This window comes from Antedon bifida, chromosome 6 (genome assembly GCF_963402885.1).
Source record: "Antedon bifida chromosome 6, ecAntBifi1.1, whole genome shotgun sequence".
Taxonomy (NCBI): Eukaryota; Metazoa; Echinodermata; class Crinoidea; order Comatulida; family Antedonidae; genus Antedon; species Antedon bifida.
This window is the reverse complement of record NC_136231.1, coordinates 24335470-24623827: the sequence shown is the minus strand read 5'-3', so window position 1 is coordinate 24623827 and position 288358 is coordinate 24335470. Positions and strand designations below refer to the sequence as shown.

At 33.4% G+C, this 288358-nt stretch overlaps 17 protein-coding genes across 27 annotated transcripts in view; 11 read left to right on the top strand and 6 right to left on the bottom strand.

Moving 5' to 3' along the window:
* LOC144844202 (adhesion G protein-coupled receptor L2-like) overlaps positions 1-43979 on the top strand; it is a 49021-nt gene extending 5042 nt beyond the window's left edge. The window contains exons 2-25 of the mRNA XM_078700973.1: positions 15960-16065; positions 25759-25862; positions 28111-28230; positions 28482-28784; positions 29207-29518; positions 30307-30363; positions 30992-31099; positions 33095-33189; positions 34465-34704; positions 34886-35093; positions 35333-35455; positions 36146-36212; positions 36515-36677; positions 36951-37000; positions 37359-37482; positions 37664-37773; positions 38230-38329; positions 38626-38788; positions 39090-39159; positions 39398-39458; positions 41705-41790; positions 42218-42344; positions 42722-43144; positions 43258-43979. Of these exons, the coding sequence (XP_078557099.1) occupies positions 25802-25862; positions 28111-28230; positions 28482-28784; positions 29207-29518; positions 30307-30363; positions 30992-31099; positions 33095-33189; positions 34465-34704; positions 34886-35093; positions 35333-35455; positions 36146-36212; positions 36515-36677; positions 36951-37000; positions 37359-37482; positions 37664-37773; positions 38230-38329; positions 38626-38788; positions 39090-39159; positions 39398-39458; positions 41705-41790; positions 42218-42344; positions 42722-43144; positions 43258-43395 (3309 nt within the window). The 5' untranslated portion in view covers positions 15960-16065; positions 25759-25801 and the 3' untranslated portion in view covers positions 43396-43979. The remainder of the gene's footprint in view (positions 1-15959; positions 16066-25758; positions 25863-28110; positions 28231-28481; positions 28785-29206; positions 29519-30306; positions 30364-30991; positions 31100-33094; positions 33190-34464; positions 34705-34885; positions 35094-35332; positions 35456-36145; positions 36213-36514; positions 36678-36950; positions 37001-37358; positions 37483-37663; positions 37774-38229; positions 38330-38625; positions 38789-39089; positions 39160-39397; positions 39459-41704; positions 41791-42217; positions 42345-42721; positions 43145-43257) is intronic.
* Positions 43980-44711: 732 nt separating this feature from the next.
* Positions 44712-90109, bottom strand: LOC144844213 (prolactin-releasing peptide receptor-like). 4 transcript variants are annotated; one of them, XM_078700989.1, is made up of 6 exons: positions 90033-90109; positions 70303-70357; positions 70090-70149; positions 49539-49734; positions 46938-47632; positions 44712-46380 (listed from the first exon to the last, which is right to left on the bottom strand). In XM_078700989.1, the coding sequence occupies exons 4-6, from the start codon at positions 49717-49719 to the stop codon at positions 46306-46308; spliced, it is 951 nt and encodes a 316-aa protein (XP_078557115.1). In that variant the 5' UTR covers positions 49720-49734; positions 70090-70149; positions 70303-70357; positions 90033-90109; the 3' UTR covers positions 44712-46305. The 4 variants fall into 4 exon arrangements, with proteins under 4 accessions (XP_078557115.1, XP_078557114.1, XP_078557116.1 ...); XM_078700988.1 differs by lacking the exons at positions 70090-70149; positions 70303-70357; positions 90033-90109 and adding an exon at positions 55842-55957; XM_078700990.1 differs by lacking the exons at positions 70090-70149; positions 70303-70357; positions 90033-90109 and adding an exon at positions 51025-51102.
* On the top strand, positions 78990-88142 carry LOC144844214 (dickkopf-related protein 4-like). Its single transcript, XM_078700993.1, has 3 exons — positions 78990-79496; positions 86734-86977; positions 87262-88142. The coding sequence occupies exons 1-3, from the start codon at positions 79293-79295 to the stop codon at positions 87657-87659; spliced, it is 846 nt and encodes a 281-aa protein (XP_078557119.1). The 5' UTR covers positions 78990-79292; the 3' UTR covers positions 87660-88142.
* A 4917-nt stretch (positions 90110-95026) lies between the features above and the next one.
* On the bottom strand, positions 95027-116995 carry LOC144844531 (cytochrome P450 4C1-like). Its single transcript, XM_078701479.1, has 10 exons — positions 116637-116995; positions 108380-108486; positions 104789-104874; positions 103858-104048; positions 102049-102118; positions 101597-101723; positions 99722-99907; positions 98805-99042; positions 97038-97217; positions 95027-96103 (listed from the first exon to the last, which is right to left on the bottom strand). The coding sequence occupies exons 1-10, from the start codon at positions 116803-116805 to the stop codon at positions 95937-95939; spliced, it is 1521 nt and encodes a 506-aa protein (XP_078557605.1). The 5' UTR covers positions 116806-116995; the 3' UTR covers positions 95027-95936.
* Positions 116996-130827: 13832 nt separating this feature from the next.
* On the top strand, positions 130828-182845 carry LOC144844199 (uncharacterized). The gene is made up of 11 exons (XM_078700963.1): positions 130828-131232; positions 147223-148939; positions 155031-155108; positions 172490-174269; positions 174562-174649; positions 174975-175068; positions 175764-175972; positions 176366-176510; positions 176917-177006; positions 177399-177536; positions 178040-182845. The coding sequence occupies exons 2-11, from the start codon at positions 147230-147232 to the stop codon at positions 180164-180166; spliced, it is 6459 nt and encodes a 2152-aa protein (XP_078557089.1). The 5' UTR covers positions 130828-131232; positions 147223-147229; the 3' UTR covers positions 180167-182845.
* On the top strand, positions 159824-199098 carry LOC144844216 (leucine-rich melanocyte differentiation-associated protein-like). 2 transcript variants are annotated; one of them, XM_078700995.1, is made up of 8 exons: positions 159824-159833; positions 183329-183437; positions 184215-184315; positions 185254-185385; positions 185977-186111; positions 186984-187107; positions 196299-196383; positions 196644-199098. In XM_078700995.1, exons 2-8 carry the CDS (start codon positions 183366-183368, stop codon positions 196721-196723), a joined length of 729 nt encoding a protein of 242 aa, XP_078557121.1. In that variant the 5' UTR covers positions 159824-159833; positions 183329-183365; the 3' UTR covers positions 196724-199098. The 2 variants fall into 2 exon arrangements, with proteins under 2 accessions (XP_078557121.1, XP_078557122.1); XM_078700996.1 differs by lacking the exon at positions 159824-159833 and having other exon boundaries at positions 183294-183437; positions 185254-185382; positions 185974-186111.
* A 2335-nt stretch (positions 199099-201433) lies between these two features.
* Positions 201434-205403, top strand: LOC144844218 (protein scylla-like). The gene is made up of 2 exons (XM_078700999.1): positions 201434-201811; positions 203522-205403. Exons 1-2 carry the CDS (start codon positions 201664-201666, stop codon positions 203986-203988), a joined length of 615 nt encoding a protein of 204 aa, XP_078557125.1. The 5' UTR covers positions 201434-201663; the 3' UTR covers positions 203989-205403.
* Positions 205404-208776: 3373 nt separating this feature from the next.
* On the top strand, positions 208777-211287 carry LOC144844219 (histone H2A.V). Its single transcript, XM_078701000.1, has 5 exons — positions 208777-208894; positions 209056-209133; positions 209267-209380; positions 209970-210099; positions 210561-211287. The coding sequence occupies exons 1-5, from the start codon at positions 208892-208894 to the stop codon at positions 210620-210622; spliced, it is 387 nt and encodes a 128-aa protein (XP_078557126.1). The 5' UTR covers positions 208777-208891; the 3' UTR covers positions 210623-211287.
* Positions 211288-212344: 1057 nt separating this feature from the next.
* On the bottom strand, positions 212345-217657 carry LOC144844209 (uncharacterized). Of its 3 annotated transcripts, none has more exons than XM_078700984.1 (9): positions 217424-217657; positions 216810-217032; positions 216364-216439; positions 215870-215941; positions 215488-215562; positions 214297-214737; positions 213688-214029; positions 212987-213166; positions 212345-212556 (listed from the first exon to the last, which is right to left on the bottom strand). In XM_078700984.1, exons 2-9 carry the CDS (start codon positions 216849-216851, stop codon positions 212345-212347), a joined length of 1440 nt encoding a protein of 479 aa, XP_078557110.1. In that variant the 5' UTR covers positions 216852-217032; positions 217424-217657. The 3 variants fall into 3 exon arrangements, with proteins under 3 accessions (XP_078557110.1, XP_078557109.1, XP_078557111.1); XM_078700983.1 differs by having other exon boundaries at positions 216810-217038; positions 217428-217657; XM_078700985.1 differs by lacking the exons at positions 216364-216439; positions 217424-217657 and having other exon boundaries at positions 216810-216859.
* A 639-nt stretch (positions 217658-218296) lies between these two features.
* Positions 218297-222546, bottom strand: LOC144844201 (NLR family CARD domain-containing protein 4-like). Its single transcript, XM_078700972.1, has 3 exons — positions 222021-222546; positions 219187-221908; positions 218297-219081 (listed from the first exon to the last, which is right to left on the bottom strand). Exons 1-3 carry the CDS (start codon positions 222544-222546, stop codon positions 219012-219014), a joined length of 3318 nt encoding a protein of 1105 aa, XP_078557098.1. The 3' UTR covers positions 218297-219011.
* Positions 222547-223598: 1052 nt separating this feature from the next.
* On the bottom strand, positions 223599-226246 carry LOC144844208 (uncharacterized). Its single transcript, XM_078700982.1, has 4 exons — positions 226048-226246; positions 224687-225521; positions 224241-224379; positions 223599-224117 (listed from the first exon to the last, which is right to left on the bottom strand). Exons 1-4 carry the CDS (start codon positions 226217-226219, stop codon positions 223686-223688), a joined length of 1578 nt encoding a protein of 525 aa, XP_078557108.1. The 5' UTR covers positions 226220-226246; the 3' UTR covers positions 223599-223685.
* Positions 226247-226902: 656 nt separating this feature from the next.
* On the top strand, positions 226903-232122 carry LOC144844207 (solute carrier family 15 member 4-like). 2 transcript variants are annotated; one of them, XM_078700981.1, is made up of 8 exons: positions 226903-227371; positions 227762-227966; positions 228229-228398; positions 228931-229142; positions 229409-229571; positions 230191-230391; positions 230507-230638; positions 230785-232122. In XM_078700981.1, the coding sequence occupies exons 1-8, from the start codon at positions 227005-227007 to the stop codon at positions 231060-231062; spliced, it is 1728 nt and encodes a 575-aa protein (XP_078557107.1). In that variant the 5' UTR covers positions 226903-227004; the 3' UTR covers positions 231063-232122. The 2 variants fall into 2 exon arrangements, with proteins under 2 accessions (XP_078557107.1, XP_078557106.1); XM_078700980.1 differs by having other exon boundaries at positions 229385-229571.
* Positions 232123-234247: 2125 nt separating this feature from the next.
* LOC144845744 (solute carrier family 15 member 4-like) lies at positions 234248-236749 on the top strand. The gene is made up of 6 exons (XM_078703173.1): positions 234248-234251; positions 234506-234723; positions 235097-235283; positions 235863-236063; positions 236188-236319; positions 236472-236749. Exons 1-6 carry the CDS (start codon positions 234248-234250, stop codon positions 236747-236749), a joined length of 1020 nt encoding a protein of 339 aa, XP_078559299.1.
* A 2477-nt stretch (positions 236750-239226) lies between these two features.
* LOC144844176 (solute carrier family 15 member 4-like) lies at positions 239227-246544 on the bottom strand. Its single transcript, XM_078700930.1, has 9 exons — positions 246485-246544; positions 245610-245959; positions 243258-243468; positions 242718-242887; positions 242167-242387; positions 241545-241731; positions 240866-241066; positions 240359-240490; positions 239227-239887 (listed from the first exon to the last, which is right to left on the bottom strand). Exons 2-9 carry the CDS (start codon positions 245938-245940, stop codon positions 239607-239609), a joined length of 1734 nt encoding a protein of 577 aa, XP_078557056.1. The 5' UTR covers positions 245941-245959; positions 246485-246544; the 3' UTR covers positions 239227-239606.
* A 351-nt stretch (positions 246545-246895) lies between these two features.
* On the top strand, positions 246896-273567 carry LOC144844556 (2-oxoglutarate dehydrogenase complex component E1-like). 4 transcript variants are annotated; one of them, XM_078701514.1, is made up of 23 exons: positions 246896-247008; positions 247737-248152; positions 251384-251563; positions 252103-252199; positions 261153-261253; positions 261885-262039; positions 262271-262508; positions 262792-262971; positions 263599-263727; positions 264028-264207; positions 264578-264730; positions 265254-265356; positions 265997-266113; positions 266354-266504; positions 266636-266763; positions 266997-267175; positions 267429-267500; positions 267766-267825; positions 269918-270043; positions 270717-270789; positions 271259-271422; positions 271905-272059; positions 272238-273567. In XM_078701514.1, exons 2-23 carry the CDS (start codon positions 247943-247945, stop codon positions 272338-272340), a joined length of 3054 nt encoding a protein of 1017 aa, XP_078557640.1. In that variant the 5' UTR covers positions 246896-247008; positions 247737-247942; the 3' UTR covers positions 272341-273567. The 4 variants fall into 4 exon arrangements, with proteins under 4 accessions (XP_078557640.1, XP_078557639.1, XP_078557642.1 ...); XM_078701513.1 differs by lacking the exon at positions 252103-252199 and adding an exon at positions 258749-258851 and having other exon boundaries at positions 272238-273566; XM_078701516.1 differs by lacking the exon at positions 267766-267825 and having other exon boundaries at positions 272238-273178.
* Positions 273568-274692: 1125 nt separating this feature from the next.
* Positions 274693-280608, top strand: LOC144845743 (tyrosine-protein phosphatase Lar-like). The gene is made up of 12 exons (XM_078703172.1): positions 274693-274838; positions 275485-275594; positions 275775-275937; positions 276207-276488; positions 276849-277169; positions 277610-277692; positions 278142-278364; positions 278550-278846; positions 279185-279505; positions 279955-280175; positions 280332-280485; positions 280598-280608. The coding sequence occupies exons 1-12, from the start codon at positions 274751-274753 to the stop codon at positions 280606-280608; spliced, it is 2274 nt and encodes a 757-aa protein (XP_078559298.1). The 5' UTR covers positions 274693-274750.
* LOC144844565 (tyrosine-protein kinase receptor Tie-1-like) lies at positions 280577-285082 on the top strand. The gene is made up of 9 exons (XM_078701534.1): positions 280577-280659; positions 281006-281116; positions 281358-281548; positions 281787-281912; positions 282862-282932; positions 283102-283142; positions 283649-283745; positions 284095-284194; positions 284341-285082. Exons 1-9 carry the CDS (start codon positions 280614-280616, stop codon positions 284356-284358), a joined length of 801 nt encoding a protein of 266 aa, XP_078557660.1. The 5' UTR covers positions 280577-280613; the 3' UTR covers positions 284359-285082.
* Positions 285083-288358: the final 3276 nt, after the last annotated feature.

Genomic DNA, 288358 nt, shown 5'->3' with positions numbered 1-288358 from the left:
TAAGTGTTGAAAAAGACACCCATAGGAATATATAGCGTCAAATGTAGCATGTAATAGTAATTTTATACTGTGCTATAATATTTAGTGCGTATAGTTAGTGTTGCATAACGAGTAGGCCAGGTATACATGCTGTGGCGGCTTTTTGAAACACACAGGCATATCAGTAGCTAAATGCGAATCAAAATTGTCACTAGATTTTCTTTTTAAATGAAAACTAAAGTAACTTGCATAAGCTAAGCTAGCTATCTCATCCAATTGCTTTTACTATTTTTGTACTCACTGGGCATGTCTTTTTCTTCCATGTACTCACTGCGCGTTCTTTTATTTTTCTTACTTCTCAATATTTTAATTTTCCCCGAATAGGCACTCCTTTATGTTTCATGTTCACACTGCGCACTTCTTTATCGTCTATGTATACACTGAGCACTGCCTGTAATATTTCATGTACACACTGCGCACTCAATTAAGTTGCAGGTACACACTGCGCACTCCATTAAGTTGCAGGTACACACTGCGCACTCCTTTATGTTTCATGTATACAGTGTGCACTCCTTTGTCTTCCATGTATACACTGCGCACTGCCTGTAATGTTTCATGTACAGACCGTGCACTCCTTTATGTTTCATGTACACACTGCGCACTCAATTAAGTTGCAGGTACACACTGCGCACTCAATTAAGTTGCAGGTACACACTGCGCACTCAATTAAGTTGCAGGTACACACTGCGCACTCAATTAAGTTGCAGGTACACACTGCGCACTCAATTAAGTTGCAGGTACACACTGCGCACTCCATTAAGTTGCAGGTACACACTGCGCACTCAATTAAGTTGCAGGTACACACTGCGCACTCCATTAAGTTGCAGGTACACACTGCGCACTCCTTTATGTTTCATGTATACAGTGTGCACTCCTTTGTCTTCCATGTATACACTGCGCACTGCCTGTAATGTTTCATGTACATACCGCGCACTCCTTTATGTTTCATGTACACACTGCGCACTCAATTAAGTTGCAGGTACACACTGCGCACTCAACTAAGTTGCAGGTACACACTGCACACTCCTTTATGTTTCAGGTACACACTGCGCACTCCATTAAGTTACAGGTACACACTGCACACTCCTTTATGTTTCAGGTACACACTGCGCACTCAATTAAGTTGCATGTACAACACTCTTTTGTTTATATTTCTGCAAATTCCTTTAATTTTCATGCACTCACTATGCATTTAATTATCAATTTTTCCCAATCATATTGTAACTTGTATCACAGCACAAAGGAATATGGATTGGTATGAAAAATTGTGACATAGATTAAACTTGAAGTGCTCTATCGATCGGTAGTATATTACAATCTAGAACATTGTCAGATATAGTTAGTTGCTGAAACGTAGGCTAGGCTACCGAGTATGTAGTACGTTCGAAGAATAAAGTCATGCATGGTAAAAGGTTAACAATTCTTTGAATCTTCGAAATATTCGGCCATATCATGAGCTCAGATTAAAAACATTAGTAATAATGAAAAGGTGTTGACAAAAAAAAACCAGAACTATTTTTTTTCCACAATTCATAAAAGCTATGTCTACACTAATTTTCCCAATAGTAGTTCAGCATTGATTCAATCGGGTTGCCTGTCTGTTCAAACGTGTGTTTGTATAACGTTGCATCGTATATTATAGTACAGTATAATAATTCGGAGAAGCTTCCGTTGTATGCAAACTGTACTCTTGTGTGTCTGTGAACATAAAACAGGGCTAACAACCCATTTTGTTTTAAAAAAATAACAATACTGCCAGTAATATTATTCTTATTTTACAAACTTGCCGACACAAAACCCCATTTGATAATTACCTATTTTGCTAATGGGTTGTATCTTCTAAAGTTCGCATTCAATAGTGACCAAGTTACACACATTGATAAAAGGTTCGTATAGCCTAATAGCAAAATGTAAGATGACATATGAAGGTTAATTTAACCTAGAGGAGATATACAACAATAATGTATGCACAAAAATAACGAAAAGCAATCAATGGAACTCAGTGAAACCAGAAATTGCTTACATCTTGGCTGTAAGAAACATAATTGATAATTTCTATAAAATCACTAGTGTAACATTACCACAAAACTGTGCCTACATGTTAAAAAACTACAATTTTATGTAAAAAACTGTTTTTATTTTTGCGTTACATCCCCACAAAGCTTGAAAAAGTAGAGTATGTTTTGCAGGCATCTTCTCATAATGAATTTTAGATTACCAGGGCGCCTATTTTCTACAAGTGGGCATATCGGTTTAGTTAGCTTAGTACTAATTATTTTGTGCTCTAGCCTACGAACACGTTTAGAACATCTGCAAATAGGTTTTCGTTCCTATACTATTAAATATGCGGCAAAAGAAAAAAAAAATAATTGCATATTTGTCTTTAGTCGTAAACAAGCAAGAAACTTGTAAATCGAAATAATAGATGGATCACATTGTGTGTTTAATGTTATCGTACTTTTGTTTTATACAACAATTCCATCTGCCTTATTATTACGGTTTGTTTTTAGGTCAATGCACTCTATACTACTATTATGATGTAAAGCTCTGTCTACACTTTCAAACTAGTTTTTCTAAAAGGACACAGATTCAATTTAAATTGACAGATTATGAAAATTAATCTCAATTAAAATACACTATCAAACTTTATGTGACAAAAAAGTGTGATGTGCCAAAATATAGTAGTCAAATACCCAAATATGGTAGTGATATACCCAAATATGGTAATGATATGACATCATCATGTCCATATATGGGCACATCATATTTTGTTGTTACATAAAGTTTGATAGTGTAGACAGAGCTTAAGAAATTCTAGAGATGCAGACGCAGAGTATTCGTATTCTACATTACTCCATTCAGATGGGCTCAGATTCAATTTGAATTGACAGATTACGAAAATGAATCTCAATTAAAATAGTTAGATAAATTAATTCCATGTAATAGACTTATACAATTAATTTTACTTAATTTCAATGAAATAAACATTAACCCCAATTAATATAATTAGCTCAATTAGTTTCAAATGGTAGAGTTCGATTAATATTCTTGACGTCTTCAGTTTCAAAGAGAAAATATCGTAAAGAATGTTTACAATCATACTCATACTAAAACCATAATGGCTAGGAAAGTGCAATAAAATCGTCACACAAGGCTTATCAATATTATTTTATTACATCCTAATTTCAATCAATCAAAATCAACATTTATTTCCAAAAAGGTGGCGTCACCAAAAAAGCGAAAGCTTGTGTCAGGGACGCCAAAACAAAACATTCAAAAGCAGAACATATAAAATAAGATACAGAAATGAAAATAACAATAAAACGAAAAGCGGTACATATCAATTGCAGTATAAATCATATTAATGCATTTTTACTATTGCTAAAGGTAAATATATTAACAAAAAAACCAAAAAAAGCCAAAAAACATGGCCTCTAAGTATTGTTTGATAATAAATAATATTTAGCAATCTTTTTGAAACTATTTACATTTTGTATGTTTTGTAGCGAAAGAGGCAAAACATTCCAAAGTTTTGCACCAGAGTATCTAATACTTTGGTGAAATATGGTAGTCCTGTGTTTTGGGAGATGAATATAAGAGGATGACCTAGTGTTGTAGTTATAGAAATTAACATTAAATTTAAACATATCGTAAAATCTATGAGGATAATTATGATTAACACAGTTATGAACAAAAATATATTGCTGATAAGTATTTATATCTTTAAGTGTCATTATATTAAGTTCCTTAAATAGAGGACCCGTATTAGCTGTAAAAGAAGATTTTGAAATTATTCGTATGATTCTTTTTTGGAGCAATGTTAATTTATTAAGATTAGATTGAAAAGTATTACCCCAGACCACATTACAATATGAAAAATAAGGAAGAACAAGAGAATTATATAAGGTACGGAGGATATTTACAGGAACTAAACGTTTAATTCTGTTGATTACTCCTATACTTTTAGATATTTTAGTCATTAATTCGTTGATATGGTATTTCCAAGTCAACTGCTCATCAATTAAGACACCGAGAAATTTTGTTTGTTCTACTCTTTGAATGTCATCATTGTTAAGTACAATTTTTAAATTATCTACATCATCAGCCTTCTTTTTCTTATTACTAAAAATAATATAATTACATTTCTTTGAATTTAATGATAATCTATTAGCCTTAAACCATTCACAAATATAATGTAGTTGGTTGTTTGCAGTACGATATAATTCATAGATGTCATCATTACTGTAAAATATATTTGTATCATCGGCATATAGTATAAATGAAAAAAGATCCGATGTCTTAAAAATGTCATTAACATATAAAATAAATAATAGTGGTCCAAGTAGCGATCCTTGTGGTACTCCACATGTTATATTTTTCAGTTCCGACAGCAGAGATTCATATTTTGTACACTGGGATCGATTTTCAAGGTAACTTTTGAACCATTGTAAAGCAACACCACGAATTCCATAATAACTTAACTTATATAATAAAATGTTATGGTTTATCGTATCAAATGCTTTGGATAGATCCAAAAAAATACCTATTGCATGTGATTTGTTCTCAAAAACACTAATAATTCTATCTGTAAGATCCACCAGAGCCATTGAAGAAGAAAATTTGCTACGAAAACCATATTGACCATTATGAAGAATATCGTACTTATCTAGAAAAGAAACAGTTCTAACAAAGGCAATACGTTCTAAAATTTTGGAGAAGCATGATAAAATAGAAATTGGTCTATAATTACTAATGTCTCCTTTGTCTCCAGATTTGTAAACGGGTGTAATCTTAGCTATTTTTAGTTGGCTGGGAAAAATACCCTTAACTAATGATGCGTTAAAAATATGGCAGAGCGGTTTGCTAATTAAGGCTGCTACCGCTTTAACCACATTAGGACATAAACCGTCAAACCCAGCAGCTTTATTATTTTTAAAATTATTTATTATATCACATATTTCTTCTTCGGTCGTTGGAAAAAAGTACATTGAATGGTTGTTTGGTTGTTTTAAATAATCATTATAATCAGTGTTTCCAGAGGGAATTTTTCTATCAAGTGAGGGACCAATTTTTGTAAAAAAGTCATTAATGCATTTGCAATATCTTGCGGTTGATCCAAAGATCGACCATCACAAGTAAAATTAGTATTTTGCTTACATTTGCTTACATAATTTTTTTTAAAATTATTTATTACATCCCATGTTTTCTTTATGTTCGATTTAGTATTGGAAAATTGTTCGTTATAATAAGCTAATTTAGATGTTTTAACAAGAGTATTCAATTTATTTCTAAAGGTTTTATACTTTAACTCATTTGGGCCTGTTGGATATTTAAGAAACTTTTTATACAGTTTATTTTTATGATTAATAGACTGTAAAATCCCATTAGTCATCCATGGTTTTAATTTTCTCTTATTTTTGTTTTTAACAGTATGCAATGGAAAATTGTTTTGGTATACTGTTGTAAATTTGGATTGGAACAAATCATAAGCATTTTCAGGGTTAGACAAAGACATTACATCATCCCAACCGTTTGTAGCCAGATCTTGTTTAAAATTTTCAATATTTAGAGGATTTATTAGGCGATACGACTGAATAGGGACGTCATTTTGAAATGAATCATTTATAAATGAAGTGATTTAAAAGCCCATTTAATCGTTTACGTGAAGACTTTTTCGATTGACTAACGATAGTGTAATCAAATTTTTATTTCTCAGTCCATCAACGAGCATGGAATTCAACAAGACATGTCATAAAGTGCTTACTTAACATTTTCACCCAATTCCCAGTGCTGTATCTCCACATACTATCTATTTACGAAGTATCATAGGAATATTTGGTAATACAGCATTACATGCGGTGCCTGTATCATTTAAGGTTAGGTTAAAGGTTTAGGATACTCTAGATACATGTGATGTTGTAAATATAATATTCCTATGATCCTTCGGAAATAGATACCGTACAGTACCGAGAATCGGCTGATATTACTGTAGGCTTACTTTTGTACATCTACTATTGTACTATTACATTTTGACATTAAATTTAAAGTTGTATTTATAGTAACGTTTAATAATACATAGAAATATCGTTATTTAGGCTCAGACGGAATAGGTAATAATCTCTATAGCAGTGTCATACGCACACAATTTAGCATTTTCAATGTAAAGTTGTAAAAAAATGTGATGTGCCCATATATGGACATGTTGATGTCATATCACTACTATATTTGGGCAAATCACATTTTTTTTGTCGAACTAGTTTGATAGTGTAGACAGAGCTTAAGATGTATTTACATTTGGTAACGTATATAACCGTTAGTTGACATGCGATTTTGGATTAGAAACATCCCATTGTTTTTCTCTTTAGGGTTTGGTGATATAGGCCTATTGATTTATCCGGTTGTATAATTCAGATACTGATAATGACCATTTTGCCTGATAAACTGATATAAACATTGACATCCCTGTTGTCAGTACATTTTTTGTATCTTCGTATTATAGTCTTTGCATTCACTCACAGATTATTTTATTATTGAATTTTCTTTTGCCTCAGATCATTTGAGATAGAGAGCATTGATCTATATGATAATGTTATATTGAAAGCATAGCATTAAACATTTTGATACATGATTATAGACGTTAAAAACCTTACTCATTAGGTATAATTTTAACGACTTTGCTGATATCGTTAGAAAATATTACTCAACAAGACGTTTCTATAAACAGGTGTATTTCTGCGTCATTGCATACTTTTATAGCATGTTGTTTAATCCACAGTAAGTGTTATGCAACGTTTTTGTCACACGGACTGTAAATTTAATTTCCTTCTTATTTATATTGGATATAGTTATACAGTAGAACAGCTTAATTAACACATCGCCAGCATCAGTTTATCTGACATTAAAAGGTTTAGAAAAATGATTGTTTACAGCGATGTATGATATATAAACAGCGTAATAAAATCTGCCGATTTATATAAAGCGTGGTTCCCACAAGAACGCAACGCAGTGACGTATCGACGCAAAGTGTTGTATTGCGTAATCACAAGTGGGAACCGACGACGCAATAGTGCTGCAAACATCGTAGGTTTGATTTCACGCAGGCGGGGGCAAAAGCAATGATTGGAAGGGCATTTTCTTACGTTGCGTAGATTGCTTTACTTTGCGTCGCTAGTGGGAACCAAGCATTATGGAGCTATCATGAAATAATACAACATCAAATGTCTCTCTCTCTCTCAGAAACGAAAAAACCCCTCGGGCTATAATTAGTCTATAATGTTTGTAGTGTATTAATTGTATAATAATATTAGCACATCTATGAGATGCTTGGACTTTGGATAACAGTTGCAGGATAGAAAAACAGGACTCGGCCTATAGGGACTAATATCATTACATCTTGGTCGATAAATGTATGTGGAGTGCGGTACGGTAGTGAGTAGCATCTTTGAATGCATAATGGCTAAATTATTATTGATATCGACGTAGAAACGTATGGGGTTTACAGACGCTAGTCTAATTGACTCTGATTGAGGTTATCTTGGAGGTGAAATACATAAAATATACTTACAGAAAAAGAAACGAAACAAGAATTCGGAAAGAAACATAGGAGGAACGTAGACTTGTTAAGGCGTGGATGTGCAGAAAAGGCTCTTGAATGATAACAGTTTAGGGACATAATTCAAGACTAATTTTTTGAACGAATGTTCTAACTAAGGTTTATAATGCTTCCTATTGTTTGCCATTTGTTTTCAAACTTGAGAAAGCAAAAAGAAAATGTGGATTCTTTGACTTTTCTTGAGAGGCGGAAACAATTTCCTGAAATAGCCAATAAGATTTGCCGTTAGAGGGCGCGATTTTATTACGTTTGAAGTAACGTAATTTAAAACTAGTTAGAACGATTGTTAAACAGAAGGCCACAACTGGCACTATTATTGACAATTAACATGGACGTTTGTGTTGTGGATAGGAATAGCACATTCTTTGTGAGTATTAACCGGAATCTTAACAGTTATATATGGTTATAGGTAGGCATAATTATGATTTTATCTTAAGTATTGATAGGCCTACGTCAGTGACGTGCCCGTACAGTACAAAAGCGACCGAAACATTGTTAACGCTCCTTGAACGTGTCGAAGCATCTGTTGTTGTAGGCCTAATCATTGTGGTGTGACTGACAATAACCATCTACTTATGTTATCATATAATAGGCCTACATGGTTATACATTAATTTATTACATATTATGGTTTGTTTTATCATGTTAGACGTTTCTATCCATTATATAGTTAAAAAGTACAGCCATTGTAAATAGGCTACATACAATAATAAACGGCCATAAAATATACGTATTTTAATTTTTAGTATATATTTAAAATACCATGGTTACTTCGGAAACCATGCAATTAACATGCCAATATCCTTCCAATAATCTAACTATACTTTCAAACCATACCTTATGTGTTGCCATGGGTAACGGTGATTAATGATGATTGGAATTAGGACTCATTAATAATACTCGATTTATATCATGAATATACTTTTGTAAGTTTATTTTTCATATAGCAATTGACCTTTTAAAACCATTTGACTTTGTATTTTTGGTCATTATTGGTATAATATTAATGTATCGCCAGATGCAATTAAAAAAATGATGAATACATCAGTAAAAACTAGGGTTACATTTTGGTATATACCAACCCTCCGTTTATTAACACAGAACATAAATTTATAGTATTAATATACATGCAAAAAAAAAAAAATAGACAGCTCCACGTGCAATACTAATGAGACAGGTGTCTAATCATCCATCGATAAAGCGATATTTTGGTGGTCAATCTTGAAATCTGACTTTTGTTTGACAATAAATATTCATAAATTTAAATAAAAATCACCAAAAAATACTAAAATTAAAAACTACAAATGATTAAAACATATAAAAATGTTACTAAAATGACGATCGGCGTTATGAAATTGTGGCTACTTAGTATAAAACTGACATAATCAGTGCATATACGTGTTGTACTTTTATTAATGATGGTGATGATATAAAGTGTAAATGTATTTTAAATCGAAATAGGTCATATTGATATATTTTTGTTGCTATTCATTTGGTTATCTTTAGATTTGATTAGTAAACTGTATCTAAATACTAATTATTATTATAATTTCCCGACTGATGAATATATTAAATTACATTACGCCAGACACCTTACTAAAATATACACGGTGTATGTGTTTGAATGTGTGTTAGTCAACATTACGCCATACAAATAGCACTATCCGAATTGTGGTATATTAATTAAATTGATTAACTTTTTATGTACAGCAAATCCCACGTTGAAGCCGCTTACACTGTCCGTGTTATTCAATCGATGGTAAATCAATAGTGCTTCTTTCAGTAAATCTTTTGGAGCTTAGGCTGATTGTTTGGAGATACGTTGTAGGCTAGAGAAGGACGGGACAATTTAAACTGTATCTGAAATAGTTTACCCATTATGTAATGCAGTTATCTAATTTGGTTCAAAGAAAATAACACAGAGGTGTACAGTATACCATTTTCAAATGGAAATGTCCGTGAAAAATATGAACATATCTAGCTTAAGTTGTGCATAAAGAAAAGTTATAATGTATCAAAATAGTATCATTTAATTAACATTTTTGCTTGCCTATTTCGTCAAACCGTATACATACACTTATGACACTGAAAATTTGGTACCGGTAGTTGATGGTAACATATTAATTAATGTTCATGGTTAGTGTTAAAGAAATATGAGAGTATTATGATGGTTAATTATTGTGATGATGTTGATGTACGGTAGAGGACATGAAAGTGAGGTTGAGATAAAGGTACAGCATTATGAAGATGTGCCAATGACGAGGGATTAAGCCCTAATTGTTCCTGGCACAGTAAGACCATGGGTAAGACCAAATCCGTGAGAGGAACTGGATGATGACGGTGATAGTGAGATCGAGATGATGGTACAGTATACTATCAAATCATTTACCAATGAAGTACCAAAATGGTTATGATGATGACGATGGTAATGGTATACAGATATGAAGTACAACAGATAGTTGTCAAAGATAAACTTCACCTCACCGGAAAATAAAATGCATCACTAGTTAAAACATTCTCGTGAAAAGGTTAAGTGCCTGGCCTAGAACATAATTCGTTTTGCAGAATAATCAGTAAGTATAGTACATTTAATCAATAGTTTGCGGTAATTCATAGGGAATGTTAGATATAGAGCGAGTCAAACTTTCAGATCATTAAATTCATTTATGTTGTCTATATGTGTTGTATTGTACCAAATGTGAGGAGCTCGTATAGTCCGTTGATAATTCTCTACCTCAGCACAGCAGAGATCATTAGTGAAGTATTCTGTTGGGAAATCTTTGTATTTATTAAAATTTCTGTGCGAAATTGAACGATTAGAGTAACCGTACATTTCTATTCTGAATTGATGTTTCCGTACGTCAGGGCAAAAAGGGCATGTGTTATTCTGTCAAGAACGAGGCTTACGCATTTCAGAGGTACCCAATGATAAAAAGTGTTAAATGAAAGTCAAACATTGTGTATGATGAACATCGCTTTGTAAGAAAATTCGATAAACGGAACATTAGTACCCGTATCATGAAAAAGTCCCAGTGCATGGGGGATGCTTAGATTTGTCCCAAGTCTGATAGTTATTTCGAGGCTTTCGATTTTTTTCTGAAATAGTTTCAAGCTGAAGTAGTATATGTATGAGACGCCATATATGCCAAAATATTTATTTTTTTACTAATATTAAGTCAAAGCAGGCTAGATGTTCATACCAAGATATTAATATTACTTTGTCCAGATTATATTTGATTTGCTTTTATTAAATAATTTTACCTTTTAGAAGAAGTAGACCAAGTAGAAGTAAGCAACTTAGCAATATTTTACATGTAAAATAGGTTGATTTTTTGGTCCAATAACTTTTCGCACTAACATAGACGATACAACACGTGAAGATCATTGTGTGTCATCATAGTGTACGAAAAATATTCATGTCTATATAAAAATGTGTAAAGGTAAATCCTTATTTAATCTCTAAGGATATGTTATTGATTGAGGTCGGTGATAATAGTATTGCCTGAGTGATTAGGATAAGTATACATAAAAACATACATATTATTAAACGTGTTCACGGTAATTATAAAATGTACGGTACGTAAAGGTGGATGATATGAGCATTCGGTACAGGTCCCTCTGACACGTATAGTACATCAAACGAATTCACAGCTAAACGCCTGACTTCACTGACATCAATAAAAGCTCAGAAGACTGTAGAAATAATTGTGAAACGTACCGATGAACTTGTACACAACACAAGTGTATTAGTAGGATCAGATTATTAGTACAATGTCATCTCAAAGATACACACAGACCTTACGTGTTGTCATTGATTTTTAGAGCCTTGGGAATAATGTGCGTCTTAATTACTGTGCAATTATCATATTTAATATATAATTACATAAGTTTAAGTTTCGTCATAACCTATATTGATCAAGACTGAGCGTACGGGTACGGCTACAAAATTACATCGCGATAACTTGGCCCGGATAACGAAAAACACCCCACTAATTTAGGAAAACTATCGTCCAATGGATTGTTCAGGAGGTTGTTGTCAGGTAATCACGACGAATATATATTAGTATTTATCATTGGTTCTTACCTTGTTACACTTTCTTGATGATTGTACTAAGTAGGCTGCCAAACATCCAAGCAGAAATGTATTATTATTTTTGTTTACATTTTGATCTTCAGTTGCCATCAAAGTTTTCAGTAGGCCTATTAAAGTGTGGTTTTTTTCGACTCTCAAAACCAGGGAAGAGTGAAATTTCTCTTCCCTGCTCAAAACCATCAACAAAGCTAAAAATATGCAGAAGCACTGCACCATCATTTTAATGTAATTAGTATAAATCAATAATTTAAATGTCTATCGGAAAACCAACATTTACACGACGACTGCTTCAATGCTTTTACTGTTAATCTACAAACAAATCATTTCTTTAAGTTGAATGGTCGAGACATATTAAATAATTATGTTAACTATAACTAAATGTAAAAGGAAATATCACGTCTACTTGCTGCATTCACCTGCGCTGCGGTTCCCTCATAAAAACGGCCTGTGAGCAGTCTACCCGATTATCGTATTGACAAAATCGTTCTTCCTCGTTTTGTATATTTTGCCAGGAGCGTTTAGGTTTTAACTTTATTGGATTATCACTGAAAGTAATTAGATTGTAAAGAGAAATAGACGTTTTGCATTCGGCGGATTCTGATTTGAGGCTACCCTGGTACGTTCAGATGCAATTTAGGCAACAACAGGGTCGCATCAATTGTTGTCAATGCATAAAATAAACCGAGAATAAACTAATATAATTCTCCTTGTGTTAGTTATTATTAACAGATATAACCCTAAGGAGACGTCTTCGGGACTAAACAAAGTTTCCCCTTAATAGTGGTGTCCCCTGAATAGAGGTGGGTCGTAGTGTTAAAACATTGCCCCATAAAGAAAAATGTTCCCTAAAGCTTGGTTCCCACTAGCGACGCGCCGTAACGCAACCTACGCAACGTAAGAAAATGCCCTTCCAATAATTGTGTTTGCCCCCGCCTGGTGAAATCAAACCTGTGATGTTTGCAGCACTATTGCGTCGTCGGTTCCCACTTGTGATTACGCAATACAGTTCTTTGCGTCAATGCGTCACTGTGTTGCGTTCTAGTGTGAACCAAACTTTACTCGGGATATCTTTGGAGTTGGAGTGTCCCAACGGAGAGGTTTTATTGTATTCTGTTGACTGCGCCTTAAAAGAAACACTTTCCAACGGGAAAGGATATTCTCATGAACTCATAGCAAATAAACCGGTTATTCAGGACATACGCGTATACAGCAAGTACGTTTTAAGAACAGACATTATAGTAGACACACGTATCCTGCTGGTTATTATTATCAGCCTATATTTGCATGAAACATAATTATGCTTCAAGTCTAAAAAAACCAATAGATTCTAATGATTATGTTTGATTTAAAGAACATAAGACGAAGCTTAAACTATTGAGAGTGAACTGATGATTCACCGTTTCCATATATATATTCGATTATTATCAGAAATCATCTTCATTACTTAATAAATCTACACATTTTCTCTGCTTCGTCATTTCCAATATTGCAGTAAGTCATTTTCTCAATTTACCGTTAATCACAAAATGTGCAAAACAAAAATCCAAGGATTATATTGTTGGAATATCATAATAGTGTATCCATCGGCTTGTTAATACTGTACGTGAAATACAACATGGAACTGAAGTATTAGATTATGTCTATCGCTCCTCTTTCAACAAATGCGTTTCTTGTGTAGTAATAACAAATTGGTTTGTCGTGTAGGCTACCGAATTCGTAGGCCTATGCTTAACATACGAAACAAATTAATAAAATTGCTTTCAACAATGTGTTATTTGTTTACTGTATTTTCACTAGACTATTATACAAATAATAATAATAATTTTTTTTCGTAACAATTTAAAAAAGTACTATTACACGATCATTTAATAGTACGTACTATTGCACACCAACTGACCCACTATCGTCCAATCAAATGACAAGAATTTATTTAGGTGTTATATAAACTGTATAGCTGCTATGCTATATAATATTAGAGCGAGTCATATGGCCGAGCGGTTAAGGCAGGGGCGCCGTTTATCGTACCTAAAGAGCCAACTAACATCGGCAAGGGTTCGAGGCCGACTCGCTCCTAGTTCTGGTGGTGGAACAAGTCTTCTCGGATAAGGACTATAAACCGTAGGTCCAGTGTACACAGTTATAACCTGTGTGTACTTTAAAGAACCCAGTTCATTATTCGAAAAAGAGTAGGGGGTTACCCCGGTGAACTGGTTCACACAATAGCCTCTGTATCAGGGGGATTACCACCTATCTGATAGGACAGTGATTAATTCACTATTGGTAATCCTTGGCCACAGTGCCTAAAGACATAAAATAAAATAAATATGCTTCTCGTGAAAACTGAAATGTGTGTAATGTAATTTCAAGAATTATCAAGATATATCTGGTAAAAATATTACCGTCATCCTTAAAAGGGAAATCTTCTTATAATAATACCATCAAGATTATCAACATATCCAGATTACAAATTCTCATTCCAGAAATGTTAACATCCACTTTTAGGATTACGCAGCCTATCAATTGTACAAAAAAAATGCTTTCACTGATAAAAGCTGTCGCACATTAGGAAACGTCAAATTTAATATAGGCTACATATTTTTGTTAAGAGAATTCGTGCAGACAGGCTATACATATTTTTGTTTATGGAATTTAGGCAGATAGGCTATATACATATTTTTGTATGTTGTTTAGAGTTTGGGCAGATACGGTACATTAGTTGATGTGAAATTGATGGAAAACATTTTATTTTCTTCTTTTTTAACACGTGACCGATGTATCGTCTTTATTTTTAAAAAGAAGTGCTTTGTGCCTTGAGAGTATTATAGTTAGGTTTCATTTTTATTGTAGAGTGATTATAAGTCTCTTATGATAAAAGTGCAATAATTACATGTCTTTCTTTTAAAATGTTTGTGTATATGTTGGCAATAATGCAATAGAACAATTTGGAAAACGATCATTGATGTCAAATATGGATGTAGTAGGAGAGGATTTATATTGGTTGGTCATGAATTTTAATCTTGAACCAAAATAAGAATTCGTATTTAATCATCCTACTGTACCTCATCACTATAGTATTTGTTTTGTTTTTCTAAAATAACTTTGAAATCAAATTAAAATCAGGTTATACAAACGTCGTGGTAAAGTAATATTGTTGTATGAAATCAATATGTATCTTAATTTGAAATGAATACCGAGTGTGCACCTTTTAAACCAAGTGGTTATAATTAATACAACAAGAAGTAATTTATCGCTGACGCATCGCTGGAAACCCAACCATAACTACCTTTCAACGCTACCTGTTCGCAGCTAGTAATTAGGCTTTGGTTATTTTATGAAACACGCTGTGATTTGATAGATACAAATATCGAGCGGCAAAGGGGAGCTGTAAAATGTTGTCTGCGTTGATGCAGTGATTATATATATATGTAAAATGTGATGATTAAGGTACGTATTCTTGTATGTTTATAACAATACGGATACACATGCATTTTTTTAAATATCAGGCGCAGGATTATAATTATTACCAATAATTAATTAGACAATATCATATGCTTGATATGAATATACACACGTGAGTTTGCTTAAGATACCAAGATGGTAAAAACAGTAATTTACGAAACCGAAATAAATTATAATAACGCAACGTTTAATTTTAATGAATAATATTCTGTATTAGGCGTCGTTGTAAATTCTACGCTGTTGTGTAGATTTAAAGGAACAGTTCCTAAATCACTACTTTATTTTGTTGAAAATAGATTCATTTGCATTACAAGACTTACCAAGCCCCTTTAATATTTACAACGTCGTAACTGACAAGATGATCTGACCATACGTGTGCTTATATTATATTGCATAATTTAATTTTGATATTTATATATGCTTGTTTACCAATTTAAATGTATTAAAAATTACGGTAACCTGTCTAATATATAACACATACAATATACGATATTGCCATAAGCTAGTATATAGTACATTGATGACGCGTTTTACAATACAAAATGTATCTAGTTGACGCGTCAACATTGTTTACCAGGTAACAGCAAAATCTTTGTGGTAACAAAAGTAATATGTCAAAATGTATATATAAATGAGTTTTGTAATCTTAATTGAGTCATTTAATTAGTATTAAGTTATTCCACGAGTATCGCAAGGCGTCACACTTATATTGTTAATTACAAAAAAATCTTAATTAATTTGTTCGTTTGTTTCACAGGAGTCGGTGTACCGAAGGCGTTAGCATGATCTGCAGTTGTTAATCATCTAGCTGGAATCCGCGACGGATGCTCAATCAAATTTCACCTTGCAGGCAACTGCTAGAGGTATGGATTCCATTCTAATATTATTATCTCAATTCCTAGTTGTCAGCTGCGCGTGTGTGCGTTAGGCGCCGGCACAATTTGTATTTCGTTAGTACTGTACCGGTACAGTTATGATAATGAGTATAATTCAGTACATTGAAAACAACACGATGCCGAAAATCTATTTTATGATGATATTCAATAATAATCTGATTGACGAGACCGCACTGGGCCTTTAGTTATAATCACGTTCATTTGTTTCTTTCATCTAAATTGTCGGTAATGAATACTAAACTAAAGTTTGTTGCAAAGGCCAATTTAAGGCGTAATGGTACCGGTAATGTTGTTGGAATGACGTATGAGTCTTACAAAGCGCTGATACTTCACAAACCCTTTAATTGCTTTCAAAGTCCCACTAGCGACGCAGCATAACGCAACCTACGCAACGTAAGAAAATGCCCTTCCCATAATTGTGTTTGCCCCCGCCTGCGTGAAATCAAACCTGCTATGTTTGCAGCATTGTTGCGTCGTCGGTTCCCACTTGTGAGCAATACAGCACTTTGCGTCAATACGTCGTTACGTTACGTCGCTAGTGTGAACCACGCTTTAGGTAAACTATAATTCTAAAAAGTAATCCATTTAATATTTATGAGATTGTATTACTATTGTATCCTAAGCGTAAATAATTCATACTTTTACTCTATTGTATATTTTAAAAATAAATATTGATTTTAAGTTTGCTTTGGTCTAGATAGGTTGTCTGATTTCCGTCTGTCAAAACTCGTCTATATGTTAATATTGTTCTGTTAATTCAATGCAAGCCGATGTCATTACCACCAGTTGCTAATGAAACTGATGGTATGTAGTTAATAATGCATTCTGCTAAGAATGTATAGTTAATGAAGAACAATATTGTACTTTTTCAAAATAAATACATTATGTAAATACTGTAGTTTCTAGATATTTTGTTTTTTTTTGTTGCTTAGTTATAGTTTAGTTATTCTGTTTTGTTTCTTGCCACTGATTCAAAGGTGTATGGTCAACAAATAAATAAATAAATATGTAAGGAAATGTAGTGGATTATTGACAAAACCTCAATCTGGCTTAATTTTCCTAAAATAAAGCCAGAATAAAATGTTTTTGCATAAATGGCGTGTCATAACTACTGTATACATGAGCTATACAGTAGTTGCAAACTATAGTCTCAGACAAGATATATGCTTCTCTGTTATTTTACATACTGTTAAAACGCCTGTACATTTGAAATAGTGTAAATCCTTGTAATAATTGACAAGCGCAACGAAACATGAGTGAAGTTTTGTTGCATTTTTAATATTTCAATTATTATTCCTTTAAATGTAGCGCGTAATATCATGCTCTCCCTCATTATTTGTATTGTAAAATTATGAGACAATTGAAATGATACTGAAATGCGGAGGCCATTTCAACGAGGTTCTAATTCAAAATATGCGTTGTCCCAAAGAAACACTGTGAAATGCATACTTAGTGATGGAAATAATCTTTCATCTTTCACCGAATGAAATTAGTTGTACCATTGCATGAAAAAAAAAACATTCAGACTAGGCCTACAATAAAAATCGCCATGCAAATGTATCTAAATTTTATTTTTTTTTAATCTTTTGTGGTTAACTACCACCTTTATTCAACAATTACAGAATCTCATATATATATTTACATTATTTTCTGCATATGTTTTTGTTATGTTATCTATTACAAAATATATTGCATGTTTAATGAAAAAAGTTGTTTAGCTTAGTTTAATTGATTCTAATAATTTTATTCCCATTAAAAAATAAAGAATAATACAAACAATCTCAAGCTAGTAAATGCATTTTTGTTCTAAATGATCTCCAAAATTGTTCAAATTTATTTTTATTTGATGACAGTTTGGAGACAAGTAGAGGCCAGAACAAAAATTTAGCGGCCTTCTCCTTAACTAATCTTAATTTACACCAACATAAAAAGAAAAAAATACTAAAGTTGCAATCGAGTGTCATTTTCAATGTTATTGTTTATATGCCAAGCAAAACATTGGGGGCGCAATTTTTGTCATACAAAAAATGAAACGGAAAAATAAGAAGTGTGCATTGTAAAAATTGAACCAGTCACACGCTAACACACACACACTGCTGATAGAGAGCAGAAATCCATGTTTTGAGCCGCGCACATGGCATCTAGTATATTGTGATGTTATAAAATGCACTGGGCTACGTCGTGACCTTCATTACATTTAATTATCGACAACAATATGCAATTCAGGATAATCACATTTGCATAATTGTGTATGGATTGAATTTTGTACAGAATACGTATGTTATAGTGTCTACTGTAATAAATGCATATTTCTAACCTTAAAAACATTAACTTTTATTGTAACTAAATTGTCACCATCATGGTCGCATAATCATAATAGGCTACATAGCCATGATAATTATCATTATTATATTCTAATCTTAGAATCATTGCCATTGTCTTAAAGATGTATTGACACCTGAAAAATAATTTTTAGTATTTTTCTTGTTGAATATGCCATTTTAATGTCACATAATAGTTATCCACAAAATCGGATCTAAACCAAATTTATTTACCTGAAAAATTAATTTAAAGCAAAAATATGTCAAATTGGCTGCCAGCCAATGGAGTTTTAGTTGAATTTAACCATTTATTATGTTATTTTTATAAGTGAAAAGCCTTTTTTTTCTACGGAAGTGATTAACTTTATTAAAACTACAAATTACCTATTCAAAGTCTGATTTAATTAATCTTCATTGTTCCTATTTTTTGGGAAAATACATCTTTAATACAATCAATTAATTTGTTTTTCATAACCAGCGATCATTCATGGAAAGTTCTTTTCGTTGAATCTCAAAATGTTCGACTCACTATCGGATTAGGGAACCGACCGACGAACAACTACGTCATGTTAGTTCATTGTGCGCATACCTGAATATTCGTCGCTCCTCAACTCGTCACAGGTTTGGTGGTTTCTAGGTCCAGGCGACGACCGACCTGACCTAGGTTGGTCGTCGGTCCTTGTTCGTGCAAATCGACCTTATTGTAGATCTCTATTGCTGTTTGTTGTAGGCACTAGTTTCCCAACTGTCTGTTTCTATGTAACACTGCTTTAGGTTGCGTTCTAAGTTACCTTTGACATACCCTATCCACTTCCCGTGAAATAAATGAGAGCAATAATTGTTAACACTAACATTCAATCCTACCTATACGTTACTGTATACGTTTTCAGTAAAATTACATTTCGCATGGTCTACTGAGCATTTGATTGACATCCTAGTCTATTATTATTATTCTTATTATTAATTATATATATATACATATATTATTTAACAGCAAAAATTAAGAAACATGAAATTTAAATTGCATACTATATGCTCTAAGAATACATATATTGATTAGTCCTATGATATGCATTAATAAAGTCTAATAAATTGTGTCTCTGAATATTACATAACATACTTAAAGGGGCATTTACTTAAAGCAAAATGTTGGTGTCTATGTATAAACCTTATAATGTTAGTAAGGCAGAGGTATCAAAATTACTACATACAAGTAGTTTTTACTGCGCATGCTCTTAAAGCTTGATTCTCACTCTAAAGCGTGGTTCCCACTACAACGCCACGCAGCGACGTATCGACGCAAAGTGCTGTATTGCGTAATCACAAGTGGGAACCGAGACGCAACAGTGCTGCACAAATCGCAGGTTTGATTTCACGCAGGCGGGGGCAAACACAATTATTGAAAGGGCATTTTCTTACGTTGCGTAAGTTGAATTACGTTGCGTCGCTAGTGGGAACCAAGCTTAAGACGCAACACAAAGACGCAAGTTGACCAATGATCATCCATCGCTTGTAATTGGTCAAATGACTTGCGTTGCTCTTACGTCATTGCGTTGCGTACTAGTGGGAACCAAGCTTAAATCTGCGTTGTAAAATAATCATGAACATTTCCTGATGCATTTATAATACCGATTTATATTTGCGCTTATATTTACGATTATTGTTTTTATGCAAAAGAAACGTACGTGATCTGCTAGCACTTTGCACGTTTTAATCTTTCTGAATTCTGACTGTTTACATGTAGTTTGGCAGCCTTTTTTGGAGTTTGATATCATCGATGGCGATACCCATTTAGTCGGCCTTTTTCAAACAGTAATACAAACCCTGAAGTAATCTATCTCGAATCCGTAAAGAAGCCATTTTTTAAATGTGTTTTTGCATTGTTTTCGCGTTTTTTCTGTAAAGTATTTTATTCCTGGAAGTGCCATTTATATACATATCCGCAATCACGCTTGCAATGACCGAGTTTGAAGTAGTAGCCTCTTTAAAAAAACGCAGTCGCTCACTTTGATGTATTGCTATTGCTAACGCACTGATTAAACGGTGTGAAATATGACCATTAACAATTTTATGCTTAGATTAAAATTTATGATGGCAATATTTTAATCATAACGTCGAGAGCATATTGCAGCGTAACAATACAAGCCATTTATTAATCTTAATGTTGATTGTAATTTGTGATAATAACTGTTCACAATAGTATATATTGATTAAAATCTCTACGTTTTGGTCTTGGAATGTAGGTTGGATTTCCTCGTTTCTCTAACGTATATAACTATTGTGCAAAACAATCGTTATGCTTTTAATTGAACCTCCGATCGACAATATTGTTAGTAATGGCAACGTACATGGTGGGTGAACATCATTTAAGCCTAAAGAATTTTATGTAAAGGCAAGGACTGCATCAATTGAAAAACAGGGCGGTAGTGAACATTATTTCGCCTTGTTCGTTTCAAAGAAAATTGGCTCCTTCAATAATACAGTACAGGGATTTTGTCGAAATTTGGACCCTTTTATTTTTGACAAAACTTTTAATAATAAGATGATCATAAGTGCACATAGCGCTTTATACGTGCACATAGTAATATTAGCTAATTTTGTTATGTTTATATTTTTACCATTTTCGACAACATGCCTATACTATTATTATTATAGTGGTGTGCTCTTAATAATCCATTGTATAGTATCACAGTGTAATGCATAACAAAACGATGTTTAGCACAAGAAAATATATATCTCTTTAAAAACTAATCCAAATATGAACTGCAGAGAGCGTAATGTATTTACTGGAATAAATTTATAAAACTAAATGTCATGGGCATATAGATTTTACTTGTTAATCGCGATGTCCACTGAAAATGAATCTATAGTGTACACAATATGTTTTCTTACCTATAGCACAAGAAAATAAATGTCTCCTTAAAAACTAATCCAAATATTAACTACAGGGAGAGTATAAAACTTGTATTGGATTAAATTCATAAAACGACATGTCAATATAGATTTTACAGCAATTAAGCTTGCTACTAATTCCTGCATTTGAGTAATGTAACATCGTACTCTTTGAGTCAACTTTTGATTTAAGTAAGGATTAAATTACAATAAATTATGTTACAGAATTTACTCTCGAAACGCGCTGTATATTATACATAATATCATTTTTATTGAGATATTTTCTTTATATCGCCTGATTTATAGAATTACAGAACAGTTCTTCTGTTTTTATATATGCGAACCATCAAGCCTCTAAATCCTTCATAATATATGGTTATGGTTGCATATTATTACAAATACTGGTCTATTTAAGATTTATTTCCAACCCCATAGGTCTAACAAATTCAAAACTGTACGTGTTTATGACGTCACCAATTCACATTACTAAACAGAAATTACTAGAATTACTTTGAAGTTGTCTTATAAACTTACAGCTGTTATCATATCGATTTTAGCATGGAATAGGCTTACAGAATAGACTACCTAGGCCTACATTCCATTTTCGTCGGTTACAAGCTTGTAGTTTGTACAGTAACGTATCACAGTATTGCCCTAAGAGTAGGTCTAGTGTTTCCATTATATATTCTCTTTAATGATTATATATAGATACATAATTTAGTAAAACCAATGTACAATGCTATAATCAGTTGTTTGTGTTCGAAATACTTGCTCTTTATCCAGCCGTTATTAACGACTAGATAACCACCAGTCATCAGCATATGGTAGTAGGCCTAGGTCTAATCTCCATATAACTATACACATGCGATTAAAAAAGGAAACGGATCAAATCTGAAATAACAGGAAAATACAAAGTTTGAAAAAGTACAAAAAAGACGGAAACTGTAGGATTCAGTAAAACAGAAGCAATGATAAGGTGGAGGCGAGGCAACTCTGTCGTATATTTAGGATAAGATGCTAAACGACTGGACCAAGAGCCTAATAAAATCAAAAAATAAATCGCTGATTCTAAAGTGTTTCAAATCAGATCTCGCACTCTTACACAGAAAGTTAGGCCCCCATCGTTTAGAAACTTATACTACAGTATTCGAACTTCAGTTTGTTCATGTTCATTGTTTATAATTGAGAAACTAGATCCGTTGAAACTTGAACTACCCGAATAAATTGGCCAAACACGACGATGCGTCGTAAGACAATACAGTTGTGGAATATGTTTTCGTTCTCATAACCAGTAATACTTCCATTAACAGTAGATGTAGGCCTAGGCATGATAGCCTAGGTAATGATCGATTTACGATGGCTTCTTCGTATAAATAGATTGTTTTTATCGAAAGGATTTGTCCTGTCTGCATTTATATTTGTGGTAGGGCTTATGTCGACATACATACAGAAGCATATTGTTTATGGCAACATAATTTGAATAGGTATAAGATAACGAATGACAATTTACCAACACTTTTACACTTATAGCCCTACTCAAATGTATGCTTTTTATGTTTATTGATAAATAAAATAAAATGAAATACGAAAATCATCTTGATCAATATTGGATATATAGATGAGTACGGTTTCAAAGAAGAAAATCATTTCTTATAGCGCTTTATATAAACCGATCATCTGAACAGTCCTTTTTTGTGGAAAGGTGTGTTTTTTAAAGATTTTTTTTTCACTGATTTTGCATTGTTTTAGTGAAAATATATTTCTAGTAGCAGGAGTTTAACATCAAAGCTGACATATCGTTGATATTATTGATGACATTAATGTATAGATGTTATATCATCTGTTATCCGATGATAATGTAGACAATGTAAATTTTATCTGAGAGGCTTCACATATCTCTTAAGTTGTCAGCTATATTGTTTCGACAAGCTAATTCAGCATTTCAACGAAATCCTTATTGATATTCTTCGCTTGAGAATTTTTGTTTACGACATATACATTAGTGTGTTTTGGCTAAGCTTTCAGCTAGTATAATTTGTATTGAACTCGTCAAGTAAGATTTGTGATGGTATTGCAGGTATTACAGCCCGAAGGATTAGTAACAAAATAACCGCTGTCGAATATCACCTGTAGTCTAACTTAATCTATTTCAAACAACGTCTGAAATTCTATCAAACATTTCTATAAAAAGGAAACAGTTACTATTCTGAACAACTTGAGGGTTATCGAAATGGATATTGCTAATATGGCTTTTGTAGAATTTGATTCAGAAGTTAACAAATATCAATAAAACAAGTTTTTTAGTGAGCATCTTATATTAAATTTTCTATATTCCAATTACTCTCCCTCTTTCACACATAATCACATAGTGTCCAGTTGCACTATTGGTTTTCGTATAGGAGACGTTGCTTCTGACGTGTCATTTTGTATTTGGCTTGTCTTATCTTATGATGTTGAAGAACCACCTCTCGGTACTGTATCAGATTAGCCTCTAGTATTATAGGAACATTCCGTAATAAATGCATCACTTATGATACAGACCATAACATAATCTTTAACCTAAACCTTACAATACAGGGTATCACATGTGGTATGCTAAATTACGTAATTTTCCTAAACTGGGCAAATACAGTACTGTCGTGTGTGGAGATACAGTAATGCACTCCATGAGAATCGGTTAGAGACGCCACCTCCACGGCCCTATACAGACACATTTATAACCATTCGGGTCTACTAAGTAATGCGCAATGATATATTGAAAACATCACCTTCTTTAAATTTTATTTTTTGGTATCATTCAATTTGAGGTGGAAGAAATATGATGATAACGTAAAATCCACATTATAGAGAACATGACTAACTATCCCACGACCGCTTGAACGTTTCTATGAGATTGATGGTTAGCTAAATAGCATGTTATAATATTAAGATGATATATGTGTATTTCTGTATCGTATATCGCCCAGTCAATTGATCTATTACAATTGTCGACTACAAGCTCTGTGTATTGAATCATTCAAAGGCAAAATACTAAATTAGTTAGTCTTTCATGGTAAAATTGTACATGAGAGAGATATCAATTGTATGATGTATGTGCGATGTGAACTTAATGTCTTCTATGATCAAATATAATATTTTATCTATTGCTATATTTACTTTTCGCTTACATAAAATTGCTATTACAATATCATGTGAAGTATGTATACACACTTTGTTGTTGGTTAATTTCATTATTCATTTGGTTGGTAAACGTAATAAGCTTGATTCCCACTAAGACGCAACGTAACGTCGTAGGCGCAACACCAACCAAACGTGTGCTTACATCCTTGCGTTGCGTCCAACTATAGGAACCCACGCTTTAAATAATAATTTATCTATGCAGAAGAAGACCAAAAAAAAAGTGATCTCAATTTACTAAAGTCTAAATATTCAAACACAAACATGTTTGCGTTTGTCATGTGTTTGTCGTGTGTTCAACAAATCTGTATTTTGTTTAGTATAGCTTCTATATTTATATCATTTAATTACTGTATATAATTTAACCCATATACTGTATATGCCAAGTTCCTTTAAATGTAACTCTGTCCCGAGCATGTCTCACACTAAACAATTTAGTTTGACAATATCTGTCAGGTCTTTCCTAATTAAAACGTGATCACTCTTTAAATAGAATTCAACAAATGATATCACTTGCCACAGGGACTGAATTAATCAACGACAGCAGGTACATTCCTCTCTTGACAGATCCAGAAATAAAACCAGTAATGTCTTTAAAAACTAATATTAAACCTGACAATACAACTAAACACACTATAGAATTACACGGGTATATCATAAGATAATGGGTTTTTAAACATAATTATAACTCAATTAATGCTTTTTATACAAATGTTACGTCGCCTTCGGCTTTTAGAAGATCTTTACAGATTTTACTCAATTATTGTCTCACTCGATCAATACATATTGTTTGAAAACAACTACTTTTACATTTCAAATCTTTTTCTAACATCTGCCAAATACCGCAATGTGATTTGTAAACCTTTGCCAGAGATTTGGCATTTGCCGTATCCAAAACCAATGAAAATATCATCATGATTTTCCGCAGAGCAAGTTTAAGTTTAAGTAATTAGTCATATTTTTCAATATTTACATACTTGAGTGATTTCAATGGTTTACGTTACGCATGCCATTTTTGAAGTCCTGACGAAGAAATTACATTTATCACTAGCTGGTTTTTCTTTCTAGCATTGTAATTTTTTCAGTAATTTGTCTTTCAAAGTATACATACGTTTCAAAATAACCGTACTTAATTAAAAAACATAGCAGTTAAAAGTAATTTTCATGTCTCTTTGATGGAATTAAATTAGTTGCATATCTTTGGTGTTATTAAATTCTGTATCGGTACTTTACGAGATGTTCTAATGGCATACTTTTCTCTTTTTTTTAGTGTTTTTTATCGCATTGCCACGCCATGTGCTATAGCTAACACAATGGAACTGATAGTGTATGTGTTTTTTATATCATCTGTATTGTTGCCACATGCTCTACCAGGTAAGCTATCTTTATCATTATTAGACATTAATGAAAGTTGTACAGATTCTTGATTCAAATACATCACATTTTCTCCATATGCCTTTAGTTGTTGTGCCGTGTTATTATTATTAGACATTAGGCCTGATGTGCAATTCAGAAATTCAAAAACAAACTCAATTTACAGGTTTTCATTTTTTTTTGCAAATGAGCCATTTATTCTAAGGTTCCGTAAGCTAATAAAAGATAAAAACTAATAATTCAACCTGTTTGTTTGCTTTCCCGTCACCGTTGTTTATCTAAGTTTTGGCAAAAGACAATTGTTTTTTTACTCCATTGCGCATAAAGAGTTGTGGTATATACTCATATAGTTGTAAAAACCTTACAGTTATTCTTAGTATAATTCTCATCACGTCCACATTCTTAAATATGGCCGATGTCCAATCGAACATAAGTTCATCATTCAATTAATTGGCTTTCATTTAATGATTGTTATCAACATTATTATAGGTCTTGATGCTGATGTCTTTGGAGAATACGATACATAATGTTTTGAACGTGATCTACAATATATAAATAGATTATTTGCAATCAGAATTTAGTCTATCGCGGCCCACTTAATAGAACTCAGGTTCGTTACAAACGCCGTGGGATTACATGTCCGCGTCTAAAACGAACTGTGCTAATTGACTTCAATTAAACTAACTTCATTACTTTGAAGGTTGAACTATATAGGTAAAAGAGAAGGAAAAAAAGTTATTAGCAATTACGGTATTTTTTATTGATTATTTATGGTCCATTTCACTATTTTAATTCAAACTTTTTTATTTACAGTAGAGATTGAACCACTCCACTTGGCATCATACATACTTTCCTTTTGTGTATGCCTACCTCTATCATCTCGTTTACATGTGATTACCTCAGCACACTCCCATTTTATTTATGCTAAGATATGGAACGGTTAAGTAATTTATGATTAAACAGGCTTAAGTGTTTTATAGCCATGTTTTGCCCAATGCGTTATTTATTATACCTCATAACATTATATAAGACTATATTGAATCCTATCATTGAACTATAGGTATTGAGTCCTCTAGCTTTTCGCCAAATTGAAAGATGAAAAAAAAAATATATCTAATAAAGTGCAAGCGAATCCCAATATAATCCATTCACATCATACCTAGGTTTATCCATGTTATTTATCTAGGTTTATTTTTTTTAGTAATGTGTTTTGTTTGTGGGTCCCTTCTAGAAGGGATCCATGATAATGATGACTTCCAATTACTGCTTTATATATGTTTACTTTAATATCTTTTTTCTATTTTGTATATGTTTATTCATTATTATCTGAATAAATGTTATCTGAATCTGAATTGTTGAAACTCTACAATAATGAAATAACATAAAATAATAAAAAAAAACTATAACGCATTAACTGGTTTCCATGGTTAAAAATATTCCCCGCGAAATGATTTATTCTACATGCCTGATATCGTCTGTTAACAATTGGCAACAACCGTCGTCAACTATAACAATGTTTTTTCTACTTTTTCGTCTGATACAGTAGAGTCCTGGAACAGCTTTTGTCATTATGAATGAACTACTTTACTTACATACTCTTTATTTTTTGTAATTACGGTATTACAGTTCAGATAATAAATTAAGCAGCGGAAAGTTTGCATGATAAAGCAAACCGGTAATGCTGAACTGACAAAGATTAAGTCATTTTTATTCAATTTCAAAGCAGAGCGCTAATCGCTCTACTCACCGTCTCACGTCCTTTGGATTCTGACCGTACAACATCTAATAAATTGAAATAATATGTGGTTCACCAGATAACTTTAAAGAGAAAAGGAATATGTACACTCCTAACCTAAGTTACTATCATTTTTAGAGAGCTTGCTTGTATGCGCTATATAAGAACAGACTATTATTATTATATAGCTTACTATGTCGGTCGGTTGGTCGGTCGGTCGGTAGGTAGGTCGGTAAACACTAACTCAAATTTTCGCATGCGACTGCAGCCATGTATATAGCCCTTGTTTAAGATATATATTTTTACTTTTCTATTAATTCTATAATGTACAGTAATTATCTCCATAAGTCAAACTAAATTAATATGATATTGATGTTTTAAACCCTTAAGTTTCAATTCACTAAAATTGTGTTTGTCTTTTGAGGCCTCGTTCAACTTTATTGTAATTTATATAGGCCTAATAAATGTTTTTTAAAGTGTATTTTTTTTCTTCACTTTTCTAAAACGTTGAAGGTAATATCAGTTACCAATGTCACAGGGGATATTATAAGTTACCAAAATGCACCAATACACCAGAACTATACTTCTGTAAATGTGGACCAGGTTTTATATGGAACGGCGAAGTATGCATTGGTAAGTTTAACAATGTGGCTCATGCTATAATTTTATCATCAAGGTGTTTATTATTTCTTCAAATAACCATTTACAAGAGTAACCAAAATAATTTCTTAGAATTATTATCTTTCAGTAAAATGGCTACAAGATGAAACTTGAAACATTGAATTTTTCAGTTCTAAATAAAACAATGTTTCCGATTTAGATTAAAATCTAATAATAATATAATATTAATGTTTGCATAAATAAATTGTTTTTATTTTCAACAGCAATGTCTGCGGATTCACGCCTTGAATTTGACGGGAAGGACAACCGCACTTTTACAGTCCTACTCGGCAAAGCATTTTCTCCTTTACAAGCATTTACAGTAACTCTTTGGCTAAGAATTGACAATGAATATGGCAACAGTACTAAAACTGTGTTATCTTACAATGGTACGAATGAATTGGACCATGATATTGCTGTTAGTGTTGGCAGGGGTGGACGTTTAACAGTAGGACGCAATTCTGTAGATTTTCCGCTGGATTTAATACACAAAAAGTGGGCATTTTTAGCTATTACATATAATATCAGTAAGTATTATTTCTTTTGGTTTTATGAAACAGATAAGTTAAAAAAAACAACATAATGAGAACTATTTGTGAACACTGGTCACATTGGTTACTTTCATGATGACTCAATGTGATGTGCTCAGAAGGGAGGAAATTGTGTCAATTATTCATTTTAAATTAACATTATGTTTGTCAAAAAACTTAAAGAAATTATATAAAATAACCCAATAATTTACCAAAAGGATAAGAAAAAGCAGATGAAGGCTGGCCCAAGAAGATCTTATTTGTTGTAATGGACATAATTAACTCCTGCATAATAATAATAGTATAGTATTTCAGAGACAAATCTCTGGAAAAAATAACCTATAACATTTGTTTCAAACCTCCTGTTTAATCAACCTTATGAATATTAACATATATATATAATTATTATTTTATTTTAGCTGGAGAGTGGAAAGTTTACCAGGACTCGAAATTAAAAGGCCAGGGAAGAGAACTAATTCGTACAAACTTAATCCAAGGAAATGGTGATTGGATTCTGGGTCAATCAAAGCACTTCGCCTCTCATCAGTCATTTGTTGGTAGCTTAAGTCACGTGAACATTTGGAACGAGACATTATCTATAAGCGAAATTTTAAATATTCAAAAAGATTGTTTTTTTAAATACTGCGGAAATCTTGTAGAGTGGGTTGACTTTAGAGGTGGGACGCGCGGACACATGAAACTTCGATGGCCTTCAGGTATCCCAAAACGAGGTAAATAATAATAATTTTTCAATTTTAATTCATATTAATTATTAGGTTCATCAGTGCGGTTCTATTGGCAGGTGTCCTCAGCTAGAAGCAGATCGAGTTGTTATGATATTTCATGCTTTCCTTTGTTGCGCTATCCTCATTCTTTTCTCATCTCACTCCTAGTGTCACTCCTTTATTATTATACATTTCCAAAGAATGCATCCTATTCTTTTTTGTTTAGATTCCAGCATATGTTCATTGCAATAATATTGAGCAAAAAAAATCTTTCGAAGAATTCATTATTTACTAATAAATGTACAATTTTGCCGGTTACTCTGTAGAAGTCGAACGGCAAGTTATGTATCTGCGGAAGATTGTTCTAGCCTCAAGCATCATTAGTATCGACTTTTACTATCCATATATTTAATATACTACTTACTTTAATTATAGAGAAATGTATTAGTTTGTTACATTAAGAAACTAATAGTGTGTCTCTGATAATGAAAATGTGATTGAATATTTTATTAAAGCCTCAGTAGATATAACGCAATAAGTAATCAAATGTCATCGTCTTTTTCCAATTTTATCGTTTTGCTCGATTTGCAGATCAGTTGGATGTGACATTATCGTTGTTTTTGGTTTCTTTATTTTCAACCAGAATGAGTATCCCTTTGTGTTCAATATAATTCCTATATCTGTTTGGCTGTGTTTGGACAATGCCAGTAAAAATGTTATACCATTTTCCATTCACCAATGGTGATTAAAAAACACAACAATCATATCTTTCTTTTGCAATTTCTTTCTTTTAGGATCATGTGAACGAGATGTTGCGGAAATGTGTGACGATTTCTGCAGTAGAAATAATGGTGAGAACAATAAATGATTTTCTCAAGTCCATAAATAATAATTGTCACCAAAGCAAGAAAATGGATGAGTTTTCGCCACAGTCGTAGTTATCCGAATAGATTATTAGTTATGATTAGTATTTTATCGCTCGATTAAAGTTTATTCATTGATCAGTTTTTTTGTATATTGCTCTTTTCCACAATCCGTTTTATTATAGAAGCACACACCGAAAATATGGCTCAACTCAGCAAATTAGAAATACGAGAATGTGAATAATAATAAAGGATTTAAAGCTTTATTCCTTAGACGAAAATGCAATCATTACAACCGGTGAAATATAAGTACAATTAATAAGGATTTTATCATATAAAATGACTATAGGAGGATTGAGCCGGCAGCTTGAAGTAACTTAAAATCTAAAAGCACGTTTTGTTAACGACATCAATAATTTTCAACATGCAGAATATTTGCAGAAAGCAATTAACATAAAAAAAGATTTATGAAATGTTTCAGTTATTCTATGTGTATATAAGTTGTAACCAAGCTAAATGATAGGATATAACACTCAAGAGAATCTGATACGAAGATTATGTTTAAGCATTTTATTTCTTAGACATTTAACGATTTGACGTGTTTTTTTTTGTATAGGAACGAAATGCGTTCTCGATGTTGCAAATAATGTCGAATGGGAGAGGACACGTGCTGGAAAGGCTGTAACTTACACGTGTCCTGGTTTGGAAAATTCAAGACCTCCTCGTAAGTTCGAACACATAAACGTAATTGCATATGCATTTAAATTTCACTTTTAAGATAGAATTATCTGATACACACATAATTACGACCACAAAATGCAATTTTGCTGAGAAAGGCATTGCTCAAATATACGGTGATTTGTTTTCTATACACAGAATAATGTTATTCTTATCACGTTCGAATGATTATAGGACACCGTCTAAAGTTCTAATAATAATACTTTACTAGATAGAGAGCACAATGTCGTTGTTATTATAATACAAACATAATAACTTATAACAAAAAAAAAAGAATGGTGATTCTTTTATATTGAATCACGTGGTATCTATCAAAATACACTACAAGGAATATTTCCAATCTCCTCTGTTGTCACGATATGATAATGAGATCAATTCAGCAGGCCTTATTATTATCTTTTCACGTGATTTACACGCACGTGACTTACACATTCAACCTGAAGCGACATATATAAAGTACACAGGCATGCACGCTCAAATCTTCAATGAACTTCTCACACCGGTAAGGTATTCAAAGCCAGAAGATATATAACAACGTTTTACTAATCGTCATGTTCTTGTTGCCTATTAATGTAATCATTTTAAGAAGCAGAATAAAGAAGAAACCTACTTAAGATGGCTAGTTTATCGGCATTTTAGATTAAATAACAGTCAACGTATTTATTACCACTGATGTGCACGTCTGAAACAAGCATGTAACTAGATATCTGAAATCATACAATTTAAAGGTTTTTTCCTTCTACAAAGTGAAATCTGTTTTAAAATATCCACAGAGTATCGGGGTAATCCCTAATATTTCCAAAAGATGCACTGGGTTCAGGCTTCTTAAGCCTGTTTTCCTGTCGACGTTATTCGACGCTATCGTCGTTGATTGTTAAAAGTTCAACGACGATCGTTTGAAAACGATCAAGTTGAAATGATAACGATAGCGAGTACCTTTTCCTGTAAATCGTTAACATTTCAATGTTTACGTAGGAGATCGCCGATTATTGTTAACGATAGCGTCGACTAACGTCGACAGGAAAGCAGGCTTTAGTGCACACTAGCCAGATGAATTGACTACACTTGACGTTTAGGTCGAAGAACTATGTTAAGGACTTCTTTTTTATAATAAAACATGGTAGGCCTACCATTTTTTACCCCAGTAATCGCCTCTGAAATATATCTTTTGTTTCTTTGAACATTCAAGTCATTGTAACAGAAAGTGACTGAATATTTAAATGTAACGTCTAAATATGATATTTAGTCAATAAATGTTTTTTAAATTCAATAAATGCAAGACATGATAGATATGCAGTAGAATGAATATGCAACCTTCGCGATAACATATATATATATTTCTATGTTTTTGTAATTAATAGTGTATGTTTATTGCCGAAATGAATAAAATAAAAAAATAAATAAAAAAAAACATCAATGTCTTTACGCATTCAATAAAATATAATTCTGAGAAATGATATTTCTGTCGGCCAAACAAAATGAACGCCGCCAACATTGTCATGTCGCACCAAGTTCTCTCATTCAACGAAAGACAAGGTTACGAACGTTATTGAAACAACATTTTAGAAATTTAGCTTGAAATATCATTTTTCAGTTTCAAATTTTTCTGGCAGACAATAATATATAGTCAGCCTGCTGATGCCGTTTAAACGTGTGACTTTTATTAAAGATGTTTAATAGATTCCACATTGTCTTAACTAACTAACCGGTTTACTACCTAGCTAACTGGTTTGCTAACTATACTAACTTAACTAACCGGTTTGCTTTTATGTTTATAAAATAATTTATCAACCTCTTGGATTGAACGCCAAATAGTTGTATTACTATACGCCACACCCTTAACAATAAACATTTATCCTCCTTTTATGACTTCATAATATCATCATTTAAATACTACTATAATAATAATATTATGTTATAAAATAAAATATGATATGAAATATTCTGTTTAACAAACTACATCCTTATTTCTTTAAAACAGGACAAACCCATCGAAACTGCACGTCAATTAAAAACGTGGGACACTGGTCACCACCAGACATGTCTGAATGTATATCTGATCAGCATAAAGAATTAGTGAGTATTTTACAAATATTTCTCCTCTAGTTTTTACAAGTATCATACAATATCATTTATTTTATTTACTTAGGAAGGCGTAATACATTGCTTTGAATGTTATCATCTGGAGCCTGTAAAATCCCCTTTTTTAAAAAATCATTTAGAATAGATCAAAATAATTTACAATAGTAGATAAGGTACTGTATTAACACAACGATTTACCTAGGTAAAGTTGTACAATATTCTAGTATACACATTTTTTGGAATGACATTTTAGATTTCTTTAAATGCCATTTGGAACTACAGTATAAGTAAAATTCATCAATGTCAATATTATACCTAATAGTTATAGAAATAAATGTAACTGTGGTTTATGGGTTTTTCTGGTAAGGATGACAGATCGTACGGAGGTTTCTTGAGGGTTAAAAAAACGTTCAATGAGTCGCTTGACATCATATATTGCAAAGTAATGTTACAGAAGGCTAAAGCTCCTTGAAAACATTCACGAACTGCCATGTAATTAATTGTACTACTGAGAGTTATTAGAACATTATTTGTACAAATTATTCCATGTATACCATTAGGTTGTCGACGAAACAGCGTCCAAATGTTAATATATCTTGTATAAAGGTTGTTTGCTAATATAAATTGATTTTCACATACCTATTTAGGTTGAATCAATTAAAACTGTCTTGCTTACTTGTCAACACACTCTAATTTTCTAATATTCCAATTTGATAAACAAGATTAATTCAGAACACGTCTTTGTAAATTCTAAAATTTCTTCCTAAATAAGCTGTAAGTATTTTTTACTCGCTTCTAATTATGATGTGGAATATTATTTTCAAACTGAATAATAAGATCATCATTTCAGTCATCATCAGCCAATGCTTCTTCAAGTTGAACCCATTCTTGTCTGTCATATGCAGCTCTCAATCAAGAATAGGATATAATAAGATAATAATACTAAATTAAAGTTGGTCAATTGATTGATAACGAATGTTTCTATAAATTTGAAACAGTGCAATTTCAAACAATAAATAGGCCTCTATAAAAAAAAAACCCCAATGTGTATATTTTAAAACAGGTGTTGAAATCTCTTCTTTCTTGACCTTCCGTACAACGACGATGAATTGTGGAAATAAGTAGAAATAATAATTAGATTGAACAGTAATAAATAGGTTGAACAGTTTTTAAAGTAACACATTCTTTCAGTTTTATACATATAATATTGTTCTTTTAATATAAGCTTACTATCCATTATTTAATAATTAATTATCATTATTATTTGAGGTGAGGTTAGTGGAAGATGGAAACTCATCAGTATCTTATCTGGCAGATCTTCTTTATGATATCTCAATAAAATCACCCGAACGAAGTCGAAATCCGACAGATCTGGCTTTAGAAGTGTCAATATTATTCAAACTAATAAATCTCACAAAACTGAACTATATGCAGATGTACATGTATGATGACGTCACGGATTTTTCAGACTATCAACTATCATATGACGAAGTTAATGAATTTGCCCGTGTAAGTTTAATTATATTATCATTATCGAAAGATGGTGTAGGATTAAAGAAACAAATTATTGAAATGCTTTCTAAAGAGTGGACTAAAAGCAACCGGGAGATGTTTTTGTGTCTTTTTAACACCCATGCATTATGATTAACCAATATCGTTTTAAAGGTATATGTTTAAATCTTATTTCCAGACAGCGGTTAAAATTGTAAGTCAGATTATAGATTCATCACGTGGTAGGGCATGGGACGTCACGATGCCACGTGGTACACTGGCCTTACATGTAATACACGTGGTTGATAATTTACAAGATCTATGGGCGTCGAATCTGCTTTCTAATACTGCTGCCAGTAACGTAACAAAAAAAGAAGAAATGATTCGGATTATAGAAGAAAATATTGGTAATTACAATTTATGATTCATTCATATTCTGGAAAATTGTTTTTTCACCCTCCTTAAAATTATAGTAATAGAAACTGCGTATTCCTCCTTCTTCTAAACAACCTCCTGATTTTGGTACGTAACATTTATAACAATTTCCACATCCAGGCAATGTTGCTTCTCGCTTATTACGGAAACTGATAACCGAAACTTTCTAATTATCATTCTCCCAACGGTATGTGCATTTTTCTTTTCTCAGCTCTTCAAATCTCAGTAGAAATGGTCCAAAATTTCAGAGGATTTAAGTTTCCAACAACAGATGACAAAGGCTGTGCTGCCTTTCCTTCGAATTTTTTTACGAATTGGACCAATAACGAATCAGGTAGCGTAAGTTTATTATTTATTAAAGTAGTGTGTAATTTTGAGGAGGATGACATTGATATTTATAGGAAAAGAGTAAAACAAAAAGAACATTGTTTCTTTACGTTTTCCATTTGTTGAATAATGCTATAATATTGGCAAAACTAAAAAAAAACGTTTCTGCCTCTTTAAGTTTTCCACTTACACCTTGTAGAATTATTTGCTATGATATTCACAAGACTCGTCAAAAACCGTTTCTGTCCCTTTAAGTTTTCCACTTACATCTTGTAGAATTATTTGCTATGATATTCACAAGACTCGTCAAAAACCGTTTCTATCCCTTTAAGTTTTCCACTTACATCTTGTAGAATTATTTGCTATGATATTGACAAGACTCGATCGTCAAAATAAGTTTTCTGTCTCTTTACATTTTCCACTTACATCTTGTTGAATTATTTGCTATGATATTTACAAAGAATCGATTGTCAAAATCAGTTTCTGTCCCTTTAAGTTTTCCACTTACCTCTGGTTAATTTCTTATTGATATGACATTGACAGAACTCACCAAACACAGTTTCTGTACCTTTAAACTTTTCACTTACGTCTTGTTGAAAGGTTGTATTGCTTTGTTTATTCAATAGATGATAGTCTAATGATTTGAAAAATATCTAGTATACAAAATATTAAGTCTGTGATTTAATTCTCTTCTCAGAAATGTGCGTCTTGTCAGTTACGAGATACAGTAACCCATTTGCGATGTTGTTACCTAATCATCCCGAGTAAGTTTAGTAATAAAGAATCTTCGCTAACGCCCACGGCATCAAAATGACAAACGTAGTTGAAGCTAAACATGTAATACTTTTCAAAGAGAAATTTGACAGTTGTGGTGTTAAATAAGTGAAACAAACTTGACGCACGCGCACAAAAGCCGTACTCTTTTTCAACAGCGTTTCAAGGCGTGCGTCAATGTTATACCACTTACATTAATTGTCAGTCTTGTTTTCGAATAGTTACTTACTTTATTATGTTATATATTAAACATAAAACATTATGTTATAATATAGTTTTGCTTTATTTCCAGACCTATAATTGTTACGCATTATCGAGATATGGCTAGAGAGCATGCGCACAAGGAGGATAACATCAATACTGTAATTCTTTCTCAGCGATTTTACACTAATACAGGTCGGATGGATGCAGTCAACATGTCAGTACCTATTGAATTAAGCATGCAATATGTTGAGGTAAGGAAGAAATGCTTTCTTTTACTTTCAGAACATAACAATACCAAACTAAAACCATTTGAATTTTTGTAAGATTCAAATTAAATCCTTAAGAATATTAACATAATTATGAGGTGGGAGTTGTTTTACATTGATTTGAAAACAGAAATGTCAATTGCTCTGATCAGATATTGATATCGATATATTTGTGCATATTCAGTATTTTTCCATATCAGGATTTACTGTTATGAGCAGAAGTGTTTTTCTTTAATTATATTTTATTTTACTTTCTAGGATTTCAATGTTTCAAACCCAGCTTGTGTTTCATTGGATGATAGTGAAGGGTAAGACTACATCTGTTTTAACTACCCAGAAGCGCATGCGCAACAGTACCTGCCTGAACTTTGTTAATCAGAAATTGGTCGTTTCAATGAATGGAATAAAAAACCTTTTGCACTTCTAATGAGCGTCTTTTCGCTTGTTTACAGTCTCCTGTTCATATAAATACAAAGAAACACATCCTAGACTTTATTTTACTTTATTCACCTTCATTGATTTCTGTTTTTACTATTATCAAACTAAATGTTGACTGTCAACTCCCGTATTAATTCTTAATGTTAAAACCAAGTTGAAAAATAGAAGAAACTGCTCCACCTTATTTGGATTTTTGTGCTTACTTCAAGACATTTTTTTATTTAACAGAGTAGAAAATTGGAAGTGGGTTGTTCGACCTGATTGTGACGTTTCTCCAAGCAATTATGGCGCTAAGTGTAAATGTATGAAACCTGGAATATACGCCATCACAACAGATATGTACGATGTCAACGTACGTATTCCAAATATATTGTTTTTGTTACATTATCATCTTTATCGTCATCATCATCATCATCATGATCATCGTCATAAATCATCATCATAATCATCATGTTCTTCACCTTTCTTCATCATCATTATGATTTTTCCTGAAAATTATATAAATGAACATTATTTATATTGTGCATCTTTAGTGGCGTTCGCCGGCAGATCCACGCTTCACATTCACGGCAGCAGCTTACATTGGAATCCTAGTCAATCTTACTTTATGTTTCACATCATTGGTGCTATATGTCTACCTTAGGTGAGCTTATTTTTATTACTTGATGTAATTTCTATTAAATATTGTATGTCCTTCATCTACTGCAAAATATTAAGGAGACCACCGAATTGTATATATACCATTTGATACTTCATATCAGAGTACAAGAAGCAAACAAATCGCATAAAACTAATGCAATATTTAAAGTTGTATCGCCCTCAACACATTTCTTGTAATAAATCATGTCGATAGGCGGCGGTGTGTTACATATTTGAATAATGCTGCAAAAATAATAATTAAAGAGATAGTTTGTATGTAAAACATTTTTTGGTGTTTAGAGTATTTTTTGACGTCGATATTTTCACTCCCGCAACAGCCTTTACCGTTTGCATAATATGTTTAATTCCGCAGTATCTCTCGCTCGCTTAGTTAGAAAATATAGGCCTATTAATATCTTGTTAATACATTTTAGCAATCTCGTTGTGAAATGTTTTTCAGGTGCAACACGGATACTGTAGCAGTGCATAGAAATCTAGCAGTTTCGATGTTTCTTCTGCATTTTGTCTTCTTAGTTGGAGTTACTCGTAAGGAAGTTGAGGTAAATAAATAATAAACCAAACACAAACACGCTGGTCGTGACATCACACTATAGAGGGCGTACCTGAACTTCCACACATTTTGAGATATCGTAGTACAAACTCAATCCTTTGAAAGTATAATGTAGTTTTGTAATTAATTGCACAAAAACATTTGTTTGTATATATATATATATATTTTTATTTCTCGATAAAATAATAACGTCGACGTACGTAATTATCTGTTTAATTTATTCATTGAATTTTTCAATCTCATCAATGATCATCAAGTACTATTTAGTGGTAATTTTTTTTCCAGATAATTTGCCAAATATTTTCCGTTGCGAATCATTACTTCTTCATAGCTACGTTTTGTTGGATATGCAATGAAGCGTTTAATCTTTACGTAGAAGTTATCAACTCCATTCACGCAGATACACAACAGCAACGGCCAATGTTAAGATACTATATTATAGGATGGGGTAAGGTGTAAAGCTCTGTCTACACTATCAAACTAGTTTGACAAAAAAAACGTGATGTGCTCAAATATCGTAGTGATATGCCCAAATACCATAGTGATATAACATCATCATGTCCATATATGGGCTCATAACACATAAAGTTTGATAGTGTAGACTTAATACATTCCATGAATGTTAATAATCACCTTAGAGAAATAATTTAAATGTTCAAAATCTTTACATCGTGTTTGTGTTTTGCCACACCACAGATTATTATCTTTATACCATTTGAATTAATTATTAACTTATCGGCATTTTACAGGTTTTCCAGCTGTTCTTGTCGGTGCTTTTCTTGGTTCTAATTGGGGTAATAACTATTTTAGTGAAGAAGTGTAAGTTAGTTTGTTTAATTTCCAATTATTTAAATTTGATTTTTTATTGCTAAAAACAAAGCTGAATAGGCCTAAAGAGTTTTCGTTTTCCCGTATTATTGAGATGTTTCAAATTGAATAAGCTTTCTAAAACATGGAACTAAACATACTGTAAATGAATACGAAAAAGTATAATATTCTAAATGTGTGTCACTAACAAATATTTCACCTAATCAAAATGTTCGTTTTTTTTTAATAGATGTTTTGTAAATAACCAACATGTATGGCTGCTGATAGGCCCGGCATGTGGAGTATGGGCGGTAAGTAGGCCTGAAAATTGTTCTTTCAATCAATGGTGTTTAAATAAAAGTGGACGATATATTTTACGTTACGTTTTTACTAGTCTGGGTCCTAAGCGGGGTATCGGTTTAATATTGGTAAAAAGATGAACATTTTGACACACATGGCGTGTCATACGTATACTTGAGGTACTAGTTTCGGACAAAAGTAAGTGATGATCCACTGGTGGCGCTCGTAAATAAATACGGAGAAGGCAAAACTTGCCTTGAAAATACTGTACTAACAACCGGAAAAAGACAAGTCGACGTTTTAACTAAATCTTCATTAATTAAGGAAGATTTACATCACACTGGTACATGACAAGTAATAATAATATAATAATAATAATATATACGAATTTGTGAAGCGCCAATTCCAGCAACAAGTGATCAAAGGCGCTGTGGACTTAGATGTTACTTCTTTTCAACAACGTTCTTCTCCCCTAAGGGTCACATCGTGTCATCGGCAGCCAACTACGGCGCCATTACGTCTGTCCACGACAGTGTGTGTGTGTGTATGAACTAGTACACCGGGGTAACCCCCTACTCGTCTCGAAAGATGTACTAGGTTCTTTAAAGTGCACATGAGCCAGATGTACACTGGACCTACGGTTTATAGTCCTTATCCGAGAAGACTTGTTCTACCACCAGAACCATAGAGCGAGTGAGCCTCGAACTCTTGCCGATGTTATGGCTATGGATTACGGTTCCACTGTCTTAACCGCTCGGTCACACTCACGCCTTAAACACTGGTTATATGTTATACGCCCGCCTAACTATTGGAGCATGTCATCTTTCAAATCACATTATCCCATTTACTAACATGATGGTACTAATAAGTAAAGAATAAATCGAAGGTAACGATACATATTAGCCTAATTTTATTAGTTAATATCAGCAATTAAGGTTACTAAATTACCGTTTCATCAAAGTAATCAAAAGCTAAAAGTGATTTTCACACAATACATATCGTAACATATTAATGTTGCAATTTGTTGTGAGTAATGTCTAATTTACTGAATGTATTTGCAAATGTCATGCTCAGTCAGGCTGATTATAATCATTCTTACGTCAGTCAATAACCGTATTGTTAGAAAAAATGTATTTAATAATAATAATAATAATGCAATGCCTTGGTCAGATAATGTAATACTTTACATAAAATCGACTATTTGAAACTCTGAAAAACATCTGCAATATGAAATAATTCACTCGTTAACGTGAAAGACAATTTTCATTTTAAAAGCTGTTGAATGTAGATATAGGCCTACACAGTTAAAGAGTATATACATAAGACTAACTTGCATGAGTTAATGACAAGACTGACTTGAGTAAACAAGACTAACTTACATGAGCAAACAAGACTAACTCAAGCAGTAAACAAGACTAACTTATAAGTTAACAAGACTTACTCAAGCAGTAAACAAACTAACTTACATGAGTTAACAAGACTAACTTACATGAGCAAACAAGACTACCTCAAGCAGTAAACAAGACTAACTTACATGAGTTAACAAAACTAACTCAAGCAGTAATCAAGACTAACTTACATGAGTTAACAAGACTAACTCAAGCAGTAAACAAGACTAACTTACATGAGTCAACAAGACTAACTTACATGAGTTAACAAGACAAACTCAAGCAGTAAACAAGACTAACTTACATGAGTCAACAAGACTAACTTACATGAGTTAACAAGATTAACTCAAGCAGTAAACAAGACTAACTTACATGAGTTAACAAGACTAACTCAAGCAGTAAACAAGACTAACTTACATGAGTTAACAAAACTAACTCAAGCAGTAATCAAGACTAACTTACAGGAGTCAACAAGACTAACTCAAGCAGTAAACAAGACTAACTTACATGAATTAACAAGACTAACTTACATGAGCAAACAAGACTAACTTACATGAGTCAACAAGACTAACTTACATAAGTTAACAAGACTAACTTACATGAGTCAACAAGCCTAACTTACATGAGTTAAGAAGACTAACTTACATGAGTTAACAAGACTAACTCAAGCAGTAAACAAGACTAACTTACATGAGTTAACAAGACTAACTTACACGAGTTAAAAAGACTAACTCAAGCAGTAAACAAGACTAACTTACATGAGTTAACATAAATGCTGGCTATTGTTTTTATTCTACCTGGAATATTATTTTCTATTGTGTTTTTTCTATTTAATGTAATGATTCTAACAATAAGATTTGATTTTTCAGATCACAACAGTTGTACTTATATACACTGGTCGAGATATTATGGAAAGTGCTTATTCAAAAGATAGGGAGGAAAATAAGAATGTTTGGTAAAATAATTTATACTTTATTATTTTACGATGTTATTATTATTCAAAACTAACAGTTACTCACTGTAAAACCCTTTAAACTGACTGCAGTTTGTATTGTTAACATTAATACTCCATAATATTTATCATTATTATGATGATAGCTATAACGAAAATACTTTTACGAATTATGATAATAAAAAATAGCAATTTACTTTATTATTATACATATCTATGGAGGACACGGATAACAAAGAACTGGTAAAGCGTTGCCATCGTATTCTATCTCATTTAAATAAGTGAGATAATATTATCATACATACACAAATTATATATTGTTGCTTGGAATTAAAAGCTGAAATTATAACCTAAATTCATCTTACCAACATTTTATGTTCGTATAAAATACAATTTAGCAAATATTAATTTAATTCTTTTTGTAATTCAGGAACCATTGCAAAGGATGCTGGGTACAAATAACGTTAATGGTTATTGCATGGGGCTTTGCATTATGTAGTTTGCAAATTTATGGACTTGTTGTACAAATACTGTTTGCTATGTTTGATATTTTACAGGTAAATATATTTGTCTAAGGATTTCCAATTAAAATAACAATGAATTTCCTCGAACAGAAATAGTAATCAATAATTTTGTTTTCGCAACAAAACAACAGTATAAAATATTATGCAAACAATAACAACATCGTGTAGGCGACATAAGAATGATGAAAAACACGCGCCATAGATGTACAAACATTGTAATGAACAGCACCGTCACGTACAATTTGGTCTTTAAAATAACATTAAAAGAGTACATGATTTGAAATATTTTATACGAAAAGGGAACTCAACAGAATATATTATTGTACAGAATACATTGTCGTGTTGTACCATTACTTTATTTTATTAATTAAATGTCTTAAATAAAGTTTTACCGTATTGTTTTTTTCTAGGGTGCGTTCTTTTTTATGTTTTTCTGTATGATGAACGCTGAAGTTTCCCGTGCAATAACAGATCACCGTATGTCTCTTACTAAAGTTAACGCCAAATCTCCAAAATTGGCGCGTTCATCAAAGTACAGTATATACCGGCGATATGTTCCACCAGGTGTGGGTAGCAGTTCAGAGCCTGATCCGTCGGAATCATATTCAAGTAAAAGCGATGAGTTTAGGGGAAGACGGCCGATTCGGAGGCAGAAGTTTAGGCCTATAGATGATTCATCAACAGAAAAGGGTCCTAGCAGTGATGATGGGTCAAGTTCACCCATTAAGCACGTAATGGTAAATATGCCAGACAATGAAAACGCACAACTGTTGGCAAAACCTAATGTTCAAGCAGAGATACCAAAGAAGAGAAGAGGCCTACGAATAAAATTTGTAAGTAGGAGGAGGGCATTACTGTTGTCTTTAATTGAAACTTGTTTACAGGAACAACTTTGCATTTAAAGTTCACGCTAGATAATTCGTACTTTTTTTTTTACAATTTTCAGGAATCACTAGATAGCAATGCTGACAGTAAAGCAGAAGTAAAACCAAAAATACGTCATTCTCCAGTAGGCCAAGAAGCGCCAACGATTGAAATAAGGGAAGGACTAGAACAGCAAACTGAGATCGTAACTACTGTCTAAAAGCATGAGTGACAATTTCTTGACACATTTCTGAATGACTTGCTATAGTCAGTTAAAATGTATCTAGTGACAATTTCAGAGTCTGGTGCATTTCTAGTGTTTTGTTCAGTTATGAAATTAAAACACATATTGGAGACATTTGACAGGCATGTGACACAATATGTGGGCACAACGTCGGTATACTTAACTGGATAATACCATTTTTGTTATCAAACTAAAGCAAGAGACTTTGAATCCCTAATCATCTCTATCTTCAAATATTACGTGAACTGAATGGTTATATGGAAGATACTATTATATACACTGTATTATATTATTTAAATCTTATTATATAGGCCTATTTATTTTTTAGGGGAAAATTAGGGATTCCGTAAATGATAGCCCTATATTGATACCAGTGAACTGTGTAGGCTTCACTGTTTATTGTTCTTTATTAATCTTTACATTAATTTAACTTCATAGATATTTCTAACTATCAGGCATTATCAAGAAATGAATAAATAATGTACAGTATACATGTAGTACTATTTCAGAATCCTAACCAACCTGTCAATCAGATTTTGAAAAAATAATAAAATTTTGAAATTGTAAACCTTCCATTCTCTGTTAAATTATTACATTATTCCATTATACTCTACGCTTATTTTGTATTTTCAATTTCAATACCATTGTACTAACTGTCTATTATTAGAAGCGTTTTTATAAATCATCAATCCGTCCATTCCTCCTCATGTAGGCTACTACAATAACATTTACATCCGAGAAGTATAACCTTTTAATTTTAACATATCTACAGCTTATATAACACAGCTCTCATAAAACTCAAATAGAAATATTAGGAGGTTATGGAACGCCAATAGTGACTAATTGATTGAGGACAACTTGTGGGTGGATGAAAATCGCGCTTGACGGTTACGTTGCCTTCATCTGGATTGGAATCACTATGGCTTGTAAACAATGAATGTCTGTTCTTGTGTTTCTTAAAAAAAGAGTATCTAATCAACTGGAGAGTTGACGTAATAGAACACACATCATTACCTTGATCATTTCTAGTTGTTTCTTTAGTAATTTTAATAAATAGTACCTTTATGGTTTTCTCAAATACCTACTATATAGTATTATCAAAGTATCTTAATGGCTAATAACATATAGAGATAACATAGTGAAACAGTAATACTTCTACTATAATAATATCTCTAAGCTAATACCAAAGTTATCATAATGGTAATTAACATATTATTGAATTGGTCAACAAGATGTATCGTAGCAAAATAATGAATACAACAATTATCAAATTAATTATATTTTAATGACAAAACATCCGTAAACGAATACATAAAACACAGTTATATACATTTTTTAAATAATTTTTAAAAACAACAAAAAGTGTAAATATGTAAAATTAACAATAGGCATTACTGGAGGATAAACTCATTGGAATATTTTTGTTATTTATGTAATACTCATTATCAAAATGTAAAGTATACGATGTTTTCATACTTTTAATTCACATGAATTTACTCCAAAATATCATAACGTGCAAACCCAAACAATGTTTAGTAGTAAATTTAGTAAATAGGCCCTACGTAAATTTACGTAGTAAATGTGTACTTTTCTTAAGTTATTTTTGTTTTGTTAAAAAGAAGATTACCTGAACTATCGAAAAATGAACTATTCGGTTACAGCTAGGCAAAATATCTTCCAAATCCTATATGATTTACAGACCCAACGTAGGCCTAGGTTTTATCCAGTTATTACTTAATAGTAATAGCAATATCATTTTTGTCTGTACTTTTTATTGTATTGTTTTCGAATAGGCCTAAACACATTAAATAAGGATTATTGCGTTAATAATTATCTTTCTTTCTTATTTGTATTTTATCTGTGAACACGCTTTTAGTTTTGTTCAAAAAGAACATGTATTCCGGTAATGCACTGTATATGATTAAACTTCAATAATATCATTATTATCGCAACAACTATTATCTCTCAACTATTATGATTACTTATTACCTCTCTTATATAGTGATATAATTATTATAAATGTCATAATAACATGTCGTCCTTCATTGTATATTACTTAAAGCAATGGAATGACTGAAAAGATTGACATTTGTAGTGAATTTACAAATGTTTTTTAGATTTGTTAACAACTCAAATCGTCAAGCTAATATCAAATGACAATTTTGAAATGCAAGTAGTATGAATTAATTGTTACGTGATCAAGTTCAAGTTTATTGTTTCACACAATACAATATACAATATAATACAGAACATAAATTAATAAATATAATTGTTTGAGGAGGACGCATTAAGCCAGGGCTTTAAGTTTGGTCCTCCAGATAAATAAATATATATTTAATTATTTAATTTAAGTTTCTTTCTTTCGTCTAATTGACAAATAAAATTAAACAAAAAGGAGAAAGAACAATAAAGAGAAAAAAAACATTCTTAAGGTAATTGTCAATACTAATGTTCTAAATTGTTTGAAATAATACTATACTAACTGCATAAGAGTGAAATTACATTACTCATGCGCACTGTACTAAATTGACAAACACGTTTCGTGGCTTAAATTAAGCATATCATATTTAAATTAAGCATATCATATCTAAATTATTCTACTGCAGTTTATGTAGTAATAATGTTTTACTACAATAATGTATTATTTTAGTTTGTTTCAATGAAGGAATTTATGGAGCAGTCAGAGGTGTGTTCAAAAAAAGCTAAATAATTGCATAAACACGTCTTAAAGATTAAACAAAGTGTACTGCAGTAACTGCAGTATAATAATTTCCCTTGCATACAGTATTAAAGTAAGAGCAACATTTATTGTAAATATTGTATGTGTATATATATTTTGAACGACTATTTTGGAGATCGTAAAAGCAGCAGTCTCTGATCTCTAGGTTATATATCGGTCTGTAACGTTGAAAGACCTGCGGTATTTCTTAAGGGCATCACTTTACCTCTCTTGAAAAACATCTGCAATGAAATAACAAATACAGTAAAAGAAAAAATATAGCAAATAGGCCTAATTGTATTACGGTAATTGGTTATTATTAAGTTATCGGAATCTTTATTCATTATAACCAATATAAGCAACAGTGCAGTATTCCTATGGTAAAGTATAGTTTAGGAACTTTTTCGGTACTGTATCTATAGCTAATTGGTCCAGTATCAAATCATGTAATACAATGTCACATATGCATCACATGTGACGCATGTATCACAATGTAAGCCTAACCACATAATACAGTTGCCACATGTGATACATACACTGGTATATATACTATATACTTTTTGTAAAGGAACAGTTAAATATTACAGAAACAGTAAGATGTAAGATCCTTTGCTTTTGCATATAATTTTGAATTGAATGTGTAACACTGTATTCAGAATTAGCCTATGATACCGGACAGTCATACCGGACAGTACAGAGAATACGGTGCATATTTGACGCTAAATCACCCACTGAATCATTTAAGATTAAAACAAATTTGTTGTTTCTGAATTAACAAAGTTTCCAGATTATTATTTACCTGCATCATTGTGTTCTTGAACTTTCTACTCATAAATGCGTAGACAAGAAAGTTGAGCGAACTGCCACCATACGCTACTAGACATGATGAGATTTCTAACACTGCTAAAAGCAAGTCCTCAATGTCTATGGTGTATTTTAAGAAACGGACAATCAGAGATGGAATCCAGCTGACACAAAACATGACCACAATAACAACAACCATTCGAACAGTTTTATCCACACGACCCTTCTTTTTCGTTGCGCCGCCATTTTTTTTTTCAGACAAGACCTTTTCTGCCGATTCCTTTGCTTTCTTGAGAACTTTCACATAACAGTGAATCATGAGATACAACGGAGTAAACAGGAACAAACCAAGAAGAATCCATTCGTATTTCGACGGGATGAAGTAGATCACCACGGCAACTAAAAGAGAGATTGCCCAAACAGCCACCAAAACGTATTTACATCTTTTCACCGTTATTTTACGGTTCATCGGATTCATGATTACGTCATGACGGTCTATAGCAACGGCGGTAAGATTTAGAATAGATGCGACCGAAGATGAGTAAAATATCTGTTGCTCGAGTATGTATGAGAAGCCAGTGTGACCACTGTGTACAGTGATGCCAACAATCAGTAGAGGAATACAGGCTATGCAGACGAGAAGATCCGCAACCGCCAATGATGTCAGAAATATCTCGGTTATCGATCGATCTGTAAACAAAATAATTCGAATTATTGTAATATTAATTTTTTTCAATTTTTTTTTATTTAATTCAATTTATTTCCTGTATTTCATTTTATAAAACAATATAATTTACATTACTCGGTTACATTACGAATTAATACAAAATAAGAATAAGTAACCTTTTAGATAGATACAAAACATATGGCTATTATTATACAAAATGTCAAAACAGATTTTATTTAAACAAAAAAAGGTGCGAAATAAAAGTTTAGCTATTTTAAAAAACAATGTAGGCTACTTTTCAATTTCTCTATAACTCTCATCCAAGTAATTTATGTGAGGTTTTTGTCCGGTAACTTTGCAGGTATAAATGTACAGCTTTGCAATCAGTATTAAGTTATTAATTGATTATTTTCAATACCAAAACATATCCTTTCTGTATCTAAAGTCAAATTTGTTCAATAATAAATTGTATTTTCATCCACAGGATACGAATTACTTTGCATTCAACAAACATGTGTAATAAAGTTTGTTCTTTTTCCAAACAAAATTCACAAATTGGTGATTCAACAATTGATATCTTATGTAGAAAATAGTTAGTATAAATAATACGGTGAATAAATCTATATTGAAAGTGTTTAAGTTTGGTATTGATTGTACATTTATGCAATGTTGTGAATATCACATTCCATTACAATTGTATATTATCAAGTTCATTTTCTAATCTAGACTCGATTCTATCAGTAATATAATATAATAATAATATTATCATTATTTTCAGTGCTGTATCTTCGCATATAAAATATTTGATTAGTCATAGCAAACTCTGTAATTACAGCATCTCATGAGTATTACATGTGGTCCTATATCATGGCGGGTTAGGTTAATGGTCGGAAATAACCGAAATACAAAGATCTTAATCTTGTTGAATACAATTTGCATTATGCAAATATAAAACTGTAATTCAAACAGTGATATGCATGAAAGTATACTCTATATGTCTGTGTTTTCAATGTTCGAGAAAGCTTTTATAACGTTGATTGCTTCGATTTGTACCAAAATATTAAGTTCTAGACCGTAATATTTGTAAAAAGATTTTGGCCCATATCGCGTTTCATACGTATACTACGGTACTGATAATACGAACTACAAAAAGTATTACCCATAACACCTACATTATGTGCGTATTGTGAAGTATAGATGTAATCTGCACCAACAATATACGTTTACCGTATATTAAATATTAGAAATGGCCTTATTTGATAAGGACGCCTTCCTTTGATATAATTAGTTGATTGTTTAATATTACATGATGGCTTAATAACAATACAAAGAATCTTCAGAAATAGATTGCAACGGAAGAAATGTTAAATTAGACCTTTAGCTGTTGATAATATCCGTCATGTGGACATTAGTATCAACCCGCAATACTAAGTGCTTACGTAGGCATATTTGTTGGGGTGTTATATGGTAACATGTATAATGAAATAAATTCTCCCTAAAAAATAAAACACAATTAATATCACCAAGAAGTGATAAAACACAGTAACAAGTCTTGGTCAAGATCATGGAAGTCAATGAATTCCACTACAAATAGAAATGTGTTATAATACAATATTGTGTGTAAATAAAGGCCCCCGGGGCGTTTATTTGAAGGAGCGGAAATTAATTCAAAATAAGGGGTTGGGTGGGGGTGGTTATTCAAATGAGGGGGTGGGGGGGGGGGGAGTTATTCGAGGGAGGCGTTTATTCAAATAAATATGGTATTTATGTTTCACCTTCGATGCATGCATCCATTTCCGTATTATTATATTAGTATTATTATACCAAGATATTATTATCATAATGATACTGTGTCGTAGCTGACTGATTAGATGCGTACTTGTTTCTTGTTGTTTTAACTCAACTTAATGTTATGATATGGCTACTTACTTGTCATACGTACAATTGTCAGGATTACTAATGAATTACCGATCGTACCAACAATAATAAAGATGACTGCAATCACAACAAGGATCCATTGGACAGCATCCGTGAATTCTGGCTCGGATGTAGGCTCGGGTTCGGAAGAAGCCGAAGCCTGTGGCGGTTCGGGCTCAGGTTCAGCCATCATTTACGCACAATTAACCTGAAATGATGATGATAATAATAATAATTTTATAATCGCCTGTGCATATACGACACTAATAAGCTACCAAAAAATGAAATGGTCATCAATATCTTGACCATAACTATATTATAAACAACAATAAACAAAAACAATATAAAACATAACCCCGTAAGGTTGTATTTTGGTGTATGCCTAGTTGTAAGAACGACAAACGTATATAAGATGCACAAAGAAAGGAAATTAGCAATTTCATAGGAAAATGAAGTGACTATATTACACACATCACTACACAATACCGCCCACCCCCTCTCTCCACAACTTCAACTTAAATTATACGCAGCAGTAATAACAACGTTTGAAGATAACATGTATTCTGGTATGATTGTTTTCTATTGCCTTTTATCGTAAACGAATTAAATGAAGGATAAATTAATACAATTTTGAAACCAACAGAGCATACTTCTCGGCGATTTTCCGAATGTTCACAACACTTGCTGCTTTTATACTATATTAAATATGAGTCAATTAAGACATCCACCTTGACGAATTCCTTCACAGTCAATCTAATAACAGTCGGAAAGCCGCGTTGGTAACGCATCACTGATTTCATTCATTGTGAGGGCGCGCTTCGTGGAAAATGTTGGAATTTTTGCTATTTTAGTACACTTAGAAAATGGTATAATTTTGATATTAAATGAAATCAATAAACGTATTTCAATAGTTGAACTACAAGCGTAAATAATAATAAAAACTGTGATCTAAATTCCACAGATTTTTTGTTTCAAGAAATATCATTATTTTATGTATAAACTTTTTTACTTTAATTTTTTTTTAAATGATGGTAAAAAATCATTAAATTTCATATTTTCTAGATAAGGTTTCAAAGCGAATTTAAAATCCTTTCAAGATAAACTATTAAGCTATCTATTAAAATAAAAATCTAATTTTAAGCTTTCTTGGGATGCAACTCCCACTAATCAAACCAAACCTACTACATTTCTGTTCTGTTTCGATCGAAAAATCGCCATTTTGAAACTTTGTTTACGTTTTACGAAGCTGGTACGAATCGTCCCGGACCGAATCGTGTCTGTGTTCAATACGGTTTTCATGCAGGCGTATTACGTCATAGGCCTAAGATTTCAATTTGCTCCCCGATTATTGTTCTATTTGGTTTCTGAGCTAGGAAAGGCTACCTACTATAATTACTTACTTGATTTCTAGCCTAGCTAGGCCTAAAAATAGTATTTTCTAGGCCTAGCTAGGCTGAGTAATTCTGATATAATACTAATATTAGATAGGTAGGCCTACCCTAGTGAGTGTTAATAATAGTAGCTGGGTATTATATAGTCTAGGCTGGTGGTAGGTCTATCCCAGCTCTGCTCATATACCAAGCAAGAAGAAGCCTGAAGAAGCCTGAAGGAGAAACTAGGCCCAGAACAAATAAAAAACTGTTAAAAAAACAATAAATGGAAAAATAAAAAAAAATAACCCATTTTCAATTTATATATGGGGAATGTTTTATAAAATCGGGCATGTTTGTTTCAGAGACTCAAACGTGTATTTTTATATGGTCATGTTTTAAAAAAAGATAATTATGGGCCCAGCTGAAACCAAGATATAAAAATATAAGTCCATCATTTACTTGAGTATTGTTACAGTGATTGGTTGGTACTCAGTATTTCAGTATCTGGCAGTAAATGTCACACTTGTATATAAATATTACTTTATTAGATACAACTTGCATTTCACACAAGCAACCAATTTTTTTTTTACGTATACAGAATGTGAAAAAGCAGTTTTTAATACAAATATCTTTCAAACAATACTGATATAAATAGTAAATACTACTACTGTATATATTATTTAAATAGCACCTTGTTCATCAAACATAACAAACTAGCTAGGCCTATATCATATTAACTTACGTGAGTCTTACGGTTGTACTGATTTTATGATTGTTTTATATGTTTATATTGTATGTATCTGTGTGACTCTGGTTAATAAAGTAAATCAATCAATCAATTGCAACTTAATTTATATCTTATTATTGACTGATCTGAAACGCTTCTAAAACTTAAATGCGTATGAATGTATATGTTATATTATTATTAGCGAATAAAATGAAAAACTATCAGCTGCAGCAATGATATTGAAATCGAGAAAACCATTACAGCTTCCAACCTCATATTGAAGAACGAGACAGAAAATCGTCGAGTCTTGATACCAACAAAAAACCTAAAATGAAAATGAATAGCTGAAATGTAATGAATGAAACTATTTAAATAATTGTCACTATGATATGAACAAAACATTGCATCGTTACAGTATAATTATTCAACAACCTGAAAACATTTTCAGATATAGGCCTACCATGAAAAAGCAGCAAATACAAAATTTCCTTATGTCTGTTTATTGTAATAATTATTAATATTATAAATAAATTGTACCCCTCAGTTGTCAATAATTTTACTATAAATAAATATTTAACTATATAGAATAGGTAGGCCTATACCTGTATCAGGCTGCGATTTGCTTAATTATCTTTTTAAAACTTCCCAATGCATCTTCAATATAGAGTAGGATTGTAACGATACTTTAATAAAACTAAATTGTAACTAAAGTATTTAAATTATTAACAGAACATGTTACTAGGCCTAGGCCGATATAATACGACAACGATCCACCAGGTCGTGCATATACTCACCTACAACAACCACAATCAACACACCATGCACCATGCACCACACACGACGGAACTAGTGCCGCGAGACGTAACATTATATGACATGAGGACCTTTTTTAAAATGTTCGCTATAGGAAGCTTAAATAGGGTTTCAAGCCAATTTTAACGTAAAACAGACTATTGATACTTACTCTATCCATATACGTCGGTTTTTTGGTAATTCACTGTATGGGATGCAAATCCCACTAATGGAAAATTTGTAAACAAACACCTGTTAGAAAACTTCAGTTTTGACGGACGCACACGAACTTTGGAAAGAAATTGTCGCTGACAACAAATCCAACAAATTATTCAGAAAATTAGGTGACCTGCGACATCTTAAACATATAAGGAACTGATCTTACCATATATGGTTAATTTTTCGCCTACTAATGTTTATTAAACAGCTATTAAATAACGTATACTTTATGCTAATGTTTTCGCGCGAAACGTTGACGCTTCTGTGCCGAGAGAGGGCTTCTAAAATTTATGACGTCATGCGAAGTCGAAAATTCAGCGATAACGGTCATATTTCCCAACGCGGCTCTCCGACTGATAACGCATTGGCTATTCATCACAATTGCTGGTTGCTGTAGGCCCAAATATTTACACTATAACCTAATGTTATCACATAAAACGTTCTGCAACTTATTAAAATCGATTATTTTTTAACGTTCTTTTTAATATTCTGCTGTTATGCATTATACGCTTGTCTAGAATCTAGATCATATGATGGAAATAAACGGCATAAAAGCCGGCTTTCCACACGAATTGCGAAAATCGAAAGTGTTCACTAATGCGCATGCGTATTGATATTTTCATCTACTTTTTGTGACGTGGAAAATGCGTAACCAATCATAACTAAAGAATGTTCGATTCGCGCGAATATATTCGCCAATGGAAAACATGCTTAAAGTAGCCTAATTGTTGCAAATGTAAATATCCTTTCGCACAAAAATGTATCATTAAGGGGGAAAATAGAAATCGACCATGAAAACATCACGATAAACCTAAATGTTTTTGTTTTTTTGTAATTTAATAAGACATGCTGAATCACGTCCATTCGTTCGTTCGTTCATTCATTTATCTGGTCCAAATTGAATAACAATAGGCCTATACAAGAAGAAATAATTAAGAATTACATGCAATACCCTAGATTTATTACTCAGATCAGGTTAATTTCGGTTGGTTAAGAAATATTGAAATAAATCGAGATTGGAATGGAATCTATTCTGCATTTTTCAGACGTCATTTATTAGACCAAATAAAGAGTGATTCACATGGGGAAGAAGCCAAAACAAAAACACACCGACACCGTAACCATGGATTAATGAATTCATTAATCCATGCCGTAACGTACGGAAATGTCTTTCCAACAGTCTCTCTTCACCACTGCGATCAGCGTGCGTATGGGCAACCTCTGTTCGCGTACTACGTCACACATGTAGCGTGACGACATTCATCAATACCGTACGTGATAACGACTTTCGATGCGTTTCGACGTGTGGATTGCATTCAACACGTTAAAGATTTATTTATTGAAAATTAAGTTGTTAAACGTGGCACAAATCACATTTACCAGCAAAACTTAAACAAAACATATTCAAGGAAATTCGGTAGGCCTATGTTTTGGAATTAAAAAGTTTCAAGAAAACGACAAAGAAGTAAAACATGTTTCCTAGGCCTTTAGACAATACTAGGCTATACCTACCTCCTACGTCTACATACCTTTAAACCTCTAGGCCCAACGGTACATAAAAAGAAAAAATGCTATACATTCAAACGTATCCGTATACGTGTTGTGACACGGATACGTATGCGTATACGTGAGTTTGTCCATTTTGGCGGGTTACCAACCGGTGGTTTCGCGAGCAGTTTGCAGCATCAATTTCATTACCGCTAGGCCTATATTATTGAATAGGGATTTTTGTATTCCTCCCCCTCAGCTTGTTAATTAATTATTGTATGAATTGACATTTATATAATTCATATTGGACATAATGTCTGATTAGAAGTAGGTAATGGTCTAGGCTCAGGAAGTATCGCAGTCTAGTTAATTAATTTTTGATTTGATTTTCCGTAAGCTGTCGTTTTGCAAGTGTAAGGATTGCAGCACGGTGCTCACATAATGGTACGTAATGTTTGCGCCATCTAGGGCGGAACGCAATGACGTAGGCACAACGCAAGTGGGTTGACCGATCACAAGTGATTTTTCGGGTGATCCATCGTGTTTGTGATAATTGGTAATTAGGAACCGAGCTTTTGCGTTGATACATTGCGTCGACGTGTTCTTATCCTATTTACAACGATGTTATTGTGAAATTGAGTTTCCATGCACTGTGTTATTTTTATATATACTCAAAATACAAACGTTACAGTTATAATAATTGCTAATTATTATACAAACGTCACTGTATTATTCTTATAGTAAGCACTTATTAAACTGGAATCCAAAATATTATACTAAACTCAAAGGCTTGGTCGCATGCACTTTAACTAATCATTTCGCGTGCAAAATCCAAATTTGGTGAATTGCATGGTAACATAGCACTTAATATGTATCCAGCTAATTTATCAGTAATTTAATGTATTTTATATTATTGATTACGATATTGAAATTGAATACTCATCCGGATAGGTAATGTAACGCGTGTGGTAGCACACGGGGAGTAAAGGCATTCCTATTATTTCGATATACTGCAGGGTGACATCTTCAGTACAAGACTGTATCCCACCAGTCTTTATTGTGCACATGCTCAATGTATCTCTCTATGTTCCATCCGAAGGACGAGGCAATGAGAGTATCTTGCCTAAGGATACAAGCACAGTATATAAATCCTGCAATCAAATGACGTCATGATCAGTTATAAGAACAATACAAATGTTAATGATATTATAGATCTAGTCTTATTGATCATGACGTCATTTAATTGGATTTGTAAACAGTATTGTTTTCATCGAAGACAATATAAATGATTATCCTATTTTCGTTTTTTTCAGTGTTTTTTTTTTGGGAAGTAAAAATCAAACTAGTTTTATAGTGTAGACATAGCTTTAGTCTGACATGCCGCGCTCTCAACAAGTAAACATACATTGCTAATACTGGTAAAACACGTATCCCTCACGGGAGAGGGGAGTGACTGGAGGCTTATGAATGTTCACTAATGAGATCATATTAAAATACATAGCATACCTTAGAACGTTTTCTAAAAACCAATAGACTTAAAAATCATTAATATTCAGTATAAAAAGGAATTATCTAACTGGTATTAGAAATAAACCTTAATTTCACCAACCGACATCAAACGACGAACGTTTATTACATTGCGATATCCGACGATTTGCACTTCTTAATGTTGTATGTTGTTTAACTGATGAATGTGTATAAATATCATGAACCTACCTTCAATTTCAAATGCTCTTCATGTGTGACTCTCGTGCATAAGGCCTATAATGTTCTGATTATTCACCGGCGGTTTACCTGGATACTAACGCGGAATATGACAGAGGGGGATTGGAACAAGACTGAAATATAGTATTAATTTCTGCCACTTAACCACAGGTGACTTAACTGCTGAACATCGTTGTGATTGGTTGTCAGAATAAAGATATATATCTTACCTGTTTTCTTTCAAGAAGATAATAGCTCTTATCCAATCAGGAATGTCGAGCTTTTCCAATTTCATACCACCACCACCCAATAAATATTAAATATAATTATGTGTTAGTCTTACGTCATCTTCAATTTGTGGCGTGTATCTCTCATGTAATTGGACTTCCATGTGCACTATCTTAATTGAACATAGAATAAACAAAGTTGGGGTTTTTTTTGTGGTTTCGTATAGAAATCAATAATTTAATCCATGTCAAATATTTGTCATAAGGAATTGGAAATGCAAATGTATACTTGTTAATTATATAACGCGTAATTAAGACGGTTTATTCTATCCTATGGTAGTCATGATATGAATTAAAGAAGGGATACGGACGGACAGACCATTGATAATATTAAATATAATTGTGATGGTTGATGTTTTATATTAAAAAGTTAGGGTGGTGCGTTACGTTCTAGTTGAAAGAAACTTTAAGGACGATAATGATCGACGATACATAGATAAACATACATTTTTCATACATAAAACAAAAGAGATCTAAAAAGTTGTTATCCTATAGAACTATATAGTATAACCATAATAATAATATTTTCACACGTCCAATCAAATGACGTCATGATTAGTAGTAAGAGAAATAAATATCGTGACAACACAACGATTTTATTGTTTTTATTGATCATGACGTCATTTAATTGGATTTAAAGAAATATTTATTCTATCAAAGACAGCATAGATGATTATCCTATAGTGCTAGAATGAAAACTGTTTTATGTCAGAAAAATGTATGTTTATCTATTTATCGTCGAGCGTTATCGTCCTAGTGTAGGCTAAACCCCAGCGAATTGAAATAGAACGGTAGCTGAAATCTTACAAATAACGTCTTTAATGTATAATTGACGCTGTCTAATGAATACACCTGCATTATAGAAAATCAGAATCCGTATACATTGCTTCATAATTACGTTTAAATCATGTACTAAAATTCATCAATATTAATGAGAGTTTTCATATTGTTTTCTTTTTTTATACGCTGTCTATATAGATGAAGTGATTAAAATTACATTTCTTGTATGATTGAGCAAATGCTTGGTAAACTACCTTTTGATTTTGCCAAACAAACAATGTGTGTCCGCACTGACGGATCAATTTGAACAATAATGGGACAGACCGATAGGTCATATAGATAATTATATTCGGTACATCCTTGTCTTAATTACTAAGTACTCCAACCCTTGTTCTCACCTGCTACCGTTATAACCTTCGTCTAAATTAATTTCTAAATTAAATAATGCATAGGGCCTAATACACACAAAAATGTAGTATATGAAAAAAAAATTCACTTAGCTTATTATTTATTATATATTTCGTGAGATAATATTCCTAAAATTTAATAATTTAACGAATCAGGTGTCTGAAAAGGTCGTACACACTACAATTATTTGTTATCGTATTAGATCAACAAAAAATAATTAAGATTTGTAATACAATAGCATTAGTTACTAATCAACATTGTTTTATACAACGTGTCTTCTACTGTACGAAAAAGGTAAAGAAAACAGTTTGATGGTGTGTGAGGGTGTTGTGCATGATATATATTTTGTTTTCGTTCTGTTATTTGTTATTTGTTTTCTATGTGTGACAATACTGTAAAGCTCTGTCTACACTATTAAACATTATGTGACAACAAAATGTGATGTGCCCATATATGTCATATCACTACCATATTTGAGCATATCACTACCATATTTGGGCACAACACACTTTTTTGTCAAACTAGTTTGATAGTGTATACAGAGCTTAACGTACGGTGAGAGTCAATACAGAATCGTATAAGACCTCTGCTGCCCTCTATAAATATTGCAACGTTAATACTAGCCTCGATTACAAGGTGATGTAATTATAATTAAGAATGCTTAGTTAACCTATATCAACATATTGATTGGTGTCAGAACGTTACTAGAAGCATGGAGCAATTTATTTACACAAACCTTAACTTAATTTAAGTTACTTATTTTTTGTTACAACCTGATATATATATATATATATATACTAGGTCAAATGTTTGCCATGCTTTTCAACCTAATGCTTTTCAGTTTTATATATTTATTTTTGTATTCTTTATTTATGACAAAGATCAAAGATCTATAGCCATAATGATGATTAAAATAATAATTGAAATACAATTGTGTTTACAATACTCCGCAAAATATATAGCTTTTAAATATTTTCCAATAGTGATGAGGTGAGCGCACCTCATTGTCACTTTATTAATATTAATATCAGATTGTAATATTAGACGCTGGATACCCTCCTGCGACGAGAAATATACAATGATGACAACACGTGAACTTATTGGTAAACACTTTGTTGTGGCAAAACTCAACCGAGTCGCGGTGACTCCAATTCTACTGATATAGACACTGTCCTCCATATTTCGGTAATTGATTTTAATTATTTTGAACAGTAATAGCTTTGGCGCGGCTTACTATCAAAAACGTTCATAATTTATACCGAATGATCTATGACAATTGTTGTTGTTACAGTTTATTTCGCTTTGATTTTCCCGAATTGTGTCAGTAGGAGCCCGAGTGTGGCAAGTGCAGTACATATGGTACGCAACTGTTGCTGCTGGGCGTGAGAACGCCGCCGTCACCCAGATGTGGTTCGCAAAAACGAGTAGGCCTATACGTATTTATGGTACAATGGTAATGTTTGTAGCGAGTAACCTACTGGTAATTGGATAGAAAAGAACCTGTGCCTGATTGAAACACGTTAGGGATGGTACACATTAAAAATAATGTCAATTGCATGTTCCGTAGGCCTATATGCCTGGTGTGAACGTATGATGCAAAACGCAATAACGCCTGCCTTTTTGTGGTGATGTACCGGTACTGCCGGCCTAAGGGTGAGGTTGAACCTCACTTTGCACACTGCTCTCTTGTAGGTTACAACGAGTGGTTTCCGTTTATAACCTGGCCTATATTTATTCAAAAACAACAAATAGATTGCAATTCAAACTTTTCCAAAAATGTAGGTTTCAACCATTGCGGCAACATTTCAAGGCGAGTCATTTGAAAACACGTATGGAGGGAGTATACCATGGCACACAGATGTTAAGGTTCAACTCTAAAATTAAATAGGGAAGAAGTTTAAATCCTGATTACCATTAATAAATAAAATATCACCTGGCGGTTTAGAATTAATGTTCTTTGCCTGATGTGTAAACACAGCAGGCAAAAAACACTAATTAATATATATCCTCGAAGTTTTGTCTAAAAAACATGTAAAAAATAGCGTATCTTTGTGGATTTCATGAGGAATAACATAATCAACCGGTGACGTTTTTGGTCCCAAAACCGTTATTACTTTTATACTTGGTATTGCTCCTTAAAATACCTTACTTAGCCTTTTATTTTAATTGTTTTCATTCACACGATTCATTTTGTTCTAATGAAAGACATTTGCTGACCACTCGTTTTCCATAGACTGACCAATTTTCTGGAACAATTTACCGAGTAATAAACATTTGCATCACTATAATTAGTTAAAAAAAACCATCAAATACTTTTCAAACAATATGAGTTTATCATAGAAATGTGCTATAAAGTCTTAATGTTAATATGTTACCTGGTTAATTATAGGCCCAATGGCAGGATAATGACGTCTTGCCCGATTTGATCAATGTTGTGTTATATCTATATGATTAGTATAAGTAAATAATGTAGCCAGGAGAAATATTAATAATAGAGATTCAATCTCACTCTTTATTTTTGTATTTAATTTAAATATAAATTTAGAGAACTATGAGACGCCGAAACTCCATTTCTAATGTTTGATGAGTTAAAGATGTTCTAACGATGCGTTCACAATTGAACTATACGTGGAATTAATCTAAGAGGTTAGTGACCTTTTCTGAAGAACATCCTGGTTACCGGTATGTGATCAGTGGTATTTTAACTTTGAATCGATTTTTTTTTCACAAACTCCTTTGTCTTTACAGGTTATATTCAATTTATTATATTTCTCAATTTTAAAATTCTTTAAAAATGAGGAAAATGCAATGTTTGAATAACAGTTTAGGGTTCTCTATTGGCCCTCGTGTTTGCAGAAGTATTTGACTATAGATGTGGTTAGAAGTGTGGAAGACAATTTCTCCATGGTTTACCTCAGTCACATTTCTCGATCCATTATTTCAACGAGACGAGACGAGACGAATATTAACGACTCGTAGTTTCTGGTGGTGTATACATGTTACAATTACAATATGCATGAAAGGTTCGCCAATTAATTACCAATAATTTATCAGGAAATTATATAATTTTGCAGTTTTTAAACATTTTACAACCTTGATAACCAGACATGGTAACATAATAATGTCGATGCAGTGATTATAGTAATTATAGCAAATTTGCCTTATGGCATTATCATTATGTTTCTAGTTATTAATACTTAATTTAGTGTTTAAAAGACAAACAAAACAGAGTACTACAGATTTGTCATTTCAGACAGTGAAGGGAACATAATATAGTAGGCCTTTACAGTTTTCCCATCTTAACGTTCTATATTCACTGATTGTCTTTTTTTCTTTCTATTTTTCTTGTGTTTTTTTTTTAGTTGTTTCATTGCAGGACCATATTGAAAAACAGAAATTTTGTGATCTTTTCTTTTCTGAATTATGTTATCCTGCCTAAATATGTTTTAATAAAATAAATAAATAAATAAATACTAGTAGGAAGTACAGTACTGTACTGCCATTCTGCTAAAATAACATTTTCAATATCGCCCTCTATATCATTCCCCTTGCTTCATGTTAAATCATACAGTACGACAAGAGTGAACTCTTGGTACGACAAAGTATAAATATATATAAAAGTTATAAAACAATTTGGTTTATCTTTTATTTACAATGTTATGGCACAATGGTATTGAACGATTTATTTGTTTGTCTCGACCCTAGTACAAACGTTGCTTTACCCTAGCAAGGCAAGAATTGTGAAGGCAACATGGAGTGAACTCCCCATAGGCAAACTTTATTTTTGTTCCAGTCCATAATTTGCCTTATTGATTTATGGGTAACACGGGATTTGACACCCTCCAACGCGTACATGAGCTCTACGGGGCCATTTCATTAACCCAATATGGAGGACGGTAACAGGGAAACAATTAGGCATACACGTCAATTCATTTAATAATTATGCCAAGAAAATTTGTGATACGACGATTACGCCTTTCATAATGATTTATTACGGTTTTATTCTCCTTCATTTACGCTTGCTAAATAATTCTATAATAACATAACTATGTTTCGTATTTTAATACGGACATTGAACTATTAGTACAGCATGCTATTTGATGGCATATTTGACTCGGTTACAAATTACATTATATAAAGTTTTTGAAAACACATTAATTGTTGAAAAAAGTGGAAAAGTGGAACGCCATTTTAAACTAGGCATTTTACATTGATAAGTATGGATCCTGTGCTAGTTGCCCATGCCTATTTGAACAATATAGAGAAGATAAATTCGTTACGTAGGCTACTATATTGTACAGGAAATATAATATATTAATGAAGAAGTTTGTAGTTTAATAGGCCCCTAGGCATGTTTACAAATGGAACCTGCGAACAGGTCACCATCCTTATTCTTTACAGGTCGCCCAGGCTAAGTTCAGTAAGGCAATTCAATTTGCTTTATTCTTCAAGAAGTTATTGCTAACACATTTACCTAGCACCTTGGCGGCAATCAAACAAAAGAAAAACACGATTGAAATAGTCTGTTCGTCTAGCATTTCAGGTATTTTACTCCGGTCTTAGGCCTACCATATGATATCGTTCTCGTCTCAAATTTGGTGCTTTGTCGCCTGAGCCACCCGCTTGGCTAAGACGTTAAAACATTCCTATACGTGTAATAGTAATAAGCCACCCATTGACTTTTTCATCTTACAAAAATATAGTAAAACATCACCGGTAAATCGTGATTATGTGAATGTTTGAGAAAGTAAGTTTCAATGCCCCGATATAACCTTTGACCCTTGGTAACATAACCTACTGTTAGGGCCCCATTATAATTTTATTTATTTGTTTATTTTATCAAAATCATTAAAACTAAAGCAAACCGATTAACTAAATACTCACCTTAGGACGTGGTCTTAAGTTAGCCATGAGCTGAACTCTTAGGATTATGGCAAACACTTTGGATTAAGTCCATGGATTATCTGCTAATCCCTACAGGACAGTTATATGAATTTGAGAAATATACCAGTAATTCAATTTTTTACGGCAAAAATACAAACACTTTTTATAGAAACTGGAAAATTTAATTCGTCATTTATACATACTATACATTACTTTGACCAACACAGAAAAAAAGGTTAATGAAGGGATCGCGATGGTGTTTATGCTGAGAATAGAACGAGTTTTTGTTTGCTCGGATGCCTTCAACCGGTACTCCATCCCCCTACACGCCTATGGATGTTTTTGCCTTACTGGATCAGGTTACACAATGGTGAAAATTGTAAAACTAAAACCTAAATCTGCACATTGTAGAATCAGAACTTTATTTGTTTGAATTTGCATAGTATTAGTGTTTTTTGCAATTATTATTTAAGAGCTGACTTTCATATATTTAATAAAATTGATATTTAAATGGGGGTTCTTTCTTTTATAAGACTTGCTTCTTGAATTTCGCACTTTTCTTTGTTTAAATCATTTATTGTCACATTTTATATATTTTAAATGTTATACAATCATGTTTATTTATGCATATATATTTTTAATTTGGAATTGAATCTTGAATTTAACAACGACTCGATAATCATCCTGATTTATTTATTGAGTGAAAAAAAATGATTTTGTGAAGTTAAGTTCGTGATTATTATACAACGTTAAGCACTTTGCAACTGCCATACCCCGAAATCGACATTGATTCAATGTCACACGGCACTGGAAGATCACAGATGAGTTTATAATGTCATTTGTGGTAAATCGTTGCTCAATTTATTTAATCATAAAGCGTGTGTCTTTACGACTTAAGGGTTTCTTTTTTATTGGTATGACCGCATTAGCAATCATTATAATAATGTTATCGACGCGTGACCATAATGTGATCGACGGCGCGCTAATCATAATGATGATCAATATTATAGGCTAAATTAATATGGGTTGTAATGTTTAGAAACTGTAAAAATTGTCTCGTTTCGTTTTAATCATAATTCTAAATTCAGGCCAATCGGACTAAGCCTATATTTTATATCGGGTACATAGGTTACGGTAATCGGTTTATATTGTAGCTTTTTGTCCCACTTTTAGGGATTTAAAATGGAGTCATGGTCAGGTTGAGTCCAGTTTGTGCCTGAATTTTGAAAAAGCTACGTTGCCTTAGAAACAAATTTCATCTAAATCCAAGTATTATAATACAATATTAAGTTATACAACGATTTCATCTAAATCAAATTAAGTATACAACGACGATCGGTTTATGGACAGATTCAACATAGACCTATCTATCTTTTTATGTCCATTTCTTTCATATAATTTCAGTTAACTATGATTATTAATATTAGTATACTTTTAGTTTTAAATTAAAAAATATATAAACAGAACCAGTTTGTTAGATTCATACAGTCCTTTTCTCTAAGACGGTCGATGGATTTTACAATGATACTTCCTTCTGTCTTCTTACATTGACTTAATGTGTTAAGCAAGCATATGTTTGATTTATCTTTATTTTTATATAAACATCACCTTCTTTGTACGTAAAATCTCAGACACGGGTTGCCCCTCTAAGTTACTGAAATAAAACTATGGGTTTATCTATTTAATAGTACCACTTCCTGTATTGGATGCCATTAGTAAAGATTGACATTTCAGTAACAATACATTCAATACGGCATTGAAGACAGTCGTACAAAATACAATGGGAAGAATCGTTAACTAAAGAGAGTGACGCTCACACTAATTATCAACAAGTTTAACGGGCTGTAATTAGCATTTTCGCCTTCACGCTGCTTTGAAGATGCCGATATTGATTGACTTGTAATTATACGGAGATTTCCACTGGTTCCAAATCTTGTATAAGCTCGCGCGAAAACTCAGTGGGAGGGGCAAAACAGCTGACTGGGCCATTGTGGAGCGCCCAGTATGTTCGATTTCCTCAAAAGACACCGCTAAAGCTTTCAATTGTTAATTTCTATAGTAAACACGCCCTGACTACTTAGCAGACGATTAGCGATTTTTAAAAAGTCTTTGTAGACTTCTAACAGATACTTTATATCCTTTAATCGTGGTGAATCAAATCGGGCTTGGTACGTTCTCTCTCAAAGTTTCAATAACATTTAAATGAGAAATTTGATTAATTTGCATATGAACTGAACCAGCTAAATCTGTGCAATAGTTCGGTTGAAAGCATAACATTTTTTGACACAAGTACCGTAGAACCTTCTAATAAATGGATACCTTTGAAACCCAACAAATTTTCTTAATACGGGTGTCCCGATTAAGCGTACACCTGTTCAGGGGACAGTAAAGCCATAAAAACGAAATTGTCCCCTTAATAGAGGTTGAATCAACCGTTTTTCTCCCAATCAAAAGTATCCTCGTCCCTTAATATGGGTATCCTCTGCGTAGCGGTTCCATTAACAAGTATACAGTAGAACCGATACATTTCTACTGTAAATCATTACAAGTTATTCTTGAAAATGATCGAATTCTGTTCTGTCTCTTTATTTTGAGTTCATTTCGAGGAATCCTAAAGTGACAATGTTGACATCCATTGTTATGTTTATCCGGTTTTCATTACAAAGCGGATGTTGCTTTAATTGTGCTAAAATAACACGCTTTTTATAAACACCTGATTCTGACTATCATCAATGGCCTTTTAAAGTAAAGAATTTTTCCCTAATCGTGCAGAAACTATCTGTCCTAATGATCGTCTTATTTTGTACGTACAATGCGACTTAAATTGAACCGGAAGTTAACTTTTTTTTAAAATAAAATTTAATAAATAAAACAAATAAGAATCAGGTAAATGAGCAATTTAATCTCTCAAATTACTGTACTGTATTTTTATTTCATTGCTCTCATAGGCAGAGCCATGGGCATAGGGCATCTATCGGACCAAAAAAACTCTATGGCTGGACCATGGAGATATTATGCTGATAACACTTATTTCTCCATGTTGCAAACAGATTTCCTCGTCTTCGCCGGTTTTTTTTCATGGACAAATATCAATATAAAATGACAGTACACAATAAATGAAAAGCATTTACTTCTTGGCAATTCATAAAGTTTCAAATGTTATGTCTGTAAATTGAATATTCAAGTTCAAGTTTTATTCCCATTCTTATTCATTATTGTTATTATTAGTAGTTTGGATTATAGTATTTATATATTAATATATGTTTTATTGAAGGCTTTAATGATAAGCCACCATCGGTAAAAGTCAATATACAAATAGATAGAAGATAAGATTGATGTATACCAGTACCAATTATATGCCTAAATATTTTTCTCATTCATTCATACAGTTCATTAAGCGAGTATTACGTCATCGAGAAAAGCAACAATTTCATGATTAAGCGATTTCTAAAAAAAGTAATTAGCAGGTTTAATACTAATGGTGTGCAGTTATGTAATTGCCTGATCACTCTTGCTGAATATTAATGAATTAGACTACTGTACTTTCATTTTGAATTTCATTACATATTTTGAAGTTTCGGACGTAAAAATAAGAATGGAAATGAAAGTGAAAACAGAATAGAAAGAAGTTATGAATGAACGAACGAATAAATGAATAAATGGACGAATGAACAAACGAATGAATGAATGAATGAATGAATAAAAGAATAAATGAATGAATGAATGAACTGTGTCAAAATCCTGAATTAGATATATTTTATTGTACCTTTTCTAAGTTTAAGTATATTTTCCATGCATTTCTAACACTGCTGCCAATCTTTAGATTGTATTAACTTGTAGGCTTTTCTTTTTGTTATTTTTATATGTTTTTTTTAAATATTTATATCTATATTTTCATCCTGTAATTGGTGTATACACTGTTGGATATGAAAGAATAAAACACAATATATGTATAAAATACGAATAAAGGCATTCCTTTCATTATACAATGTAGTTTTATCTTATACATTATAATTATTATCTGTTTTATTCATTATAGGATTTGTTCTAAACAAAATCTTTTAAAAGTAAATTTTACTTTGAATATATTGTTTCTTTGTAGAACAGCAAAGTAGGGCAATCTCTGGAATCCGTATAAGAAATCAAAATCGCGGACAAGCCCTTTCTTTATGTTTACCAAATTCAGGCAATCACTGGGAGAAGCCCTGTAGGTTGTTTAACTCAGTTTGACCAGCTCCAATATCCACCTGCCAAGGCCAGAGATTATTGTCCAGCTTTGGTCCTCCAGTTTAGGCCTCTCATCTCTCTTAGGAGCTTACACAAGGCACGTTGCAGACAATTGGAAATGGATGGTGGACGTATTATTCATTGATATTTAAGAATATAAATACAACCATATTTTTCAATATAAACGCCTTCCCCATCCGGGTCCCCATCCCGTCCAACACTTTCACGTACAATATATGATCTGTTTTTGTTTCAACCCCTTCTCAAACCCCAAAGTGGTCAATTTATTAGTACGGTTCATTGGCTGATTTACATTAAAGCCCTTTGGCCATGGGCATCAACGAAATATGTATTTAATTTTATATACTGACCGATCGCTTTGAAGCATGACCTTGCCTGTAGGAAGCATGGCGCTGTAAGTTTGTTTAACACAAATTTAATTATACAAAATCTATACTAGATCCGTGATTATAACACATAATCATAAATACTTGATGGAAGTTATAATACAATTTAAGGCGTCAGATTAATGGTCCATGAACTATAAAAATAACAATCAGTGTAATGAATAAAAAATACTTTCATGTAATAAATATTGTTTAAAAAATTTTCAAAATAATTCAGAATCGAAAATGTAGAATTTATTGAAGAACATTGTACGGTGTGTAATAATAATGTAATAATTGCAAATTGTGATTAAACCATGATTTATTTGAAAGAAAGATGCTACAAATCAAAGTATACCGGTAAAGTATAAGCACCATTAAGCAGTCCGGGAGCTTTGAAAAAGACGTATATGGAATAATTTCAAACACGAACTCAAAACACTTGGAATAGCGCGCCCTCATTTAGGATACAGTTATAATACTTTGACGCCCTCTATGCTGTCAATGTAAGTTTGATCAATTTATGAAACGAAAGTTTTATCTTTGGCACCAAGAGTATAATATTGTACTGCCAATATTGAATGCAATCTGTAGCAACAATTTTTTTATTCTGTAAACAACACAAACGTAATATATAGTAGGCCCTACCGTTTTTAGTCTAACTATCAACATCACGTGCGTAATTGTTAAAGAATATGATTTTTTAAAGTTACGGTACCGTACCACCACATATGGGCATGTTATTTAGTTCTAATGTAAAATTAAACTAAAGGTTGGAAAGATCATTTTTTCTTTGACGTCAACTTCCGTTTCTTGTCATTTACAACATTTTTGCCTTTCATCCATGCGCGGCATTTCAATGTTAATGTCTATAAGTAATTGTTTGGACGTTCGTCTCTGACATTTGACCCTATCAGACAATCATTTCATCATCATTTATTAACCCTAGACTGAAGAGTGTAGAATAGAATTCCAAATGTAAGTGTAAGAGGCCAAAGGAGTTTGTGTTTTTATGTCATTTTAGAATTGGAAACATGGACTGATGGTAACGAATGTAGTATGTACGTCCTACATACGTACATGCAATCATGGAGGAAATAGTTTTATATATTTCTTCCATGATACATTTATTTCATACGCATCCAACAGCGAGTAACTTTACTCTCCAATTACAGGATGGATAACTATTATAATGTATCGTGCTTATAAACTAAGGCTTATTTGAGGCTTAGAGAGAGTAGTTGAAAGAGTCGTGAGTTACAATCCTTACCCAGGTCAGGATTGAAACCTGGATTGGAAAAGCGAGCACGTTATTAACCACCAAACTACAGCTCCACTATTTACTTTACATTTAAATTGTGTGGATCGGCATCCAATATCTGGGTAATGTGACAGGTTAGATATAAAAGATAAATAAAAAATAGATTGGGTAGGATCAACGGGGTAATACACTGGATGTACACCATTTACTACTAGCTTATGAGATCTATATCTTAAAATTAGCCAGTGAAGAAGTGACCAATATGCTTAATCATCACATACTTTTCTTACGATAGTTGGCGTATCGTAGCTTGCCACAGAAGCATTCCATACATTTTTGCGGATTTTCACTTGATTAAAGTCTCAAAATGTGCAGAATATTAATCTACGCATACAGTTCATGAGAATCAGCGACAATGTGTTAATCACAATTCTAACTTGGAGTCAAATGTCCACTTTCATTATAATGTGTTTTATGATTCTTCTAAATTGTAATGAAAGTTTAATGACCTTTCTATTAAAATATCGGAAGCGTTATATTCACCAAACAATATTTTTTAATGGTGGGGTTGGCTTACATTGTTGCATCAATTTAAAAATGTGATATTTCACTAAGATGGTTTTACCTTTTGAACTTCATCGAAATGCCAACGTTCCGCTATAGACATAACCCGTCATGTTGTCATTATTATGACGTAAATTCATATAATACTCATTTTCAATGATTTTTAAGGGTTAAAAGTTTGTCAAATAAGTTGTCGTACTTTCACGATCCTTCTTTCGCAGCTGTCGTAATATACGAAGCATTGCCACGTTTTGATGACGTATGCGTTTAGCGGCTCCACCAAGGTTGCAAATATCTTCATTTTCAAAAACTCTATAATAGTCAATTAAATATTAGGTTCTCCAATTTCTATGAGAACGTCTTATAATTATTTTTAGACCTCGTAAAAGTTAGGAATTCGGAAGTGCGTATCACGTGGAGGAATATTTCGTAACCGTTGTAAATGCGTCGGCAGCGCTCGTCGTTCTGGGCCTCATACACGACATCCTGTCGCTAGATATGATGGACGGCAGTCTTCCAAAAGTGTTTCTTTAAGTGGGGTGGAAAGGCCTCGGGTATATAAATATTGCCATCGGGACTATTAAACGGGTCTTTGTGATTCACCCGCTCGGAGATACATACACGTCATATCGGTATGAATTTAATGCAGAATGACATTCGGTATGGGACGCGAACTTGATTACAGCAGCAATGACAAAGATCGTGACAAGGAAGATGATTTGAAAGATGATGAAAAAATATTGATTAAAGAAATAATCAAGATGAAATTAATGAAAGTTGTTGACGATTAATGATTCATAATATGTATTTAAAACAGAAAATGAGAGTTCTAAAAAAAAGTAGCTCAATGCACTTATGCTGGAGAAGCCTAACTAAGCCCAGAGGGTTTTAAGGCTAGCTCCACTAAAATGTTTAAATGATCATTTATAATTATTTAAATAATTATAAATTTATGTTTGCAACAGTTAGAAAACGATAATGGTTTTACAAATATAATACAATATCAGACATTAGAATCAAGTTTGTCTAATTCGGCGTTTCATAGTTCTCTTAATTGACCCCACGTCAAGATTGATTGTAGCGTAATGGACATGCAATTAGTAGCTGTACAGTCTGTGGTTTGTCATACAAGTTAATAGGACTCAACTCTTACAAACGTGTGATGTTGATATAAGCTTACCGACAGAACAAGTTAAACATACATCCCACTGTGCGACCGGCAATGGTTTTTATTTGCCGTTTAACTTCAGCTGTATAAGTTCATGACAAATCATATAATATTTGCCTTGTTGATTTTTCCCTATACTTTGCTAACGGTTTGATTCTCTCTCTGCCAAAGTTTCAATGAATCGAAGTATATTTAGTGCTAACTCTCTTCTCGAAAACGATCAATATCTTCGAATTGGGTAAATTTACTGAAATTTTATCAAAATTTAAGAAAGAAAAAAAATTAAAAATATCACCTTCTGTATATCTCTTTGCTGGTGTTTTATCAATGTAGATGTTCCTCTTCATTTCGATTTCTACAAAATAAAGTTTCAATAATTCAAAATATATTAGGGCCTAGGTGCTATAAGTTTAGGCCTATTCTGGAAAATTATAAAACAAGAATACAGTACACCTTAAATTAAATTAAAATTACTGAAATGTTAGAAGTTACAAAATCATAAATTTACATCAATAATTATCTGGTGTCACCCACGAGGTCGAGGTTAATCTTCGTTTCCATCTCTACAACAACATAAAGTATTTAATGTATATAAGTATTAATATAAGTATGATACATGTGTTAAAAATCTAAATAATATTAAAAGGGATACAAACACAGAATATTAAAAAGGTAGAAGATGTATATAAAATTATGACATTGAATGAATTAAGGTGGTGGTTAACAAGGTATTTCATTTTTTCGATAACATTTGCTCAATGCAAGTATATTTAGCTTAAAGTCAAGAAAGTAATGTTTTATGATGTCATTTTTCATTAATTAACAAAAACCCAAATCACAAAATAATTATTCCACGTTAACAGTATAAACGAAACATTCCTGAAAAGCGGCACAAATGTCACATGATCATTGTATTTTCATCATTCTTCTATCGTCCATTCCTCGTTAGCAGTTGTTCCAACTTAAAATACCGATTAGGCATTATCAACTTATTCACTATGATCTAACCGAAAAATATCGTTTCGGAACGCTTGTAGTTTAGTTTGGAGTTCGGCTTTAAATAGTAATGATATAGAACCATTTTACAGTTGAACCCATTAACCGTAATGTTAGTTACCGCGGTCGATGATAGATCCTAATGATACGAATAATTTCTCTTTGAAAAGTCGGAACATTAAAAATAACTGCTGAAACTGTAGGTAATATGACGATTTTATTGAAAATACTCCGCCAGATTTCTACACAAGTGTGATTATGCGTTAAGACATGGAGAAATTCTAGGTCTAATCAGGAAGATTAAAATTTCCCTCTTCTCTGGTTTAATGCTTTATTTTTGAAAATAAGAAATAATTATTTGGGCACCAATATTAAAAGATACTCATGGAGTGAGAATAGACTAAAGAGCTCCACGATGGTGCACACTCATTAAGACAACCCTTATAATTGTCCAAATAAGATTGGAATAACAAAACACTAAAATAAAACATTTGTTGCAACAACAGAGCAGCAGCCTTAATTGAACTTTGTAGCATGCGTCAACTTAAGCTCTGTCTACACTATCAAACTTTTGTGAAAAAAAATGTGATGTGCCCATATATGGACATGATGATGTCACTACCATATTTGAGTATATTATCACTACCATATTTTTGTCAAACTAGTTTGATAATGTAGACAGAGTTTTATAACAGTGAATACTTTTGAAAATACAATTCTCACTCTATGAAAATAATTATTCATGGAGTATGTTATAAGGTTTTCCAACATGTTTTATATTCATACCAATTACGTAAAAATAAGTAATAATAATAATCCGATTCGTAATATGTTGTGAAGCTGGCAAATCAGGGAAGTGTCTTCCCTGGTCATATACTGCAGACATCATCTATAAACTATAAAATACTAATTTTAAACAATCTTTTTATCCGAACACACGTCTTTCAATCTAATAAATAACATTTTGTTTAAAAACAGTTGAGTTTAGGTATTCAATTAACTACAGTCTCTTTACAATTCAATAAACAGGTCAGTGGAATGTTGAACTCTGGTTACAAAGTAATGTAGGCCTAGAAAATGTAGAAGTAGAGTTTTTGTAAACATCTGCGGCTTGAAGTGTTCAATATTGTCCTCCTCTGTTTACTCGTATAGACCTATACTAATTTCAGGTTTTAACCATTACCAACATAAAACATTCAAATAATAGCTCGCGGTTTTAATAAGTAAATAAAAGGTTTCTAAATTGGTATCAATTTCATCCCTGGAGCAAATAGGTCACCGGTAGTTAGGGTGTAGCTGCCGCAACACACCCATTTCTTCGTAAGAATATTTTCAACTTAAACAGCAATTTTGAGGTAAACAGTCGGCCTACAACACCCACTAGATTAGCCTACAATTTCGTTTTAGTTTTGACAGTAAGGAAACTGTATGCTAGACAAAACCACAGCATTCCGTTAAAATAAAAAATGTATTTCATTTAGAATGATGAGGCAGATGAGTCATAAGGGTGAATATAACCTATTAGCTTTCAGAATGAATACGTATATTTTTACTGTAAGTCTACATTATAACATCGTATTAAATTAAAGGCATACAATATATAAAAAATGAGTAGGCCTAATTCATTCATTCATTTCATTTCATCTTTTATTTCGGAAAAAATAATATAGAGTACAAAATTCTCCATAGCTCAAGAACAAATTAGTGTCTATTATCTTAAATTCACAACAGAAACTAATGGTGAGGATAGATAAATACTGTATTATCGTTTAATGTTAATTCAAATGCATAAATCCACAAAACGAAATAATCCTAATAGTTTACATATCTTGAATAGATCAACAGCACTAATATCGCGTGTAGGCCTATACCTAATAAAAGCTTGGATAAATTATTCGGCCATCTTTTAATTTTTCGTTTAAATTTTATTATATCAGTTTTCTTATTTATCATCTCATGAAATCACGAACAATTTGTTTTTTCTTAGGCCTATATCATATTTATATTCCTTTTATTATACCTTTTAAGTTGGTAAGTATGGTAGTTAATCCAAATGATTAGAGCATAGAGGAATTATAATTCCTCCATGATTGGAGGAATCAATATTTAACCGTATCGGTATGTTTTGTAATCTTCCAAAAATAACAATTATAGTTTGATTATTTACGACTGGATAATCCGTCATAAAGTACATATGACCTATATCGTACTATAATTCATATTTCATAAGTCGCCATTTATTTACCACAACTCATATAAATACATTACACATTCCATTTCTCTAACTTATAAATACAGTGAGTCTATGACCTATAAAATACCTGTCAAACGAACATTGTACGAACAATATTTTAAATATTGGACCAATGAGGAACAATCCTATTACCGCTTTAAAACGTGAATAAATGAGTCAATGTGGAATTAAAACTGTACACACCTAAAGCATATTGATTTCATCATGTTCTCGGTTCTATTGATAAAACACAATGGCATTCAATATCTAAGTACTTCAATTTGTCAATTAAAATATCTTGGTCGTTTAATACGATTTGCTTTATGGCGGCCTTCTCTTGTAATTCCAACAGCGGGTCACCGAACAGAAAAGCAGGCAGGTTCAACCTGATCAATAGTCTTTTCAAGGGTACTTTGCACTCTACAAATTCTTGACAAATTGCAAAGAGGACTCCCTGGCGCTGTATCAATAGCAAAACATATTACAAAGTCATAAACACTCCCTAGCGTGATGCCAAAATACGATAACTTTAATATGATCCGCAATGATCTCTTCTCAATCAAGTGGAGTCGATTCACCGTTCACCGGTTCGGCATTTACTTAAGTCATCGTTTTACATTTCTTAAGAGACTGATTTCTGTCTTGTTTGATCATTACTTCTATTACATGTATTAATGCAACACGGTTTATGATTTCACCTCAATAAATACACCGATGTTTGTTTAGTGATTATCCGAATTAAATTGTTTTCCTTAACAATTTACGTTGTTAGGCAATCTCTTGTCTTTTTAGTTATTTTAAAAGGTGAGGAAAAGGTTTCCACCACTTATTCCATTATAACAACCTATATATAAAATAAACATGGATTATGTAACCTAAATAAGCATTAGTAATTTGATTTTAACGTGTTGACGTACTAGTCGTAGTAATGTAGTGAACATTAATCATTGTTTTCACACGGCGGTCGGTTCCCGTATATTTCGGCCAGGTGTCAGAAGTCCGCTTACGTCATGATACATCGAGAAAGACAAAACATTTAGACATATCAAATTAAGAATAGGATAAAATTTGACTTTAATTCACTTAATAAAGACTCCGTTATCCAATACTCATAATAACAACAAAATTGAAAAAAAAAAACATATCAAACAATAGTAAACATATTTTTGATTCTTTAAGTCAAGCTTAGAGATGGTTTTTTTTGCTAAGCAGGTGATAAATTTGATCCCAGTATGCTTGAAAGAATTAAAAACATTTGGAAAATGACAAAATACAAATTGGAAATGACTTACGTACTTTACTGAAACTATTCATAACATAAATATATTTAAAAATATATTATTGGATGGACGAGAGATTTATCTCAAGTTCTAATAAATTAATTAATATTCTTATCAACGTTACAAAATCCACAAATCTACGGTGATATTGCTGTGGATTTTGGGCAATCGAAGTTGCATACCTGTGGTAAGAGTTGAACAATTATTCCCCTTTTGACCCTGAAATTGGGAACTTTAGAGTTGAGACGAGTAAACCGTGGTCTAGTGAATTCAACTTCCGAAAGTTGTTTCTGTGTACTCGAACACTCTTGGGATACCCAGACAGATGTTTCGGTATAGGCCTACAGTAAATTTATTTTCCAGTAAGTTGTGTAACGTATGAATACACGGTCTGGTTTAAAGCGACTAAAAATTGTTAATTAATTAATTCATTCATTCCTAAGATTCCAGCCTTTTATTCAAAAGCTTCTTCGAAACACAAGATTTATTATAAGAACACAAGAACTCTTTTCCTGACAGTCTGAGGAGTTTATTTATAATGATAAAATTGTATTTAAAAAATGTGTAACCTTTCTCTGATGTCTCTGAAACAATTTTTTTATTCAAAGTTCTTTCCCCAATTTCGCTTATGTTTGAGGGACAATACATCTTTAAATGCTACCGGACTTTGTTTTTTATTTTCTCCTTTTTGTGTGTTATTTTTCATCCTTTTTATACTTCTGGAAAAAATTATATTATTTGTATTTATTATTATTTCTTTTTCCCTCTAGCTTCCCCAATGAGATTTTAATTAAATAATTGTTTTATTTAAAACGTGCTCATGTTGCAACGTTGCTAGCGTCCAGGATGTTATGGGTCTTGAATTAATGATCCGATATTGATGTTAAGATTGTATAAGTTAAGTTTATTACTACACGAGTCGGCCTAATTGTAATTAGCAATTATCATTTAGGTAAATTGTTCTAAATCGTCCTTTTTTGGTAGTTTTTACGTCGAAGGAAGGGAATCATTTGAAGGATAATAGCGTGAAAGTCCAATTGAACATGTCTTTTTAATCACATCTGTCTTATCTAGTTCGCCAAAGTCGGCCTGTAACTACAAATGTTCGTTCTCAAGGTAAGAAATTTAAGAAGGTGCATAAAATACAAATAAATTACATTTGCCGGTATCAAGCTAATTTATTTAAACGTTCTTTTCCTTTATTGAAACCCATTTGTATCATTTGAACATCGCCGCCTTAGAATTACTACAATTAACGTTGTAAACTCCTCATTTTTGGTAATTGTTTTAGTAGGAATTTGGTTCCAAATTACCCGCAAATACTTTGTTTTGATTTGAGCAGTGTTTATGCTCGGAATTGATAACGAAAAATTATTTATATGAAAAAACCTCAGTCACGTACTAAAATACATTTCTCAAGATAATCAGAATTAGTTGTCATTATCTTTATATACGTTATGGATTTGTATATTATATATTATAGAAACATGCGCTTAATTGTAAACAATAAACACAAACACTGTTTTTTTTTTATTGACGATAAACTATTTACGAAATTACAGGGTGCTATTCTCAGGCCTTCGAGGACATCCAAGTAAAGCTAGAACGCATATTAAAGGGACGCTCCTTCAATATAGGGATATCCTCCTAAATGTTGCCTATAGTTAAAAACATTATTTCCCTTGTTTGTTTCACTGGGAAAGACCGACTTCCTCTTAATGTGGTGTCATAAACGCACAAGAATAGTGGTGTTCTCCGAAGAGGGTTTACGGAGGCCTACTATGTGCTAGTCTATTATGCAGTTAACTACGTGGATCTGTAGAGCATTCTAGTAGACATTTAGTGCTTCAACTATGGTGATAAACAAATATTTATACTAACGAGATATTAAAGTACGTAAGATTGAATTTAACTTTTTTTACATTTTATTTTGGTTTCACTTTTTTTCCTCAATCGATGCGATGTATGACGTAATTAGTGTGTCCGTCTGAATGGTCATTGTGATAATGACGTCATAGGCCTATGTCTCTTTGTGGTGAAACCAGGGAAGAGTGCCAGATTAGTCTTCTCTGTTAAAAAACCCCAATTTTCAAATAATACGTCATTTCCCCACTGAGGTTTTCTAAAAACAGTATATATGTTCATTTTTAGCGATAATTTTAAATTGTCTAGCCTATACGATGGTTTTATAGTTACAAATGAGGTTAACATTTCAGGAAATATACAAATTAAATAATATTTATAGAATTAAGTGGTAAACCTATAGTCTAGACTATATAGGCCTACGTAATACATTTATTAGATTACTTAATATTTATCTATTAATAATCATTATGGATCATTGATACAATTGAGCATTTAATGGAGCGCCATTTCGGTACAGTAAGTAGATCTCGACACCGTCTTGATGACGTTTCTTAGGACCTTTTTGCTATTGATGGAGTGGGATTTGTATGTAGCTTTTGTGATATCATGAAACAGTCACTGAGAGCCATAAGGTACTCAAAATCGGCGGCAAATGTTTATTGATATTGTACATGGTCAAAATATTGGCTGACGCCATGTAAACTCTCCGCTTTTAACATGACCCATCTTAAAGCATTTAAGTATATTGATGATAGTTAGGTCTGTTTAAGTGCTTCTTGTTCACAATGCTCACAGTCAACTCCAAGTTGATTCAGGTCTAACACTTGAGTAGTGGAAATATTTTGCCCGAATTAACGTCATTGTATACATACTCACGCGATGTTATACGGACGGCGGTCGGTTGATGACCCGTCTGGTTGGCGAAGATTCAGATATTCTTGGCCTATTCAAGGATACGCCTAGCATGGATTTAAGCTGTTTGACCTAAGATTTAAACATATGGAGCGGCACTATCAATTAATCATTCAATATTAATTTTAAAACTTCAATTAATAACGTCACAATATAAATGCAAATGTCACGCGTATAGATCAAAGATGGGTCCGGTCCAGGTAGTGGAATCCAGACGCCTTTGTACCTTACGCGACGCCGTTTGATGATGTCCACTCTCGACCTTTTGGTGCCTAGAAGTTTTTTTCTTCTTCCGATGAAATTCAGATTTTTAAAAGTAAAAACAGAATCTATCCTTTTAATTTGCAAGAATGCTCACGTAAACTGGTTGATGTTTGTGTAAGAGATTGGTATTAAACTGGTCACTCGCAAACACATTCGTATAAGTAAATACTGAACTTCTACTGCTCCCTCTCGCCATGTGAACACTGAGGAGTATTTGAGGAGCTAAATCTGCTGATTATCTGAAAAACAGCAGTCTAATACGTCTATCTATAACGTGGGCCAAAGATACTATAACCAATAAACTAAAATTGTATTTTATAATGGTTTAATAAAACAAAGGGAGTATACTGTAATATAATTGGATATTATTATATTTAAAAAATTAGAAGTGAAAATTTTCTTGTGTGTTTATTCATTAAGTCTATTTATAATTTTGTTAATAATGTTATCTGTTATTGTTAGTGTTACTCATGAAAGTCCTTGTACAATTATAACTGGTTAAGTATTAACACAATAAATACTATAAACTTCCAATATTTATTAAAGATATGAGCATTCTTTAAATTCCGAGTAATTTGGTTAAAATAGCTAGGGTATACTATTTTGTACTTTTTGTGTTCCTATCCGTCACAAAGTGAGAGGGGAGGGCTCGTTTCACATGCCCTTTGTGGCAAAATAAATGTTTATTAAATTGACTTGGTACGTTATTTATTCAAAAAATAATCAGGGAAGAATGAAAATGTCACTCTTCCCTGCTGAAAGAATGAAACGAAATAAGAAAGAAACGAAGAAGAAAAAAACGAAAGAAGATTAGATTAATTCTAAATCTATCGTTACAATGGATATTATTAGAAACTTCATATATTTACATGCAGTTTTACGGTACCAGTAAAAAAGTGGATGGGGTGGGGGAGGACATAGGTTCTCAATTAAAATATTACTATAGTATCATCTCAGTATTCAAATTTGTGTTGATTATATCAGTTATAATGATAATAGTGGAAAACAACGTTATGCACAGCCTTCCATTCATTAGGTCTAATGGTAAATATTCAAAATTACAAGATGGCGTTGAATCAGCTACTTCAAAGAAAATAATATAGTGTGCAATTAAACAAAGTGAGAAATGTTATAGTTACTCCCAAGCGTACTGTTAATAATATTCACGACAATATTATTATTTATTATTGTTCGAGTTATGTCGCCCAATGTTCGTGGGAACTCAAGCCGGCGAACTTCGAAGAAAAACAAGTTTATAATGTCAGGAGCCAGTAACTTATCAAGCGACACTTAGGCCCAAATTGGCGATAAGACAATAGGGGAATAGACGAAAACGTCCCCGTTAGGAAACCGATATTTTAATGTTTACGCACCAGTGGTCGGTTGCCATCCTATCCCCATTGCAGAGCTGTTCGCAATCGTCCAACACAAAATTTCATCTTCCGAAACCACTCAACCCTAACCCCTTAAGTTACTATAAGTTTGTCGGTCTCTGATTGGTCAACTGTTCTCGTTACGCCGTGTGTACTTTAAAGGTTTTAACCAATTAGCAGGCATTTCGGCTCTCTTTGTCGGCGACTCTCTTATGTTTTCAGAAGGCAAGCATAAAGAACATGTAATTAATCCCACGGGTGTCAAACAGCGGTATATAGTAGAGTAGTAGTGGAATGAAGTTCTCATTTTTACTGATGACGGACAGTAGCTAAGCGGTTCTGTATAAATACTACGAGAATTGGCACTTCACTTTATTATTGACATTTACTTCGAACGAAACACTACACACGAGTGTTACTCTGTGATACCCCACCATCAGAGGACTAATATATGAATCAACACTGTCTGCTGGCTATATGAAATATTGATAGTTGGAATAGCGAATCGACTAGCTGGAAAATTTCGTTAAGGATTTTATTTTTGTTTTTAGAAAACATTTTCACTTTCTTCAAAATGTGTGTGTTATCTCACAGTGTATTGTCTGTTTTGGTTGTGTGTGTAGCTGTGTCGTTGCCTTCACAAGGGGTGTACGTTCCTGGGGGATCTTCCACTCGCAGACGTCATCGCAATGGTAAACAATCCGTAAGGACACAGTCACAAGAAAATAGAGCAGGGGGTGGAGACACGGATAGGCCAACAGTATTTGAAAGAACACTCGTAAGTATTTTGGATATTTATTATTTTTTATTGACATTATTAACATTATGAAACAAGGTCAGTCATTACTTATTGCATCTACATTGACTGACTGTATGTACACGAAAATAGCTAATCATATTCGATTTATTTGGCCTACTGAATATTAAATATATGTTATTGAATAAATAGGTTAAAATTAAATTAATTTATTATCGTTAACTTCCTATAAGGTCAACAATATCTGGGATTTTATTTTATGCTGTACTGTATACTGTACTTGTCTTTTGGAAAACAAATTCATTTGTTTTTCACGCTTGGCTACACACAATTTGTCATGAGTATTTCAATAGTCTTTTGATGAACCCGATACGTGCGCGCGACAATACAGGTGTCGTAAACACAATTTAGGGGCTGTCGCCTTTCTAAAGGAGAGTCCGGAAACAAGCTAACATTTCGTTTTTTCTCTCTATTGTGTATATAGTAATAATTGAGGAACTTGAGATCGTCGTAATACTTTCCTTGTATTAAATATCTCTCACTCTGTATCTCTTATATGCTAGTTTTTAATTGAAAGATTGAAGTATCTAAAACTAGGTTATTGTCATTAAACATTTTTTTTTTAATGGGAAAGAATGGTTTAAAGTATCAAAAAAACCTTAAAGCAGTTTATTTTAAGATATACATAGAGAAGAAAAAGTAATATACTGTTTCTTTATATTGACATAAGTTATATATAATATTATTGCTTTTGTTGAAAATAGTAAAATTAAACTCGTTTGGCCTATTTTAGGACTTTATTATAGAGGGCGTATGCTAATCTCACATTCGGGCGCCCCATAAATCAGCCCATAATGCATGCTACTGGCTAATGGGAAAGAATGGTTTAAAGTATCAAAAAAACCTTAAAGCAGTTTATTTTAAGATATACATAGAGAAGAAAAAGTAATATACTGTTTCTTTATATTGACATAAGTTATATATAATATTATTGCTTTTGTTGAAAATAGTAAAATTAAACTCGTTTGGCCTATTTTAGGACTTTATTATAGAGGGCGTATGCTAATCTCACATTCGGGCGCCCCATAAATCAGCCCATAATGCATGCTACTGTACTTCAAAGTAATTTTGTTTTTGTTATCACATTAACCTACAAATATTATTCTTTGTTGGTCAGGTATTTTTTATTTGAGTACTGAAAGAATTACAATTATTTTAATACCAAATTGTAGCAGTAGGCCCACTTACCACTACCCACCCGGAATATTAACGGGCACATCAATGGAATATATCATAATAGTTCTACTTTATAGCTAATTGTCCAGATACAAATAATTTTTTCTCTATACTTTTCCAATCAATGGCATGTATTTATCTATTTTCAAAGAAAGATAAAAGGCGGTGTTTGTTTTTTTCTTCTTTTTTTGTATTTGTTCGGCACTCTCTACAAGAGTCAAATTAATGAGTCCTGATTTTTCACCTGCTGAAGGTTCAGACAATGTTTGAATTCTCACAGGAGCTTAAATTTAGGCCATTGTGCTTTTAGACAAAGTTCATTTAGTGAATGAAAATAGGACGTAAACAATCTAACTTCTTAAAATCCTAACTAGTTATTAAAAGCCCTTTGAACACCGCCGACAGTTTTGCATTTGCCCGATGTTTGAGGACAGATAAAACATGTCGGTTGCATTATACTGTTCATTGCAAGTAACCCGTATGTAGGCCTATTCAACATTATACAAATAAGGTTTAAGAAACCGTTAAAAAAAGGTGGGGTCGAGGTGGGGGGGTCGATGTTGGACATAAAAGTGACAGTTCAAATGAGCCATTGCGTCGTGATTGATAATATAGTGGAAACCAAGCTTTAGAGGGGGGGGGGGGGGGGGTAAACAATTCCAAGTGTCACTGCACACTCACAACCGCATTAAATGCGTAATATTTGTGTACGTGTAACTACGTGGTACATTGTTACGGACCGCATTAAATACGGTACATAAAAATGTACCACGTAGATACGCGTACACAAATATTACGCACGCATAATACAATTTTGAAAAGAGAATTCCATTGCTTATTTTAGTTTTGATATTGAATATCCTGAGTAGTTATCACGATAGCGTTACAACGTGTACATTGGATTTCATTTCAGTTGCATTGATCACTGGTTAAATACTCGTAGAAAGACAATAAGTATAATTGATAGTCAATGGCATGTCGGTACCTTTCATGTTACGAGGCACAGGACCTTGAAAAATGAACTTGGATTTGTCATCGATGAAGAAATTGTACTTTTATGATCGTGGTGACGGAAATTTAATTTATCCGTGTCGAGCGCATCAGCATTTTCGTTGCTTTTTGTATTTTGCGCAAATACATTGTAAAGATACCTGGCAGTTTGTACTTAAATATTCATCGTGTAATCTGGCGTCTAATCTAGTCTTCGGGTTGATAGATATAGTTAAACATGTACTTTTTGCACAGACAATTTCCAAAGTTTGCTAGTGTGTAGAAAAGTTTGCAGAAGTGTCACTAAAGCAAACTTTAGTTTGCATACTTTAGCAAACTCTTAACCAAAAATCGGAAAATTTTGCTAGTGTAGGCTTAGTAAATAATGCTGAATACAATTAACATTCAGTGGACAAATATTGAATCTATGTTTGAGGTCTTAACTGAACATAATTTCCACCATAGCAGTATCTTAAATACTTACGTAAACACATTAAGTACGATTCATTGTTGAGTGTTTAGCTATTTACGGATGTTGTTTACGTAAGGATAGCTTAGCAAAATTTGTCTTGTAATCTAAATTAATCCAGAAAAGAAGCATTGTGTTCAGTTTTACGCCTTTTGTCCGGCAATAATCACCAGAACGTTACAATTTCTACTGGCATGCCGGCGGTACTCAAAGAACGATTTTCCGGTCGACTACGCAACCTGTGTTTCGGTACCGGGCGCAAAGGACAGAACAAGTAGCCGACAGGGCGAGAACGTTAGTGCCGCATCCATGCGTGTATAACACGATTGACTTCTGTTCTTTGCTAAGACAACATCTTCAAAGGCTTCCGCCATCAGACGACAAAGATCGTGATATTGCTCATTGTTGGTGTATATGTGATCCTGATAACGATAATTCACTGAAGAATAAGGTGTATATTCTTGATTGATGAATATTGGATAACGCCGTCTTGCAACGAGACGATCGTTTGATAGAGGTGTAATATTTGTTTTTAGGCCCCAATTTGACAGTCTAGGCTCACTGTTTATTTTCATAAAAATTACTCAAAGGTCCGCAATCGGGACGACTTCAAAGCAAAGGTGTTGCATCCCAAATATCAGGTAGTATAATTGGTGATCTTAAAAGTGATGTCAAAAAAACGAAAACAACAAATCAATTATGCATGAAAAATGTGAGCCGCCTGGTACAGTTTATATGTATAAACATGAGATTATCTGTTAGATATATCATGGAGAAAACGGATATATCAATGTTTACTTTACCGATTTTAGCTTGATTTATATTTATTACTATACAGTAGGCAACTGTATACAGAAAGTCGAGTTCACGTGAACAGTCGTCATTTTTCTTTATAATTCCGGTTTCAATTTTCAAATTCTGTTTTCAAAATGGAAAGTCAGCTTTCTGTTTAGAGTGTGTGTACATTGCAAATATGTCTTAATTCAGACCCCTGTGGCGTTCCATACCTCTTACGTGTTACGCGTATATCGGTTCGGTAAACTTGCCCGTGTTGTGCCATCCGTTAATACGTGATACCGTACTTATCGGCATGTCTTTACTTTCTTCGAATTGCACTGCCCGTGCATCTTTCCTCTACGGGAGATGTTTTGATGTCAATATAATACTTATATCATAATACTTTATTAACATTTCAGCCTGTGTTTAGCCCTCGGGTTGTTTTAAGGGATGCATTCTGACATGTCTGTGAAACAATCTACTCCATCAATATGTCTAAATTTCATCTGTTTATTTAACCAGTCAAAACTAATTAACATTTTAGATAGATTTAAAACACCATGCTACGTGATCAAGATGTAACTCGAAAATGTTTAAACTAATTCCTTTGGTCTCATCGATGTTTAGTTAATAGCCGCAATTCGGTTTTAAATAATGATTTTATTTCTTAGCATAATCAATTGGTCTTACAAACTAAGACGGTAATTAAGTAGCACCAAGCCAGAAAAACGAGTCGCACCGGTCCAGCTGCGCTCCGCATTGGCCAATTGCACTTCAAATAGTCTATAGATTTTAACTTAATACATCCCAGCGGAGTCCCGCGGCGCGCGGCGTTTAAGTAAGTCCTCAAAACCGACAAATAGTTTACTCATGCTGCGAAGATCACTCGTCTTAATTTAACTAAAACGGTCCCCCGACTGAGCGTGTGCCCGCATTTAATCGTGTTCACATAGCACAGTCAACGTTTAAACTTGCTTGATATGAACGATAATATTGATGGCAAAAAGACGAGAATTCGTGGCGGGATAAACGTCAAATAAAGGTGAGCGTTACACCTGCATTTAACCTACGAGCCATTTTCATTTGCACTAATACCGCGGGCGTGTTTATTTTCATAACTGACTACTTCCACCTACCATGGATTCTCTTTCATGAAACATTACCGCAAAATGCCGACATTATTTAAAGTCTATTAAGTTTTGACAGTTGACATATCTCCAAGAAGATTGTCCATTTTTATTTGAATGCGTTTTAAAATGCAATTAATGTAAAGACATATCTTTTCAATTCAACCGTGTCAGCAGAGGAGGACCCGCATAGGATATATATCCAAAAGAATAAAAGGGAGCCGGGAAATACATTTTGCACCTAACTAAACATTTTAACACAGTTTAGTTGTGTTATAAATGCTGACATGATGGACGTTTTAACATTCGATTTGTTAAGTGGGGCTCCTGAAACACTTTACCAGGAAAGTAACATAAGTCAACAAACACAACGATTGACAAATGTGCACCTATGGCGAACTCAATCGCAACGTGGGCACCATTTGGGCGAAAGGTGGTATTACTTCTACGGATATTCATTACCAATAGCATTAGTTTATTAATAAATGAACGAAAAATCATCGGATTGTCTATAGTAAATGGTCACACTTTGAACCGTTTGTTCCTGTAAGAATACCGCCGATATGTTATCCACTCAAAAAAGCGGCGAAGATCAAAGAGTTCTGAAGAAGGTAAATGGCGCATAACCGTCACGTGCCTGTATTTCTTAAACAAACGATGTATGGTTTATTACGAACTGCCACCTCGGAATGCCTATTCGGGCAGAAATTTAAACACAACATATTCGTTGAGATACTATCGGAGCCAACCATGCCCTTTAAAGCAGTCGGTCGGCCATTAAAGACGTAATCGTTAATATTACTGTATTCCAATATACACAATGATATAACTTGCTTCCCACTAGACGCAACAATGACGTATGCGCAAGTGAGTTGACCAATGACAAGTAACGCAACAGTTCGAATGATATACGCATCGGGCGTAACTGTTAAAATTACTCGCGGTACGCATACGTGTCTTTGCGTTGTATCCAAGTGGCTCAGCTAAAAAAATCGGTTTTACTTTCCAATGTGCAGCTACATTTTTAAAATTCGCTGACTTCTACCAGGCTCTCTGAATGTTTTTCTTTATTTGTGGCAATGGCATTTACATGCGGTGTAGGCCTAATAAAAATGATGGCCTACGCAAGGCAATTGATAGATGGAACTGCACTTTTTGTTCATGTGGCTTTTATTTATTACACTCATTTGATTTGTTGAATTGGCTCTCGACTATTAGCAACAATTAGGACCTAATAATAATGTTTTATTGAGAATATTTATAAATCAAATTAATAAATAATAATAACTACCGTATTTAAAATATTACGTAATGGAGTAATAAAAGTTTATTTGAAAACAGCCAATATACACTAAACATTGATTTTAACTCACTGCTTTTTTCATCGTCAGAATTAACTTAAAATATATCAAATTACAATTGAACAAATAACCTATGTTCTAAGACATTATGTAAACTTAGCGTGAAATCATAAATCTCAACGACTTTGGTTCACTATACACATTTTGTTATTTATGATTTAAAAGTAACAAAATGAATGTGGGTACATGGAATGTTACCTCTTGTAAACCAACATTTATTTTTAGTGACATTCACCACGTAAATATAGAACCATTACGGGTACATATTCGGGAAAACAAATGGCTGGCTGAGTGTAGAAACCATTGTCCATCGTTCGTTTCACGGGAAAGTGTCCTCTTAGAGGGTGCCCCTAAAAGGGAAGTTAATATTAATAATTTATTTGGAAGCTACACTTTTGAAACAGTGGCGCACTTCTTGAATAAAGGTGTGTCCAGAGTAAGTAAATTAAAGGTAAAGAGAAAAAAATGGGCCTATTTACAAGGAAACTAAATTATGTACAAAACAAAAATAACATTAACAAAAGTAATAGGCCCTACAGAATTTAAAAAACAAAGAACTAAGTATTTCCATTGTTGATTTCAATGTAGAGTCAACCTTTCCTTTCTCTAACACCTTTGTTTTAGATGCCGGCAGTATTCTCCGCCTCTGTGGTAAACAACAACAAACAAAATCGTTTACATATCTGTAGCCTTTACGCTAAATTAGAACTTTAACTAATAGTTGTTTATTTTTATCGGCTCGTGGATTTCGTCAAATCCTTTGTATTTCCCTACCATTAAAGACAACGCTATCATTCGAAGCAAACCAATAACAACAATAGTTTACAACAATTGGATTGTATTATCATGAACCTGTACTAAGTTTAGTTTATTCCCTTGAAATCTTTATGACGTAATCGTTTACGATCATTTTGAGTTCAGAACACGCTGCTGCATCTTTCACGCATTTTAAACGCAGTAATCCATGGTCGGCAACTTTGTTGCAACTTCAATGCTTGCGTTGTAACGCGGTAAATACCGTTATTAATTGAATATTTAGGTTGATCAAACCGGCGCACTTCTGCCTTTGGCCGATTAGTCTTTTGCACGTGGTCGTATTACTATCCGAATTTGTTTCTAGAATAGTTGACATAAACAATGTCCTCATTTTTCTATAAGTCATCCGTACATAATATTGATTTGTTATACATTCTGAATTCAATTTAATAGGAACGTTTTGTAAACCATAAAATGTAATGCAGTACATAATTATTTATTATCAGTAATTACGTTAATCTGAATTTCACTTTTTTTTTCAGGTTTTATGCACTAATGACAATTCTTGTGAAAAGAGGGAATTCTGCCATGGTGGAGAGGGCCACAAGTCATGTTTGCCCTGTAGGAAACCAGGACGCCGTTGTCATAGAAATGGAATGTGTTGCCGGGGTAACGAATGCGTAGACGGTGTTTGTCGTTCAAAGAAAGTATCAGCTAACTCAAGATTCGAACCTGTCTTCGATGAAGAAAGTATTGCTCAAGATACAAAAGCAAATATGTTTAGACGTAAGTGAAGTATGTTTCTGAATCGATTATTATTTTGCTGCAAGTACCAGGTGCGTAATTTGCGTGTAACGATTAATAATAGAGGGCGCAAGTAAAATGTTCCATTGACAAGTTGAAGATGATGATTTTAAAAATGTGTTCCTTTCGTGTACACCGATATAACTTAAAGAAAAACAATGCTTATTGGTTCAGGAACCATATTTATACAATTTTGAATTTGCTTTATGTTGAGTACTGTACAGTATATAAACACTGATTAACTAATTTTTATTATTTGATTTTAGTTCAAGAAGATGATCGTTGTCAAAGTTCAATTGAATGTGACGTAGGTCTCTGTTGCGCACAACACTATTGGTCAAAAATCTGTAAAAAGATTCTGGTAGAGGGCGATGTTTGTACAAAGAAGCGAAGTACAATAGATTTGTTTCAACGGTGTGATTGTGGAGAAGGCCTAGCTTGTAAACGTAACCCGGATCCCCAGTTACGCCTCCACTACTGCCAGGCAGTTAAAAATAAGGAAACACAAACAACAAAACCAACTGAAGAAAGCAAGAAAGAATCACAAATAAGAATAGTAGTTGGTAGCAGTAAAGAAGTCTATGAAATTGACTCTTTTTCAGAGACGACAACAGACAAGAACAAAGGTCACACTGACGTTTTAAGGGACTTAATAGTTCAATAAAGCCTAGCATAGTTTGTACTCTCTTGTAACTTATGTAATTAAGAAAATCCCCTTTGTAATTATCTTAAATTTGTATATAATATCTTAGAGCTGATATGTACATAAAGAATTTTTTTATTAAACAAAAATCATGGTTTTGTATTTAATTGTATAAAAAAAAATCGTATGAAATGTAAATAATCATGTGTGATATTTAACCATTGACATTGTGACATTTGTCTAAGAAAATACATTAAATGTATCATAAAAGAAATAAGAAAAAAAACTAAATATATATTATATAATATAAGAATTTCTTCATTTTTACGTTACGTTTATAAAGAAAGGTATTTATCTTTCCGTTATAAGATTATTAAGTATTATTTGTTTCATTGCTTTTATTACGTTCTTCATTTTGTTATTGACGTTATTAAAGTTTCGTTACATTACGGTTATTTATAAGTGTAGGCCTACTTACCTCTCCATAGTTATTCTTTCAGTTTAATTTTTTGCTTCATATTAGTCACGTTAAAGGTTACATTTTTTTTGTGGATTCAGTTTTTAGTAAAAACTTTATACAAAAATCGTTAAGTTATTTAAGTTGCGTTACAGTAACGTTACAGTTTATTTACTACGTTATAAGGTTTTCTGTTCTGAAAAGTATCCATTCAGTGAACAGGTTTTACTTAATGGATAATTTGACTTTATTATTAGTTTATGTTTCAATTTCTGCTTTCAATTTTCTTTACCGTTATTGAAATTAGTTATTTCTTTAAAAAAAATAATAGTTACAAAATTTGAAGCAATATACCCAGGTAAGAGTAATTTTACTCTTCCCTGATATACCGTACTAATAATACCTTTAACGAAGCGCTTGAAATTTAACAAGCAAATTGGTCGAATTAATCTATCAATAAAAAAAAACAACTGCCACAAGTAGACACTAAAGCTTCGTTCCCACTATGACGTAACGTAACGCAAGCGTTTTGACCAATGACAAGCGTCAGTTTGAATAATCCATCGCTTGTCATTGGTCAACTAACTTACGTTGTGTTACGTCTCTAGTGGGAACCAAGCTGTATACTAATAATTTGAATCATAAAAGGCCTCACATGCATGTTTCTCTGGTAACGGCCCTGTGTAAAATATGTATTTTAACTCTTAAATACGTAAAGAACAATATAATAATAAGTGGATTTGTAAAACAACTCTAGGCCTACATGTAGTGTAGAACTTCTTACTTTCCTTTTACTAGTTCTGATAGCTTGGTACTCGTGGAAGAAAATTCAACGAGAGAAAGTTGTATACAATATTTTACAGACAAACAGCCTTGAGATGCAGGGTTAATGTATATTGATCATAATAAATATGAAAATTGGAATACAATATCTGGCTTCAGTATCTTATTATTTTCATTTTTGTTAAAGCTAAAATTAGAATTAAATGTTTCTGAAGATGTGAATATAATTATAATGATTACACCTCTTCATGGCACTTTAATTATAATGTGAATAGCACAGAAAATGATTAAAGGCACACAAAAAGAAATCGATGGGTTATGTATGTCATCGCAATAGAAATATAACAATGTTACTAAATAACATAATGGAATAGGACCAGCATTGTGTCAACATAAGAGAAAAGAATTAATACAGAAAATATTGAATGAACCTGCCAAAAAGGCAGAAAACAGAAGAGCTGTATGTGCGGAAGGACACCGACGAGAACTTTTATACTGTATTATATAAAAAAACATAAATTCGAGAACAAATGGGTTGAATGGATATTAATAGAGATATAATGTAGGAGCATGATCATCTGATCCAGGAGGAGAGCACAGAGAGAAAAACTGGCTAAAATAATACAATACAATATTTACAGTAAAGTATTTTTTCTTAATATATTCATACTTCGCCTTCCTGGTGACGATTATCATGGTATGGTCTACATTCAATATTCAAGTTCGGAACGCTCTAACACCTGAAATACTGATGGACCACTAACTAAAGGTATAAGGAGGACCAAGCAAAAATACATGTAGGCCTAACACACACATTTAGAAGGCTTAAAATATATCGTATCAAAGTAGAAGTAAGTTGTACGATTTTTAATTAATTGTTTGTTTTAGAGAATGTGTGTGGAATATATGACCAGATATGTAACATTTTAAATCATTTTTACAGTACCGGTGAACGTTTAGAAAGATTCTTTGAATAGAATAATTGAAATTAGAGGGCGCTATACCAATATAACTATTTATCACAGCTGCAGTGAACAAAAATTACGGTAGGAAAACTAAAGTAAGTGTCACATATCTGTTTATAATGCTTTCCCTGCTTTTACGCTTTGCTATAAATAATAATTATAATACATTACACAATTTCGTCAACCTACCTTTTGTTCTTGTTCTTTGATTTACTTGATTCTACTGATCTACGTAAACTTGTCCTAAATAGTTTACCATCAATCAGACATGTTGGTTTCTATCTTGGCGCTACAACATTATTGTTAGATCAGTTAAAGTAGCGCCCCCAAGCGATTTGTTATGATTCAATGCCCATCCCATTTTAATTGCATAATGTTTGTTCGCCACTTCTGTCTATACTATACTATAATCACAAATTCGCCAAATCAAAGGTTCGAATCTTATGATTATGGTTTGTATTAGGCAATTTAAACATTAGCTGAGAAATAAAGGACCAGATAAACAATATTATAAATATAAAATCGAATGTAATAATATTTTCGAATTTTCAATTTTTGTCTAATTTTTCCCTCTATTTTCGATTATAACTAATTCACAATTTAAGAACCAGTAATGAATGACATGAAGAGAGATGTTATTTTGTGTAACAATTCTGTTGTGGCGCCTGTAGTTAATGGCATTTTCAGATTTATTTTAAAGATTATTTATACTCTAAAAATCCAGTTCCAGAAAAGTCATAATATGGCTCTGACCAAAATAAAGCAACAGCGCCACCAACGGTCTGTCTTACTTTGATAAAAAATAAAATCGTTATAGGAACGAGACGTACAAAAACGTAACTCTTACATTTTGACCTCTTCTTTTCCTCTTCTTGATTAATTCAAGTCCTTGAAAAAGTTGTTGCGTGATGAGGATATAAATGCTAAATAAGTAGCTTTAAGTGCTTAGAAAATTGTTTCTGTTTTTCATATCGAAAATATCGATATTGAAGAATTCAGATAAAATAAATGTTTACGTTAGGCCTACCAACTATATTGTATGTCTAACAGATTATAACACAATTATACGGTAGCCTAAATGTTAACGTTTTAAGGGTTGTGTTCTCTCTTTTGCCCGAACATTCATAGCCGCTATATACGTTGTCTAGAGTTTGTTCAACAGGCTTCGCCTAATAAGTAATACAATGAACATAACTAAAACATATTTGCCAAAATTAAAACGATTACTAAAACATATTTGCCAAAAAAGATTACTTTTTGCAAGGTTTCTAGCTTTAAATTTCAGTTGAAAATTGTTTAAAGTTGGCCTATGACAAATATTAAAAATGCTATTCATATTCCAGGAGCCTTTTTATTTTCAAATGTTTTTATCATGACTCATTATAACTTAATATCGTAATAAGATAAATATAACGTCCTTGTACTGTATCTGTTATTACAAAGTTAGGTTATAGAAAGTTTATATGTGTTAAAATGTGTTGAATAAATTGTAGCTTACAGGTTAGACTTGCCCCTAAGTCTGTATTATTGTCTTTTTTATGTTTGTCCACCAGTCGGCGTTTCGATTTTGGTCTGAGTACTACCAGATACTATTTTCGGTCAATAACCTAGACCATAATTGCAGGGCTTCATGTTTACTTTGGTTCCATTTTTCAAAAGGGATTCTGTAAAGGCAACCACTTTTCAAATCGCGGCGGCCCGCCAAGCCGGATATACGCCTAGGTAGTAGGCCTACATATCATTGAAATGCATTTTATAATGAAGTTTATACTTCTTGGCAACGCACATTTTGAGTTGCTGGGCTGTGGGTAGTGTAGAGGTAATCGACCCTTTTCCCACCACCACTCCGCCTACACCATTTAAGTGACACCATTATTCATATTTGAATCCAAGGACATAATGTTTTACACTGAGATTATCAATCCTGCTTTAATAATATTCAAACCATACAAATATCGATATGTGAATGACATAAGTTGATGCTAGATTCTAAGAATACTCAACGTCGACTTAAGTCGATTTCCTTTTACAGTAAATAAGCACCACTTGAATTTGATGACATGTGTCTTTATTTCTGTTTATGATTCTAGTTTTCATTTTATTTAATGTGCAATTTTGTGGGAAATGTGTGCCTCTAATTGTATGCATTCTAACAACAGGACACTGAGCTCGCCTGGCCAATATAGAAACTCGTAACAGTCCTTTAATCTAATGTCTGGCTGCAACAAATAACAACAGTACTGTACTATGCGCGGTGTCTGTTTAGGGGCGTGGGACTGTTCGTGTCGCAGCCATAGATAACCCTTTGATCTACGGAGCTCAGCATCTTGCTGCTAGACCTTGGTTCCATTAAGCTTGTTTTCTACTAGGACGCAACGAAAGAACTTAGGCTCCAGTCAGGAATGGATCGACAACAGTCCTTACCTTAAAGGCAAATTATAGGAAAAGTTGAGAGATATAAATAAGTAGTAGGAATCTATTAAGGCCTACTTTATAGTCACGTTAGAGGATTACTGTCCAGTACCAAACTACAGCGAATTCAAACAGAGAAATCTTACTATTACTGTACCTCCGGTTTTGGCTTCTTTTGGCATATCATTTTGCACGAATCATCACACAACACATGTTTAATCACTCACAAATGACTAAACATTGTCGGAAAAGATACAATAGTATTATTGGGTTATTTGTATGGTTCTTTTAAATCGAGGAAGGACCTTATAAGTAGGTGGTGTGTGGCGATCTATGGCCGTGCAGTTCACAAGCGCACGGACGCATCATTTCCACCAATGAGCCACAGGAAGCGGTATCACACGTCTAGCGACGTTAGACATTCTGCAGTATCGCGTCTTCTGACTTCAACCATCACCTCACGGTAGCTGACACGATACAGCAGGATGTTTAACGTCGCTAGACGTGATACCGTACGAGAATCGACTGGAAGCATGTCACCACGTTATTTATAAATTGAGAGTCGATTGTCTGTTCGATATTCAGCAGCCCTACTACTGGTAAATTTCATGCTATGTCCAAATTTAATTATAAGTAGGCCTACTAATTACAATATTACTAGTTCACACACACACACTAGATTCAAAGCGTGTAAAGAATGAGGTTATGCTGCTGTATTCCAAATCATCGGAGTTACAACCGACCTACTGTACTATACGCAGTAAGTGCTAATGTGAACTCTCTTCTCCGATATAACTCCGATAGGTTACAGAATGTAACATTTATAGACAAATACTTTCATTTCAGATTACAACGGGCAGTATCGGATCGGATATAATTTTGGTGTTCAAGCTGAATCTCTATAGAAAGACCGTATGTAAACATAACTGCATAACTCACCCAATTTTTGGTACTGCGAATGGGTCAAAAATACATTATTTTATATGGTAGGCCAACTCATTTTAACAGACAAGATAAGGACCTAAATTTTCACCTTCCGTTTCAACTTTACATAATTTAATTTCGGGATATAGCCCATCAGAATGTATTGAAAATGTAATTCGAATTAAGGTGGATGTAAATTGATTAACTTTTACTTAACCAATAAATTACCTTCGGAAATAATCTCATTGGGAAGATTTATGTAGCGTAAAAATGTATTTAAAAGTAGACAACCTATCAAAGTCATCTTGTCACTTGTAGTTTTGTAATAAAATCCAGATGAAGAAAACATGAATAAAGCACAGCTTATCAGTTCTACAGCCAGTTACAATCTAAATGCTTCAATTAAAAATTATGTTTCTTTACCAGATTTTAAAAGTAAATTAAAAAATAAATATTTATTACTGTACCAACAATAATTTTAGATAGCATTAATTAAGGTAGCCTTTTATATCTTTTTTTTCTCCCGGTGTCATGATGAGACAATTTTTTTACTTCTAATCATGACCCCAATGATGGCATTCCTTTCTCTTATTTACCTCTTCTTTTTTGTTGTATTGTATTACTGTTTCGTATTGTTTATTATTCTTGTATTATTTGTCTTACCATTATTGAAAAAATGTTATATTGAATTGATTAGTCCAGATGAATAAAACACAGGCCTTCATTATTACTTCCAGATTAAGAACATACAATATTCTGGCAGAAGAAGAGAACAGACAATAGTATCACTGACATATGAATAGAATAGACAATAGTATCACTGACAGATGAATAGAACATACAATAGTATCACTGACAGATGAATAGAACATACAATAGTATCACTGACAGATGAATAGAACATACAATAGTATCACTGACAGATGAATAGAACAGACAATAGTATCACTGACAGATGAATAGAATAGACAATAGTATCACTGACAGATGAATAGAACATACAATAGTATCACTGACAGATGAATAGAACAGACAATAGTATTGCTGACAGGTGAATAGAACAGACAATATCACTGACAGATGAATAGAACATACAATAGTATCCCTGACAGATAAATAGAACATACAATAGTATCCCTGACAGATAAATAGAACAGACAATAGTATCACTGACAGGTGAATAGAACATACTGTAGTATCACTGACAGGTGAATAGAACAAACAATAGTATCACTGAAAGATGAATAGAACATACAATAGTATCACTGACAGATGAATAGAACATACAAATAGTATCACTGACAGATGAATAGAACAAACAATAGTATCACTGACAGATGAATAGAACAAACAATAGTATCACTGAAAGATGAATAGAACATACAATAGTATCACTGACAGATGAATAGAACATGCAATAATATCACTGACAGATGAATAGAACAAACAATAGTATCACTGACAGATGAATAGAACATACAATAGTATTGCTGACAGGTGAATAGAACAAACAATAGTATTACTGAAAGATGAATAGAACAAACAATAGTATTACTGAAAGATGAATAGAACAAATAATAGTATTACTGAAAGATGAATAGAACAAATAATAATATTACTGAAAGATGAATAGAACAAACAATAGTATTACTGACAGGTGAATAGAACATACAATAGTATCACTGAAAGATGAATAGAACATACAATAGTATCACTGACAGATGCATAGAACATACAATAGTATCACTAACAGGTGAATAGTATTACTAAAAAACTATACTGAAATATATTATTAATAGTGACAATGTACAATGAATTAGCAACTAAATCAAAGTCAATTTTCGAATTTTATTCAAACCCTTTTTACATTATTAAAATATCACATTTAAACAAAACAATTGTCTTAAATAAAATTAAATTTTGTAAAAATATATTTATATATAATAATATAGATGATTTTAAAATAGCTTTGCAATATTTACAGTAGTAAAGATAGATACAATTTACGATGTTTACGTGAACGAACAAATTGTGTTAAAACAAAATAAGTAAAATGTGTTGGGGTAGAGCCAAATTTAAAATGACTAACCTTGCCTAAGGGTAGAAACTAATGATTATTCAATCCATTCACGTATTTCTGGTCACTAAATTCACAAATGGTCAGTTTGATGATTGAATCACCCCTGAAATTGTTTTGGCGTTTCCGACCAAATCCTGGACATAGTATAGGTAGGCCAACTCAATTAGCTATAGCAACGCAGAAACGTATTGTTTCTGGTGCATAGCTGAGAAAACCATTGTAAAATAGGTCTGATCATGGAGGTATTTTTATACCTCCATGGTCTGATAGAGCAAACTATGTTATACGCATGCATGTTAGTGATATAATTGGCTATGGCTATCTATTCAGCAAAAACATACCCCTAAAGTGTTGAGGAGTGACTGTAAAACAGTGGGTTGATTTAAAAATGTTGACAAGATCAAACAATCTAATAAGTAAAAACGCAAGAAAATTACTAATATAATAATAATCTTAGAAGTTCAAAGGTTAAGCAATTCACCAACAGGGCAAATGAGAGGAAACGGTAGGCCTAATGCATCAGACTATTTTGGTAAGCTTGATTACTTTTTGACTCTTTTTAAAATCACCGGATTGAGACAAAACATTACCCATGGTCTCTTCTTTCGTCTGTGTCTCAATATTGATACATTCAACCAGTTATATTAATCAAGGTGTCATTTTATGAATACCTTATATCACCTATCTCGCTTGGTGACAGAAACGTAGAGGCCATTTTGTGGACGGACTACTAGTTCCGACACTGGCCGAGTTTGCTCATCCCCATTCTGTAAACTTTTCAGGTTAAACCTTCGATACAGAGATGACAGTACAACCTTCAATTCCATCATTGCAAAGCGTTGCCCTGAAAAAATACCAAGAAAAATATTAAATATAGAAATACGAAATAACAGTTCAACCTCAAAAGTTTCCAAAATCAGGTATTAGATTAGCAAACGCACTGTATTTGGTCATTTTCTGTAGCATAGGATTACCGCCTATATCCGCTGAGAAACTCTTGGTTTGGCATATTTACTGACCCTAGTGACACATATACATTTTTTTTATCAGATCTAAAACTAGATGGAAATTTATATTTTGGAATTCAATTTATCTTCCCCAGAAATGACAAGGGCATCTCGTGTGACATTGTTTGAAATTCCGGGTTATGCTGTTATATGTTTGTAGAAAATGATGGTAATTGTAATGAAATTGGTCCACGACTAACACTAATTTGTAGCCAAGTTTTCTAAAGTACTGTAAAATGCCGTTGTTTTGTTGGGAGTTTCAAAGAAAACTATACAAACGAACAGACTAATTTTACGGCAAATACAACATCCATGCCCTTATTTGGAAGAAATTTCCGATGTCTTTAGTCGTTTTACTCGTGATTTTAAGATAATGCATTGAACGTTGGTTAAAAACAACCCGTTCTGCTAATATGTATAACAGGTGATATTCTGTAATTGGTCAGATGTTTTGCCATACTCTGACGTAATTTGTACTTTATACTAAGTGCATTGAGAATACTTGCGAAAAAATACGCAAGCAATTCTCGGGTGGGACAAAATAGGGCAAAACATCTGACCAATTACTCAACACCCTGACGCAAAGCTACTCCGCAGTAGTTACAACCTAGGTGATATTCTCTCACATTTTACAAATTCTATTTATGAATTTCAATAAAGTGCTGTCCTATATTTTGTGTATGGTAAATTTCAATCCGCCTGTGGGTATTCAATCTGGGTTTCGATACCTTCCTCACGACATGACAAAATAATCAGAAACAATTTACATACCTATACAATTTCTTTTGCCAGCTGAAAACGGAACGTACGCAAATGGTCGTCTGTTGGTGCAGTTCTCTGGAAGGAACCTATCTGGATTAAAGACTGTCGGATCTTTCCAATGTTTGGAATTATGATGAATCGCGTCCAGACTCACAATTAAAAAGACATTCTTTGGTACAAGGTGACCATCTGTAAAGAAAAAATAATAGTCCGATTAGATTGATTTTAAAGGCCAGGTGCGGGCAAAAAAATTCTATTGATCATACATTCCAATAATTATCGATCTATAGTTTCCCCTATGTTCTATAATTGTTGAGATTTTATTTGTGTTACACGAGCTGTAGGCCTACACAAATGTTGTAAATAGAGAGGCATTTTTAAAACTGAAAAATAAACGGTGTGGTAAAACAATGTTATCAGATGACTAATTATAGGTAAATATAACTTGAATTTTACGTTTCTGGTATTTTTATTCAACTTCAGAGTTTTATTTTCAGGCTATAGTTAATTATCCACCGTATATCCATCTTCTAGAGAGTCACCAGACATGTTGTTACATTAGGTTAAACTACCTAACTACTGGAAAAAGTCTTCCTGGTTTTTATAGCAGAATTTTTCAAAAATTGTGTACTTGACCATTTTAAGGGAAATTAATGTTTTTTCATCTTGATTCTTTGATTTATGTATAATTAACCAGATATTAAATTTAAAATTCATGCCTGTACCCGAGCTTTAAGTACCGGTAGGCCAATTAAGCAAACTTGCAACCAGAAACCTGACGTGGATCGAGGATTTCGTTACCGTATATATTGTTTATAACATGGAAACACGAATAATACAGTAAATAATCTCGTAACGCGTATTACGAGATGAAATACCGGTCCGTATATAACATTACTTTAACGGATTTTATTTTTTTGCGGACTAAACTAAATCAATTTTATAGACAGATGTGCCAGCATGGCAATCATAGGTCGTGATACTATGCAACTTTACTGTAAAATAAATTAAACTTAATAAACTTAAACTAAATAAGGCCATAACTAGAAAAACATATTCGTTTATTTAGCGTATATAAATATATACATATAGAGGTAAAATAAGGTAACATAAATCAAATATTTCCAACTTCATAGCAGCTTCAAAGGTTTACCAAAGCAAACAACAGGTTCCAGGGTATTGGAATCATATGAATCACTTGGATTCAGATTCCAGGCCTTATTATACACCTGTCGACTGACGAGTGTTAACTCAATCCACCGCGAAGTCCAATATTCCCTTACATGGAACAAACCCGTTTTATTTACCCAAGTTCGAAATGAACCACAAATCGGTTTGCTTCAACACTATATTTATTATTTTCAATTTGGCAACTATGGGACATTTATTCTTTCAACAACCTTTAGTACGTGACCGTTAGTTAAAAATTAATTTTGTATAGGGTCTAGTATAAGGTGAGTTGGAATACGAAACAACCACAGGTTACCTTTATTATTGTAAGTATAAAGACAATACAAAAAAGGCAATACTGGTGCTCTACATGTAAATGTATCTATACTGTAAATATAATGATTTAGAAAAAAAACTAATAAGGCTAATGGCAAACAATAAATGAATGAAAAAATGAATAATAAAAATATGGTATTATAGTAAGTGATATTGCAAATAACATTATGCGTAAAAATGATTATATTTTATGCTAGTATAGGCTACAGTATACCTGTATCAACAACGAATAACTAACGGGAAAAAAAATTATATAAATCGTGTACTAACCGATCATCGTATCTTCGTCCAGTTTCCTTCCAATTGCCGTAACTGGTGGCTTAAGTCTGAGGCACTCTTTGATAACCCGCTCAAGATAGGACATCCTCGACAGGTCATCATTAGTGGCGGGTCTGTCATCACCACCAAATATGTCATCCAGCTCCTTCTGAATCAGCACCTGGGCCTCGGGCTGATTCCCAATGATGTTAATGGCCCATGACAGAGCTGAGAATGTTGTGTCATGACCCTGAAAATTAATTAATAAGCCTGTATTCAGATGATAAGCATACTGGCTCTTTGGTTGGTAACTCGAAAGTTCAAGTTCGTGAAATATATCGACCTTAATTTATGCAGTTTTAGATCAAGGTAATTTAAATATATTCTTCCATTTTTGCAGCGTGTACCAATATACATTATTAATGTCGTTATGATGCAATTACGAAGTTGACAATTTACAATCATTTCTGGTGGCATTATCGTATGATTGCTTTTTATCAAGTGGATGGCTCAGTTCCGGTTGTAGCCGCATTGCTTAAATTAAACTGTTATTTGTTGTGCGTATGACATATTTTTTAATGAAGTTGTCTTTTGCTCAATACAATAACCATGAATGAATTAAAACCTTCCTCTCTATTTTCCGTGTCATAATCTATGTAAAAGGTAGGAGCGGCAACATTAAATAAATATCTAATGGTTTCCTGGAGTTAAATATTGTAATTCAAAGTCTACAATAACATACAAGTGGTTGTAGTTTCTCGATTTGCAACAAAATGTTCACGCATAAATCGCAAATTTAATCAGTTACGAATAGTAACGCTTATACTATACTAGATATATCTATATACAGTGTATGAAATGTATAGCGAAAAATAAAAAATCGCGAAAATAAAAGTCTCGCTAAAATAGTTTGAAATTAAGTAGGTTACCTCAAACATGAATGTATCCACTTCTTCACGAATATCGTTAAATGTAAAAGCCGGATTGTCAAGATGTGATTTTAGCAGAACGTCAAGAAATACCAGACGTTTTCTCTTGCCGCCTCCATCTTGGCTTTCGTAGACCTGATGATCTAATCCGGATTTTTGGAAGTCTTCTAACCTAGATTTTATCACCTGTGATTGATAAGATAATTCTAATTATATATTCATAACACATATTCAACTCTCATCCAACAAGGTGGTAGTGTGGTCTATCCGCTATTGACACATTTAACCCTGTGTGTAATTTATTACTACTATAGGCCTATCAGCTCGGTTGACTATACGTCTATATTATGTAATACTGTTCCCGGTACGGTTTTTACTACGGGCACGGTCGACCATGCGCCTAGTTTCCTGTGCTGGTAAACAACATAATTGGCGCAGTCGACCAATTGTCTATAGGCCCGATAGAAAATAAGGCATTAGTAGACTCGTGAAATACATTTCACACACGCTCGACCGTGCCGATAGTCACACCAACTCATTTGCTATTATTAGCAAGAAAACCTAAAATTGACCGTGCCGGTGACGGTGTCGATATTTCCTCAACCAAATAGCCAACAAATTTAACATTGCTTGTTAAAAATGGCTACAGCATATACATACGTAGGCCTCTGTATTGTGTGTGGAAAGTATTAACAAGTATTAGCCAGCTATAGGTGGCTGGAAGTTTAGCTTGGGGACAATGTTTGAATTGATATTAAGGACTTAAGGTATTCAAATAATAGGCCTATACGAATGCATTGAATTTAATTCTCTATACTCTGTATTGAGTGGTTATGACAGTTGATACAATAGCTGTATGTATAGTTGCCAACGGTATAATTTGATGACGTATTAAGTTTCTAAATGGAAATAGTACAGTTGATTTGAATAAATATTATTTCATCTACAAAGGTAATGGTTAACACTTGGGGGGAAAATGGTAAACACTTCGTGAAACACTTAATACTTAAAATCACCACGGAACTCACAGCTCTTTTGGTTTGGAAATGAAGTGTTATACGCCAAGTTTTCACTTTCACTCACGAATTAAGAAATTACTTTTGTGGAAAATGAGCTCACTGAACTGCCAAAATAACTCATGATGCCCGTGTGAAATCGTATTCAATTTGGTTATTCTGTATCAATACAAAATTTATAAGATGTGTTTTGTTCATTTCGTCATCATACAACCGTATCATGTCCAGCGACAATAAACAATGTGTAGTATCATGTCTGGAGATATTCACATGTTTTTGCGAGGTTTGTCGAATGTTTTTGGCACGGAAGTTTTGTCCATTTAAAAAGAAAACACCACATTCATGTTATTGCTAAAAAAAGATTTACAAAATCATTAGAACACTAGCATCATTGTTTGCTTATATACTGACGATAAAATACTGAAAGCTACTAACAATCTTCTCAATACTTCTATAGATAGTAACGGTGATAAAAACCATTCAGTTTAAATGTTTATTTTATAACCTTTCTTTAGTGTAATCTTTTATTTCTATTATTGTATATGTTTTTATTATAACAGCCATTTACAGCAGGCGCCCCGAGTCAAGTTGAATAGACCTACAAACAATGAACCGTTTGGTTTATGATGTACTTTGTATCCGGTTGTACCGTACGTTCACTTGTCAAAGCAAATAGGGGAAATATTTATTCAAAAAATAAGACAGTGATATAAATATAGATGCAGGTAGTTTTTGTGTAATCTTAAACATTATCAATTCAATTAATTTTAACTTTATTTAACCATATCAATTAATGTTTTTCTTCGATGGAGTCGTGCACATATAATAAAAACACAAATAAGGCCTAAAGTTTACTTACCCTTGTCGTCAATCCATGTACAACCCTTAAGCATTCACTGTACTCTTTTCCAGATTGTGTTCGGTTAAAAATAGCTGGTATCCAATATAAAGGCTTCTTGAACAACTCTTGTAATATTTCTGCTAATCTGAAAGAGGTTTGAAGTAGCTGTTAATATTAGGGAAACTGTCATTGTTGAGTATGGTAAGGCAGGTATTTGTATGATGGAAGATATTATATATTTTTTGGCGTATTTGGCTTTCCATACTTCACACCACCAATAATGAATTGGTTTCAACAACGTTTTCTTTTCGTCATTTTCGTAATGTTACTGTCGTTAAAATGAATGTTTTCAATTCAATTTCATCAAATTTAAATCATCCCTCACCCCCACACATCAATACAGTTAAAACACATTATGTTAAATTAATTGTTGAAATTAATTGTTTTTTTCTGACTAACTAATCACTAACCGTTTGACAGCTTTGGCGTACGGATTGTCATCATTATCCTGTGAGTGTAAACGATGCCCCATTGCTGTTTCTGCAAATAGTAGTAAAATACATAGTATTTTTTGCCTTCACATTCCAGTGAAGGAAAACAACATGTAGCTATAAACACGTTTAGGTTTTAAACACGCTAAACATAAACGTAACTACGTATTTAAAAGCTAAATGTGTTGAAAAAAGTGGGTACAAAATATGTTTAAGATCTAAACATTATTTTTACAGTGCACATGACATGAGATGGGGTAAAATGATTATGAACGTTGCATGCCAGCATTTAATTGTAGGCCTACTGTACGGCACCTTAATAGTTTATTGCGTGTGCAACCATTTGTGCGCAATTTTGACGCGTCACGCGTCCGTCACAATTTCCACTTATACCAGGGAAGAGTTAAATTACAATAATTGTAATTTAACTCTTTGCTGCTTAATCATGAAAGTCCCAGTGGTGGTATAATGGTTAGGACATATATCGAGCAGAAGGTTCCGGGTTCGAATGTCGGTTGGGCGACTTTTTCTCATTCTCACAGGTTTCCTCATCTTTATCGTTTCACATTAATTAATTAAAATTGCAGTGCACCACAGGGCCGGTTAGATGTTGTGTGTATAAAATAGCATACATATAAATATACTTAGTATTAGGTTAGTTATTTTATCCGCTAATGGCTTCAGTGCCCAATGCTAACTTTGGTAGGAGGTAACTAACTTACCCAGGTAAATAACTAAGCTTTTACACTCATGAGTAAATGAATCAAAGGTGCACCTTATATTACTGTATTACATAAAGATACAACTGACAGTGGTATAGCCTTGAACGTATGACCTCACGAAATTAAAAAACGAAAATCAACAGGACTCCAATAATATTTGAAATACAACCAACATTCAATACGGAAGCTAATTATTTATATATTTAGGCTAAAGAAAATATTACCTGCGCTAGTATTAATAATCAGTTTTTGGAACATGACGTGAATTTAGTGAATGAATATAAAATACAAGACGTCAATGTGTGATATTAAAAATAGACTTCTTTTTAATCAGGGGATGTTAGCCAGAAATATCACAATAGCCGGACCATTATCATGACGTTCATTGAATTCTTATTGAACCAATAATTGATTTAACCTTTTTAAAGTTATTTATTATGTTATGGTATCTGTTTCCTTTTATTACAGGGTCCGATACCAATTGTATCCTGCATGATTAAATTGACATACCATTTATCAGTAACGCAAATCTATACCTTTAAATATGTAATATGCGACGAGATTTATGAAACTTTATAGTTAACAGTATTTACTAGAAATTAACACTCTCGATGGGGATCGGAGAGACTGTACGTAACCCCACACTGCTCTCTCAGATGGGAGATCTTCAAAACGAATATTATGATGTATCGGCTAACATAACGCAGTTAGCCGAAATGTCACAGTAGGTATAAATCGAAAATATAAATACATCGAACGTTAAAAATCGAATGACTTTTGTATAAAGGTGACTGAATTATTATGGTACGAATGAACGACAAATTATAGGGAAAATGATCCCCTCTTGATTCACCCTGTAACGTAGTAAGGTAACGCACGGTTTCTACGACATTAATTCTAGCCTTCGTTGATTTTAGGTAGTATATTTTAAAAATTGATATTAATTCAAGACATTATTTGTTATTTCCGCTTCACGATAGTGAAGCAAAGTGATTCCTTGATTTGCACGTTTTAAAGTTGAATGCCAAAATTAGTTTACTGATATTGATGTAACTAAGCCACTCACCACACAGAGCATCTAGAACACATCCACATACAAGTGGACATATGTCAATGCTTTTTTCTTTAGTAGCAGCTTCAAACTTGTCTGCCAAGATTATTGACTGCTCATTGAAAACGTCAAGAAAATCATTCAATATTTGGAAATGGAATGTTGGTGTGATGAGTTTCCTTCTACTAAACCATTTGTCACCAGAACTAGTAAAAAAAAACCCAAATAAATTAATAAGTAGCAGACGTTCTTACCACATGTCTCCTTTCTTTAAATCAAATCAATTCATTTAGGATTGAGTTTAACGACCCTAAGGGTTGTCCTCACTTGGACGCAACGCAGCGATGAGGCGCAACGCAAGTGACCAATCACATGACAGATTCATCGCATTGTGATTGGTCATACTTCTTGCGTTGCGCTTACGTCCAAATAGGAACCAATATTTAACCATTACTGGAATTCTCTTATTATTTTCATTTCGGTTACTTCTTTAACTGTTGCAAACAAGAGAGTCATGTAACGTCATGATATTTTTTTTTTTTTGGTGACATACAACGTTAATAACGTTACCAGAACACATCAACCTGAGATTAAGCTTGGTTCGCAAAGCGTGAGGACGTAAACGCACCGCAAGCAACTTGACCAATCACGACACGATGGATCATCCGAACTTCACTTGTGATAGATCAACTAACTTATTTGCGACATAGTTACGTTACGTTCAAGTTGGAACGAAGCTTTGATAAGATATGCCCAATTTCCTTGTAATATTATTTGAACGTGCACGTTACGATTATGTTTGCGCAGATTACCCAAATCATTCAGATGACGTGTTGAAATACATTATGTGTTTTTAAAAGAATGAAACAGTAATAGCACAACAGATGTAAATCATCTGAACATAATAAGATGCTCCTGAACCATTATTTTGAACAACATTACTTACCTTAACAAGAGCCCATCTCCAAGCCAAGGTTTTAAGAACGTATAGAAATGTGCTTTACGGGTGTGCTTGTTGCTGTTGAGAATGACCTAGTACACACAAAAAAAATAGTCTTTAATGAAAAAATATTGTAACATTTCTTTCTTTCTTTTTTCAGTCTATAATCAGCATCAACGTATAATAATTTCATGATGGGAAACATTACACTTGGTTCATTTTTATTGAGGCTTTGCCGTTTATGTTGTTTATCAAGAAAATTCCGAACTTACACCATGGGTTCATAAGGTCTATAGTTGCTGCAGGCAAAAAGACAATAATGTCTGAATTCTGTCAAAGCCTAAAATGTTTCACAATCAATTTATACTTCTTAAAAGTACACAGCAGACTAGCCTACAACAACCAAGGCATGCACTTTCATAATTATTATCATATTCATATAATATTTATTTTGGTCCAACAGAAAAGTGAAACAATAGCAATCATTGTACCAAGATCCATGGCATGCACTTTATGTTTTGAATCAATAAATAAATACAATTACACATACAATTATGCAAAAAATTAAATTCAGCTTTTGACGAACGATAGGCCTAAAGAAGTTTTTAAATGAGTAAACATAACCAGGTAAAGACGTAAACGACCAAGGAAAAGCCACAGTTCGAATAATTTATCGTGATTGGTCAAATTACTGGTGTTGCGCTTACGTCATTGCGTTGCGTGTTAAGTACGAAGTTCACAAATCTTTATAGCTTTTTAAAAATTTGTTTTCTTTGTGAACTTGCATCCTTTGGAATTCTTTACAATATCTTATTACACCAAAGGTTGAAAAGGCTTTAATCCAATCATTAAATAATTGAGAATAAAAAAAGCATTTCAAAAATTCTTTGGAGATTTCCCCCAGAAAAATATATACAGTCAATGTTATTTTTGTGTTTATGGGAAACTTACAAACGCCAGTAGTGTTTTCTTTTCAGATTATCAAATATTACGTTTAGCATACACTTACTGTTTGTCTGAAATAATGAATTTATCCGGGTCATTATTCGGTTTCTTTTACGGATTTAAAATCAATTATTTAGAAAAACAAAATTATGTAAAAAAATATTTAGCAAGTGTTTAATGTGTGCAGGATAGAAGCTGATTACAAAGGCAGATCAACGGGTTATGGGAAACCCAACGGCACTTTTTGATCTGCTATTCCGATGCTTAAAGAAATTATTGAAATCAGGATGATATTTTGAACTATAGTTTGAAGTAGCTTTGCGTCATGGAGCTAAGTTATTGGTCCGATACTTGCCCACTCTGACGTAACATGTACTCACACCATTCTCAAATGTACAGTGTAGTAAGGCCTACAGTTATGTCAGGGAAGGGCAAACATCGGACTAATTATTGATATAATTAGGCCTATCATTATTATCTTTGAAATTATGTTTTTGCTTAGACATCTTCCGAAATTGTCATCTTTCATGTTTCATTTTATGATGTGACGTCATGATTAATCAATATATGTGTACAGAAAATGAAAAAACCATAATGTATTGTAAAAACATAATTTTCTTATGAATAATTTTATTTTAGGCCACTGTATCAAAATATTTGTTTTTGTAAATTTAAGTTAAAGGTGCCACAGATAAAAATCTTTTACTTGCTTGTCTTATGGTATCCTCTGTTTCACACTTTTATTATACTTTCTTCTTTATTTGACTACTCTTAATATATTCTTTGAATCTTGCTTAGAGTTTGTGGGGAAATGAAATATATATATCGTACAGTATATGCTTCAGGCCATAGGATGGCATAAATAATTGTCTGTGCTCATATTTTAATGTTACGTACATGTTGAGTTTGCATGTATAACCTAAGCTTTTAAAACTATAAACAGAATTTAAAATAAAATCGTCATGTGAATTTAGTATACATAACGGAAATCGAATTTGTCAACGATGACCTGGTGACCTCTGTTACATCATTGAATGGAAGTGATTTAGTTTTCCAGATCATCACCAGTAGACGTCTGTAGTGGAAATATGGATCAGTCAGTTTTTGAAGTCTAATTCACTTTAATTACTTAATTCGCGTTAATTAATTCGATAATTTCTCTGATTATCTAGTTTGCTTCTAGCCGTTCCGAGTAATAATTGTTAATGTCAGTTAACTTATCCTATACCAATTGTTCAATATGGTAAAAAAATGTATGCCAGAACCAGTATGATATTCAATAAATAAATAATAAACATTTTTATGTGGAAACGAATCCTTTTATCAGTTCCAAGATTAATCAAAACTTAAAACAAACAACAAATAAAACTAATCATTTTTACGAAAATGCATGTCGTCTACAAACTTAAAGTGAAAGCATAACAACGTAAAATGTCTTGCATTTTGTACCCATAATTGCTAGTTGTATTTCAAACAAACACTTATAATGTAACTATAACTTTATATGGTTGTTGAACGGTATTTACGTATACTTTAATAAAGAAAAATAACGTGTTAAAGATAATATTGTCACATTTTTCTTCTTATTTTTTAAATTCACTTATTTACGGTATTCACTTTGATCAAAAATTGGATCGAAAACAAATACCAGAGAAAAGGTGTAATTCAAAGCAAATAGTCAAATTGTAAGACAGTTAGTTTTTGTAAATTTAACCGTTTATGTTGTGTTTTTATAAGTTAAATCACTACTTTATTTTTCTACGGTAGTGAATAACTTTATCAAAACTACAAAATGGCATATTCAAAGTTTACATTTCTCATTTGGAGAGAATATATACGACTTTAACTGTCATCTTTGGTTCTATTTGGAAAAAAAAATATTAGAAATGATTATGAACGTGTGCACTCGTTTTACATTGTGTCAAAAAGAATTATTTAATCATAAGATTTGTTACAATCATAATTAACGTTGATGGTCTTTTCAAGCTTTCTTACGTTAAATCGTGCGGTTTAAGCACCACGGCGTATCTTTTAAGCCCTATGGCGTATCTTTAAGAATCGTCATTCATTAGCGTGAAGGTGTTTTCAAACTAATTCACGTTTTTAAACGATTGACCGAAGTTATCAAAACCATAACATTGCATATCAATTAAAAACGAGGTGAGGTGAAACAGAATAGCCTTAGGCCTACTTACTTGCAAAAATGTTTTTACAAAAATGTCTGCATATTAGGATGAAGAGGTCTAATAGTTTTGTTGGAATTAGCAGAGACACCACTATTAAGAAGGACACGTCCCGTGAAATGAATGAGGGGCAATATGTTTTCTAACACTACGACCAACCCATATCCAAGGGGCACTCTTGTTATAAGAGGTAACTTTTTTGGGTCCCGAAGATCACTGGCGTAACGCACATGGCAAAGGCCCCTGGTTTAGCACCCCAAGAGGCCCTCCAACGCTGGGTAGGTGCAGTGGACTGTTCATGCTCTGGGGCCCCTTGACCACTGGAGCCCCTGGGTTTAGCCAGTGAGCGCTCATAGCCGTTACGCCACTGCCAAAGACCCTTACTAGGTGTTATTCTGCGGTTCTTGTGGTAGCCCATTAATGGGCAGAATTCACCACAAGAACAGCGTCTCCATTGAAGAATACCTACCTCAGCACTTTCTGGTGAACAGAGCAGAACGGTTGGCACGGGGCCAATCCATAATCGGTAAATTGACGGAAACTGTTCATGATACTTCTTAAACTGCATATAAAATTCTGAGAAAAAAAAATAAAGCAAATTGATTTTCATAAAATCAGATAAATAAAGATGATTACATAATACCGTATATACGGTTACTTACTTAAATATATGTATGAGGAAAAGATCAGGTGAGGTAACGATACAGACCTAATACTGCACAGTAAATGCAACACAATGAAGTAATATCAGATAATATATTGAATACAATTTGTTTAAATATTATTAGTACAAATAGTACAACAGGCTTTATAGAATAATTTGGCTTATGCAATATGGAGGAAGTTTCGTGAATAACTTTTGATAACAAGCTATATCATTTTATAGACCTAATACTGCACAGTAAATGCAACACAATGAAGTAATATCAGATAATATATTGAATACAATTTTTTTAAACATTATTAGTACAAATATAGTACAACAGGCCTTATTGAATAATTTGGCTTATGCAATATGGAGGAAGTTTCGTGAATAACTAACAAGCTATATCATTTTATTTCGGTTCCGGAAACATCAAAATTAAGGAACAGCATTGCGAGAAAAAAATCGTAATTTTATCCCATCTCATCTTATCCCAAGTAAAGTGCCATTTATTTCGCAACAACATTAAGCCATACAATTTAATTAAAATAATACACTTTCAAAAATATGTGATGCAGTGAATATAACGAGCGATTCTCAAGTCCTAATTCTGTTAAATATTGCACCTATTTAATTAATTATTTATTGAAGATACAACAGAATTATATAACACTAAACCTATTAGGAGTAAGCATTTTGGTAAATACATTTCTGCTATTAAAATTGAATTTATTTCACGTCTCGTATTATAAATACACTAACTTTTCGAATCACTGCATAGTGTCTAATTCATATTAAATGTTTCCATATCTGAACAAAATGTTCCTTCCTCAAAATAAATAGAACGTCCCTGGTGACATGACGTCACATACATCAGCAAGTCAATGCAATTACATCCACAAGGACAGTCGATACTTCCTTTAATTTGTCAATGTTCATAGTGATATTACTGTATATATAATATTCTCAAAACAGAATATGCTTATCCAAACCAACATTAATTGCAATAATTATAGCTCCAAGACACCCCCTCCCTCCTCCACCTCTCAACCCTATGTGTCCCCCATTCGCTTGTCAGGGACTATAGCCATTAGTCTGGGTTCCAGGCGGAGTTTTGACTTAATATTAGTAAAAAGATAAATATGTTGGCACATATGACGTTTCATACGTATACTACTTGAGCTTTTAATTAAGACAAACATGGAGAAGCCTCGAAATAACTACAGACTTGGGGCAAGTCATATGCCACACTCCCCATACAGTATTTTCCTTTTCCAAATTGTTATTCCATATACAAATAAATGACTGAAATGAATTAACAATAAATAATAAAGAGAATACTGAATATAGAAAGCAATAAATAATAGCAATACATGTCAGCTCTAAATATTTATACATTATTCAACAAAAAGAGATACAATGGAACAGGAAATCCATAAACGTCGAAAGGGTTTTACTGCACAAGTTGTAGACCTGGATTTTGAATGTACACTTGAAACATGAAATGAAACAAAAGAACGGCAAAAATCGATTCGATGTAGGCCTATGCATGGACCTATAAAATGATGGCTGTATCACTAGCATACAATTCTTATAAATGCACGTTAGATAACATTGATAACTACGTGTTTAAATACCATTCAACCTGATTAAAAGGATCCTTTATAAATTACACTTAATTATTATAACTGAAACGGAAAACTAAATGTGGTTAGGCCCGAAATCCACGCTACCGCAACCGAAATACCCTTTCAGTTGTCACGATACCTAACTAGAGTACAATGTCCTTTTTAACTTAACCGTTTGTTCAACTTTTAAATAATCTAAAAATATTTAATAATAATAATCATGATAATTATAATAGGTCAACTAAAGTTTTCGAATTACAAATCAATGACGAAGGCACAATTTTATAGCTTTTTAACCTAATTAAAAAAGAGAAATTACCCTTTGGATGTCTGTGCAACGTCAATATTTCTGATCAATAAACTTACTAGACGGTAACTACCATTGAAGGTTAAATATAATAACATGTCCTAATATAATTTGTCTATTTGTGCCCATTTAAAGTACATTTTCGTGCGTAGCCTTAAATTAAACTATACATCAATTGTGGGCCGATATGAAATTTCAGTCTACATGTTTGCTATTAGAGACTAGAATGATTTATTTAACGTCTAATGAAAGAAAAAAAATTATTTCTTATACTAGAGGATGTGCTTCGCTACTTGAGCCTCCCATTATGGATGTTCCGGCTCAGGGACGTTTCGACCAAGGGACATTTCGACCCAGGACGTTTCGGCCCCTGAGTCTTAAAAATTTAACCAATATCTTGTTGAAATTGATCATTGTGCCAGCATACACAGAGGGTGGGTTGTAGCCCACTTATGGAAATGTAATTTTGCTGTGACCTGAAAACATATTGCGTAAGGCATTCTCAGCATATGTTCATGTTCAATGGTTTCAGGTGGTTAGATGGAGTTCACTAACGTCGTAAATCAACATATTTAGGTGTGATATGATATTTTAAATTTAAAATGTTAGATTTAACATCTCCAGGTGATAGATGATGACTCGCAAATTACTGTAATCTCAAATTGGGTAAGGATGCAACCCAACTACATACAAGCAAACATTACGACGTCTATCACAATATAAAATAATTATTTTAACACCAGATTTTATAGATTATATTGCTTCCTCACAAATATTTCCATTTAGATACATATACCTATACTGTCTACGTGGGTCTAAATGTGTAGGTCTAAATATAGTATTATACACGAGCAAAACATTACAAATATCAAGCGCCTTTTTCATCCCTTTTCAATTCGAGGACATAGGCCTACCGATAGATGCTGCACCACAACGTAATATTAACCTGTAGGCCTAACTGTTGCAATATAGCACCCAATGACAACTATGGCAATTATAGGTGCAGGTAGGGTTATGCCTTACATAGTGTTTAACAATGCATTGAGTGAAGGCAAGGATTATCCGACTCCATTGTTATCATCTCAGCAGCAACGGAAAGATCAAGACATTTGGAAACCTGCACTGGTAATTTATTTTCACAATAAAATGAGTGAAAGGCAGTGGCAAACCAAGGGGTTGAAGGAGGCTGCGAGCAAATACCAATATAATTGAGTTTCTACACAGCAGAATACAAACGCTTATTAAATTTGTTTTATACTTATCCATCAACATTCCGTATTGACAAGTTAAATGTATTTGTCTCTTTCTGTCAACGAAGTAAGACTTGTAAAAGTGTTAAAGTGCTATTCTATACCACTAAACAAACAAACGAAATCACGTCAATAATTCCTTGTTTGATATAATTCCATTTAACATTTTTAGCGCAATATATTATCTTATATTATGTTTCTTACGATCATAACAATAAACACACTCGTGCTTACTTGTATAAGTTTAATGTAAAATGTTCCCAATAATCTTTTTAAATTGACGAGATTCTGCATCTTAAATATCTTTTACCCGGGTAGCATTATTTCTTTTCCTATATTAGGTTAAGGCAGAAATCATGAATAATTCATGACCCTCATTATTTTCTATGATAAAGAATTATAAGAGCTGATCTACTTCATAAATATAACTTAACCTAACACTCTAAATAATCTCTCTCAACTATGGATGATGTTAATTGGTATCGAACCAAAGGCCTATCGTCTGAAGACAATATACTTCTCTATACTGTTTGGCATGGCAAAACCTGTTGACGCGAGGTACTTGATCTCTGTCCATGTTAATAGTTAGCGACCCCTATAATGTCTATGTCGGTCATGAATTATTCATGATTTGGTACGGTAAGTTTCACTCATGTGTATGTATCTTCTTGTGTGTAATGTGTAGACATATTAAAATAAAAGAAGATGTGGGTAAACGGCAACGGTCAGTAGATTTATTTTTGTCCTGGTGAATCATAATAATGACCGTCCGGAGCAAGTTAATTGTTGAATCTGACCTAGATCAGTATCAGTAAAGATCGGTGTAAGTAATACAGGTGCAATGGTAATTCATTCACGCAATCGTTGAAAAATGCAGGAACTAAGACCATGTTGAACCCACAAATGTGAAAACGCCCATAACACTTATTGGTGGTCGTTCATGAAATTACGGTAGGCCTACGTCATGCAACATAAATTATCTACCGTATATTGCCTAAATTGGTTTTCCTCTTAACTACACAATGCATACATTTTTTTTAATTTCTTCATTTTGCTGAAACAAATAAACACTGACATACATAGTTTCAATGATTTAATATGCAAAATCGCAGTGACTCATTAATTCCATTCAGATACAATGTTAAAGCAATTTATTCTATGTTATTGATCTTATTTTAGCAGGAGTATCATTATTAAGAAATTCTGTAACACAATTTGACAATTGCATAGTACAGTGATGCATACCGTAAAGAAGCCCATCTCCAAAAGAAGGCATCCCTCGAAAAAAAAGTCTTTACAAAAGTAATCTCAAAAAGAAGCCCATCTTGAAATCAAGGCCACTTGGCTTCCTTTTTATTTATTTTTTTATTTCGGCCATACTGCGTTGAAACATCGGTTCTCGTCAGATCACCGAAGTTAAGCAACATTGCAGGGCCTGGTTGCGTTCTGGATGTAAGACCGTCTATAAAATCGACTTTCTCTTTTAAATTTTCTTTCAAATATTTAAAATCCCGAACGTGAAACTAACGTTTCCATAATGTTAGGTCGCTAGGCCTATAAATACAAATGCAACGCCAATTCTATGACTGGTTGGTGTTCCTGTTTTTTTAGGGCTAACATAATCTTAATCACAGTGCGTCTGTAGATGTGCCGAGGCACGCCCGATGGGCCAAATGTCACAACATGCCTAATTGATGCAGTCTGATATTTATCACTTTAGGAAACTTTTAGCATATTTTAGCCTATACCACGAACCCTATTTAGACATTTTGGGTTCCAGCTTTAATAATATCCAACTTCCTATAGCCCTATGCACCCACTTTGTATTCGTCCACTTGGCTCATTTGGCTGATTCTGTGTGACTGGAGTGATCCAATCTATGAGATGGTAGTCATTGGCGCAATCAAACGGTTATTACTGGAAGCAAGGGCGTATCCCCTAGCCATATTGTCTCATTGGCGTGAAAAAAATTACATAATTTATTACTCTTAAAATTAATATTTGACATTTACATTTAAACTTAATAATTCAGTATTGAGATATTTCCCCATTTTGTACTTAACATCAATAAACCCCAATGGTAATATGAAATGATTTCATAAATTCCTTAAATTAATAACTGGTATTTGCTTTTATATCCGCTTAAATTTCATACTTGCAGGAAATAAAATTATGTTTTGACTTTAATTAATTCATCTTGACAGGCATCGTCCTCAGAGAGTAGAATTTCACTCTCTTCATAGAAGGGTAAAAGGAAGGGACGAAAAACTAGTTTAATCCTTACAAAGCCATATTTGGTAGATTTCTGGCCTGATGCCAATTTTGGGCGGCGTATAAAAAGCTTGATAAATAATGCGTAGAACTAAACTGTTGCTATGGTACCGAAAATGATCACAATCCGGCAATTAGGATGTCATAACTGGTGGAATCAATGATATTATTATTATCCATTTATTTCCTGTGAGTATTCGTTTCCAATTCAATTTAAAATGGGGTTACGGGTTACCTTAGGCTCATTTGACCCATATTCTGACAGGCAATCAATAATGCATAATAGGGCCTATATATTACTTTTTTTTATTCATAACACAATCTTATTCATAACGTGAACATTGTTTATAGCTTCTATGCATTTTAACATGTTTTTTAATACTCCAAATGTGTAGTGTGGACTTGAGGAGCCCGATAAGTGGAGAAAAAAAGTGTATTGCACACAGACTGTTTTATGAAGAAGATAAAAATCTCTCTTCAATCGCCAAATGCTAAGGCTCTGAATGTGTATTTATGTGATTATAGACAACTGTTATAAGCCTGTATCTAGGGTGATCTTTTCAAACTAGCACCTCCAGCAGCAAAGGTGATAATATATAATAGTATTCTTAACTAGGCTAGCTTATGACGATTTTTTCCCCTTTTGTGGACAACAAATCTTGGCTACGAGCTTGTAGTTTCACCAGCCACGAGCCACAAATTGTTGATCATCTTGCGCTAACATATCTTTCTTTTTTTAAACACAAATGCATAGTACTTAGGTCTACGCAGTTTAGCTCTTTTGCATAATGCAGAATAATATAAACATTAACAATGAATACAGTTCATTTAAATCCGTCTTATAAACATAATAACACTGTAACCAATGACGTCATGCTATATTAAAATAGATTACTGAACATGCTCTCTCAATTCATAAACGGCTTATATCGGTGAAATACAGAATTGCATAAGTCTAACGAGGCCATTGTGTATGATGAATTATATTACATAAAACATGTAAATGGAAAAACAAATTTATCTTATAAATAAAATAAACATTGGGATCCTGTTATACAATCCTTGACAATATAATAATTTATTTTATCGCTTTTTAGGTGGCCCACTTGTTCAAGTGCTTTTTTTTCGCTTTTTTTGTGTATCCTTCAAACTTGTTTAATTTATTATTGTAAAATGATGGTAAAACGAGAAAGGAAATCTGAAACATATTGGGCCTACATGCAATGAAACCCCTGTGACACAACACGTATCGCAAATATCCTTCGTTCTCTACATGGTCTTGTCGATGACACATTTTGTACGGAGTTTACATGGGAACAACTTCAAAAATAAAAAAAAATCAAGACGGTAGTAAATTATTTTCTGTATTCTATTCTATTCATTTTTTTTTTATTTAAAAGAACGTCCCATGCCTACTGAATGTAAATTTTAATTCCCGAATTGGTACATAAATTTTCCACCGATTCTCAGTGCTGTATCTCTCCACAATTGTGTGCAGTAGCAAATTATTTAATACATCTCATGTGTGTATGTGGTGCCTGTGTCGTGGAAGGTTTTAAGGTTAAGCTCTGTCTACACTATCAAACTTTATATAACAAAACAATGTGATGTGCCCATATATGGACATGATGATGTCATATCACTACTAATATTTGGGCATATCACTACCATATTTGGGCACATCACATCATGTTTTTGTCAAAATAGTTTGATAGTGTAGACTGAGCTTTAGGTTAGGTTGGGGTCTACGATACAGGCATCTCGTGGAATACATATAGGCCTATGATGAGGGTGTTGTGGAATTTTCCTATGACACTATTTGGATAACATTTTCTATTTAAAATAAACCTATACGGACAATTACTAGGGTTCACATTGCTACCTCGACCTGTCCATTAAGAAAGAACATTTTTAACTTGAGTCATGTAAAAAAATGTCAACACTGTATATAGTCACTGTGCAGGAAACTACTAATTTTTTGTAGAGGAAATAGATATGTACCAAAGAGCAGAAAAATCTGTATAGAAAAATATAGAAGAAAAACATGCATTTTGACAGAAATGTTGATACCACGTTTCGTGTCAAGTAAGGGCTATGACAGGGGTGTTCCTTTGGGACACCCATATTCAGGGAACACTCATATTAAAAAGACACTTTCCTTTATAAAACTACATATGTTTTAACAGCAAATGCAATATAGGCGCGAGGATAATGCCGAGGGGAGCACTGGGCGAAGTAAAACTCCTCCCGCTATCTGACAAGCAAAAAAAAAACCTTCTTCTGCTTTCAAAAATTAAGAGACCACAAGAAAAAACATGATTAGTTGAAAATAATAGTTGTTTTTAGGTAGATTTTCAAGTGTGTTAAATCTACTAAAGCAAGAAGAGGGAAATTACTCCCACTATTCCTTGATCTACGTAAACCCAGAGATACAGGACTGGAAATAAGGACGGGAGTTCTGAAATCACCATATAGGTGAAGGCCAGGACATTTATTTTCATCTCTTATTTTTTCTCGAAATTTAAGGGGAAACGGATCCACCTGGATAAAAAATCCAGGCATTAAAACAAGAAACCTTTTTCTAATAATAACCCTTCTGTTCTAAGTGACCTATATAACTTACTTACCATGTGGCTCAGTCTTGAATTGATGCGCATTTCCAATAAGCGGTAACCCAGGTGGGCCTGGAATCCTGTTGACAATTATAACCATCCGAATCCAAATCACAAACTTTACAAAAATCCAAACTGTGAACAGAATGCACAGACATATTAGCAGGGCTATCCCCAGTACCATTGCTACACTCTCTTGATGATCAGAAGTCTCTATTCTTTGTAATGTAATGAATGTAAAAAATCCCCGTACACCTGTTGATTAAACAGATTGATCAGTTCGTAAAAAACAACGTGAGAATAGATCAATGTGAGAATAGATCAATGACGCATTTACTACTGTCAATGAATTGTGAAGTGAATTATAACAAGAAGCTCCTATACACAATATGGTATTAGCGGAAAAATGTATACGCCAATCACCAAACGCATGGACTGATCCATTCTTGGGATGAGGTGTATATTTTTAAAAACTGGATTGCTCATAGTGACAAACAAACCGGAAGATCCTTATGAAATCATTTCTAGTTCAGATATTATCTTATTATCTATTTATAAAATTATAAGTTATTTTTAATAATTATACTTATTCGAAATTGTTTATTAAAATTAAGAAAAAAATGGAATCGCCCAGCTTGACTGAATCTGCTTCCGACCTCTACGTCGGATGTTCTCTCAAAACTTTATTGAAGACGTGATAATTTTAGGTAAAACTTCAAAACAAATTTGTGTATGTTATTAGTTAATGATTATATGTGTATGCTTTCGATTAGAGAAACCTTAATCTATAGTAACATTTCGTCTACGTTGTAATAGTGAAACTAACACATGCCCACAAATTGTTAACTGTTAAAATGCATTTTATTTTATAGACGCGTGTGGCCATATTTATTTGAAACCAGTTTATTTACAAAAGACAGTTTACATTTACAAAATATGCATAGTATAAGTTGTTTATATTCGATATATTATACTTGTAATCAATATATTTGCATGGTATGTTATGACCAGTATTCTCAAGAAAACGGTTGTATCATAACAACCGAAAAAGTTGAGACATTTTCAACTTTTCTTTTAGAAACACATGTACTGCAAATAGTGTGTATTCGCCATGCAAACCTTTAAGTAATACTAAAGGTGCTATCTGATTTTTTTGCATATTATACATCGTTACTGTTGAACAAACTCAGCCTAATCATCATCAAAATGTAGAATTTCACTAAAACGCACCACACTACGTACGCTGTATACAGACACCGATATAGGCCTAAGCATCGATACCTGCTGGGTCCATAGGAACCTCTACTCCACCATCAAGCGGCGCAAGCTGGCATGGTTCGGACACTACACGCGGCACAACAGCCTGTCCAAAACCATCTTACAGGACACTGTGAAGGAGGACGCAGACGAGACGAGGACGACAGAGGACGAGCTGGTCGGACAACATCAAAGACTGGACTTACTTACTTACAGCGTAACTTTACTTACTTTGGTGCGTTTTAGTTGTGGGCAGTAGTTTGAATTTTTAAATTTAAATAACTATTTTCCAGACCCTAACGTATTAGTTTCTATAAACTGCTGCATAAGCCACCTCAGTAAATAGGGTAATAAAAATGTGACATTTTAAACTATGGTTGATACAGATCAGAGAGAGACGGTGACCGCTGGTCTGTTGCTGAATGACATGTAAGATTGTTGTTAGGCCTACGACATTACGATTCAGAAAGTACATTACGATTCAGAAAGTACATTGGCCGGATGATAAGTGAAATCATTCCATAATAACTGTGTAACGATTTGTACGATTTTAAAATAATTTGTTTTTAATATAACAAATAAATAATAGGTAGATATATCACTGGACTTTCTTGAGTCCCTATTGTATTTCTTTCTTCTTTTTTTTTATAATTACGGTATTTCTGTAATTGGTATTCCGACCTATAAAGGTCCTGTTTCTGCCAATTATAAAGCTCTGTCTACACTATGAAACTTTATGTGATGTGCCCATATATGGACATGATGATGTCATATCACTACCATATTTGACCATATCACTACCATATTTGGGCACTTTACACTTTTCTTGTCAAACTAGTTTGATAGTGTAGACAGAGCTTAACGATAATATATTATATATTTTCTGAATAGCGTATATACGGTATATTTGACAGCAGAAATGGTGGTTATAAAAATAGTCATCGAATAAACACTGTTGGTTCTTCTGAAAGAGGCCCATTGCTATTTATTTCTCGGTATTCGTCAATTGAGAATATTCAGCGCGCTTAATAAAACATGAAAGATCTACTGTGATGTATATACAATACAACAATAAATGTATTGTTTATTTATGTATTGACTATATTTAGTACAGTATTCAGTTGCCACACTGTCTCTGAAATCATGAAATTAATATTCTAAATTTACACAGGATATAGGTTAGCATATTGTTAGCAGTGACGTTTAAAGTTGACCTGGTGAGTACAAAAAGTTAGATATTACACGCTGAAAGAAAGTACTTATGCAACTATTAATGTTCAACCTTGATCGCTCTTAACAAACGTAGGATTTATAAGTTGTCATCACGTTCATTCAAACAAACTAAGCACGTTCTCAATTTTGACAATACTCAAGTAGACGCTAAGTTACAAACAGAACTTTATGTATCCTTTCTGGACAACATATAAATGCCCATTTTACGATTGCCTACAATTTCATGCAATAGAACATGTACAAAATAATTAGTTTTGATTTGAATATAATGTATTAAACAATAAGTTGCATTCGAATACCAAATACAACTAATTTACATGGCATCTGTCTATATCAATAATGAATACGCAATAACAAAAATGTTTTCCATTTACTATATGGCCTATTTTCAAAAACGTATTTTGAAATAACGGTAGGCCTATACTATGTGCTAACAGAAAGGGGTCCAATATTTAAAACGAGAAGAGAAAGAAATACGGTTTTAAAGGCCAGGCGCGGGAATAAAAATGCTATTGATCATACATTCTAATTATCGATCTATAATGGGCCCCTATGTTTCATTATTATTTTTGGGGATTTTTGTTGAAAATAAGCATTTTCTTCCCTGAGAGGGGGGGGGGGGGGTGTGTGTTGGGGTACTTCGAATTACACAGTAAAATCCCTATTCTTTTGTACACAAACGTTGTAAATAATAGAGAGGCATTTTTAAACATTTAGGAAAAAGAAACAGTGTGGTAAAAATAATGCCTAGGTAATAACTTGAATTTTATGTTTCTGGTGTTTTTATTCAACTTTAGAGGTTTATTTTCGTGCTATAGCAAAAATGAACCACTGCATATCCACCAACTTGTTTGCACTTTTTTTCACTTTCTAGAAAGTCACCGGATATGGTATTACAGATTGATTAACTACTGAAAAAAGTTTTTTCTGAAACAGAATTTTGCCAAATGCTCTATTTACCAATTATTGATTCCGGTCTTGATGACTATGGACCTACTCTCGATAATAATGATGTAAAACCACGATCAGCAAATGGGAAACCAGGTTTATGTTGAGTCAACATTGGGATGGCCGCAACGTGATATTTTGTTTAAACAAATTACCAAAACCGGTTTCGGAGAAAATCGTTCTTTTGGAATTTGTCCATAAAATCAGATCCTTTAAGTTAATTTTTCCGTGGAGCAATAATATATTTGTCAAACTTATCCAAATACAATATAAGTCTCTGCTGAGAATCAAATCGATATCTTCGATATTTAATAATATTAGGCCTAATTCAATATTTATTAGTTTCCATCATATTTGAATATAATAATATCCCTTGCAACAATTGCGTTGCTATACCACTGAGTTGAGCCACAAAGCTGGCTTGCAGAAAAGCGTTGATACCAACATATCTGACCAATGTCCGTGCTTTAGGACCTAATATATGCCATAATTATGAATTATTCATGAGTTCTGTTTCTGGTGTCCAAAAACTCATTTGCGATGGCCAGGCCAGAATGTGTTCAGTGTTGGTGTTGGTGTTCGTCATGGTTTAAGTTTGCATTCATTCAAAGCAACTAATACAATATTCATGTAGGCTTACAATCGAAAACAAATGGACAAGGGCTGGTTGTTCGTCCCAAAAAAACGTAATGTTTGCACGAGTCATCATTTTCCGAGAAGCATTTTTATTTCAAAATCTCGCCATAACAGATGAATAAATAAACTGGTACAACAACGTTTGATTTATAAATCAAACGATCAGGTGGCGATGAATTATTAGTCTAGTCTAGAGAGACTAGAGGCGGGAATGTTCGTTTAGCCTAGATTATTATATAACAGCTAACTTTGCAACAAAATTTGTCAATAATATAGAGGGATTGTGAAATTTATTTCAGTTATTACATATTTTATAAAGAATTAATTTTGTGGTAAATCTTCATTAAGTCTTCCTGTATTATTTTACACTGGTGTAATCCATTCCTTCTTTCTAATTGCCCCGTGAGGGATAACTAGAGATTGTATACCAGGCTAGGAACAACAGCAATGAGTATAGAGGGCGGTATATGTTCCACAAAACCAGAGCCATGCCTCTGGCTCTGCACAAAACAAGAACATTACATGATTCTATACTATAGTAATAATAGCCTTATAATTACGAAATTACAAAGTGCAGCGAGCAGGTCTATGGCTTATAATTTTGATGACACAGGGTCCTCCTAAAGAATCAAACCTAAATAAATTAGGCCTATTTTTATTCTCAATCTGATTAAAAATAAGATAAAGTTTATAACCAAAATCTGCTGTGTAATGATAATAGTGCAACATCATTAAAATAAAGGAGAGTCACTCAACATATATAATTAAACATCAACTACATTGCGTGCTATTTTTTAAAAGTTTTCTGTACTATGCTCTACTCCCATTTGTTAAAATTAATCTGCGTTATGTAATGTATTACGCTAGGGGAAATAAGTCTTGTTAAAATGCAGTTATTTCGAATAAGATGGGATGTATTAATCTTCTTTCAAATTGACTTACACGAATGTCAGTGAGGTCGTACTGTCTATATTCACAACTTCCCAGACCATAAACATAATGAATTAAAACGGTAACTGCAATGATAACAAGTTCGTTTCGCGGGCTGTACAAAGAGATTGGATTTACCGTACAATAATGCGCACTGTTAAAAATACGTGTGTGCGCCAAACTGCGTTGTTGTGTTAGCCTATACTATATACACGGTGCTACATTTACCCTTAGCCTCTAATTATTGTTCCTTTGTTATTATTCACGAGGAGTTGTATATGATTACAATCGTTATTGTTGTGTTTCTTTATTTTTATACTGGACGACCTCTTCAGTCAAAGACTTGTTTCCCAGAGGGCCCAGTTATGATCAGTGGCTGTGATGTACTAATACACCGGGGTAACTAGGTTCTTTAAAGTGCACATGAGCTAGTTGTGTACACTGGACCTACGGTTTATAGTCCTTATCCGAGAAGACTCGGTAGAACCCCATGAAGGGGATACCTTCGGTAGGCCTACTAAAGCCTGCGAGTTGCGTTGAATTGACAGGACAGGAGGAGGGGGTAAAAATCAACGTTTAAATGTCGTTGAAATCTGCAGTTTGTGAAAAAATACCTACGCGCTAACAATTCTTCAATTTTTACAACGCGACGATGTTTTTTCACTTATGGATTTAACTTCCATAAAATCACTTGTAGTGACGATATTCTTAATAAGAGAATCGCCAATTAATAGTTTACCGACATTTTGTCTCTGTTCTTCAGCATTCAGATCATTTTCAGTATTTTCATGTTTTAAGTCTTTCACTGTTTGGGTTAAGTGATCTTAATGAATCTTTTTTTCTAACTCAATTATTTTTTGCACTTGGTTTTCATTTACTTTAGCCATAGATTCAACGATCTCCAAAATTCGTGTGACTTCAGTTGGCATAGATCTACAGTTATAACATGGCCATACTCCTGTTACTTCATCATCGCTTAATTTTAAACATTTTGTATGAAACCAGTGTCCACATATACAACACCTTATAGAGTCGCCTTGCGGTTTCCCTTTTAGTGGGCAGCCTGAGGTGCAGATTTTACCTGGTTGGTCAAGCTTCTTTATTTTCCCGGTACTAGGCATAGCAGATTTGTTTACAGTTTCACCAGGTCTTACGTAACCAATCGATTTGTAAGAACAAAAGAGAGAGGATAGAACAATAGAAATCCGAAAGGTGATCGGGTAGCGTATCGTCCCCCTTGAAAGGTAAAATACCTCATAAACCGGGCCTAGCGAAAGGCCTAGTCACCCGGGCTAGATAAGAATCACCTAAAAAGCCAATGAAGTGTCCAAAAACTGACCTCTCTTGTATAAATCTGACACTGTATTCGATTTCCGTTATCTACTGTCAAAATTGATCACGATGTATAACATATCTTATGTTTTATATCTTCTTTTTCTTTAGCGTGATTGCATACAACCATAACCTTGTACTGCTATTATTATGAGATCGCATAAAAATGTGTAAATATTAGCGTTCCGACTCGATCTTCATTATCGTTATTTATTTTCAACTGTAACGATTGAAAATTCAGCGCAACTCGCCGTCACGTTACGTAGACAGGAAAACAGTGTCCCTTAATAGTGGAGTGTCCCCTTAGTATTTTATTTTTATTTTATATCTTTAGGCTATGTGGCCAAGGATTACCAATAGTAAATTAATCACTGTCATATCAGATAGGTGATAATCCCCCTGATACAAGGGTATGGGTTTGCAGTTAGTGTCACTGTCCCTCTTTCTTTTCACGGGAAAGTGTCCCATAAACAAAAATGTCCCCTGAATATTGTTGTCCCAAAGATGTTTTGGAATGATGTGTAGTGTGTTTGTTCTTCTTGCATTGGTAACTCAGTTGACGGTGGCGCTGTTACACTAATTTAAGTGTTCCTATCATGACAAGCGGATTCGCATGTTTATATTTTTCCAGAGGCCACATAAGTTAATAAAATGTATTAAGCTTGACTTCTGAAAACCACAATGTTTATACCACTGATTTAGTCATTGTCAACCACAACCAGGAAAACTGTGTTCTATTTTGGAGGCTACTTTTTGTTTTATTCGAGTTATGCTGCCCTCTATGTGTTCAGATGATTTTAAGCAGAATATAAATGCTAAACCATTTCTTCTTAAATGGACCAATACAATATTTTGTGAATGTTTGTGGTATGGGGTCTATATTCGTTGTTGTTGTCATTCGAGGTGGGTATTTCCCTCATCTCAAGCATTTAAAATAGTTAATTTTCTGTTTGAATTAATTAAAACGAATGAATAGCTGAAAAAAAAATGAAAACCAATCGACTGCGTATTTTTTTCGTCTAATCTGAACGAGTGGCCTTTTATCGGTTGAATGTTTCTGTATAGTATTTCTTTCTTTTTTCATATTATTTATTTATTATTATGATTATAATAACAATGGTCATGTTGTCTGAACAATATTAACTGATGATATTATCGCCGTTCCGCAACCTATGGGTCCGACCCAATGTTTGGGTCACGAAAATTGTTTCCGGTAAAATTAATGTTATCCCTCAATGTACAGATGTACGTACATTAGGTGATATCCATTGTATTTGAATTGTCGCCCTCTATGATGTACGCTTTTTTTTATAATCAAGGCTATTACGTTTACGTTGCCTGTACTGTATTCTATAGATTAGTTTTTAGTTTAGTGTTTATTGTAAGGTATAACAATAACATCACAATAAATAAATAAATAAGTATTTATTAGATCGTAGAGGTAAAACTCATGATGTTAAATGATATAACAATATCAGAGACGTAATAAATTAGATTACGATCAAAGCCTCTTGAAACAGAGTATAGTTAGAATAATCTTGTGACCTGCTTTTGAACGTAACGATGTGACCATATGAAATGCAAAATGCGACTTATCATCTGTTCAAAACAATTGTTATATGTGTCGCATAGTTGGTAAAGCACTGGAAACGTACGTCGTTGCGGATTGGTGATTATCCAGCGAGTTATCTCTTGCGTGGGCCCTTTGGGGACAAACGTGCAAATCAATCCGGGAAATGACAGCCTTATCGTCAGCGATGAGCGAACTATTTTTAGAGAAGATACATCTCTGTTGCGTCGGCATACCTTTATCACTTCTGAACGATCACTTGTCGGAACATTTTCAATGAAATTGACGATGAACTGGAAAAGTATGACAACAATTTTGCAGACGTTACTCTCACCTCTACTAGACTCACTTGGACGCGACTGAGCCGAGCGCAGTTCATTATTATTATGTCCTATGTACAAATTTCCCTGTACGTCTGCATGGTGTATTAAAATTACACACCATCATGAGAAAAATGACCAGGTGCACAAAACAGAAATATAACCTAATAGTAAGCCTATAGGCTACAAATTGTGTTTTCGCGTAATATTGACGTAATATTGATATCGAGACAGATTGTCGAAAAAGCACAGCGCATAGCTCATCGACGATTATGGGAGGCCGACGGCAATACCAGATTTTAATATGGTGTCCCTTGCTATCTACTATCATAGGGCGGACAACCTTTTTTTTTTCAAAGAAAACATTTGTTGAAACAGATGCTCGATACGATTATGAGATGATGTTTCATTAATTTGTTTGTGAAATATATTGCCGAGTATAAATTATAAAAATAATAATTAATAAAGGAAACGTAAGATCATGTGACTAATGTATCATAGTCGAATGGCCGAGTGGTTTAGGCATGGACGCATTAACCATACCGTAGCCATAAAGCCCGATTCAAGCCTTTCTCGGATCATAGCAGCTCTAGTTTTTTTGTCTTATGTGGGTTTATCCCCCATTTTATTTCCATTATGTAACTTTTCATATAAATATAGTCATTTATACATAGTTTTTCTAAAATTATGTTTTTGTTATCATATGTTTATGCCTACATACACTATTTTGTTGTAATTCTCTATCCAGTATCATTATTTACCATAATTGTTATGATTTGTATACCGTACATATCTTCTTTTAATATACCGTAGCAGCTCTAGTTGTGGAACAGTCTTCGGTGATGAGCACCTGGAAGTACCACCAGAGTGCACAGAAGAAGGGGTTACCCGTATTAGTCCTATTATACGTCGCGTCCCGTCAGCCCATGGCGTTCATGACGACACTGTCGCGGACTGCCGTAATTTCCTCAAATTGAGGATGAATATTATGAAACAAACAGACATGTTAAATATTTCCGTATGTAAAATTCAACCCATCATCGTGTTCTAGTTTCACGACGGTGTCTTTAAACGATTTAATGGCCGAACTTCAGTCGTGGTCGACGAGATAAGGAAATTTGAGATAAACGAAATCAATGAATGAAGTAGCGTTACTATACCACAGGGAAATATCTTTATTATAATATATCTAATATTTATCCACATTATATATTACCGTATTATTGATAATGATATACCGTAAGCATTGAATAAGCAAAAGATAATAGGCCTCGTCCAACAATTTCTAGCGAATGTGTTATTACCAAATTGATAACGTTTAGTGTGAAAGGTCTGGTAATTATTATTTCATATGGAAAAAACTTATATAATTCATAAAAGTTCCCTATCCTATAGGCCTAATCAATTATTTTTTAATTATTAAGTAAATCAAAAAGTTCATTCTTTCCGAAATTAGAGGATCATGGGATATCTCTATTAAGGGGACACTTTCCCGAACGAGGGGTTTTAAAACAACGACCGACCCTATTCAGGGGAAACCTCGGACAATGTGTTGGATCCCGAATGTTCTCCCTTTTTGTTTAGACATTCTCAAGGCCTCGAGTCTAGGGTGCAGATTGTAGCTAAAATTGCCCGGAGTTCGTGCTGAAATGTTGTAACACAATATTGTAGACCTATATAAAATGGCGCTGAATCTGGCATGCACGGTGCATTACTTCTAAACAACGTGATTTACCGCCAGTTTATCAATCGGTTTCTTTGCTGACGTTAGTACGATCTTGACGAAAATCTTAATCATAAATACGCTCCGGTGCTAAGTACGTGCTTTATCAGGAAGGCTCGATGCAATGTTCGCAACGGGATAACTCAGGTGCCTGGCCTAGCACGCACTAGTCGCTCTGTTGATGAAACTAATTTCTAAAGTTTCTGGTTAGAAAGCACGCAACTATAAAACAGTAAGGCATTCGTGTCCTCTGAATAACCTTGGCAATAGCGATTGACAGCCGGTAGTCCGTCTCATCTGTGAACTTGTGACCATCGCTCAAAGTCGATTATACAACGTAAGATACTGGACACGATAGGAATTTCAAGATGACTGTTTGTTTAATTCAACCATTTGTTTGAATATATCATCTAAACGAATTAATCGTGAAAATCCTAGATTTCTACCCATAGGCGATACAATACACATTAAGCGTACGTCCGTAATTCCAACATTATTTGCGTTAGAGATTTTGTTATTTGCATCTGACAAAAGGAATAATTTATAATTATTTTTCAGAGATCAATGCGGGAATTAAAAGCCGCGCGACTATCTTGATTTCCATAAATGCTCATCAGCAATACGCAAAAACAGATGCTGAGCGATTCCGTAAAACAAGTTTACAATCATTCCAGCTTACCTGGAACTCTGCCTGGCGCGTCCCTCGTGGATACTTTGTACTTAGATTTGATTTATATACCCACGTTTCATATTACACCCAAAAGGCTTGACGCTGATTTGTTGACAGTGCGAGTTTTACTAAACCCACGTAAACATTGCAAACGCTCTTGGGTGCGTTCAGATTATACATTTGATCGTAAAAAATTGATCTACAAAATTGATTTTGGCGTTGCGTAGGTCTAGTGTAATAATATAAGCTGCTGCAATGTTGTTCTAGGCTTTCTGTTGATCTATTTTCACAGACTATGCAATGGTAATTATATGGTTCAACCTATCCTCTAACACACATCGCTGGTGTTAAGCTTGGTTCCCACTAGCGACGCAACGTAACGCAACCCCCCAACGTAAGAAAATGCCCTTTCAATAAAGCGTGGTTCCCACTAGCGACGCAACGCAAGGACGTAACGCAACGCAAGTGAATTGACCAATCACAAGCGATGGCTTATTCGCTTGTGATTGCTAACTGTCTATAACTTCGCTTGTCATTGGTTAAAACGCTTGCGTTGCGTTTACGTCCTTGCGTTACGTTCTAGTGGGAACCAAGCTTTATTGTGTTTGCCTCCGCCTGCGTGAAATCAAACCTGCAGCACTGTTGCGTCGTCGGTTCCCACTTGTGAACGCAATACACCTGCACTTTGCGTCAATACGTCGCTGCGTTGCGTTCTAGTGGGAACCACGCTTTAATAATCGGGTGTACGGGTTACCAAACCTAAGAAATATACCAATACGCGAATTTGATAATGTCATAACTGTATCCACGCATTTATTATTTACATAAAGACATTTTGTTGCTCAGTTACAAAAAGGTTAGACTAGAAATTTATCTCTGTCCGGGAATGTGAACTGATCGCCTGTCTTTGGAAACGTACCAGTAAATATGCCTACTGGAGTATTTATGTTTTATACAATTTGTTTTTCTCTCGTAAAATCTTTCATTGCATCTTTACGAAACGCACGGATATTGAAGACGCGGGGCTTAATAAAGCTTGGTTCCCACTAGAACGTGACGCAGGGACGTAAACGCAACGCAAGCGTGTTAAAGCGTGGTTCCCACTTGTGGCGCAACGTAACGCAACGCAGCGACGTTTTGATGCAAAGTGTTGTATTGCGTAATCACAAGTGGGAACCGACGACACAACAGTGCTGCAAACAACGCAGATTTGATTTCACGCAGGCGGAGGAAAACACAATTATGGGAAGGAAGGTTGCGTTACGTTGCGTCGCTAGCGGGAACCACGTTTAACCAATGACAATTCGAATAATTCATCGTTTGTGATTGGTCAATTCACTTACGTTGCGTTACGTCCTTGTGTTGCGTCTCTAGTTGGAACCAAGCATTACGCAACAAGTGACTACGGTGGTACTGTGGCCACATTACGAATTCCCTTCCTCTTCCGTAATCTCTGTGGGGAAACAAAACTTTGAAATGCGCGATGTTTTCCAATGGCTGAATGTATCATTTTATACACCTCCATGGTTGAGCATATATTTTTTTCGCTGGAATTATGAATAGCCGTAATGCACAGTACAACGCTTTCGATTCGCGCGAATAAATTCGCTGCCTCTAGTGTGGTAACCTTCCCGAAAAGGATAGACTTTCATGAGCCAACAATTTATATTGTTGTTCTACCTTCTCTTTCTCAGCGTTGTATGCATTGCTCGTGCGCAAATTCCGAGGGAACAATTCGGTCATGTGATTTCATAATAATACGCGAATTGCTGAAATTAAATTAAAATGTTTGTACGTTGAACCATGGAGGTATAAAATAATAAGTTTATACCTCCATGGATGAACGGACGGCATTACAGAAACATACGTCGTAATCCATCGAGCCAGATGACGTGACGTTAATTCCCACGTAATGTTATTCACGTCACGAAGAAGTGTATTGTTCAATGCATGCGACAGGTTAGATTTGAAAATTTTTTTTTGAAAAAGAATGAATATTATTATTGTATAGTCGCAAACTAGGTACGAGGGGTGAGAAAATGAGAATAAATGTCCATTGTATAACAGACCAATGACAAGCGACAGTTTGAATAATCCATCGCGTGTGATTGGTCAACAATCTTGCGGCGCTTATACGTCCTTGCGTTGCATTTATAGAGTGGAAACCAAACATAAGGTGTGACCTGAATTTAATGAAAATAGAACAGACTAAAAAGGAAGGAGATGGATTATAAAACTGACTAATATCGGTCTGAGGTCGAATTAAGTCGGATGTGTTTTCTCAATATATATTGCGCTCAAAGCGTCAGGTTAGAAGCTACCTGGTGACGTCATCTGAGTACTCCACCAATTTCAACCATCAGGCTTATATTTTATTTTACAAATCAGTCTTCCTTATTAGGCCCAGATATACCGGTAGTTAGTGTACTGTATGGTATCCACACCGGTACTGTAAACAACGGTCGGTAATTAGACTTATTCAACATTTTTGCAAGCAGTTTGATGATCTCATTAGCGACAAGTCGTCGATTCGCCTGACGACTCAAACTCATCTTAACTCCACTCAAAGTTTGTTTTTTTTGCAGAGCAAATTATAAATTGACATTGCTCACGGTACAGTATGAAAAATGTCAAGGGTCATCCGATACATCAAGCGAATCAAATTGATCGGTCAGGACCAAGGTTGTTGAAAATAATTAACTGCAACGAACGATCCGACCGAGTAGTTGCCCTTGTATTTGTCGCATTGTCTGAACATTACGTAATTCATTAGTTAGCCCATTCATTCATCTTCTTCAACTCACCTATATATAGCCTAGGTAAGAGCATGGAACTATAATATATATAATATATCTTATATTATAGTTCCTAGTAGGAGGAATGATGATTGTGACGTCGCATAATACTTAAATCATCCACATTGTTGGCAGTGTGGGGCTAATCAAAATATCAAACGGAGGTTTTATTAAAAGAATCAAAACGTTTTGTAGACGTTCACGTGTCTCTGCAAGGTCATTATTTTGTGAGACTGGTAATTGGTTAAAATATCTAATATTGTAGGTAATTTATTCATCTCCTTCACCTCCGTATAAACCCTACAAAATTACACCAATATTCCCATGTGTATCAGAAGGCATTCATTCGGCATTATTGCAAATCGACCTTAAGGTTCTTTATGAAATTCTGACTGGAAATAAAAATTAAATGTGACGATACGCTGTATTCCGTGGGTTTATTGTCAATTGATTAATCCATTACCGCAAAATATCACTGTACTGTATTAAATTCATAATATTGTTTTTCTCGCACTGGTTTCTAGTTACACATCGTTCTTGTATCGTCGAACGTACGAAACTCAAAATGAGTCGGAATGTTGGATTTAGTTCCGCCTGATTGCACACGAGTACCTAATCAGTTGTGATGAAACCACTTTATTCGGCTGTCCAATCGCATTTGCCGACAAAAGAAGGTTGTCGAGTTTATCGGCAGTTCGTTGGCCTCAAACGCAGGATTGACCTGTGTTGAAGGTCGATTGTGTACGTCGTTGCGTTGTTGGTGGAGCGTGCAGACAGAGCCAGCCAGGCTAACCTACCCGCCTATTCAAAACATTGCTGTACAGCTTCATAGGCGCGTGTTTGTGCTAGATTTTCGTTGCTATTTCCCGGTCGTTTATGTGAAATCTGTTAATTACACTACAGCAGATTCTTGTGACAGTATACGTATACTTCATTATCAACTTGCCAATGATTACTAGCCTAGGCTAGCTGTTGTTTGAACGATCGTGTACAGTTATTTGCCTGCTTTTGGATCTAAGCACGTGCATATTCTGGAACATCGATCAGCATCGACAGCGACGACTAGGGCTAGGCTAGTCGTTACTGGAAATAAGGAACTGAATTTATCAAGTTATGCCGGTTTTGAAACTCCGGACGGAAATAAGCTTCGTAAATTTGTGGATGTTGACACGGTGAATGGTGAGATAATTCAATATAGTAAGTAAGTCAAACAGTGACATTTTGGAAGTGACAATTGTTTATATGTTTATGATGTGTGTGGTTTAGGCCTAGACTGTGCCTACTGCATGCATGTTGTATAGTAGGCTATGAGACATCAGTACATTAGTTGTTGATCGAGGAACTTCCTTTATTGTTTTTGTTTAAAAGTCGGTGTACCCATGATGATAAAGTAAAGTTAATTCTACTTTTGATGACTAATCTTGTATTTGTAATCAAATGAAAAATAAAATACTGCAGAAATGTCAGCCAGAAATAGGCCTAATTACCTTAGCATATATAGTATTACTAATACTGCTATATATTACTATCCTACATTTAAATATTAAATAATACATACACTGCATTACCTAATCATATTATACAAGGGTGTTGTGTACAAACAGCCGAGTTGATTTAGGTGTTAAATCACATCAATGAAACTAACTAACTAACTAACTACATTTATTTCTCTCAAACAAATCCGATAAAAGTATTTCGATAAAAATGAATGAACTGAAAAAAAAACTGGTCTGTCACCACTCACTACCTAGTAAAACCTATCTCGCGGGCAAGCCAGAACAACAAATAGTATATATCAAGCGACAAAAAGAATCAATAAAATAAATACAAAATTACTACTGTAATACTATTTGATCATGTTCTGAAGTATTTGAACTCTATTTGTTGTGTTATATAATCAATGTGAAAGTACGTCATGGGCTCAAATATTAAATACTGTAGTGGTAGCGCATAATGATAACTCTAGGCCTATGTTTACTCTATGATGATAAATATATATTTCTGGACAAAAATAAAAAATACTGGTTTTCGGTGTTAATGAACAGAGCACCACGCAATATCTAATATATCATATAGAATAGCGAAGTGTTCTAATAATCACTATAGGAATTCAACTAGATGCGTGGCGTTTGTACTGGACGCATTCAGTCATGTCTGATCGGTTGCCGCACTTATAATAACGCCCCAGGCATTTATACAGGCGGTATGATTCCATTGAGAGTCAAACAGCGACCTGAATTCAATCGTATTATACGAGGTTTTCTAAATATACAGTAACTACCTATTCTACTGGTAAACGGATATTAGCAGAAAATAGTGGGATTATTATCTTGTTTTTTTTTTTGAATAGTCATAAATCTGTATATGGAACGCATATTATCAGCAGTTTTCACAATAAACAACGGCAAATGCGTACCAGCAATACAGGAATCAATACAAAACAAGGGCATTTTATTTTGCCTATCGAATTACATGTAGAATCTAGTGTAAAATAAATATACAATCGCGCGAACTTTTTCGCGGTTTATTTATTCGGTTTGTGCGAGAAAAAAAATCGTTCTCTAAGTGTAAAATAGGCTGTGGAAAGGCCACGATGGTTCGATGACACTGTCGTACGGGTATATAAGTTCCCAACCCAAAACAATGCGTATTTCGTCAAGTTATGACGATTATTATTATAAGACCTCGTGTGAAAGCATTGTATGTATAGTTCCCTGTAACGGTACAATATGTGAGGACCTAGTAAGGATGTGTTACTGATTTGATTTCGAGGTACATACCCAAAGACCTATACGGTAAATCAAGCTTATATTTTTATATAAAATATTCTTTATTTCCATTCCTTGGTAATTATTATACTACACAAGGTAGTTAGCATAACAAAGTACAGACTGTACGCGACGTTACACAAAAGCAGGGGTCATGTTTAGGTCATATAGGAAGTTGTCTATTTCAATCGCGCAACTGAGTGTTATAATGGACTCACTATTTATATCTATCCGCCGTTTACACAAGGTCATGATATGACCATTGTTTATCAAAGATCAACCCTCGTGTGTCCCGTACAACGCCCTCCACTCATGCACGCACGAAACGTTAATAACCCTTTAGAATAATAGGCTTCCAACACATTAATAAATAATGCTAAGGTCTGCTTTTCTTATGTTTACGTCGAATTTTGAAATCGAAAGGAATCCTGAGCTTATTTAAATTTAAGACACGTTCTTTAACACGCAAATCTGTCTGAATGTCGAATACTAACCCCTTAGCTTGACGCAAAATGATATTCACGAGTTTAAGCAACTGAGAAAATTGCATACTAAAAAGTTAAGCGCATTATGTCCATGCAATATGGGTTACAAATACGAAACGTGAGCTTGCTTAGAGCCAGCGGAAACACACAGTGGCACACGTACCAACAATCAAACGTCGGAATTAACATTTCTTTACGAACGCTACAGCGCATAATTATGTTTTTGAGAATTAAAAAAACAGCAGTGAATCAAGCACGACGTGTTTAACTGATGAGTCTGGTCACGTGTTATTGAAATCTCTGTCAGAGCACGAACTCTATAGGAGCCGAATAGATTAACCGTACAGACCATCAGGTCCTTGATTATTATATCGATATTAAAATGGCGGCATGATATTTCAAAGATACTGCACACAATATTGTTTACAACGTATTATATTGAGTGTAGTTGATAACGCTTTCCGCCGTAGTTTAATTCATGCGTACTTATGACTACATGCGCGCTCGTCATTTTACGTAATTAGCCTATAGGCCTATAGAAAAATATCGATAGCCAGTAGGCCTAATTCTCACTGTCCCGATATAGTGAAATAAAGAAGGGTTCACTACGTATGGTGCGTCGTGTGTACAGACAAATCTCGTCACCACATATTACGAGATAATTATTGATAGGCCTATAAGAAAAAAAATAGAATTAGGGCATGGTGCGTCGTGTGTACATACAAATCTCGTCACCACATATGCGAGATGATTACATATATACAGTTATAAGAAAAAAGAAAACGCGATGACGTGGTGATAATTTGTTTTCGCGAATTTTGGCCTCCATTTGAAAATCGGTGTTCGTACGATAGTCACCATCTTAGATCATTGACGTTGTATATTCTTCGTAGTTTGCAGCTCCTCATACGTAAGCAATAGAACCGATTAAGAGAAAGTTCAACAAAATAAACCGATGCAATTAATTTCACGTTATCTGTCTCATACCACGTCGCACTGCAATTGTACACCGATGATTTATGTTGAAGCTTTTCAGATCTAGGCTATGCGGTCATCATGCTTTTGTGTAAACTTTATCGAGATTCATTTCGTAATATTTTAGAGAATCGGTTTTCCAGAAATTATTTATCCCTGGGCCTGACCTGTACCGCCCGCCACTTTCTGTATCGACTGTTTTATTAATCTATGTTAATATATGTTAATTTTCTTTACAGGTAATAATACCGATATTCGACCATGGAAATTTTAGTATATTTCTCCATGATTCGACCTACTTAATTCACAATCTACCACATTATTAAACGATTATTGTTAAATCGAAGAATTTCTGTAGTGTTTTACTTTGATGAAACCGTGTGTAGTTGTTATTTGTGCCCGGTCGTCGTGATTTTAAGATTGTTGTATCTTATGTTTAATTCATGCATCTATGTCACTGTATTGTATTTCTGAAATCCGAGTGTACATTGTTAATATTCACTACACGACGAGCAACGTACTTTCACACGATCCAATAATTATGGTGTGATTGTTAATGATAAGGATACATACAACATAGTTTACCGTACTTTCACTACCATTATTTTCCCTCCATGCACTATATTATAGCAACGTTATCAATTTCTTTTGTGTTTATGAAAGTATTTCAGGGTGCAGAATGACCTAGTAGAGGCGCCGGAAACCGTAGCCATATTAACGCCACGGGTTTGCGACTGACTCGGTTTAGAGTTCACGTCTTCTCAAATTGGGCCTGTACATAGTTTAAGAATAAAGTATATTCTTGGAAACGCGCACGTGTACTAGTCAGATGAAAGAACGCCCGTTATTACTGGGGATAGGATATAGCGTGACTATTAGGGATGTAGCACGTTAGCTGTACGTGCAGCATCTATTTCACCGGAGTAATACGAAATCGTTCGATCGGACTTGAACATAGTGAAGCCGAACGGATGAATTAATTCCGAACTCGCCTAGCACGTCGTGAATGAGACTATGGTTACGAAAAGACAGATACTAAGAAGGAAATGTACACTAGTTTAAACTAAAGCGTGGTTCCCACTAGCGACGTAACGTAACCTACGTAACGTAAGAAAATTTCCTTCCAATAATTGTGTTTTCCCCTCTGCGTAAAATCAAACCTACGGTGTTTGCAGCACTGTGCGTCGTCGGTTCCCACTTCTGATTACGCAATACATCACTTTGCGTCGATACGTCACTTTGCATTATGTTCTAGTGGGAACCACGCTTAAGTGTGGGACATGCTGCAAGTAGGCAAACTTATTTGGATAATGGTTTCTGCGTTCTGTGTGAACGGTTTTGAAAGAATAAGAATTGGACAAGTCAAGCCGAAATGGAATTTAATTAATAATACTGTGAAGCCCACGGATTTTTCTGATTTGCATGTCTTGTGATATGATAAAGAATTTACCGATAATACGTATGTAGCATTATGAATATAACTACAGTAATTAGATAAAACTCAACTTGGTTATTTATAATTGTTCTGAGAGAGTTATATTTCAGTGTTATCGACATTATGAGCAGACTGTCTTCCAATTCTACACAAATGTTCAAGTCTATCAAAGTGCGTTGCTCGTGTACACGTTGATTATAAAAATGCATTAACGCCGTGTGCTCTTTTCAATGTTTGTGGTGGCAATTGCCTTTCACTGTATTGAATTCCACAGCAGGAAGCAGAAGAAAATGAGGACGCGCACTATTCAGGACGTGCAATCGTGAAAGTAGGCCTAGGTTATACGGCTCTGCCTGCAGTACCGCCGGCACGTCTGAAGCGTACACGACATTAACAGTAATACTGTATAACGTATTTTCTAATCAGATAGATCTAATACCTATACAGTAAATCGAACAATGCTGTTGATGTATCGCTATGAAACATGGTCGATGTCACTGCTAAGTTCACACGTGTACGCTACGCCACCTTTACACCGTACGTGTGACCAGTTTAAAAATTCAGAAGTTGCGGATGCCCTATTTAAAATGAGTAATGCCACATTCATAGTGATGATCCACTCCAGGAAGTTCATGGGATTTAACGCGCAATTGTCTGGACTATGTTAGTTTCCACATCATTATAAGCGTTATAAATCGTTACCAGCCGGCTAAAGTACCGGTGCTGGTTCGATATGTTGACTTTCCTGTGTGATAGTCGTTTCGTACTAATGTGCCTCGAAGAAAGTATTGGCAACGCTCCAATGAAAACTGCATTTTTAATAATCTGAGTTGGATCGTACCCAGCAGACCGGAGACATTAGCAATATTCCCATGGTAATGATGATACGTTGACTGGTTGTAGTGGAGACTTCCTCGGCGTACTTCCATATTATCTTGTGGTCTTTACACTTCATCTGCACTCTATTTTGTAAATAAATATTGCATTGCTGCACATCTGGCTTGGTGGTTCGATTATGGGTCAGGGAAAAGTAGGCCTAAATTAATATACATCACTGCTGCGACTATATCCAGTCGCATTATAAAAGTGAGTGAGTGGATAGAAGACTATCCGTGAGCAAAATGATTGATAGATAACGATTCAGTTGGTCAAATGATTTTTACATAAAAAAGGAACGAAAGAAAAAAATCGTTAGGCCTACCATCACTTCGGCTAGGGAGGGGAGACGTCATATTACAAATAGCCGTCCACAGCAAAGACGTAGGTCAATTACAGTCTCCAGAACATTGACTCTCACGATACATCGAGAATAATCGGAGTGCAGCTGAATTGAAGGTAGAGTGGGGAACACTTTTCTCCGACGAGTACCGAGTGGGTTTTCCTTCGAACTTGACAAGAAGGAAATTGTTGCACATAATCGGCAGACAAGTCTCTTGGAGAATTAGTGTGGGTCACGCACTTGGCATGATTAGAGTGGGGATTGTTAGCACACCACCGGCAGACGAATCTCCCTCTCCTTTTTAGAATTAGTTTTGGCAATGCTACGCGCTTGACATGGCAAGAGAATGGTCAGCACACCACCGGCAGACGATTCTCTCGGCGGACAGTTACTATGAGAGAGAATGGTTGGTACACCACCGGCAGGCGATTTTCTTGGAGACTTACGTGCATGTTAGTTGCAGACATGGCATGAAAAGAGCCGATTGGTCAGCAAACCAGAAGACGGTCTTCCCCAGAGAGTTACCGATTCGCACATCACACATGACATGAAAAGAATTGGTCAGCACAAAGGAAGACGATCTTCCCCGGAGAGTTACCGTGGGTCATCATTCGCACATCACACATGGCATGAAAAGAGGTGATTGGTCAGCAAACCGGAAGATGATCTTCCTCGGAGAGTTCCGTGTCATCATTCGCACATCATACATGGCCTGAAAAGAGCCGATCGGTCAGCACACCGGAAAATGATCTTCCTCGGAGAGTTCAGTGGGTCATCATTCGCACATCATACATGGCCTGAAAAGAGGTGATTGGTCAGCAAATCGGAAGACGGTCGTCCACAGAAAGTTACCGTGGGTCATCATTCGCACATCACACATGGCATGAAAAGAACCGATTGGTCAGCACACCGGAAGACGATCTTCTTCGAAGAGTTCCGTCGGCCATCATTCGCACATCACACATGACATTAAATGAATTGGTCAGCACACCGGAAAACGATCTTCCTCGGAGAGTTACCGTGGGTCATCATTCGCACATCACACATGGCATGAAATGAATTGGTCAGCACACCGGAAGACGATCTTCTGAGAGTTCCGTGGGTCATCATTCACACATAAAATGAGGTGATGGTCACCGGAAGACAAGCTTCCTCGGAGAGGTACTGTGTACAAGAAGTGAACGGTCGAAGATCATTCTCTCTTCGGGAGTAACGTACTGTCCAGTAACAAACCATGAAGATAATCATCAGTCTGTTGCGAACTTGGAATACGAGACAAGGTCTCTTAAGTAAGATAAGACGATATGACGCGTGAATTTAGAGGCCTATGGAACCTGCTGTAAACAGATCATGAATTTGACACTGATGCGTAAACCTCAACAACCTTGTCAGTTGCCCACCGAGAGGGCGTGGTTGCTGTCCGAGAGGGCGTAGTTACTGACCGAGAGGGCGTAGTTGCTAACCAGATTTTCAATCTATTAGAATCAACCATGCATACCAAAATACTGTACTGAAATTATGTTCTGTTCCCCCTTTGTTTATAATCCTAAGTTTAGCGTCATTTTTCTACGTCTTTATTATAATCATAAATCATCTTGAAAATACAGAAATCAATGATTTACTGTTGTACGTTCGTGTAGGTCTACAGTATAAAAACTGTAGGTGCCCTTATTTATAAGATATCCGCACCACGAGTGAATCATTAGGAACGTTGCTCATACCATTCCGGTTGAAGGACGGATGATGTATTAATAAGCTGTGTTAATGTTAAATCACAGGCCAAGATAAAGCACATTCAATGTTGCATGTTGTGGTTATCAAAGACACCATTTTGTTAGTGTCATAATATAATCCTATGTTGTAGGATGGTAAGTCAATTTAATTGTTAGATATATACTTACCTCATAAAATAAGCATTTGAATGTATTAACTATTGCGACAGTAATCTGGTTGGCCTAGTAATGTTTTGTCATTGAAAGATTGTTAGATGCGTTGAATTGCAATTTTGAAAATATAGAAAATTATACAAGATGTATAGTTTAACAATTAAAATATGTTTTGTGTACCGCTGTACCTCTATCAGATGATTTCGTGACATTTATAGGTAGAAACAGAGTTTAAAACTACGTATATAAGTTTAAACAGAACAAGGGAACTGCGCTGGATAAAAACAAACAACATTAATCGATGACATGGGAATATAAGAACATTAATCGTTAAATGCACGGCAAAACACACATTACCTGGCAAACTTGCATACACATTTTGTATTATTCATAATTGAAGACTATAATTGACCCAAACTGAGCATGCGTTGACTGTCAATGCATCTCTTTCTACGGAACACATCAGTTCACATTACAGCGTGCCGACTTATGTGACGCTCGTCTCACGGGTCTTTAGCCGGTTCAATAGGCCCCGAGGGTATATATAGTTCGGTTGACATAATAGCGCAACTATTCATGGATGCATCGTCAACAGACTAGCAGCCTGTGCGCTCCCTTTGATCGTTCTATCATATACACGCTGAATTACGATGACTGGTTAATAGTAATTTTGTCACGATACAAACGAAAGTCGAGAGTATTCAGAGATTATGTCGAAATCCGGCTGGTTAAAGCAAACGCATCGATTAATGTACGAATGTAATATAGCTCTCAATTCGAAGGAAATGTATATTGATCAGCATAATCGAACTGTGCGTTCATAATATTTTCAAACAATATTAATGACCATTGTTTATTAAATGTTAAACAGTTGTTCATTAAATGGTAAAGTAGACGGAATTTTGAAAAATTTAGTGTGTGATAAAGGGATCCTACATTTTTATGATGGGGTTTTACGAATTGACGTTGACTTTGAGTAGAAATTGTTCCAATGTTGCAAACAAATAAACGGTAGGCCTATGGGTTTATAGAAGGATACTTACACTTAATAGTTCCTTTTGTCAGCTTACCAATCTATTTTTAGTCGGGTGCAAACGCGACTCTACAGCTCACTATGTCGGTCGGTCGGTAAACACTAACTCAAATTTGATCACGCGACCGCAGCCATGTATGACCTTGTTTAAAGTAACAGTACGGTATCATTTAAACACTTCCACTTGGTTCTATGCCAGGACGTGGAATAGCATCCTGAGATGAGAGTGCGTCCTATTGTTATCAGTCAGTACAGTTTATTTTTGTTACCGTAACTTATTATACGTAATTATGTTATTTTCTATGGACCAGAAATTACGAAATGAATGAATGAATGATATAGTATTTGCATTTCTATTTTGTTAGGTGGCATGATTGATAAGTACATTCAACATTGGTATTAGGCCATCATGTAGGCCCATGTTTTCAAAATATTGTTGTATCCATACGTGACCTGCTGGGCTAGCATCACATTATTATTGGATGTGTGGAATGCTGGATCCAAGATTTTTAAATAGGGCGGGAAGATATTTCTTTTCGTACATAAGTTTGGGATCCTCATGAAACGTCACAAAGAAACATGAATATTCATTATCATCATATCCATAAGGTGTGACGTAAGAATTGAGCTGACTACAATTCGCTAATGCAAACGCTTTCTGTCTGTGTAGTCGAATGGATTAGACTATGTCTTCTTTTTAATTTATAGTGAGAGAGATTATTTAGAGTGTTGGGTTTAGTTATATTTAGGAAATAGTTCGGCTATCTTTCACATAAGGGGTTCCTAACTTATGTACGAAAAATTAAATCGCAGACGGGGGACAGAGGTGGCATAAAAATAGTTTACAATGAAGTCCAGAACAACCAAATCTTATCTATATCTTTTTCATACTCATGTATTTACCGAAATCGGATGGAAATTGGTAAGAAACTTAAATACAGTCGGTACGGTATAGTTTAAGAAAATGTACAATAGAGTTGATTTATAGTTTATGTTAGGGTTAATTTAAGTTTACTAACAAAAACAGCTCGCTTTCGACCGTGAACCTAACTGAACGCCTTGTACTTGGACTTTAATTCTAATATTCTACAAACGGAAAAATTACGATACGTTCTAGAACTAATCAAATACGACTCCCATGAGGCAAACGGCCCCCAGAACAACCACGTATACGTTATTATCTAATTTCAATTTAACTAGGCGTTTCATTACAGACACATTAAATGATATTGGTGTGCGTTATACGACAATTAAAGTATTATAAATACACGGCGTAAGGTTGTTCTTGAACTTTTATGCTACTGTTACATTGCCAGTGTAAGTACATAGTTAGGGTACATGCTAGGTCAAAGGTCGTCGTTACATAAGGATGACGTCCTATGTGTCGACGGACGAACGAAAGATATGGATCTTGACCTTAGGTAATTCTGGTTAAGTTCGTAATGTTCAAGGGAGAAAATGCTAGAAGACATGTTGACGGTTTGAACTAATAGTAATCTGGTGGTACCTTCCGCTATGCGTTAGAAGAATAGAGAAGACCGGTGCGTCTCTAGCTTGGGCAGAGCCAAACAATAGCTGCGTAAAAATCTGCGTCAGTGCCTAAAGCTTGGTTTCCCACTAGGACGCAACGCAGGGACGTAACGCAACGCAAAGTGATTTTACCAATCAAGCGATAGATTATTCGAACAGTCGCGTGTGATTGGTCAACTCTCTTGCGTTGCGTCTACGTCCTTGCGTTGCGTCCTAGTGAAAACAAGCTTTAACACTAACCCATGACCATGTTTTGAATTGTCTTTAGTAGCCTACAACTGGTCAAACGTAGGCCTCGTTGAGTCAGGCTGTAGTTATCTACAACACGGCAGTATTGTATTGTACTGTATTGCTGTATTTCTCTTGTGGTCTGCTGCTGCGTACCCAATTATTTCTGTTCTGTATCTCTGGAGATTGTTCCGTTGGAAGGAAATGTATTTGACAGTCAGAATAATACTCACGTCATACATACATATACCTACAAGTGTGCGTGAACTAGTACAATGATATATTATTTTAACACGTTTATAAGTTATATCCGTTAATGATTGAATGACACTAATTGAATAGACAAATGGTTGTAAGTGGGTGTCAAGAAATCCTAAAAATACATGTAGGCCTACATACAGGTCAGGTTTAATAAAAAAAACAGCCATATATTTTTCTCGAAATAATGATAAGTATTGTTCTGTTGATTTACGCTTACGTAATTTTATTTATGTGTGGGTTAACAACAACTAAGCAAAACAATATTTTAAAAAAAAAACGTCAGTTCATGTTGCTGTAAGTGTAAACTTTAACGAGATAAATACACGGGTGACGGTGTTTTAATGTTACAGACGATACCTTCATTTGACCAATCAGAGCTTTCGAACTGGCGTCTCGGTGGTAAAAAGATTCTTGCCAAAAGTTAGATTAGATTGTCGATATTTCCTGTGAAAGTTCGTTAATAATGTTCAGTTGACACTTTCGGTACTGTAGGCTAGCCATTGATAAATGAACCAATTTCCATTAAAGGTTGGTTCCCACTTGCACGCAATGCAAGGACGTAAGCGCGTCGCAAGTAATTTGACCAATTTGGCCAATAACCTAACTAAATGTAATTGAATCGTGAGTAACTGTGTAAAATGTAGTAGGCTGCTATCAAATGGCGTGGCAAATAATTCAATTACAATGTGTTTTAAAGCATAAAGTTAACTTGTGTTACGTATATCTTTTTTCCATAGAAATTGGTAACTGCAATTTTATATATGTTTGTTTTAGATTAATTTGACCACTAACGCGGCGTATTAATAAAGAGACGTACGTTAAGCGATGGACCGATTAAAAGCAACAGTTCAGATGTTGCGTTGTGGAGCCAACTTGCTTCCCTGCGTCGCGCGTCCTACAGCGTGGTTCCCACTAGGACGTATATCACATAAAGCGTGGTTCCCACTAGCGACGCAACGCAAGGACGTAACGCAACGCAAGTGAATTGACCAATCACAAGCGATGGCTTATTCGCTTGTGATTGCTAACTGTCTATAACGTCGCTTGTCATTGGTTAAAACGCTTGCGTTGCGTTTACGTCCTTGCGTTACGTTCTAGTGGGAACCAAGCTTTAGTGGGAACCGACGACGCAACAGTGCTGCAAACATCGCATGTTTGATTTCACGCAGGTGGAGGCAAACACAATTATTCTGGAATGGCATTTTCTTACGTTGCGTAGGTTGCGTTGCTAGTGGGAACCAAGCTTAATGTGAACCAAGCTATTACTGCTGTTTGCTTGTTTACCGAAGAATGTTTGAACGGAGCACGGCGTACAAGGGGGAGTTAATTGCGCCGAGAGAGTGTGAGTGTCAAAAGATCGAATGTGGTTTCCTACTTAATGTTTTGATGATGGTTGTTTTTACAGCATGTGGGTCGTTTCCACTAGGCTTATAAATATTATTTCGTTTGTGTTTCATGTTTGCGCGTTGATACGGTATGAAACAAAACCACACCTTTTCGAGGTTCATAAGTCCATTACCTTCTTCGTTGGCCTGTATCTTAGCTAATACAGAGAACCCCACCTTTGGGATGGGACACTCCTAACGAGACACATTCCTGTGAAACAAACAAGGAGAAATGTATTTAATTCAGGGGACAAATCATAGAGACACTCTGTTGGGTCTCGAGTCTTAATAGGGGGTACTGTATATCGAGAACTTCAGTAAACACTATGAGCGCCTTTCTGTTGTTGGCTATTTCATGGTATTTAAATTCTATTTATAGTTTGATCGGTTGATTATGGCCTCATGTACAAGACTATATTATACTATAGTCTACAACGTTTTGTGCTTGTCATAGTATAAATTTACAACCACTATTATTACGATCACATTTAACCCATTTAATTTTGAAGGTTGCCTTAATTTCGTCATTGAGAATTGGGGTTGCGGCTGTGTAAATCTAATTCACATTAAAAGAACGAATATTGTCTACGGGTGTTAAACTGTATTTTTCATAATCCAATTTTCCAAAAACACATTCAAGTCATTCCGTACAGGACAGGAAAACACCGCGCAACTCACAGCTTCTCAGACAAGTCGTAAATATTAACGCACAGCGGGTCTGGACTGCTGACTTTACATCGGGTCTAGTTAGCAGGAAGGTCACTGCGCCTAGTACACCTTGAACTAGCGGCTCCCTTGGGCGGCCTCTCCGTGCGGTGCGTAGACATGGCTTCCCTTCAAATCATGCGATAGTGTACTTTCAAACGTGACCTTCCTTGATTATATCCCCTTCTGATCAATCGTGCTCTGATATCAATGCGTGTCAAGAATTCACCACGTATTATTTTCATAATTATAGACCAACGTTTGACGTTAATCTCCCTGGCGAATGCCGCTCAATGTACGCCGGTCCAGCTACGTCATTGGTCATATTAATAATGATTTTATGAATTATACGCATGAGGTTTTGTCATATCAAGTTTGTGATCTTGTCGTGTTCTAGCTAAACTGAAACACGCTCCCTCATGGATTAGTACGCTTTTAATGCGAGTTAAATTTAGCTTATTTTTGTTGCTCTCACTGCATCCGTGGCGCTGCGGGCATTGGAAACTTGATTGTAATTCAGTGTCATTGAAATTCCCGTCAACTCTTTCATTTTATGACCAGAGTGTAATAATGAAACCTGTTTGCGTTTTATGCGTGTCTTGTTTGTATTCACGATTCTGATGACAATTGCTAGACGTACTTGTAGTAAGTTGTTCAATGAGGATTTGCTATTGATGTTATTCATACCGTTCCGTAGTACTGTACCACAGTGTTTTGCTAAACGCAATTTCGAACCCTGGTTAGCGAACGAGAGGGCGTATCTCCATAGTTCGGTTTGGGCGATTCCACTTTTCTCCCTTTTCCTGATCTTGTTTCACAGCGCGCTTCGATGTGTTTTTGTTTTTGTTTTTTTTTTTTTTTATACTTCGACAACTCAGATCAGCATAACCGAAACGGGTCTCTATTATGTCATATAGTGATTGTTGTCGGTCATTGCAGCTAGGCCGGAATAAGTATCACTTACAGTAGGACCCCTGTTATGGGGGACACCTTCGGGACCCAATAAGTGTCCCCTTCTTAAGGCTCTCATCTTAATAGGGGTTGTGTCAGTGTGTTAAAACAAATACTTCCCCTCGTTTCACATGAAAGAGCTGTCGGTATGTCCACACATATTATTTTCACCGACAAACTGACCGTTTTTCAAGTACTGCAACGAGAATCACTCAACTCGCTGTTTTTTATGCTTGATTAGTATGTAAAGTCGATTGCGTATGATCGTTCATCAGCCAGGTTTTTCGATCACTTCTTTACAGCAGACGACTATCATTAATCAGTTGAAATTACCAGACTGAAGCAACGCCAGTGTAATGAATTATAGAACGATCGTTGAACTGGTTCGTTTTGTAATCAAGCGTCTTGAAAAGTATTGTAGTTTCATCGGTAGGCCTAATATTACGATATACTTGCAAGTTCGAAACCAGGGGGTGATTCGTATTTTTATTTATATTAAACATCACCCCCTTCCTCATTTTTCCTGCCCTTTTCAAACTAGATACAAACAGCGAAAGTGCCAATTCTACCTCACCTACCCCAGGCTAACCTACATACAACAGTCTTTTGTATTCTTTTATCTACGTTTGGTGAATAGCCCTTGCTTATGCTCGCACTATGCCATATGCAATCGGTTACGAGCTTGTTTGTTATACACAATGCATACCAAGGATACCCATAAGCGAATTAATTTAATATCCTTCTCAAAAGTGGAAATCATAACACCAAACTTAAGATGTGCCATTTTGGTACCGTAGGTTTGCTGCAACACGCGATATAGGGCCTAGGCTTACCGACCACATAACACTCTTATTTAAAAAGCAGTACCCGGTTCGCTAAATAATGAATGATAATAAAGAATGTCACGTGAGCAACGGAATGTTCGTATTCCCGGCAATAATAATACAATAAGGCCTGCATGAAAAAGTGCGGTACAGTTTCAATTCGACCCCAGTTCAGTATTTCGTTTCAAATTATTTTGAAAAGATGACCCTTCTCTACCCCACTTTTCCGGTATATTATTTTCATGTATTCCTGTTTCACTTCCCGTTCCCGTCAATATCCTATTTATATATTATAATTGATTGTGGATTATTGTTTTCCTGAATAGGCCTATAAATCATGTAGGCCTATGCGACTCTCAAAAACAACGCATGTAATTTGAACAAATCACACGACGTGCGTTGCGTCGTAGTGGGAACCAAGTTAAAGCTGTGTCTACACTATCAAACTAGTTTGACAAAAAAAGTATGATGTGCCCAAATATGGTAGTGATATGCCCAGACATGGTATTGATATGACATCATCATGTCCATGGGCACATCACATTTTTTTGTCACATAGAATTTGATAGTGTAGACAGAGCTTCAGAAGCAAACTTAAAATATTAAACATTTTTATCGTACCTCTGATTTTATAGTTTTAAGCGTTAATTGGTTATTAGAGCAATTTCTCTATATATTATACATAAATAGATGTTACTATGTTGTGTTTATCGCATTGTAGGTTTAAACATAGAGGAAAAAATATTTATTTTTTCCTCTATGGTTTAAATAAATGAGTTATTTTATCGGCATTACATTAAATGGATAATATTATAACTATTCTGTGATTTAGGATGAACTTTGCTCTGAAGGGAAATTATTTTCCTTATATCGCTTTCGTGAAATTAAAACTTGAATGATTTATCAACCTGTTCTTGGCCCTTTCATTGATCACGTGTAAAACTTTATTAGTATCGAAACCCCAGACGAACTTCTTTGCCTTCCTTATTTTACGTTGTCATCAATATCATCGGATTTCTAGTTTAGCTGTTGGGTCATACAAAGGTCAGCAATATATGCGTGGAAGCACGTACTTGTAGTAACGACACGAGTGGAAAACCGCTTAAGCTCCGCAGACTCGAGACATTAAATGTAAGCCATAATGTACGCTAGCTATACGTTGTTCTGTGGTCTGACACGCACATAACCGTCTGCGTTCTCTATATACTCAATCAGTTAACGCCGGAGGGAAATAAATCGTTGAACCGATCCAACAGGAACCGAACTAAATTCTATTGTTGCGTGTAAAGGTTGATAATTCTCAGAGGTGCGTAACTGGAACTCTAGTTAAAAACGAACTCAGTTGTTCAACAGCGGTTGAATAATGCCGGAAATATTTGCACATTGCTGGGTTATTGATCCAATTTAGCTAGCTCGCTACGGTAAATACCTTCACTGGCGGTGTAATGTTATTGTGATTGCTATGAACGGTTGTTAATTCGTTTGTAATTGTTCTTTTGTAGGGTCGACATGACTGAAGCTGATACATACTCCAGGCTATCATCTGGGAAGCTAATGGAGGCTTTAATTCGACGAACTTTGATGGAGGACGATGTACACGAGGATCGAAATAATATACCAAGTAGTGGCGGTGGATCGGCTTTTAAAAGATGGAAACAACGTGCATTGAACGATCAAGCGTCTGGAAACACGACTAGTTTTAATGTGGACACCACACATGGTGACGATAAAGTACCTCGTGTTATGCATTCGTCAAACGTTCAGCGAAAAAAGTTCTGCGATTGTCGAGTTAAATGCGAGTGTAGTATTACTATGCCGGACCAGTTCGATTCAACGAGCACAATATCTATTAAACAAGAGATACTTGAGACTTGTGAAATAGAACGAGACGCGGAAAGTGAAACAGGGCTACGGCAAAACGTGCGGGAAAATCAAGATATTTCGAATTGGCAGGCGACGAGTAGGTTGTCAACGTCGGAAACGCTATTAGAATCGGACGGACAAAGTCACAGAGAATTTAATCACGAACATGCTAGTCATAGTACTAAGAAAACGTCAGGTAGTAGTGGGCTTTTGCTTCGAGCATTGACTGAGCAACCAGAAGAAAGTTCACCAGCGACGGAAACCCAGGAATCTCGAGAAAACAAACAAGTTGAAAATAAAAAAGTTGCAAACACAATCCCAAAGAAACGAGCTCGAAGCCGAGATAAGTCAAAACCAAATGTAAAATACCTTAAAGAACCGCCTCCCGGGTACTATGATGAATGGCTAAAAAACATAGGTTTGTTAAAAGAAGGTAGGCCTAGATATTCGAATGAAAACAGCCCAATTGGTCCTCACAAAAACACAAACGACGTTTATGACCAACAACATAGTGAGGAGTCGGAAAACTCGTGTGACGTAAAGGACGACGGTGGAGGGCGTAAAATGACAATGGAAATGACGATCGCGACAATGATTGAGCGTACGTTGGATGCAAGTATGAATCCTAGACACGGTGCAAACAGATTCCCGCCAAAAATGCCTGCAGACAATAACAGCAGTAATAAACTATATGACTCAAATGTTAAAAACAATCGCGATCATTCGGTCCCTTTTGATATCAATAAACAAGGACCAAAACGTAGATTTTTCGGCGTGGGAAAAATCGGTAAAAAAACGCCTAATGATGAACAGACGAAAGAGTTTGGTGTTCCTCATCAAAGTGGTATTCTTCGCCAAGTTCTTGGAACGAATTCAGAAACAGAACGTCCATCTTCCAATACTCCAATGACTAATGTTTCGAAAAGTTCTGAACATAATGCTTATGAATTTTCCGACGAAGCCTCTCTACAAACAGATTGCGAAATAATTACCAAAATAAAAACAGAACCTGGAACTGTTGCCCGTTCACCGGAAGCTGCGATGAGGGCACAGCTTTTTATTAAAGTGGAAGACGACTTTATACAAGAGAACGATAATGGAGGGGATGAACTAAGAGATAGATCTCCCGGTGGTGAACACAATAAACCGTCTGTTTACTGCCATAGTTCAGGGAGCGAGATCGGCGGCAGAGGCAGTCCATCTGAACAGCCGCAGAAGAAGAAAAAACGCAAACGATGCGGTACTTGCGAGCCGTGCATGACTAAAGAAAACTGCGGAGAATGTTCCAGTTGCAAGAACAGACGAACTGGACATCAGATTTGCAAGATGAGAAAATGCGTCCAACTCAGGCGAAAGGTAGGATTTTTGTCGAGAAAATTGTATTATTATTATTAAACATTACATTTTTAAGTTACCTATACATTAATAAAGGATGGCTGTATAAAGAAGCGTAAATATACTATCATATTGTACTTTATATTTACGGCGAACCAAAATAGATAGAAAGACGTAACGCGTCTTTCCCACGCCTCCTCTCCCAACACGATGTTATTTATGTGTTTGCTGCCCTCTCTCATAATTGGTGGCGCTGTTCGTTTGTGTACATTTATTTTTTTTTTTTCGCTGACGGTCGGACAAAGACCCAGGAAAAGGAGGAGTAGGTAAGTTTAGGCCTTGTTTAAACGGAAATTTGTGCAAGTTCTCTAACCAGTTATGTAATTTAGGTTTTATATTATGTGATGTATAGTATTGGTTAGTCGGGCTGTGCAATTTTCTACGGTTTGTAAGCAGCGGTTGTTTTTCTCTAGGCCTCGCCCAGCCAGCTCGATCAAGATAGCTAGTTTACATTGCGATACCGTTCTCCCTCACCTGAGCGTTGCGATATCTTTCACCTGACTGAGCTTTGGTTTGCGGAGTACGTAGTTAACTTACCTAAATTATTAACTTATGTATAATCAGTCCAGTTTGCATCATTTAAAATACAATAGTACTTCTGGTGTATTTTCAGTTAATATGCCAACTAGACCTATTGCAATTTACCTTCCCTATAATATTAATATTACATTAATATTATTATATACTGTACTGTTAGCAACTGTTTTCTGTATGATTTTAGAATATTAGTTTTCAGGAGCATAATTTTTAACCAACCACTGTTTAAATTCGCTGTCGTTAAGTTCCAGCTGCGGAACGCAACTGCCCAGTGCAGAGTTAGATCCAACATACCATTGCGTTTGCTGTTGTTAAGCTTAGACGATCAGGCTCTGGCCCTCTAAACCTAAAAAAAAAACATCTCTCTAGCTAGGCAATGGTGTGTAAAGACAGACGACGATGAGTTTAGAAAAAAATTTACCGAAATCAAACTTGATCCCTAGTAGCAGCAATACCACACCACTACGCCAACCAACTAGTCGGTGAGAATGAATCAGTGTTAAACTTTGTACATGAGTTTATGAAAATGTGCATGCATGAGCGATTTTATATTGACCAATCAATTGCGTTCCGCTGACGGAATTCTAACCGTGGCATTTTAAATTTGTACTGTAATAATAATAAGTACAAAATAATGGTTTGTAAAAAATTAATTATCAATTATTTTCTGTTGTCTTAGGCCAGTTAAAAAAAAACAATTAAATTAAGCTATATTTATGTGCCATGTTCCAGTTCTCGTAGTTCATAATCAGTTTGCATTGTGGGTAAAAATTGGAGAATGAAGTTTACTGTATGTTGACCTCCTGATGCACTCTTCCAGGGACTGTGATATTCAATGTTTAACAAATAATTCAAACTTTAATGTTCCTGTACATGATTTAGATAGTTCGACTAGATTTCTTCAGGTTCCCTGGTTCATTAGGGGTCCCCGGTTTATTTGGGGTCCCTGGTTTCTTTTGCGTCCCGAGTTTCTTTGGGGTCCATGGTTTCTTTGCAAAATAATTAATTGTTCCTATTAGAAATTAAATTCTTTACCCAAATTGTATAAAAAATTAAACATTTTGAGATTGAGCCTGGCCAAAAAAATAATTTATATTTAGTCTTTAAAAAAGGGTAAATTCAATTTGGTTTTCTTTTTGTTCAGCTTCCTCATAATTAATCTATGAAAGTGTACATTAATGATTGATAATTTGTTTAAATTCAGTGTTGAAAGTAGCCATGTACCTGTACAGTTGTACACAGATAGTATTTGTGCCATGATAAACAACAGCAACTACTTTTCAATAGGCTGCTGTCTGGGTTAGAGATCAAAGGTCTGACACAGAGCACATACATCATTCTGTTTGGACATGGACAAAGCAAAAGATAAGGAACAGAGCATAAAAACAAGATAAACTGACTGAAGATTTATTACCTTATGACATTGCATTTACAATTACTGTACATATTCTAGAGAAAACAATTACCAGTTAAACAAAGTCTACTGTAAATAATGTCCTTATACAGTATGGTTTCATTCGTTTACTGTTGTTGTAGCTGTTGCAATACTGTGATTAAACTAGATGTGATTTATTTCAATCAATATTCAGGGGACACCCCTATTAAATGAACATTTTCGGGGAAAGGAGAAGTATATGTTTTTACACTATGTCCAACTATTCAGACCACACCTCCTCATTAATGTTAGGCTCCTACAGTAAATAGAGGACATGTTATACAGTACTGTTTTAAATAGTACTCTGCAGAAATTGCAAAACAAAGAGATGATTCAATAAAGCCCTAAAAAGTTTCATTCTTATTTGCAACTTTTGCATAAATCTACCAACTATTAAGTTTTGATTTATTCCACTATAGATAGAAGCAGACCAACAACACAACATTAACGTTAATTTTAGTTGGCGTAAACATCTAATTAGTGGATGATGATGTCCAATTCAGTAGTTAATAAAATATAGTATAGGTACAGTAGTACAGTACTTACTGTCTGTAGGAAAGTGAAAAAATCTTGCATTTTTCTTTGTAATACAAGTAACCATATATAGATGCAGTCAGACTTTTTCACTTTTGTTTTCCAATAATGAAGTAATTAGAAATGATCTGTTATCAGAAGTCAATGAGAAACGTAACATTTGACCATAAACACAGAATGGACCTAGCATGCAGTTGGTTAGACCTCTACCATGCTGTGGCCAGGTCTATCCTGCTGTGCTTTATTATCTTTGACTTTAGGCAATCTCACGTGGCCTTATTAAAATCTTCAGAGCATAGCTGAGATAATTAAGCAAAATAACAAGTCTCCCACCCTTGCACCCCTACCCCTAAAATAAAAACACAAACCAACTTAAGTTATTTTAATTGGTTCTTTTAATTTACAGCAAGTTAGTTTATTTTCGTCTTTATTTTTATGCAATGACATTAAAATTGAAATACAGTTTAATCCCATTTATCCTTCGGGTACCCAACGTGAGGTGTCCTCTCAATAGGGGTGTCCACTGAATCGTTGATAGTAAAATATACAGTATCTTCTTATTCATTACGTGGGGACACACTACAGTGTGTGTGAATAGGGGTTTCCCCAACTAAGGGGTTTAACTCATTTTTATATCATTAAAAAAACATGAAAAGAAATATTTTTTTTAAATAAAAATTATACCTTAAAAGTTCCTTAAAAAATGTTTATAATATTTAAAATGTGTACAGTACTTTAAAGAAATTATATAAAAATATCTCTAGTCTTATCATATTATTATCATCGTTAATTTATATTTATGATTATGATGTCATGATATAATCAGTTTTGGAATCAAAAGTTTGTTTTGCTGTTTATGAACATTTTTAGCGGATTTGAAGGAAATGAGTGAAATTGTCTAGCTTTTCCTCTAGGCCGATACCAGCTGTTCTCATAATTGATCATTTCTCAAACCCCAACAAAGAAATGCATACTTACTATAATTATTTGTCTTCAACTAACACTATATTGTTCCTAATTACAGTAGTATGTGGAAGATTATATGTCTTTTACAGTTATAAAGAATTGATTTAGCCTGGTATAGGTAGACCACAGTATGATTCGTTTGTTTGAAGAAATCCAGTAACGATACTTTTCTTTCCATACTGTAATCGTTTTTTGTCAACTTCTAAAGATCTGTCTACACACTATCAAACTAGTTTGACAAACAAATGTGATGTGCCCAAATATGGTAGTGATATGACATCACCATGTCTATATATGGGCACATCACATTTGTTTGTCACATAAAGACAGAGCTTAACAATTTTCAATTTTGTGACTGAATTATGACAATTAAAATAACAATTCGGAAAAATCATGCATAACATCATTTTATGAGGGGAGGAACATGAAGCTATCCTGTGTGTGTCTTCTTAAGATACAAGATTCTCTATTTTAAATAAAGTTTATAAAATTCAATTCAAATAGCAGATAGAATTGTGAGTGATTTGACGTTTGAACCTATTGATGTTTTCTTTGTCTGAATGTGTACATTATGTCAACTCCAAACGAACTTGAGAATTGTATGAAATATAAATACTTTGATAGAATAAAACAACAAAAATAGATGGGAGTGATTTGACATGCGAATGTCGCACCCATGTCTATAAAAGTGTATTGTCTGTTGAATTAAGTTCAATATGTTTGAATGTAATTTGTTAGTTTAATTATAAATGCAGCCATTTGGATGCGTATCACTTTGTTGCTTAGTAATCAGTTTTGAACTCACAGTTGATACTACAAATGACCCCTGAACTTAATTTGTATTCTTACAGCAGATGACCTGTTCTATGCATGAATAATTGCAAAGACAAAGAAATGAAAAGAACTATTATACTGAAATCAACTAGAAATAGTATTTGCAGATCAATGAATAAATTAAAATTGCGTACTTTATAAAACTATAACAAATGCATTAAAATCACTTAGGTGTATGTGGTTTTAGCCTAAATAATGGTCACTTTATGATTAAAGCAAGTTCAACAATACAAAATGAAATGTCCTCAAAAGAGGTGTAAGTATGGCCACAGGCCTAATTAATTTTCAGTAGTACTTTGCAGTTTTGCACAAAAGTTTGTGTACCTTTTTTGTATCTGCTTAGTTCCTGTATGAATGAGATTTAAATCTTTTTTAGCAAACCAATATTTAAATTCACAAAGGAAATTGTGGATAGTAACATTAACAAATTGGTTGTTCTTTCATTAAAATTTAAACTTTTTTGTATTTCGTAATTCCATACAATTTAGTAATTTCGGATACAGGTACTGGAATAAAAGCAATTATGCTAGTTAATTTTTTCAATTAATAATTATAAATTTATACAAGACTTTAACTACAAGAAATATCTAAAACTTAAAACAAAAATGTCTTTCAATTTCAAAATAAATGATTTACTAAAAAGAATACACATTAATTAAAATATTTAATTAATTTTCCTCAAGATGGATTTTTGTTGATTTTGAATTCTGCATTAAACGTCAAAATTAGCTTTCTACGATTTTCCCCCAGGTTTTATCCTTCAACTACCAGACTAATTCTTGTAAAGACTTACTAATAATAGACAGTGATAAGTAGGACTAGGTTAATCTACTACCACATGGCATAACTAGGACACTGATTGAACTGGAAATTTGTGGTTGAGTGGTTAGGTTCTAAGACCTTGTCCTTACGATAACCTTGCTTGTGAAACTGATGTAATAACAGTAGATGAACGACATACATAGTTGTGATGATCATCACCTTTTTATCTCTTTGTTGCGTGCGCCAACCGCTTGCCATCTCATTTACAAGATTAGTTGAGTTTCCTTAAATGATCACTGTAGTGGTGGCAAGGCCAGGTTATCCCAGGTGTGTGGGGTCTTCCTTTGATGTGTTTCCATTGGTTTGTACTACAAGATGCAACATGTTAAAGTACTTGATGTTGGGAAAGCAATTGATAGGGAGGGTTAAAAGGTGTATGGGAAGGTAATATGATCTTTGTGTTGGGGTGTTTTGGCGGCTTTTATTTCCTTCCAATTTCATTTGGATAAAGTTTAGGTTTTCCATTTAAACTTTTAACCTTTTGTACAAGTTGTTAGAAAAATAATAAAAAAATACAATTTAATTACTGTACTGTATGACTTGTTTTAATATGCATACAGTAGCAAACACTAATGAAATTACTTTAATGATAATTTAACTAAATAAGTACTGTACCTTTACAGCTATAGTGGTAGATCAATGATTTTAAATTAGAGGGCTAAACATGGTGAAATGAAGTGACTGAATTTAATGTAATTTCCTATCTTTTTCATTGTAATTCTTTGATTTAGAGAGGGGAGGCTTGGATCTGCCTATAAGCTTTGTGTCAGGGAAGTTAATTGGTCAGATGTTTTGCTCAATTCTGATTGCACTGAATACTGTACTTTGTACTTACTTACTTGTCAACAAATTAGTTTACACTGTAATAATATAATAGACTTCCGTAATAGTCACTAATTTATTCATGTGTTTGTTTATCTACAGTTGGCGCCACTAATTGCCCCTCATGCGCTGGAAGAGCTTGAGAGAAAGGACAGAGAGAAAAAGGAACGTTTACTTGAGGTAAGGTTGTAATGTCTTGTGCACATTTTTTTTGCATGCTTTTTATTGTATTTTCAACATTAAAGTGGAATTTTGTAGAGGTCTGACATAGACAGATGGCTACGCATACAGTTTAAACTATTTAAAAGTTTGATGTTGGACACACCTTCAGCATGATGACATCCATCTTCGAAAACTGAAACTTGGAGCAACGGGAAAAAAACAATGTAAAATGAATTTTACATTCCAGGTATCTTTTTACAATGTACCATTAATAAATATGATGAACTTTCGATGATAATAATACTACAAACAAGGCAACAGAACGCTACAAAATCACTTTGCTCATATAAACCAAAGTAATGTTCTTCAATAAATTATTTTTAAAAATTAATTATTAATTTACAAATTATTATTTTATTGGTATCAATTTTGAATCTAGATTGTAATTCATATTTTATTGGAAGGTTTTTACAATAGAATGTAGAATTCATGTTTTAAATTAAAATTGTATTTGTATGCAGTGGATGGTTGCACCTGATTTACATCTAAATTTAAAATGTAAACCATTGTCAAGTCTGTCTCACACAGCCCTCTGTTAGTCAACCTTATTAACAACAACAATGTCTATTCACTAATATCTATTCATCTTCAACAATACCGATTGTCGGCTCTGTCCAATCAGCTCTGACTTCCTTGAGCCAAAGCTCATGAATATTAATAACCAGTGACCCTGGAACCTTTGTGGAATATATCCATAGCCGCCAGCAGTGAGTAAGAAGATTATTATACTAGTAGTAGTGACTGCTCCCCAAGAAATAATTTCTGCACAGGCAGACGCTTGACTTGAATTACATTTTATTTTTTGGTTCATTTACTATTTCTGGATGTGTTCAGCTTTTGGATGGCTACATGCTGTTATTTGAAACCCCTGCATTGTGCACATCTTTAAAGCAGTCTGCTACTACTGCTGTAGGTTATTTTCATCTAGGCCTACGTTATTTGGATTTTAATTGAACTCTGTCAGATAACAGCATCCATTCTAGAAGGAAACCCCATAGCTGGGTGGATAATTCCATTCTTAAGTTGATACGGACATAACACATTGGCGTTGCACACCTTCTGTCATTTAGAGTGAGTTCAGTTCTTTTTATTCAATCTGTCTAATTTCATTATTTTAATTTATTAATATGGTTCAGTATATTGTTATTGTCAATATTAAGATTAATGATGTACAGTATCATTGGATATTATGAGAAATGCTTTAAATATCAAATTTAAAATACAATTTATAAGGAAACATAGATCTTTCAGCGTTCATGGATTTGAAAATATTTGACTGGATCAGGAAAATAATTTATATTATTCATTACTAATACATTCAAGCATAGTTAATGATTCTACATTAATATAGTAATTTCTAAAATTGACTGATTTTATTTCAATTTACTTAACTGGGAAGAGAGAAGTATTGATTGCTTTTTGTTAACCAAAGCATTGAATCATAAAATCATAAGTACCTTTTATTGTTCTGTTTTACAATCTGTTAGATTACTATTTAACCCCAGCAAGGTGTAAAGTTCATTTGAATTGGTGTCAATTGCGGGTTCCTACCTTGAATGTCATTGGTGATACAATGTTTTTCTCGTTAGTAATCTACACATACTGTAGTTTTTCAAGTTTATAAGTGGGGGATTTAGGTTTTTTATAACGGTATTGCTATTGAAATCATGGTTTTAAAATGCAAGATTTCTCTAACAAATTTTACTTTAAAAATTTAAAAAAAATAAAATGTTGAGTATAAGAATAAAGTTGTTTTCTATCCATGGCAGAAATTCTAGTTTAATATTCTCATTAATTTTAATTTGGTATTAATTCTATTATTCATAAATTATACATTTCAACCAATTACTGTGAAGAATAGTGTTTTGAGTATTTCCAAGCAACTGTATCGATTCAGAATGGAAACTAACTAAGTAGCGGTTTCTAATATTATAATAAAAATAGCAATTTTAAATCACATTATTAGTGTATCAATTGTTTTGGCTTCCTGTACAGTATCCTGATCAAATCAACTTCCTCTTGGCTCTAAAACTCTAGATTATTTTTTCCTGCGTGTGCAGTTTCTAATTGTGTTTGTCCTAATTTTGTGGATCAACCCACCTGGTCACTGGGCTAAAGTAGTCCAAATTCTGTTTTGTTGATTTCATTAAAAACTGAATTAATATTAGGCACAGGTCAGTGATGCCATTTGATATGGTATCAACTTACAGATCTTATTACTAAAGGGCAAAGGTCAACTAGGAGTAATATGTGCTTTATTTAAAATTAAATTCAGTATTGTACAGTACATATTGTACTTACTGTTTAACAATTTACAACAATATTTTGGCAGGATTTACAATACAGAAATTGCACTATGGAGTCTGATGTTACTGTATTTATTTTTTATGTGTTTTATTATTTCAGCTGACATGTGCCTCTATGTGAAGGAATAAATTATTCATTTTTAACACACTAACAGCTGCCTTAATCAATAAATTCCAATTTTATTTTACAAGAACCCAATTTAATAAAAATATACTAAAGAAGTACACTAAGTTTAGATAAATTGTCCATTTCACAGTGACAATTCATACTGTAAGTAAAACAAAACCTTTTTTGTTATCATGTTAATGCAGACACTATGTAGTTTGACATTTTACTCAAATTATACATACAAATATTATTAACAATGAAAAGAAAAGATGGAAATGATCAGAGTACTTGGTCTTGGAAAAAATGTACAATTTTTAAAAATTATTTATTTAATCTCTGGCCGACTGCAAATTAATAGCCATGTGTGCTATTGAATGTACTAGTTTTGTCACGTAAGCCACACCAGCTAAACTTTATGAACCCACAGGTCAGATTAGTACACAAGCTGGCATGTAAAGTACAGAATTAATCTATTTTAAATACACTGTTTAATGATTACAGCCTCATTTTGATACACTGTACTAACAAAATATTGCTTGTTCCTAGTTTCTATTGAGTATAGGAGGGTTATTATACGTATGAGTATAAAGTAAAGGTCTGTGTTTGATTTTTGAAGCCTTCAAATACAGTACTGTAAGCCCCAAATGTAAATTTGAATTCAGTAACCATGAACTCTGAAAACAAGAAAAGAGGGTACTATATTATTGTACAGTAAAATAAAATTATTTATAACACTGCTATTTAATTAGTTATCATATTCCACACTCACAACAAATTATTCAAATGCAGTGTATTCTAAACAAAGTAGCGTTCGTCGTTATTATACGCTTTGATTTCAGCCTCGATTTCAATATACCAATGTAAACAAAACCACGTGCTTCTACTGTACTTGGCAGTAGTCCAATCATATCTCAATATGACGTTTCGTTGTACACAATTCTATTTTTGAACATAAACTTCGCATTTTTCATGTTGTCATATCCTGCTGCTAATCTGAATTTCTCCGAATACCCAGGTTGATTTTAGGAAAGGTCTTTTCCAAACATTAAAACCAAAACCGAATGTTTTATTTACGAACAATATCTGAGTTATCTTATGTATTTTAAAAATGCGCTTTTCTATTGGGTTTTTTTCTCCCATTTTATGGACGTCAGCCAACAATTTATTCACATCGTAGCTATTTAAAATATTCCCTACTATTGCCACTTTAGATTGATTCTAGCTGTAAAAAATCGTTGGAGATCATTTTTAACGCAACGACTGTGAGGCACCGTCTTCAATCATTAACATAAAATATTGTGAATAATTTACTGTGATGAATGGCAAAATGTAGGCTCGCTGAAGCAAAATTGAATTTTGATATTAACACTGATTAAACGTATACGTTGACTGAAAATGAAACACTGACAATCTTAGCTGAATATATTACTGTATAGGTTGCTCTCAGTAATATTGTACATCTGGTTCAATTGATTGTTATTATATGATTTTTAATAGAAAAATACAGTGTACCATCCAAAAGTAAATGGCACCCAATTCTATTTGATATTATCGCACGTGTTGTTACTACACGTTTTGAAGAAGATTTCCAGCCTCGACTTCACTGACAGTACACACCAGTATAAACATTAGCACGTGGCCGTCTTGGCAATAGGCCAATCTTGCGTATGACGTTTCTTTAGACATGTACTCTACTACATACTACTAACTAAACATCTTCAACTCTTCGTATTTTTATACCAGCTGTTTTATATCCTGTCGCTTATCTGATTTCTCGTACAAAATATCCGTGTTGATTCTAAGGACCCTTCTCAAACTTTAAAAAAAAAGGCAATTTAATTATACTATTCGAGATCTCAATGTAGGTTGAAAATACTATTTTAACAAAAACTACTTGCGTTGTTGACCCAAATTTAGAATGTTATTCTATTCTATTTAAACTTTTCTCATGCGTAAAAAGAAACAATTTCAAAATTGAAAAACATGTATGCTGTTATGTTAGATTTTATTTGTTATACAGTAGTGTTGTAGTAATACCAGTCATAACAATTGTGTAGCTCACTGTTATTTTCACATAGGCATTGTACTGTATGCGGGTTGGTGCTTGTTAAAGAGGCCTTGGAAGTACTTTATTTTTATGTAAAATAGTACAATCACCTCATTAGGTTGTAGATCTTGTGTCAGTGATTTAAAGTTAAATAAGCATGAAATAAGATCGCCATCAAATAAAGATATATACTGTATGTATGCCAAGTTCCAAATTCTCTGTTCTGTCAACTGGTTTGAACAAAAAATGAACAATACACTATTTTAATATAATTAACTGTGATTGGTATCATATAATACTACTACTTTATATATCAGGTTATGGTATAAAAACTAGCAGGTACTATTAGTACAGTGCAAGTACTGTGCAGTAGATTCAAATCAAAATTGTATTTATCTATAAAGTACAATATTTATCTAGTATGTCTCAGCCATGAGTTTTGCCATTCACTGTACAGCGCTGTTATAGTAAAGTATTAACAGGATGTTGTCCACTTGCGATTTTACAATGAGTCTTTACTACTGTACTACTACAATACTACTAGATAGAATATTATTATATCATCATGTATTAACCTTGCAGAGTGGTATTGAACTACGACCCTGGCAAATATGAGTTGGCAAATCCAAAAGGAAATGGCAATTTAACAGAAATGATGGTTCCCACACAGAAATAGTATAGCTGTAGGAAGCACAAAAATCATGGAAAATGAAGTTGAAGACTAGCTTTAAATTTAATTTATACTAAAGTAGGATTATCAGAAAATGTATAGTAATGTTTGCGTTTATTAGAAGGCCTACTAAACATTATGTAGAATCATTTGTTTTGCAGTTTCGTAGATATTTTATAGATAGAATATTGTATTTTATTTCTTAGAACAATGAAGAATAATGTAATTTAGTAATGACATTGTTTTATTATTCAGGATGTTACCTACAGTAAACAAAAGAAATACATTTGTTACTGTAATTAATATGGCTTTAGTTAATACTGTTATAATAATGTACAGTACAGTATGTTGCAGAAAGAAACCTGAGATGTTGATTGGTTTATGAAATCACATTGTCTCAACTAATTAGAACCATTCAATGTTGAATAATGGTTTTTTTTTTCATTATTAACATTCAATGCAATGTTAATAATACCGACTAATTTTCCCATACTCAATGATAAGGAATAAGGAGAAATTCTATTTATTATTTATTTTCATTATTTTGTTTATATTACTGTATCTACAATAGTATTATGAAGCAAACAAATTCATATTTAAATAGGGTTCCTGTATAGAAATTTGGATGTAGCAATATTTAGCCTAGGGTATTGTATTTTGATACCTAGTATCCAGTATGCTTCACAACAGTTTACCCTGGAGGAGAGTTCTTTGTAGGCTTGCACGAAATGTAATCAGGCATTACTATCTACCTGTATCCAGGCTGACACCACAAGGTGATCAGCACTACCTAGGTAGGGGTTGCATTTACAGTTACTGTTTTGTAATTCTAATTCTACCTGACTGAAATATAACCATTCTACCTAATCAGTACACAGCGCCTGTCTTTGAAACAAAGAAGAAGGAAATTAGGCTACTACAGGAAACTAAAGATGATTTAAAGGTCGTAGGTCGGTCTTCCTGCTTTTGGGCTTAAACACTGTTGCCTTTCATAACCAGGCAGTTTTTAGCCGGATATACATGAAATTGTGTAATAAGCAGTTATTATATTTTCCCATACAATACTTAGGTAGGTGTTAATATTTTATTGTTTATGTCTTTATAGTAGCATTCTAAAGAAATGACTGTTTTGTCTGTGTATATTACTTGCACCTTACTCAGCCATAATTCATTTTTAAAAAATACTAAACAATTTTTTGTTTATTTACTGTAAGTGTAATAATACTTGGTATTGATTTTTGGAATATCTATTTTTGACGAAGCAAATTTTGCAAACAGTACCAGTACATAAAATAATTTTTGCTGGGCTTTTAGTTTCATATTAAAGTTGATGCTTATTCCTAGTGGATAAAGTGCACATTCCCGGAATTACCAGTTACTTCACTTAACCCATGATGGAAAATTAATCCTTCAAGATCAAGGGAATAATCCCATAGTCGGATCAAAAGATAAAGAATGAAAATGACCTTGCTGCGTCCAATAAAATAACGAGACGGATATCGTATCGTAGCGTGTATAGTCGACCTTCACATGTAGCGAACGTAGCTATTTGAATGTTATTACTCTGAATTTGTTTTCAGTTGGTATTTATCGAGATACTGTACGGTTTCTCAATATTTATCTATTCTTTTTATTTATTCTTTTACTATGGTAAAGTAATGGTAATGTGTGTTTAAATATGCAATTACTGTTTGCATAACAATGTATTATGTATACATTAATATATAATTTGTTTAGTGTAATTACTTAGTATTGTCTCGTGTAGGCCCAGAAAAAGCTTGTTTTTTATAGTGAAATGTTGATAATTTTTGTATAATATAGGTTTTGTAGTGAAATACACTAAAACTATGAATGCGAAGTACTATAATTTATGTAGAATTTTTATTGATTCTAGACCTTTTTATGCAGCTTTATTAGGAAAACGAATATTGATATTATACTGGCTATTATGAATAACAATAACAGGCAGTGTGGTTGATTATATCTTTGTAAGCTGAGGCTTGGCACGTTGATGCTAGTGAGGTAGAGTACGCTTGCATAGCATTAACTTACAGTAGACAAGCTGTGTATGCAACATCATTAGCATAATTTATATCATTCAGACGTTTTGTTCTACTCTCAGATATTTACTAACTATATTCATTTGTCTCAGTGCAATGTTGATTTAACTATTTATAGAAATTTGGTAATTTATCAGTGATCATATTGTTTAAGTGATATTTAGCAATTATGATTTTTAAGATCATCCAGTAATTTATATTTTTTTTAAAAACACAATTATTTAATACTGTTTAATAATATTTTAATAATAAGCATTGATTATTACTAATCATTTATCTAGTTATTTATACGATATGTTGCTCTAAAAGTTGTATTAAACATTTTTTAATTTGGTTATTAACATTATAACAAGTTTATATATTAATTATTATAATTTATATTTGTTCCAAAAATCATAAAACTGTATACCAGTTAAAAAACAGTAAGTGTAAAATTTATAAAATTACTACAGTAATAGTACAGTATCTAGTTATATTTAAAGTTATTTGTTAGGCTTCATAACATGGTTATTTCTTGGTTTGATTTTTTGAGAGTTTTACTATTTTGTTGTATTTTTATGTTAGAAAAGTTTTTTATTTATAGTTTTGTGTTTGTATTCAGTAGGACTACAAATCACTTTCCTTTGTTGTTATCACAAGAAGTTGACCTTTTGGTATTCAGTAAAGTACAAACAACCAAGAGAGCCAGACTAGTGTACTTATAATATTACACCTGTATTTATTCACCTATTAAATATGACATTTGACCTGCACTTTAACCTAACATTTTGTCAGAATTTTGAATTCAGTCTGCACCAATGTACATGTGGTATTGCTCTTCTTTCTATGGTACAGGGATTGCTATCTATTTTAGGATAAATACTTTATGTCTCGGTGAGTCACTCGAATTAATTACGTATTTATGGTAAAAGAATCCATATTTTTACAGCATTCGTGTAATCATTAACGCAGACTTACCTAAAGTACTGTAGGTCATCAAAAGACTATGTATAATTAGTAGAGTACTGAAAATGAAATAATTCATTCTTGTTTGACATTTAGTGGCTGATTGTGTACTGTACTACCACCATAAGTGGCAGTGACAGAATTATAACTTATTCTTAATATTAGTAATGTAAATTTAGACATAGCTTTGTTTTCTTCTCTTTTTTCTGGAGAACTCTTCAACCGACTTTAAGCTCTCCTCTTTCTGAATAGCTGTATTGGCCCTTCTTTCGAGTATGCTTACATACAAGTGACATGCATCAATTTTTGGAATACTACATTGTACTTTTTAAGACATGTTTTTTTATAGAATTAACATGGAATATTGGATCACAAAGGTTAACCGTTTAATGTCCAATCCTGTGGAATGGACAAAATTGCATTATTCTAGACACTACACTGTAGAACAAGATTTAATATCCACAATATATCGTTTATTTACAATATATTATTTACCATTAGTTTCCTACTCATGACATGGTGTCCTGTATGTGTAATGATAATAACATCTAATTTATTTTCTGTAGGTTATACAGTAACATGTTAGAATTATAATTTTACACTATTGACATATATTAGTTAATGAAACAAAGAATGAATCACCAGATGTTGGGTATCCCCTGGTGGTACACTGTATATTATACTGCACTGTACTAACACACTAGACCTTGTATGATTTTTATACCAATCAATGGTACATGTCTACATACATCTTAGCATTAAATTAAGTAATGTGGAATTCGTGTCTTAGCTGAGCTGTTCTATACATTCCACATGGTTTAATGGAACTCATCTGTTTCTTGGTCAATAAAGGAAGCTTTAAACTCCATCTTATGTTTGTACTTTGCAATTGAGGGGATTGCATCACTTAAAAACATGAACACTTGTAATACTCGAGGGAGAAAAACCAAGAAATAGAATTCACCTGCTTGGGAGTTCAGGGTTGGGGATAAACCTATTGTAAGGAGTACATGACATCAGATCAGAATGTAAAGGCTAAATCATTGATGAATGAGCTGTGAAGACAGCCTTCAAATACAAATTATTGTTCCATAAAAAAAGTACTTTCTTCTGTTACCCACTGACTGTATATTTTATGGTGTGTTTTAACAGTTTCCTACTCAGTAGCAAGTGGATGTAATCATTATTACATACTGTACTATAAAGGATGTTTTTATAGTATTTCGTTTTTGTATGACTTAAGCAAAAATAAACGCGATAGTGTCATACTTGTTCATTGAGATTACTATCTAAAGCCTTGTCTACACTATCAAACTTTATGCGACAGAAAAATGTGACGTGCCCATATTGTATATGGATATGATGATGTCATATCACTACCATATTTTGGTACATCACACTTTTTTTTGTCAAACTAGTTTGATAATGTAGACAGAGCTAATAGCCTTACCCTGATGTTTTAAAAGGTGACACTCTTTCAGTGGTCATCTAAAAAATGTAGATATTATTTTAACATGCGAAAGCTATCAGAAAAAAATGAGGCCTTGATAATAAGCAACCTGTCAGTTGTCCAGATCCATTATTAATAGTTTGCAGGCTTTGGGGATCACCAAGTGTGGTTTTACCTACTTGGCTAGACTTGGCTGACTCCTACCACCACATAGAAAAAAACAAAAAATGTAGGTCTGCTGTGGAGAGTTCATTATCATAACTCTGTACTATTACAAATTGGAATTTTTCCAGGTCTTAATAGCACATGGTCACAATATAAGTACTGTGTGATGCCAGATTGGTATGACCATCACAACAATACAATTGTGTTTTGTTTGTGTGTACAGTACCTCATTATTTTGGGCTTAAAAACTACTACTGACCTGGTTGTCACTACATAGCAGCTCAGAGATGCCGCCTCATTTTTTAAAAACCAATTGTGTATTGTGACGAACCAGAATTGTAAACCTAGCATTGGTAAAAAGCAAGGCACACACTAGCTAACAAAAGCTCTATCTACACTATCAAACTTTATGTGGCAACAAAAAATGTTATGTGCCCATATATGGACATGATGATGTCATATCACTACCATATTTAAGGATATCACTACCATACATAGGCACATCACACTTGGTCAAATTGTCTACACTATAGAACTTTGTGACAGCAAAATGTGATGTGCCCATATATGGACATGATGATGTCACATCCATACCATATTTGGGCATATCACTACCATACATAGGCACATCACATTTTTTTTGTCAAATTAGTTTGATAGTGTAGACAGAGCTTAAGATCAATGAGTTATTATATGACGCGCATAAACTATACTGTACGTTTGAACTTGACATGAATGCGGTGTACAATAGTATTATGTAACAATACCCAAACTCAAGTTGACAGGTTCGCCTGCCTCTGCCAGTGTGTTAGTTTGTACTTCCTTACTATAATAGTTACAAGGATATGACTCGCTTCATGCGAACGACTATGTTCAGCTGCAGCGGCAGTTTGCTTCTTTCATCTTGTATAATGAAGAATGTATTGTTTTTACTTTACTGTGGGTATTACAGTAGGATTTATATGTGTAATTCATATATACCTTAATTTAAAATTATTTCATGTTTGTACTATGGGAAATAATTTAATAATAATCAATCAAGTGCATCTAGTATATTTATTTGCCATGAGCTTATTCTTAAAGGCAGGTTCCTTCTACTGTACTATGTTACATGTACACACAACGCAAATAATTTGACAAATCGCATGCAGCGAGTCATCCAAACTCTTTTGGAGATCGGTAATGTTACATTGGGAGTACGCCCTTGTTTTGAGTCCTTGCATAGTTTGAAGTAAGCTTAACCGAAACTGTACTGTCACTCTTCTCTTAAAGTGTAAAGTAAGTTGATAGCGGGGTTGTAGTCTCTTTTACAATTCATTGAGCCTTTCCATTGTTTACTATAGTATTTTGATCAATATTATCCAGGGTTTTTCTAGAATTGTTATCTACAGAATGTAAACAAAAGTGTTCATTCACATGTGAATTTGATTCAAAGCCAATTCTAATTGTGTGATACTATAGTTACTGCAAATAGCAAACCTAGAATCTTATTTGCTGCAGTTGGGAGATAATAGATAATTTTTATCGTAGACAATTAGTATTAGTATTTTATTGATAATTCAGAAACCTATTTTGTAAAACAAATAAGATAGTACCATACGTAAAGTAGATTGTTTGGTTATGTTGGACTACTGGTAAACATTAATAAACATATAGTATACAGTAAATCTAAGTGAGTCTAAGCTGACTGCACTTCAAATAACCCACAATGCACTTCAATGGTAAAACTCTATAGGAATGAGGTCAACCTGTATTTGTGCAGTTAACTGCACAGCAATAATCATGATTTGGTTTTGTCTAAATCATGATTGTAATCATATTGTTTTCCTTGTTTCTAGCACATAAAAATGATTAAAATACCGTGTGAGACCACTCCCTTGTATTTTTATCACGGTCCGTTAGATATTCATCAGATGAAATGCACCGTACCATTGCTTTCACTACTCTAGATCATACTCATACTCTATTGATTATCATGAATAGTAAATTGTTTGTAATGCGGCCAACCAAAGCAGAGTGCTTTGTTGTGGTTTTCAGAGAATTTCCTGTCACTTGAAATTTCTATAAACACTCAGTCGTTTTGAATTTTATAATTAAAAGGCGCTTAACAATTTCTAGGCAGTATACTTCTTCAATGTATTTACAGTAGGTATTGTTTTATTTTACAACAAATACAATTATGCAAGGTGACGTAGTTAAAGATATTTGGTATTAGTAAGAAAAATGGTCATTTTGTTTACAATTCTGTATTATAGCCAAGGACAAACCAGACAAGGAAGTTGGTGTGAACAATATTTGTAGTTGTGTATTCTTTATTTATTCGTTTTTTACAGTTAAATGTAAAATTTTGTTTGTGACCTTGGTGTATTGTACTTTAATGTACAGTAGTACATTATGCTTCTTCCTGTATGTACTTTATGGATTCAATATCCTGTAAATTTACCTTTAGTGACTTTTTATTTGATGCATTCACAGCTTGAAGCCAATTTAAATAAGATATAACAGTACAGACCTGGTCTACCTACCTAATAACTGGCCACAGTAGTGCACCAACAGGCCTTGGTACAGGCTGGCAATTTGAGAAAGCTATCTAAACACAGGGTGTTTGAAGTAATGTGTTTTTAAGTGTAATTAGGAATCTTACATGCAGGTGAGAACTGTCCAGCTTCTCTTGAGGTCACATTGTAATTTGACCTTTGGAAAAATATGAAACTAAATTATTATCAAAATTGGTTAGAAAATGAGAATTGCTTTCTACTGTAGAACTTATGATTTTAGTTTTAAATCATTAAGAATTATTTATTTTTTATTTTGGTAATTTCATAACATTTTCCCAGTCTGAACTAATTTAGGTTTCAGTATTTTTTTTTTAATCTGTATAGATTCTTTAAATAATCTTTAGCACCAAATTTTTTTAATGGATAGACTCAGATTTTACTTTTTTGGATGAGGGGCAATATATGAATGAGCTATTGTTTCGACAAACTAAAAAAGTTTTAAATAGTTTTAAAAGAAAAAATGTGAATTTTTTTTATATTTAAAGTAATGTCTGCAGATTATGTATTGTGGTTATTTTTGTTAATGTACAGTATTTACTTTACTATGAAATATTGCCCAAGGTTTTTTTTCACTACAAAAAATCCTATAATTATTTTTACAATGGAGTGTTTATCATGCATTCAATAAAAAATACATTGTACTTATTATAGTACACTTTTGATTGCTACTGAAAAGCTAGATGGAGGAGTGAATCCAACTTTTGACCTTACATTGATTTTTTATTTGACCTAATTTTTATTGCTGTTCTAGTTAGCAAGGACCATAAATTATTCATTGTTATATCTGTGGCAGTTAAAACTTGGTCAAGTGCACACAGAGTAGCAGGATTCTTTATTGAAAACAAAAAATATCAGACAGAAATATCAAAAAGAATAGTATTAAGTAGTAACTTTATAATTACTAATAGTTGAAATTTCAATATGTAACTGAAGAAGAAGAAGAAGAACTTCTAACATGTACCGCAAGACCTGTATTATAAGGAAATTATTATTAAATACCATTTCTTGTCTACACTAGCATGTTTATGAATTTGCATTCACAAACTCCTACTGAATAACTATAGGCAACAATAAGCTGTAATTTATTTAACGGACCTCCATTGGTGATGTCATGAATAGCTTTTGTGTGTTGTTCACCAAGGAACAATGCACTTTACTGTAGTCTTTCATGGAGCTGAAAACATACCTTATTATGCAGTAGGGGAATAATGCCCCATGATTTTTGTAATACTTTAGTTATCCATGCCCCACGATTTTTGTAATGCTGTAGACTTTATCTATACGCTTTGATATTAACAAATTTGCATTTTGAAACACAACAAAATTCGTATTAAAACTCCATATAAATAGAAATACATATTTTTAAATTTGTGTTAAATCTACAGTACCAACTTAATTTTAATTTGTGGCACTTGTATATTAATAAACTATGCATTAATTATGATTAAGGCGGATACCCACAAAATAAGAAAAAAAATTATCTGTTAAATGTAGTAAATCAACGCGGAATGTGTGGTTATATTGAAGGCGAGTGGGATGCCCTGTCAACACAAAGCGTGCGTTAAAACATGTAGGCTGCTATAACACCAGGAAGATCTCGTTAGAATAACGAAATGTTGGCATGAGTCATTTTTCTACTGTTTCCCCTCCTTGTTGATTTCCGTGTGCGTACCAGTCTGCGATTTAACGAACCTCGTGTGTACTGTGCGTCTGAATTTTCGGTACAGGATTGAAGATAGCTAAAGGCTCGTTTATTAGTAATATGCAGCTTGTTATGTTTATCAAAGGTTATTAACCAATTAATTCAATTATGTTTTTACAATTTCTATTGGTCTGTGACTTTTACAAATTACCTTTACTTATTACATGTGTAATTAATTTGCCATAGTAATTTTATTTTAGATATGTGATTGTTCTGTACAACTATCTTAGGTGAATGTATAATTTAAAATTAAAAGTAATTTAAATTATGTATTAATATTTTTCAGTTAAATTTTTCTTATTTATTGTAATGCTAAGAATGTACAGTAGTTTGAAAAAACAACCTGCAAAACAAAAATTAAATAGTTTATTAAAAAAAAAAGAATTATAGTATATTTTAAAAACAAATTCTGATATTTTAATCTTCTAGAATTGTTTATTCTAGAATTTAACAACAAATTGACAAGCAAAAAAAACTGCACTGAGTGAACGAAATAAAACATTATATTGTTATTGTTTATATTACATGAAATATTATTTTAAAAAATTTCCAAATTATGCAGCCAATGTTTAGCGTCTTTTTAGAATAGTAACGTTTTCGTTGGATTTACGCCATGTTGTTATGTTTGGGGAATCCCTTATTAATATTCAAAAGGGAAGTCCTTTCTCTGGAATTGTCCATTATTATGTAGGGGATTGTGTTAACGCTTTTGTGTTGGTGTTCTATTGTCTTATTGGTCGATCGGTCAGAGGTAGTCGTTGACCTCATTTCAATTGTGATAAGGTGAACTCGCTATATTTTATTTGGATTCTCGCATATTGTAATGGGTTATTTTTAGATTGGCATTGTAGATTGCGACAAACTTAAATTAAAACGTGATATCTGTATTGTGTACTCATTTTCTTCGTTCTGACATCATACGTCTTTTTTACATCTTTAATAAATACGTTTGATTTTTTTTTATTCTAGATAGACAAAACAGTAATTTACTTACTTTACTCGTTTTTTGGTACCAACTTCAAGAACACATTAAATTTGCTTCTTTAGACCTTGTCATTTGTTCAGACCCAAGTCACTTTAGCAATACTACTGTACCAGCAAATATTATTGTAGAATGACTAGACTATTTTACAACCAACATCAGCTTCTCAGGTGGGGCCAAGAATTTATTAGTTTCAATATAATAATATTTTCCTGGGTTTTCTCACAATAATCCGATAACCATGTATTATAAATGAAATAATCTTTTTATTGTTATAGCATGGAGAAATATTATTTCTCCATGGTTATAGTTACTATGTAGCAAAACTGGAAAAAGTAACTAAACAGTTTTAACCACCTTATTTATTCAACTTTATTTCAAGGGAATACTGTAGCAGTACAGCTACAGAATGTAAACTACTGTATACAATGAATTCCTTGTTCTTTTTCATCTCATGTTTATTTGTAACTATGACAATTTCTCTAGATCTAAACATGAACAATGTTTAATCGCATACTGTACGTGCAGTTTTATAAAGGGAATAAACCAAGTGCTATTTTCAGTTTTTGAAATTTGACCCATTTTCTATAGGGTGGGATTTTTACACGATTTTATTCCGGGAGACTAATTTTGTAATATTTGACGTGTAGTATTAACCTTGTCATATGTGTGGTAGCTATGTTTAATATTCCTTAGTACTCGCGTACTTGAATTATTACTGGGTTACCTGGCATTCATTATCAGTTGAATCTTACCTAGGCTTGCTTACCTGTTTGCATCTGTTCTTTGTAATAGTAGTAGTAAGTGATGCGATGCAACAGCCATGACTAGGTCATCTAGCTACAGGGGTTTCAAAAGCCTGAATTTGTCACTATTCATATTTTTTTTAATGAATTTGTTATAAAAAAAAATGTCAGTGCGTCATCAGGACCCAACAGAGTTTCCCTTAATAGAGGTGTTCCCTTAATAGGGGTTGGCCGTACTGTTGTGTTAAAACGTCAATCACTATTCCATATATGGACACGATGATGTCATATTACTACCATATTTGGGCACATCACATTTTTCTTATCAAACTAGTTTGGATAGTGTAGACTGACCTTTACAAAATATATTTCCCCTTGTTCATTTCATTGGAAAGTGTATGTAGTTTGTATTTCGAATGCATCTTTACTGTATTTCATACTTTTACTTCGCAGCAGTATAATTCTCCTGATGAAATAGTTGCACGTTTTGCTTTATTTTTACATCTGGATTGATAAATATCTGAATACAATGAGTTGTATTGTTCATTCTGTTCCTGTATATTCAGCAATCTGCCATTTCCTACTGTTTATGCTAGTAACCTCTAGTCTCCTGATGGAATACAGATTTTAAATGATAAACATTTTATAATAGATATTCTGCTAAGATAACACAATCGGACAGCTACAAGTTTTTCAGCTTGCCATTAGCAGGATTAACTGATGGGAAATATCTGATAAGGATCTTAAGTTCATGTTGGCTAGCCATGTTTAAGACATGCGTTTCAGACAAGTCATGTTATACAGTGATTACATTTGATTAGTCTTAAAATAATTGAACTTTATAACAACTGTACTCACTGATACTAACAGCATAGAAAAGGGAAACTCCAACATCCTGTATCAGACACTGGTATTGACTACTGTAGATAGATGGTACAATTTACTGTATAGTGACAATTTATATTTAATTGGCTTTTCTGGTTATGTGTTTATTGTTAAATTTCATTAACATTTATTTGAAACAGTCCAAGAAAAAAGAAAAAAAAAAGCATACATTTACAATAGGTTAATGGTAACACTACAGTAAATAGGAACTGTTTCGGGGATCGGAAAAAACATTAAAAGAACTTGTCTTATAAACAAGTAATAAAAGACAAATAAACAGCTGCATGACATATCATTTGCTAATGTTAGATAATTATATAAATAATGATCATAATTTATCTCCATTTTTGTCATCATTTGAACTAAGTACACCTGTATTACGCTAGAACCCCTATTAAGGGCACACCTCCGGAATAAAAAAAAACCCTGAATAGAGTTTGTGTTATACTGTTACGTGTTCATTTCCCAGGAAAGTGTCCCATTAATAGGGTATCTTAAAGAAGGGATTCTACTGTACCCGTATTGTACACCATCAGATTGACTTGCCATAATTTCATAATTTTTATTAGGTTATCCTTACATAGATACATGTTATTAATTAAAATTATTACGTACAGTACATATTTATTGAACATTTTTTACCAGTTGTACATTTTATTACAATTTATAATAACGTACTTATACAAATAATCAACTATTTTATTGTAATTTCAGAATGCCAAGAACCAGACATCAACAGAAGCAGCAACATCTACAACGACAACTACAACATCACCAACAATGAATCCACAAGTTCCGCCACAGGCATCTCAACAGCAGCCTGGTGTGCTTCTCAACGGTCATAGTCCACATTACTGGGACCATTACCAAAACATTCAAGATGAAAAGGCTAGAGTGCAACATCTTGCGGCTGCTAAAGGCCACCCTCACATGAAAGGAAGTTACCAACATTTATTTCAGCAGGAATTTGCTGCAAGAAATGATTTTAGGACTACAGGTAGTCCAGCCTTTAACCAAAGTACACAGGTGGCTGGCCATCAATTACATAACCAGGTGGCACTCATGCAAAATTCAAATGAACGTACCACGCCAAATCCACAAACTGATATGCGCTATTTGCCTCAACAGGCATTGCTAGAAGCAGTGCCCCAAAAAGAGACTTCAAGTAATCTGCCCCCAACAAAGACAATGGACGTTGCGCAATCACTTTTGTCGTTACATTCTGGCATACGTGAGACAGCCAGTGTTGGAAGTCCAGACTCTGGTAGTAGTCATAGTCAGCCGCAGATGCACCCCCAAATTGACCCACATAATATTGCTGCAAAAGGCAACCAATGGAATATGTTTGATCCAAATGCTGTTCAACAACAACATGCTCAGAATGTGGGCAAAGACAATACACTAGCAAATGCTAACTACCACAGGCAGGCCAATGGCCAACAAGCATCTGTTGTCATGGATGCATCACAAGCCAGTAGGTACCAACAGAAACTCCATAGACCTCACCCATACCAACAGCCACATATGGACCCTAATTACAGAATGCATAGTCCCCATACGAATTCCAATCAAATACTTCCACAGAATTGTGCCCCAAACATGAATACTGAACAAAGGCATCAATTGCCTAGTCATCCAAAAAATAAATTTCCACCAAATTTTATTAATCGGTTTCATGAAAGATTCGCAAATGGAGGTATGAACCCAATAATGTCGATGGAAATGTTATCAAAAGAAATGAATCCTAAAGATTCTAAAAAGGCACAGAAAACTGCAGTTGAACAGACAATGAGAATTGCAACCCCTGAACAATCAGGAAAGCAGCATGCAAATAATGTCCCTATTGAACAGTCTTTACAGACCTCTTCTAAGGGCAGTGCTTCTCCATTTGTAGCAAATAACAACATGGGTTTTATGGACACACCAACAGTAATTAGCAGTGTGGAAAAACTTGAACAGACGAAAACTAAAATTTCTAAAAGTAAATCACGGTCAGAAACACCTAAATTGAACAGCTCAACACTGCAGGAAAACAGTTTGCAATCATACGGACAATCCAGTTCAAATGAATCTAAAGCAATAGCAAAACCACAAAAAACGAAAGACCACGTTTCTGCAGAAATTGCTTTAAAAAATAGTTTAAGGCAACCACGACCGACAAAGAAACTTGAGAGTGCACACACGCTGGATCCACCAAAACCTTTACTTACACCTCTTGGACCACCAGTACTCAATACAAGACCAAGTAAAATGGTGACCATTGTGAACCCATGCAATACGCCCCCACGGTCGCCGCCGCCTCCGGAGAAAACGACGACGGAAGGAGAAACTAAGGAAGACAAATCGGAAGGAAAAACTGCCGAGGAAATTGAAGAGGAGAAGAAAAAGAAAAGAAAAAGTATAGCGGATACTGTGGAGCAAGAATATGAACATTGGGAGATGACAAAACGATTGGAGGAGGATGCAAAAGTCTTACCTCCAGATTGTAATTGTGGTATGTATGGAATATTGTGTTAATTACTTATTGATTACAACAGTAATGGTGGATGGCCATTTTACACACTATTATGGCTAATACAGCCAGTAGTAACTAAATACATGAGAACAAATTGTGATACTTAAAGTAGTCTAACGTTATTCACAGTTAGGAGAACTTTCACCCAGAGCAAAGAGAAAACTCTATGTGATGCATGAATTGAGTCCAAGTTGGGTTAACAAATGTCATTCCTAGGTTCGTTCTCCCTGATGGTATACCATATCATACAAATGTTACACTTTACCTACAGGTGAGGTTGAGAAAGACGATGCCCCATATTACACACACCTTGGAGCTGGACCATCAATAAAAGCAATACGAAAAATGATGGAAGAAAGGTAAGATTACTGGACAATGGTTTACTTTCGTGTACTGTAAAAAACAGAACACATTCACCTACCCAAACACTGGTTTATCATTGTGTGAATTGAATCTCACAACTCTTCATGATCTTTCAGTCAAGACAGTAAATGGAATTCTAAAAAATCAATTTTGCTGCCAATAAAATGGAAGGTTCACGCTTTTTATCCAGTTATTTATTTGCAGTAGAAACACAGAAACATATTAAACAACAAATTATATAAATGTTTGATAACTTTAATAAATACATTGGAATTCAAATAATATTGAATATGAATATTAAACTGTCATCTATTTCATCAGATATGGAGAGTCTGGTGCAGCTGTGCGTATTGAAAAGTTGGTTTATTCTGGTAAGGAAGGGAAGACGGAGTTAGGTTGTCCAATTGCAAAATGGGTAAGTTTCCACAAAATGATTCTTGTAAGTAATGGACTAGTATTATCTTAGTTTTAAAGTTTCTTTAACACAACTAATGTAGAGAGAATATTGTTTGATTCACTATGTTTATTCAAAATGTGCAGTATTTTGAGTGCATCCCTTAATAGATTGACCTATTTACTATTGGTTTACCTCAAAATCCTCAAGGGATCATCTTCTATTCTAAATTAGTCAAACCTCAAATTGTGTTTTTATCTGTTGAAGGTTAAAGCATTCCATGTAATTTACGACATGAGAGGGCAGCATTGTGTTCATGAATAAAAGATACATGAGCTTACTTTACAAAATGACAGTGAATATGCAAATTATTTTGCATTAGAACAGACAACATGGTTTAATCAGAGAAGATTAAGTTTTACTCTTCCCTGATTGAATTATTCTGCTACATTAGTCCTTACATTGGTTATGGCATAATATAGAAAATCAAACTTACATGTCAGACGGGCATGGGTTCGAGACCTGGTTTGCAGTGCCATATAGCTTGTATCCTTTAGACAAGAGTCATTACTGCCTTGTCCTAATTGGATGTAAAGCTGTTGGTCCTGTCTACATACAATGCACATGGTGTACACTGTGACTGCCGTTGGTCTGTATAGGGTCTAATCCTCCCTCATCTGAGGACAAACAATAATAGATTTACATTTAATTTCTAGATAATCCGACGATCAGGTAAAAGTGAGAAAATGCTGGTGTTGGTTCGCCATCGTTTTGGGCACTCATGTGAAACGGCTTTCATTATTATTGGGATTATATTATGGGAAGGTGTACAAGAAAATGTATCAGATAATTTGTATACAATGTTATCAACAATTCTTCCAAAGCATGGATCACCGACAGTCAGACGTTGCGGAACAAATGAAGAGTTAGTACAGCATTTTAATAAATTAAAATTCTTGATTCTAAATGCTCTTTCTACCAGAATTTTTACCAGAAAAAAAATAGTTGTTTATCTGTATTCAAACATTTGAAAACTTGTTTTGTCTGATTGGATGCAAATACAAGAAGGGGTGACAATTCAAAATACACATGTTCAAAGGCGCTTCACATATTAAAATGACATATATAAAAATTACTTACTATGGTAATGCTTAACTACATAACACTAAAATGAATTGAACACTCATCCTGTCTATGGTGCCGGGATTTTTTTTAACACAAAACAATTTCCTAAACTAATGTTAATATTGTACAAAATACTATGCATTACTATCTAAGAATTGGAATTATATTTAAACAAATTTGTTTTAATTTTCAGAAAAACTTGTGCATGTCAAGGAACGGAAGACGAGACTTCTGGCGCTTCATTTTCTTTTGGTTGTTCCTGGCTAATGTACTACAATGGGTGCAAGTTTGCTAGAAGTAAAACCCCAAGAAAGTTTAAACTGGATGGCTCACAAGAGGTTAGTTCACATGTATTTAAATACAATAGAATATTGTTCCTTAGGCAAGATGCTTTACTCTCATTGCCTCGTCCTTCGCATGGGATGTAAAGGCTTTGTTCCCGTGTACATATAGTGAAGAACTTGGTACACTATTTGAAAAAAGATGGGGATTGTCTCTCGGTGTGCTGATCTGGTAGGCCCTTCACTGCTGGCTGCCGTGGGTTCGTAGAGGGCCTAATCCGAATTTCCTCAGTTTCCAGTTAAGCTTGCGGACCAGAATAAATACATTTAACATTTGAAAACTGTGAAATTGGCTTCAGTAAGATTCACCTAAGATACCATAAGCATCACAATAATGACTTGGATGTTCCTTGCATTAATTGTGTTTCGTAAAAAGAAATATTGTTTCTATTTTGAATTTTAGGAGGAAATTGTTGAGACTGAGCTTCAAAATCTAGCAACGTATTTAAGCCCCATGTACAAGCAGATGGCTCCAGCATCTTATGAACATCAGGTAAGGTAGCAAAACTTAAAAGCTGATTTTCCACTGATGTTTTCAAATTGCGTGAACAAATTTGCCTAGTGGAAAATCGGCTTAAAATATCAATTGTTTTATACTGAACATAGCTGTGTTTTGTAGGTTTATGTTTTGTTTTACTACATTTCAATTTATTAGTATTACAATATTTTATATAAATTTTAAAATACCAAATACTAGTGTATTGTACACTAGGGCAGGTACAATTGGGTTGTCCTGAATTCATCATCAATCAAATGTTTTTCCTTTGTTTTTTCTCTGATGTTGTTTTATTTGACTGTTTTTATGTATAATGTTTGAGATAAAACAAACAAACAAATGATAAACTACTGGAAAATATTGTTGAACTATGTATGTATTTGTTTCAGGTTCATTTTGAAAAAGAAGGAAATGAATGCAGGATAGGTTATGGTACAAGTCGACCATTTGGTGGCGTTACTACATGTATGGACTTCTGTGCACATGCTCACAGGGATCAACAGAATATGAATAATGGTTGTACAGTGGTAGGTTCATTTCTAATTTGTCAATTGTCAAAATGAACATATACATTATTTCATTTATTACTCTGTAACTGCATTTCGAGTTTAAAATAACAAAGGTTCCAAACATCGAGAGAACTTGTGAAAGCATAGCCCAACAAGGGCATTACAAAAGTTAGCGGGAAAATAACTATTATAGAGGGTGCTATTAAAAACAGTCTGAATCTGTATTTACTTAAAATAATGACGATGCTATGCGCTTTCTAGATCACGCACTAGGACTTACTAGCAGAGCCTAAATGAAAAAATGTACATGGATTTTTTTTTCATATTAAAACAATCTGGAGAAATTGGCAAAGAGGGCCTTCCGCGATTATTAAGAGAGTTGGGATGTCTTAATAATAAAGATAAGCAAGCAGAAGACTAGGTTGAGCCTCAGTGCAATTTCTGTTATGCAGATTAGTTCATTTATTTTCTGCATGATTTTCTCTCAGTCTTAAATTTTATATTGTTGTCTTTCTTTTTAGGTTGTAACATTAACGAAAGAAGAAGTGAGAAACATTAAACCAGATCCGGGTGATGAACAACTTCATGTACTCCCACTCTACTACCTAGACAGTACTGATGAACATGGTGACCCAGAAGGTCAACGTGCCAAAGTTCAAAGTGGCGCAATTGAAGTTTTAACAAACTACTGCAAAGAGGTTCGTTTAAAACCAAAAGATCAAATTGTACCACGTGGCAGAGGTAAAAGAAATAAAGACTCAACCTCAGATAGTCCGAGTAAGCGTGCCAAAGCAAGTGCACAGAGTGCTGCAGCTGAAAGCGAAGCTAAAGAAGCAAATAAAAAGGCAGTTTCGGAAGTTGTCGTAAAGGATGAGTTTAAGAGAATCGGTCCACAGCATCGTGTCCAGCTCTCAAATAAACATATGCAAGAGACGAATGTCTCGGCTTACAATCAACGCAATCATTGGCAGATGGCTCGACAAACAGACAATCTTGGAATACATCTCATGAATGGCATGCATCCTGGAATAATGGGGCAACAGCCTCATTTAGGAATGGCATATCCATATGAAATGTACTCGCAGTATGCAGCCTATCCTCAGTACTTTCCAATACCAGGTCTGCTAGGCCAAGATAAGATGCATCCAGAAGCAGCCAACATGCATGGTATACATCAAAGGTTTCAGGGCCACCTACCAGGTGTACACATGAATCCTTTTATGCATGCACAGTCACATGTTAGGCCTCAATTCGAAGATGTGAAGCCCGATGTGAGACGTTTAAATGCTCTAATGGCACAAGGAGATTTCCAAGGTGCTGCAATGTTACATCGGCAAGATACTCCAAGTGCAATGTACGGTCCACACGGACAGCCTATTCCACAAATTGATCTCACACGACACGATCACTGGAATAGGGCTGCAGGTATTGAGCATGGTGCTCGTCCCGGAGGAGGACCAGCAAGTTTCCATGCACCTGTTGTGTCCGGGTTCGGTCTTCCGGGTCAGCATCAAGCTGGCCCTGGAGCACGAGGACCGGTCGATCCAAGTTTACAGTCAAAACAACAAGGACAACAAAATCCTTCAAGCATATGGCGACCGGCAATTGAAGATAAATTGACAAAAAATGCTGCATCACCTCAAGACTCAGGTACAACTTCCACTTCAACTCCAAAGCCTGGAACCGTTGACTTAAATATTCATACGCCTAAAAATAGTGGACTGATGTTTGGAAATCAGGCATCTCCACATAATTTCCCAGGACAAGCTGCAAATCAATGTCCTGCAAGACCAGGGTCTAATCAAAGTGCCGGTGGAAATGTCTCTAAAGATGCTTCCAGTGTTCCAGGCTTCTACCCTCAGGATTTAGCAAGACCAGAAGTTAATGAATCTAGACAAGATAGCCAGGGGACAAACATTCAAATGTTTCCAGAATCCGCACCTGGACAACTACATGCTAATCAGATGCAAATGCATCCTGCTCAAGCTAATTTACATGCCTCGCAGGGTAATTTACATCACCAACAGGCTAATTTGCACAGGCAACAAATGGCTGCACAAATGCAACATATGCCAACAGGTCACCAGTTAAAACCACAAGATCAACCAGCAGGGAATGACATAAAATCACTCACTCCACCAACGTCGGATCATGAAACGTACACGACTAGCAATGCACATTGTTTCAGAGATGCCACCATTGGTGGAGTAGCTGTCGCGCTCACTCATGGGTCGGTACTGTTTGAGGTTGCGAAACGTGAACTCCACGCCACAACTGCACTGCATCGCCCTTGTAGGCAGCATCCATCGAGAATTAGTCTGGTGTTTTATCAGCATAAACATTTGAACGTTAGAAACCATGGTATGAAGGAATATGAGGACAAAATGATGGCTAGACATCAGGAACAAGAGGAAGCAGCTCGACTTGCTGGTGAAGAAACACCAACCAAAGGTCGTCGCAAGGCGGGTAATAGTGCAAAAGACTCCAATTCTTCAAAGAACCCAAGTGCAAAGGTCCCAGAAATACCATTAAAACGTGCAAATACTCAAACAACAGAATCTCTTTTTAACACGGCACCGGAGATGAAATGTATCGTTAGTGGTCCATATCAGAAATGGAGCTGGGGACAGACTCCACAACTAACGTAGTACAAAGTGTCTTTAAAAGACTAATTTATGTAACATTAAATTAATGTCCAATGAAAGACCGCTTTTCTGTCAAACGATTTATGTACCAAATACAACAGATTATACATTTAGATTATAATTACTTGAAATGTTAGTATGATAGAAAACTAGTCTTTGATTGGATGTTGGCTTATAGAAAATTGTTTTATTTAATTACAAATTTGTTTTTAATTAGTTTAATGAATAAAACTAGCAATTTACAATTAAATTTAAAAACTATACTATACTAGATCTAGACAGGACCAAATTATATTGAGATTTGTGAAAATGTTGTTATAGATATAACACTAATTTGTTACATATAACATTATTTTGTTTGATATAACAGTATTTTGTTAGATATAACATTATTTTGAAGATATAACGTTATTTTGTTAGATATAACACAGTTTTGTTATAGATATAACACTATTTTGTTATAGATGTAACACTATTTTGTTAGCTGTAACATTATTTTGTTAGATGTAACACTATTTTGTTAGATGTAACATTATTTTGTTAGATATAACACTATTTTGTTAGATATAACATTATTTTGTTAGATATAACACAATTTTGTTAGATATAAACACTATTCATAAGTTAAGTCAGTACTGAGATTGAGTATTATATGAAAGCTATAAAAGAGGATGGAATATATAAAAAATAATTCACAATCAATTTTGACAATATATAAAGTTAGTAACCCACTTTTCAGGAATTAACTACATTTTGTACAATCATTGGTAGGTGTTTATAATTTGATATTGCGCAGAATTCAATTTTATATAAATGTCTCTAGATGTTACATAGAATTTTATATCATTGAAGTTTAAATTAACTCAACTAGATTGATAAATAAATTAAGATGCACTTTTTACTAAATCATTAAAATGATTTTATTATCAATTTACACATTTTAATTGCATCGCTGTCAGTTTTTACAGAAACTAACTGTATTTAGGAAATGTTAACAATTTACTGTTAGACAGTAACAACTAAATTTAATATTTTACATAGTGTATCATTTATTTGTAAAATTTTTTTGGTTTTTTATGTGAAACTGAAATGCTGTGTGAAATAGAATTTGATATCAATTTGTTATATTTGTAATTCTAACAAAAAACCAATTATGAATTCGTACGGAGTACAATGCTTCTCAATTTAGAAATCTGTTCATAGTGTAGAATATTTTCAGAGAATGTTATCTGGAATCTATTTTTCATTTTTAAATTAGAAATTTCAGTTATTTATTGTTAATTTCCATGTGAAAAATTATTTGTGTTGTGTATATTTTTGTCAAAATTTACAATAGATTAATTTGTAATTAGCATATTTAATTTATCCGATTAACACATGTTAAGGGGAAACTTATCTTAGCATTTTATGTATGATAAATTTTGTTTAGACTGTAACGGTGGGAGACGTTAATTCCATCGCTGTTAATCTTTTGATTTCTTATAATTTATCTGTTTTCTTCCTGATAAACAGAGTCCGATAATTTATAAATTAATTAGCGGATTTCTTTTGGGGTAGGTGCAAATATGTAGTTGTCTTTTTTAAAGCTTATTTATTGATGATACTCTTGTAATTCTTGTGTGAGACAGAGAGAGAGCAAGTGAAAAACCATGAATTGTTTTTGTGTATATTTATGAAGTTTTATTTATTTTTAATTTCATCCAAATTAATTATTCATTTTTTTTTTCTCCTGTCTTAAAATAAATGTAATGCTTATCTCAATGAAAACTATGTATTTGGAAATTAAATCGCCAAATAAGAAAAAAAAAACCCTGATACATAAATGGTACTTTTCATCCAGTATTAAGAGAATAACCTTACTAGCTCAGGGACCTAAACTTTTAAAACCTGAATTAAATTGTCCATGTTATCAAATTATTTTTACAACTTTTCTATGAAAATAATAACCAATTAGTGTTTATAATCCGTGTTAAAACATGGTATTTAAGGTTGTTAAAATCAATGTATAATACGTTATAGTATAAATATTTAAAATCTTAAAAACTATAATGATTTCCATTCAATTAAAATTTGAAATGTTTGAGTATAAATTTTTCTCGGTAATAAATTGTATATTCATATATGAAAATTAAATTTGTTAAAATACTTGTAGTATAAAACATAAAAACTATGTTTCAATATTATTATTTCATGAAGTACACATTGGTGTATGTGTAAAATTATATTTTGGATTTTAATGATGACAGAGCTTGGTAATATTCAAGATTTTTTATTTTATAGATATTTCATAATGAATTACTGAAAATTGATAAATGTTGACAATTTTAAAATATTTGTGTTATTTTCTATCAGCATCAGAATTACTAAATTTTAGAGTGTGTGAAATTTTCTGTTTAGTACTCCAATCAGTACAGAACAAATTAAATTATGTTCTAATTACGATAGAGGGGGTGTTTTTATAGTTCCCTGCATGTTATTGTCATTATTGTGAAGTTTATCTAATATAGTTGTGAAATAAATCAGTTGTATTTATTTCAGTGCATACTAGCTATAGTGTCTGTTTTTGTTATCTCGATGGATGTATTCTATGTGATCACCATCTTATATAAATTATGTATATAATAATTGATTTACATTGTTGGAAAGCAAGGTGAATAAAGAATCTCATACCATGATGGTGAACTGTTTATTATTGTTACTTTGATTGTTTTGTATGATTTTAATAAAGCTTTGATCCGTCCACTGAATTTAATTTGGTCAAATTAATTAGTCCAATCCAAACACTGCTTCAATTCCATGACAGTACTTAGACATAGTCTTGGTAAAACTAACCATACTAGCTAAAAAGTCTAAAAGTGCGACTGGTCAACCCCAAGAGTTTACCAATTCATCGTGACCATGTGCTTCAATTTTAATTTTTAGTGTCGCAGTTAAATTTTGATCAACTATCTGGTGAAATTATCCAAGTGCGAACAGGGGTCAAATTTAACAATCGCCTTGGGGGAAAGTTACCTGGGATTAATTTTCCAGTCCAGTGTGAACAAGGCTTAAAAAGAGACCGCGGTGTGGTACGGTGTGAAAAGAAATGTGTCTGAAAAATTGAGGGCGCAATTCAAGTCAGGTGAATACAACTATTTTTTCGGAAAGGAAATGAAATTCTCACACATTTTTATCAAAACAATCTTTTTTTGAAATAGGAGAAATGGAAGACTCAGAGAAGAAAGAAGATGATCAAGTTCAATCGTTACTGGTTCCAGTTATCCAAGGAACTCAGGTGTATATTATATTGTTACTTGTTGCATAAACAACGAAAATATTGGCTTTTCTTCTACCTAGCTAGGCCCAGCTAGCTAAGGCTAGGATGATGTAAGAACCGTGCGCGGCTATCATTCATAGCCTCACCACACATTGAATTACTGTACTGCATTATAGGCCTAGTAATAAGCCTAACTAGACTAGCCTAGATAGAGGCCTGGCGCAGTCCTACTGTATACCAACTATGTAAATCAATCGCAGTACACTTCATTTGGTTACACAGAACAAATGTACTGTACTGTTATATTTTTATATTTATTATTTAGCCTAGCCTTAGTCTTAGTTAAGTTAGGCCTCTATCTAGGCTAAATGATAAATAATATAAAAATATAGATGCCTAACTAGCCTAGGTCCTAGGCTAGTTAGGCATATTTGGTCTTGTGACCGTGTTTTGATTTTGTACCCTACCACTCACTGGCAGATAGGGCCAGGCCTAGATTTAAAAAGAAAACCTGTGTTCCAGAGGCATGGGCATACAACAATGCGAGTGATGCTATTTTTGATCCTTTGTTGATGACTCATATATGTCATATGAGTAGGCTAATAATAAAATACCTAAAATATACAGGTAGGGGACCTAGCCAGCTATAATAACTAAATTTGCATATTTAATAATAAAATATTACTTTTTAGATCAATGAAAACAAAAATCATGTCCTAGCTAGTTGCCGTAAGACCTGTCTGTTTTATCACACCAACCAATAATATAATTGTTTTCTGTGTTTTTCTTTTTAAGTTGTCTTTAATAGGAGCTGACCTTATATCTGTGCCAACTGGTTTGTGTGAAGAATACGGACAAATTATAACCAGACTAGATTTAAGTTTTAACAGTTTACGGTTAGTAATTCATTTATTAGTTAGATCTAAAAAGGTATAGGTGCGCAAAGCAAAACAAAAAGAAAGAAAAGAAACTAGAAATTGAGAAAGGCAGGTTTAGGAAGTTGATTTTATAAACATAATTCATTTTATTTTCCTGTTGTGTATGGCCATCTTATTTTTAAACATAAAGAATGTGAAACTTAACAAACAAAGGTTGTAATGCAACTAAATCACTGTCATTTTCTGCAGGAATTAACTTTTTAATAAACATTATTTAGAGGTACATCTAAATTTCACATGACACTATGGGTTCGGGTTGTCAAATGGTCCTTTTGCCAAATCCTGCCTGCTGGCCAAATCTGAGCTAACCCTAAGTTAAGTATTGGATGTGCCATTAGACATCTGCTCTATCTAGCCCATCCATTTATTATTAGTCATTTACTTTTGTAAATAGTGTTTTGTCTTTGTTTTATATGTTAAATGTATTGGTTAGGGTGTTTGCAATGCAATTTGTCACCAATTTGTTTTTTATACAGTAGAACCTACATTTTATGTATGACACGGAACCAAAAGACGTACGCATGGGATTTGTAAAATCCAGGTTGACCTTAAATTGACCCCAAATATGTAGCCTACTAGAAAATTATATGCAGGCTGTGCAATGTTTAAATGTATAGATGGACTGCATGTGTGTGACTTGTCTCACAGCCATGGCTTTGTGGTTTGTTGTTGTTAAATTGCGCCCTCAATGTAAGAAAATAACACACTATCGTATTTATGTATTAAAATTACTAAAAACAATGATGTCATCGGTCATTTTATGCGTATGTAATTGTAAAATCCAGGGAATGTAAAATGAAGGTTGTACTGTACCAAAATAAAATAGAGAAAGAGAACTCTTTGCCAAAGTATTGTAGGCATTCACAATGTATAAAATATGCTTTTTCTCTTCACAGAAATTTAGTTGGTTTGGAGTCATTTTCAAGTCTACAGGAATTGATATTGGACAATAATGAAATAGATGACCAAGTACGAATACCTAACTTTACACAGCTGCACACGTTAATGCTAAATAAAAACAAAATATCCTTTATATTTTTTTAAACTTAAAACAACTTTCAACTGACTAACTGACACACCCTAATTAAAATGTGTCTACACTCAACCATTTGAAATTTGTGTTCCGCATTTATCGGCTATTAATATTTTGAAAACTATATTTTTGGGATTATAAATACATTCTTATCAGTACTGTAATTCAATTAATCCAATAAAATATTGTTGTAAATATAAATTTACATAGACGAGCGGTAATGGTAAATGGTAAGCGGAAAATAAGAATATAGAATCTACAGTATATTATTTCTTATGATCATTTACACAAAACATGAATTGAATGGGCAGTTGAGCAGAAAACCCATAGATACATATTTTAAGTGTCTTTCTGTGCTTTCTAAAGCTATCAAACTTGATGTGACAACAAAAATATGATGTGCCCATATTTTGGTAGTAATATGCCCAAATATAGTGGTGATATGACATATTATGTCCATGTATGGGCCCATCACATTTTTTATCACATAAAGTTTGATAATGTCGATAGAGCTTAAGATGTGATTTTCATTTGTAGTGAGCCCTCTATAATTATTGTTGGTTTTCCTTAGTTTTTATTACATCACAGATTTAGAGGTATTATTAGAACAACTAAAAACTCAACTACCAGCCTTGACCTACATTAGTCTCCTAGGCAACATAGCATGCCCAAATGAACTTTCATCATCAGATAAAGATGAAGAAGATTATAAAAGATACAGGTGAACTATTTTCAATATTTACAAATATTTATATAATTTGCAAAAATTATATAAGCTAAATACCTGCAGTGTTTTTTAAAGCCTTGTCTACACTATCAAACTTTGAGACAACAAAATGTGATGTGCCCATATATGGACATGATGTCATATCACTACCATACTTGGGCATATCACTATCATATTTGGGCACATCACACTTTTTTTTGTCGAACTAGTTTGATAGTGTAGACAGAGCTTAACCATAGAAACTTTACAGCGTGTACTTTTGACCATTGTCCATACTTGGATTATTCACATGGTTGGAAATTGAACTTTGTTAATTTTACCAAGACTGTGATAAGATCTACTGGGCAGGCAGACAATGAGGGTTAGCTAGTTAATTGAATCCTGAGAAATTATAGCCACCATTTGAATTGGACTTTTTGTCACATTCAGCAGAAATTGTCTTTAAACTTTCAACATTTCAGATTTTGAAAACTGGAGAAATGAAATATTAAGAAACTATATAAAAGCGTGGCAAAACTGTAGAACACTATCAATGTTAAAATACAGTACATCCAAACATAGAGGGCTATATTTTATTGTGTACTAAAGATGGAAAATACTTTTAATTAAGCATATGGTATATTTATGCAGTATATGTTTTGTATATAAAAAAAATGTGACCAAATTGCACATTTAGCTGGAAACACAAAATAAATGGAAACTCCCAAAAAGGGAAAGTATCGGGATTATCGGTAGACTTAAGAAATCTGACATTTTGTGGTCCAACTATATTTCACTGTGATTTTATATTGTTTGTATGTTGAAAAAATATGCATGCATTAATATGAAACTTTTTTCTCTTATCTTTTATTTGTCTTTCTCTACAGATATTTAGTATTATACAATCTTCCAAAGTTAAAGTTTCTTGACTCAAAACAAGTAACAAGAAAAGAAAAAGAAGAATCTAAAAAAAAAGGCGCTTTTTTAAGGGTCGTTAAGCCAATGGAAGCGGTAAGAGTTTTACTTTATCTTAAAACAATAGATTTTTTTGTATTAAATAAATGAAAATGTAAGTTTGATACAGTACTATGGTACTAGCATGTTGTTGTAGATATAAAGGACTTTTAGATTTGAGTGGGTCGTAGTTGACTGTTACTCGTTGACAGATATATGGACGATTAGATCAAGTGGACATTTACGTTGACATGCCAGTGAACATATGACGTAATGACCGCGGGATCATCTGACTTTGTAATCGCTATTACACCCCGCTGGGTCGTTGGAAGTACACAAGCTTAGGCCAGGCAACAATAAGTGTGCAGCTTAGGCCTAGCCTAGATCATGCCATCTGTATTTTTAAAAGCTTTATTAAAAATAACCAATAAAAATCAATAATTCACAGTTTGCATATATTTTTTATGACGTCATATGTCCACTGGTACTGTCAGAGAGCGAACGCCAAAATGCCACTGAACAAGTGCTCAAATTTGCCAGTCGAAGTGCCAGTCACCTAGCGCATACAAACATAAAAATGACGTAATAGTGTAGCAGTCGAAATAGTTGATGTGAAAATCTAAAAGTCCCTTTTGGCTTATGTCAACAACTAGAACCACATAAAGAGGTGCAGGATTTGTTCTATGTGAATTTCTCCACAAATATCAGCTATTAGCAGATAACAAAATATAGAATGCGAGATAGCTGACCTATTCTAGCCATTAAAATAATCTCTTTCAACTATATTCTCTTATCAACTTTTAAAAGAAAAAGAAAGTAATATCTTTCAACTATATTCTCTTCTCGACTATTTATTTATTTAAAAAAAGAATTACACAAGCCAGCTGTTTGTTGGCTATTTCCTGCAAATGCTATTTTTATAGAAACAATTCTCCACCTTCAGTAACTCAACTCAATTACTGTACCTATTTCCTCAAAACTCTACCCAGTCAACTTCTGAGCAACGGGTTGAAATCAAAAGCAACGGAGGTGTTTATGACAGCGTTGAACTGAAAGTAACTCACTGTAGGTCACCTGCAGTGGTCATGTCCTCAGGTACATGACCCGTAGCCAGGATGTTGAGCTCTTTCGCATTCTACACACTTGTGTGTACAGTTCCAGTAAAATAACACATGCATGTGCAACTGAAAGTAAATCACTGAAATATGTTGACGTATGACTGGCATTTGTGTTCAGTCGAGGCATTGGATTTTTTGGAAGTTCCTTTCAGTTCTAGGTTGACGCAAGCCTTGATTTTTTTATAACTTGCATTTAACCATGTGACACAAAAGTGACCAGCTCGATGTTGATGTGTTTTTTAGTTGTTCATAAAGACAGTTGTCATAATGGTGTCACTACAACATTTTTAACAATCCCAATATCCATATAACTTATTTCTTTTTGGCTATTTTGAAAATCATATTAAGCTTATGGGTTAAAAAGCATATAAAACATGTGCGAATTTCAATAAATTGGTTTTTCTGCTTGGGCTGCTTTAATATTAAGCTAAGCATAACAAAATTGATTTAAATGCCAAATGCATATACTTAAAATCTGTCGTCTTTCTTCCTCGTGACTATCATGAATATCGCATTAGGCAATATGGTTTTTTTTTATTTATTCAAAATTTGGCAAACGGCCCAAGAGGAAACCATGGGCCGACGGCCCAACACAGAAGTGGGAAGCTTGGTTCAGGTCATGTGTAGATCAAAGGGTTAAACTTGAGATTAACTTGTACAGGTTTTGTGAAAGTCAAGACCTTGTAGTGCCTTTGTGTTTTTCAAACTTGTTGTAAATCAACCCTGGATCTATTCTTTTACATCAATCAATACATTAGTAAAACTTGCTGTTCTTTTTATTTTCAGTATACATGCTTTGTTTGACCTGGAATGAAAAGTTATACATCTCATTCAATCTGGCCCCATTAATAATAATAATTTTCTTTTGTATAGTGCTTACTCAAAATAAATTTTCTCTAAAGCTCTACGACCACAAGGCCCGAACTAGGTAGAAATTACGTCATTTCATATGCTATGTGAAAGAGATGGGTTTTGAGCAACTGTTTGAAGATATCAATAGAATTGGCATTCTTGAGATTTTGTACCACGTATTGAAATTAAGTGAATTATTATATATATTATTAAAGGAAACCTAAGACTAATAATGATGTCCCATCAATATTGGTTGGCCATAGTGTTAAATATATAATGCTCTGTTCGTTTCAGGAAAAAAAAGTGTCCAAAAGGAGAGGTTCTACTGTAGTTCCATTCCATTTGTCCAAATACATTAATGTACAGTATTGTAAGTTCGTACTCATGTTTGTAACAGTTTGTAACTGTTGCTGATGATACACTACTAGTACTACAGGATTGTATGATAATTTTTATCTAATTTTAACAATTTTTAGCCTCTTAACTTTTTGTGTGTGTTTTTGTAAATTGTATTTTATATTTTTGTATTTTGCCAGTTTTCAAATCACATTTCTGTTTTTTAAATGGACAATAAAGTATATATGACTATGACTATGATACAAGATAAAAAGTTAGGAATATAGAAAAACAGAGAAGGTTATCAATATAAAATGCGATACTAAAACTCTAATAAAAAGCCAGTTAATCCAATTTTTTTCTGGGCCTTTTTGAGGGCTACTCATTATACCAAATTCGTGACACAGGAGACTGAAATCCCATTGACCCATGGCGCTTGGGAACTTACTTACTGTACCTTTTCCCCTTTGTCTTAAAATAATTTTATCTCAATTTACTTTAGAGATAACAGGTAAGATTTTAATCAAGCTTAGGAAGCTAAGCACACTGTAAACGGTTTTTTTGTGGTTAGAGGGTAAATCTATGCTTGATTTCACCTGGCTGGCTTGTATCCCTAATCGGTAAGCCTGCCTAACTTTTCAAGGTTCTTCCTCTTAATTTTACCTGTCGGTGACCTACTAACCATCCTTGTTTTAGAATTATTACCTTTATGTTTTTATCTATCATCAATTAAACCTTTCCTAATGGTTTATTGAGAACAAAACGTTACCATATTAAGTTTTTAGAAATTAGGAACAAAATAACAACATTTAGGCTAGCACTAATTTGTGTAAAATCAGGAATTCATATAAATACAATGCATAGAAAGAAAACCGTAAAACATGGCAATGTTATATTTATATGTTGGTATATTTATATAGCACTTTTAACAATCAGAAGATTGTCCTAGATCGCTTGAAAATAAATGGAGGATGGATCACATGGCTAAAATTCAACCCCGTCCCTACCCACCACTAACAATAGTCTGCATACCCCTGGTGTAAAGCTGGCTTGTGAACTTCGTACAGTACTGTGTTATTGTAGCTCGTAATCTAATACGATCAGCAACTTGAACCTATCCAGATAAAAATATTGTCAATTATATTATTTATAGAACATTTATTGTAATCACATGATCTTGTTGTCAACATGTTGTGTTTATGTGGAGGCTTGTTGGAGGTGTTACTCAATCCAAACAGTACATTGGTCTGTTCAAATTGTCCCTTTATCTTGATAACACGATGAGAGCCAATCAGAGAGTGTTGTGAAACCCAGATTAGTAATGGCGTGATAGGTAATGTTTGCAGATATAAATATGGTCGTCCCTGGTTTTTTGGTTCGAGTAGAAGCAGATGTTGGCATTAATTATTAATTTCAAGGTTGAATTGTTTATATTATTACATTTTTCTGTATGCAACATTTCTGGGCTAGAAAGTTTTTAACTCTGTTTAGAAATGACAAAACATAACATGGCAACAATAACAACACAGTAAAAGTGGCGTGCTGAGGGGGTTGTGTGTCGAGGATATAGATACCACTATCGGCAGGAATTGCGTCGCCCTTTAATTCTAACTTCAATTACATAAAAAAACAATAACAAAGCAAAATACTAATTACTCAAAGTTATTACAATTAATTGTTAAAATAAGTATAAACAAGTCAACTTATTAAGTTTTACAACAAAGAAATGAGTTATATTTCATCATAGTTTTATTGATTATCATCAATTTTGTATTATTGGATATTTTATTCGGGACTAGAGTATTTGTTGAGTATCTATATACTTTATTAATTTGAACAGTTGGGAAAACGGGGAAAAAGTACAAATACTTTTTTGTTCAGGTTGTTTTCAATCCTAATCTACCAATATAATATATAATATATAATACACCAAATCTAGTGTTCACCTGATAAGAGTAATAATAACAGACTTTCAATTTGACAAATATTATGCTGTACACTATCAGTTTGTCATCTGAAAAGATGGAAGTTTTACTGGTAGGCTTGTATCAATACTGATTCATTTAATGAACAGAAATGTGTGATGGTTCAAACTGTCCGGAAGCCCGTGGCGTGACACCTATTATAGTCATTATTCATAATCATTATCTATTCATTAACAAAATACTGGTTGATGAATACTATATTAGTAAATTATGTGAATAATATTCTATACATTTGTGTATACAATGTGTATAGCATGTAGTTTTATACGGCCATACTGCATTCAAACACCAGCTCTCATCACTGTTAAGCAACTTTGGACCTGGTTATGTCCTTGAATGGAAGACCGCATCAATGTTGTAATATATATCCTGAGAAGAACCTGATTATAGTTAGCTAATATTGTTATATTATAATATACAAATAATGAGTTTCTGAGTGCGATGGTACAAATAATTTGATGAGGTGAAAGATGAATTCTATTTTTATAAAGCGAAGCCAACCCAATTGTGAGGTGAAATGATGGAAAGACTACCCCCGAAATATTCATGTTGGTCATAATAAAAGTTTGTTTTGCAATGGTGGTACCTCCATAGTTTGGTAATCAGTATAATTTAGCCTGGGCACTTTCATAATATCGACTTTGTTGTTTGATTTTGTCATCATTCACCTTAGGTTTATGCATCTTTAGTCTAAGTTCTAGATGACGATTCAGCTTAATATTCGTTAAAAAGAAAAACATTTTGACCCAGATAGTGGGTCATACCTATACTTGAGCTGGAATCGCTGAATAAAAACTCCCGCTGGGAACTAGAAAATTAAGCTCTGTCTACACTATCGAACTTTATATATGGACATTATGATGTCATATCACTACCATATTTGGGCATATCACTACTGTATTTGGGCACATCACACTTTAGTTGTCAAACAAGTTTGATAGTGTAGACAGACATTTAGACAAGTCTAGTAGTTACTGTACATTACTACATTTGCACAATAGGTAATATTAGACCTATTGTCTATTGTCGGTTATATTATTTTATGTGAATACTCTGCAAGAAGGAATGAAATCAGTATAATGTTCAGACTAGATAAACACTTCACATTATAAATGACTAAAAAACTCACCCTGGATAGTGCAGCTTGAGCTCATTGTGTTGAATAAATACAATCTGGGGTTTTTTCCCAGGGTACCGCATCTTGTTTGCCCAGGTACATTCGAGTGCTTAAAATATACAAATCTGCAGTATGCAGTCCATGTATGCCTCACATTTTGACAATTAGACAAGACAAGTTTATTTCTAGATAATCCTTGAGTTTGTTGATATATTTTGCTGATCTAGGGTCTTAGGGGAAAGACTGATGGACCCCAAGTGGTTTCACGGAAACTAACATGACGACAGCAATGATGCTGTTTTGAAATTTAAAAACTTCTAGGATACAGTTTAAACTGTGTATACTGTAGTTGTTTTTGAACAATTCTGCACCCCTTCCCTACCCTCCTTTGTTTTAAAAATCCTATGACCACCCCGGTCCTTGGAATTTCCTGTTGATAGAATTTGTTTTTATATTATTAAGTTAAAAGATTTATTTTCCCCCTAACGCCATTTTAATGTCACATAATAGCTATCTACTTTGACCAAATATTAGATAGGAAAACAATTTATTTACCTAAAAAAACTGTAATTTAAAGCAAAAATAGTCAAATGGGTTTTTGGTTGAATAAACCATTTATTTTGTCATTTTATAAGTGAAAAAATTATTTTTGTGAAGTGATTAACTTTATTAAAACTACAATATAACCTATTCAAAGTCTGATTTAATTAATCTTCATTTTCTATGTTTTTAGGGGACAATACTGTACATCTTTAAAAAGAAACCTGAATGATATAAATAAATATAATTTTGTAAAATGTATGTTGTCTTCACTTCATCATGTTCATTATCATTAGATACCATCAACAAGGGGTAATTATTCCCTGTAGGGTCATCCTCCCTATGGTCATCCTCCCTAGGGTCATCCTCCTTTAGGCTAAACACTCCAACCAAGGAGTTATAATTCACAAGGGCAAATGGACAATGAAATAGAGCGGTCAGAATCAATGTCCACATGAGCAGTAGCCTTGTTTGTTTACTCAAAGCTAACTAGATCCAGTACTGCATCAGCACGTACACAGCATTCACAATAGGTGTTTACGAAGATTGTAGAGATTGAACGCAGTTGACCTGATACGAGTCATATGAACATGTCACCTAAGCCTCTCAAATAACAAATTGTCTATTGTTCGTTCATTTTTATATCAAATTAATATTTGTGGACGGATAACAACTTTCATTATGTTTTTAATTCATTCCAATTTTGAGAATTAAAATATTAATGATAATTTATTCTTTTTTTGTAATGGAATATTATTTACAATAGGCTATTGTTTTCTACTTTTATATGAGGATGATAATTAAGTCCTTCAACTAAGTAGAACAATCTTTCAATATTATTTATGTATAATTCATACACATTTTAGAACTATTAAATATTAATGATAGTGTCTTTGTTTTTAAGCGTATAATAATTTCTTTGTATGATTAATTCATACAAATTTAGACTTGCATTAATTTACATTTTTAATTTGTTTATACAGGTACTGCAGGTATTAATATTTGCTACTTACTGTTTATATTCAAACAATAGCGATATGCACTTTAATACTTTTACCTGTAAAGTCATTGTAAATTATTGCTTTTTATTAGCAATATTTATAGGCCCCTTTTTTATAACCCCATATCATAACTATCATCTGATCTACTCTCAAACATCTGATTTTATAATTGTAATTTGATTGGACGATTATGGGTAACATAATAAATTAACTGCACTTTAGCATGCTCGACATTAACGATTGTGTGATAGTATTTTTTCAAATTTTTTGCAATAAAAAAACTCTTCATACACGAAAAAAAAATAGCGCCGCATATTTTTTGCTTGGCATATAAACAATAACTTTAAAAGATCAGTTTCAGTTTCCTAGCTATTTTTTCCGTATCAATGTTGATTCTTTGACATTATTCACAGTAGTGGTGAAAACAAATAATGAATGTTTTATATTCGTGAAAAGATACAAATAATTTGATGAAATATGAACATTTTTTTATTTTTCACTTGGCTTTCCCATTGTGAAAATAGAACCTGTCATCTTTCACCTCATGAAATTATTTGTACCATTTCACTTATAACAATTACATTCATTATTTTTATAAATGAAGCAAAAACCATTACTTTACAAAAGTTGTTAAAAATATTTTAACAGTAGGTGCATTTCTAGTTTGATCATTCAAATTATTCCACAACATTGCACCATTTTTGGATGAACAACATTTAGTATATCATTCGACCTTGTGGGGTAATTTGGGGTTGTAAGGGAAAAATGTTCAGTAAGATAGGATGGAGTTATTGGTATATGTGTTGCTGGGGTGTAAAAGCATTTCAAAGCATCATACAGCTAGCTACCTACTGTATTTTGTTTGCGATGAGCATTAAATCGGACATCATTCAATCACAATTTTCCCAATTTCTTATTTTATGGTCACAATTTGCACCAGTTTGACCATTAACTGACCTTTACGTGATATGGTCTGTGGATGTAAGTAGGTTTGTTTACTGCCATACATTTTGGACGTTATCAACGTAAGAGAACCGGGTCTATTTGGGTAGAGTAAATGAGATTGTTTAAGCGGCAGATGAGATATTCTTAATGTATTCTTATTCAGTGTATACTGTGCCGGTCAATAGCCTCTATCGAAAGTTGATGGTCTGTTTTCAGCAATGGAGGAAGTATATATAAGGAGATAAGATTAGTACTAAGCTTTCTCTATATTTACTTTGTCTATCAATCATTCAATTTATTGGAAAACATGTCCGATACAATGACACTCATAAAAGGTGAAAAATTAAATGGTAGTACTGTAATAGCAATATTCGTCATACAACGGCATACATTTCTTTGGAGTATATTTATTAATTGAATTGGATAATTTTTTTATATAAAGTTTCAATGTTGTTTTTATTGATCATGACGTCATTTGATTGGATTTTTTATATTATTTTTATCAAATATGGCATAAATGATTATCCTATAGTTCTAGAATGAAAACTGTTCTAATTTCTTTTGTTTTATCCAAGAAAAATGTATGTTTTTCTATTTATCGTCAATCGTTATCGCCCTAGTGTAAATGGGCCTTTACTTGTGGGTTGTTTTCATCATTACATAGCCGGGTAATAAAATCATTTGTTGTTTTTGTAAACTAAAAAACATATTATTTATTTATTTATTTATAAACTTATTTTACATGGATGACATTTTCATTAAAATAATGTTCTTACAAATGGTCCATGATTAAAGAAATGCATGCATAGTAATGAACAGTGATAAGTTACAAAAGTTACAAAAATTATGGTTAACATTTTTTTTTTTTTTTTTTTAGTAAATAATACGTTACAACATGACAAAGATTAAAATTTGTTAACAGCTCAAAAAGGAATTACTTACTTCCGACAAAAGAGCTGCTTTTTAACACTAAATCTCCCACATATAAATGTTTTTTTGTTTTTCTAATGTCTTAGAAGTGAACTCCTACATCTACCAGATACACTTTTTTTCTCATGGCAAAAAAAAAACAAGAAGCATCTTGTGTATAGCAATGTGTCTTAATATACTCTATTTAAAAATATGCGCTTTTCAATCATCACTGTTCCTAGTAACTGACCTAAAAATGTTTGCTTTGTGGATCTGAATCTAACCACAAATGTATCTGCACTAAGCTATCTACAGGAAAAATAAATATCTTTGATGTTTTAAAATGTTTTAAAAATTCATTTAAATCAAAATCATAAATTTTATATAGGCTGAAATTGGTAAACAACAGTCTGAAAAAAAATTTTTTTTTCTTCATAATATCTAGTCGAGCGATCATGATGCTCCGTCATCACCAACAAGCCGATACACACCCTTACCTCAGGAAGTTAAAGATGGAGGCAATCATCAAGGTATTATTTTTTTTTAATATTTCAAAAACTCATTTTTTAAAATTCTTATCAAAGATACTGATACTGACCGGGTCATTTGGTCAGAAACTGTTAACATAATTGTGTAAATCATTTAATTTGAGGTAAAAAATCTTAAACTAGAAAACCATACATGAAGTGTATTGACATTAATGTTATGGATCATACCATTATCATAATAGGTGGGTATTTGAAATATATACTAGTAATAATTAAATAATTGTTTGTACATTTTGTTTTAGGAACATTTGGACAGTGCCGATATGTCTACTACGGCCGTCACTCGGAGGGTAATAGGTTTATTCGCAACAATGACCTTTAACGTCTTGGAATTTCAAAGTTTGAAATGAACGAATGAATTTGTATTTTAATATTTCTTGTGTGACTGAAATAATTTATTTTTGTTCATTATGATATTGATAAACACTGCTTAAAGTAAACTGCAATCATTGCAATGAATTCAATTCAATTCATACATTTATTTCTTTCATTTTCATATTAAAATTAATACATTATAAATTCTGAGATTTTCTTTTTGAGATTTATAATAAATCATAATATATGAAAAGGTGATTAAATTATATAAAAAATGAAAGAGGCAAAAAATCCCAAGAAGTATGAATCAATTGGAAAAAAATATAATCCAATTGAAAATATTGGGAATGACATTTAATGACTGCCACAATATGAATATCAACATACAGTCAAACTCTCCCAATACCGGACTGTCTGAAAACCAGAAACTCTCCCAATACCAGACTTTTCTTGACAACCAAAAGGTCCCAAATCTCTTTTTACCATTACAAACACATTCCGAATACCAGACTTTCCGGAAACCAGACATATGTGGCTGGACAAAAGGTGTCCGGTATTTGGCTAGTTGACTGTATTTTTGCAAATTGCACTGAAATTACATTTATACATAATTTATTCATTCATACATTATCTAATGTATGACAGATATATATATAATCACAGCCCCTTCATCATTAAAAGTATGTTAAATTTGAATACAGTCTGGCTGCCATTAGTATAGGCTGAATTCCTGGTACAAACAGTGCTAGATGCAACTCACTACTAATCCAACAATTTTTATAATGTTACAAATTCACTTTTATTTTGTTGTACTTGAAATTGAATAAAATAAGTAATTAATCAATACATGTTGTACCTCATCATAGAATGATTTAGAGCCGGTTTCTTCTTTAAAAATCACAATTTAATGGTTTCTTTGAATCCGGTTTTAAGATAGATCGTGTTGCAGCTGAAAATAGCTCCACAAAAACCTGCATTTTTAAAACCAGTAACGGACTGGTCTAGTTAATGTGGACGTGTTTCTGTTGTCAAGAAAACACGGTATTTAAATCTGTATACTCTTACTCTCAGTAACAAAGCCATTTACATGGCTGCAGTCGCGTGCTCAAGTTAGTGTTTACCGACCAACCGACCGACATAGTGAGCTGTAGAGTCGTGTTGCACGCGACTAAAAACAAAAACAGAGCATTATTTATAAATAAATATTAATTATTGTTTTTTATTTGTTGTTTTATTGTTTTTAGAATAAATATATAAATTATGAATGTCCAATACATGCACTGTAAATGCAACTTGCCATTTGTGAAATGCTAGAAAAATTTAGATACAAGGGGCCTAGCTTACAAATAGCACTGTCATATCTATCGCTGTGGTCTGTGACAAAGAATGTTTCTTCCTTGGTTTCCACATATTTTCATTTTGATAAGCTCTACTTTTCCATAACTAGAAAATTCAGTATGTATAAATTATGTTTTTGATTTTGCCTAAAAGATATTTTAAGAAGATTCTTATCAGTATTAGTCATAATACAGCCATATCATATCCATATCATAGAGATATTATATCTCTATGATACAACTTACCTTTGGTAAAGAACAATGCAAATTATACTGTTTTAGTGTGTGGTGACATGTGTATATACATTCTTGTTATCTGTGTCTCTGGGATCTTGCATGTGACAATATCTAATAATGGTCTTTAAAATGCCATTGAAATTAATAAATGTTCTTGAAATAAAAAATTAAATCATGGTTGCTATTTATTACACCTAGAAAATGTGTGTTTATATATGTATGTAAAGTATCCAAATATGATTAAATTGTGTAAATACATAATTTTATATCATTTTAAATTAATAAAATACACTGTATCCAAATATGATTAAATTGTGTAAATACATAATTTTATATCATTTTAAATTAATAAAATACACTGTAATTATGTATTTCATATGATGCATACTGTAATCTACTAAATAGGTCCTGTTTTTTTTGTGGTTTTTAGACAGTTAATAAAAATGTTACCTTTAAAAATCATACTTTTTAATTCATGTAGTCTAGTAATAATTAATTTACATCTCAATTTTTAACAATTATCAACTGCAATATATTGTAATAGTTCTGTTGTGTGCTTCGTGTGAGTATTAATAGAACTTGTCAAAATAACAAATAAATTGGAATGGTTTGTAATAACTAATATGGACATTTTGATCTTTTCAATGATAATATGTATATATTTGTCATTTTAATACATTATTATGGATGTAAATCATAAAATTATTATTTATGAACTTTTAAAAATTGTATGAAATTGTATCACATATTCCAGTATTTGGGCATATAAATGTTTGGGAAAGTACTGTCATAATAAAATAAACATTTTTGGAAGACTAAAGTGTATGTGTGTATGTTTTTAAACCATGGGCCTGTGACTCAAAATAAAGAGAAATGAAGACATGTTAAAAATTCAAGTTTTGATCATTTTCACACTTTTTAGAGTGTTGTTTAAAATATTATTAAAATTATTTGGTTGATCCTTGGGTCTCTCTGCCCTATATATTCTGTTTGAAATTTGATACTTAAAGATGTATTGTCCCCCTGTAAAATTAATTATTAAAACATTTTTTGTTGAATATGCCATTCCAAAAAATGGATCGAAAAAAAAAATTATTTACCTGAAAAAATGTAATTTAAAGCAAAAAAATAGTCAAATTGGCTGCCAGCCAATTGGGTTTAGTTGAATTTAGCCACTTATTTGATCATTTTATAAGTAAAAACATTTGTTTTTCTACGGAAGTGATTAACTTCATGAACACTACTACTACTACTTTTATGCATAATTATATAGATGATATTTACAAAATTAACCTACAGTACTGCTACAATAACCCATAACTACAGCATGAGCTAACTGAGGTGGTTTTTTTCAATTACACGTAAAACAATCCTAATGAATGGCCGGTCATGAACAGGAGAGGTGTTCACGTGCAATAGACCATACCGCACATGATGGTCACGGTAGACCATAGGGCCTTTGTAATGTGATTAATGCCCCTTTATTAACGAGGCCGGCTATAAAAAGAATATCCTTGACAACTGACAGTTCTGAAAGCGAGGCTATAAAAAGAATACCCTTGACAACCTCTGACAGTTCTAAGGATGCACATGGTCATTTAACATAATGGTAATTGTTTATCCATTGTTCTCTTAAATAATGAAAAAGAGAAATTTCCATCATGCCTTTTAAGTTCAAAAAATGATTTTTTTTTTAAGTAGTAGGCTAGCAAACATTTTTCGGAGATTTTTGCAACACATGATTTGCTAACTCCTTGTATTGTTGGGTTTGCTTTTATCACTCAGGGAGTTACATCTCCAACACACACTTGTAAATTAAAAACACAAAGGCATGCAAAGTTAACTTGAAAATTGTTAGGCCTATTGCATTGCATCGATATTTTGTGAATAAAGGATTGTGTGTCTGAACACACGTTTGTTCATGCTTATTAGCAGCAGCACAGCTGATCAATATTCTCCCAGGCACCTTCTTACTCTGAGAGCGCATGCGTGTTACTAAGTCGGAGAATTAAGCAGAGCAGCATGCACGATGATGATGATGTAAGTATAGAAAGTGGAAAGGCCGCCGTAGTCCAATGAGAAGAAGCAGCCGCGCAATAACAATATTCCTAAATTAAAATTAAGTTCTACAATTAGCCTCGGCTTGAATGACTGTTAGCTGAAGTAGACCTAAAATAGTAAAAGATGATCTTCAAATCACTGCAACTCGAAAAAATGGAAAATCACACAACAATGACAATAAATGATAGAAGCAATTAAAATCCACTTGATTAATTCAGACTTTTAAAAAAACAACTAAGGGAAAGCTCTAACTTCCTTCCTCTAGGCTAGGCCCTACGTGGCAATAATCGAATGTAATAAACAAACCTTTGTCAGAAAGAGTGAAAATAACGTATCAAATTATTAGGGCCTACTAACTACAGTATGCAAATTGATAGCGTCGATGTGATTATACCAGCCTTAACACTGAAAGTTTCTGGATTATTTCTCCGAAAAATGAAAGTAAGCCTCCTTTTTTGTCAATTGTATTTGGAATGATATGAATTTATTAATTTGTATTTTTTATTTAACAAGTTATATATGGTTGGTTATCAAAAAATACATATACTAAGTTTTACAGTAGAGGTATATTGTACAAAGAATTATATCTAAACATTATTATATATTATTAAATATAAAAAGTTTATTGTGTCCGTCCCTGTGTTGGTGGGATAGGTTATTAATATTATGACCAGTACTGTATGACTTATTATTTGCTTTTCCTGAAACGAAATAGCAGTAAACATGTTCGGTTGCGACAAATTGCACGTAAAATTGCTAGAATATGACAAAGAACTCGAAAACTCCGGTTCATTGTCCCAGGGTCAAAGATTGTTTCCACTCAGACCTCTAACCCCTGGTTTATTAACGTACAAATTGCACGTCAACCACATTCATTATTTCTAACCAATCAAAAAGAGTCATGGTTGCGCAATTTCAAGATAGGATTTCTTTTCGTTGTTCTGATTGGCTTAATTGTTTCCAGGGGCGTTCCCCAAGTGTTATAATTTGAAGGTCAAAGATAACATGCAAATTTTCTCATGAATAATCAAATAAATGGTTTTCCCCTCTTTTTAACAGCTGTTTTCTGCAGTAGCTCTCTAATACACACACAGTACACATCTGATTCGGTAGCTATACGTTTTAGATGGAGATTCCTCTTGTAATCTTTCTATAATTTAAGATTTTTTAGTGCAATTATTGCAGAAATGATATAGTATTTCTGTGAAATAATTACGTATCTAAAGAATCTTCAAACAAATCCGGATATTATACATTTAGGCTAGGCCTAACAATCTCAAGAAAGCAGAGAAGCATACCGTCGAGGTTGCTGATGGGATCGGATGGTCTAGACCAGGCAAGCAGGAGTGCTCCTCTAAAAAAACTTTCGATGAAAATTTACGAGATGCTAGACAACAAGGAAAGATCGAAGCCTTCTTTCTCAATTATTGAAACTGTCAAAAACTTTGAAAATGAGAATGGTACGTATTTTTTATTTAATTATTGATTTATTGACATTTGGATGAATTCAAGAAACAATTTTTATCAAAAAAAAGTAGGAGGGACGCTGAGATGAGGCATAATTAATATAATAAGGCCTTGCTTGACTCTCAGAGTATTAACCCTAGTTTAGACTAGGCCTAGGCTAGTATACTACTACAAAAAAAAACCCACTGAGCTAGGCCTCTAGGCTAGTAGAAAGACTAGGTATAGGCTAGGCTATGTAATAAGCCTAACTAGGCCTAGCCTATTAAATGTGTTTCAGTTTTACATAGTTCCTAAAATTTAAAAATAAAATCTGTTGTTTTTTAACTAATTTTAAAATAGAAATTGTGTTTGACATTTTTCATGTGCTCACCATGTGAATAAACGCCGGTGAATGGTGATTCATACACTGTTGAGTCGTTGGGAAAACACCTTTTGTTTGTGGTTAGAAATGCCCTTTGTTAATATTGTGCAATTTTACAGTTATGTGTGGAAAGTACAGGGACGTACTGTACTTTACTTGCTTCTAGAATGTTTAATTGTATTATTTAAGCGGTGCTGCTATTGTTAATGACATTGACGCATGAAATATTATATATTATTATATATAAATAGTACTGTAGTGTTGTGCTGTAACAATCCAAATCAAATTCCAACATTATTTATACAACCAAGAATATTTAACCATTTTCAAACATGAAACAACCTTCAAGGTTTAATTAATTTTTCTATAGCAGGTCAATGTCTTGCACCCTACCACCTATTAATTAACATTAGGTGAAGTACACTAAATTTGGTCAAATGGTCAATATTGTTTCACTTTAATCTTGTGATTTTTCTCATGAATTTTCACCTAACTAGATGTAATCTTAAAAAGCAAGTGTGTTGATCAAAGTAATAATAATAAAAACAACATTATAATGAAATTAATATGAATTGTTTTACACATTTGAACATTGTCGAACGATGCAAATGTGAGAAACATAAAAAAGAGTAAAACAAATGTTTTCAAATTATTAATAATATATTGCCAGCTCTTAGTTTTACTGTCAATTTAACTTTTAAAATTGTAAGTATTTGTGTATGGTGTATTATTAATGTACAGTTTATGAGCTTTGAAAATTCATCAACGCAATACTCGTACATCCAATTATATTGCCACTCTGCTAGGTAATCTTATTCTGTACCCTGGAAAGTGTGAGTCATAAAATGCAATGAATTCGTACATTATCATTATTCTCCCATCGGTAGCCTTCCAATGCTCTGCACAACTAGCTATTTTATTTTTGTTCTTTTGTTATAACATACTACTAAAGTATAAAGTGAAAATAAATTTACTTATTTAGTATAATGGGGTAGTTGAATAATATATATTGTCATTATGATTATTAGGCCACAGGATTCAATTGACATTTATATTTATAAGGCAGAATAGATAATTGATTTTTATGGAAATTGTAAAAATTTACTGGGTCTCAACTGCTGTTGTATTTTGTTATGCAGATAGGAAGACTCATCAGCACATGAGCCAATCATGTGATCTACAGTGAAAGCTACTTAAACTGTAGTAATTTAGATGAATTAATTTTGCTCTCGCATTTCTAGTTTTGTCAATGATTATGCTGTTCAGTACATAACTTTTGCATGATCTTGCTATCATTAATATTTTGTTGTATGCTAACTGGCTCAACTTTTTGTCATTACAGATTCCAAGGCATCAAATGCTGCGCAGCATATGTGCGTTGAGGAAGATCTAAATGAGAAGAAAATGTCGCAATATCTTACAGAACTTATTTTAAGTGAGCTTAAATGTGTACGTGAAAAACATGTTCAAGGAAGATTACTCATCCCGTGCGATCTTCCGAGTAAAGTTGCTCAGGACACTCTTCGTATGTCAAGAAACGAGCCGTGCGGCATCCGTGGATGTACGTTATTTATCGTTTTCGAGGATGGGACAATGTGCAAGAAAGTAGGCAAAGTGCAAGTAGATCCAAACACTGTCACAACTTTTGAATTAACACTCGTTCTGCACATAGACTCGCAAAAGTGGTTGGTAAAGAAATTGCCAGCTTTATTCAGAAGTTGGTCGGAACCAACGACAACTGTACGGCCCGGTTTTAAGATCACAAAGAACAAATTATATCGACGAGGGAGACGGATATCGGAATTTTGATTGTATATTGATATTATAGTGAAGATGTCGTTGTCATTAATATAAACGATCCCATTTCACATTTATTGTTTGAGATCGTAAAAGAAAAACAGTATTGAACTTGAAGATATGACTATGAGACAATGTTTGAAAAAGCTTTATTTTTTGTATAGCACTATTGTGCAAGAAATGTCAGTATTGGTATTGTGAGGGTATTTTTTAGATACACAGTCGCACCTTCTCAACTTCAGATTATGTTTTTTACTATTTTTTATTCTTTTATGAATTGATACTTTCCTATTGACAAGGTTATTATTTTGAATTTTTTCTATATCAAATTAAAAATCTATTTATATTTGAAATTGATAGCTAACTAAAAAAAATGAGATGCCGTGCGAGTTGTGATTTAAAATTGCGTCTTGTATGAAATGATTAGGTTGTTGGATGAAGGGTTTCTCTGTATTTCCTACTCTAGAAAGGTTTCTACATGTTCTCTTTAGAGTGTGATTAAATTCATTATATTATTGTAAGGGTCCAACTTTACAATGAGAGGCCATTGTTAGCTAATTTTTCTACTGTAAACCACCTGTTTCATTAGACACAGCTGAGCTATTGCTAATTTTCTATATTAATAATATGCTTTCGAACTTAATTAGTGGAATTATATGTAACATTGTACTATACCTTTCATGCCCCAAGCATTGCTGGACGAAACTTGGTAGATAAGTTAAAATACTTTTACAGTACACCTGGTGGGTATATCTTACTCAAAGATTGTATGCTTCTTGTGTTAATTTACAAAATTTGTATCCACACACCTTAAGAACAACACACAGTATTGACCAACATTGGTAAAAATAGTATAAATGACCGTATTCGGTAACATTGTTATTTTATTGTTATTAAAATAGCAAAAATGAATTTAATTTGCAATATTAATTATTAAATAAGCTAGTTGATTGGTGTCTGTTTAGGTTTGTGTTAATGTATGATTATGTTAATCACAGTACTGCCCTAGTCTATTGTTATGGTTCTGTTACCAGTGTGTTAACCACAGTACTGCTAGTCTATTGATAAGTACTTTTGATATGTATACTAGTTTGCTATGTTGCCCTATTCTGTAACCGTTCATCTCATTGTTAATATTCCGTGTTGTGTGGGGTTTCCCTCGCTACAAGTATTCTTAATGCAGTGGAATATAGGAGTAGGACCATTCTGAACACAAGAATACTGCGGTAAAACCATGGCCCAGTTAATCTAGTAAAATAATGCATCATTGACTCAACGAATACATCTGCAATACCCTATTTATAATAAATATAAATGTAATATTACATTTCTTCTATGGTTTTAAATTGAGATTAGAAGTTAATGTAATGCGTACAGGTTAGCCTTGAAGTTTGAACAAATAATAAAGAAAAACATGAATATTTAAATAGTGTTTTGTCTATATTTCTTCTGACCGTACCTCTGAGAAATTGATAGAAGGCTTGAGTTTTCTAAATGACCATTTTTCATAGAAATTCCAACAATACAGATCATTACATTAGTAATACGGAAATGAATAAATGGTTCTAAAGCCATTCAACGTCAAAGTTGTACAATAAACAAGACAATTGGATATATAGATAGTGGGTTAAGGAAGTGACTTCTGATGACATTTACTGGAATAATCGGAAAGGATTCTCTATAGGCCTACATAAATCGTTCTTGGCAATGGCATAGTACCGTTTTGCAATATCTCTCTTAGTATCTCGTACGTCACGTGTACAACGGTTGCGTAATATTACGTAGGCAATAGGATCTACCATGGTTCTTGTATTGGTTCTACCAGTGTCAGTGTGAAGAGTGTAATTTCACTTTTTCCTGGTTCTAGGCCTACCGATAATTCATGAAATAAAAGAACCATGCATAAATGTATTAGAGTACTAAACATGAAAAGACTCGTACCCAAATTATTGGATTCATCATGGATAAAATAAGTACGTACTTATTAATTATGTATGGCTATATCAAATATACAATACTGTAGTATTTACAGTAACGTCACATGGGCACGTGTGGTGGTGGTCAGCTGCTGGTCATGGCTCACATGACGTGCGTGTGACTGACAGTAGGTTTCCAGGAATGAGCGTTTATCGTCACTCGATGTTTTTACGGTTTGACCGAAGAGCGCGTCGTGTCGACCAGTCCATAATCATTGTCGAAATGAAGTAAAATATGAAATCTATTTTTCAAATAAATCGAGAGGTGGATTAATTTCTTATTTTTTTAATAATAGCGATATGTCAAAAATTGTTTTGGTGCATTGACGCTGAAATAAAAAGAGGGCGGTATACCTAAATTCTATTAACTCATCATACTACAACCGGCACGAGGACAGGATTAGTCGCGTACAAACGCGACTCTACAGCTCACTATGTCGGTCGGTTGGTCGTTCGGTAAACACTAACTCAAATTTGCGCACGCGACTGCAGCCATGTATATGGCCTTGTTTACTCATAGTCATAGAGTACAAATGTCTACTAGGTGCGTTTTTAACAATTTTAAATGCAATGTATTGTAACATAAGTACAGTATATCGTAATTAATCTACTACAAGGGTGTTTAAACCGTAACTAGTTATCTTTATAACAATATTAATAATGATAAACTTATAAGCGCATACAAATCCTCTTTAGCGCGCTTTAAATTAAAAATAATAAGTTTTCGATAGACAAAAAACATGCTGAATCAACAGAAAATGATTTGATTAAAGGAAGTTTCGTTTTTATTATTATTATTTATTCAGGCAAAAGATACATTTTACAAAATATAATACAAATCAACAATTTGACACGACGCAAGAAGAAAATATAAAATCATAGTCAGGAAAGCACAAAAGCAGCCTAAGCCACATTAGTGTTATTAATAATAAATAATAAAGCTGATTTTGGCCGGCAACATATTATGATCTGAATGAAATTAGATTTACAGGACACGAATCCATGCGAACTACGGAATACTAATATTATTTTCAAGAGAAACTATCGAAAAACAGCAGATTGTGTTGAATAAAATATCAACTACAGGATGTAATAATGATATAGAGCCATACCACTCTGTACATAGTCCGCCGCCAGGGGGCGACATATAAAATTTATGAGATACCGTATAATTATTATGTCTGGTGTACGTGAAAAGAGTATTCATTTTTTTTAAAGGATCGAATAGGGAATAGTTTCAATTACATTTCCACGGCTAAATTCAAATGTAGTTCGTTTAAAATGATGACAATTAATGGCATGAATCGAATTATGTTAAATGACAAAAATGAGTAGTGTAGTAATTTATGCCCGCATGTATTAGATAGGCCTACAATCCGGAACAACATACATTTATAGCTAGGCCTGTAAAAGGGATGGAAACACATTCAATTGAATTTAACTAAATTATTTATTCTTTCCAGGGGAAGTTTACACTCTTCCCTGTTCTTTCAATTAAGAAATGAAGAACAATGAATAATAAATGCAATTGAAAAGGCAAAAGCCAAAAAAAAAAGCAACAGGAAAACTTAGGCCAGCTAAAGACTAAAAATTGAACGATGGAAGAAAACTTAAAATATAAATCCGACAAGGTTAAAAAAAAAAGTTCTTTTAGATAGTAAACAAACACGAGTTTGAAAGAAGCCGTGTCGGTGAAAAAGAGTGAAAAGTATGTAATGACAGTGTTCAAATCGTCGTTACTGTGTTTCTAATATGTTATTTGAACCCGAATTTTAAATAGTATTTTGTTGCCGGTTTATTATTTGGAAAGGGAACACCAGCTGAGACTTACATTCTGGGAGAACTGGGGGAGAGAGAGCTGAAAGGGCGGGAAAAGAAGGCGTATAACTTCAAGTTTTGCATAGATTTGTACTTTCTAAAAAGATCCATTTTTCACGGATGCACCGCTTATTGAGTGCTACTGATTTATCCAAAACAAATTATTTTTATTTAATTTAATAGGTATACAGATTACTCCCTGGGTATACATTCTGAATGTTTATAAATATAATTATATACAGTATACAATGACATCAGTGAAATGTTAGGCAGTGATCACAGTCGTCTGCTTCTAAACTTTTAAAATACTATTTTGTTGTTGGTTTATTTATTTGGACAGGGATTTCCAGCTTTACAGGATTGAATATGAAATGAGAATAATTATAGGCTAATGGTTGCCTATTTTAATTCCTCGGCAATAAAGCTAAGAAGAAAAGTATAATAATATATAGGCCTACGTCACACACGACAATATTGAAATGTCACCGCATGAATATGAAAAAATAATATAGGCCTAGTTTTTAAAAATTGTAGTTAATCCTCACTTTTATTTGTGTTGTAAAATTCAGTCCCATAACATTTTCATTTTGAATTCTCATTTAAAATTGAACTTATAAACGCATAAAAACTTGTTGAAAAAGTATCTAAAAAACAGCCTAGATCCAACAAAAATAAATGGGAGGGGTAAAAATATGACTCAGTCTACTTTTAATCCCATTATTATCTCGTTAAATATTGACCATACTCCAATAGGTTTCACAATAGACAGATAGATTTCATAGACAAATATAATAGGCCTACAAACAACAGAGAGGACCTGCCTCACAACAATTACAATAATATAGCCCTCGCTTTTTAGTTCAATTCTATTGTTATTTTACGTTTGAATAACAAAACCTACAACAAAGGAAAACAGCGCCATCCTTTTCAATACTGCCTCATTAGGCAAAGAATGAATATTCATTAGCATATCTGTGTTGTGATTGGACAGTTTACATTCCCGCCATGCAACCATTGGCTTATAATCTAGCATATTGATAGCATCTGACGGGTTTTTGCGCGTCCATTTGTACGTTGTCTGTTGGCGGTTTACTTTCGAGGTTGACAGAAATACCGAAAAAATGGTTAGTAGAGCCCTTTTCAATCCGATTTATTGTAAAGGACATAGTTGCCATCCGAATTTTGTTTTATGATTAACGGTTTCTGTGATAATATTATTATAAAATGCGCTCTTTAGTTTTTTTGTAATTGCAATGATTGAAGAAAAATATTTCGTTTTTTCTAGGCTGGAGGTAAAGCTGGTAAAGACTCAGGAAAAGCCAAGGCGAAAGCCGTATCACGATCTGCAAGGGCAGGCCTACAGGTATTTTAAACTTCTGTTTTAGACTATGTCTGTATTCCTTATATATACTGTGTGAATGTTTAATTTACTGTAGCAAGTACACACACTGTTATAAAATATCTGAAAATAATTTTGTAAAATCTATTTGTTTTAGTTTCCTGTCGGTCGTATTCATCGACACTTGAAAAACCGAACGACAAGCCACGGTCGAGTTGGCGCTACTGCTGCAGTGTATTCTGCTGCAATACTTGAGTATTTAACTGCCGAGGTAAATATCTTTTATTGATTCTACTAGGCTTATATTTAAATTTGTTTATTATATCTTTGTTATAATTATATTGTTTATGAAAACTGAGCGGTAACTAGGTTTGCTAAATTCAATTTATTTTATGGCGCGGTTTGCTTCTGTTTTGTTTACTACCGGAAGTGAAATGCTAGCGACCATTCAGTGAATAGATTTTCGGGCGCGAATATTTATTCTGAAATTAAAGTATCGGTGACTGACTGTCCAAACGGACATCCTATCTATAGAATAGCCCATCTTTTCTTTAAATCTTATGTGGAAATTTTTTTAATGAAATACAATCAAGCAAATTAATAGAAATGCGTTTTTGACATTCATTACATTTTTTATAGCACTACAGTACACAGTATAAAATGTACATATCTAGCCTGGGTGGGTTTTTTGTCCTTTTTAATGAAATGCAATAAAGAAATACAGAGTATAAAATGTACATATCTAGCATAGGATATTTTGGGTGTTTTTTTGTGCTTTTTAATGAAATGCAATAAATAAATACAGAGTATAAATGACATATCTAGAGTAGCCTAAACTTATAATATTTTGTTTTTTGCAGGTGTTGGAATTGGCAGGCAATGCTAGTAAAGATCTTAAGGTAAAGCGTATAACACCACGTCATTTACAGCTTGCCATCCGAGGAGATGAAGAGTTGGATTCGCTTATAAAAGCAACAATTGCTGGTGGTGGTAGGTTACATTTTATTTTTGAACTTTTTTTTTTATTGCCACATAATCATTTATTCATTCATCATCACATGTTTTAATGCTAAAAAACAATGTCTACCGGAATGCTAAAACACAATGCTAGGCAATGTAACAATAGCTATTCAAATTAACAGCTTTATCTTAAATCTATTGTCACTGCTATGCTCATTGTCTAGGATTGTTTTCAACGCCCCATATCAAGTATTTTGTTAATTATTTTAGAATAGTGCTACCCAGGAGCTTGTTTATACCGATTGTGTTACTGTCCTACGACATTCTTCAGGCTGGTGTTCTGAATGTCATGCGTTCAATTCCTCCTTTCCTCCCCAAGACATTTGTTTTCAGTTATCTATGTTGACTTGCGTTTAACAGGAATGTTTCTGAAAATGCAATCTAGTCAAAAGAATAAAAATTAATAAATATTTACCTTTGTTTCTTTACAGGTGTTATCCCACATATTCACAAATCTTTGATTGGAAAGAAGGGATCGCAAAAAGCATCATAGAGGACATGACCGGAGCTTGACGATGACGACACATAACTGTACTACCTTCAGTGGCTAATCTTATTCAGCTTATTTTTTCATGGAAGTTGGATTCGATTAGCTTTTGTACAAATAACTACTATACCACTTAGTTTTTACTTATTATGTCATGTATTTAATATAGTGTGCAGAGATAATTATTTCAATTTCATTAGGTAGAAAAGATAATCATTGTATGTTTTTCATCATCCGGCTGGGTATACGTAGCGGGAAAACTGGAAAATGACATTCTGACTAGTTGTACAGTTAACTTGTAAATAATAATAGTACTGTTGATTCGTAAATTAATCTTAAAATGCTGTGTGGCAACTTACCTCCCCAAAATTCATATCTCATTCGGCAACATGCCTATTCTGTTTTTTGTGGAGAATGTAATAGATTGTTCCATTCCACATCAATCATAAGTGTGTGAAAAGATACTTGTGTTCTGGGCTTATTATTTACTGGTCCCTAAATATTTGTATGAATTGCCAATATGTTGATTAACATGAAGTTGTTTAAGAACTTCACGTTAGAAATTAGTAGTAAACTTGTTAGGACTTTTTTTGGACACTCCTTTCAATGTCTGTTGGTTTTGATGTTGAATTAAATAAAAAGAATAAATTTGACCATTTTATATAAGAAAATTCACTTTGTTTTGTTTACTGTATTGTTGAATTGCCTTCCAGCTCTCCAACTTGGATGCATGAATATAGTCTTAAATTCTATTTATAGCACTACGCTAACAAACCTCAACTTTTACTGTACATACATCTGGCCATTAATTGGTGTAAATGTTGTAAATGCCTGCTTTTTTTACCCCCTTCTCTGGCTTGCTGTACACACATCTGGAGGCCATTGATTGCATGGTTTAAATGTTAAGATCCTGAAATCCAGCAGCGAAAAACGAAACGGCGTTTCAAACCATTGTTCTTATTCGTTCGAAAATTGTTTTTATTACAGTTATATTAATAACAATTTGTTTAATAGGCCATTTTACAGTACAGTAATTCACTTTGACCAAAAACAATCGTCCTGATAAAATAATCAGAATCCCATTGTCTGGAAGTCGATAGGATTCTGGTTTTTTTATTTTATAAACGTGGAACAATGTACAGTAATAATAAAAAAAACAAATGGCTTATTCATTGTTCTTGTTTAATATAGGCCATTTTACAGTACATTCACTTTGACCAAAAACAGTCCTGATAAAACAACCAGGCCAGAAGCCCATTGTCTGAAAGTTGATGGGATTCTGGTAAAAAAGAAAATTTGTCCATTTAGTATACACGTATTTTAACGTGTGGATCTTTTGTTTCAAGAATGCTTCATAAATATAACTTTACATTTCTCTAATACTTATTTTTCATTCATCGGGCCTTATATAAATAAAATTATACCAAGAAATAGTACGCAAATAGTTGTTCCAGGCAAAAAATCGTATTACGTAATTGCCGTACAAACAATAGCATCACCTTTTCTATATGTATATGTACGTGTGCGCTCTGTACGGTAAGCTCTAACCCACTCAGCTGGTCTTACAGTAGTACCAACGGTTTAAAATGAGCTATTTATAGTCTATTGAAAACATTCCACAATTTGCATAATCCATGTGCACTCGTTATCCATTTTATACGGAATAGATTCATAATGCATTCAGATGGGATTCATGTAGTGTTGAATTCTCTATACCAATTCAATAATCTAACAAGAAGATTCTCTTTCTAGCATAGTCCTGATACTCGGTTTGTTTTCGGAGACCATTTCAATTGGGGTAAGTCCGTCTTTATTTCTTATGGTGAGTGCTTGGCTAAACCCTGGTGTAACGACAAGACATTGACAAAGCTTAGAAAGTCCATGACATGCTGCAAAATGTAGTAACGTCGGGAATAGTGTGTTGTTGAATACAGGAGCATCTACAAAACAAAAAGGTATACAAATATAAACACACGCATTTGAATTTGGTTATTGAGTTGAAGGTTGTCGGTGAAGTTGAAAATGACGAGCTTATAGAACCAAAGCCCGAACCAAAGTTTCTTATTATGTCTTTCTTTTTAGTCGCGTGCAAAGCGACTCTACAGCTGTTATTTCAGACATTTTTTATACAGAAAAATACAATTGAAAGTTTAGTCAGTGTCTCTGATTTGGTTGAGTTTGACTAGTAATTTAAAGATATTATAGGCCTACACAATATTTCCATAATGAGTTTCGGTAATAATGTACTTGTGTTACTTAATGATAGTAGGTCTACGGAAGTTACGTAACAAACCTATATATGTTTTTGTATGAATAATCTTTCGTTATCTGTACTGTATGCATTGTAAACTTCCTTCCCAAACTACTTACCGTCTTTTACTTTAACAATATTTTCTGACTTTGAAAAATGTTCCGTAAACCCTCCAAGCGGTACTTTATTCTCGTAGTTGCCTGACAAGATTGTGTCTAGCTGCTCCAAATCTTTACAGCCGTAAGAGGACATCATAAAATTGATAGGCTCAAGGGCGCCCTCAACATTGCTGAATACTTCTACAAAGTATAGGTTTAATATCATTAGAGATATATATATATGGAGAAATTAGTCAATATGATGAAATAAATTGTTATTGATAGACCTGTTTAATGTTTGTACTAGATTAGTGGGAGTGCTTCCTTCTGGTGAACAGCATTGACATGGGCCTATGATAGCCAACGTATATATTTTCCACAATGCAGACTAAGAGGAGACCTTATCGAAACCTTCAAAATAATTAAAGGATTCGAGGGAGTAAACAAAGATCTTTTTTCAAGTACACAGGGTACTACTAGGACATCCTTGGAAAATCTTCAAAACAAAATTAATCAAATCAAGTAGATGCCGCTTGGACTTTTTTCTCAAAGAATAACAAATCATTGGAATGCTCTTCTAACTAAAGTTGTCAGCGAACCAACTCTATTAACTTTTAAAAATCGACTGGATACATATTGGCATGATAAGGGGTTTGAAAGGCTTAGCCTAGAAACCACCCTTTAAACCGTAAGTGTACAGTAAGTGGAAGTGACTGACTTACCAGTTTCCACGACGCTATCTTTCCCACGACTACTCTTTTTGTCAACTGCTTTCTCCTTAATTGAAACTGTCAACTCCTTCTCATCTTCCATATACCCATGATGTACTAATACTTTGCCTAGTTCGTTGGTCAGTTTCCCTGAACTGTGTTTATCTCTGAATGTCTTGAGCGCTTCTGTTTTTGCAAAACTTAGCCAAACTTCAACGCAACCTTTGCCAATTTCCAGCGGCGTTGCTTCCTTCTCTATCATCATTTTACAAAGTTCTTTCAGAAAAGGACCATTTGCCATTCGCGTTATAATATCCTCCTCCTCCATTTTGAATAATAGTTTTAATGCAATTTCTGTGTCAACAAACAAGGTTTAGTGATTAATCAAACATTTAAATCCTATTCCAAAGCGACGATAATTTAAGTTTATTTATATCTTTTTTATCTTGTTAGATCATGATGTAACCAAAGAATGGTAGGACTGATCATATCTGGTTAAAGGAAAACTTAACCCCATTTGATTAAAAGATATAATTAAAAATGATATATTAATTTAACTGATGTAAAGACTGGAACGCACGTTCCTAATGTAAGCTTTACTTTAAGGAACATAAAACTTACTTTGGTGTTGACTAACAGATTCTGCATTCGGTCCATGTAGTATAATTGTATTACTGTCGGCGATTACAATGGTCGACGAACCGTCTATTAAAATCTGAAATTGGTTTAGAGGTTGATCAAGGGACGTGGATCGGCAGCGATGATGAAAGATGCAAATATTATCATTGATATCATCAGCAAGCTGCGTAGTTATGTCGTTATCTTTCGATCTAAATGATTCATCATCACACCGAATGTCTTCGTATTTAGCAACACGTGTTCCACGTGTTACAGCACCTTCTGAAACTTTGCGCGAAATCTTATGATGCGGCGATGATGGATGGATTCTGGTAGATAAACTTGGTAGCGACATTCGCGTTTCTTTATACCTTGATGATGACGAGAAACCAACAGATGACGCAGAGTGCGCTGGTAACCGTTTTGATTTTATTTGTCTTGGTTCTGAAATAAGAAAACATTCGGTGACAATCAATTTAAAGGATTTTGATCGCGACAATAAACAACATAAAGTTATTGTCTTATGACAATATTCCAGATATTGTATAGCCTCTGACACACTGCACAGTAGCCTCTTCTTTAACGGCGTTATGTCAACGCTGTTCAGATTTCCAATCGGTACGGTAAACCTTGGTTTCAAACCCCAGTGTCGTTTTTTCATAGTTGAGGTTATTTAGGGCCGAGGGTTTCATTTCATTTCATTTTTCATTTCTTTATTCGACAACAAACGGTCCAGGGGTTGCGACAGCAACAGAGCGCCATAACACATTTGTGTCCGCAACCCCTGTAACATACAACTTAATACAAGTTAAAATGAATATAAAATATACAGATTATATAAAAAATTTAATTAATTAGTATTTCTGTGTAACACAATTTAAAATACACCTATACAATTAAAATAAAGTTAGCGTTTATCAAGCAGATAGTTTTTCAATTTCGACAGGAAATTTTTCAAAGGAAGAGTAACTGCTTGATCTTTGATTATGGGGGGTAGTGGTTACGTTGTTAAGGTGCAATAACTGTTGCTTTATGACACGACCGTACGAGAATAATGCTGAATATATTAAGGCGTTACGGTTTGACGACCATTTTGTGTTGCATTTTGCTATTCTAAAGTTCATTTAAGTGTTGTTTTTAATTAGACTGCAACTACTAATAGAAATACTTCCTCATATTTTAGAATTAACTTACTGGAATCAGCTTCCGGGTTTATGAACATGTCTACAAACTCTTCTTTCCCTTCTTCGGGTATTTTGTATTTCTTGACTGAAAAATAAAATTTAAACATTTATCCCCATAACCATAATTCGACGAATTCTGTATTTTTTAGTTGTTAAAGTTGGACACCACCAGTGGCGTATCTAGTGTATGTGTATGTGTGTGGGGGGGAGGGGGGGGGGTTGTTCTTGGGTAGGGATTGTTGGGGGCGGCAGATGGACAACTAGTATTATTATGCAGTTCTAGAACACCCCCGACTTCAAAATCCTGGATACGCCACTGGACACCACTCTACTTGCAGTTTTTCAAGACATTAATGGCCACTAGAAATAGTAATGTGTGTTTGTCTACTTACAAAATTTGGCACGAGCATTCTCAAATTCAGAACTAATGTAGAATGCAGAAAACTTGCTGGTAGGCATAAACACTAAAAAAAAACAACGTTAACCAGTCACAAAATTTACGTTATTTAACCATCGGATGTATCATGCTTATTAGGCTACCGTACTCTTCATTCACTGGACGTAAAACCAATGAATCATTGACGATTGCAATGGAAAGGCAGAGTCCAATTAGGCCCAGTTAGGACTAGGCTTGGGTATTATACAAGGAATCGAGAACCGGGACAAGAATATGTGAAAAGGCTGAGATTTGTGAATCTCTTATTGGAACTTTAAAATGCGTCTTTCAGACAAGACGTGTTAAGCCTATACGTGTACTACTATTATACCGAGTTGTCGTATAATTGAAGCGATCGGTATCGCCTCTCAGGACAGGGTCAAATTAGGAGCAGAGAATGGGACCAACTGACCATCGGTCAAATTAGGGCAGAGAGTGGGACCAACTGACCATCGTCTGCTTCTTTATCTGGCGATGGACAATAGAATTTTGACTTCTTTTTCAAATCTTCTTCAGGAAATTTGATCTAAAATATATAATAAATATATTATAAAACTATAATCCAACTTTCTGAAATAAATTCTCATTAATCGTTGTTTCCTTGATCGGAGAATCATTGTCATCATGATCATCATCATCACCATTATCATCGTGATCACATCATCATGATCATGATCATGATCATCATCGTCATCGTCATAATCGTCATCATCATAATTATGTATCATCATCGTGTAATAATCCATCGCTTGTGATTGGTCATCACTTACGTCACATGTCCTTGTGTTACGTCTCTAGTGGGAACCAAGCTTTAGGTTCAATTCACTCAATATTCGCAGAAAATAAAATGTACGTAAAATCATGAGTACAATCTGATCTGGTTTAGTCCAACCTACCGTGGGCGGAGACTTCCACATAGACATAACTTTCTTGGCCATTTTACAGTTCTGTTGTTACCCGATGGTTTGACGATTACAGTTGGCTCAGAAACGAGGTTTGTTCTTTCCATGAAATATTCAACGTGATATTATGTTAAATTGCTTCCTCTTTTTCCAATACTTTACTGTTTATTGGTTACACAGCTTGTAGTAGCATACATACTGTTTCTTATTGTGTTCACTATACCTATTTATTATCAATGTGTATAGTAGAAAAGAAAAACAAATTTATATGAAATATTCTAAGAATTTAAAAAACCCAATTACACACAACAATAATTGACATAGACCAAGTCGAGGAAATTGTTAGTGAATTGTACTATTAATACATTTTATTGTTGTGATTTGAACCGATAGCTCGACAATACGACATTGTAGAGTGTGAAACCATTACTAACTAGTACGTATATCTAACATTGGCCTATATTATAATCTTTATCGAAATATATAATCAGATACACTTCTTCATTACGCATTATAATCATATCACTCCAATGCAAAGTACGAATGCAATATCATAATAGTCTATACAATGTTACAGGATAGCTGTACTATAAAATGGTCTATCTTACTTACAAATTAATATATTCCAGTTGTTACGTACTTCAGTGCTTTCTCTGTTACTAGTCGTAGTTCAATTGCATATTATACTTCCTTTTCCATGAGCCTTATCCGGTCTTTGTTGGCAGTCAGGGTAGTACAGTAGCAAACTGGTACGATTGGATAATTCGTATTTGGATTTCCCCTGGGTCATAACTCAGACGAAACTTGTATATCTTGAGTTTGTGAAATCAGTGTGAAATGCATGTATTATGTATCTCCTACTGCACAATAGGCCTAGAATCCCACACAAAATAGACGAATTTCACAAGAATGAAATAACAATAAACTCATTGATGTGTGTATTTCCAACTTGTCTGCTCTCTAGTAGAAAATGAGCCAACGAGATTAGTACCAACACAAAAGTGAAATGCGACAAAGTCAGTTATTCTCACTCGGTTATATTATACATTTATCCATTGAGAGAAGACGCACGTAACAATGAGGAAGAAGGACCGATCATACGATTTACCGAGCGGGGTTGGTGAATCTGTCCATTTATGTAGGTCTACTCACCCGAATTAAAATATTTGGAGCGTAGTATTCAGATTGCATAACGCAAGGATAATTTTACTTTCATATGACTAACAACCGTCGATTCAACTAGGCACTAACAGAACAAATACAATTTTTCCTATTTCTACTCCCCAAAATGTATTTAAAATATATTTTCATTCGACATCCGTGTTATAGCATATAGAGAACTCTAGAAAAAATAATATGTGCGTTTGTACATAAAACATTATTTGGTTTATTTTATTACCATATCAAATAATAAACACAACAATATGCTGAAACCATTTTAGAAAAACTTTTCAATAACAACCTTTCATCAAGTAAAATCAAATACAAAAACATTTATAGAAACCAGCGTTGCTTTTCTCTATCTTATTTTGAAGATAAAAGAGAAAGTACCAATATCGTTTTTATTATTGCGTTTAAGCATATTATCAATAAGCTTACCTTTTGTGTATACATTACGTCATCATAGTATGATGAGCGTATCAAGTAGTGTTTGGAGTGATTTTCCATGTGTTTCTCTTTTTCGTTATTAATTGAATATTATTATTACGCCTATAATTTACTGAAATGTGTTTGTCATTTTATCTTGAATGCTTTTAGGCAACATTCAATCTGTAAGTGTGTATTCTTTTTCGAAAAATATAAGTACACTGGTCCGAAAATGACTACCAGTAAGTTATCAATGTAAATGTTTAAAATCTGAGGTTCCTTTTATAAATTATGATTGTTGCATTAGTTTTGATTTGATTTGAATTTATTTGAAAAAAAAACATCATCATACAAAGTGATAAAATTAACTACTGATTACATGATTATAACTACATTTTTAGAAGAATTTCCAGGAAAGTTTAAAAAGCTTAGTAGCTTATTTCCATTGAGAACCAAATGGATTGTCTGATCATAATTCTAGCAATCCTCCCCATAAACATAAACTCTACAATACAATATCGCCATATATGCACTCTATTCTACTTCTTCTTCACATCAACATCCACTTCTGCCTTCACACAAATGATGCCATTTAACAATAGCTGGCAATTAACATAGGTTTATGATTTTCGGTAATCCATTCAAGTCGATACCGTCGGGCACAAGATCAAATGACAATCTGTAAAGAAATAGTATTTTATATATTTTTGTTACCGTAATCATTATTATTAATAATGGGCATCATTAATACAGTCTTATTGACGTCAATAAACATTGTATTTACCTTAGATCTGCTAGATTTGGCATTTCCTCACATACTTTTAACAAGGCAAGAAAATCGTCTTTCTTAAATCGTATAATAACGAGGTTAAGCTCCTTCAACTCTTTCAACTTGGAGAGATTCCCAATGAATCCGTTAAACATTCCATTTTCAATCGCCTTTATGTTTTCCACGTTTTTGCCAGAGGCATGTAGGTATTCCAAATTCAGTAGGTATGGCATTACCGTGGCAATGTAGAAAAGAAGTGGACCCGGGAAAGTGCTATCAGCTATGTGAAGTCGTTTTAAACTTTTCATCTGTTTGAGTGCGACAAAGAACGGATTATAACCTTCGGATTCAACATTGTTCGTAGTCATATTCAGGATCTCCAGTCCAGGCAAATAATGCACATTCTCGGCAAGCTTCTTCATAACAGAATTATCGATTTTATTCAATCGTATATCAAGGACTCTCATGTGTGGTGTGTTTGAAAATGTCTCAATTGTATCGCACAGAGTGTCTGATGACAGTTCACAATTCTCAATCCATAATTCTTCCATCATTTTAAGCTTTCCTGCTTTTAAATGTTTGATTAAACTTGGAAAACCCTCAGATACATGATTTCCTGATAGCGTAAGAACCTTCAGATTCGACATCTCACCAACACAAACAGAAATGTCTTTTAAATCTTTTGGCTGAAGGTCATTACTGTTCAAACAAAGACTCTCTAGTGTTTTTAATCTGTTTAACATGTTCACAAATGCAGAAAATTGTGCTCCTTTCATTTGCATACCTGAAATAGTTACAGATTTTACACTTTCTGTCATTCCGTCAAATACGATTCCCAAATTAATTTCTTTTGCTTGCCATTTCGTCAGTGTTTCGTACATTGGATAGATGCCATACATCTGCTCTACAGGAATTTTTCTTAGAAAAGACTGTTCTGGAATATGTTGTTTAAAACTCTCGACAAACTTGACCCTTTTGCCTTCAGATGAAGAAATCTCTGTGACTTTCTCTGTATAAGAGCGTCTGCAAGATGGAATCTTATCCATAAGGGCACGAATCTGTGTGTTGTCCTCTACTCCAAGATACAGGAGTTCTAAGTGACGAATAAAACCAGTGTTCTTCAACAAATATGCAAGGGACATGGCAGTATAGTTTGAAATACCAGTGAATCGTATACGTCCCTCTGGGAAAACAGTTGTCATCTCACCAGCAAGTTTGCTGGCATACTTCTCTGCTTCAAAATAGCACCCAATGCACAGTTCCAAGAATTGTTGCATTTCCTTTATTTCCTCAATCTTTAAATCTCCCTTGTAGAAAGTTTCCCATGTCACCTGCGGATATTGTTTGTAAATATCACCAAGTGTCTTAAGAACAAGATTAGCTGCGTTATAGCTCTCTGCACACGTGAACTTCAACAACAGATGCATATCTAATGCTTTTCGAACAGATTTCACCATGTCTAGATGTTTTAGAAACTGTGTGGGGTCTTTTTCAAGTAAGCTTGCCAAATAAATGGCGGCACATTTCTCTTGAGCTGATTTGTGAAAGAACTGTGCTTCATCTGTCGGCATAAATGGATCTTCTGGATCTTCTTCTTCACGAAGTGTATGCATAATGCCAATTTCACAAGCACCTTTAATAGCAATTTTCTGAGGATCATCTAGGACTTTTAAGCTGAATATTAGACCACCGGTATCAACCTCTAACCCACATAATCCTATTTTACCAACATCGCACAACACCTGCTTCGGACACAATGTATCGTCTTTGCCTTCTGTCTTGTGTTTATAATTATGTGTTAGAAAGTCAAACAATTGTTGATACAATCTGCTTGGAGTCTTTGGTAGATCTGCTGATTTAGATTTGTTTGCAAAACGCTTCTTCCAGAGAAAGCACATGATAGCTGTCATTATTGGAATCTCTGCAATCCCTTCGACGAAATTAACATCCTTAATGTATTTCATCAATCCCTCTCCAGATTCTGGATGTTTAGTAAAATATCTCTTTACAAATTCTTCTACATTTTCCTTTGTGAATCCTTTCAATTCAAAGTGTTTATAAAGCATATGAATTTTTTGGAAATCTTTGGATCGATGTGGTCTAGTTGTCACCACGATATGGCACTTTGGAAATGTATCACATCGTAATACATCAAGTAATTTCGATTCGCACCTATATTCACCAACATTTTGGTTGAGTTCATCGTACCCGTCTAACATAAACACAACTTGTGAAGGATCAGACTTTATGTACTTCTCTACGACATTGATATCGCTTTCCGAAAACCCGTGTAAAAGCTGTTTGTGAACTGCATCAAATAAAGACTGACCGAATTTGAACTTTCTGATCTCCAAAAGGAACAGTAGTTTAAAGTTCTTGAGATACTTGACATTACTGTTGCTGTTATCCTCTTTACCACTTAAATTATTATGAACAGATTCAGCCCAGTCAAGAGACATTCGCTGTAGTATTGTTGTTTTTCCAGTTCCAGCTCTTCCACGAATCAAGACACGATAATGGTTATCATTTTCACTTCTAGTGGGATCAAACATCATGTCATATTCTGGAAATGAAAAGTCTGCTCTGTAGTCTTCATGTTCATAAACAATGTTGAGATTGATGAAAATGTCCTTGAGCTCCATGACACCGTCCCTACTGTCCCATGGCAATGGCTTCACAACTTTACAGAACTTGCAATATCTGTCTGATAGAGTTTTAACAGCACTGTCGATAATTTCTGAAATGGAATTCAAGATTTTTAAAAATACCAAATTGTCACATCTAAATAGTAAATAAAAGTGTAAGATAGTATTAATTTCAATTTGTCAAGTCATGTAAGTAATGATTACCTGGGTCATCTCCAAGATACTTTTTCACAAAGGTTGCGGCACGGTTGCAACCAGTGTTCCGCAAACATTTCTCGAATGACGTTAGAATTTGCTTTCTATCGTCTAAAACACATTTCCTTTCCAGACACAATAGTAGATTCCACGGAGTACACACAGAGTGAGGTTTGATGTATACAAATGATATTTTTTTGCAATCGAGTTGTTCCAGGTGATTTCCAACGTCAACCAGCATTCGTCTATATTGAGAGATCAACTTTAAATTACCTCCTGCTTGAGGTAGGCGCGCCAACAGATCTTCACGTCCAACTAACTTCAATAATTCACAAAGCAAGTCGACTTTACTAGGTGAAATTATCCTTCGATCAATGAGTTCTTGAAAGATGGTAAATAAGTCTTTGTCTTTGCTCGATGGTACATAATCAGATAAAATAAATTTTACTTTATTTTCACTAGCTTTGAGTTCATCAGGCAATATTTGCAGTGCAAGTTTCAGATCTTCTTCATTGGTGAATTTTACGGCAGTCATGTTGAAGTTACTTACAGCTTGTCAGTGTCATTTAAACCTGTAACAGAAGACAAAACACACAACTAACACAAACAGTGATTGATACTGCGTCTATGAAAACTCATCTATTCATCTCGGTGGTCACTGTAAGCTTCCGTACTTTTTTGTTTAATTGTATGACATATATGCTAAAAAAGTAATGTCATCTATCTCTCAATCTATCTATCTATCTATCTATAGTTGGGCCTAGTGTAATTATCATTATGCCTACTCAATGTATTTCAGACATGCATATAACAATCAAAATGCAATTATTAAAAGTACGGTTTTATTTTGTATATTCATTTTAAGTGCACGTCCGCGTAGGTCTCTGCCCCGTCCACCCCCAACCCTTGCTGTGATGACTAAATGGAGACAATATACGTGAAATTTCCTACTGCTAACGGTATAGTAACCAAGGTTTTAATGACTATTAAAACCTCAGGCTCAGTACGGTGCTGATAACATTAACCGCCGGGCCCTGTTAAATATGCTTTAAACCTAGGCCTCTATGCATAAACCTGCAATGAATCGAAGGAGGAATGGTATACAAATTGAGTTTATTTTTATATTCAGTAGTAAATGTTTAATATAATCATTATCATATACAACTAGGCCTACCTTATACTCTTTCTCTGTAAAAACACTCGACACGTAGGCCTACTGCAGATTCATTGTATCAAAGAAAGAACCGGAACCGGGTTCATTTCGATATTTTTAGAACGACTCATTTATTGGTAATTTCCAATAAATCTATACATACCCTTGATACAAAAGAGGGCGCTATTGAAACAATTTGGAATAAAATGTATCTAAAAGTGTAACATGTTGAAGCTTGTGTCTATCTTGTGCATTCGAATTATTTAAAACAAAAATACCATGAAGTCAAATTTCGATGGTTTTACAATATTTACTTTTTAAAATGCTAAATTCGGCCATACAAATGCATTCATATTAATATAAAAAGTCGTTTGACCGTCCGTGTAATTTTTGGAAAACCCTCTCTTTGGGCATATCAGCAGGCGTATGAATTTGTTTGAAACTGGAGTGTAGTTAAGTTGTATATATTTTCTTTGAAAAACTTTGAATTTGAATTAATTTCTTAGCATTCGCAATTTGGACTATTGGTCATTCATTCTATGACTTCGACGAACAGTCACCATTGGCGAGAATGTGACGGTCTTCCTCTTATTTCCATTCACACGCCTGCCACCACCACTAACGGACGGTTCTTGGTTTTTAATATCGTCTTCAGCTATTTCATCAATATTTACGACATGTCCTTTATCATATCCTTTATCAAAGCGTTTTAAAATAGCGAGCTTATTGAGAACTATTTCAACAGCAAGCAGGATTTGATCCAAGTAGAAAATTCTGACACGTTTATGAACGGGAAGGTAGACTACGTATTCTAATATGTATTTGGAAACATCCAACGAATCGTCTGCCGAGGTTTCTACGTCATCATTCTTAATCAACTGCAAATGGGCAACTTCCCGCGAGGCATCGATTCCAAGATTGTTAAGTCGTTTGGTAACTTCTTCTGCATCTTCCTGCAATTATAATTAAGATAAAAAATGGTCCATATAGAATAAATAGCAATACAGACTGATGATAGTAGTGTTGACATTGATTTTGGTTTATGATGATTCGAAAAATGATGTTTGTTTTATTACCACAATAATTGGAAAGAGCCAGTAACCCTTGTGCTTAGCCATCATTCCAATTTGCTCGGCAACCTGTGGCAGACGATCACTCACATATTCGCCACTTTCCCGCCCTCTTTTAAACATATCCTCATCAAAACAAGTGAATCTATCAAAAAGACATTAGAATTCAACAAATATGTGAACATGGTACTACTGAGTAAGGACTTAGGCCTAAACCCACTGTCTTAATTAGGCCTACTTGACCACGAAACGTCTTCTTATCTTCTTGCAAACAAATACCAATACAGACAGATAATACGTCACAATAAATACCAATACATACGTAACAATAATAATATTTTTTATTGGAAGAGTGAAAAATATGGAAAATAAATATATATTTTTTTTCTGCTAAGAAGGCAATGTTATGATTGATTTCGGGAGATGCGATCAAGTTTCTGAGTGCTACTTACTGTTTTTCCATCATGTAGATTAGTGTATTCGAAGGCTGGAATCTTAATCCTCGAATCAAACCTGATGTGCTGGGAGCAGTTAACAGTTGGTTGAACAACTTCCTCATGTCTCTCTTAAAAAATCGGAACAACGTTGTTCCAAAGTTAGTTAACACTGGATTATTGAGAACTACAGAAATAACAGAAAATTTGAAGACATCGGCTATGTAAGTATGCTCCTTTTGTATTGGATATGAGTCGTACAATTTCAGCATTTTGTTGTAAAGTAGTCTATCTTTAACTTTAATAACAGCCCCACCAAATGTCGTGTTTTGTTGTGTAACATCGAAACTAAAGAACGTCAAATCTGATTCAGGATCGCCAACATCTTGCAGCCCATTAAACGACTGTGAACGATCTTCCAAGACGTGTATCCCGTGACTCTTTGCGCGCTCAATTACCGCTGACATATCGAACGAACGACCAAACAGATGTGTGGCAATAAGAGCCACTGTCTTTTCTGTCAGCAGTTGATCAAGATGTTCTATATTAGGTGCCATACTTTCTTTATGGATGTCAATTGGAACCACCTTAATCCCATGATGGGTGAGGATTTGGGCAACATCTGGTATGTTGATGGCAGTAAGAATGATTTCTGAAGATGGTGGGTATTTTTGAATCCTAAGAAAGAGATCAAGAGCTGTTTTGAATGACAAACTGACAAGTACGGGGTTTTTGTTTTCATCTGGTGACCACACCTTGTTGATGCTGCTTATGAGTTGTTTTCGATTGATTGCTTGTTTTGGCTTTTTGAAATAACTCCGGAGAACTTCAATAAAATCATTGTACGTACTATCTGTAATAATAAAATTACACTATATTAAATAATATTTGGCCTATAATAGGCTTTTAATAATAATTGTGTGATTATCATTTTTGACTTTGAATTGGCTTTGATAGTATTTATTAAATGCATAACACTGTCAAATTTCAATATTTTGAAATATCTTGATAATAAATAAGCCTAGGAGTGTAAACCCCATACACTTTGGGTGAAATTGTCGGTGCATTTTGATTAACGTAAATTGTAAATAGTATTAGTACGTGCAGTATGTTCATCGTATTTTTAACAGTTTTGTACGAATATGGTAGAAGTACAATAGCATAAAATAATTAATATCTATATTTTGTATTAGATTTTTTTTTTTAATTTGCATTATCAAATGCACAATTATATTTAATCTCGGGTAGGCCTATACTATAGCTACACACACATTGTTGCACCATCTTCTTGTTCAGTTTATAGATCATTCAATACACACCCACGAACTTTATCAAACACCAATTTACATCAAAACTATGTTAGGGTTAGGAAGACCTACCTATGTACAGACAAGAATACGGTACGGCGTCCACATCCTGTTCTTGCATGCGTAAACACCTCAGAGCAGTGACAATTACAATGAATACACATCCTAAGCAACAAAGAATCCAAACCCAAAACATGCTATTGTTCAGATCTTCCACAGCCGACTGATCTTCCTGGTCGGCCATTTTGACGCGCGTGCTAAATGAGCAAATGTCATGTGTTAATCAAGATATGCGGGTATCACTGCCCGTATTATTATAAACACAATATATAAAACATTACGAAAAACCTGTTTGAATTGTGATATCCTCCATCCTGTATTAGTTAAATAATGAATCGTATTAGAAAAATAATGAATTATTAATTTTAATTTTTGTTTTAATTAAGTACCTTAATGATGATGATCTAGATTGACAATTATTACAAAATATAATAAAAATTCAAATTGAATAGGCTGTGTGTCTGACGTTCACCTTGTTCGGTTATTTTACTGTTATAATTGTTTTTCTGTCTTATTTTACGTTACGTTACATGTTTTTTTACATTTATATTTTTTGTGTTTATAAGCTTTCGTACTTCTAAACATGATCCAGACATAACATTTCATATTACGAACGAATTTATCATATGTATACCTACATTTTATTATCAGTCAAAAGTAAATGTGTTATTTAATCTGTTCAAACTAATATTAACAAAGAATATTCAAAATAACAATGTATTCCGATATTTCTACCGATATCAAATAAATAAATTGTATATTAGAATAACAAATTAAAGGAAAAATGACCTGTACATAAGATATTATGGTAATCGAGCTGTACTCTGATCAAAGGAATGTATAATTAAAGATTTGGCTGGTAGTTATTTCATTACCTTTGCATATTAACTAATTTAGCATCATAATATTGTCCGCGATCGACAGACATAGACTGTATTCAATGAAGACTGGTATTAGAAAGTGTGAAGAATGGGTATGAGCTTAGAGTTTACCGATGATGAGAAGTCATTGCTCCTTTCAAATACAAAATGTACTTATTCAAGTTGTGAAAATGAAGAGGACAAAAAGAAACCCGATTCTATCAGTAACCGATACTTTGTTGTCTTGTGTATTCTACTCTGTGAGCTCTGTGAGCGGTTAACTTATTACGGAATCGTTGGAAATCTTGTATTGTATTTAACAATCGAGCTAGACTATAGCAGTGCGGCTGCTTCGTCAATATCGCTAGTTTTTACGGGATTTGTTTACACCACACCTCTGTTTGGCGGACTTATAAGTGATTCGTTTTTGGGAAAACTTAAAACAATATTTTGTTCATTATTTATTTATGGAATTGGTAAGCGTACTTTTTACGTAACTATTCGTACAATGTAATATAGTTTGATTCCAATTCATTTTCATCCTTTTCACCATTATAATGCTATAGCGTTGGCCTTCTATTTCTGGTTTTGCTAGCCCATGTTTTGCCTGCCTAATCTATAGAATTTGAAATTACCTATGCAAATTTTAATTTTTTGAGTGTTTCAGATATTCTCGGTATATGGTCAAAGAGTCGTATGGTATTTCGATATTGATTTGATTATGCCATTACAGTATGCCTAAGCTTAGTTTCCTAGAAAATGCCACATTTTATCATAAAAAAACCAACATCCCTTACTTTTATACATTGGTTGAACTAATTACTGATCAAATTAATAATAGTAACTATCTATTTGAACTCTTGTAGGTACAATCATTCTACCTATAATCTCGATTGACTACGAAAAACTGAACGGCGGAGGACTTTCTTTATCTGAACAGCGAATACTATATTTATCAGCTTTATCGTTAGTTGCTATCGGAACTGGGGGAATCAAAACAACGGTTTCCCCATTCGGTGTTCAACAACTTCAAGACTTGGGAGATGGCGTTATACAAACTTATTTTAATTGGTAAGAACATTGGTATTTGTAAACTTCTAAAATTATTATGATTTGGTAAGAAAAGTATACATTTGAAATAATGTAAACTGTAAACGGTACTATGTCAAGAATATTGCTGCGCACATTTTGAAATATATACATTATATACACCCAAAATGACGGAAAGATGAATTATGGTCCAAAACTAAGAGAACCAATACCGATAAATATTTTAGCTGATAAACTTATATCAGTACTACTCATATGGCAAAATAATGTTTTATTCTTTCAGGTATTATTGGTTCATCAACATTGGATCGATTATTGCTTACACTATTGTGGTTTACATTCAGCAAGAGATCAGCTTTGCTTGGGGTTATACAATTCCAGCTGCTTCTATTATATTTGCTGGCCTAGCTTTGTTGGCTGGAAGAAAAAATTATATAACAACACCACCAGAAGGTGAGTCGTACTAGGTGACAATGCAAGGACGATATAGCGAAAGTAATTTGATAATTATAATCAAATGATGTCGATCGATCGATTGTGATTGTTGTATGCATAAGTCTTGCGTTTCCTCGTATTTATGTTTTTGTTTTTGTTTTTTTTTTCATCATCACTCTACAGTGACCAAACGCACCATTAACAGGGTTGAAAGTCATAAAATATAATATAATATATACAAGCAAAAATCAACAGATAACAAGACAACATTTAGATATTACTGACATTAGACAAAACCTTGTGACGGAATCAAGCAAGTGACAAGCAAGTGAATTTTTGGACTATAGGGAAACCTTTAAAGTTATTATTCGTAATAAAGTACTCTCATTAGCCCTGGATGTTTATTTATCTTTCTTATACAAATTTGTATCTCCATTGAGATTCCGCCACAGCATTGTCATGCTTTCAGTAGTTTGACTTTGAATTTATATTATTCATAATGTTACACACTTTTAAATTGTTAAAATAAAACAATATTTGTCACTTGCAGGTAGCATACTTTCAAGAATGTTCAACATTCTTGGTCAGGCAATTTCGTCTAGTAGCTGCAAAACTGATCAGGAAAATTCAAGTTTCCTTGACCGGGCTAAGGAAGAAAATGGAGGTACTTTCCGAAGTAAGCATGTAGAAGAAGTGAAATTGATGGCAAGAATCATACCAGTGTTTTTTGGTACAATGTTGTACTGGACAGTTTATGTACAGGTACGGTACTATATTTTTTAACTTCGCGCGCCATACTTGGTTGTCTGCTTAAGACATAATGGGCTGTGAGTTTAAATGATGACTAGTGACGAATACGTCGAAGAAGACTGGGTATGGTACCAACAACTGTTTAATTAGGATGATTTATTATAATTCGTAACTATGTTGATGAAAGGAAAGAAAGAACACGATTTATAGTATATTACTTATTATATATTACAATGAAAGTACTTTCATTCCAGATGCAAACTTCATTTGTTCTCCAGGGAGAGAGGATGAACCTGGTCTACGGTGACTTCACATTTCCCGTTGCATCGCTTAGTGTTTTCAATAAAATTAGTCTTTTACTTTTGATTCCGTTGATGGATACAGTAGTATATCCATTTTGTGACTACCTGGGCTTCAAACTGACGCAACTTAAGCGGATGGGTAAGATGATTTGTTTTTTCACCTAAGGAGAGTAATACATAGTCTACACTATTCACCAAACCTGGTTGTAAACTCTAGCTTTATACCCATATATGAATATGCCTATGAAATTAATTACATCATCCTTGTAACTTAGAGGTTTTCAAACCGTTGTAACCTTTCATTGATTGACTGAATAATACATATTATTATATCACGAATACGCAAGAAAACGCCAATTACAGGATGGATAAACTACCATTTTAGGCTTGGGAGTGGAGTTGAAAGAGTCGTGAATTACAACCCTGGCACTAGATCAGGATTGAACCCAGGACCTTGGGATTGGAAGGCAAGCACTATTATTTGACATTGGATTTTAATAGTGTACTTTTCGGTCCATATTCCCATGATCTCACCTAGGCCTTGGATAAGGCTGAAGTGGTGGACAATATCTTGTAATAATGTAGTCAGCACCAAATCCGCTCACAAAAATGCATTCCTTGAAGAGAGATACTTGTTAATATTATTTATCTATTATATCTTGAGCTTCAGGACTACATCGAAATGGCCAAAGGGATTTGCTTGAAGTTAAAAATAAAGACTTACTAGCAAATTAAAATTAAATTTGTTTTATTTTTAGGATTTGGGATGTTTTTAGGTGCCATAGCAATGATAGTTGCCGCTGGTGTTGAAGTTAGCAGAAAAAACATTATGGATAACGGTGGATATACAGAACAAATTATTGCCAATGCGTCATACAATGCGTCTACTATGACAGTATTCGCTCAAATTCCACAGTATTTTATTTTTGGCGCAAGTGAAATTCTCACAAGCATTACTGGTGAGTGTAATAAAAAGAATTTTAAGCTAAATATCTAGATTCACGTGCACAATTTCCTTTAATTCGTTCTCATAGCAAGAGAAAATTACTAACTTGTGTTATGTTCCGTTTCTAGGTATGGAGTTTGCATATTCACAGGCTCCAAAGGTGTTGCAGGGCATTCTGCTTGGATTGTTTCTTTTTACAGCTGGCCTAGGAAGTTATTTAGGTTCTTTACTGGTCATCATCGTCAATGCTGCAACAAAAGGTTCGTATATTGAAAAATAAATGTGGTTTACGATACATTTACAATTGTGAAAGTGAAAAACACCAAAATACATAAGAAAAAAGTTAATATAAAAATGTACATATGTAAAAGAGGCAACAATAAAAATTATTATTTTTAAATTATAGGTCACGAATGGTATCCAGATGAAATCAACGACGGTTATCTAGAACGCTACTACATCCTGTTAGCCGTTCTTTTGCTCGTAAATACGGGAATATTTGCCGTAATTGGACATTACTATACGTATGTAGACAACTCAGTTACGATTACAGAACCACCAGATGACGAAATCAGCTATAATGAAGATATTTCATTTACAGATATGAAAATTGATGAATTAATATCCTGGCGGGATAAAGTACTTCCTTTTAAGGAGAAGCTGCTGACTGAGTACGAAATGTGAACAGGGTGTAAGATGGCAGCGAGGTGAACAGAGACAGAAGACAACAATGTCTTTGTCAAACCACAAGAGCAGGTTTAAAAGATAAGATAAGATAAGAAAAATCTTTATTGTCATGAACACAACAAGGCGAACATGACATTTTTTTTCTTTGATGCTTTGAAACACATACAATATTATTATAAAACAAAAAAAAATATCAATACAATACATTAAAACTATATTAGTAAACAAGTTATGTTTACAGAAGGAATAAAAAAACAAACTATCTTTGAAATGTTGAGTTGGAAACATGTATAGAGTTGTGGACAAATGATTTCCTACATCGAGTGGTATTGCACATTAAAGGACGAATTATACCTGATTTGTTAACAACATATTTATCATTTAACGGGTGTGAGTTATCTTCCATTATTTTCTTAAATTGGCTAATAACATCGCGCCTGTAAACTGCCGCTGCTACAATAACATTGACATTCCTTCATATTATTTTACCTGTTGGGAATAAAATGAATGCACCATCTAATAATTCTTGATGTCCACGTGATTGTATCGTCCAGGAAAAGCTTGCTTGCTATATTTAAACTTTAGATTTGTCTAAACTTTAATTACATCTTCCTACGATGCGGGCCTCCACAAAAGCACTATCTATATCAACCCAGTGCCTTGCCATAGATAATGGTTGTATTAGTAGCAATATTTAGTCCTCTCGGAATCTTCATATACTGAAACTGTAACAAGGAGAATATGACACGTAGAAGCCTATTTTTAAAATCATTTTATTCTAAATAGATAATATTATAGTATATTACTTCACTTTATCATTAGTTATAGTATTCGTCAATGAAATCTAAGAGTAATTGTCACCCAATAATAAGATAATAATAATAACGATGAAAAAAAGTATCAAATGTGAGACGAAAATAATATTAAATTAAAATGTAGCTTATATAGTTTATTATTTTAAATGTTTACATAATGTTGGAAATGTTTGCTTCATGCGATTTTCAAGAAATGAGAAGTAGAGATTTATACCAGAACTTGTCGATCAAAAACTGTCTGTAATGATTAAATCAATTAAAAGTATCGCACGATAATAACAATTATTATCAAATTATTATTATAATTGAATACAAGAAAAATAAAATCATGTTATAATAAAATAATATTAAGAATGAAAAAATGATCTTACACATATTTTTGAAAATTTAATTTGTCCTTTTTATGTTAGTCCCCTTGTTGGTGTTTTAATTTTTGTCTGAGCTGAATTATTATAGGTATGAAACGCCATATGTGCCAGTCCACTAGTCGGCGTTTCAATTTTTGTCCCTGAGTTCAATTATTATACGTATAAAACGCCATATATGTGCCGAACATATTTATCTTTTTACTAATATTAAGAGAAACGCATTTCAGAACATAGACAATTCAAATGTTTGTTTATCACGAAATAAATAGACATTACGTTGTATAGGCCTACCAGCAGGAGAAAATGGCAACCGATGGAAAATCTACTTTACATGACGTGTAGAAAACATACTGTAACTTTTGTAGGCCTACATATGGCTTATGGTAATTAAGGAAAATCGTTTACGGTAATAATTAAGGAAATGTCGGTCTGATGAAAGCTGGATTTGGCTGACGTATGAACTTCATGCGTTATTACCTTATTTAGTCTCCCAATACTCTCCACAATCGATATATTTATGCAGTATCTTCAACGAAAGACTGGTATTAAAAAGTGTGTAGAATGGGTATGAGCTTGGATTTCACCGATGATGAGAAGTCATTGCTTCTTTCAAATACAAGATTTTCAAGTTTGGAAAATGAAGATAACAGAAAGAAGCCCGTTTCTATCAGCAGTAACCGTTACTTTATTGTCTTGTGCATTCTCCTGTCTCAGTTCTGTGAGCGGTTAACTTATTATGGAATCGTTGGAAATCTGGTAACCTTTTTAACTATCGAGCTGAAATATAGCAGTGTGACAGCGTGTTCAATATCTCTCTTTTTTTCGGGATGTGTCTATACTACACCCCTTCTTGGTGGACTTATAAGTGACTCTTTCTTGGGCAAACTCAAAACAATATTTTGGTCTTTATTTATTTATGGAGTCGGTAAGTGTTTATAATTGTTAGGTTTTTATTCGTAATTTATAATATGTTTATAATGTTGGTTCATTCTTTGACGCAGCTGGAACACACTTACGATACCTAATAGTAGGGAGTTGTTAATTATACGTCATTCGTCAAGGTGGAGAGACGGTTTAAATCTCAAAAACACCTTTTTAATCTTTTGATAATGCTTCTAATCACACCTCAGCTTTTATTCGAAAACAAACATCGGTTTTTAATAGAGGCCTATTTGAATTTTTGATTAGGTCAAATTTTATCTTGGGACGTCCTAACCAATTGTAAACTCTTTTAGGTACAATTATTCTACCTATAGCCGCAATTGATTATGAGAATCTGATCGACGGAGGACTTTCTTTATCTGAACAGCGAATATTGTATATATCAGCGTTATCGTTAGTTGCTATCGGATCTGGAGGCATCAACACAACGGTTGCCCCATTCGGTGTTCAACAACTTGAAGAATTGGGAAATGGGTTTCTACAATCGTATTTTAATTGGTAAAATAAGAAAATTATTGTTTTAGAAATTTGAAATAGTGTACCGTAGTAGTTAGGAAGATAAACTACCACTGCAAATAACTTGAAAATATTTAACAAAAAAATTATTAATAAAAATTGTAATTGAATGAGTGCAACTGATTGTAAATGTGTGTTTTAGTGAATAGCTTTGGTACGGTACCGTAGACGAAAGACACGGTAACTTTTGTACAAAATAATAATCTGCGCATTCCATTTAATTAATATTTTACTGTGTTATTGCAAACATGTATTTCAGGTGTTGTTGGTTTAGCAATATAGGATCGATTATTGCTTACACTATTGTGGTTTACATTCAGCAAGAGATCAGCTTTGCTTGGGGTTATACAATTCCAGCTGCTTCTATTATATTTGCTGGCCTAGCTTTGTTGGTTGGAAGAAAAAAGTATATAACAACACCACCAGAAGGTGAGTCGCACTAGCTTGGTTCCCGCACCCCATAGGTCACGTTTAAGTAACGCATAAATAATTTGGCCTGTAATCTCAAGCGATGCTTCTTCGACGGGACTGGTTTGTCAAAATGGGTTGCGGGTCTGTTTTCAATTCCTCTAACCGAGCTTCAGACAACACGTTGCAACATTAGTGGGAAATACTGCTACACTTAATTCCATTTTGGTCCTCTTAACGCAAAACTCAAATTAGATATAATTTGATAAGATTACACAAATTCCTCTATAATCAGTAAAAGAGTGTAGTCTGTTGAATATTTTAATTTTTTTTATTCATTGTTAGAATTTATAGCTAAATTGGTTTAAAATAATATTTTTTTTACTTGCAGGTAGCATACTGACCAGAATATTCAACATTCTTGGTCAGGCAATTTCATATTCTTGTCGTAGCAGCAAAGGTAATGAAGAAAGTGCAAGTTTTCTTGACCGGGCTATGGAAGAACATGGAGGTACTTTCCGAAGTAACCATGTGGAAGAAGTGAAGGTTTTGGCGCGAGTTATGCCAGTGCTGTTTGGTACAGCTTTCTATGCGACAGTTTATGCGCAGGTAGTTATTTATAGTTTATGCGCAGGTAGTTATTTATAGTGTATGCGCAGGTAGTTATTTATAGTTTATGCGCAGGTAGTTATTTATAGTTTATGTGCAGGTAGTTATTTATATGTTATGCGCAGATATTTATTTGTAGTTTAGGCGCTGGTAGTTAATTATATTATGCGCAAGTAGTTATTTATATACGCAGGTAGTTATTTATAGTTTATGCGCAGGTAGTTATTTACAGTTTATGCGCAGGTAGTTATTTATAGTTTATGTGCAGGTAGTTATTTATAGTTCCAAAACTTTTATGCATTCTTTCAAACCTATAATTTGATGATGATGATGATTATGATGAATAATAGTTTAAGTCTTCATTTCACTTCAGATGCAATCGTCATTTGTCCTTCAAGGAGCGAGAATGAACCTGGTCTACGGTGACTTCACATTTCCCGTTGCATCGCTTAGTGTCTTCAATAAAATTAGTCTTTTACTTTTGATTCCGTTGATGGATACTGTAGTATATCCACTTTGTGAGTACTTCGGTTTCAAACTGACGCAGCTAAAGCGGATGGGTAAGTTTTTGTATGTTTCATAGATGTGAATATTGTACGTGTTAAGCCTAGTCACAATAAACTTCACCAAGCTTTGTTTACAAGTTCCTAGTTTACCACAATTTGAAAGTTTATGATGTCCAGATTATGAAATTGAATTCCTGCCTTGTAAACTCGAATTTTGATAAGAAAATGTTTTCAATGTTTGTTTTTAACAGTTAAATTCAGTGAATCAAAATAATCATTGTAATCTTGTTATCCTGTAAAACATCCATTCGCCAATGGACAACAAACTCCAATCAGTGGTGAACTCAGAGTCTGCAAAAGTTGCTAGTGGAGGTTAGGCTAGAAACTATAGTTCGTATCACAGAGAACTATATTTAAAACTAGAAAGGCCACATGACTCCATATACTGCTACTTGATTTACTAAGCCCGATGAAATCTCAGCAATACGTTTTCCGTGGTGTGTCAAACTGGCCTACACTGGAAAAGTTTCCCAATCGCTTACATATACTATAAAATGCGCGTTGTTCCTTATATTATATAAAGACATTTATTTTCAAAAGTTAAGGAGGATTACAATTTCATTTATATTTTAGGATTTGGGATGTTCTTAGGTACCATAGCAATGGTAGGGGCGGCCGGTGTTGAAGTTAGTAGAAAAAACATTATGGATAACGGTGGATATAAAGAACAAATTATTGCCAATGCGTCATACAATGCGTCTACTATGTCAGTATTCGTTCAAATTCCACAATATTTTATTTTTGGCGCAAGTGAAATTCTTACATGCAATACTCGTAAGTATAAAATTGTACAGAATTATTTGATTGTAACAAAGATCTAAACCATTCGTTGTCCTACTATAGGGTATACATTCCAGCTTTATTGATTATAAAGAGTGACTCTTGCTATATTTTCTAGGTACGGAGTTTGCATATTCAGAAGCTCCAAAGGTGTTGCAGGGCGTTTTGCTTGGAGTGTCTGTCTTTACTGGTGCTGTGGGGAATTATATTGGTTCTTTATTGGTCATTGTCGTCAATTCTGTAACAAAAGGTATAAGGATGAATAATGATAAACAATTTACATAGTCTTTATACAGATATTCGTAGGTACCGTATAACCTCGTATGATCTATCTACTTTGAACTGGCTCTCATTAACAATCATATTAATATGTTTAATATCTAAATTTGTTTTATTATATAGGTCACGAATGGTATCCAGATGAAATCAACGACGGTTATCTAGAACGCTACTACATCCTGTTAGCCGTTCTTTTGCTCGTAAATACGGGAATATTTGCCGTAATTGGACATTACTATACGTATGTAGACAACTCAGTTACGATTTCAGAACCACCGGATAATGAAATCGGTTATAAAGAAGACATTTCATTTACAGATATGAAAATTGATGAATTAATATCCTGGCGGGATAAAGTACTTCCTTTTAAGGAGAAGCTGCTGACTGAGTACGAAATGTGAACAGGATATGAAGTCGAGGCTGGAAATGGCACGGTGCGTGCCTTACCGTTGCGGCAAGAAAAGTAGTTGACTCTGTAAAAGTACCCCTTTCTGCTTTCAACAACACTCTATAATCAAGTGACTATACCCCAGGTGTATAAATGGGTACCCGGTTAGATCAAGACACAACTTTGCGCTGATTACTAGCTGCATATATGGAAGTATGTTTCCATAGGTGTTTGATCAGGAAATGACTGGGGTAATAATGTTCAGCGCATTGAGAGCTTGCTTATATGCGCTATATAAGAATGAACTATTATTATTATTATTATTATAAGACCAGAAAATTATAGAAACATCGCGTCAACAGTTAGTCTTGGTGTCTGCCTCGTCCACACTTTATCTTCCATTAACATAATGTAGCTGGTCCAATTTTCAAAATTTTAGTGCACCACCAAATGTGCAATCCTTTTATTAGTAATTCAGTCAATGTGAACTCGGAAACTCCAAGTACGCAAGTGCAATACCACATTGAATCTATTGATGAATGCGAAATACAAGAACGAAACGTACATCCATATCAAATGATTAGATACCAATAGATTTCATTAAATATATTTTAAATATATCCTTGAAGATTATTAATTAGTCACTGTACGTTTTAAGTCATATTAAATCTATTTTGGACTGAACAGAAATTATTCAATCAAAAATAAAGAACTTGTCGGTGAATGATTACGTCTGTAACAATTAGTAATAAAGAGTTATCACATAATATAATCATGACTGTGTAAAAACAGTATCAAGCAAATGAGAGAAGGAAATATATTGTGAACATGTCTACAGTACGTATTCAGACCCGGGTTCACATCATATCTTTCGTTATTTTATTTCAATTTTTATTCTGTTACAACAGATATAGCATCGACTGTGGATAAAGCAGGTGTCACTGCTTGTAAATTGCTCCTAATTAGACCAATCACAAGGTGAGATTTTTTCTGGGGAATTCGAACATTTTTTTCGGATTGATCAAGTGAGCCAAAGTAAATAGAAACAAGCTTATGCGTGGATGAGGTGTCTACACGATAGTTTACCGCCAACGTTTGGAATAGGCCCTAGTTTTTTAGCTACTTAGTGGAGAGCCAAAATTGTTTAACAAGAATCAAGAAGATAGCCAGTTGCAAGATCGAAGTGTACACGTAATGAACGAGTCACTCACCAATTGGTATTTTCTTGTTGTTGTTGTTATTGTTGTTGTTGTATGTTCAAATGTATGGGTTGAAACCTGTGCTTCAATTGCCATAATTACATCATGCCTTTGTTGATCGTAAGAATGCTATTGTTTGAATGCGTTATGAATAGTTCAAACGATGATTTTACATTCTACATTATGCTTAGCTGATTTTCACGACAATATTAATAAAAATTGATAAAAAACAATCTGGTCATCAATAATAATTGCTTACAGAAAAAAAATCGGATATGAAACTCTTCTTTCTATTATTGTATTAAAAGAGTAATAAATAGGACATAGTTAACGGCAGGTATGAGCTATTTGATACAAAGTAGGGCCAAAAACCCTCATTTTATACAGTAAAAAACTCTACAGGACGTATTAAAATCTCATTACATATTTAAAAACACAATCTTTTGGTTTGTATAAATTTATTATTCTCAACTTATATACATCAGTAAATTTCTATATATTATAATTAATTAATATTTTAAAATTACAAGGCACAAACGAATTGCACAAAATAGTTATCTGATTTGCACAAGCACGATCAAATATACATTTTTGGAGTTGTTTATTAAGATAAAATATGTATAGTTTATATAAATTATCAAATTTGCATAATACCGTATAGGTCTAATGTGATAAATGATAAAAATTCATAAAATATTTTACCATATTTGTGGTTTTTTATATGTATTTTTTGACAAATCAAATGTAGCATGAGGCTACTATATATATCAAAACGGTAAGTCCCATTCCCATTTACAATCCCCTTGGTCTAAAAGCAGTTTGTAAATGAGAAAGTTCATAAATGAGGAAGACCTTGTCAATACTAAGTATTAAAATATAATTTATATAACATAATAACAATATAGTTACCTTAAAATAAATGCAACTGAGTTTTTTTTTTACAAAATTGAAAGTTAAAGACCAACTTTAAACAATGAAATCAATAAGGATTGTTTGTAAAAGATTTGTAAATGAGAAGTGTGTAAATGAGAAGAATGTAATAACATTAACCTAAGCACACATATCATTAAAGCGTCTGCCTCTTCAACACATTGAAAACGAGGCACATGACAGCATTATTAACATTGGATGGCTCTTACAAACTTCATTTTGATTGATGTCATATTGGATGAATCATGCACCACAATGCATGTTAAGGCCCATTTACACTAGGACGATAACGATCGACGATAAATAGATAAATATGCATTTTTCATACATAAAACAAAGGAAATATAAACAATTTTCATCCTAGAACTATAGGAGAACCATATGCTGCCTTAGATGAAAATTACATTTTCACATGCCCAATCAAATGACGTCATGATTAGTAAGAGCAATAATATCGTGGCAATACAACGATGTTATTGTTTTTATTAATCACGACGTCATTTGATCAGATTTTTAAAAATATTAATTTTAACAATGACAGCATAAATGATTTTCCTATAGTTCTAAAAGGAAAACATTTCCAATTTATTTTGTTTTATGTAAGAAAAATGTATGTTTATCTATTTATCGTCGATCGTTATCGTCGTAGTGTAAATGGGCCCTTATACCAGTGAAGAGTGAAATTGTAGTGTAATGTCACTCTTCTCTGGTTATACAATATTCAAGCGTCTTGATGCTATATCATATTTCAGATTCAGACAAGCTACTATCCTTCAACAAGACAGCCTTATCCCGCTGATCAAATCCCTCACCATTCAATTTAATATCTGGAGATTCACTACCTTTACCAACACTGCCGTAGTCTGGTGGAGGTTCAGGGTTCAATATACCATACTGCACATATGTATAATAATGCGCAACAATGCAAAATATACCCAAGTTTATTACCATCATTGCTGATAGTAGTATGAAGTAATATTCTATATAACCTTCATTGATTTCATCTGGAAACCATTCGTGGCCTGAAAATAAAACAAATTACATTTCGAAATTCACTGTGTAAAAATTATTATAGTTCCCCAAACATAGCACCTATTTCACCCACACATACTACGGCAGTGTAGTCCTCAATTATATTATTCGCACACAGGCCTATTATAAAAATCTTTCTGAATAATGTATTGTAGTTATTTCTTAATATGTCTGACACAGGTACGTATAAATAGCATTGTGGGTGATATTCAATTATTCCCTCCAGGGTATTAAAATACCCTGGTAAATAACTCAACCTGATCAATATGTTCATTATCTGTTGGTTGCTAACGATACAAAACAGATAATTGAAACCTGGGAAAAATGTCACTCTTCCCTAATTGAAACGAAGGTAGGTAATTATTTTCGTTTTCACTACTGCACATGACAGTAATTGAAAACTTTCAAAATTTGATGCTCTTTTCTTATAATTATTTCACTCATTAAGAAGGTTGTCTTACCTTTGGTTGCAGCATTAACTATTATTACGAGTAACGAACCAACATAGCTTCCTAAGCCTGTTGTCAGGAGGAAGAGCCCCATTACAACTCCCTGTAAAGCCTTTGGCGACTGTGAATATGCAAATTCTAGCCCTAAAAAAGCACAAACCAAAATAAGCAAAGCAATCATATTACTGGGAAAAATACAGTTATTTTTAATATTTCAGCCGATACTGTTCAAAATTATAATGGTATAATAATATACTTTTATTTATAAAAATAGCTTGAAAATTGTGGATTGTAAACCGTCACAAAAAAATACACATGGCATTTTATGTAACTATGGGAAAAATGTTTATCTGAAACTGAGGAAATTCGGAAAAGACCCTCTACTGTATAGTATTGCGGCCAAATATGCAGCCCTTCCATGTACTGTACACAACATGTATTGTAGACAATTGTTATATTTGTCAAATGGGCCTGGTAGAGTGCAACTAATACTAATATACAAACTAATATAGTACAAACCTGTAATACTCGTAAAAACTTCACTAGCGCCAACTATAAAGTACTGCGGAATTTGTGCAAAAACTGACAACGTGGAAGCGTTGTACGACGCATTGGCAATCACCTGAGTGTTGTATCCACCATCTTGCATTATGTTCTTCCTGGCGACCTCCACACCAGCAGCTACTGCCATTGACACTGCTGCTAAGAACATTCCAAATCCTAAACAAATTAAAATTACAATTTAAAAATTACTGTGATTATTAACAAAAAAATAAATAGTTATTAAACTAAATTATGAGAAATAATAATAATACAATTTATTATAACAATATATATAGATAAGCCCTACAATATAAGAATGCTTTATATATTTTACAGAAAACCTCAGACCTTATTTGGCTAACCTGTAGCACACGATACAGGCCTACATAAAGTCTACTTTAACCATTGTATATAAAAGGAATATTCCTGATTTCAAATGTTGATGTCAATTTGAGAGCACAATTTAATAGCCCTTAAACATTGTTAATAATTTAGATATAATTTGATTGCCATTTTTAATGATTCAGTATTACTTTTATGTATGTATTTTATGTATCATTATTGTGTATCATATGAATATTATTTTGCAATACAATTTAATCAATACAGATATAATAATAGTATTTATCGCATAATATATAAAAAATGATTATACCAATTCGCTTTAGCAGTGTCAAGTTATAGCCTTTGCGTTCCAGATAGGGATACACAAGGGTGTCCATGATTGGAATCAACAGAAGAAGGCTAATATTGTTGAACAGACTTAAAGACGCAACAGGAAATGTGAAACTATTGTAGACGAGGTTCATTCTCTCTCCTTGTAGTATGTATGTTGTTTGCATCTGAAACAAATAAAGCAGAAGAAATAGAGTTTCACTTTCAATTCTTAATATAATAGAAATCTTGATTATTAGTGATTTTAAAGATACCAATACATTATCTTTATGAAACTGAATGCTTTATATATTTTACAGAAATCCTCAGACCTTATTTGGCTAACCTGTAGCACACGATACATAGGCCTACATAAAGTCTACTTTAACCATTGTATATAAAAGGAATATTCCTGATTTCAAATGTTGATGTCAATTTGAGAGCACAATTTAATAGCCCCTAAACATTAATAATTTATTTATAATAATTATTTATGGAAAACAAGATTGAAGCAATGTTGTATGTCGCAGACCACAGCGACAATATGAAAGCTATTTGTAAGCTAGGCTACTTCTATTTATTAGCAATGTATGATACTTTTCTCTATATCTTTAAAAAATCACCTGTGCATATATTGTCCAGTACATTATCATGCAACACAGCACGGGTACTATTCTAGCTAAGCATTTCACTTGTTCTACGTGCTCACTAAGGAACGAGCCTCCATTTTCTTGCTTTGCCCGATCTATACAGCTCTTTATTTCCATATCGTCAGAACTATTGCTGCCACAACATTTTGAAATTGCTTGCCAAAGAATTTTACATATTCTAGTTAATATACTGCCTGGAAAATAAACCAGAATAAATATTATATAATATGAAGTTTTCGACATATAATTGAGTGCCAGAGACATTTTTTGAAAGTTTGTGCAAGAGTTCGAGATTTCCATTTGTTTAGATTTTGCGAATTTGTATTCAAGTACGTTTCCTTGAGTCCCACTATACCTGGAAATCATACAAAGATCTGCAAAACCACACAGATCGCAGTAGGAAAAAAACTCAGATCACATGCATAAAAGCATACAAATCACAGGAGACACATTTAGAAATCCAGAAAAAGAAAAATGTATAGTCTACTGAAAGAATGAAATTAATCTGACATGATTTTCCATACCTTCTGGGGGCATTGTTATATATTTGTTCCTGCCAAGCAAAAGAGCCACGATCGACAGTAAGATGGATATTGCTGGTATTGTGTAACCCCATGCAAAGCTTATCTCTTGTTGGACATACACAACTAAAGAGTAAGCAATCGCTGCTCCAATGTTTATAAACCAGTAAAACCTTTAAAAATACGAAGTAAAAAAAAGTTTTATTATTTAATATCTTCTAAATCAAAAATATTCGTATAAAGGTTTAGGCCTGCAAATACCCCATGTAATTTCTAAAAAAAAGGCAGTATATAGAGAAAGTTGAGAATGCCACAACATTTTTCCATATTTCTGTAGCAATTTAGGAATTGTTGATGCACTCACCTTACTTTACCATTATTTCCTTACCATCTTTTAAACAATTTATTGTAAAATTATTATTGACAAAAACAGACAAACATCTTTACATCTTATCTGAAGGACTCTGTGTTGTATTCCAAAGCAACCCAAGCAGCCAGTAACTTAGGAAGAGGCCTATAAATTAGAATACTAAGTTTTCTTACCAATTAAAAAACGTTTGTATAGCACCCTCTCCGAGATCCTCAAGTTGTTGTGCACCAAACGGCCCAACATTTGATTTGATACCTCCTGTCCCAATAGCAATTAAACAAAGACCAAAAATATAAAATCCCCGTTGTTGAGACAGCGTCAGTTCAGCTCCACTATCTAGTAGTGTCCCATAGTCTATTGATATTAGAGGTAGTACAACGGTTCCTGAAAGAATAAGAACATATTTATATAACACTTTGTGGTCTATGTATATTTATATTGCATTGCCGTATGATAACGTCACCCTGTAATAATTGACTGATGTTTCTTCTGCAGGCAAACAATATAATGCCCCATAATTCCTCCTAAAATATAAACTATACAAATACAATTACAACACAATATTTACCAACTGCATAGATAATCAAAGAGTAAATTATTGTTTTAAATCTTCCTAACATCGAATCACTTATAAATCCACCGAATACAGGAATGGTATAGACGACACCTGTCCAAACCATTGATATAGTGGAAGCATCTGCACTGCTGTATTCCAGCTCTATCGTCAGGTACAAGATTAGATTGCCAAGTATACCATAGTAGGTTAGCCGTTCACAGAGTTCACAAAAAAGGATGCACATGACGACAAAGCGTCTGTCTTTGTGGGAAAAGATCGTTGATTCATTGTCAGACGTACTGCAGGATCCATGTGGCTTTGAGAGAAGCAGTAATTCCTCATTGTTGCATTCTTCATTCATGTTGCTGTTGCAACAGTTTGCATAAGTGAACTAATTGAGTTGTTATTCAAATATGTAGTGACCTGATGATACAGGTACAATCATACCAGCAACTAATGGTTTCAATTGATAACTATTTTGTATGATAGTAAACCTGTTATTACTGTATTTCACACAGCTCTCATATTATAATGATTGGTACGGGTATGTATGTCATTAGGGACTAAGATGGCGTTTACATTTTTGTGATCATCCTTGAAATTGTAAATATGAATGAAATGAAATTAATATACAGCAAGGGAAGAGTGAGATTTCATTATAATCTTTTCCTGATTCAACTATGATATCATGAAAAACGTTTTTTACAATTAATTTCAAAAGCAAACCTACTTTCCTTGTAAATATTATATCACAATGCAAAAAAATGTATTTATGTAATAATCACACCAATGTTCAGGCATTGTAATAAAATCAATGTATTTTGTGTACGTTTTTTCTGGTTACAAGTCATTAGGAAGCAATTTTACAACAAGTTTCATCATTTCAATGGTATTTCATTTATTTTTAAATGTTTAACTTCATACATTAGGCCATATGTTTGTAATATTGTTTTGTTTGATTACAGTGGGCCTCAAACATTGGTATTTCTAGAACGAATGCAAAATCAAACTATAGTTATGTTTTTGTGAAATATACTACTTTCTCTTTGTGATCTAATCAGCTTATGAATAAATTAATAAAAGTGCTGGCATAGATAAGAATAGAGAGTTGAATTATGTCTTTTTTAGTGATCATCTGGATGGGAATTAAGCCAAAAACGTTTGGTGTTATTTAGCCCTACTCATGTGCTCTTTTATAATAGGATGTTTTAAAAACATATGATGAACATATGTCTAATGTCCCGTATGTAGAGGAAAACTATTATATTGTAGCTAAAACATTGAAGATCGTATTTATTGCACTGATGATGTTGTTTGGAGCAATAACGAAACATATTTGCAATGTTTATCATCGTCGGTGTCAATCAAAGACTTACGAAAGTAAGAAAAACTCTCAAAGATCGGAAGAAATCCGTTAAAGCAGCTTACATAAATAAACTACTTTTGTAAATCGTTCGGCGTTTTTCCAAAATGAATAATTATATTTGGTTTTAATCACTGCCTATGCTAGTTATTATAAGCATATTAAAGGTAGATGGGACTTGGGTCTTTATAGGACATTCAGTTATATACTGGATGGTTATAAACTTGGATGGTTTTGATACCTAAAAGGACTTTGTAATATATAATATAATGCGCTATTTCATGAAGATCAGAGCGCTGTGGACGAGCAATATGCATACACTGGACCTACGGTTTATAGTCCTTATCCGAGAACACTTGTTCTATCACCAGAACCATGGAGCGAGTGAGCCTCGAACAACCCTTGCCGAAGTTATGGCTATGGATTACGGTTCCACTGTCTTAACCGCTCGGCCACTCACATACATACCTTTATTTTTTAAATGATGAGCTGTATACAAAAATAACATTTAAGTTTCATAATAAATTAATACAAAAAAGAAAGACACAATTATATAATAATTTAATTTATTCAATTGTATTTTTAAAGAGTTTTCAATCAACTCACCTACAAAATAAATTAGCAAACTGCCATAAATGGCGTTGTATCTTCCTGAGATTGAGTCGGCAACCCATCCTCCTAGGACAGGAACAAAATAAGATGTACCGGAAAACACAAGGCTGACAGTGACCGCATCAGCACTTGTATAACCTAACTTATTTGTGCAGTACACCACCAAGTTAGCCACAATACTGTAATACGTTAATCTTTCACATAGTTCACAGCATAATATACACAGTACAATATGCATGCGTCCTGAATGCGTCAACGATACACTCTTTTTTGCCTGTGAGTTCTCTGCATTGTCTTTTAGCAGTGGTGCCGTTTCCGATGCCATAGTTGCTACATAAGCAGACCTGTCAAGAAGTATGTTTATTTTTAGAATGTATTAATCAAACTGTGATTTTAAAATAGAGACCCCTACCTGACCCCGCCCCCTGAGAAAGTTCGAAATAACCCGACATATACCTAATGCGGTGCCGAATTTAGCAATTAACAATAAGTAACGATTTCCAGTTATTTTAATATGCACACGAATTGTATAGGCCTATAGGGTAGGTCCTGTAGAGACATTCCATTGACTTTTATTAACATTGTCAACTACACCCGGATTGACGTCTGATACTTGACAATTACCTGTGTAGGCCGCCTATACAATAATAACATTGTATTTGTGATATGGCTTATATAACATATCAACATTTATTGTATGGAAAGAAAGTGCAAAGTCCGTCTGTAACACAGGTCTCATAGTCGTACATATTTATAAGCTACAGTAGGCCTACAGTAGGTCTACAACAGAATAGAAACATGCGTAAATAATCAATGTTGCAAACACTACTTTCTGATTTAACAATGTTAAGTTGAATTCTAGTACTTACGATTTAATAAATCCGATTCATGAAGGTCAAATGCAATACAATGACAGAAATGACATCACGAGTGTTTTAAAGTCAATAGAAGAATCACATGCTCGGTAAGTCAAATATATCCAGCGTTCAAAGTTAGAAAAGTTCAATAACCAATGAAACTTTATCATTTTATACGCCCACTTTTTATCACGCTTCGTCGCACATTGATCACCCCAAATAAATAAATATTAATTATCCCAGATATTCGTTTAAAATAAAGAAAAAAACGAGTGGTTATGCATCATCCCATGTGAATTGAAAAAACAATATTTTCAGTGACGAAACGAAGTACCAAGAAGCATGAAAACCCGCCGGTTTTCCTAGATAAGAACAAACTTAGCTTCCGGCACAAAACTTAAGTTACTTACGTCATAAGGGTAAAGGTCAAAGAATTTCAGATTGCGCGAATTCGATGGAAAGAATGTGTACGCCTAGAACACTGCAGTAACTACCGAGTTCAAACGTTAATTGCAGAGGCAAAAAGATTTTAAATCGTAAGTGAACATGCTTTAAGTTATCATTTGTTACTTAAATAAACTCTCGTCAAAATAGATTTGAAGAAACCCGTAATAGTTGATATTCTAAATCGATAGTTGTGATCCTCTATTTTCTAGGCTAGGCCGGCTTCCTGTATTTTTTCTCAATAGTTTAAGGAAGTATTCGCCTTCTGTTGTGTCCCTACCGGTAAAACTGATGCTGTTGATAGAAGGCCTAGCCTAGTCAGACTAGGCCTAGGCTGTTTAATATATGCCTAGGCTTCGTAGCCTACGTATAGCCTAGTTTAGTTTAGTGATTTACCACCACTAACCTAGACCTCTTAAGGTCTAACTTAATAATAATGTTGTGAATGAATCATTCCTTTCAATTCGAAATATTAAATAGGCCCCTGTGCCTACTAAGGTAGGAGGCCTCCTACTACCTAGGTAGGCTAGGCCTTAACCTAACTAATACAACTTTATAACAAATATTATAGCCTACTGATAGAGGCTTGGCTAGGCCTGGACCTAGTTTCTTTTTTAGACAGCCCTCTTTTTGGATATTTAATGTGGATATTTAGTCACATAAAGTATTGTATTGTATACCCCAAAATTCTGTACCCTAAACCACTAGCATTTGGGCCTATATGTCGAAGTGGACGAAAGAGTACAGTCTCAGTACAATAAATAATAAATTTTAATAAAGAGAGACCTAATATTAATACATTATTTCTTTTCATTAATAGACTAACATCAAGCATCTATTTCTACTTTGTGAAGCTGATGTTAAAAGTGTTGATTTTCTTGGAAGACAACTCAACCAGAAATCCTTTTTTTCTTAGTTGAGGGTATCACCTTCAACCAAGCTGGAGAGACCAGGAAAACACCCTTTTTGCCAAAAAAGACTTGATTTTAAAAATTGTGGTGCACCACAAAGGACTAATTTTTAAAAATGCAACATATTAAGACAGTTTTAAATAAAAGCCGACAATTGGCCAATGTAAATAGGACGTTCTGGCCACGGCATTGTGCCGAAAGACTTCAGTTTCCTCGATATTATGTTGCGCCTGTTGCCACAGAACCATTCCTTAATGGCAGCAGTTCTAATTATGTTGAGGAAATGTATCTATCATGGTTAGAAAATCCGCAAAGTGTACATAAGGTATGTATTTTGGTTTACTCAGCAACGATGTTTATTTATCAAGCCTTTTACTATTGATTTGTGTATGTTATAGTTCTTACAGTAAAGCCCACAGCCAAGGTTCCTTAATACAAGATGGCAGCAAAACATGTTACTCATGGAGCTTCACAACTTCTTTGCCAACAATACTACTGTATTCTACGAAATGTCAATTTGAAACATACCATTCATCAAAGTAAATTTAAGATTGTTGGAAAAATTTGCTGGTAGTTGGCCAAGAATTAAGTTTTTGTGAAGGATTAATATTGGGAACTTTCCAGCTGAGCGGCTACAGTACATTGATTATCTTGATGTTGTATCTTGCATTTTAGGATTCACAGATAAGTCTGGAACCCATGCCTCTCACATGCTAGTCCAATATTTCTTACCATACTTTTTTTTATTACAAAGTATACACCAGCCTGTACTAATAAAAGGCCACTGTAGGTAGTAGAGTATGCAATATGAATTGGTCATCATATAAGATGGAACTATTGGAGCATTCTTTGTCTGCAGTAAAGTACAATAAACCCTTTGGTAAAACTTTTAATTTAAGATGGTAGAATGAAACCCAATTTTGTTATAATAGTGTTGATTCTGTAGCTGAACTTTATTCATTTTGAATGTATGATTAGTGACCTTTGGATAAACAATTGGATGTTGGAGGTCAAAAGAACCAATACTTTGTTCTGAATTACTGTATACCAATAACAAATATACTTTGGTTCATTGCTGATTAATGAATGACCCTGGGCCCTATTTCTACTTTCTCTATTTCTAAAGCTCTGTCTATACTATCATCTAGTTCGACAAAAAAAAGTGTGATACATGTGCCCAAATATGGTAGTGATATTACATCATCATGTCCATATATATGGGCACATCACATTTTTTGTTCACATAAAGTTTGATAAACAGTATGTCCTGTGCTGAATTCAATCTCTAATTTATTCAAGGGCTATAAATCGCTTTCTTGCTGTAGAGACTCGCCCTTGGTGACCGAGTTACTTTCTTAAAAAAAATGTTCTCAATTTGTGTACAGTGCAATGTTGTGTTTAGTACAGCAGAACTGTCCAAGGAAATGATCACTTCCTCATGATGAGACATTGAGAATAGTCAAGCTCAGTCATCACCTGATGTCCTCTTATCGAAAGTTTAAGGAAACAATCTCAGGCAGCCTAATGAGTCTTAATATATTTTAATGAACCTTTTCTCCTAAATTATAATTTTATTTATAAAATGTTTAATCAGACCTTTAAGTCCTATATTATTAATAATACTATACAGAAATTATTGACATTTTTAAATGTTATAATTAATTGTAGATTAATTTGCTTAATTTATAATTAATTACAAGCTACTGTATCAACAAGTTATCAACAAAAAATTGATTAATGCAAATCTAGATTTATAACTGTTTAGCAATGATGTCACAAGTCCCTCCCCCACTTCCTTATTTAAATAATGATAATGTACAGAATGTAATTTTCCATTCAGGTTTTTTTGCAATGTACTAGGTAAATATTGGTGTATCAAGGTACTGTACACAGATTACAAAACTAAAACATGATACCAATTGCAGTTAATCTGTACAGAGTTTATTTGATTTGATAATGTAGACAGAGAGCTTAACTGTAAAATTCAATCTTAATAACCCGTACAGGTAGCATTTTAATTCTGGTTTTGTATCACCTGTACTACTAGATTTGTTTGCTGATAATGTTAGCCAAATAAATGTCACAGTTGATAGAAAGTCTGGTTGGATAAACGACCAATCGTTTATAATGAAATGCATTATCGTCGACAGCATCGTGTCAATATTAATCAATGAAGATGATTTGAATGACTCTACTGAGTATGTCCTAACACGTTGGTAACACGGTATGTTCAGTTGTGTTATACTGTGCACTCACTATTGTAACTTTGATTTTGAACTGTAATATACTAGAGAGCTTTCCTTTTTTTCGAGACAGCCATGTGCTCATGAGTAATGATTGCTGTTTTTCTTTTAGAAAAAGTTTGGTATTACAGTAATTCGTTCTAGGACTAAGATAAAAAAATAAACAAACCTAGTAGATAAGTTATATGTACATTGTTAGGGGAATCTTACCACCTGTAGATCAGTTTTCTGATATTATTTGTAGGTACTAAGGGGTCATAGATCAAAAAGGTCAATTGGCTTTGTTGACCTACACTCATTTGCATAATACTGTACTGTAGATCCAGAGTAGTTACTCGATCATACTGTAGTACCAACATCGAGACATTCTCAGACATACTTTTTTTTTTTTTTTTTTTTAACGCATTTACTGCAAACTGGACTGTACCATACCAACATTCTCATAATGTTGGTACAGCACTGTGATCAATTTACTGTATTTCAATGTCATGAACATACTATTACTACATGTATACACTTGGTAACAAGACATTAAATCATAATGATATTTAGTTACTTTTCAAACAGAGACAGATAATTTGAATTTTGTTGAACAAATTGACATGGAAACACCTTTGATGTACAATAATTTGAAAATGATCATAAAATTTAATTTGTTTGATGTTTTTGTATATATTATATAAATCTAATGATTTTAAGCATAAATTGTTTGTTGAATAACATTTACTGCACAGTGCGCAGAAGAATTCTAAATGAAGCGGTGTCTTTTCATAATGACATTAACCTTTTATAACTGTACAGTATGGTAAATGACAATATGCAGAACAATCATTTATTAATGACACTTGTTAAATGGAAAAATATAATAATGGCATGAAGAGCACTGCGGTCTGCGGTTATATTTCTTCTTTACATACAATATGAAAATATATACATTATTCTTTGATTATGTACATATTTTTTGGGGTATATTTTGGAAAATTTGTTTTTAGTTTTTTTTTATTGTTTGTTGACAAAATAACCAACCATCCTTTCCTAAATAAAGAAAATGGAAAAACATTTTGGAAAACATATTGTCAAAAGATAATGATGAAAAAATATTGTAATTGTTTTCATTCAGAGCACCTTGAATCTAAGGTTTCCCTTGTAAAGGCGTCTCTGTGTAATTTGTTAAATTGTACAGTACAACATTTTATTTACATTAATTAATTTTCTTTATACTTTTGAATTACAAATTGATATTAATATTGCATCCAAGATTACTGAACATTATTTGATAATAATTTAGAATTTATTTTTTTTTCTGTTTCTAGTCGTGGGATATTTTCTTTCGAAATGCAGAAAAGGGTGCCGCACCTGGAACCGCTTATCAAGCGCCACCATCGGTGATGAGCGTTGTTCCAACAGGAGGCAGTCTAACACAATCTCCCACGTTTGATCGCCAAGTGATTGAAGATCATCTGAGTGTGCAGGCCATCATTCGTTCATATCAGGTTGGCTATGCATTCATTAATTCAATGTTATGTTACTTGTTTTGTTAGACGTCCTCATGATTGAGAACATCAGTCAGTCATTGACTGGTTTCAGTTTACAAATTACATTCATTCATTGTATCATTTTAAATAACGCTTTTCAGGAATTCTTTTAAAATAACAATGGTACGATACACAGAGTCTGCCATACTACTACTACTACGATACACATAGGTCTTTTTGTACAAATACCTATTGTAACTCTCCCAATACCAGACACTGTTGGGCTGGCTTTCTAGAAATTCTGGTATATGTCGAAATGTATTTTTAGTTTTGGACTTCAAGTCTGGTGTTAGAAGAGTTTCCTGTTTTCAGAGAATCTGATATTGGGAGAGTAATGCTGTATAAACTTAATATTACTGAAGATATTAATAATTAACCTGAATTAAACTACTAATTTCTACTGACATTACATTAGAATGCATTTGGAATACTTTCAATTGTTTGTATAAGGTTGATGATGTATTGTTTAACAAGACAGGGTAATTGTTTTTTTACAGATTAGGGGGCATCACCTGGCAGCCCTGGACCCTTTAGAAATCAGTTATGCTTGTATCGAAAAACCACCAGAACTTCTCATGACCGATTATAAATTTGGTAAACAAAATAATGGAGTCTTTTTCTTATAGATTATGAAAGCAGCTAAAAAACTTCACAAATCTGTTCAAATATATTCCCTTCCAGTATATAATTTCAACATTCTGGATACACACAACTTTTTAGTACGGTTTTGTTTTTTCCACCTACCCATTGTAACCTATATCTCTACATCCCTGACATACTGTTACTGTAGTAATGTAGGCCCCTTTGCTAAAAAAGACGACATCTCTCAATACTATCAGTATTTATAATCATTAACTTCATTTACCATTGTCAAGATAAATTCAAAGATTTACAATATTTCCCTACCACAAACCACTACCAGAAAACTTTAGTTTAAAAGTACAATAAAACATATTTTTATTTCGCAGTAGAAATAGATAGAGATTGGGGAGATTGTTTTGTGTTTGAGAATGGTTTGTTGATTAGAACATAAACTGCATTTCCTCCATGGCATTTACCTTGACATATCCTTTGTGTTGAATCAAATACCGAGAATATAGTCTTAAGAATCATGCTAGGTTATTCATTCCATTGTAAAATATTGTTGCTTTTGTGTAGGACGTTTTTGCTTAGTGGGACGTTTGTTTTCGTAGTATAAAGTTATTGTGAATACAAAAAAATCCCTGGCTATTACTGTATAAAGTCTCACTTCAACAAAATTAATAATTACATTAAACTATTTAAAGAAAGTGTTGTAAAATGTAATCCATTGAAAGGATGTTGCAGGAGAAATGTTTCTTAGTCATAAAACGTCGCAAAAGGCGAATTTGAATAATCATATTGTATACAAGGATGACTTGCATTTCGTAGATTTTTGCTACTATAATATTTTTTTATTGAACCATGTTTCATGAGGGTAGCCTATCCAGCAAAGCTGATCATTGAGGCCCTCGATAATACAATACAAACAGTACAAAAATACATTATCATAAAAAATTAATTATAAAAAACTACTATAATTTATAAATATAAAAATTGTGATAACATTTCCAGAGTTCAATATATACACAAAGGTTCAACATGCTAATATGTACAATTTTATAAAAAATGCAAAATTCAAAAAGAGGCACAGGTCAGAAAACTAGTTAAATTTGAGGACAATATAATGTAAACCACTGTGTAGAGGAACTCAAACGCAGAGGCCTTGGGCGTTTTTAGCCTTTTCGACATATTTAAATGCCTTTTTTTTTCCTTTGCGCACTGCTCAGCGGCCCCCATAAGTTCCGGGCCCCCTGGGTTTAGCCAGTGAGCGCTCGATTGTACACTAGTCATTACGCCACTGGTTAGTCTACAGTAGGTTTACAGTATACATGATTCTGCTTGGTGGTGCTCTACATAAAAGAAACAAAGACTTAATTCTTTCAAGTTTACATGATAATGCAAACTCTGATGATATATACCTCATCAAAATTTTTTCAAAATTCAGTAGAAACTCTGCCAAAACCACCTTTTTTTTTTCAGTTCCAAATGCGCTAATCTGAAAATAAACTTGAAACTACTACTTGTTGAAATTTAAGACTTTAAAAAAAAAAAATCAGATGTTTTGGAAGATTTTACTTTTATTGATAATTATTAATTAGGAGCATAAATAGTTTAAACTAAATTAATTTAAAATGATGTGGTTCTTATGAAGTTAGCATAGGAATACAATTCTGAATTTCAATTACACATTAAACAAAATGGTATACATTTCAGTGAATATCCTTTAGTCCATTGGAGCATTAAACTAGTTTTGCCAGAAGATTGTGTTAGTGCGAAATAGTAGATTCCAAGATCAATATTGTAAATTAGAATGCCATGTGTTGTAAAAACATAGAAAACGATCTTTATTACCATTTTTTTGTAGTTTGATGATCATGTGACATTACTTTTATTGTTTATTTTATGCAGCATAAAGTAAAAACATCATTCATGTCAAAATGAAAGCTTTCATAAAAAATTGATATTAAAAATTTGTGTGTGTGGTGTATAAAAAAAACAGTCTTATACAAACGCATATGGAAAATGAATTTAATGTTGAGTATGCTGTATTATTTATACAAACGTATCCATAACATTAAAAGTTCATATTGCAGATAACATTTATAACTGATTGTAATTAGTTTAAAGCATGTAAATATTTTGTCGCTCAGTATTTTTTAGGGCAATATTCGACAGATTCCAATAGTTTTGTACACATTGGCATTGTTACTAAATATGGCCTGGTACTGCAAAGAACCATGTACTTTTTACTGTCCTTTATTATACTACTACAATAGCATTTAAATTTAGTTCTTAAAGCACATTTTTACTACTACTACTACTACTACTACTACTACTACTACTACTACTACTACTACCACTACTGTACTACAGTAGATCATAAAGATAATTTTATGTTTATTCATTTGAACAACTGTGCTCGGTTAATTTGTTAGCCGATTAGGATGAGAATTTCCACACCTGTCTATTACCGTATTACAATGTTCATAGAATTATTTTAAAAATATGTTTTTACAGATGAATATATGAAATTACGTAAAATAAAAACTAAAATATTCACTATTTATAATATCACTGAAATTGAAAAGAATTTGTCTTCTGTACAACAAAACAATTATCATCATTATAAATATAAATTCATGATGTATTACTATTTATTCCATATATGGTTACATCTAATACTAGTGATTACAGACACATTCTGTTAAATAATTTTTGTATAACATACATTAATAGTAATTTATTAATACTGTACTCTACAATATTTTCAATAGTACTGTATAGTAATAATAATATCAATATCATACCAGTTATTATATTATTATTAATCCCCCAAAATATGTTGTTTTCCGATGATCTACTATATTGTAGGACTTAAATTTGAACACGTCTAATCTTTTAATTGTTAGCGTGTTGTATGGGCCGAGGTCAACCCTCCGCAGTTACACATTAAATCGTAAAATTAAATGTTTCTACAGGTATACAGTATTACAAATACAAGTGAAGAAAGTTACAATTGGCCTAATTATTAATTAACACCCATCACCCTTATAATTTACCAACAACACTACCCTAATAGTAATACAGTCCGTTTCTGTTGGGATCTTTATAATCCTAATATTTATTAAAGATGTATTGTGTCCCCCAAAAACATGAACAATTAAGATTAATTAAATCAGACTTTGAATAAGTTATTTTGTAGTTTTAATAAAGTTAATCCATTCCGTAAAAAAAAAAAAAACTAAAAAAAAATAATGTTTTCTATAATATAAAGTGACAAAATAAATGGTCAAAATCAACCAAAACCCATTGGCTGGCAGCCAATTTGACTATTTTTTGCTTTAAATTTTATATCATATTTTTTTTTTTTTTTTCCTATTCAATTTTTGTTCAAAGTGGATAACTATTATATGACATTAAAATGGCATATTCAACAACAAGAATTAAAAAAATATTTTTTCAGGAGGACAATACATCTTTAATATAGAATTTGGCCTTTTTAGCATGAATATAAGTACTGTACCTGGTAATGGTATGCGTAACACAATGATTACAGTACGTGCCTCTAGGCCATTGGGATGACGGCCAAACTACTTGACGTGCTTATTTAGTTGTATGGATTATTGTGAGCCAATAACATTGACAGGGGTTTTTGTTTTTTGTTGAATATTCATATAATTATATACAGTAATATGATATTAAGATATAACATTATTTAGTGAGTTTACGAAAAAAGAAAGAAGGCAACTGTGTAATGATGCTTTACTGACCAGCTTTCAAAAAGGATGACTGCGCATCCCATAAACTCTTTTATGCATTCATCGAACTTTAATGTCATCCTGTTTTGCACCTTACTAACACTAACGGTAACATACAAATTCAAAAGTAACTAGAATTTAATTCGTCACTTTGACGAATTATAGGTGATCATTTTTATCATTTTACTGAAATTAATTTTTTTTAAACATGCACGTACGTTAACATACGATCGGAAAATGTTGATGTATGCCATCCTATTATATGCTTATAGTGCTGAGTTGTGCCTATATGCCATATACAATATGTACAGTATATACTGTATATCTATATACAGTGTAGCATAGGTGAAATTACGGGACACACATGTTCTAATATTTTGGCATGATGACGTTATCAAACTAAACTTTAAGATGACAATTTCGAAAGATAATTAATTGAGCAAAAAAATATAAGATTTGGAAACAAATTTGGCACGTAGAAGCGCGCAGCGCGCTCTTTGAATTGTGTATAACTTTGACGAAAAATATGAAAAAACTACTTTTTCACTTCAACTGGCCATATGTTAACGTCACAACATCCGATAGGCTTAATTTTTATATGAATTAATATCTACATTTCATCAGCTTTCATAATAAATTATAATCATCAAGGTAACCTTCAATTCTGAAGAGCTGTAAGATATTCAAATTTACTGCGAAGGTGAAATTACACGGCCTACGTTATTCAAGTTTTTACGCGTGATGACGTCTTTAAAATGAAGATAGTGTCAACTCATGATAAAGATAATTAATTAAGCAAGCACATACTGAAAGTTGTGCGAAATTCGAGAACACATAACCAAGATGCGCTCTGTTGAATGTGATAATCTACACAAAAAGATAACAAATCCTAATTTTTAAATTCAAGTGGCCATTTGATGACGTCAAAACATTTTGTACGTAAAATGTGTACATGAATTCATATCTACAACTCAATGGCTTCCAGAATAAGTTAAAAAAATTGGGGGTCATCTTGCATTCTGAAGAATTATTTTCATTTTAAAAAAGACCTATTTTTCACCATTTTCAGAACTTTTGTAAAATTAATGTGCGCATTTTGTCATTTTTAACGTGCTCGTATAGCGTTATTTTAAGTCGGAACTGACTCAAATTTGGTGAATGTACTAAGGATGGTGAGTAGAATGAGATTTGTAAAAAAAATTCATATTTTTTACGCTTTTTAAGTATCGCGCGCGCAAAAACGCATTTTTGCGCAGTAATTTTTTGAAACACGCAAATGGCCTAATTCATGCTCTAAATTGATCAAAACTTAATTTTGAGCGTTTTAAATTTTTAACGCGCGATATCACGCGCATGAACCTACGTGCGCGTGCGTTTTTATTTGCTAATATTTTTACCCTTGATCTGAAGTTTACGTGTAGTGAATTTCATTAATATGTGATAATGAATTATGGAGATATGATTGATAATGTGATTTCGCAAAATGGCGTATAAATGTCGTCACGGATGAGTGATCACGCTGGAAAGCTTATTAGGATTAAGTTATATTATTTGAAAGATATTCTGAAATTTTTGTAATCATTGACATTAAACTTTTTGAGATAATTGTTACACAAAATAGTGTACAGAAACAATAAAAAGAAAAAAAAAAAGAAAAAAAATAATAATAAAGATTTTATACAATAACAATAGGTGATCATTTTATTCTAAATGATCACCTAATAACATGTTTGTAGGTTAAATATTATGCAAGTATCTACTATTTTTTGCTGAGCTTCCTAAATAAACCTGCAACTTCTCCCATTTGGGGCATGATTATTCAACTATACCACTTATGGAGAGGAGTGTTCAATGAATTTTCTATTTTTCAATTACAATAATTAGTACATAACATAATAGGCTAATGTTGGTTTCTCCAGGTAAGCCAAACTCATAGCCTACAAAACCTTTATTGGTTTGTGTGCTATTATTTAAAGCATTATTACAGTTACAATAGTACAAGGCCATTGATTCGTTTCTTTTACTTATTCGAACAAGAATAAGTACAATAACATTACTGTACAACATATAAAAATGAAAAATGGTGGGGCAACTACTGTAAGTAAAGTCCCTTGCTGTAAAAGTGTAACTCAAATTAACTGAAGCATTACCCCAGCTTTTATTTAGGTTCATCTAAATACATTTGTTGTTTATTGAGATATTAAAATTTTATTACAGTAATAATAATCATATAATACTGTATTATCAGCTCTTTGTGTTATAATAATACGTTTTTTTGTTTTGATATCTGTACATATTTTAGTATGCAATACATCATAGTATCTGTTCATGTTAAATTTCTATTTAATACTATGTGTTGCACTCTCAACTCGATATTAATAATTCTACTATTATTCTACAGTATTTATTATATTATCAGTATCACAGGATATTTAAATGTCACATGATTTTTCTGTGTACTAACCTTTTACATCAGCTTTTACTAAACTTTGTGGTGGCGCCTATGGAATCTGTAAAATGCATACAAACTCACTCAAAGCTATAGCAGGAGTGCTATCTGGGAACTGATACAGGATGGTAGGCCTGTAGCTGTACATCAGTTGAGATAATTTCAGAAACAAATAGTGGTGGTTGTGTGTAATTTGTTGAGTTGTGGACTCTAGAAGATGCATACACTACATCACCGCCAGAGTTTCTGATCTTGTCGGGCAATTTAACCACACTTATGATATTCCATATGGTGCCCCCACTGTTTATATATGGGCATGGCTATGTGTTTGATGTTATGACTTTCGTCTCGTAGATTCGCGGACATAACATGGCCAACCTAGATCCGCTAGCAATCAACTGTGCTGACCTCGACTCCGAGACCCCTCCCGAGCTAATTGTGCAAAATTACAGACTAGGTAAGAGGTATCACACACAGTATTTTTTTTTTTAGTCAATGAATTTTAATCTTTTTTTTTGCATGCATGTATTATTTTTATGTTGACATTTTTATATATTTTGTGGTATTTTTAATAATATTTTACATTAAACATATTAATATGGATGTGCATGAAATAGACATTTATAACTATTTGTTTTCTCACATTTTCTTGTGCCTAATTTTTCTGCACTCTAAAATAACTACATTACACAGCACGTTGGTTCCGTATTTTCATAGTTACTTTTTTCACCCCACATTAACTATAATAAAAAAATATCACAAACACAAATTATGTTTTTTTTTAATATTAGTATAATTACATGTGCTAATTGCATAACGAATCCTACCAGTTCATTTGGCCAAATATTATTTTTTGTTAATAAAGTTACCAAGCATAAAAATGTTATTGAAGATCTTTATCATAAATATTATTTATTTTTTGTTTTCCTTACTCTTTATGCCCATAATATATAATTTTATAATATAATGTTTATTCTTACTGTACATATTATGAAATGAGTTTTAAAATCAGCATCAGTATGACATACAGGATAATGAACAAAATTAATAAACTTATAGCAAGCTTTCCTAGTCTGTGATTAATCTAGTTGTATTGTAGACAGAATGGAAAACATTCTGTAATCGTCTAATGAGAAAATGTGTGATTATGCTTAGAAATCAATAACCGTTTTATTAAAACAAGGTTCTTGACGTAAACAGGTTTACACAGATCGCGAATGACGTACAGTACCTGTATGATTGAAATGCAGAATTGCACATACAGTTAGTGTGAAATATAAATGACATGTACAATGGATAACTTATTGTATTATGATGTCCTTCCATCATGCTGTATTTTAAATCAAAGATCCTTGGATTCGGATATTGAATTATATTGGGTAGATTAAAGGCCTTTTTCTGCTGTAGTGTAAGCAAATAACCAAATTATTGGGATGAACAAACTGGATGAAATTTCCGGTTCAATGGCATTCTAAGAATAATAATTGTTAAATATGTGGTGGTTAAACTCTGTCTACACTATCAAATTAGTTTGACAAAAAAAAAGTGATTTTTCCAAATATGGTAGTGATATAACATTATCTTGTCCATATATGGGAACATCACATTTTTTTGTCACATAAAAGTTTGATGATAGTAAGACAGAGCTTTAAAAACCCTTGTAAATTTTGCCCAAGACCCTGGGAAGACATGGTACTATCATACGCTATCTGAAAAAAAAAATATTCCTTTACTTTTTTTCCCACAAAATTTGTACTGCAACCATGCTATTGGAACACCATTAGCCAATTATCACTGCAATTTTTAACTGAATGCAAAATAATGGTTATTTGATTGACCGCTGTTGACCTTGTATAAATTATTATAACAACCTGAGTGATTGCATTTTGGGTAATTAGAACGTTTTGCTCAATGACAACCCACTGATTTAAATGGCTTTTTTGGAGCGCAAACTTAGCAGAAATCAATTGCCATTTATGCAGCAGAAACGCCATAAAAAAACAGATGAAATAACGACAAAGTAAATAACATCATACTCAAATACAACTCATAACCTTCATTAATTCAAACCAACAATAGATTTTAATTGCACTAAAATGATCACCAATCAAAAATAAATTAGCATACTAGGCATACTTATTAATTGGCAAAATATAATATCTATGAATATAAAAATAAAAAGTTGTAATATAGATCAGATCATTGTTATACTGTAAATCCCTCTCTTGTAATTTGAATATTTGTCGGTCCACTTTTAATATTCAAATCTGCTAAACATATCTAGAAAAGCTTGTGCTTGTCTCATTCACTCACAGCAAGACGGTTTAATGACACATCAACAAATGAAGGACAAACAAAATGATGCATATCGATAAATACAAAACAAGGGGTTTCATTTGCATTTGCTTGTCCCTATATAAGTTATAACTACAAAAAAAAGAAAACACACACACACACACAGAACCATACAGTGTCTGTAAAATACATCTAAACTGGAAAATATTGCACACTGATTTGTAAAGGACATTTAGCTGCTTTCATTGCCTAGACCTACCATCTGTTTATTACAAATTTAGATTTAGTCAAAGATAAAATGTTAATGATTTATTTTACGATACTATAACAACTGTAATATGATGTATATTGAAACTTGATTACTTTCTGTATAATTAAAATGAATTACAGCATTTTGTTATTCATTAGGTAACAATTTTTTAATATTTTAATATTTTCTTTCCAATAAATTTTTAAAAAATAGAAGAGAAAGATATGGACAGTATTTTCAGGTTGCCGAGGACAACATTCATTGGTGGTAATGAACAAGCGTTGCCACTTAAAGAGATCATCCGAAGATTGGAGGTAGAGTGGAAAGAGAAAAACAAAATTTATAAAAATATCTACCATTATTTTTGTCCTACTCTGATGTAATTGTAGTTAATATTAGGTAAAATTGACAATACTTGTGAAGAAAATTTGCAAGAAATTCTCAGATGGACTAGAACCCATGACCTCCAGCTCACCAACGGATGACAATTGTACCATAAACATTATAAGAATTAATTTATTGTGTTATTTAGATCATACCTATAATATAATCCCCAATAAAGTCCAGTCCACATCCAATTTTGCATATTTGTGTGATTTGTTCAAAGACATTTGAGCAGGATATTTTTAGCGATCAATTACCGTATTCACACAAAGTGAGATTTCACTTAACGTCAATAATTATCTTAGAATTTTGCTGAATTATTGCATTAGGATAATTGTTAAAATGTGTTTGTGTTTACGGAGTGTGAATGGTGAATTTGACCACGTCAATTTGGTAGAAATTAAAACTAAAATTTACAAAACAAAAATTTAAAATAATGTTGTTAAAAATGAAACTTGGCCTTTGCTATGTGTATCCTTGCATGATTCACTTTTGATTTTTATAAACATTTATTAAAAATAAAAAATGAAACTTGTCTTATTATTCGTGTCCGTGTCTCAGGAAACTTACTGTCAATCTATTGGAGTGGAGTACATGTTTATCAACGACCGCTACAAGTGTGACTGGATTCGACAGAGATTTGAAATGCCGGGGTCGATGAACTTCTCCAAGATGGACAAGCGGTTGATTCTAGAGCGTCTCATCCGTTCTACAAGGTTGGTGGTTATTGTTCGGATAAGGACTTAAAACTGGAGGTCCAGTACATCTTTCGGAAGAGTTGGGGGTTACCCCGGTGTACTGGTCCGTTCAGCCTATGTAGGCTGCAAGTCGTAGGTTAATCCCCATTTACATATTTATAGCATTTAAATCCAAAACCTTAATTCAAAGTATGTGAATTGTTTCCATTCTTTATATAATAGTTAACATTGATTTTTTAATGTTTTCAGATTTGAGGAATTCCTTGCCCGCAAATGGTCTGCTGAAAAACGATTTGGATTGGAAGGCTGTGAAGTACTTGTGCCTGCCTTGAAAACCATTATTGACGTGTGCAGTGAAAAGGGTGTGGAAACATTCAATCTTGGGATGCCCCATAGAGGGCGCCTCAATGTTCTTGCAAATGTCGCAAGAAAACCACTTGAGCAGCTTTTCAGTCAGTTTGACTCGAAGCTTGAGGCATCGGATGAAGTAAGTGAAATTATTTTATAGTTTTTTTTTTCTGTCACTTCTATCTTGAATGTTAAGGAGTAGACCAATCAGGCCTTAAGCTCTGTCTACACTATCAAACTTTATGTGATGTGCCCATATATGGACATGATGATGTCATATCACTACCGTCATCACTACCTTTTGATAGTGTAGACAGAGCTTTAGTCACTTAGTCATTGACTCACTCTGTTTTGTCAGAAGGTAGATCTTGTTTTTTGATTAATTGATTATTAATTGATGGTTGCTTGTTGTAATTCCTTAGGGCTCTGGAGACGTTAAATACCATCTTGGAATGGCTCATGATCGCCATAACCACATTAGTAACAAGAACATCCACATTGCGATTGTAGCAAACCCATCACATCTGGAAGCTGTTGATCCTGTAGTGCAGGGTAAAACAAGAGCTATGCAATTCTACAAGGGAGATACAGACGGAAAGAAGGTATGCCAATTCTTCTTTTGTCTTTCACACCGGTTCCAGCACGGTTTAGTTCCAGCGCAAATCGAACATCAATGTTTCATTTTCAGTCTACATGCATATTGATTGACGCATAGCCACATGGCGGGTCGTGAAAACGAAGCATTGAAATACAAATTGATTTGCCGGTGCCGGACCAGAACCGTGTCTGAACAGGTGTGAAAGACCCTTAAGTGCTAAACTATTGTTGTAAATAAATTTTTTAATTTTATTGTATGCAAATAATAATTTCAATATCATTGAATCAATATCAGAATCATTACCTACTTTTCTAGTTTAATGTTTATTCAATTAATCTATCTTTAATGGAATGCTGAAAGCTATATAAATATTCAGCGCTTGAATTGTTGCCGCGGTAGCAGAGCAGTTATAGATGGCCTACTCTACAGGTGGTTTTCCGCCTCCAATATTCAGACCTACCATGTTGCACAACAATTTTTAAATTCTTTTTACAAAAGTTGTCCGTGCAATAGTACTTTCAATCGTTGAAAATGGGATGAAATAATGCACAGCATGTGATGTGAAATCAACCAATTGACAAGGATACATTTAGTTTTTGTTTTAAAATCTATTTCTCTTTTTCTTTAACAGGTTATGAGTATCTTGCTGCATGGAGATGCAGCATTTGCTGGGCAGGGGATCGTGTATGAAACTTTCCATTTGTCCGATCTTCCTGAGTACACAACCCACGGAACTATTCATGTTGTCGTCAACAACCAGGTGAGTTTGTAATCTTAGCCGTAGAATATAACCGAAATTTGCCGGCGCCGGACCAAAATCTTGCCGGAACATGTGTGTTAAATAGGGTATTATAAGTCAGCGCACACTACAGGTTAGTTTTCGACTGCGCAAGCCTCGCATTGCACAGTATTTTTAAATGTTTTACAAAAAGCGGTATACAATATCAGTTTCCAGCAGAACTGGTACTGAATGACGCATAATACAAGGTGTGTTCTAATATAGTAATATTTAGGAGCATTGAACACAATGGTCATTGAATTCAACCAATCTTTATTGTAGATTGGATTCACCACTGATCCTCGACATAGCCGGTCTTCACCTTATTGCACGGATGTTGCACGTGTGGTCAACGCACCAATCTTTCATGTGAATGCTGACGACCCGGAAGCAGTCATGCATGTCTGTAATGTGGCATCCGAGTGGCGTTGTGAGTTTGGAAAGGATGTAGTGATTGATCTGGTAAGTTTAATGAATAACTTGTATTAAGCTCTGTCTACACTATCAAACTAGTTTGTGATGTGCCCAAATATGGTGGTGATATTCCCAATATGGTAGTGATATGACATCATCAAGTCCATATGGGCACATCACATTTTTTTGTCACATAAAGTTTGATGGTGTAGACAGAGCTTTAGAAACAGAAGATTTATGATAATTTAAGAAATATTGATTTAAAAAAATAAAATTTTGTGATGGCAGCAATGAGTAATGTTCTTGATTAATAAAGGAAATACATTACATGCTCCTGAAAAACACAAACTACTCTAGAAAATGGTCAGAAATTATGCATGGTTAAAATAAACATGAATCTTTGTTGTTTGTCTGCAAGGTTTGTTATCGTCGTAACGGTCACAATGAAACAGATGAACCAATGTTTACGCAACCACTCATGTACAAAAAAATCCGCAATCACAAGAACGTACTTAAGAAATATGCTGAAGCAAAGATTGAAGAAGGAGTTATGACACAACAAGAATTTGAGGTATTTAAAAAAAAATCATATTCCATAAACATTATTTTTTCATTCATATTTATCATCAATCTGTGTAGCAATTTAACCTTAGTGTCTGCTTGTTTTCATGAAAGTAGGAGTGTTGAAAATATAGAGAGTATATTTTATGTATAAAGGTTCATCAAAATATAAACCAGTAATACCCTTATCGCAAAGACATTTTTTTCGGGCTCTTCAGTTTTACTTTGATATTTTGCTATGTTGACGGCTTTGGATATATTATGTATGTTATGTGCCATTTATTAGGGAAGTTTCACAACGCTGCGATAACGAAAACGGATACGTCACACACATATTTGTTTTCGTAAATGATGTGATATTCGTCAACACAAAACGCTTTACGAATATGAAATGGGGATCAGCTCAAAAGTTCCGTAAATGTTTTTCGTATTTGTAGCGTTGTGAAACCTCCCTATTTCCAAAATTATATTAGAAAGAAATTGTCTGAATTGTAAGTTTCAATATTTACGCTGGAGTAATTGATTTCTTCCAGGAGGAACAAGCGACCTATGACAAGATATGTGAAGAGTCGTACCTAGATGCTAAACTGGTGACTAAGACTAGTAATGTCGACTGGCTTGATTCACCATGGACTGGTAATTATTCAGCATCAGTCTCTGATCCCTTTTTGATATTACTACAGTAGTTGCCAACCACAACCCTGCACATTGTTGGTAACTGAGCTGTTATAGTTAAGATGGTGCCAGAACTTCAATTCCCATTAAGCTCTGTCTACACTATCAAACTTGTTTGAAAAAAAATGTGTAATGTGCCCAAATATGGTAGTAGTATGCTCAAATATGGTAGTGATATGACATCATCATATCTATATATGGGCACATCACATTTTTTCGTCACATTAAGTTTATTACTGCTTCCATTGTCTGATTCTTCTTGTCTGGTTTGTCAGAATAGACATACTTCAACATCTTTGACAGGTTGTAGGAACTGTTAGAGTCATGTGTCATGTTCTCACTGTACTGTCAAATTATTCACTAGAAGTACTTTAATTCTTTCTGTTAACATTCTTTCTAGTTATAATTTATAATAATTTATTGGAAACAACTTCACTTTTACAACAGTGCCACACTTTGATTATAAAGGTGCGTCCAAGTAAAAACTTAAAATGATCTTCAAGTCATATTTCATAGCTTTAGCCATCTCACTTTTAATCCAATTTACAGATAATAATTTTAATCATTGTATAATAGTTTAGGGTTCATGATTTGTTCACAGGATTCTTTAACCGAGATGAGCAGCGGACGTACCCAGCCACCGGAATTGACGAAGAAACTTTGAACTACATAGGAAATGCCTTTGGAAGTATTCCAGATGGATTCACAGTACATGGAGGTAAACATTTAAATATTATTTTTAACAATTAGAAAAAGTCAATGAATTAATAATGAAATTACATAAAGGTCATGCACAATAAAAAAAATAGTAAATGTATAAACAAATTACAACACATAAACAACTACATTTTCTTTGAACATAGGGAAATAGAGATGTTATAGTTATACTATACTACTGGTAACACTTGCATTACTTCACAGAAAAGAAAATAGTTATTGACTTTTTCTCTCTTTCTAGGTTTAAAACGGGCCTTAAAAGCACGTACCGATCTTGTATCCAAGCGCACTGTTGACTGGGCTCTTGGAGAAGCGATGGCGTTTGGCTCACTATTAAAGGAAGGTATTCATATAAGGCTTAGTGGCCAGGATGTCGAAAGAGGTACATTTAGGTGAGTTTGTTTAACTTTTAATTAATTCTTTTTTCTAGAATTGATGGCTGAACAAGCATATAAGCTCTACTGGTAGTAAGTTTACGATTTAAATTTGTTTATTATTTAAATTTGTTTGTTTATTCTTTTAGTCACCGTCATCATGTTTTGAATGATCAAAACGCTGATAAGAAGCGTACAACACCGCTCAACAATCTGTATCCAAATCAAGCTCTCTACACCGTGTGTAACAGTTCTCTCTCAGAATTCGCTGTTCTTGGTAAGTTAAAAATACTCAAGGTGATGATACGGACATATACAAACACAGTTTTTGATAGCACTAGTACTGTTGCAAACATCATATACGTTTTTTCATAAATGTTTATTACTTATTAAATGTTTATAATGATTTATTACTAGAATCACTTCCAAACTGAGACATGATTAGGGAATTGTATTGGTTTTCTTGTTTATGTTAAATGCGTCTACTACATGTTTTTGTTGTTGTTGCAGGTTTTGAGTTGGGATTCTCCATGACCAATCCTCAAGCTCTGGTCTGCTGGGAAGCTCAGTTCGGAGACTTTGCTAACAATGCTCAATGTATTATTGACCAGTTCATATCAAGTGGTCAATCTAAGTGGTACCGACAGAGTGGACTTGTCATGCTTTTACCACATGGGTATGAAGGAATGGTATGTATGATGTACTGGCACTGTAGCTTGGTGCTTGGTTACTAATCTTGTGGCGCTAGGTTCAAATCCATGTGTCCTTGGAAATATATAGGCCTACAATAATAATATACAGTATTTACTTGTTGATTTGTTTAATCTAAAAAGAATGTCAAACTCGTTGGGGTATTTTTAAATGGTCTGTACAACGTATACAATACCATTCAAACAATTTTAGAAATTTTTCCATTTTGTATTCATTTTTTCGTGTTCACAGGGCCCTGAACATTCCAGCGCCCGACTTGAACGGTTTTTGCAAATGTGCAATGATGATCCAGATGTCATACCGGTAAGTTTATCGTTTGTTTTTAGCTGTTGTATAATAAGTGGATCATTCAGTATTGAGTGTAGTATTGCATAGTAAGCATAACTGTATAATCTTTCAAGGGATGGATGGCTTAATCAATTTCCACATTGAGTGAATTGTTATACAGTGTAGTATTGTGAACTGCTTTTGATATCGAGTGAAGCTTTGGTTAGTGGGTACAGCAGTTCATTCCTTTTGATATAATCCAAAAATGTTGTTGATATTTGATGTATTTTGTTGTTATGAGATATACAATGAGTCAACAAGTGATCCAAACTCTGAAAGCATCCCCTCAAGTGCACCGCAGGTAACCGGTTTTCTAGGAAAATAGAATAGTATTGATAGCATGCTTTGAAGCAGAGTGGGTATTCATAAAAGTATACCATGAAAGAACAGTACAAAGCAGACTTTGTAAAGAAACTACTACAATTATTGACTTTTTCAAAGAAAAAAAAGACGAAAAATGTTATTGTTATTAGTGAGAAACAATGTCATAAGGCATTATGATATTTCATAAGGCATTATTTTATATACGGCAATACTGCGTTTAAACAACGGTGCTGTATACACACCAGAGAGTGATGGTGTTATGATAATATCGTGCTAGTTCGAGGTTATCTGTACTATACTAATTGCATCCTTAAGCAAGATGCTTTACTCTCATTGGGATGGGATGGGATGTAAAGCCGTTGGTCCCGTGTACTTAACAGTGCATGTTAAAGAACTTGGTACACTATTCGAAAAAAGTAGGGGATCGTCTCCTGGTGAGCTGATCTGGTAGGTGCTGCACTGCTGGCTGACGTGGATCCGTGGAGGGCCTAATCCAAATTTCCTCAGTTTTCAGTTAAGCTTGATGACCATAATATTTAATAATACATTTAACATTTTATTTATTTAATAATAATGCAGTCTTAAAATTAAGTGACATGCCTTTTTAACAGTTGTATTTAAATGAGGCACTTCTGTTAAGAAGGTATACAAGTACTCTAGGCTTTTGATTATAGTTCTGATGATGAGAATAGATTCCTCGCTTAGTTTGAAGATTGTCTGCATTATTATTAAAAGCCTTATGATATTGATTCTCAGTAGTAATTTTTGTGGTATCATACATGATTTATTGTTATTACTTTGGAAAAAGAGCAAACAAATCATTTTCTAGGCCTGAAACTATAAGTCAAATTGGTTTCTTTACAATTTGTTTTATACTGTCCAAGGTCTACTTTCTGATTTTATGAATATGAATAAATAAAGTATTGTGGTTGTTGTGCTGTTTACTGTAAAGCTTGGTTCCCCCCCCCCCCCCCCCCCCAGTAATCACAAGAGATGATGGATTATTCTATTCTCGTCATTGTTCAACTCGATTGCCTCTTGTTGCGTCCTACTGGGAACCAAACTTTAATGATCAAATAAGGTTATAAATGTTAGCAAGGTGAAATCACAACACATACGTTTAATAGTGCGTACTATTGCACGCCATGTGACCCACAATCGTCCAATCAAATAACAGGAATTTATTTAGGTGTTATATAATATTTGATAACAGTACAGGTAATCAATTTATCCACAAAAAGCGCAATTATTTCAAAAAAGTTCTTGGAAAGTCATGTTGCTTTAAAACTAATATTTGATCATGTTTTTGTTTTTCCTCATAGACAGGCTAAATATAGTTGAAACCTTTTTTATGTACAGTAAAATAAACAGATTATTCCATTATATTAACTTCCTTCATTACATTAATTTTGTATCCTACAAAGCCTTAATAATTTAGTTTGTAATGCATATAGTTTTCTGTTTTGGATAGAGTTGAAAGATGGCAGAATCCATCTAAGTATTTTAGTTAAATAACTTTACTTTGAAATTTATTTTAATGTTGTCGGTTTGCAGTGATTTTTTATTGTTAAATTTAGATGTATGTTATGCATGCAAATTTATTTACTTAGTTTGTTTTTGCTGTGAAGGAATTATTTTGTAGCTGAACTCTACTTTTTCAAATGTTATAACAATTTCCAAAATTTGTGGAAGTGCTTACATTACAATTTGATGATAAAAAAGTATAACATAATATTTTCGATAATGTGAAATGATTAAGAAATCTGCAAGAGTGACAAAAATTAATTAATCATATTCGCTTTTATGCACATCTTATTCACCCTATGACCAAATATGGTAGTAATATGATATCATCATGTCTATATATGGGCACATCACATAAAGTTTGTTGGTCTAGACAGAGCTTAAAAATACACAGTAACAGTAAGTATTATCTGACCACCAGACCCAGTATTAACTGATCACCGGACTAAATCCATGCTCAGTTTAATATTTTTTGGAAAGGCTATATTAAGTTTATTACCTAAATTGTAGTACTACTAATGCCTGCTGCTGTATTTTGTTTATAGACTTTGGATGAGAAGTTTGCAATAGATCAACTATATGACTGTAACTGGCAAATTGTTAACTGCAGCACACCAGCGAATTATTTTCACGTTCTGCGACGACAGATTGCCATGTCTTTCAGAAAACCGGTAGGTAGAATTATGAGATGAATTCGAAATTTTATGAGTATATCAATAATAATTATTATTATAATATTATTCTTTATTTGGTCCAATATATAAAAACATACATCAGAAATTCCTCTTATATACACTGCAGAGATAGTAACAAATATACATACAAAATACAAATCAATATAAAATCACATATCAAAAAGTCTACGACCCAGGTGTTCTCTCCATGAGTAGCGTTGGACAAATAAGCTAAAATCGTAATCCACCATTGTAATCTGTAATAAATTTTGACAAGTTATAAATGTTTAGGAGTTCAATGGAGAGGATATTTTCATTAGAAGTCGGGCTTTTAATAAATAAAACTATATTTTCCATTCAACGAATAAAAACCATTCGTCCTAAATTAAATTCTTTATTAATTAAAAAATCAGTCACTTCTATCTTGAATCGGATGTCAAAGGTTAGACCTTGGCAAAAATAACACTTAGATTTTGAATGCGGATCAGATAATTAGCGCATGTTATGGAAAAATCTCAATTTTTTTTTAAAACAACCTGCTGTTTAATAGTATCTTTAAATAGACTTTTATATGTTGAATGTCCAAATAACCAAAGCCATGTGTCACAAAATCAAATTATCAATGATATTCAAAGAATAATTTCTGTCTTAAGAGTAAATTTTTTTTTAGCTCATAATCATGACGCCAAAGAGCCTGCTTCGTCTACCTGAGGCTCGATCATCCTTTGATGAGATGGTAGAAGGTAGGAAATATATATTATAAAGTATTATGATTTTATTATAAAAGTCTTTAATTAAAAGTAATTGAAGTTCAATACTCAAAAATATGTTGGATAGTGTACTAGAGTACTAGATTCCCTGATAAAAGGAAAATCTCGAAGCCTAATTTTGCAAATGTACAAATGCCAATGTCCACAAAGTCCCATATCTTTCCTGCTGTTTCCATTTTGAAAATCAGACTTTAAGAGAATTTGACATTTTAGGATAAATCTAAAGTTTCTGGTTTTTAGAGAATACTGTAATGTTATTTGGAATGTACTATGTTATGTTATTATTTAGATGTTGCACACCAAAGATAACACACTAGTCCTTAGACTTGTTTCCGATGTGGTCCTTCATAAACCGGTAAACTAGAATTATTTTAGAAATAATGTAATATGATGCTCTCAGACCATCGTTGAACTTGACTTTTATACACATTTCATTTATCAGGAACATCGTTCCAACGAGTTTTACCAGAGAGCGGAGTGGCTGCCAGTAACCCAGAGTCGGTTAAAAATCTGATTTTTTGTTCTGGACGTGTTTACTACAATCTAATCAAGGAACGAGAAATTAAAGGGTTAACAGAACAGGTTGCTATAGCTACAATTGAACAGGTAAACTTTTAAAATAATTATATTAATTTGTTATTGAAGATAAAGATTCTTTGGTAAATTGAGTTATTTTTGTTGTTACAGTTTTTTTTATAATGTTGGTAATTATTAATTCTTGTATTCATTTGTTTTTGTGTGCAATTTTAAAAGTTACATATTTTTACAATGTGAGTATTAATTCAGCTTAGTTCCGTTTTCCTTTTCAGTCTTTTTTTTTTGTGGTGTTTGAAATATAGTAGCACCAGAAGTTTGTTTTTTTTAATCAGTTCCTTGTTGTAAGCTTAATAAGAACGGAAAGCATAGGGTAGCTATTATCTTCCAACTGTCTTACTTACTGACCATCAATGTAAACTTTAAAAAAAACTATAAATAAAGCAGTCTTAAAAGTCATGTTTATTTTGTGATTTTTCAAGAAATGGCCCTCAACTTGTACAAAAACACCTCTTTCTTAATTGCTACGTAATTCACTTGATATTTTTTTTAAGATTTCACCATTTCCCTATGACATGGTAACAGAAGAAGCCAACAAGTATCCAAATGCTAGAATTATCTGGGCCCAAGAAGAACACAAGAACATGGGTGCGTGGTCATATGTGCAGCCTCGTATTCATACGGCCCTTCAAAGGGAACGTCTCTGCAGGTAATTGGATTTGATTTTAAGTTCATGTTATTGTTAAATGTTACACATCAAATTTTTTAGCCAAAGCAAAGAATGTCCAGTTTTGGGAAAGTTCAATTTTTCACCGTAAACATATTTATTTTCTATTCATTACCATACCATCCAGGAGTTTGATAAAACTGTCATTCTTTCTTTCCAGTTTCGCTGGACGTGGTGCACAGGCGTCAACAGCTGCGGGAAACAAAAGTCTGCATTTGTTAGAATTACAAAACTTGCTTGACACAGCTTTCACGATTGAATAAAAGTGATACAATTATAGTTTGTGAACAAAACTGGTTTAAACTTGCTTGAACCCGTGAACAACTAGCTGGAACTGGTTTAATCTGGAGTTTCTCTTGTGATATGTTATATTTATTTTTAAATTAAGTTGACTATTTTTCTCGTCTGAAAAATTGAAACACTGTTTTCATTCTATGATAAAAATTAGAATTTTGTTTGCCTTTGATATGTGTTTATGCCTCACCCATTCTTGTATTTGTGTATGGGTGAAATTTAAATGTGATTAGTAATGTAAAAGTTGAATTTATTGTAGATAAAGTGTAACACAACTTTCAACTGTATAAATGCAATTTTGTGCCTTTTATGAGAAAATGTCACACACTTAATATTACAAATACATATTTTAACCAATTATTTCTCCCTAGGTAATCTGTATTGTTGGTTGCTATTCCTTTTGATTTCATACAATTTTTAGCAGTACATACGGTGATGATATAAGTAGACTAAGATTCAATGTATGAAGTGAAAATCTTCTGTTATTATTAATGATTAAAATAAATTTCAAATATTATAATAATAGCTTTGTTTTCTTTATCAAGTTAAAACCCTATCAAAAGGAAGTGTTCAAATTTGGAGACAGACAGCAACAGTTGCCGCACTTTAATATTGTTTTCTGTGTTGGATTATCCTTTTTTTTTTCTAAATATATTAGGGGATAAAATATTATTTTCAAAGATGTCATTCATGAGATAGGAAGGAAGAGTTCAAAATAACCTCCTCTGTGATGTATAAAGGAAACATTGTCTATTGTGTGGATTATTAAAGTGTGACGGCTGAATTGTAAACAAAAATATCATCTTTGTTATCTTTAATTAAAGCTTGGTTCCCATCTATTTCATTTGTCAAGTTTTGATTCTTCCACTTCCTTCTGAATTAAAATTTTGTGACTTTTACAACTGGTCATTCCTGGGCCGCTCCAGGATCAAGTCCAAATTTAGTTGTTTCGGCCGATCCAGCATGTTTACACTTGCATTCCAAACTTCATTTTCTCAAGCCATTGGTCACTGCATAGGCCGGCCCAAACATAAAAGCCGATACTAGACCTACCTCGAGAGGTGGTCATGCAGAGAGACAGTTATTAGATTATCAATATTGTTTAAGTTGTAAAGTTGATGGCAGCAGAGAAAGATTCGCACCATATATAACTAATTTTGTTAAATGATATAAAATAAAACAACAAAGTTAGTATCAATTTCATTCATTCATCCAGCTTCAGTTTCTTGAATATATTTAATTTTTTTAAAAGTTTTTATATATTTTTTCCATTTCCCAATGAATAATGTTGTATTCACAATTTATATGGTTGATCATAGTTTGAAATAAAACTTTGTATTTCTATGTCCTGGACAAATTTCAAAGCGTATAATACTATTATTTCCTTTGTTTGCGGTCTGATTGTGGTCTGATTGTGGAATCGTGGAATGAACATAACCCGCTTCATATTGCAAATATTGAACTTTTATTATTAATTTGGATCACAATTCCAAAGTGAAACACAATAACCACTTCCTTTTCCACATAGTGGAATGTGAAACTTTACAATTAATCAACAATTCTTTGAAGAGGCAGACCCATGCCCTGGAATGACATCTCAAGACCTTTATGAAAAAACAAAGCAGATGGTATAAGCAACTCGTCATCACCCTCACATCCTTTTCATAACTTCCAAGCCATGATTGATATTGGGGAACATTTCCTCAAAACCATCTCTCTCAGAAGGTCAATTTTTATTTTAAATCTCTTCTAAAGATTTATATTTTACCAGGGTATTTTACATATAAATTTTATTATTTAATTAATTATATATATAAATTGTCTGTATTGTTCGGCGGGATGTTTGCACATTAGTGGTTTATACATTTTTGCACACTTGAGGGTGCCATGTTTGTACAAATGTGGTTGTTCGCACATTTGGAGGAAACATGTTTGCACAAAAATGTGGTTGTTTGCAAAAATGTGACTTTTTGCACATTTCACGGCTTTACAGACCCCCTAATCATCAGCTTTGTGTGGATGGACCACCCTTAATATTGTTGAAATGATTAAGTAAAATAAATAAACTTTAATCTAGTTAAGTCCAAGTACAGTATGAAGTGGCTATCGTATCCATTTATTGAATTGCAAAAAAGCATTCGGTTACTGTCTATCAAAGACAAGAGACTATTTCAGTTTTACATGAAACCAATCACAGTTCAGTAAACATCCCATCCATGAATATTGATTATATCTATAATGTACATTAAAAGTAAACATTACAAAGTGGATTATTCGAGTGTGGAAGCCAGAACCGAGAACAAACGTAAGTTAGAATAATATATTTCATCTAATTTAGAAAAATAGTATTCTACATATAACTTATTTTTTCTTTCTAGGATGAGATATTCTATAAAGGTAGCATCATTTTTAATTGCTAGTGTTATATTGTTGCATTCTCTTACACAAGGAAATTTCAATCATCGGGGTAAGTTACTTGTTAGCATTGTTTCATACTAAAGTTTTTGCCTTAGGTCCTTTGGAATTATTTCTGTAATAAAATTCCAAACATGGTGCATAAGCATGGCAAAAGTTTAAAAAGGTCCGTTAAAGAATATCTTTTATTAATGTATACCTCAGATGGTAACCTAATTAATTAAGATACTGTATTCTTTTTTTTTTTTTTCCATTTATATAATGTACGTAACGGCTAATTAAGATTAAGTGTTGTATTATTATTATTTATATAATGTAAAGAGGGACTACAGCGACAGGCCCATTGTGCCTTTTGTAGTCTCTCGACTATAATATTATATGCCAACCATTGTTATATGATATAATATTTTTGGTCAATTAATGTTTCTTGAATTGAATTGAATGATATTTTGTCTAGAATCACTGTAGAATGTGTAGAACAAAATGATTTCTCTCAAAATATACATGCTTTCAAGTTTCCGCTGTATTATGGCAATTATTATAGCAATAGATATTTCAATTACCTTTTAATACTGTGTCGCCAACCAGTACAAATAACATTGCGCTAAATAAATGCTTCTTGCAAAATGTAAGTATTAAGAAATTCCTCAAATGCACGATTGTTATAAATTTTCACTTTTATTTTGTCATTCTCCAAGGATTCACATTTAAAGCCACCAGAACAGAGGTCAACTTGTTTGATGACGAGCCTATTACTCTGACCTGCACTTGCGAAGTTAACGATTGTCTATATCCGCCATACATTACAGTAAGCGTTTAATATTATGACGATGATGGTGGTGATGACGATAATGATTATGATGAATAAAAGAACATAACTATATGGGAACAACTCTCTCACCCATTTGTAATTCACCATTATACATGTGAATTTGAGTGAAATTCGAGGGCATGTAAATCTTAGTATATATCTATGTATTTGTTGTAGTTTGTTGGTAACGGACCAAAGCCATGGTATGAAGGTACACAACAAGACAATTTAACAGATTATTCTGCACGGTTTACGTTTACTCCGAAGAAAAATAATGGTCGACTGGAGTTTAGTTGTAAAATTGGAGAATACAATGTTACAACCTTTATTGTGGCAACAGGTAAGAAGAATCTTTTGGCATAAAATACTTAGGGCTTACCGGGATAAACAGACAAGGATTTCATACTAAACTAATAAGGGGACTGTCCTTTAAATTATTTTCACATCATACCATTCTGTTCGCTTAACTGTAGAGTATATAAACAACAAAAAACATACGAGCTGCTGCTTAAACCTATTTCTATCTACCTTTATACAAAAAAAACCAAATCAATTTTATTTTTGAAATGTTGGTTTTAATTTGGGTCCAATTTTCTGTGCTTTGGACAGGTGCTGATCCGATTCCTGCTCAGGAAAGAGTCCGCCAAGACAATGTTGGTGTTGATGCCGAATTGGCATGTTCCCTTGATGTGACCTACGACGAAAGCACGGCAGTGTTTTTATTAACTCCTTCCAACCAAGAGATATCTCCACACCAGACTCTTAATAATGAATATAGATTCAAAAATGAATATAGATTCTACGTTGAAAATGCTGAACCTGGAGACTACACTTGTCGGGTGATCAGTGACACTGGATACGCCGATACAACATGGTACTTTAGGTTGAAAGGTTAGTACATTTGATTCCTGTACCTACTGTTTGAAAGAAAGAGGCAGAGTCAGAAAAATCACCTTTTAATATACGAGTGAGTTGTTTATATCAAACCCATGGTACTAATTACGAAAATAAAAACGAAACATCTAGAAGGAAGGCATTTTCCATCTATTTTCGTAATTTTTACTATTGGTTTGATATAACAATTTTTATACACATTGTTAATTGCAAACCAGATGAACATTTACAATCCTAAATTGTCTGTTGTCTGGTGGAGGATCGATTTTCACTACTACTAACCTAAGAAACAGAAACCTAACCTAAACAGTTTTTTTTTTTAATATTCTTTCTAAACATGTGAAATTATATCAATAGATCCTCCTACCCCGAGCATGGGACCAAGCGTAATCGAAAACAACAATCGTATTTTTCGACTTGACCTGCATATTCACAACTACACAGGAGATGGGCCAGTTCAATCTATCTACATTTACTATCGTCGGGAAAGTAATGAAGACTGGAAAGAGGACTACATCAGTAAAAATGACGCTGTCAATGGGTACAGGCTAGAAAATCTAACACCTCATGCAACATATGAGTTCAAGACACGATTTCGGCGTCCTACAGGCCCCAGTTTGGACAATTTAGCTATTGGAGAATTTAGTGAAATATCAACAATTACAATTAAGTGTAGTGGTATGTTTTCTGTTGCTGACCAACACATACAAATTACAGAAGCAACTGCTCGGCGGCTTTATTCTGATGGATGCCATCACCTTGCAAAAGCCTGCTGAATTTATTCCAATGCATGCAAACCTTAAGCTCTGTCTACACTATCAAACTTTATGTGACAAAAAATGGGATGTGCCCATATATGGACATGATGATGTCATATCACTATTATATTTGGGCATATCTCTACCATATTTGGGCACATCACACTTTTTTTGTTGAACTAGTTAGATAGTGCTTTATAAAAGTAGCTGGACTGAATTCTGATGCAAGCAAACTTCTCATCAATTTGATCAATTATCACCAATTATAATGATCAACATACTTTTCTAATTCCTAAGTACTATTCACTATTATTTCACCTCTTTCTATTCATTATTATTTCACGTCTTTCTATTTTGTAGCTCCTGCACATGCTCCGTCAATTATTCCTCCTCATCCTGATAAACATAGCCCTGACGAACACACAATTACAGTTGCCTGGACTGTAAGTAAAACATCAATTACAATCATAATGTTTTCTCTTTATCAGTTTCACTATTTAAATTTAGTATAAATTTTAGTTTAAAATATTGATTAATACTGCACTGTATCCTACAAATCTTAAATTGTAGAATATTGAGTTTGATTAGACAGTATAAACATCTTGAATTATTTGTTTTTTAATATAATAATTGTAATCAAATTTTGAACACCAAAACACAATTTATTCAATTCGTCATGTGAATATTTTGTTATAGATTATAACTAACAATATTAATAGAATCTTAAGGCCCAGTTCACTATCCTTTTTCTACTTTCAGTCACAATCTATTCACGTTTCTCATTTTTCTTGAAATATGCACGATAAAACATTGGGAAGAATTTTTTTTGTTTCTGTGCTTTTTAATATTATTTCCAATTTCAACCTCACTGTAATCAACTTCATTTTTATAGATGACATCATCAACTAATCCGCCTGATTACGATTATTTTAAAATAAAGTATCGAGAGTCAGGAGATGAAGACGAGACATTGTTTATAGCAGACCCGACCACTCAAGAGTATAATATAACTGGTCTTAGGCCTTATGAATCTTATACCGTCTACATGGTGGCAACAAACTGTGGGTTGGATGGCAGGGCATCTAGACAATATAACTACCGAGTTTCTCAAGGCCGTAAGTTTATAATTAGTTTTTCAATGTTCTATGTTTTGACATATGTATCGTATAGATGTATGAATTGAGCACAGCATTGTTATCACTTTGATCATACATCAGTAAACAATTAGGCTATAAGTGGGCCATAAACTATATATAATATATGCAATAATATCTTTGATTTTTTTTTTTTTCGGTGACAGCTCCAGGCAAAGTCGAAAATCTTATAGGCAAAGTTAACATAGATTGGAATACAAAACAGCCGTATATAATCGTATCATGGTCTAAACCTTTGCAAACTAACGGCGTTATTCAATCCTATAACGTGACAGTGGTTAGACGCACAGAAGACCCAGAGAAAACGACGTACATGGTTCACACTCTTTATAAGAAGATAGAGTTAAAATGGCATACAGAATATTTGATTTATGTCAGTGCACGTACGGCATCACCGAAACTTGGAGAGCAGAATATGCTTGTGAAATCAACACCACAAAGCAGTAAGTAAAATAACTCTAAAAGTTAAGTGAGAATCTCGTGAAAAATAACATAGACACACTAACTGACGGAAATATGTGTCTCTTGTTTGGTCTGACAACTTATGTGTAAGAAATATAGTTATATAAAAGTTAAGGAAGAAGGAATTGCCTGGGCCTCAGCTGAGAGTTATAATCTTGTGTTAACTAATGTAATTTTAATTACATACTATTTATTGAAATAGAATGAGTAATAGTAAAATGTACCAACTGATTTTGTTTCATATCTTAACTTAAATGTTCTGAATATTTTATTACAACTAACTTCAATCTTTTATACTGTATTGTACAATCACTTACAGGTCCTTCAGGTCCACCCATTAACATTCAACATCAATCAACAGAGAGCTTAATATCAGTGTCATGGGACAAACCACTAGAAGCGAATGGTGTCATCACACAATATGAGACTTGCTTATCATTCACTTCTGATATTTCTGATGACGCCAACTGTACAGTCAAACTTACCAGTGGTGTTACGTACAGTTCGTTACAACCAGACACCATTTACTTTATGAAAGTTCGTGCTTCTACCAAAGAAGGATATGGACCTTGGAGTTCTGTCATAAAAATGAGAACAACATCCATCACTGTCATAAAAATGAGAACAACATCCATCACAAGTATGACATGTATTTTTTTATGAATAAGCAAGATTTCCATTGACCTGGTCAGGGTTTATATTATCTTTTTTCCTAACAAATTCTTATACATATTGTTCAAAGGTCCGTACTGACGCCAACCTATTAAAATCCCAAAATTAAAAATATTGACACAAGTTGTTCTGACCTTTTGAGTACATACAAATCTTACAATTAGTTTAAGGTGGTGGAGCTTGATGGTTAATGTGCGTAATGGTTGGTTCTGTCTTCCCATATTATTGCAATTATGGGAGTCTTGTCGCTCGTTACTACAATGATAATGATGATCTTTAAAACATATTTGTACAAAGGTAGGATGTCTGAAAAATCTGAAAATTCTGGCTTAAACCTCAATCTCTAGATTATATTGTATATCTATTATCATTATTTATATTATTAAGTTAAAAATTATTTTCTATTCACACTTCTAGCAACTATCCAAACAACAGCACTGAAAAACGATGAGAGTGGTAGTATGCTTAATGCAGACCAGGATCCACAAAACAACAGCAATAATATGTTAGCACTAGCAGCTATCATCATACTTCTTTTTTTACTAGTGTGTGTTTTACTCGGTTTTGCTGCCATTGCTTGGTTAAAAAACAAATCACAGAATAGACAAAATCAAGCTGAACCATCGAGTTACCAAGAAGTAAGAATAAATGAATTTTATTTGATTTATTTTTTGATTAAAGTGTATTTCAAGTATAGTTAGACAGCCGTTTTTTTGTACGGTATCATGGCAACAGGCCTGGACTGCTGTTTGATTACAATGATTTGGCTTTTATGCTGTATTGCTGTATTTCAGGTTGTTCAACAGCGCACTGATAATGATACTGTTGTGGCCGAGCCTGAATCTACAAGCATTGTCCCAATGTCTTCACAACAAGAAAACGTTTTTGTGTTTCCCACACCTTCTACTTTATCACCAGAAGCTTTTCCTATGTCAACCATATCACATAGTTTGTCTATGGAAGCAGAAGTTTCTCCTCCACCGACATACTATCAAATACCCTGGAAGGACATGCTGCTGGAAACTGTAACACTTGCTGAAGGTACCTTTGGTCAAGTTAGGAGAGCAGTAATAATAATGAAAGATAACAGGACAGTTGAGGCTGCAGTTAAAATGCTAAAAGGTTAGTTGTATGCTTATTATAAACATGGATTTCAGAAATGAAGGTGTCAATAACCCTCTTTGCAGAAGAAAAAACAATATAAAGCAAAATGATGTTTTGTTTTATTTATTGCTTGTGTATAGTATCTCCAATATGTTGTCAGTGGTATTGAAATTATGTGATTTTTTAAGCATTATGCTTAACAGGATTCATACAAGGTTTTGAAACTACACAACTTCAACAGATTGGATTGGTAGAATATACTGTGATTATTTAACCTGAGCCGAAGCATTCACAAACTTTGCAATAACCCACCCTAGAAACACAATTGTCAACCAATATCATCTTTGCTTCTTTTTTTTTGCAGAAGATGCAAATGACAAAGATCAACAGGATTTCGTTGGAGAGCTGGATATAATGTGTAAAGTTGGATATCATCCAAATATTGTGAATCTTATTGGTGCTTGTGAATATGAAGGTATGGTGTATGTATGTGAATAATTAGCTACTAATTAACCAAATAAAGAAATAGGTAAATAATATTTTTTAATGAAACATTTCAATTTGTAAGTACACTGTAATATGTGATCATATTGAATATTTTTGGCAAATGTGAAGGGTTTTTGTTGCTTAAATGATGCTAGTGCATATTTTATACAATTTCTATTTCTCTGCTCATTATCTTTTCTTGAAGTATGCTATTAAGATATTTATTTTAGGTGTATTGTACGTTGCAACTGAATACGCTGAATATGGCAGTCTTTTGAACTACCTACTTAATAGCCGTTGTCTAGAAACTGTTCTCGCATTTACAAATAAAACCAACGTATCATCAACATTATCGACAAAAGATCTCCTTAAATTTGCGGCAGATGTTACTCTTGGCATGAAACATCTATCAGAAAAAGGAGTATGTATAGAATAAAAGAAAATTATATTTAAATACGGTGACCCAATCAGTCAAAAGAAGACATTCAAGCCAGTGTAGTGTAGTTTATATAATACCTATAATTACAATATATTTTGTGATTACAAAACTGACTGAATACAGTAGGTTCATCTATTACTAATTATTGTAATATTGAGTTAGTTGAGAATTTATTTAAGAATGTCAATAATAAATGACAATACACTATTTCTTTTTTTAGTGTATTCATCGGGATCTTGCCGCGAGAAACATTTTGCTTTGTGAAGGACCTGGGCTTACAATGGTGGCCAAAGTTGCAGACTTTGGGTTATCGAGGAGTGATGAAGTTTATGTTAAAATGACAGAAGTGAGTTTTTATGTGCCAAATTCAACATTCTAAAAAAAAAAAAAAAAAAACTGTGTGGTTTATTGTTCCTCTATATCTGTCAAATTCATACAAACAGTTTTTGTTGTAAACCAACGATTCCAGCCTACGAGCTGCATACTTCTTTTATGTAAAAAAAAGTAAATATATCGTCTATTTCTACAATAGTAGAAAAGTATTACTTTATTACCTCCGCCAAGGAGGTTATGTTTTCACCCCTGTATGTTTGTGTGTGTGTCTGTGAACAGCCTGGAGGCCACAGTTTTTATCAGATTCTCACCAAATTTGGCAACAATGATCTATGCCCCAAAAGCTCGGACGAGTTCGAATTTGAGGGGAAAAGGTCATAGGTCAAGGTCATAACTAACAAAAAACTATTTTACTGCCTAGAGACCACAGTTTTTATCCGATTCTCACCAAACTGAGCCACAATGATCAATGACACATTATATAATTGTGGTTAAATTTTGAAGGGTCAGGGTCAAAGATCAAGGTCCACAAAAAACTAAAAAAAAAGAAATAAAAAAATAATAAAAAAAAAAAACCTCAGTGGGACTTGAACCAGCGATCTCAACTATGAGAAGCTGGATACATAACCATTACACCACACTGTCATTCACAACTTTGTAGTGTGCAGTTAACATATTTACACTTAGAACTAATTAAAAAAAATGTAAAAAAAAAATATTCAGGGGGCATTTTATGTAGGGGAATTTTACAGTAGGCGGAGATTTGTACTCTCGAAGTACCCTCTAGTTTTTACTGTTTCTATAAATATACTTTATAAAATAGCCCATGAATATATTTGAATAGATTCAGCCTGAGATGTGGGAGGCCAACATTATGAACTTAATATTATATTTTGCCATTTCTACAACAGTTATTGTTTTGGTAGAAATGTTCTTAATAATTTGATCTGTTTATTTTTCAGGGGCGACTTCCTCTCAGGTGGATGGCTATAGAATCTATTGATTGCAGTGTATACACAACCAAGAGTGATGTGTAAGTGTACATTCAAAACTGTATTTTGTATTCAGTGGTGGTGTTTAATAAACATGAAAAATCATTATTTTTTTGTGATGTTTGGTCACACAAAAAGAATTATTAACATCTTGTAGATCATTAAACTTAGCTCATGGTACTTAAAAAAGCTCTCTTTATTTTGTTACAGATGGTCATTTGGAGTTCTTTTATGGGAAATTGTAACACTAGGTAAGTTTGGACTTAATTGGGAAAAGAAAACAAATTATCATTACCAGGAGTATAATGTAAAACATTTTTTTAAAGATATGACATTCAGGGAATGAAAGAAATGTGGAAATGTACGGTAACTTGGTCGTTAGGCTTGGCTACTAATCCAAGGTCATGTAGCCGGATTCACCAATCACACTTAAGTGAGATATTTCCCTTAAATATTAATTGTTTCACTTAAGTTAAATTGTATTCTTTTAGATTTTTGTTTTAAATTTTAAGGGTGTTTCCCTTAGCTTAAAATGTGAATGATCAATACGGTCACTGGTTCCAAATCCTGTCCAAAATCAGGATACCACTCCAACGCTGCTCCACTCAAAAATTTTAAAAACAACAACCAATAAGGACATTGAATAAAATGCGCTATCTCATATTTGTTTTAAAAAGATTATTTAAAAATAAAAACAGTTTGTAAAGTAAATTTGTATGGTAAACAAATTATTAGATTAATTAATATGTAACTGCAGGTAGAACACCTTATCCTGGTGTGACCTGCGCTGAACTGTACATGAAGTTGCCTGCCGGATACAGAATGAAGAAACCACCGAATTGTGATGATGAAATGTTAGTTAAATGTATTTGTATCTTTTAAAATTTAAAATCACACCCAAGAACGAAAAAACTATTTATTTATTTTTTAGTTTGTCCATTTTGTGCCACTAGACTACTACTAATCTTAGTGTTTGTCAAAAAACTAAATTTTTATTTCTATAGGCATACAATAATCAATTAATATTTTGATTTATTGAGTTTTACAGTGCATTTAAATTTGCAAATAATTGTAATATTAATTTATATTAATTCCCTCTGTTATCCCAGTTCACTACTGTACTCTGTCAGTAGTCCACATGTAATGTTTCTTTACTCTCACAGATTTTCTCATGTTTATCGATTATTGCTATTTTGTTTGTAGTTATGACATAATGAAACATTGTTGGCGACAGAGGACTAATGAACGACCAACTTTTGGTCAGTTAAATATTGCCCTCAATCGTCTCTTGAAGGAAAAAAAGGTAATTTTTTACTCAGATTTCATATGGTAGATGTTCCACTCCCTTATAGAATCTGGACGTGTTTTAAATTGTATTTTTAATTTGATTCCAGACATAATTTAGAGAACTGCAATATTTGAAATTTTCAATTATATTTTTTTTAACAGCCTTATCTAAATGTATAAATGGATCCAGATTTTGCAAACAGTTCCTCCAGTGGTATGGAATGACAGCAAAAAATTGTGTACGACGACTTGAAAAAAATTGCCAACCCAAATTCAACAGTGTAGTTGTGGCTTGGTGGTTATGATGCTTGGCTACCACTCCAAGGGTCCTGGGTTCAAGTCCCGTCACATGTCAGGATTTTTTCTAAGGACAAAATTACAACTCCACTCCCAAAGACTTGTAATAAGACTTTGTTTATGTAGAGTATCTTGTGTATATATGTTTGTCTTGTGAACCTCTGAGGGTCCCTAATGATCAGCAATTGCTGGATGGATCACCCTCAATAAATATGGTACAAAAAAAACAAAAAAAAACGTATGTGAATATGTACATCTCTATAGCATCATAAGTCCTAGTTCATATTTCATCACTGTTGAGGAAGATTTTTGCATATTCTAAATTGTAGATGATTTTTTTTTCGCTATTTTCCGCTGCAATATTTTGAAATTAATTGATCGTTTTTATAAAGTTCTATTGCAATATATACTATATTAGGCTTGTACTTGTTTTTGTATTATTCATTGCGTACATAAATATGGCTAATCAAATTAATTAAAAATAAGATACTTGTACTTGCTAATCAGAGAAGTGTGAAAGGAGTTCAAATAAGTAAAGTACTTTAAGCTTGACCCCAGTGTTTTTGTATTATTCATTGCGTACATAACTATAAATAATTAAAATTGCATCTACCATAGAGATATTATAGTGAACTATAATATCTCACTATAATATCTCTATGCATCTACAAATGATACTGTAAAACCTCAAAAAGAAGCCCATGGTCGTCGTCATTTTATAGGACTCTATATTACGGTATCTAATTTTTAAATTAGTTTAAAATAGTTATCGTGAGATGAGCGGCGTTTTTGTAAGAAATATTTCTTGTTTGGTTTGTTGGCTCATGGAAGAATGCGATCCTCTGATTGGTCCATTTATTGACTGGATCTCGTTAAAATTAAATTAATGAGAACTGCGTTAATATTTATGTTTTTTTGAATAATTAACATACTTAGACATAAGATATTTTTCGACCTATTAACATGATATTATTCGAGAAATATTCGACTTTACATAAATCATAATTTTCCTGAGAGAAAATTCGCCGTTGCGAAAGTTAATTAAGACTGGTACTTAAACATGGAATGTTACTTTTAATTTATAGCCAAGTAGTTAACTCTTGCCTTTTTCTCTTTCCTGAATATTTGGATAATTAATATAAAGTAAAGTCAGTCATATATTTGGGAAAAAGTGTCCATGGGTAATGTTTACTTCAGACATATTATTACTAATCAGTGGAGTCTCAAAACAGGTCTTTATAATCAAAGATTCAACTTATACGGTATCTATTTTTAGTCAGTATTATATCACTTGATTTATCCATCTGGTCTGGTAGATTTTGATTTCGCTATTGACCATTTTATTACAACTAAACAACAACTGTTACAACTTTGATCAACTAACCCGTCTATCAGTTATAATTACTGGTAAAAACAAGGCTAATTAAATTCAATGAAATATGAAATATAGATAATATGGAACATTTTAAAAGAAATAGTTATAGTAATGACGTCACAATTCGCTGATATTATAATTTTATATTAATAAACTGAAGTTACATCAAAGTGATCTCTGTTCCGGTGACCGGATCCGTTAAGCTATGTCCTATTCGCTTGGATGGTCTGGTATGTTATTGTTCAGTTTACTAACGTTAACGATAATAGCTTTACCTTTCCTTTAATTTTCTGCGAATATGTAAAAATATATAAAATGCGGTAAGTTGATTCATCATTTATTTTAATTTTAAGAAGTTATATTGTAAATCATACCTAGATAACATTTGAAATGTTATACTCAACTTTTTTTCTCCGAGTTTAACATGTCAGTGTCTCTCTACGTAACAATAGTTGTACCCGGAGAAGTACCATAAGTCATAACTTAGATTTTGTATTAGTCTTAGATTATTTGATTTTGAGTTCATAATTTACTAGGATTAGGCCTATATTATTATAAATTCATTTGAAAAAAAAAAACATGATAGGCCTAATAAGATGTGCTTTCGGGCCACAGAAATGGTTAAATGTCATTTTCACTAAATTGGTTAAAATAGGCTTAGGCCTACTCATCAATTTTTCTTGTCCCAATTTTTTCCCCTGTTTTGAATTGATGTAGGCCTACGTATTTTTCCCTTTTTATCTGTATTGCATGTAATATCTCAATTTAAATAATGTAGTCCGAATTCATTTCAATTTTTATATTTTGTAAATATTTGTGAGTTGTTTCGATCCAGGCTAGGATTTCTATTCAGTAGGCCTACCGGTATTTCAGAGGGTTTGTGTATTTTTTTTTAAGCATATAATTCAGCTTGCTGCAAAATGGTTTTGTAATAATAAACTATTAAAGATTAAACATACTATTTTTAGAAGACGTCATGCCGGTATAATGTTGAACATCAGGTTAATTATAGATAGGCCTAGTGGTTAAAAGGAAAAAGTAGAAAATAACTTTAATAGGCCTTAGACAAACTTCCTGCGAAAAGCACTTGACATTTAATAACCTTTGAAATGGATTTTAGGTAAATCGAGGATTTCGAACAATGAATGAAATAAATTTATATAGGCCTACTAAAAATAAGGGTCTATGGTAAACCTGCCGAATAGTCTTCACAGGAATCTAAATTGTTCCCTTTTTTGTGCATGGTATTAACCACAATTTCCTTCCTTTCCTAAAACTTTACGATGCATAATTATGTAAATAAGCCATTAAAGATGCCGAATAAAAAAACCATCGGTCTAAAAAAAGATGACAAATGATAATTATTAGTTATTTCTCAACTCACTTACAAACTTCCCGCAAGCTATTAAAAAAAAAAAATATTATTAAAAAAAAAAAATTATTATTAAAGATAATTCTTGGAGGCAGCAGCAGCTAGGTACGTCTTGAAAAGAAATAAGGCGTCTGATAGCACAGTATTAATATTATTAAAGATGCTTATTTCTCTCCTAATCTTCTCATTTACATAGAATACAAACTCTGAGAACATTTTCATTTTCAATCGAAAAAAAAAGGTTACGAATTTATAATAGGCCATTATCATTATTACATTACCAGAGTTATCACGAGGGTCATTGCATTAAAACACATTTTGTCATCTATATTTCTAATTAATTTATGAAGAGTAGGCCAGTAGGCCTAAATATGGGATATTCCCTTCCATTTTAATATGGACACGCATGATTAAATACCCAGGGAGGAGAAAATGGAAAAGCGATTCTGTTTCATGGATGGAGAAAGTATCTCATGTGGTTGATTACTCCATGCGTGACGAACGACGTTGTGCAGCAAACATATCATCGGCAACTCGTTCATTTAACAAGAAAAAATGGTAGGTAATGAAAATTATTACCATATTAAATTGTATACCATAGGGAAACGTCGTACTTAATTTGTACCTTTCATTGAGAATCTATTGTGCCACCACGAACGAAGACCAAGCTTGGCACACCGAGTGAGTTAACCTACTTGTTTATAAAATGTTTTTATTTCCGGTATAAAGCTATTTTATGAAAAAACTTATTACAGCATGGAGGTTTACCGCCATGGTTACAGTAAATGTCACAGATCGTGAGATTAAATTTAATGGGAAACTATATACAAACTGTCAAGTAGATACTTTCGTAGTTCGATACTGAATAGTTGTCTATTTTTATCACAGACACACTTTACTCATGTGCCATTGGCATTAATTGTTTACATAAGTTTTTGATAATGTTGTATAATGTAAACAATAAAACTTGTCGCGTGACTGAGAGTGTCCTAAATGTTTTGATTTTTTTTTTACATTACTTGAAGTTTCCAGAAAATAAAACCATCAGATTTTGAAAGTAGTGACTGGAAAATTACCCAATATTTATAATGTATACTGATATTAAATTATATGTTTTATTAGTATAGTAGGCAATG

Bases quoted from the DNA above. Each gene is read 5' to 3' on its own strand.
- LOC144845744 (XM_078703173.1), top strand. The intron at 234,724-235,096 runs GTAGTTATTTAT...ATTTCACTTCAG, and splicing joins ATGCGACAGTTTATGCGCAG to ATGCAATCGTCATTTGTCCT. The intron at 236,064-236,187 runs GTAAGTATAAAA...TATATTTTCTAG, and splicing joins AATTCTTACATGCAATACTC to GTACGGAGTTTGCATATTCA.
- LOC144844214 (XM_078700993.1), top strand. From the start codon at position 79,293: ATGTGTGTGTTATCTCACAGTGTATTGTCTGTTTTGGTTGTGTGTGTA. The intron at 79,497-86,733 runs GTAAGTATTTTG...TTTTTTTTTCAG, and splicing joins CAGTATTTGAAAGAACACTC to GTTTTATGCACTAATGACAA. The intron at 86,978-87,261 runs GTAAGTGAAGTA...ATTTGATTTTAG, and splicing joins AAAAGCAAATATGTTTAGAC to TTCAAGAAGATGATCGTTGT.
- LOC144844207 (XM_078700980.1), top strand. From the start codon at position 227,005: ATGGGTATGAGCTTAGAGTTTACCGATGATGAGAAGTCATTGCTCCTT. The intron at 228,399-228,930 runs GTGAGTCGTACT...TGTCACTTGCAG, and splicing joins TATAACAACACCACCAGAAG to GTAGCATACTTTCAAGAATG. The intron at 229,572-230,190 runs GTAAGATGATTT...TTTTATTTTTAG, and splicing joins GACGCAACTTAAGCGGATGG to GATTTGGGATGTTTTTAGGT.
- LOC144844556 (XM_078701513.1), top strand. From the start codon at position 247,943: ATGCAACATATTAAGACAGTTTTAAATAAAAGCCGACAATTGGCCAAT. The intron at 262,509-262,791 runs GTAAGTGAAATT...GTAATTCCTTAG, and splicing joins AGCTTGAGGCATCGGATGAA to GGCTCTGGAGACGTTAAATA. The intron at 270,790-271,258 runs GTAGGAAATATA...TTCATTTATCAG, and splicing joins CTTTGATGAGATGGTAGAAG to GAACATCGTTCCAACGAGTT.
- LOC144845743 (XM_078703172.1), top strand. From the start codon at position 274,751: ATGAGATATTCTATAAAGGTAGCATCATTTTTAATTGCTAGTGTTATA. The intron at 274,839-275,484 runs GTAAGTTACTTG...TCATTCTCCAAG, and splicing joins AGGAAATTTCAATCATCGGG to GATTCACATTTAAAGCCACC. The intron at 275,938-276,206 runs GTAAGAAGAATC...TGCTTTGGACAG, and splicing joins AACCTTTATTGTGGCAACAG to GTGCTGATCCGATTCCTGCT.
- LOC144844208 (XM_078700982.1), bottom strand. From the start codon at position 226,219: ATGGCCGACCAGGAAGATCAGTCGGCTGTGGAAGATCTGAACAATAGC. The intron at 224,380-224,686 runs GTAAGTAGCACT...TCTTTTTGATAG, and splicing joins ATCTACATGATGGAAAAACA to ATTCACTTGTTTTGATGAGG. The intron at 224,118-224,240 runs GTAATAAAACAA...TTATAATTGCAG, and splicing joins GGCTCTTTCCAATTATTGTG to GAAGATGCAGAAGAAGTTAC.
- LOC144844565 (XM_078701534.1), top strand. From the start codon at position 280,614: ATGAAAGATAACAGGACAGTTGAGGCTGCAGTTAAAATGCTAAAAG. The intron at 281,913-282,861 runs GTGAGTTTTTAT...TTTATTTTTCAG, and splicing joins TTTATGTTAAAATGACAGAA to GGGCGACTTCCTCTCAGGTG. The intron at 282,933-283,101 runs GTAAGTGTACAT...ATTTTGTTACAG, and splicing joins TACACAACCAAGAGTGATGT to ATGGTCATTTGGAGTTCTTT.
- LOC144844219 (XM_078701000.1), top strand. The intron at 209,134-209,266 runs GTATTTTAAACT...TATTTGTTTTAG, and splicing joins CTGCAAGGGCAGGCCTACAG to TTTCCTGTCGGTCGTATTCA. The intron at 210,100-210,560 runs GTAGGTTACATT...GTTTCTTTACAG, and splicing joins AGCAACAATTGCTGGTGGTG to GTGTTATCCCACATATTCAC.
- LOC144844176 (XM_078700930.1), bottom strand. From the start codon at position 245,940: ATGGCATCGGAAACGGCACCACTGCTAAAAGACAATGCAGAGAACTCA. The intron at 242,888-243,257 runs GTAAGAAAACTT...GTATTTTTAAAG, and splicing joins ATACAAACGTTTTTTAATTG to GTTTTACTGGTTTATAAACA. The intron at 241,067-241,544 runs GTATAATCATTT...TAATTTGTTTAG, and splicing joins GACACTGCTAAAGCGAATTG to GATTTGGAATGTTCTTAGCA.
- LOC144844199 (XM_078700963.1), top strand. From the start codon at position 147,230: ATGACTGAAGCTGATACATACTCCAGGCTATCATCTGGGAAGCTAATG. The intron at 174,270-174,561 runs GTATGTATGGAA...CTTTACCTACAG, and splicing joins ACCTCCAGATTGTAATTGTG to GTGAGGTTGAGAAAGACGAT. The intron at 177,007-177,398 runs GTAAGGTAGCAA...TATTTGTTTCAG, and splicing joins CAGCATCTTATGAACATCAG to GTTCATTTTGAAAAAGAAGG.
- LOC144844216 (XM_078700995.1), top strand. From the start codon at position 183,366: ATGGAAGACTCAGAGAAGAAAGAAGATGATCAAGTTCAATCGTTACTG. The intron at 185,386-185,976 runs CTTTATATTTTT...TTATTACATCAC, and splicing joins CTAAATAAAAACAAAATATC to AGATTTAGAGGTATTATTAG. The intron at 187,108-196,298 runs GTAAGAGTTTTA...CATAATATCTAG, and splicing joins TCGTTAAGCCAATGGAAGCG to TCGAGCGATCATGATGCTCC.
- LOC144844209 (XM_078700984.1), bottom strand. From the start codon at position 216,851: ATGGCCAAGAAAGTTATGTCTATGTGGAAGTCTCCGCCCACG. The intron at 215,942-216,363 runs GTCAGTTGGTCC...GTTTTTTTTTAG, and splicing joins AGATAAAGAAGCAGACGATG to TGTTTATGCCTACCAGCAAG. The intron at 212,557-212,986 runs GTAAGTAGTTTG...TTTGTTTTGTAG, and splicing joins TATTGTTAAAGTAAAAGACG to ATGCTCCTGTATTCAACAAC.
- LOC144844218 (XM_078700999.1), top strand. From the start codon at position 201,664: ATGGGATCGGATGGTCTAGACCAGGCAAGCAGGAGTGCTCCTCTAAAA. The intron at 201,812-203,521 runs GTACGTATTTTT...TTGTCATTACAG, and splicing joins AAACTTTGAAAATGAGAATG to ATTCCAAGGCATCAAATGCT.
- LOC144844201 (XM_078700972.1), bottom strand. From the start codon at position 222,546: ATGACTGCCGTAAAATTCACCAATGAAGAAGATCTGAAACTTGCACTG. The intron at 221,909-222,020 runs GTAATCATTACT...ATTCCATTTCAG, and splicing joins GTATCTTGGAGATGACCCAG to AAATTATCGACAGTGCTGTT. The intron at 219,082-219,186 runs GTAAATACAATG...ATTTCTTTACAG, and splicing joins CCAAATCTAGCAGATCTAAG to ATTGTCATTTGATCTTGTGC.
- LOC144844531 (XM_078701479.1), bottom strand. From the start codon at position 116,805: ATGGTACTGGGGATAGCCCTGCTAATATGTCTGTGCATTCTGTTCACA. The intron at 104,875-108,379 runs GTAGGTATTCTT...TGTGTGTACTAG, and splicing joins GTTCACCAGAAAGTGCTGAG to GTCATTCTCAACAGCAACAA. The intron at 104,049-104,788 runs GTAAGTAATGTT...TTTTTTTACTAG, and splicing joins GGAGATGGGCTCTTGTTAAG to TTCTGGTGACAAATGGTTTA.
- LOC144844213 (XM_078700989.1), bottom strand. From the start codon at position 49,719: ATGATGGCTGAACCTGAGCCCGAACCGCCACAGGCTTCGGCTTCTTCC. The intron at 47,633-49,538 runs GTAAGTAGCCAT...TTTTGTTTACAG, and splicing joins GACAATTGTACGTATGACAA to ATCGATCGATAACCGAGATA. The intron at 46,381-46,937 runs GTAAATAATAAT...ATTTCATTGCAG, and splicing joins TCAAGAACACAATGATGCAG to ATGTTTTTCAAGAGAGGTAA.